Here is a 220,706-nt window from a genome sequence, read left to right as displayed (position 1 = left end):
ATACAAAATAAAGTTAGTTTTCTTGGTGTCGTTTCTTATAAATTTCCCTCGATTAAAAAAACTTGAAAATCTTTCACTGTAACCACTTACGTCTCCTTCCTTATCTATAAAATAGGATAGGAATAGTAAAGCTAACTCATGATAGAGATATTGTGAGCATTAAATTAGTTAACACACAGAAAATGCTGAGAAAAGTACCTGGCACCTACTAAGCACACAATATAAATGGTAGCTACATAATAATAACTTTGTTGCTTAATTTGCTATTAAACATGAGGCCCAGTGTCTTTATCTACATGAGTAATTCTTAACCAAGAAAGGACATCCTTTACCACAATGGGGGACCAGATAAAAATTTTGTATTAGGGCAGTTGGTTTTATCAGATAAACCTAGTAGAAAGGAATTAAATTAGTCAAAATCCCTGTGGAAGCTAGGATTTACTATCAAATAGCAATGAATTTATATCTTATGTACCTCTGGCGAAGTTCTCTGGAAAAAAAAATGTGTTGTAAAGATCTAAAGCACATTTCTCTTCAGAATCCTACACTAGCCCTGACCCTGATTTCTCCAGTTCCCAAAAGGGACCAACTCAGTTGTAAGAGAACAGGCCACCTGGGTGGGTGCAAACCACACCAGCCTAAGAAAGCCTCATACACATAGAACCAAGTCTTTTAACAGCCCCTGGGCAAAGTTTGCAAATTTCCATAAGGACAAGGTTAGTTACAAGAGACTCTACAGAGGGAAGAAGGGGCCCAGGTTTTCCAGAAGAGTGTTAAAAACGTTCTGGTAAGGAGGGCTTTGGGGTACGCATGTCTACTCACAGTTCTCCCAGTCCAGACAGTTCAACAACTGGAGGTCATTTTCACAATAAAAGATATATGTATATATTGAATACAACTGACATTTCACATTTATTTTAGCTTAGTACTTTTCCAAAGAAATAGTATTGAAAGAAAGAAAACACAAGATAATTTCCTATTAAGAAAGGGCTTAAGCTTGGTGTTAAGCCAAAAGTAATTAAAGCATAAATGAATAACTTTATATGACTAAAAAGTAGGTGACAGTGGAAAGATGAGGATAGAATGTAGATTGGAATCAAATTAGAAAGGGCTCTGTATGATAAGTCTAGACCTATTTTCCCCCTAACACACACACACACAAAAGCTGATTTTAAGAGGTATTAAACTTTTTCTTAAAAAAAAGAGCTACCATTTTTTTATCCCAAGAGTTGTGAGAAACAGTGTTACCTTCTCTAAGAAGGCTTTCCCTGTCTAGTGACAACCCTCTTACTACCTCTCTACCACCTCTCACTATCTCTCTCTCTCTCTCTCTCACACACACACACACACACACACACACACACACACCACACACCCCCGAAGGCTGAACACCCTCCTGTGCTCCAAAAAAACTCTATGATTGTTTCTAACAGGCATATTAAAACTGTTCATATGTCCATTTCTCCCATTAGACTATAAATGACTTAGGAATAAGAGCTGTCATTCCATTTTTTTCTACCTTGTACATTGCCTGCTAGTAGTAGATGCTCAAAAAATGTTCCCTGAACTATCAAAATTACCACACGTCTGTTAAAACAGTTAGAAAAATTAATCTAAGCATCAATTATATGACATGCACTGAGTAACATACAATTTAAAATCTATTTCTAAGAATGGCTCACGTTTCTTAAGGAAAAAAATTACACCTCAATTTAATGAATTGGAAACATGTTTAATATAAAATGTTGATATTCTCAAAGCATTATTTCCATATGAATTTAGGAAAATGAATTTTAAACAATCTTCAAAACATGACAAAGGACAGTGGTGTCTTTGAAAAACACACAAACAAAAAAGTTAAGAAGTCACAAGGAGATGTATTAGATACTTGCTTTCCCAAAATTAGATATACAAAATAATTAAGTCATCTAAAAAATCCCCTCCCCCCACACAGAAATTGGGAATGAAACATGTAATTATAACCATCTTTATAGGAAATCTCCAAAGGACAAATATCTTTAACAATATAAAGATGTTGACAAGATTAACAGAAACTTAAGGACACCAAGGCTTAACTGACAACCTCAATTCACAGGATTTTGAAATAAAATGTTCCGACTTCTAGCTTCATCTTAAATTGCCTTTGCTTCACTGCTTTATATACACTAACAATGTAAATCTAAGAGATGCTTAAAACAGAAGATTAAAAAACATTTTTCTTATCTAAGAAAATACAATATAATCATCCCCTCAAAATATTCCTGATAACATTAGAAGGTTATGAAGTGTTTAATCATATGTAATACCACCATCATCACATCAATTCAGCACTGTTACCTGAACATTTAATAAAAACTTAAGCTCCATGGGGATCACAGGGCCTTAAAAATTACAATTTAAAAATACAAAAGCAATGAAAGCAATCTGGCTTTTGCAGATGAATACTGGGTAAACAGCTATAAAATTATGTATTTAGTCCTAACAACTAATATAGAAAACTTTGAGGATATTTTTTTAATTAAAGTTATGAAGTCACCAATTTTATCTTCTATACTTACAGGAACTGTGTACATATATTCTGGGATGTCAGAATAGGATAGAAGCCAATATTTATATAGCTATACCTCAAATAAACTAAGTTGAGCTACATATACAATTTTTAAAAACCTATTTTGGATAGCTAAATTTTTCTTCCAAATTTCACTCTGAATGAATGAACTAAATTCTCAGATCCCCACACATGACATCAAAAGAAATGGAAAACAAACAACAATTAGAATAGAGTAATGGTTCCACTTAGCAATTGAGAAAAATAAGCTGCGCTTTGAAAGAGTGAATTTATATCACCTTCCTAACATTATGTCTTCTCTCACACTATACAGAAGGGATGCCGTAAATGGCATTTTCTGAAGCCTTGATACTAAATTCTTTGAAAAAAAAAAAATACACAGTATTCATATTGCATGCTTGAGCGGCAAAGAATAGAATTACAATATAATGTGACTTGTCACAAATTTGACAAGCACTGGGGCTGGCACCAGGGAGGACCTAACTCCCTTCAACTCCCAGTTATGTGGAAGTACAGATCACATAGTTTTATTATCTATAAAAACATTCCCACATTACATATGCTATTGCATCATCCAAGCATATTTAATCAGAAAAATATCAAATATTTATGAAATTTTAATTTCTATCTAATGACTTTATCTATATCACCCCCATTTCCACTCCATCTATGAGATCCTAACAATTCTAATATTATATCTTACATATTTTAAATAATGTACAGTGACTTATAAAACTACTGCAAGTTATTTTCTTCTCTGTGAGCTGGCTAACACAAATGCTGATAAGCAGCTTTCCAGTAATCGTATAGAACATCTATGTCATGTTTGTACAGATTAACTAGCTACTGCTGCCCTTCTGTTGCTGTAAATGAAGTTTCAAAATGAGCTCTCGAATATCTTCCCGTTTGGTCTTTATTACATGACGAGGAAACCATTTCTCCAAATGAATTGGAAGTTCAAAGTTAACAATAGGATCCTAATGAGAGAAAAGACAGAGTGCAATCACTTTAGCAGTATAATTCAAATTTGTTTTAAGCTCATTTTTATAAGAAATGAGAAATTGCTAACTTTTTTAAATAACAGCTTTACTGAGATATATTTCACATAACATACAATTTGCCTAAAGTATTCAACTAAATGATTTTCAGTATATTCAGAGTTGTGCAACCATCACCGCAATCAATTTTAGAACATTTTCATTAAACTGCTAACTTCTGAACATCAAAATTAAACACCATATGTTCTGCTACAATGCATGTTTAAGTGAATTAGTGCAAAGAGAATTAGTAAACAGAGAATGATTCAGGACAATGCAGAAGTCAGGCTGGTTTGAACACAATTTTTTCCAACATGTTAATATTTTGAAACCATTAAAACAAAGAGGAAGCCTTAGCAGTAAATGAAGAATCTCACATAAAAAATAGAAAATCCTGCAGAAGTACCTTCTTTTAGTCCACGAAACAGCCAATTTAGTGGCTTAAGGAACTGATATATTTTCCATTATGTTAAGCTTAATAAGGAAGTTGCAACTTGCAACTGCAAAGACAATTTTGCCTGTGTTTAAAAAAATAAATGAGTAACTGCTGAATAAGACTACCCCTAGATCATGTTTATAAATTTGATGAAACTATTAGAAGCCAGATGTAAGAAGGACTTACATCTTAAAGAAGAAATTAAGAGACCCAGAGCATAAAGCTGAAATGAAGGACTGACTGTGATTCTAGGGGCAAATCTCAGTGGAGATTTAACTGTGTAAGTATTTTTATTAGAATTAAAATTGTTTTTCTTATGGCCTAGTTACAAAGCTCCACAGGTTTTGAATGGTCAACCTGACACCTATTTTCTTCAATCCACACTCTGTTATATTAGTGCACAAATTTGTGAAACACAAGATTTAGTGTTCTGAGGTTTTCCCCCCAGCAATCTTAAGTGGTGCTACCACCTATATTAGAAGTATGTTCTACTGACTGAGGCTACGTAAAGTAGAATTATATAACACACTCAGACTATGTTATGTAATAAGGCACTTTGGATATCTAAAAACAAAATCAAATCTCTTTGGAAAGAGTATTAGAAGGCCAGAACTGTCACCCTATAATGAAGTTCCAGTCTAGAATAAAAAAGGAAAAAAAAAAACAGCATAACATGTTTAGTGGTTTCCATAATGTGTACCATGTTCTACTGTATATTATCAATCCTCCCCAATTATACCAAAAGTTATAACTGCATACTATAACCCTCATGCTTTGAAAGTACCTTTAAGGATTCTCCAAACAAGCTTCTGGTCAAAAATACCTTTTGCTATACCCATCTTCATAAATAATACTAGTTATGACTGAAGTAATGAGCTAACAGTTCAAAAAGCAGAGTGATCCCTTCCTATTTAAAATTTCTTTTTAACGTTGCTACAGTTCCTATAGAGTCTCTGATGAGCTAGAAAATAATACCCATGCTTGTCATTGTACTTATGTAGCTTATGGTTTTCTGAGCTTCTTCAATACACAAGTCTTTTAGTTTTGAAAATTTTTCTTCAAATTTGTGTCCGCCTTATTCTCTCTCTCCACCCCTAATCCTTCTGCAACTCCAATTACATGTAAATTAGACTTTTTGACTGTATCACACTTGTCTCTTATGCTCTGTTCTCTTCTTTACATTCTTTTTCCTCTCTGAACTACAGTGGAATACTTTCTATCGTCCTTTTTTAAAGTTCCCTCATCTGTCTTCTGCTTTATTCAGTCTGCTATCAAACCCATACAGTAAATTCTTAATTTCAGATATATCATTATGCATTTTCAGTTCTAGAATGTCCACTTGACTTTTTTTTTTTTTAGCAGATTCCATTTTCATCCATTTTGTTTATCTTTGACTATTTTCTCCAACATATTAATCAAATCATTTTAAAGTTCTTATCTTCTAACTCCAATATCTGGGTTATATATGGTTCTATGCCTTTTTTTTTTTTCTTATTTCTTGATTACCTCTAACATTTTCCTGCTTCTTTGCTTGCCCAGTAATTTGTGATTATATGCTGGTAATTGTGAATAAAAAACATATTTATGTCTTTACATACCTTAAAGAAGCTTTCCACATATTGCAGTAAATATACTCCACAATCACTGCTATTATCTTGTTTAGGAACTTTAGGGCATAGGTCCACCATGTTTGTTTTGCTGAATTCACGATGAGTTTTTCGTTTAACTTCCCACTCTACCTCTAAATACCTTAAATCATCAAAAAGTAGAGTGACTCAAATAGAAATTTCTTTACTATTATGCAACACTTTCACAAAAATGGAAAAACATTTGCTGCCAAATATATTGACTCCAGCCACATTTCAAAAGACTTAAACCTTAACAGCACAAATTATAATATGAGGCTTCAAAAGTGCTACTTTAAATAAAATCATGAGTTTCAAGCTAAAAGCCAGACTTTTTTCAACAACTCAACTTTCACAACTCATATACATAAGTCACTTATATTACAAAGTAAACTAAACAAATTACTTTTAAACTTTAGTTGCTAGTTTTTTCCAGATCCTATAGGAAATTTAAAAATTACAGACCCACATGCACACACAAAATAAGAATGTGAAAGAGTTCTTATTTTTTTCTAAAGTGTTACTTTTGACAACCACTAATATTTGCAATGCTCCTTTGTAAAATTATGTCTTTTGTTCAATTGTGAATACAAATTCCAAATTTACTTTTGATATAATCCTTGAGAAATATTTTACACATAATGGGGATATTTGTTATTAATTAGATTTATAGGCCTCATCTAAATAAATAATAAAATATAATTCCTGATACAATCTTTTCAGTAATTCTTAAGGCAACTTAAAAATTATTGAGATTTTAGTAAAATTGTCATTACTTACTCTCGTAAATTCTGAACTGTGTTTTGTATAGAAGCAGCTTTCAAGGAGTCTAGTATGAGAATGCATGGCCTATGAAAATCACAGGAAGAAATCAAGATGTATATATTTGTATATGAAGTAAACCTAAGTATCTGAAAAGACTCTATTATTACAGCATGTACATACCTTTTACACATTTTCTTTGGTACTGACACATTCATCTCAGGACTCTGAAATAACATGAATTTTTATGACTTTGCAATTAAAGCTAGTGTGAATAAATTAATATTCAGTTACTCTTTAAAATGTTTCAAACAGGGACTTCCCCGGTGGCGCAGTGGCTAAGACTCTGTGTTCCCAATGCAGGGGGCCTGGGTTCGATCCCTGGTCAGGGAACGAGGTCCCACATGCATGCCCCAAATAAGAGTTAGCATGCCACAACTAAGGAGCCCGTGTGCCGCAACTTAGGAGCCAGCAAGCCGCAACTAAGGAGCCCTCAAACCACAACTAAGGAGCCCACCTGCCACAACTAAGGAGCCAATGAACCACAACTAAGGAGCCCACAAGCCGCAACTAAGGAGCCAATGAGGCACAACTAAGGAGCCCACAAGCCGCAACTAAGGAGCCCACGATCCGCAACTAAGACCCAGCGCAACCAAATAAATAAAGTAAATTAAAAAAAAAAAAGAAATAGAAAATGTTTCAAATAACTTTAAAATTAAAATTTCAAATAAGAGTTCTTTTCATCATCTAAAGTGAGCCAACTTCATTTTTTTTTTTAATTTATAGATTTCTTTTCTTATACTGGTGAAACAGTAGTTTATGCACTTTTACATGTGACCTCAAGAAGTTATGGAGCTTTAACATGGCCAAAAAAACAACCTGGAACTTGAATTACTTCTATTCAGAGTTGCCATCTTAAGCAAAGATAAAGAAGTTAACTGAACCTGTCCTTATACACATTCTCTTAACTCAGTATATGATATCAACAGAGACAGACTTCTTCCCTGTGAAGCACAAGAAGCAGATTATTAATGTATACTAAGGGACAAGAGATGGGGTATTTTGTTATTTTTGTTGATAAATTTAAGAATCAATAGATCAAACTTTCTTTAATATGCAGAACTTCTCAGTACCTTTATTATTCTAATATAACAGTGAATCTCTAAGAGAGGAATAGGACACAGGGTTTACCCAACTTAACTGACCTTAGAATCCTTTTTATCATAAACTGCATCTTAGAACAAGTATTCCATGGAACCCAATTTGGGAAACCTGGCTCTAGAGGCAAGAAGGAACTCCCCTATTCTGCCGCTGTGACATCAGAAAAGGAAACCTCCTTCCTTCTGCCCACCCTGTACCAGTGACAGTAAAGACACAGGCCTATGCCAGGGAGGCTGCTGCTGTCTGTATGTATTAAAAAATAATTAGGTGGCTACCTTAATCAATTAAGATACCAAATCTAGACCATGAATATCAGTTTAGAGGTCCATTTAAAGTAAAGTTAACAGTAACTATCTTAGCCTCAGGAGTCATATGGATTGACCATGAGTCTACTTTGAATGATTTTTACCAACAATTTATAATAATAGAAAGTGGAATATAAAATATAGGTAATTAATTACTCTGAGTGCAAAAACTGATGACATAATGAAGAATAAAAGTACATTTTCCCATAGAAATTGAAAAAGTAGTCGACCAAGATGATCAGATAAACTATAAACAAACCTAGGGAGTTAAAGTAAGCTAAACAGATGCAAAAAGAATGATAATTTCTCTTGTTCTCTTTCCTACCCCAACGAAATACTCCAAAGAATCATAAAACAGCATAATTTAATTATGGTACACCAATATCCATCATAGCCCACCTAGCTATGCCCTATTTTCCATATAAAATTGTTATATTCATGAGTTTTCCTACCTTCACATTTATAAAAACACACTTACTTGAGAATCTTCTGTACCCAAGGATAGTGCTGAAGAAGTATGCAGATCATTATCTAGTTAGAAATAACAAAACAGTTATGTGTGTTTATTTTATGTCTAATACAAAGTATTTAGATAAGTTTAGATTGTAATTTGTATGCATAGTAGTAATTAAAGGGAAAAAATACCTGGGAACTATTTAATTTTTTTTTTATGGTTAATGTTACAAAAAAATTCAATCGATGGATAAAACTGACAATGCTTAATTGGCTGTCATCACACAATACATACACTGCAGAGCCAAAACTTGAAATACCAGTTAGCTGGGGCCAGTTTCCTGTAAAAAGACAATCTTCATAGATTGCTAACTTATCAAAATCTCTGCTGTTTTAATGTGGAGGATGGTTAATTTGCCTAGTAATAATTCTTCTAACATATGATCATAGAGTGTTGCATAAATACACTTTTGCAGCATAGGAGGATTAGACAAAATAGAAAGTAATCAGTTGCTTTATCAGTTTTTCTTTCTCCCCCACAAGAGATAGGTTTTGGCCAGTATTAACGGTAATGGCTATTATTAATTCTGCTTGCTGCTTAGGCTACAGCTATAAAATACAATTTGATTTTTTTTTCTCAAAGAAAGTAGGCTTATTTGCTTACTTAAGATTTGGGTTGTAACATAAGAAAAATCATGGAAGAATTATAAGAGACCCGATATTACCTAGCCAAATTACTAGTGTCAACAGGAATTGTGTTAATTTATATTAAGAAAAAGAAAAAAGGGGAGATTTCAAGCTACGCCTGAAGATTCATGGCATGAATTCTTAGAAAGATTATTTTATAAAAAGTGCTATGATAAAACTTGATATAACAGTAAAACCTGACAATTACATTTTGTTTATACATGAGTCTGGGTATCTATCATGAAAATTTCAGACATTTCTTCTAATAAACTAAATGATAAGAAATAATTATACTATCCTTTAACTTCATATTGTTCTCTATAATCATTTTACTGTTGCCAACATTATTAAAAACACCATCCACATTAAGTTCATCACCTATTGGTTTGTTGTCATGTTGGGATTGCTGAGCCTGGGAGTGCTGGTATATAGTTTGTGGAAAATCTTCATACACAGCTTCTTCTAACCATGGAAAACAAATGACTGCAAGATACCAGTGAGACCTGTTGAAAAAGAAATATAATCTTAATAACACAAAATCTAAACAATGTAGAAGAATATGTTCTAGAACTATAACTGAGAAGGTGGGTATAACAAACATCAATTTTGAAGAAGTCCACTGTAGTATCTGAACACGCATTCCAAAACTAATTTAAAAAGCACTAAGACTTCTTAGGGTAAAATCTGAGTAAGTCAAACTTATTTACTTTTATATAATTAGTGTTTCCTGTTGAGAATCTGCTTTAATAAACAAACAAGGAGACTTATAGCATCACCTTTTTTCTGTTAGTGCTTAAAGAGCTTGTTCTCTTAAATATCTGAAAATTTATCCTAAAAGCTTTTCATTTTTTGTTTAGAAAATCTTTTCTTGAGTCCCACCTCAAAATAAACTGAATGTCTAAGCCATTATAGTCTTGTGGGCATTTGTCATTTTTTTCCCCACTATTTACAACATAAGTATTGTCAAACCAAAATCCAAGATAAACTCATTATTTTAGCTACTTCTTTAGAAAAAAATTAAAAATAATACCTGGGTTTATCTACCCATACTTTTTACTGATTATTAATCTAAAAATGCACAAAGTATTTTCCTGCACTCTCCGATTTTTTTTTTAAATAATCTGAAATACTCACGACTCATTTACAGGCACAAAGATATAATCTTTATTAAAGATGTTTATGTGACGAGTCCATGTTCTTACTCTCTTATGTCTTCTCTGAGCCATTCTGGGAACAAAAAGATAGACATATTTGATAGATAAAAAATTAAAAATTTAAGATAAGGATTTCAGGGGTCTTTTTTATACACTGAAAAACGCTAGCTTTAGTTTACTTAACCATCTTCTTCAAGGTACATAATATTTAACAGACTAGAAAATTATCTCATTTTATTAACTCCTGGCTGTTTTTAAATATGATCACTATTTATAAACAATAAAGTAATGGATAAAAGAAAGGCAGCAATTCATAAAATGCTTTACAGATTCCAAAAGTGTCTCAGCAACTGAATATAAATAGCTATACCTATTTATTCTATTTAGTTCCACCTGTGCTGACATAAAATATTATCATTAAACCTTAACAAAATTGTCTAAATGTTATATCTGTGATAAGGGAGGTGTTAAAACTTAATGGAAGAGGAGGGATGAGGTATATAGTCTTAGATTTTTAAAGATGAGACTCATCTCCCTTTATTTCATTTATAAGAATATTATAGGACAATGAGTTAAGCATACCCATTATCCATCGTTTATTTCTTTGACAAATATTTATTAGGTTCCTAAGAACAAATAATGAAAATCACTCACACTGCCCTAGAAGGATTTACAAAATAATGAAGGCAGAAAAAAACTACAACAAATAATTAAAATATAAGTGTCATAAAGGATACAAAGGAATTATGGTGATGGCATCTAGGAAAAACATGAAGAAAAGGGCTGGGACACACGAATAAGAATTCCTTTTCTTTACCTCATTAGGGAAGTTAAAGAAGGAAGATATCAAACCAAGTTTGGACGTCAAAAAAGGTTCTAGGAAAGGGAAAGCATTTCACAGTGGCATGAAGGAGATGGTGATATGTGACTTCTGGCTCAGTCCCACGAAGGGCCTCTTTTTAGTCAGAAAATTAAACAAATCATTAAGTTCTTATACATTTACATACCAAGTAACACAGGAAACAGACGTCTTTGCCCTATCCCTGTCCATGTGAATATCTAACCAAACTCACAGGAGTAGACATTGGGAGCAAGATGGGGCTAAAAGATATAGTAGGAATTAGTCCCTACGCAAAAGATTGATTTCATAAAATAATGAGTCATATGTTTACCAAATTTTCTTATCTCAAAATGACCCAACCATTACAATGATTATAAATTATTATTTTTACCTAGTGCAGAGTCTCTTAATTTGTTTTCCATCTGAAAGATCTTAAGGATAGACACCTGGTTTTCTTTTGTCTTGTTATGTTGCTGTTTGATAGATTTCCTGATTATGCTAACCTTATTTGATTGGGAATACATTAGATATTGGATGGGGCAAGGATGACAGGAGAGAATACGGGGGCCACAATATAATCTGTTACTCTCTGTTCCTAACTGTATGGAAAATCCTCAACTAATGTCTAACAGTTCTCTCCCCGTTCAATAACATACATTATTATCTTTTATTTTGAGTATGTTCCAAGAACTGAGCAAAATGCCCCAGGCATAGAGTAGAAAATAAGACAGATGAAGTCCCTGACCTCATGGAGCTTGTATTTTAGAATAAGAAACAGAAAATGAACAAACAAACAAAAAACTGATTAGAGATCATGTTGTAAAATAAATTAAAAAGTGCCAGAAGAAGAAATTTCTGTCAGAAAACAGGAAAGAGCTTAAGCATATTTGAAAACTGAAAGGAGGTAGGCTGAGCTGAAGTGTGATAAATGAGGGGAGAGAATGCTGTGAGATGAGTTTAGGGACATGGACAGAAGCAGATCTTGCAGGATCTCATAAACCACAGTAATGACTTTGTGAATCATTTAGTCTGCTATTTCCTAACACTAGTAGTTTCAGCTTCCTGTAGCATTTATTGGCCATAAGTTATGCTTTGTATCCCTTGTCACGTTGCTTCTGGGTTCTTTTTTTTTTTTTTTTAACAGACTTGTAGGGATTCTTTGTGTGAATACTAATTGTATACATATCAGGCTAAGCATTAGTATGAGTATTTGTGTGTGTGTATATGTATGTATGTGTTTATATGTGTATGTGTGTATATAAATATATATTATGCATAAGATACATATAAGATCTATCTTACACTGGAAGATGCCACTCATCTAACTCAGTTTTGTATTATGTTTATATATGATCATTCATACAACATCTAAGTTTTTTCCAATTTTTTAATTTAAAAAATTTTGTTAATACAGCAGAATCTACCTTTTCATTTCCTCAGTTTCTACTTGGGTATGCCAAATGCATAATCTCCACACTGACTAGTAATCTTAAAACAAAATGTGGGATTAAGTGCACGGTGCCAACCATCTGTTTCTATACTCATCAAATAGAAGAGGAGGGCATCAGAAATGTTAAATATCAAATTTATTTAATAAATCTTCCCCTTCCATATATCCCTCTCCATTAACCCTGATTATCAGGAATATTTTCAGACTGTGATTTTCTCCTTAGTTGACCCTGGCAGGCCTTGTCTACCAGCACAAATTCCAAATCCATAAAGACACTCAAAATATAGATGACTACACATCCCAGTTTGTCTAGGGCAGCCCCAGTATACATGGGCTGCCCAGTGTAGCTATTAATAGAGCCTCCTTTTATTCTCTCAAGTGTCCCAGTTTAGGCCGTAAATTATACAGTTGCAATACTTAAAAACAACAGACAAAGCTTGAACTTTGAAACTGGAAAGCTATATCCAACTTCGGATAACTTATCTAACTTGTTTAAGCTTCAATTCATAACAATAATGGCATTTATCTCACATGACTACTGTAGAATCAAACAAAATAACTTTATGTTCACTGCCATGGCTCCAAGCAGGTACTCAATAAATGTTAATACTCTCTCTATTCCTATCCTCCTTCTCCAACAATACAACAAATTCAGACAGTTTACCCATTTAATCATCTTCTTACTTGCTTATTATTCCTATTATTTTAAAGGGATGAAACAACTCTCCAAGCCATTTTTTCAAAGGCAGTCCAGTACAACAAAAACATCTCTGGATTAGAGGTTAAAAGATAAAGATTTAAGTACCAACCAGTTCTGTCACTTACCAGAGTTCTGCCAATCTTTATTGGCCTGCTTCCTCATCTGAAAAATGCCTTACATACCTAAAAGCACTGTTATGGGAAGAAATAATGTACAAAAATGTACCTTGTAAAGTGGTAGACAAATGTTTACGTTAACTTTTTAAACAATAAAAACTCTTTTAATTTTACCATGGGCCTAGCATATAGACTATCACACGAATTGTTAGGGGCAGGGAGACGGGTGAAGTGGCTCCAGGCTCACAACTATCCACGTTACTGCTAAGATACAAAAATTACTCCTTCCTCCTTTTTTGCCTAGCCCTATCCACTGCTCTATAGGTTTTAGAATTAATCAAAAAAATACTTGGACAGAAATTCAGCTGAACTGTGGGAACATGGTATTTTTATAATGTTACATCAGTTTAATTAAATAGTAGTATGTTAGTGAGGGTCCAACCAGGAGAACATAAACCTCCCCATGTATTTAAGACAGATAAAATGTAATGCAAATAATTGGCTACAGTGGTGACAGAAAAAGCGCAATGCCACAAAAGGCAATCAGTGAGGCAACCAGAGCTTGGCATAGTAGGACAATGCTACACCCTTATGCTGAAGGGCAAAGTGAAGAAGTAGTACCTCCAAATGGAAGCTGGAGATCTATCAGGTCTGTCCAGTGAAAGAAGGACCCACAGAGGAACTAGAACCGCTACCAGAATAACTGCCCAAGGCAAAGAGGGTAAGGAAGAAACATCCTGACTTCTTCTTTCCTTGCCTTCCAACCTCCAATATCCCCCACAGAACATGCGATTAGAAATGCAACCTGTAAGAGTCAGCCTCCCTGTGATAGGGAACAGAACAGTGGAAAGGTAAGAAATGCCTCTCAGAGCAAACAGGTCCAGCACCTGCAAAAGTGGTAATACTGCTCACTCTAGGAAATACTGTAAGAAGTTATTTCGCTAAGTCCATCAAAATAGTACGTTTTCCTCTTAAAACTTAAGTACACTGAAAGACTGACTTACGAAAGATTTGGATTATCTTCTGTTAAATTATTTTCCTTTCTTGTCAAGCATTTGTAGAAAAAGCTACTAAAAATGTGACTTCGTTCAACAAGTTCATCTGACACCTTCTCCAATATAAGATACCTGCAAAGTAACAACACCACAAAAGTAAATTATTTTTAGATTTTATCCGGTCTTCCTCCAATTATCTGTGTTCAGAAAATCTTCATTTTTATGTCCTATTAGAGTCAAAGCAATCTTGCAATTTGCTCCGATTTCAGCTTTTTTTTGTTCTTTAGTTACCTCACCTTCTATCAAGATCAATTAAAGCAGAAATTTTCCACATATTCATTTACTTAACAAATATTTCTCAAATTCCTAATATGTGCCAGGTACCATATTTATGCTAGCGACATAAAACGAGAGGGGGCAAAAAAAGTTCCTGCCCCCGTAGAGCTTACAATCCAGAAGAGTGACGGTAGAAGGAAATATTAATCAAATAATCATGCAATCAAATACAAAACTGAAACCATGACGCTCCTAAATAAATCTAGAGGAATTTTAATAACTCTGAGACATGACTAGTCTCTAAATCCTTAGTCCATTTCTTTACTAAAACAATTCTTCAACACAAGTTTATAATTCAATCACTTAGTGATTAAACCTCTCATAATTAGAGAACTCTACTATTGTTAATAGTTTATACAGGTTCAAAAATGATCTTGGAATTGCTTTTTAAAAAAAGCATAAAAGACAAACACAACTTGAATTTTTTTTAATGTGGTTAAGTGGAGGGTATACTATGTGGAAGGCGACACAAAGAATGCTTTTGGTGTGCTGCAAGTGTTCTTTACCTTAATCTGAATGGCGATAACATGGGTACACACATATGTGAACATTCATGAGCTATACACTTAAAATTCGTGCACTTTCCTATTTGAAAGTTATTCATCAATATTAAAAATAAATAGAAAGTAGTTAAAAAAATAAAGTAGAATCCCCTGTGAAAAGAAGTCAAAGAGTCAGAGATACAGGCAGTTCAGTGAAAAGGAAGTATAGAAAAATACTCTTGGAACTGAATTTGAAATAAAATTTTATTAGTTAATTCCAATAAAACATATCAAATTAACATCAAAGATGATCCAGTTCATCTCACAAAATATAAATTTGACACTATTTAGGGATACAAAAATAAGTAAGATATAAGATGCTCAACCTTTAGAAGGAAAATAATCATAATGCTACCCAATAACTTTAAAATAAGGCAAAATACTATATGAACCATAAAAGAGATACAAATAAGGTATTATGAGAGTTAATAATATCTGTTTAAAATCAGGAAAAGTTTTCAAGAAGATAACCCTTGTGAGGAACCTTGATAGAGGAATAAAATTTCAACAGGTTACGATAAAAAGAATATTCCACGAAGCAAGAGTAACACGGCATTAAGGCAAAAGAGTGACTAAGGATGGGCTTTGTTTAGTAAACTGTTTATAATTCAGTTTTGCTGGACTATGTAATAGGTGCAGGGTTATAAGTAGATGGCAGAAAAGACAAATTAGTGTCATATTATCAAGACACTCAAATGCCTGACTGTGTTTGAACTCATTTTGACAGGTAGTAAGAAATTAATAAAAGTTTCTAGTGAGAATTGCATTCATGGAGTAAAGAATAATAATGGTGGTAATAATATACTTAACAGATAGGAAAACAGAGACAAAGGATATAAGGAGACTGTTTTAAAAGAACAACAATTTAGGTAAGATAAGTAGTACTAAAAAGATCATGATGACAGAAGAAAGAGAATAAACAAATTTGAGAGACCAAATCTACTACTCAGGCAACTGAGTATGTAGAGAAGGAAGGGAGGGTGAAGAGTCAATGATAATGAAAACTTTACTCCCAGCCAAGATGGAATAATAGGGATCAGACTTACACTCCTATTTGAAACAAGCAAAAAATCAGACAAAACACATGAAACAATAGTTTTCAGAACACTGGACATCAGGCAACATAGAACAGTGACCCTTGAGAAACGGTGAGCTCCGTAATTGCCTCAGCTTACTGCCTTGATAAGTTTCCAGGCTGCAGCACAGAAAGGAATAACCCAGGTGGAACACGGCAGATTCCCTGGGTTGAGGAGATGCTGAGAGTCAGGAGAGACTAAGGCAGCCAGAGTTTGCAAATCAGAATACTGGAAAAGAAAAAGCACTATAGACAGAGAACTCCAGACATCTGCAGAGAGTCCTCCTCAAGAATTTAGCAGAATATTGATCACTGCATGTACGTAAGGAAAATACCTAAGACTGGGGAAAGAACTATCTGAAAAAAGTAGAGGGAATGGTACCAGCATTCACGCAGGTTGTGGGAATACTGCCTGCTGCTACCAGCCAGGCTGGAAAACCTCATAATTCATGAAGCACTGAGTAGAGTATTCAGAAGGGTCTTTCCTCATAGTGGGGATTAATTTGTTGGTCTTGCTTAACAAACTTTAAAAAGCAAGATCCTTAAAAGCATCAAACTGTTTCCAAATAATCTGTCTCAAAACACAATTCAAGAATATTTATAGGAATATACCAGCACCCAGTAAAAAAATCACCAGACATGCAAAGAAGAAAAAAAAAAAATACCACTCATAATGAAGAGAAAAATCAGTCAATTGAAACCAACCCAGAACTGACAAGGATGCTAGAATAAGTCGAAAAAGACATTAAAACAGTTGTTATATAATAATTATGTTCCATATGTTCAAATAGTTAGAGACATGAAAGATATAAAAAAGACCCAAACAGAACTTCTAGAGATTAAATCTACAATGTCCAAGATGAAGAGTAGACAATAACGTGAGATTTTTGAGCCTATCCTTAGCAGAATAAGGATAGCACTATTAGTAAAACAATAGGGCTGAAATAATATGATAATAATAAATTGGTTTGGGAAGGGTCAGTGAAATAATTAGGAGACATCTTGAAATGTTAGAAATGTAGGTATAGGGATAGAGTACAAAATGAGGGCTAGAGACAAATTACCGCTGCATGAAAGTTTCTTTCTTACACATTCCTTCAGCTTGGCTATATAAAACGTTGAAAACTATTTTTAATGGAATAGTGATATGGATTTTTAAAATGACAGTTAACTTTTACAGCGCTTAAAGACACAATAGAGAACTACAGAGTTGTTTCTTTCTGGTTCCCAAAGTGATCTGTAATTATATAAGTACTTCCTTCACTATAATAATACTATAGTCCAAGAAGTATCAATCAGGGACTTCCCTGGTGGCGCAGTGGTTAAGAATCCGCCTGCCAAGGCAGGGGACATGGGTTCGCCGGGAAGATCCCATATGCCACGGAGCAACTAAGCCCATGCGCCACAACTACTGAGCCTGTGTTCTAGAGCCTGTGAGCCACAACTCCCGAGCCTGCGTGCCACAACTACTGAAGCCAACGCGCCTAGACCCCGTGCTCTGCAACAAGAGAAGCCACCGCAATGAGAAGCCCGCACACTGCAACGACGAGTAGCTCCCGTTCGCCACAACTACAGAAAGCCCATGCGCAGCAACGAAGACCCAACACAGCCAAAAATAAATAAATAAAATCTAAAAAGAAGTATCAATCAATAGCAAGCAAAAACAAAAACAAACAAAACAAAACAACAGTAACTCTTCTGAAGTATGTAGTATCTATGGGAAGTAAAGGAATGAAACTGAATTAGTCAACACCAGAAAACTTTGGTAGACAAAAATTTTCAAACCTGAAATTTTGGCAGGTTATTTTTAGCTAGAGTTAAAATACTTCAGAGATAAAGATATTTAATATTCACATCAAAACCTGTAAAACAAATGACAAGATCATTTATCATTGTACTTACTTAAGGTAGAAATCAATGATTACATCATTAAGAAACTCTCCTTCTTCTAAGCACTCCAGATCTTCATTAGTTACTCCTAAACCCCCTTTAGTAGGTGGTGGAGGATATACAATCAACCTTAAAAAGTAAAAATAAAGTTAAAATATATTAATATTGAAAACTCTAGTGTCAAAGGGATTTGTTATATGGGACAATAACAGGGCAGTAGTATTCAATAACTAAAATGTGTAGGGTAAAAAATATTTGACATGATACAAGCAATTATATTTCCCTTCCTTTGTTTTCACAAGCTACTAATAGTACTCTCATTGAGTATCTTTTCATTTCCAATCCTTCCCATGTGGGCTAGTCTCAGTATTTGTCTAATCAATAGGTTATCTCACAGTCAATTACAATACCATTGAGGACGTCTCTCTTCTGTACAATTTTTAACTTTCAACAAACTGAAGTAATAAACCATAGAAGATTCTCCTACGCTCCAGTTTCCAATGCTAAGTTTGAATCCCCAAGACTAAAAGAGTCAACAGTCAAAAACAATGCTCTCCTACTGGTGGCTAGTCTACACCAGCAGCTGGACAATGAAGAATTACCATGGGAGCTTAGGAGGCAAGTTTCCCCAAAAAAAGTGCTTACGATGCATAACTTAAAGAGAATATAAAGGATATAAATAATTAGAGTACAACCAGAAAGAAATGGAAAACAAAATGACAACTAATTAGGCATTTTTCCTTTGGCACCCTCTCTTAAAGCTCAGAAAATAAGAGCAGTTGTGAGTTCTGACTATAATCTTGGAACAGACAGGGTGGTACTCATTGCACAAATATAGTCAATAATAAGGTATAATATGTACTTGTTGAACTAGAAAGATTCAAGAAGATAAGAATGATCTGCAGTTGATTTAATCTTGGTAACCATGGCACCTAAATCAAATAACACAGGAAAATTTTAAGTGCTAAAATGAAAGTTACTATTTTATTGGCTATTTCCCTATCCTGTGCTTTCCTTTTTTTTTTTTTTTTAACAGGGAAAAGGAATCGTGTAGAGGAATAGAAATCACTCTCAAGTGCACAGTCTCCCTTATGCTGCCTTACCACCATGAGAAGACATATAAAAGACGAAATACGAACAAAGAAGTAACTTCTGAAAGGGAAGTTCTGATAAAGTACCCTAAATTGAGGCACACATTAATAAGCAATTTCACTTTTCCTATTATATATTCAGATACGGAATATATAATCTTAAAAACCATACACTTCTATTCAAATATTTTCAATAAATGCTTTAATCTTACCACATTTGACATCTTGGCTACCATTTCTGTCTTATTAACATAAAACTAAATGAAATGGCATTGATTGTTTTCTTAATAATTTTTTTAACTTTTTAATAATTATTTCTATTATTAACTGTCAGCAAGAAAGTAAAACTCAAAACATTTAAAAAGGAAAAGTACTTAAAATCAGCAATGTGAATGAAAACTACTTATTTGCCCACCTATTACAAACGGGATATGACACAGTACATACTTCTGAACAGGTCCAGTGTGCCTGACTTCTCGCCATTCTTCATCTGGATTCGATGTAATAGAAAGTGAGTAGCAACCACTACTTTGCTTCTGCAGTAAGGTGTAAGTAGGCTTGGCTGTATCCGTATTTGAGGGCTGACAGAAAATGGCAAAGAAAAAGGTCTTATACGTGCATAAACACGTATTAACTCTCAAAAGGACAAAGTCAAAAGTTAGACTGGTAAGAGAAAATGTGACTAAAAGAAATATTGATACATACCAATGAGTTATATATATACTCTTAGAATTTCTATAAAGATATAACTAAATCAAAATAATACTTTGTATCAAAAGATACTATACAATGGTCAAAGTTTAACCTGAAGTGTTACTTACAGGTCTGGCTTTATAATTAACTTAGGAATCTGAAAACAGTGTTCATTTTGTTCAAAATGAACAAAAGAGGTGATAAATAGTAGGAAAAAATTTAAACAAGAGACTGAAAAGAGTTTATAAGAACATAAATTGATATTTTATTATTAAATGGAAAACTATGATACAAATTTGTATATACAATGTAATTACCAGGCAAAATTTTTACATTATGCAAAAGACAGTGAAGTCTTACATCTTGACTTCCACTAATGTGGCTTTCTACAGACCTTTAAAAAAAACAGATTAGCCCCAGACCAAACCCACATGAGTGTATGTGCGTGCGTGTGTGCACACGCCCATGTCACAGCAAACTTAATAAACGCTTTTCTTTCTAGAGGTATTTGGCAGTGATACCTAAGCCACATGTATATTAGCAACCTCCTATAAAAAAAACCCCACCATTTTAAAACTTACCATTAATTGTTTCAAGATAATTTTAGACTTATATTGATAAAAGAATTGCAGAAAACAAATAAGCCTCTCACAGACCCCCCTAATATTAACATCTTTTTAAACCACAGTACAATTATTAAAACTAAGAAATTAATGTTGGTATGATACTATAAACTAAACTACAAACTTTATTCTGATTCTACTAGTTTTTCCACTAACAAATTTCTTTTGTTTCAGGATCCTACAATTCCTCAATCTTTCCTTGTCTTTCATGACCTTGATATTTTTTAAGACTGTTGGTCAGTTACTTTGTAACTGGGTTTGTCTGATTTTTCTCACAATTAGACTGAGGTTATACAATATTGAGAAGAACAACACAGAAATGATGTACTCTTCTCCGTGCATCATGTGACAGGTACATTAGGTCAATATATCTTATTACTGGTAATGTTAACTTCGATCACTTGGGTTATGGTGATGTCTGCAACGTTTCTCCACTGTAAAGTTACTACAGTGGAGAAAAAAAAGTTACTTCCTTTTTGTAATTAATTAATATTTGGGGTGAGAGATCGATATTGTGCACATATCCTGTTTTACCTTAAGTTTTCATCCATTAAATTTAGCATCTCTCCGTGGACCTTACCTGCAACAATCATAACTATGATTTTTCTAGAGGTGGTTTTATATTTCTCTTGTTCCTTTTACATTTATTAATTGCAAAACTTTTCTAAGAAAGAACTGTCCCTTACCCACCTTTTTTTATGTTTTCATTCATCCATTCAGTTATTTATTTGTATCAATATAGATTAATTGGTATTATATCTTATTTTTTAATAATAATCACAGGCTATCATTACTGATTTTGTTGATCTAACTGTTCTAGCTTTGGCACTGGGAGTTCCTTTAGGTTGGTTCCTGTGCCCTTTTGACAAAACACAGCATTCTGAAATCACGCTCATTTCAAAACAAGAATTTTTATTGAACTGCCTCCCTCCCCCTCACTAATTATATTAATCATATGCTAACCTGAGATATTGATTTCATCTTCATTTCTTCAGCAGTAACAGCAGGAAAAGAACAAGTTGAAGCACAGTAATAATGAATAAAAGAGCTTTCTTTTGAAGAGAGGTTCTGAAATAAAGGAAGTGCCTGAACCCAAGACAACGGATAAGAAAGCTCTAATTCTCCATTGGCTGTACTTATTTCTGTCATAATGTCTTGCAATTTCAATTCTTCTCTCTGTGAAATAGAACTGTGTAGCTCAAGGAAAATGAATTCAGTGGATTTTGCTATGAAAGAAAAAAGATACCAGTTTTTATCAGTAGTGTTATTTTTCAAGGGGATTATAATTAAAATAATTATTAGTAACAGTAAGGTTAGTATACAACTCAACAAACTATTTTGTATGTTAGTTAATAACCCAGGCAAATTAAATCCCAAAACAGGCCATTAGTAACCTATAACCAAAACTCACAATTTTTAGACTCCTACTACATTAGAATACAAACTCCACAATGGTACTGACTGCTGCATCTCCAGTACCTGGCATTTACTAGGTGCTCTTAAATGTTTGTTAATGAATGTATGAATAAGTAAATGAATGATGACTAAGCAATTATTTTTCTCTAGCCTTCTTCATATATCAAATCTACCAATTAAAAAAATTTCCAAACACTTCCTTCAAAATCATTTTCTCTCATCAAATGACATTCTCTCCTCCCATAATGATTATAAATGGCTTGTGTATTTTCCCAACTTCTCTGCTATTTAATCATGAATTTTCCCAATTAATTTGGAAGTAATGAGGACAGCAAAATAAGTAATTTTAAAGACATAAAATTTAGTTCACTACTTAACACCTTTAATGTGCAAGGGAGTAGGAGCGGAAATGGCAGAGAGATTAAAGAGATAAAGAAACTTACTAATTTGATTTACCCAATTCTAAACCAGACTCCTTTAGGAGTTGGAAACTAAACAAAGTTGGGAAATATCTCAAGATACTTACATATTGATAGATAAGTGTTATGGGAGCATCAGAAAAGTATTCAACCCAGTCTTAGAAAAATGATACATAAGTAAATAAACTGATTTATCTTTTTTAGAAACTATAGAAAATGTTGAAGATAAAGACTTCTGTATTTTATTTGACTTTGCCACTGATGAGTTCTGTCACAGTTCATTATGAAATAAGGGCAAGAAACTCTTAAGACAGGTAGCCAAGGATGTCAAGTGACTAAAAGATAAGGTAGTCCTTTTATTTTAGAAGATAATTTTAATTGGTTGAGTAAAATTATAAGGAGAAATTAAATGAATAAAATATCTTACATAATATCAAGGGATAAATTATTTTGAATTCAATGAACTTAATTTCAATTCAGTGAAATAATTACATTCTACTAAATTATTTTAGAGGAAAATTACTTTATTTATAGGACTTCTCAGATTATCCTGAAATTTAGATATCTTTTTATACTCACATTGCTGGCTTAATATAGAGTTTTCTAATTGGGTCTGAATCTCTTGAAGATAATCTGAGGAGACCCAAAGAAAGAGGATAGCATGACTTCTTTTACTGTGATCATCATCTTTATTTTTCCATAACCCAAACCGCTTTAAATGTGTAGTATCCACTAGCAATGAAATCTCATGCAGGGACACTGTAATAAATAAAAGATAACAAGGTAATAAATTAATCTATTTAGGAATACACTCCATATGCACTGTATGACTCCTCTTTAACACAATGTATTTTTTAAAAAGAATTATATGCAAGGTTTTTCAAAAATATCATTTCCAGTACATTTCAGTAAACTTGGCTAAAATACCTAAACAGTATTATTACAGTAAAAAAGATCACATAAATTAGAAAGGGCCAAACAATTTTTAAGTGATAATTAAATGTAGGAATTTAGCCTCTCACACTATATGATCTCAGACTATCTTATCAATGCAGAAAACTAAGCATAGTATAACTGAAAAAACTATATAATTCTATCTTGGTTAATACTATCAACCAAGACTGCAAATGCTATCATAAGCCACTTAACGCCTATTTTTCTTCTCCTCAAACATCTGCATTCCACTACACAGACCAGCCATTACCCAAAGATTCCCCAGAGTAAGTAATATGAGCTTCTGAATGGTCTAGGATGAAATTTTTTTGGTGGCGCCACATGGCTTGCGGGATCTCAGTTCCCAGACTAGGGACTGAACCCCGGACCCCGGCATGGCAGTGAAAGCCCAGAATCCTAACACTAGGCCACCAGGGGACTCCTAGAATGACATTTCTTCTAAAATTCTTCTAGGTTTTACTTCTCAAAACTTCTAGGTAATTGCTCTGAATTATCACTCTTTCTCCCTCTCAGCAAGCTAAAAGAACCTCCTCTGAGGACCTTATTTTTTAATTCAAAGAAATATAGAAAACTGGTGTAAAGAAGTCCTGAGGTCATCTGGTCCAACTTAAGAAAACAAGCAGCTGAACTAGGAATACAAATATCGGTTAAGTATAAACCCAAGATGGTTACCTATTTGAAACAAATCTCTTACTACTCCTCCCCCCATGTTTTCCTAGCTCCATGCTACTTAAAATGTAGTCCTCAGCCTGTGACATAAGCATCACCTGGGAGCCAAATGGAAATGCAGAAATCAGGCCCCACACTAGATATACTGAATCAGAATCAGCAGTTTAACAAAAAGAACCCAGGTAATTCATATAAACATTAAAGTCTGAAAAGCAGTTTACAGTAAGCATTCAAACTCATTAACTAGTCATCTTAATGTTCCCAAGATAGCCATTCTATTTTTTTTACTTTTTCTTATAAATTAATCCATTTTAAACATTTTCTCTTTATTTCTTTCATATTTCCTCCTTCCTTCCTCTATTCTTTTCTTTCCTTATTCCATTCTTCCAGGTCTTTTTCTTGTTCCCTTTCTGTATTTCTATTTCTCTTCTGCGCCTGTCCGTATGCATGCCTCCTGACTTCCTCTCTTCCTATCCTGTCATGTCCTATCCTAACCTACCTTCCCTCTTCTTTTACTCTCTGTTTACTGGCTCCTTTTTCTTTTTCTTTTTTTTTGATTTGTAGGCCTTTTTGAAATTGAAATATAGTTGACATATAATGTTAGTTTCACATTACTACATAATGATTTGGTATTTGCATACATTATAAAATGATTACTATGGTAAGTCTAGTAACCATCTGTCCCCAAAGGTATTACAATATTACTGACCATACTCCTTACGTTGTACGTTACATTCTCATTGCTTATTTATTTTATAAATGGAGGCTTATACCTCTTAATCCCTTTCACTTATTTCGCCCAACTCCCCACCACCCTCCTCTATGGCAACCAGCTGCTTGTTCTCTTTATCTTTGAGTCTGCTTCCCTTTTGTTTTTAGGTTCCACATACAAGTGAGATAATACTGTATTTGTCTTTGTCTGACTTATTTCACTTAGCATAATACCCTCTAGATCCATCCATGTTGTCACAAATGGCAAGATTTCATTTTTATAATGGTTGAGTAATATTCCATTGTGTATATATATATATATATATATATATATATATATATATATATATATATATATAAAACACATCTTCACCCATTCATCCATTAGAAGACATTTATGTTGCTTTCACACCTTGGCTATTGTGAACAATGCTGCAATGAACACTGGGGTGCATGTACTTTTTCAAATTACTGTTTTGTTTTCTTTGGGTAAATACCCTGAAATGAAATTGCTGGATCGCATGGCAGTTCTATTTTTAATTTTTTGACCAACCTCCATACTATTTTCCATAGTGGCTGCATCAATTTACAATCCTAATGTGTGCCAACAGTGGAAGAGGTTTCCCTTTTCTCCACATCCTTTCCGGCACTTGTTATCTACTGTCTTTTTGATGATAGCCATTCTGACCAGTGTGAGGTGGTATCTCACTGACAACTGGCATTTCACTGACAATCAGTGATGTTGAGCATCTTTTCATGTGTCTATTGGTCATCTGTATGTCTCCTTTGGAAAGATGTCTATTTTTTAGACATTTTTAAATGTCTCTGCCCATTTTTTAATAGGGTTGTTTGTATATTTTGGGTATTAACCCCTTATCAGATATATGATTTGCAAATATTTTCTCCCATTTAGTAGGTTGTCTTTTCATTTTGTTAAAGGTTTCCTTTGTTGTGCAGAAGCTTTTTAGTTTGATGTAGTTCTACTTGTTTATTTTTGCTTTTGTTGCCTTTGCTTTTGCTGTCAGATGCAAAAAACTGCCAAGACCAATGTCAACGAGGTTACCCCCTATGTTTTCTTCTAGGAGTTTTATGGTTTCCGGTCATACATTTAAGTCTTTAAAGCATTTTGAGTTGATTTCTGTATATAGTAGAGGTAGAGGTCCAGTTTCATTCCTTTGCATGTGGCTGTCCAGCTTTCTCAACACCATTTATTGAAGAAACTATCCTTTCCTTATTGTATATTCTTGGCTCCTTTGTTGAAAATTAATTTACCATATATATGTGGGTTTATTTCTGGGCTCTCAGTTCTGTTCCATTGATCTCTGTGTGTGTTTTATGCCTATATCATACTCTTTTGATTACTATAGCTTTTTAATACAATTTGAAATCAGGACGTGTGGTGCCTCCAGTTGTGTTCTTCTCAGGACTGCTTTGGATATTTGGGGTCTTTTGTTGTTCTATACAAATTTTAGGATTTTTTTTTCTATTTCTGTGAAAGACTCCATTGGAACTTTGACAGGGATTACAGTGAATCTGTAGACCACTCTGGGTAATATGGACATTTTAACAATATTAATTCTTCCAGTCTATGAACGCTGTAACTCCTCCATTCTGAAAACTGTCAGTGAAACTGGCAGCAAAGACAAACAGATTAAGTTAAAAGTAAAGAGTGAGAACCTTCAGAAAAACTTCTCAGCATTTCTTCCTCATGCAGCTCACAGCCCCAAATAGTTGATACTATTTCTGTGAAATCTAGATAGTTATTACTAATCCAAATGTTCCAAGCTCTTAGTATGAAAGTTAAATATTCTTTAGGAAGACTGCTTTAAAAAGATTCCCTTAAAAAAGCCAGGGGGCATTTAGCACCATCACAAGAAAAATTAACCTCATTACCAAATTTTCCCAAAACATTCAGTTTATTCTGTTACAGGGCTATGACAGACACTGAAAGTAGGAGTTGCCTATCATTTTTCCTACCTACTGTTAGGGATTTTAGTAACAGGACCCTAATTTTATGAGGAAGCAAGATACCCACCTCTTAAAAACTCTATTTCCTAGCTTCCTTTGCAAATAGATGTGTGGTCATTTGACTGCATTCTAGCTAAGAAAATATAAGCAGAACGTTAGGTGGTATGCACACCCAAGAAGACTCCTTAAAAGGGTGGTATGTATTCTTTCTACCATTTTCCCTTTCCTCCTGCTCTCTACCTGGAACATTAAAACATGATGGCTGGGCTTCCCTGGTGGCACAGTGGTTAAGAATCCGCCTGCCAATTCAGGGACCATGGGTTCGGTCCCTGGTCTGGGAAGATCCCACATGCCACGGAGCAACTAAGTCTGTGCGCCACAACTACTAAGCCTGCGCTCTACAGCCCACAAGCTACAACTACTGAGCCCGCGTGCCAAAACTACTGAAGCCCATGCGCCTAGAGCCTGTGCTCCGCAAAAAGAGAAGCCACCGCAATGAGAAGTCCGCGCACTGCAATGAAGAGGAGCCCCCACTCGCCGCAACTAGAGAAAGCCCGCGCACAGCAATGAAGACCCAACGCAGCCAAAAATAAATAAATGAACAAATTTATTAAAAAAAAACAAACATGATGGCTGGAGTATGAGCAGCCATATGGACCATGAGACAAACTAGAGGATGAAAGTCATGTGTCAGGGATGACAAAGTAAGAAAATGAAAGGAGTCTGGGCCTCTGATGACCAAATAAACACCATACCAGCCCTGTTCAGTCTACCTCTGGAATTCTTAAATGTGAAGAAAAAATAAACTATTTTCTTTAAGCCACAGCCAAACATAATTAACAGCTAATATAAATATGAATAAATCGATTTTTTCCCACAGCTGCTGCAGAAAAATAAACATTTAGACCCCTAGATTTCCCCACCTACAAAAACCTTTCACATGCATGCCTTGTTTTATTTTTTTATTTATTTATTGGTTGCACCGGATCTTAGTTGCAGCAGGCGGGCTCCTTAGTTGCAGCTCTCCTGCTCCTTAGTTGCAGCATGTGGGCTCCTTAGTTGCGGCTCGCCAGCTCCTTAGCTGCAGCATGAGAACTCTTAGCTGCAGCATGCATGTGGGATCTAGTTCCTTGGCCAGGGATCGAACCCGGGCCCCCTGCATTGGGAGCGTGGAGTCTTAATCACTGTGCCACCAGGGAAGTCCCTGCATGCCTTGTTTTAAAAAAAAATTTTTTTTTATATGGGAATTTAGCACAGACAGGATTTGAAGAAGCTGACTAATATTTTCCCCTTCCATTATAAAATCGTAAACCCATTACCACCGACGAGAGTACTTTTCCACAATTTTTAATTAAAATCATCTTTTAAAGATCATTTGGAGCTGATTCACTTTGTTATAAAGCAGAAACTAACACACCATTGTAAAGCAATTATACTCCAATAAAGATGTTAAAAAAAAAAAAATCATTTGGGAACTTCCCTGGCAGTCCAGTAGTTAAGACTCCACACTTCCAATGCAAGGGGCCTGGGTTAGATCCCTGGTCGGGGAACTAAGATCCCACATGCTGTGCAGTGTGGCCAAAAAAGTATTAAAAAAAAAAAAAATATATATATATATATATATATATATGTTTATATATATATTCATTTGGGATAGAAAAGCTATAAAGAAAGCAATATTTGAAACAAAGTACAAAATATTAACTATGAAAACCTAAAATATCATTTTTGATGTTTGTTTGTATCATAAGAATTTGAGAGGTAGCTCCATTACAAAGGTCTTTACCTATAGATTTTAGTTAGATGTAGTGGGACTACATCAAACTACAAAGCTTCTACACGGCAAAGGAAATCATCAACAAAGTTAAAAGGCAACCTATTCAATGAGAGAAAATATTTGCAAGTCATATATCTGATAAGGGGTTAAAATCCAAAATATATAAGGAACTCATACAACTCAATAGCAAAAAACCCCAAACGATCTGACTGAAAAAAAGGCAGAGACACTGAAAAGACATTTTTCCAAGGAAAACATACAGATGGCCAACAGGTACACAAAAAGGTGGTCAACACTGCTACTCGTCACGGAAATGAAAATCAAAACCACTATGATATACCACCTCACACCTATTAGAAGGGCTATTATCAAAAAGAAAAGAAATAATGAGTATTGGCAAGGATGTGGTAACAAGGGAACTCTTGTGCACTTGTGCACTGTTGGTGGGAATGTAAACTGGTGCAGCCACTATGGAAAACAGAGCGTTCTCAAAAAAAATTTTTTAATGATCCAGCAACTCCACTTCTGGGTATTTATGCAAAGGAAAGGAAAACACTAATTAGAAAAAAAAATATATGCACTCCCATGTTAACTGCAGCATTATTCACAATAGCCAAGATATGGAAAAAACCTAAGTGTCCATCAATGGATGAATGAATATGTGATAAATAATATGTGATATATATACAATGGAATACTGTTCTGCCAAAAAAAAAAAAAAAAAAGGAACAAAATCTTGCCATTTGCAACAACATGCCTTGAGGGCATTATGCTAAGCGAAATAAGCCAGAGAAAGACAAATACCATATGACATAACTTATAGGTGGAATCTTAAAAAAAAAAAAGCTCATAGATACAGAGATCAGATTGGTAGTTGCCAGAAGCAGGGGGTGGACGAAATGACAGAAGGGGGTCAAAAGATATAAATTTCCAATTATAAAATAAATAAGCCATGAGGATATAATGTACAGCACATGGTGACTATTGTTAATAATACTGTATTGCATATTTAAGATCTATCGCATAGATCTTAAAAGTCCTCATCACACACAAATTTTTGTAACTTTGCATGGGGATGGATGTTAACTTGACTTACTGGGGGAATCATTTTGCAATATATACAAATATCGAATCATAATGTTGTACACCTGAAATTAATATAATGTTGTACATCATTTATACCTCTATTAAAGAAAAAGAAATTGAGAGGTAGCTCTGTTACCCAGGTCTTTATCTACAGATTATAGCACTATCTTTTATGAAATTATTTCCTCTTGAATCACAGGCCTTGGTTTCTTTAAATAGCTAATGTTATATTATTCCACAATAACTTATTAAAATTTCCTAATTAGGAATATCAGTATATTTATTTTTATATATTATATATGCCTTACATATTCTTACTACTTATAGTAGCTTCCTAATCATTAGATTCATTATTATAACATACAGTTGTGGATTCTGTACATGGGTATCTGGGGAGTCCAACTAAAGTTACTTCAATCTCATCTTCAGTCTTGAAACACAGGTTTCCTCTTCCCCAGTTCATTTCTGAAGTGCTATTTGTATATATTGTTTTTGTTCATTCTTCTCATAATTCATTCTCTAAAGAGACTATTCTCTGTTGCTTATTATTTGTTCTCTTAATGTTATTTATTCTGAAAGGTTTTTATTTGGAAAGAGAATGAGAAACTTGTCTGAGTCTCTACAAATTATAGGTCCATTTTCCAATCCACATTGCCTTACTCAGATAAGAAACAGTATAAAAAAATCTCTCTTAATCCCTATGCAAAACCATTTTACATGTTTGTGTGCAACACTAAAAATTTTCCTTATACTTCTTTACTTACAGTTTCTGTTTTCATCCATTTTTATATATCAAAAATCTTGCTATCAAAACTACTTTTGTTAATCCCAAGAAATTGCCATGAGTCCCTTCATATTACTTGAAGTCATTAAAACAACAGTATAAAAATTGTATATTTTAAGTGTTATAAAACATTTTAACTCCTTTTGAAGCTGCTAAAAAAAGTGTTAAATTGAAACATATTATTAACCTTATTTTTACATAAATTCTACACTGGAAAAAATTATGAAAGACTAATTGCAGAAATATCTCAGAATTTTTGTTGACCAATTATTTTATACTCAAAACTACAGTGAAAAGAGGTCATAAGATAATGATAGCTTACCTTGAAATGGGATCTTAATATACTTTGTCGTGAACTAAAGGAAAAATAAAAAAGTAAAATACGAGTTACCACTCAAGATGTGCTACTATTCAAATTTTTCAAAATTTTTTTCTTTTTTAAACCACAAGTACATAATCAAAGTCTATACTAAAAGTCTTAAGCCTTTTTCTCAATAAACCAAAAAGATGTTTCACTGTAAAGACTTAGTTTTATGGAAGTTTAAGAACCCTGTGCAAGTAATTTAATTCTCAATATGCTCATTTATAAAAACCAGTAAGACTTTACTTAATATACTTTTCAAAAATGTTTCCTGAATATTTAAAAAAAAATAAGATAAAGTCCAGAAGAAACTGCCAAAAGACCTCACAGGGTGTCACTGACTTTGGTAAATAAATCACAAAGCAGGATTTGATCCTTATCTTTGCTGACATTCCCAGCATTCATTCTTCTTTGTTCCATGTTATAAATTCCCTTCTGACTAAGGATTCAGCAAGGTTCCTGCTCTTTCTGCTCCTTCTGTGACAAGATGCTAAATTTTCTCTAGGTATCTTTTGTATATATCTGACCTCCTTAAGTGTTGGTTTTAAAATAAAGTCTCAAGAGTTGTGGAGTACCTAAATCTTACATGTACCACCTAAAATAGATGTCCTTTGAAGTTTGTCAAATTAATTCATGCCTATTTATTTATTACGTGGTTAGGTTTCTCTTTTGATCAATACATTTATGAAATTGTTGACCAAATCAGGGATACAGTCTGTGAGCACAAAATTGAAAATGGCCTTGGTACACGGGTACCTAAATTAACTACCAACAGAGTTCCAAATAAGTAGCAAACAATGTTTGGTGAAACCACAGATTTAGTAAGACTCCATTTTATTTTATTTTTTTTTGCTAATTTAAAAATGATTTCATACTGTAGTTTCACAAATATAAAACTCACATTTCGGGCTTCCCTGGTGGCACAGTGGTTAAGAATCCGCCTGCCAATGCAGGAGACACAGGTTCGAGCCCTGGCCCGGGAGGATCCCACATGCCGTGGAGCAATTAAGCCCGTGTGCCACAACTACTGAGCCTGCACTCTAGAGCCCACGAGCCACAACTACTGAGCCCGCGTGCCACAACTACTGAAGCCCGTGTGCCTAGAGCCCGTGCTCCACAACAAGAGAAGCCACTGCAATGAGAAGCCCGCACACTGCAGGGAAGAGTAGCCCCCGCTCGCCGCAGCTAGAGAGAGCCCGCATGCAGCAACGAAGACCCAACACAGCCAAAAATAAATAAAAATAAATAAATAAATAAATTTAAAAAAAAAAAAAAAAAAACTCACATTTCATAGTGTAAGTCAGCCACTTAAGCAAAATTTGAGCAAAAGGACAAATGAGTTAAAAGCTGAGCAAGGGGTTCAAATGTTGCCTCTCTTATCTCTACCACTTACACAAATAGTAAGTAAACTTAGGTAACGTACTGAACCTCTCAGTTTTTGATAAGACCCTTAATCAAGGGGAGCTGTTATCATTAGACACTAGCATCAGATTAAGTATGTTATCTAGCTTGATTTATTCAAATACACCTTATTATTATGTCACCTTCACATAACTGCTATATATATTTGGTGTATATTTCCCCTTGCTAAATCCTTTCAGGCATGTTTCACTGGGTCTTTCATCTCATAAAATATATCTTAGCAATTGTAAATAACTAGTTATAGAAAATGAATATAAGGAGTGTTTGCTTTTGAGATTTTATAGTCATTACTATGAAATTACAAATTAGAAGTAGTGTATCTATATATCTTTGGCCTCTTTCTACATGATTGTTTCATTCTCCCACCATAAGCACCCTTGTCCTATCAAACCTTTCTGTTTGGCAAGGATCACATACTCATTTACACCTTTTTTGATGACTAAGGCAACATGTAATCTCTCCCAAAGGCAAAGTCCTATTTGCAGCAAAAACTGAATCCCCAGTTAAGAAAATCAGAAAGATGTTTTTGTGGCAATAAGGTAATCCCAAGTTCTCTGAAATCATACCACATCTACTTAAACTTAAAAATAAAGCTGAACATAAGAGCTATTTTATAGCTTCTTACAACAGCCAGTACAGTTCTTTGAACATAATATACACTTAATAAACATTTTTCCTACTATTAACAAAAGTGAGATCTAAAAAATTAAATATGCAGCATTCTCTACACTAAAAAAAGGTAATAATAACTTAAATGTCCCACTATAGAAAAAAAAAAAAAAAAAAACGGCTCTAACTTATGTAAGAGTTTCCCACTACAGGTATTTCTCTGGCTCAGCTAAACTGTAACTGTCATGACAGTGAGAACAATATCTCAATATCAGTGTCCATAACAAAATATAGCAGACACCCATTAAACATCTGGCAAATGACTAACTTTAATTCTCTAATATATTACCCCCCCAAAAAAAGAAGTTCTTTAATTTCTAAATTACAGAGCATGATGAACTCTGTCTGAAAAAGAATATATATTCACAGTTTTTTGAAAAACTTGAAAGTTTTAAGACTTTTACCCTTTTCCTGTTTTATATTATTCATTATATTTTTTAATTTTAAAATTGCTTACAATCTCTCCATAGCAACCTACCTGTTTTAATTTTTGCAGAATTCTTCTCAACCTTTCTTCACATGCATATATTTTACCTGCATGTATTTACTAAACTACTTTCCTATAATTAGACATTTAAGTTTTTTTATTTTAATCATAGTTTAAGTGTTCCAACAGACATGAGACAAATTTTTAAGACCTACTTTATGACATTTATTGAATATTTGCAGTACTTTATTATTTGTAGTAGCAAAATTCTGGGACAACTGAAATGTCCAATGGTCAGGAATTAAGGACAATCCAAATATTCCAAAATAGGTACATGAATTACATTAATTTAATATGATTATGGTGAGCTACAAAACAGTATGTATAATGTTATATCCTTTGGTTTTAAATATATATGTATCTAATATGAAGAATATGGAATGATATACACCGTAGAGTTAATGGTAATTGTCTCTGGATAGTCAAGATTACAGGTGTTCGTTAAATTGTTCCTTTACTCATTTGTAGTTTTTTGTTTGGTTTTGGTTTTTGCCCATAGCAAGTCCACTGACCATATAATAGCATAATTAATACATTAATTAATGAAAACCCCTTGCTGAATATTTATATTAAATTACCCCCCCCCAGCTTATCAGTTATTGTCACATATTTAGGTTACCCAACATTTTGCCATTACAAAGAACTCAACAGAAAAAACTGGTTAAACCTGAATTTAAAATGAAAAAGCTATAAAATTGGGGGGGAAATTGTGAAAAGTGAACAAAATTCCTTAAAGAAAATAATTGTAAAATCACTCTGGGCATAACAAAATTATTAATATCTGAAAACTAGTGATCAGAGAATATTCATTTTAAACAGAATTGCTGTGGTGCTTTCAATCAAAGCAATTTTAACTATATCACCAGCTACCGTTATTGGTACTTCCCAGAATTTGTACATGTTTACTCTACTGGGATTAGTTAGGTCTTCCCCCTGCATGGTCACCAAGTAAACATCTACTCTGTGTCTTAAATCATACGCTCTCCTCTCTATGAAGTCTTCCCTGATTCCTCCAGACAGAGGTACTCACTCCCATATGCGCACTTCCTATACGTATTTTCATAGTACATTTTACTATAATGTAAATATCTATTTACATTTCTGCCTGTTTCATTAGACTACAAGTTCCTTGAAAGCAGAGATCATATCTTACCATTTTTATATTCCCTGCCTTATCCATAACAGAGTGAAATATTAACAAAACTTCTAGGAAAATACCTGAATTATAATCTGACATAGTCAATTCAATTCAACTAATGTTTAAAAGTGCCTATTTAGGTTTGAGCCATTTATGTAAAGTGTAAAGGGGAGTAAAAGCACGACTCTTCATCACAAGATGCTTAAAGGCTAATGGAGAGGTTTAGGCAAGAATACAAACAAAAACACACAGAATAAATCCTACAACAGATGTACAAACAAAGTGCTGTAAGTACATAGTAAAAGGAGAAGTTAATTATGGCTAAGAAGGAGAAATCAGGAAAAGGTTTTCTGGAAGAGGAAGTATTTCAGATAAGCCTTAAAAGATTTTAACAGGCAGAAAAATAGTGAGAAAATATAGAGAACTGAGCAAAATCCAATATGGCTTTCATATACAAAATGTGAGGAGTTAATACTGAAAAGAAGTGGAAAAATAGAATAGGAACTATTCCTGGAGATCCTTAAATAACAAGTTTGGGAATCTGGAGAACAATTTAAACCATCAAAATGAGATTTCTTCTTTTTGCTATTAACTATACCCTAAAGAAAAATTTACTTTACCATCAAGTAAGTTTTAGAGCCCAAAGAATATCAATGTTACATATGATTTTTTTCATACATAATCCTCATTAGAGTAGTCAGATTATAGATATGATTTTAGGGCATTCCTCTATGGTTTCAAGATTTCACAATTAAAGACATGTTTCAAAATAGGTATAATGACATATTCAAAATGTCCTATATAAAATTAATCTCAATTCTATTTTCATTTGCACTAAAAAAAGAGAAGACAATCTGAAAATGCCTTGTCCAAAAAGCAAAGCTAAAAAAAAAAATTAAATATACTTACTGTAACACAACCTTTAGGAGCTCCTTTTACTTTACCAATATAAACAGAAGTAAATATAAAATCCAGTTGTAGATCCATCTCATTACTAGGTATAACACAGGAAATGTTTTCCATGACAGGATTATATGGACATAATTCAGATGAAGCCTAACAAGGAAAAAATTATAAAATGCATATAAACCTAAGTATCATATAAATGCTGACGATGATTTTCAAAGTCAAATACTTCTTTAAATTACTATTAATGAATCTGTGAAGGATTTTACACTGTTCTTACTGTGAAGAAATAGTTATCTAGATTTTTTTCCTTAAAAAGTGTATGGTTGGACTTCCCTGGTGGTGCACTGGTTAAGAATCTGCCTGCCAATGCAGGGGACACGGGTTCGAGCCCTGGTCCAGGAAGATCCCACATGCTGCAGAGCGACTAAGCCCATGTGCCACAACTACTGAGCACGCGTGCCACAACTACTGAAGCCTACTCGCCTAGAGCCCGTGCTCTGCAACAAGAGAAGCCACCGCAATGAGAAGCCTGCGCACAGCAACGAAGAGTAGCCCCCGCTCGCCGCAACTAGAGAAAGCCAGCATGCAGCAATGAAGACCCAAAGCAGCCAAAATTAAATAGATTAAATAAATTTTTTTTAAAGTATGTTTACTTTGAGAAAATTACTCTAAAATGCTGACTCCTAAATTAATTCCATAGGCCTAAGTTCCAGAAATACATCCTCCTCTGTATCAAAGCCATTTCAAAGTCAGTATTCTCTAATAGGCTTTATTCATTTTTAACTCAACAGAAATAAATTAAGATTTATATAGTGTTTAGTTTAAAATGAGGTTTTAAATACATTATCTCTCTTAATCACCACAACCACCCCATGGGGCAAGTTTTTTTTTTTTTCTTTTTGTATTTTATAAGTAGAGTTAATATATGTTTGGATTGGTTAAGTGACCTGCCCATGGTAATGCAGTTAGTAAGAAGCAAAACTAAGACAAATGCAGGTTTCTAACTCCAGGTCAAGGGTTATTTCAAGCACATAAAATTGCTTCCATAAACCAAGACAATGCTCTCAGCTATTGCACTTTTAGTGAGCAATGAAGGAATATAAGTGCCTAAGAACCGTCTGTTACATCAAATCTATATATACTTTACTACATGCACTATGGCTGAGGATAGCCAACCAGCTGCCTAAAGCCTCAAAAATCATACCACTTCTGCTCAAAAAATTCACAACTCTGCTTTTAAATTACAATAGACTACCAGGCAGTATCAGCAGCAGCAATTTCCCACCATCTCTTTGGAGTTTTACACTGCTTTCAGATGACTTTTTCCACTCCACATTTGCCTAGCTGTTACACATTATCCCTCTTTAACCTTAACATCACTAATAACCAAATAAATTACTACTAGAGCAATTATGCATGTGTACTCACTCTCCTCCTACCTCTAGAAAATGTGATTAATCCTCACCTGAAACATGCACATTACTCATTATTTTTAACCCAGCTCACAATGCCATTTACCTGCGTAATAGAATTTCTTTATCATTCTCAGCTTTTACTGCTTACTGAACTCTTCTTCTCCCCTAAGTAAAAAAGGGGGAATCTAATCAACTACAGATGGTTCTCATCAGTCAAATAACTGCCTGTGTGTTTTAGGTGATAAAGTGAGAAGATGGATTAGAAAGAATTCCTTATTGGGCCTCACATTTGGTAAAGACTAACTGCCTCTTAAAAATGGTCAATCTATGTTTCTCATAACTTCATTTAAAATTGGAAACAAGGGAGGGTGTGGAGGTTTATTCTGCCTTATAGATTTTGGTAGATCTCTACATTATTTGCTGCTTCGCTGTGATCATATGCTGTCAGTTCTACAAGAGATGTCATTTTCCTTTAACACAGTCATTTCATACTGTATTGTCAATTTATATACTGCCAAGGGAACTGTAATTCATTTAGAATTTTGAATTCATTATCAACACTGTTTTAATTACAAATACAACTAAGCCATCAAGTAGGCTATTGGCCCAACTGGGCAACAACTGTTACATTTTAACAAAAATTCAGAACACAATTCCTGAGGTAATCTCTCTATGGAGTACCAAATGCAACAGAAACACTGGTGAGGTACTTCCCTGGTGGTCCATTGATAAAGAATCCACCTTACAATGCAGGGGACTCAGGTTCGACCCCTGGTCAGGGAACTGAGATCCCACATGCCGCAGGGCAACTAAGCCCGCACGCCACAACTAGTGAGCTCACGAGCCTCAACTAGAGAGCTCACGTGCCGCAAACTACAGAACCCACGCACCCTGTACCCTACACACCACAATGAGAGAAGAGAAAACCCGCACACCACAACTAGGGAAGCTCACGCGCCGCAATGAAAGATCCCGCATGCCTCAATGAAGATGACGCAAATAAGACCCGATGCAGCCAAAAATAAGTAAATAAATAATAAATTTTTTTAAAAAAAGAAAGAAACACCCATGAAACACTAATCAGCCCATCAGACTGTTTTCATGGAACTGACCAAATTCTTCACCACACTCTATAGAATAACAGCCTCTGACATTATTCAAAAACAACCAACAGAAGTTAACCATAATTCTGCGCTGGTGGTCTACCGATAATCATTTCTTTAATATAGGATAATCAGAGCTGATAATATGAATGAATACTGACAATAAATAACTTGAACCTTACTTTAGAGCTATATGTATGTCAAAACACCACTGGCTGACATTAAACCAACAGACACTTCCACTTACTGTTTTCTATAAGAGGAAGAGACAAAGCACTTACCAAACTGATAGGTTTGTAACACTGTTCTAAATGCTTTCATATGTTGTTTCACTTAATACTCAAAAAATAATCTTGTGAATTAGGTGTTATTATCCTCATTTAGCATATAAGGAAACTCAGGCTAAGGAAGTTAAGGGACTTGCCCAAATGACAGAGCCAGTATTTGAACATAGATCTGTGTATCTCCAGAAGTCAGGTTCTTTCCTCTATCATGCTGCCTTAATAGCATGTGAGGAAAAGGAATAATTCCAAGTCACCATTGTACTGTAAGACCAGACAAATACTGGAAACTGTTTAATTCTAGAAAATATTTTGATAAAGTACTTAAATGTCCAATGAGAACCATAAGAGAAGAATAAATATTCAATTCAGAATATTTAGACTGAAAAAATAAAAATGGCCAGAAGAAAAATGGTATTAAGCCTTTCACTTCAAATAAAGACAACTACATACTTCCCTCAAACTAATATGAAAGTTGTCTCAAAATTCAAACTAAAAAAATTCATAATTTTTATATAATATTCTGCTCGACGGAAACAAAAAATAGTCATTAGCCTATAGTGTATATTTCACTGTTAATCTGTGAGAAGACAGAAATAAATTACCCGTACAGATTCACATGTAATCTGTGGTAGTTCTGACATTGCTGGCTCAGAAGTACTCTCACTTTCATTAGAGATGGCATGATCTTGCTTAGGTTGTAATTTAAGAATTTCTGAACTTTTATGTTCAACGGGTCCTTCTTCATCACTGGAAACAACAACTAAAACGGTAAAATGTATTTTTTAAATGTGTCACAATAATCATATATAAAAAGAGAACTTTGTAATTCGTGCAATATATCTTTCATAAACCCACTGAACTGAATCATCTAACTTTATTCAATTTAGAAACTGGCCTATCATTCATTATCTAATTTATACTAGTCGCATACAATGTTTCCAGGTCAGCGCTATTATTTGGCAGTTACCTGCAACCTTACCTTCTGGAGGACGAAGATATTTAAAAATGGATAGAGCCATGAGGAGAACTTAGGACCAAATTCTAGTTCTAATAATGTATTATGCCATCATTCTAAATTGTACTTTAAATCCTGTTACATTAGTTGCTTTTAGGAGGGGAAAATGGATGGCTAGGAAAAGATGCGGGAGACCAGTCACTGGATATCCTTTAGAACCTTTTTTGTACCATGTGACTGCATCAAATACTGGAAAATTAAAAATCAAAATTAATTAATTAATTAAATCAAAATTAATGACAATAATTAAACAGCACTTAAACGCTCTGTACTTCAGCTTAATCAACCAAAATGACAATAATAATGGTCCTTACAGAAACTTATAAAAAACTACTGATGAGATTACAGTACACTAATCTAAAAAAAAATTACTTCTGCTTCCAAGTATTCTATTCCTTACCTAAATCAATATTACAAAATAAATGAAGTCCCAAAACCCCAAGTCTTTTTTTTTCTGAAGTTAATATATTCCACAATGATGTAATAAATAACTTATTGCCTAGCAAAATTTGTTTGAGAGGAGAAAGAAAACAACTAAGTAGAGGAGAGAAAATTATTATCCTCATGTTACTTACTTGGTTCAGCAGAGATAAATGATTGGTTCCCTTCACTATGTTCACTTAAAACAGGTTTTTCTATCGTGTTCAATTCATTCTCATCCTTCTCGACCACAGGACAATTCCCCACAGTATCAGTAGGAATAGAGCTCTCAAAAGTCTTAGTGGTTGAACATTCAGAGGTGATTTGGGGAGCAGCACTCAAAGCCAACTCCTGACTACAAAGTGAGGCTAGTTTAGTAAAATCACTTTCTGTGGGTTCAAGCATAATTTCTTCAAGCAGCTTTGGGTCCTCCTGATAGTTTTCACTTGACTTTTCCAACTCAGTGGATACTGTTGGGTCATTTTCTTGTTCTTTCTGAACATAAATAAATGCATACAAAAATTAGCATTTTTCAAATTTGGCTAACATAAAGAGTTTTTTTAAGTTTAAATTCCTAAAGAAGAATATAAAAGTAAAAATATTATATCATTTCTATAACTATAGGGGTAGAAACTACTCAATTATACTACATTACTCTTGCCAGTGTCTCTCAAATATGTAGAGTTTGGTCTGTACAATCAGATGCCTAAACATTTTTCAAAAGGATGGGAAGGAGAAACTCCCATATTTACAAGTGGCTCAGAGGTCTCCCACAGTCTTGTCAACTTTAAATGAGAGGAATTTTTTTTTACAGTTTTATTTTGCAAAAGAGGCCATTTGACATCATATGACTTTAGTAACAAAAGAGCAAAAAAATTAAAAACTTAAGAGGATAACAGGGCTTCCCTGGTGGCGCAGTGGTTAAGAGTCCGCCTGCCAATGCAGGGGACATGGGTTCGAGCCCTGGTCCAGGAAGATCCCGCATGCCGCGGAGCAACTAAGTCCGTGCGCCACAACTACTGAGCCTGCGCTCTAGAGCCCACGAGCCACAACTACTGAAGCCCGCGCCTAGAGCCCGTGCTCTGCAACAAGAGAAGCCACTCGATGAGAGGCCAGCGCACCGCAACGAAGAGTAGCCCCTGCTTCCCGCAACTAGAGAAGAGCCCCCGTGCAGCAACAAAGACCCAACGCAGCCAAAAAATAAAAATTTAAAAAAAAAAAGAGGATAACAATATGAAAAATTATGAAAATCAATCACTGCCTTCACATCTCTATTACTGTATAAATCTAAATCATGTTTATAATTATAACTCAAAGGCACAGCAAAGTCCTGAAATGCCTTGTGAATCAGAGGACTCAAAAAGCTGTCTCCTCATACTTTTATTGTTAACTGCATACTAAGTCTTTGAAAATAGGTAATGTATGCATTAATGTATGTATGGTAATTCTCTACAACAAATTCCCTAAACTCTGGAAAAAGAGAAGTCTATAGAAATTGGAAGTAAATTACTACTGATAAAATAAGTCAGGTAATAATTTCACAGAGCAAGTGAAAAAGCAATTGACTGGACAGTATGAATAGTATTTGGTTATAATAAGGGGGAGAAAAAAGGAAACAGGTCTGAAGGACATACATCAAACTACTAACTAAGGGCTGGTTATCAGAAGAGAAATACTTTTAACTTTTTTACTTGTTCATAATACAGTCAGCCCTCTGTATGCACAGGTTCCACCAACTGCAAATGGTGAATATTTCCAGAAAAATAATTCCAGAAATTTACAAAAGGCAAAACTTGAATCTGCCATGAAGAGACAACTATTAACATAGCATTTACATTGTATTTATAGCCATTTACATAGCATTTACATTGTATTAGTTATTATAAGTAATCTAGAGATGATTTAAAACATACAGGAAGATGTAGATTATATGCAAATATTATACCATTTTATATAAGGGATTTAAGCATCTATGGATTTTGGTATGTGCAGGGTCCTGGAACCAATACTATGTAGATACTGAGTGATGACTGTATTTGAAATTTGTTCCCATAACTGTACTACTACAAAAAAAAGTTGTATTTAAAGTATTTTTTAAAAAATAAACAGAATCAAAAAAATAGGCAAAGAAAAGAAAGAAATATGATGATAAAAGCAGAAAGCCAGGAGAACATTATTTGGCCACAGTCAATTCATTTTTATCATAGCACAAATTATTTCATATGACATCTAAATACCTCTACTTACTGTCTGCTCTGCTGACTTATACAAAGAAGTAGGATTAAGAGAACCAGGTAAATTACTTCTAAGCCTTTGTTTTCTCTTCCTGGAAATCAGAGTGGGTTCCATTTTTGAATCAGAATATGTATTATCCTTGTTTCTGCTCCCCTCTTCAAGATGATCACAACCTCTACTTCCCCTATTGAGGTCTTAAAAAACAGAAGAGACATAAATATGACCAAAAAGTAAAGAAAGAATCCCATTTAGAAGAGCTCAAATAAAATCATCAAAATTACTATTCTACTTTCAAAGCTAGTTTTTTCATAGTCCACTGCTAAATTCTCATACTGACATGGATGAATATAAAGACATATCCCATTTTAAACTGCATACACAAAGCAAATGTTCATTGTACAAAAAATATAAGATATGGGAAAAATATTAAAAGGTAGTATTCTTTAGTAACCAAAGCAAAGCAACCAAACCATGTTTTTCCTTTTCACATAACTGCATTTTACTATGATACAAAAAAAAAAAAGTCTTAATAAAATTTTGAAAGTTAGTCTCTTAAAATGTTTTTTAAATTCACTGTGATTTGAGAAATTACAACTAATTTAGAAATTACAACTAATTTAGCAATTAGTTGTCTTTTTTAAATGTAAGTTTTATATATACATATTTTTTACATGAAAAGGGACAATAATTTGAAAGAGTAGAGTATTGATCACTGCTCTTTTAAAAGGAGCAAAAATACCTTTCCTCAGCAGGTGACTGTGATAAATAATCATTCATAAGGCTAACAATTTCCTTCACAGTTCATTTCTTTTTTTAAAAAAATCAAGACCCTATAATTTTAAATCTCCAATAAATTTATTACCCTACAGAAAAGGAAGTACTCCCTTTTTTAAGTCAAAAAAGCATTATTTTGAAACCCATATCACGTATTAACAAACCTGCTTAGTATTTCAGCTATCAAATATATGTGCGGTACAAAAATACCTTCCAAAAGGTTCTACCTAACTAACTGAGGGTTATCCTAACTAACTGAAGGTTATACTGAATTATTTTGCTTTCTGAATCTACACCATACAAGTACCAACTCAGAGTTCACATAAAGCAAGTCCCAAAGCAGCTTGCTTGAATTCATAACTTAAAATCTAGGGGCTTCCCTGGTGGCCCAGTGGTTGAGAATCTGCCTGCCAATGCAGGGGACACGGGTTCGAGCCCTGGTCTGGGAAGATCCCACATGCTGTGGAGCAACTAGGCCCGTGAGCCACAACTACTGAGCCTGCGCGTCTGGAGCCTGTGCCCCGCAACAAGAGAGGCCGTGATAGTGAAAGGCCCGTGCACCACGATGAAGAGTGGCCCCCGCTTGCCACAACTAGAGAAAGCCCTCGCACGAAACGAAGACCCAACACAGCCAAAAATTAATTAATTAATTAATTAAAAATCCTTCCCTCTATTTTAAAAAAAAAAAAAAAAATCTATGTAACACTGAATGGCCTGACCTCTCCATTCACTCAAAGTTCTTCAACACTATACACCTTCTCTTCAAACTATTCTTGCTCTTACTCTAGCTTTATAAACATCTAATGACTAACATTCATAATTTCTCTTTGTCTTTGTTTAAAAGGCAGGCATGGGGACAGGACTGAGGGCAAAAACTCCAAGACTGTCAACAGTCTTCCAATTTCCAAAGACAACGCTCTTAACTCCCTCCCCCCAGGAAAATAAACTACCCCTAAATTATCAACACAGTATTTTGAAAAGCACAATAAATTTTATTTGTAATTCTGTAAACTGTAAAGGTAGTCAAAGACAATTTCTACTTATAAATACCGTATCAAGCTATAATTTCTAAACATAAATGCTACAGCAAAACCTGAAGAGGGATTAGCTCAAGATGGTGAAGTAGAAGGACGCGAGCGCATCCCCTTTTTATGAAAACACCAAAATCACAACTAACTGCTGAACGACCAGGGACAAAAAAACGCTGGAACCTACCAAAAAAAGAATACCCTACATCCAAAGACAAAGAGGAGGCCACAGCAAGATGGTAGGAGGGGAGCAACAGCAATAAACTCAAATCCTATACCCGCCAAGTGGGTGACCCGAAAGTGGAAAACAATTATACCACAGAAGTTATCCCACAGGAGTGAAAGTTCCGAGCCCCACATCAGGCTTCCCAGCCTGGGGGTCCAACAACAGAAGGAGCAGTCCCCAGAGAATCTAGCTTTGAAGGCTAGTGGGGTTTGATCAAAGGACGTCCACAGGACTGGGAGAAACAGAAACTCCACTCTTGGAGAGCACACGCAAAGTCTCGTGCACACCAGGATCCAGGGAAAAAAGGAGTGACACTGTAAGAGACTGGGCCAGACCTCCCTGCTATTACTGAAGGGTGTCCTGTGGAGGCGGGTGGTGGCTAGGGCTCACTGTGGGGAAAAGGACACTGGAACCAGCAGTTCTGGGAAGTACCCACTGGTGGGAGCCCACCCAGAGGCCGCCATTAGCCCCACCAAACAGCTTGTAGGCTCCAGTACTGGGTCACCTCAGGCCAAACAACCAATAAGGTGAGAACCCAGCCCCACCCACCATCAGACAATCGGATTAAAGTTTTACTGAGCACAACCCTGCCCACCAGAAGGATGAGACACACCTCCACCCACCACCAGTCCCTCCCATCAGGAAGCTTGTAGAAGCCTCTTAAATAGCCTCACCCACCAGAGGGCAGAGAGCAGAAGCAAGAAGAACTACAATCCTGCAGCCTGCGGAACGAAATCCACAATCACAGAAAATTAGACAAAATAAGGACTTCCCTGGTGGCGCAGTGGTTAAGAATCCGCCTGCCAATGCAGGGGAACGGGTTCAAGCCCTGGTCCAGGAAGACCCCACATGCCACGAAGCAACTAAACCCGTGTGCCACAACTATTGAGCCTACACTCTAGAGCCCGTGAGCCACAACTACTGAGCCCGCATGCCAAAACTACTGAAGCCCATATGGCTAGAGCCCATGCTCCTCAACAAGAGAAGCCACCGCAATGGGAAGCCCATGCACCGCAATGAAGAGTAGCCCCCCCTCGCCCCAACTAGAAAAAGCCTGTGCTCAGCAACAAAGACTGAATGCAGCCACAAATAAATTAATAAATAAATACATACATACATACATACATTTATTTTTTTAAAAAAGAAAGAAAGAAAATTAGACAAAATGAAATGGCGAAAGTATATTTCCCAGATGAAGGAACAAGATAAAACCCCAGAAAAACAACTGAAGTGGAGATAAAAAACCTTCCAGAAAAAGAATTCAGAATAATGATACTGAAGAAGATGCAGGATCAAGGAAAAAGAATGGAGGCAAGGATGGAGAAGATGCAAGAAATGTTTAACAAAGACTTAGAAGAACTAAAGAACACACAAACAGAGGTGAACAATACAATAACTGAAATGAAAAATATACTAGAAGGAATCAATAGCAGAATAACTGAGGTAGAAGAACAGATAAGTGACCTGGAAGACAGAATGGTGGAAATCACTGCCGCGGAACAGAATAAAAAAAAAGAATGAAAAGAAATGACAGTCTAAGAGACCTCTGGGACAACATTAAACACACCAACATTCACATTATAGGGGTCCCAGAAGGAGAAGAGAGACAGAAAGGACTTGAGAAATAATTTTAAGAGATAATTGCTGAAAACTTCCCTAACATGGGAAAGGAAACATTCACCCAAGTCCAGGAAGAGCAGAGAGTCCCAGGCAGGATAAACCCAAGAAGAAACACAATGAGACACATAGTAATCAAACTGAAGAGAATTAAAGATAAAGAAAAAAATATTAAAAGTAACAAGGGAAAAACGACAAGTAACATACAAGGGAACTCACATAAGGTTATCAGCTGACTTTTCAGCTGAAACTCTACAGGCCAGAAGGGAGTGTCATGATATATTAAAAGTGATGAAAGGGAAGAACCTACAACCAAGAATATTCTACCCAGCAAGACTCTCATTCAAAAGCTTCACAGACAAGCAAAAGCTACGACAGTTCAGCACCACCAGACCAGCTTTGCAACAAATGCTAAAGAAACTTCTCTAGGCAGGAAAGACACCAGCAACTTAAAACAACCTTGTACATATACAGACTACTATATCAAAACCTCATGGGAATAGCAAACCCAAAAACTACAATAGATACACTCACACACACACACACACAAAGAAAAAGAAAAAGCAACCCAAACACAACACTAAAGATGGTCATCAAACCAGAGGAAAAGAGAACAAGAGAGGAAGGGAAGAAAAAAGACCTACAAAAACAAATCCAAAACAATTAAGAAAATGGCAATAGGAACTTACATATCGATAATTACCTTAAATGTAAATGGACTAAATGCTCCAATCAAAAGACATAAAGACTGGCTGAATGGATACAAAAGCAAGACCCATACATATGCTGTCTGCAAGAAACCCACTTCAGACCTAGGGACACATATAGACTGAAAGTGAGAGGATGGAAAAAGGTATTCAATGCAAATGGAGATCAAAAGAAAGCTGCAGTAGCAATACTCATATCAGACAAAGTAGACTTTAAAATAAAGACTGTATAAGAGACAAAGAAGGACACTACATAATGATCAAGGGATCAATCCAAAAAGAAGATGTAACAATTGTAAATATATACGCACCCAACATAGGAGCACCTCAATATATAAGGCAAATGCTAACAGCCATGAAAGGGAAAATGACAGTAACACAATAATACTGAGGACTTTAACACTCTACTTTCATCAATGGACACATCATCCAGACAGAAAATCAATAAGGAAACACAGGCCTTAAATGACACATTAGATCAGATGGACTTAACTGATATTTATAAAGCATTCCATCCAAAAGCAGCAGAATACACATTCTTGTCATGTGCACATGGAATATTCTCCAGGACTGACCACATGCTGGGCCACAGAGAGCCTTGGTAAATTTAAGAAAATTGAAATCATTATCAAGCATCTTTTCCGACCACAACGCTATGAGATCAGAAGTAAATTACAAGACAAAAACTGTAGGGAATTCCCTGGTGGCTCAGTGGATAAGAACCCGCATGCCAATGCAAGGGACATGGGTTCAAGCCCTGGTCCAGGAAGATCCCACATGCCACGGAGCAACTAAGCCCACATACCACAACTACTGAGCCTGTGCTCTAGAGCTCACGAGCCACAACTACTGAGCCTGTGTGCAACAACTACTAAAGCCCATGCACATTGAGCCCATGCTCCACAACAAGAGAAGCCCACGCACCACAACGAAGAATAGCCCCCGCTTGCCACAACTAGAGAAAGCCCGTGTGCAGCAACGAAGACCCAACACAGCCAAAAATAAATAAATAAATTTAAAAAGAAGAAAAAAGAAAAAGAAAACAAGTGTCAAAAACACAAACACATAGAGGCTAAACAATATGCTACTAAACAGCCAATGGATCACTGAAGAAATCAAAGAGGAAATCAAAAAATACCTAGAGACAAATGAAAACAAAGCACAATGATCCAAAACCTATGGGATGCAGCAAAAGCAGTTCTATAGCAATACAAGTTTACCTCAGGAAACAAGAAAAATCTCAAATGAACAACCTAACCTTACACCTAAAGCAACTAGAGAAAGAAGAACAAGCAAAACCTAAAGCTAATAGAAGGAAAGAAATCATAAAGACCAGAGCAGAAATAAATGAAACAGAGAAAAAGAAAACAATAGCAAAGATTAATGAAACTAAAAGCTGGTTCTTTGAGAAGATAAACAAAATTAATAAACCTTTAGCCAGACTCATCAAGAAAAAAAGGGAGGATTCAAACCAATAAAATTAGAAATGAAAAAGGAGAAGTTACAACTGACACTACAGAAATACAAAGGATCATAAGAGAGCATCTATAGGGCAATAAAACGGACAACCTGGAAGAAATGGACAAATTCTTAGAAAGGTACACTCTCCCAAGACTGAACCAGGAAGAAATAGAAATTATGAACAGACCAATCACAAGTAATGAAATTCAAACTGTGATTTAAAAACTCCCAACAAACAGAAGTTCAGGACCAGATGGCTTCACAGGCGAATTCTATTCAACATTTAGAGAAGAGCTAACAGCTATCCTTCTGAAATTGTTCCAAAAAATTGCAGAGGAAGGAAAACTCCCAAATTCATTCTGTTACCAAAACCAGACAAATATACTACAAAAAAAAAAAAAAGAAAATTACAGGCCAATATCATTGATGAATATAGATGCAAAAATCCTCAACAGAATACTAGCATTCCGAATCCAACAACACATTAAAAGGATCATACACCATGATCAAGTGGGATTTATCCCAGGGATGGAAGGATTTTTCAATGCCTGCAAATCAGTCAATATGATACACCACATCAACAAACTGAAGAATAAAAATCATATGATCATCTCATTAGATGCAGAAAAAGCTTTTGACAAAATTCAGCACCCATTTATGATAAAAACTCTCCAGAAAGTGGGCATAGAGGGAACATACCTCAACATATGGTCATACCATATATGACAAACCTACAGCTAACATCATACTCAACAGTGAAAAGCTAAAAGCATTTCCTCAAAGATCAGGAACAAGACAAGGATGTCCACTCTTGCCACTTTCAACATAGTTTTTGAAGTCCTAGCTACAGCAATCAGAGAAGAAAAAAAAATAAAAGGAATCTAAATTGGAAAAGAAGAAGTTAAATTTTCACTGTTTACAGATGACATGATACTATACATAGAAAATCCTAAAGATGCTACCAGAAAACTACTAGAGCTCATCAATGAATTTGATAAAGTTGCAGGTTACAAAATTAATACACAGAAATCTGTTGCATTTCTATACACTAACAACGAAAGATCAGAAAGAGAAATTGAAGAAACAATCCCATTTACCATCACATCAAAAAGAATAAAACACCTAGGAACAAACCTACCTAAGAAGACAAAAGACCTGTACTCCAAAAACTATAAGACACTGATGAAAGAAATCAAAGACGACACAAACAGGTCGAAAGATATACCATGTTCTTGGACTGGAAGAATCGATATTGTCAAAATGCTTATACTAACCAAGGCAATCTACAGATTCAGTGCAATCCCTATCAAATTACCAATGGCATTTTTCACATAACTAGAACAAAAAAATCTTAAAAATTTGTATGGAGACACAAAAGACCCAGAATAGCCAAAGCAATCTTGAGAAAGAAAAATGGAGCTGAAGGAATCAGGCTCCCTGACTTCAGACTATACTACAAAGCTATAGTCATCAAAACAGTATGGTACTAGCACAAAAATAGAAATACAGATCAATGGAATAGGATAGAAAGCCCAGAAATAAACCCATGCACCTATGGTCAATTAATCCATGACAAAGGAGGCAAGACTATATAATGGAGAAAAGACAGTCTCTTCAATAAATGGTGCTAGGAAAACCGGACGGCTACATGTTAAAAAAATTAAATTAGAACATTCTTTAACACCATACACAAAAATAAATTCAAAATGGATTAAAGACCTAAATGTGAGACTGGACACTATAAAAACTTAGAGGAAAACATAGGATGAACACTCTCAGACATAAATCACGGCAGTATCTTTTTCAATCTGTCTCCCAGGGTAATGGAAATAAAAACAAAAATAAACAAATGAGACCTAATTAAACTCAAAAGTTTTTGCATAGCAAAGGAAACCATAAACAAGAAGAAAAGACAACCCTCAGAATGGGAGAAAGCATTTGCAAATGATGTGACCAACAAGGGATTAGTCTCCAAAATTTACAAACAGCTCATGTGGCTTAATATCATCAAAACAAACAACCTAATCAAAAATGGGCAGAAGACCTAAATAGACATTTCTCCAAAGAAGACATACAGATGGGCAAGAGGCACATGAAAAGATGTTCAACATTGATAATTATTAGAGAAATGCAAATTAAAAGTACAATGAGATGTCACCTCACACCAGTCAGAATGGCGATCATGAAAAAATCCACAAACAATAAATGCTGGAGAGGGTGTGGAGAGAAGGGAACCCTCCTACACTACTGGTGAGAATGTAAATTGGTGCAGCCACTATGGCGAACAGTATGGAAATTCCCTAAGAAGCCAAAAATAGAGCTACCACATAGTCCCGCAATCCCACTCCTGGGCATATACCCAGAGTAAAATACGGTCCAAAAGGATATATGCACCCCAATATTCATTACAGCGCTGTTTACAATAGCCAAGACATGGAAACAACCTAAATGTCCATTGATAGAAGAATGGATAAAGAAGATGTGGTACATATATGCAATGGAATACTACTCAGCCATTAAAAAGAATGAAGTAATTGCCATTCACAGCAACATGGATGGACCTAGAGACTGTCATACTGAGTGAAGTAAGTCAGACAGAGAAAGAGAAATATGGTATGATATCGCTTATATGCAGAATCTAAAAAAAAAAAAAAAATGATACAAATGAACTTATTTACAAAACAGAAACAGACTCACAGACTTAGAGAACAAACTTATGGTTACCGGGGGGGAAGGGTGTGGGTCGGGGGACAGTTAGGGAGTATGGGACTGACATGTACACACTGCTGTATTTAAAATGAATAACCAACAAGGACCTACTGTACAGCACAGGGAATTCTCCTCAATATTCTGTAACAACCTAATTGGGAAAAGAATTTGAAAAATAATAGATACATGTATACGTATAACTGAATCACTTTGTTGCATATCTGAAACTAGCACAACATTGTTAATCAGCTATAATAAATATAAAACTGAAAGTTAAAAAGAACCTGATGAAAGAAATAGAGCTTGAAAAAAACTCTATTATACAGGAGTTTTCCTTCTAACAGTTTACTAATTGCACATGGGCCAAGACTATTGCATGGGAAACAGGAATAAATTTATTAGGTAGAGCTAGACATTGTAAAAACAAGACTCTACCTGATAACAAATACAATTTAACTTACAAATATTACTAGCATATAAAATTAAAGAGCTAACAAATTCCTATAAAAAAAAGATGTTAAATATTTCCAATGTATTATCTTCAAAAAAGCAAATTCTACAAGTCAAACTTAATGTACTACAAAAGAAAAGTATATCTAGTGTGGGGAATATAGTCAATAACTATGTAATATCTTTGTATGGTGACAGATCATAACTAGACTTATCGTGATCATTCTGAAATGTATAGAAATACTGAATTACTATGTCATGTAAGAGGAACTAACATAATGTTGTAGGTCAATTATAATTCAAAAACAAAGAAACTCAGAAAAAGAGATAAGATTTGTGGTTATCAGAGGCTGGGGAGGCAGAATTGCAAGACGGCAGTCAACATGTACAAACTTCCTGTTATAAGATAAATAAGTTCTAGGGATGTAATGTATAACATGATAAATATAATTAACACTGCTGTGTGTTATATAAGAAAGTTGTTAGGAGAGTAAATCCTAAGAGTTCTCATCACAAGGAAAATTTTTTTTCTATTTCTTTAATTCTGTATCTATATGAGAAGAAGGATGCTCACTAAATTCACTGTGATAATCATTTCATGATGTATGTAAGTCAAATCATTACGCTGTACACCTTAAACTTATACAGTGCTGTCTGTCAATTATATCTCAAAAAAACTGGAAGAAAAAACTGTTTACAATGGTATACCTGGGATTTAATTCAGAACTCTCATTAATTTATGGGCTCATGTTAAACAATTGGTATTAGACACAATTATCTATAGAATGAAAATACGGTGAGTTTCAATAAAGTTTCAATAGCTAACTTTCTTAAAAACACTTTACTTAAGAGGAGAACCTTCAGGGATACTAAGAAACTATAAAGTGTTTCTTTTATCATGCATTTTTTTCCCTGCTGTAAGTCTAAAATTCTACTGTGACTTTGAAGGAATACTGAAGGGCACAAATTAGAAAGCTTTTTATTTAACTATTCCTACTCTACCCAGGAAAGCAATGAAGGTTTAACAGTGTCTCGATAGTATCTGAATTGAGCCCACTTGTACAGTATAAGCCCACTTATATTTTTATATTGTAATTAAAGATAATTATTTCTGGGAAAAGGACAATTTGTAAAAATAAATAAATAAATAAGTGTCCTTCATTATATGCAGATAGTACTTAGTGACCAACTGAAAGATTATGTCTACAGAGTCACAATACTTTAGAGATTGCCCTCATAAGAGCTGCAGCTGGTTTCTTGTATACATCAAAGATATTAGTCTAGTTTCCTTTTAGGTTTTCCTCCTCTATGAAAAAGACTATTTAAAATGTGAAAACAGCTGTGTTCCAAATGAAGTACAAAGAATTTTTACATAGTGTCATTGAAGGATCCTGTTTCTTGTGAATAATTTATAAAATCATTCAGAAAACAAGATACCTCAACTAGTTTGAAGCTATCAATAATCCAAGAGACCCTTGAAGATGTTAGTTTCTCATTTGACTAATGTATAAATTTGTTTTGGTGAAAACTTTTATAAATTATTTTACGGTCTTTATAAGAAGAGACAAAAAGGAGAAAAGAAGTCAATTCATTAACCCGACAGGCAAGGAGGCCTACAGTGAATTTTCAGAAGTCTGGGATGTATTTACCTTTAAATTTGGGCTAATAGTGGCTTGTATTGGCATCCTCCTAGAGTCGAGAGAAATTCTAATGAATAAAGAATGTATTTCAGAGTAGGAGGATAGACAGTGGGAAGCTAATAATAATAATCAAGTTAGCAGTAATATCATTTACTAGACATATCCATGGAAATGACATTTAGAAAGAGTCAAACTAACATTATAACTTTATAGCTATATGCCCAGCCCCAACAAAAAAAAAAGAAAGAAAATAATAATATTCAAATTTAACTTCTGGATTTTGTAAATAAATCAAGAGATGTATACTACAGTATACAAATGGTAAATTTAGCAATTTTCTTTGTGTCGCTAAAAAATCTCTTTACTTTCATGTATAAATAAAGTTAGTTAAAAAAATATTATTAAAAATGCAACAAAAAAAAAATTCAATTGGCAACAGTTTTCTGAGGTTCACAAACCTTTAGGTTGAGTATCAGACATTACAAGAGAAATGCTATCATCATCTCTTCGTTTTTCTTTAGTGTATGCAGCCTGCTTTGCATAATTATTGTCTGTCTGACTTGGTTGTGAACTCCTGCAAAACAAAATAATATTATACTCAATTCTTCTAAACACAAATGAATTTAGAAGCCAGCTGACATATATTCAAGATAAAAATAACAGGTTACAAATGGCATCCTGTATAGCAGAGGCTGTAATCTGAACAGTAAAAAGAATATTAAAATATGACTTGAGAAATAAGTTCTCATTCCTGTTCTACCTTTAAATTCTCCATGTTTCTTTGGAAGGAAAAAACAAGATAAGCACAACACAGAATTGTGCACATGCAAAATGAACAAAGAATAATAGAAGTATTAAATACATTGAAGAGGTCTAAAAAGTAAAAATTCCATGAACACAAGTACATGATAATCACACTTATGTGTAATCAAAAAATAAGTCAAAGGTAATTGTTAATATGTTTCAAGCATGGTTCACATATCAAAAGTTATGTACAAAATAAAGTTTGGAGTGTAGTTACAAATTTTACCTACAGAGAAAATAATTTAAAATATAACCTACTGGTTAAATACATAAAATATAATACTGTGTGAAAAACAAGTTTTGGATGATGAGCATAATATCACTATTAATGAAAACATAATACAATAGTAGTAGGGGATTTCAATACCTCACCCCACTTTCAGTAATCATTAGATCATCCAGACCAAAAAAAAAAAAAAAATCAAAAAGGAAACATTGGATTGAACCATAAACTTGACCAAATAGACCTGACATGCATTTATAAAACATAAACACAGAACATTCTCCATGATAAGTCACATGATAGGCCACAATGCAAGTCTTAGCAAATTTAAGAAGACTAAAATCTACAAAATATCTTTCCCAACCAAACAGTATAAAATGAGAAATCAATAACAGGAGGAAAGCTGAAAAATTCACAAGTATATGGAGGTTAAACAATATGCTCCTGAAAACCAACTGGCCAAAGAAAAAATCAAAAGGAAGATCAAGAAATATCTTGAAACAAATGAAAATGTGAGCATAAAATGTCAAAATCTATGGAATGTTCTATGAGGGAAGTCAATAGCAATAAACGCCTATATTAAAAAACAAGAAAGAACTCCAATAAACAACCTCACTTTATACCTCTTGGAACTAGAAAAAGAACAAATGAAGCCCAAACTAAGCACAAGGAAAGAAACAACAAAGATCAGAGCAGAAGTAAATAAAATAGAAATAAGAAAAACAACAGAAAAGATAAACAAAACTAAGAGCTAGTTTTTTTTAAAAAATAAAGTTGACAAACCTTTAGCTACCCAAACCAAGAAAAAAAAGACTCAAATAAATCAAAACAGATCATCAAGAAACTACAATAAGTAATTATATGCCAACAATATGGATAACCTAAGAGCTGGTTTTCTGGGGGCAAAAAACCTTTTACCTAGACTAAGGGAAAAAAGAGAAGAAAAAGAGAGAAGACTTGTGAATAAAATCGTAACAACTGGTAGCACAGAAATATGAAGTATCATAAGTGACTATTACAAACAATTGTACATCAAGTCATATAACCTAGAAGAAATGGACAAATATCTAGAAACATACCAAACCTACCAAACTGAATCATGAAGAAAAAGAAAATCTGAACAGATCAATAACAAGGAGACTGAATTAGTAATCAAAAACCTCCCAACACAGAGAAGCCCAGGACCAAATGGTTTCACTGGTAATTCTACCAAGCAATTAAAGAAGAATTAATGCCAATCCTTCTCAAACTCTTCCAAAAATTTTAAGAGGAGGGAACACTTCTATACTCATTTTACAAGGCCATCACTACACTAATACCAAAGCCAGTTAAGAACACTACAGGAAAAGAAAACTATACACCAAATACCCCTGATGCATAGAGATGCAAAAATTCTCATCAAAGTATTAGGAAACCAAATTCCACCACACATGTTAAAAGGATCATACACCATGAGCAAGTGGGACTTATTCCAGAGATGCAAGAATGGTACAACATCCAAAAATCAATCAACGTGATAAACCACATTAACAAAATGAAAGATAAAAATCATCTGATCCCTCAAAAGACGCAGAAAAAGCATTTGACAAAATTCAACATCCTTTCATGATAAAACCCTCAAAAACCTGGGTATAAAAGGAACATACCACAACATAATAAAGGCCAATGCCACAAACCCACAGCTAACATCATATTAAACAGTGAAAAATTAAAAGCTTCACCTCTAAGATGAAGAACAAGACAAGGGTGCCCACTCTCACCACTCTTATTCAACGCAGTACTGGAAATCCTGGCTAGACAAATTAGACAAGAAAAAATAAATAAATAAAAGGCATCCAAATCAGAAAGGAAAAAGTAAAACTGTCATTATTTGCAGATGATATGATCTTATAGAAAGAAACCCTAGAAAATCCAGCAAAAAACTGAGAACTAATAAATGAATTCACTAAAGTTGCAGGATACAAAGTCAACATACTACAATCAGTTGCATTTCTATAACTAACAATGAACTATCTGAAAGAGAAATTAAGAAAAAATCCCATTTACAACTATAGCGAAAAGAATAAAATTATACTTATGAATAAATATAACCTAGAAGGAGAAAAACCTGTACACTGAAAACTATAAGATACTGATGAAAGAAACTGAAGACACAAATAAATGGGAAGATATTCTGTACTCATGGATTGGAAAAATTAATTTTGTTAAAATGTTCATCCTACCCAAAGCAACCTACAGATTCAAAGCAATCCCTATCAACATTCTAATGGCCTTTTTCACAGAAATAGAACAGTCTTAAAATTTGTATGGAACTACTAAAGACCCCAAATAGCCAAAGCAATCTTGAGAAAGAAAAACAAAGCCAGAGGAATCACACTTCATGATTTCAAACTATATTACAAAACCACAGTAATCAAAACAATATAGTATTGGCATAAAAACAGACACATAAATGAATGAAACAGAATAGAGAGCCAGAAATTAATCCATGCATATATGGTCAACTCCTGTATGATAAACACGCTAAGAATACACAATGGGAAAAGGAGAGTCTCTTCAATAACTGATGTTGGGAAAACTTGACAGCCACATGCAAAAGAATGAAACTGCATCAATATCTTATACCATATACAAAAATCAACACAAAATGGATTAAACACTTAAATGTATGACCTGAAACCATAAAACTCCTAGAAGAAAACATGAGGGTAAGTTCCTTCACATTGATCTTGGCAATGATTTTTTGGATTAAACACCAAAACAAAGGCAAGAAAAGAAAATTAAAAAGTGGGACCAAAAAGCTTCACAGCAAAGGAAACCTTCAACAAAATTAAAAGGCAACCCATGGAATAGGAGAAAATATTTGTAAATCATGTATCTGATAAGGGAGTTAATATCCAAAATATATAAAGAATTCATACAACTCAACCAAAAAAGTAGAACAATTTCATTAAAAAATAGGCAGAGAAACTGAACAGAAGTTTTTCCAAAGAAGACTACAAATGACCAACAGGTACATGAAAAGGAGCTCAACATCCACTAATCATCAGGGAAATGTGTATCAAAACCACAATGAGGTATAATCTCACACATGTGAGAAAGACTATTATCAAAAGATAAGAAATAAGTGTTGGCAAGGATGTGGAGTGCTGTGGGAATGTAAATTACTGCAGCCACTATGGAAAACAGTATGAAGGTTCCTCAAAAAATTAAAAATAGAACTAATATACGATCCAGCAATTCCACTTCTTAGTATGTATCCTTAGGAAACAAAATCACTCTCTCAAAAAGATATACACACCCCCATGTTCACTGCAGCATTATTTGCAACAGCCAAGACATGGAAACAACATAAGTGTCCATCAATAGATGAATGGATAAAGAAAATGTGACAAACACACACACGATGGAATATTATTCAGTCATAAAAAAAGAAAGAAATCCTGCCATTTGTGACAACATGAATGAACCTTGGACAAAGACAAATACCGTACAATCTCACTTATATGTGGAATCTAAATTTAAAAACAGACAAACACACACCTAGATACAGACAACAGACTGGTGGCTGCCAGAGCCAGGGGCATGAAATGACTGAAGGTGGTAAAAAGGTACAAGTTTCCAGCTGTAAGAGAAATAAGTCCTGGGGATGTAAGGTACAGCATGAAGACTATAGATGACAATACTGTACTATATATTTGAAAGCTGCTAACATAGTAGATCTTAAAAGTTCTCATCAAGAGAAAAAAACTGTAACTATGTGAGGTGATGGATGTTAACTAAACTTACTGTGTTACTCATTTTGCAATATATACATATATGAGATCATTATGTTGTATACCTAAAACTAATACAATGTTCTGTCAGTAACATATCAATAAACTAATTTTTAAAAGCAAATTGATAAACAATTGGGAAACCAATTTGGTACTAATTAGAATAGCCATAGAATGAATTCAATCTTTACCAACAATCTTCTCACCCACGATAACTATAATTAACAAAACAACTCATTATGGTATTATTTAAGTGGGTAAAAATTTTGAAATAAAAAACTATATAAAATTATTAACCTACAGCATTCCTTTACAGTAGAATTTATTATACAGTAATTACTCCATTTTCAAAACTATTTAACAACACAGAAATTTTTTAAATTTTATTGAAGTACAGTTGATTTACAATGTTGTGTTAATTTCTGTTGTACACCAAAGTGATTCAGTTATATGTATATATATTCTTTTTCATATTCTTTTCCATCATGGTTTATCACAGGACATTGAATACAGTTCCCTGTGCTATAGAGTAGGATCTTGTTGTTTATCCATCCTATATACAATAATTTGCATCTGCTAATCCCAAACTCCCAATTCTTCCCTCCCCTACCCTCACTTAGAAATTTTTACGTCTATAAAAGTACTAAAAAATCAGACACCAAGAATAAATCAAAGATCCCTGTACAATAAAATATGAAATACATACCAAGTGACCTCAGGGAAGATTGCGGAGTAGGAAACACCTACCATGTTCTCACCTAGATGACAACTGCACTGGCAGAATCTGTATGATGTAACTACTTTGGAATTCTGGAGTCTACAGAAGGCTTGCAACTTCCAGTCAAAAGTTTCAACAGTAAATTGCAGTTAATTTTGGTCAATTTAGGCAATTTGGATGGTAGCAGTTACCTATGCCTAGCTTGGAGGCAAGCAGCAATGCCCAAGTTCCTAGAACTGTTTGCACAGGCTTACAATTACCAACATGAGCAATAAGGACCTCATCCTCCAAATACTGGGAATCTGTATTCTGATCACTGATTGCTATCTCTGATCGTGGATAAGCAGACATAGAGACAGGCAGCCATTGCTGCAACAATCACCACCACTGTTGCAACAATCTCCCCTTCCTCTTGGAATTGCTAAAACAATTTCCAAGACATTTAAAGAACTAGCACCTATTTTGTTTTATTTCCTCCCTTCATTTTTCCCATCTTCTCCTTATGGGAACCAAACATTTAAGGACTAGGACACTAAAACGTAATCACATGTACAAGGAAATTTAGAAAGTCACAGACATAACTGGGGAAAGACACAGGCTCAGAAAAAACCTGAAAAGACCTTTTGTTTACATATCAGGCTGATCCCTGGAACAGGGACATGTTACAACAATTTAAAAAACTAACAAACAAAGGGAAAAAATCCAGCAAACACTGGGGAAGGGAGAGAATCTGATTTTCAGACTTGGTATCTTATAAGATCCAAATGTCAAGTTTTCAACAACAACAAAAATTCATAAGACATACAAAGAAACAGGAAAGTATGGCCAATTCAACAGAAAAAAAATTAATCAACAGAACCTGTCCCTGAAAAAATCCAGTTGGCAGACTCAGCAGACAAAGACATTAAAACGACTATCTTAAAGATCCTCAGGGACTTCCCTGATGGTACAGCAGTTAAGACTCCGCACTTCCAAAGCAGGGGATGCAGGTTTGATCCCTGGTCGGTCAGGGAACTAAAATCCCACATGCTACGTGACGCGGTGAAATTAAAAGAAAAAGAAAAAAATCTTGGACAAAAGTCAAGAAAATGACTTATGACAAAATGAAAATATCAATAAAAGACAAAATACACAAATGAACCAAAAGGAAATTCTGGAGCTAAAAAAGTATAATAACTGAAATGAAAATTTATTAGAGAGATTCAAAAGCAGATTTGAGCAGGGAGAAGAAACAAGAAGAAACGGTCACTGAACCTGAAAATATGATCATGGAAATGACCAAATCTGAGGAACAGAAAGAAGAAAAAAAAAAAATGTTTTTAATAAATTTATTTATTTATTTTTTGGCTGTGTTGGGTCTTCGTTGCTGCACACAGGCTTTCCCTAGTTGCGGCGAGCAGGGGTTACTCTTCGTCATGGCACCCAGGCTTCTTTTTGCAGTGGCTTCTCTTTGTTACAGAGAATGGGCTCCAGAGCGCAGGCTCAGTAGTTGTAGCCCATGGGCTTAGTTGCTCCGCAGAATGTGGGATGTTCCCGGACAAGGGCTCGAACCCATGCCCCCTGCATTGGCAGGCAGATTCTTAACCACTGCGCCACCAGGGAAGGCCCAGAAAGAAGAAAAATTTAAGAAAAGTAAACAGAGCCTAAGGGACCTATGGGACACCAAAACATGGACTAATATACACATTGTTGGAGTCTCAGAGGAGAAGAGAAAGGGGCAAAGATATTATTGGAATAAATATCACCAAAGAATTCCAAATTTGATGAAAAACATGAATATAAATACCTAAAAAGTTCAAGGAGCTACATGTAGAGTAAACTGAATGAGACCTACACCAAGAAATGTTATAATCAAATTGTCCAAAGACAAAGGCAAAGAGAGAATCTTGAAAGCACCAAGCAAAAAGTGACTCATCACACACAAAAGATCCTCAATAAGATTATGAGCAGATTTCTCATCAATAAGCATGCTGGCCAGAAGGCACTGAATTGTTATATTCAAAGGACTAAAGGAAAAAACTGTCAACAGGAAATCCTATATCTGGCCAAACTGTCCTTCAAAAATGAGGACAAAATTAAGACATTCTAAGACAATCAAAAGCTGAGGGAGTTCATTACCACTATAAGAAAAACCAGCCCTACAAGAAAAACTAAAGAGAGTCCTTTGTGTTGGAATGATAGGACATTAGACAGTAATTCAAAGCCATATGAAGAAATAAAGATAACTGGTAAAAGTAAATTCATAGACAATTATAAAATCAGGTATTGTAACTCTGGTTTGTTACTTGCCCATTTATTTTCTACATGATTTAAGCCAGGGGTCCCCAACCCCCGGGCCACGGACTGCTACTGGTCCACACGGTCTGTTACGAACCAGGCCGCACAGCAGGAGGTGAGCAGCCAGTAGGCAAGTGAAGCTTCATCTGCCACTACCCATCACTCCCCATCGCTCGCATTACTGCCTGAACCACCACCCCCCACCCCCGTCCATGGAAAAACTGTCTTCCACGAAACTGGTCCCTGGTGCCAAAAAGGTTGGGGACCACTGACTTAAGAAACTAATGCATGTTTTAAATTATTAGACTATGCTTTTGAACAAACAATTCATAAAGATATCATTTTATGACATCAATAATTGAAAGGATGTGAGGACAGAGCTATAAAGGAGCACAGTTCTGAATGTTATTGAAATTAAGCTGGCATAAATTCAAATTAGCATGTTATAACTTTAGAATGTTAAATGTAATCCCCATGATAACCACAAAGAAATCAGCTATAGAATACAGACAAAAGGAAATGAGAATGGAATCAAAAAGCTTCACTACAAAAAAACAAGTAAACACAGAGAAAGACAGTAATGTAGGAAATAAGGGGCAAAAAAGCTATAAGGCATATAGAAAACAAATATCAAAATCACAGAAAGTCCTTCCTTATCAATAACTGCTTTAATTGTAATTAACTCAACCCCAAACAAAAGATAAAGACTGGCAGAATGGATTAAAAAAATATGATCCAAGACTTCCTTGGCAGTCCAGTGGTTAAGACTCTGTGCTTCCACCGCAGGGGGTGCAGGTTCAATCCCTGGTCAGGGAACTAAGATCCCACATGCTGCATGGCATGGCAAAAAAAAAAAAAAAAAAGATCCAACTATAGGCTGTCTACAAGAGACTCACTTTAGATGCAAAGACACAAATAGGTTGAAAGTAAAAATATGAAAAAAGATATTCTATGCAAATACTAGCCAAAAGAGAGCAAGGGCGGCTATACTAACATCAGACAAAATAGACCTTAAATCAGAAGTTCACAGGAGAGAAAGAAGCACATTATATACTAGTACAAGGTTCAATACAACAAGGTGATTTAACAATTGTAAATACTTACACACCTAATACTATCAAAATATATGAAGGAAAAAATTGATAGAACAGAAAGGAGAAACAGACATTTTCACAGTAATAGTTGAAGACTTCAATACCCCACTCTCAACAGGAACAGAACAACCTGACAGAAGATATGTAAGGAATTAGAGGACTTAAACAAATAAAATAAACCTACGAGACCTAACCGTCATATACAGAATACCCTACCCAACAAGAGAATACACATTCTTCTCAAGTGTACAAAGGACATTCTCTATGATAGCTATATTTTAAGACAAAAAACTACATCTCAGCAGATTTAGAAAGATAAATATCATACAAGGCATCTTCTCTGACCACACAGGATGAAGTTAGAAATCAGTAACAGAAGGAAAACTGGAATACTCACATCTGTGGAAATTAAACAACACACTCTGAAACAGCCAATGGGTCTAAGAAGAAATCACAAGGAAATAGAAAATGCTGAGGGATAAATGAAAATGAAAGGACAACATATCAAAACACATGGGATGAAGCAAAAGCAGTACTAAAGGAGAAATATACAGCTATAGATGCTTACACTAAAAAAGAAGAAATATCTCATATCAACAACCTAACTTTACAACTTAAGGAACTAGAAAAACAACAAACTAAATTCAAAGGTAGTGGAAGTAATAAAATAATAAAGATAAGAGCAGAGATAAAAAGCGAATGGGAGAAAAAAAAGAGAAAAATCAACAAAACCAAAAGTTTGTTCTTCAGAAAGATCAATAAAATCAACAGAACTTTAGATAGATGGACTAAGAAAACAAAGAGAAGATCCAAATTAATAAAATCAGAAATGAAAATTAAAACATCATGACCAGTCCTACAGAAATAAAGAGGATTAGAAGAGAGTACGATGAACATATGAACTGGATAATGTAGATGAAATTAACAAATTCCTACTGACACAAAACCTACTAAATCACAAAGAAATAGAAAATCTGAATAGACCCATAACTAGTAAGGACATTGAGTCAGTAACCAAAAACCTCCCAATAAAGGAAAGCCCTGGAACTGACAGCCTCAAACAGTGAATTCTATCAAACTTTTAAAGAACAACTAACAGATAATCTTTTCAAACTCTTCCAAAAAACTGAAGATGATGGAATACATCCTCATTCTGTGAGGTCAAGCATTGCCCTGATAGCAAATCAATTCAAAGACACTACAATAAAAATATAGGCCGATATCGCCAAGGAATATTGATGCAAAAATCCTCAATAAAATACCTCAAATGGCTCATATGGTTATATACCTTAACTACATGGATTTATTCCCGGGATGCAAGGATGGTTCAACATACAAAAATCTATCAATATAATACACCACATTAACAGAATAAAAGTGTAAAACCACATGGTCATGTCAATTAATGCAGAAAAAGCACTCCACAAAATTCAATACCCTTTCCTAATAACTAAAAAATAAAATTCGACAACCTAGGAATAGAAACAAACTACCCACCTCAACATAGTAAAAACCATATATCAAAACTGCACAGGAAACATCAAACTCAATGATGAAAGATTGACAGCTTTTCTTCTAGGATCAGGAATAACACAAGGATGCCCACTTTTACCACTTCTAGTCAACACAGTACTAGAAGTTCTAGCCAGAGCACTTATACAAGAAAAAGAAATATAAAAGCATCAAAACTGGAAAGAAATAATCTGTGTTTGCAGATGATATGATCTTACATGTAGGAAACTCTAATGATTGCACACACACATACACAAACACAAAACTGTTAGAATTAATAAACAACAACAAAAAAAAGAAACTAAGAGAACAATCTATTTACAATAGCTTCAAGTAGAGAAAAAAAAACTTAGCACTTAACTTAACCAAGGAGACAAAAGACTTGTACAATGAAAACTATAAAACATGGCTGAAAGAAATTTAAAAAGACATTAATAAATGGAAACACATCCCATGTTCATGGATTGGAAGACTTAATATTGTTAAGATGTCAATACCACCTAAAGCAATCTACACGCTGAATTCAATCTTATCAAAACTGCAGTAGCATTTCTTGCAGAAATACAAAAACTTATCCTAAAACGCATACATGACCTTAAGGAAACCCGAAGAGCCAAAAACAATCTTAAACAAATTTGGAGGTCTCACACTCCCTGATTTCAAAACTTACTACAAAGCTATAATAATCAAAACACCATGGTACTGTCATAAAGACAGATATAGAGATCAATGTAATAGAACAGCATCCAGAAATAAACCCTCGCATATATGTCAGATGATTTTCACATGGCTGCCAAGACCATTCAGTGGGGGAAAGGACAGCCTTTTCAACAAAGCATATGGAGAAACAGAATATCCACATGCAAAAAGAATGAAGATGGACCCTCACCTAACACCCTACATAAAAGTTAACTCAAAATGCATCAAAGGCCTAAATGCATAAGCTGAAACTATAAAACTCTTAGCATAGGGGAAAATGTTCATGACACTAGATTTGGCAGAAATTTCTTGGATATGACACCAAAGCACAGGCAAAAGATGGAAACATAAGATATATTGGACTTGATCAAAATTGAAACTTCTGTACATCAAATGGCAGTATCAGTAGAATAAAAGTCAACCCACAAAATGGGAGAAAATATTTGTAAATCATATTTCTGATAATATATTAATATTCAGAATATAGAGAGAACTCCTAAAACTCAAAAATAAAAAACAGAAGATGGCATACTAGGATGATGGGGAATTCAAGTCTCCGCACAACTAGGACACTTACCAGGCACTGGTGGGGGACCATGGACACCTAAGGGAACAGAAGGAACCCCCAGTGACTGGCTGTTTCAATTATACTTTTATTTTTCCTAATATATTTTTTATCTTTCTAATTTTATTTTGTTTTTTATTCTTTGATATTGTACTGCTCCTCTTTTTCTTTATTGCTTGCTTTTTTTTTTTTTTTTTTTTACCACACCACGAAGCTTGCGGGATCCTGGTTCCCATTCTGGATGTTGGGCCCAAGCTACTGTGGTGGGAGCTCCGACTCCAAACTGCTGGACTTAGAGAGAACCTCAGACCCCAGGGACTATTAATCGGAGTGAAGCCTCCCAGAGGTCCTCATCTCAGCACCACGACCAGGCTCTATCCAATTGGCTGCAAATTTCAGTGCTGTAGGTCTCAGGCGAAACAACCAGTAAGACGGGAATACAGCACCACCCAGCAAAAAAAAAAAAAAAAAAAAAAGAAACAACAAAAACATATGTTACAGACGAAGGAGCAAGGGAAAAACCTACAAGACCAAATAAATGAAGACGAGATACATAACCTACCTGAAAAAGAATTCAGAGTAATGATAGAAAAGATGATTCAAATTCTTGGAAACAGAATGGAGAAAATACAAGAAACATTTAACAAGGATGTAGAAGAACTAAAGAGCAAACAAACAGTGATGAACAACACAATTACTGAAATTAAAAATGCTCTAGAAGGAATCAATAGCAGAATAACTGAAGCAGAAAAATGGATAAGTGAGCTGGAAGATAAAATGGTGGAAATAACTGCCAGGGAGCAGAAAAAAGAAAGAACAGAATTGAGGACAGCCTCAGAGACGGCTGGGGCATCATTAAACGCATCAACATTCGAATTATAGGGGTCCCAGAAGAAGAAGAGAAAAAGAAAGTGTATGAGAAAATATTTGAAAACATTATAGTTGAAAACTTCCCTGATATGGGAAAGGAAATAATCAACTCCAGGAAGCGCAGAGAGTCCCATACAGGATAAATCCAAGGAGAAATAATCCAAGACACATACTAATCAAACTATCAAAAATTAAATACAAACAAAAAATATTAAAAGCAGCAAGGGAAAAGCAACAAATAACATACAAGGGAATGCCCATGAGGTTAACAGCTGATCTTTCAGCAGAAACTCTGCAAGCCAGAAGGGAGTGGGCAGCACATATTTAAAGTGATAAAAGGGAAAAACCTAAAACCAAGAGTACTCTACCCAGCACGGTTCTCATTCAGATTTGACAGAGAAATTAAAACTTTTACAGACAAGCAAAAGCTAAGAGAATTCAGCACCACCAAACCAGCTTTACAACAAATGCTAAAACAACTTCTCTGCGCAGGAAACAAAAAAGAATGAAAAGACCTACAAAAACAAACCAAAAACAAATAAGAAAATGGTAATAGGAACATACATATCAATAACTACCTTAAATGTAACTGGATTAAATGCTCCAACCAAAAGACACAGGCTGACTGAATAGATACAAAAACAAGACCCGTATACATGCTGTCTACAATAGACCCACTTCAGACCTAGGGATACATACAGAAAGAAAGTGAGGGGATGGAAAAAGATACTCCATGCAAATGGAAATCAAAAGAAAGCTAGAGCAGCAATTCTCATATCAGACAAAACAGAACGTAAAATAAAGACTATTACAAGAGACAAAGAAGGACACTACATAATGATCAAGCGATCAATCTAAGAAGAAGATATAACAATTGTAAATATTTACGCACCCAACATAGGAGCACCTCAATACATAAGGCAAATGCTAACAGACATAAAAGGAGAAATTGACAGTAACACAATCATAGTAGGGGACTTTAACACCCCACTTTCACCAATGGACAGATCATCCAAAATGAAAATAAATAAGGAAACATAACCTTTAAATGAAACATTAAACAAGATGGACTTAACTGATATTTATAGCACATTCCATCCAAAAACAACAGAATACACTTTCTTCTCAAGTGCTCATGGAACATTCTCCAGGATACACCATATCGTGAGTTACAAATCAAGCCTTGGTAAATTTAAGAAGATTGAAATTGTATCAAGTATCTTTTCCGACCACAACACTATGAGACTAGATATCAATTACAGCACAGAAACTGTAAAAAAATACAAATACATGGAGGCTAGACAATATGCTACTAAATAACCAAGAGATCATTGAAGAAATCAAAGAGGAAATCAAAAAATACCTAGAAACAAGTGACAATGAAAACACGACCACCCAAAACCCATGCGAGGCAGCAAAAGCAGTTCTAAGAGGGAAGTTTATAGCAATACAATCCTACCTCAAGAAACAAGAAACACCTCAAATAAACAACCTAAACTTACACCTAAAGCAATTAGAGAAAGAAGAACAAAAAAACCCCAAAGTTAGCAGAAGGAAAGAAATCATAAAGATCAGATCAGAAATAAATGAAAAAGAAATGAAGGAAACGATAGCACACATGAATAAAACTAAAAGCTGGTTCTTTCAGAAGATAAACAAAATTGATAAACCATTAGCCAGACTCGTCAAAAAAGAAAGGGAGAAGACTCAAAAGAATTAGAAATGAAAAAGGAGAAGTAACAACTGACACTGCAGAATTACAAAGGATCAAGAGAGATTACTACAAGCAACTATATGCCAATAAAATGGACAACCTGGAAGAAACGGACAAATTCCTAGAAAAGCACAACCTTCCAAGACTGAACCAGGAAGAAATAGAAAGTATAAACAGACCAATCACAAAGCACTGAATTTCAAACTGAGATTAAAAATCTTCCAACAAACAAAAGCCCAGAATTCCCAGGCGAATTCTATCAAACATTTAGAGAAGAGTTAACACCTATCCTTCTAAAACTCTTCCAAAACATAGCAGAGGGAGGAACACTCCCAAACTCATTCTACGAGTCCACCATCACCCTGATACCAAAGCCAGACAAAGGTGTCACAAAAAAAGAAAACTACAGGGCAATATCACAGATGAACATATATGCAAAAATCCTCAACAAAATCCCAGCAAACAGAATCCAACAGCACATTAAAAAGATCATATACCATGATCAAGTGGGGTTTACCCCAGGAATGCAAGGATTCTTAAATATATGCAAATCAGTCAATGTGATACACTATTATTAACAAACTGAAAGATAAAAACCATATGATTATCTCAATAGATGCACAAAAAGCTTTCCACAAAATTCAACACCCATTTATGATAAAAACCCTCCAGACAGTAAGCACAGAGGGAACCTACCTCAACATAATAAAGGCCATATCTGACAAACCCACAGCCAACATTGTTCTCAATTGTGAAAAACTGAAACCATTTCCTCTAAGATCAGGAACAAGACAAGGTTGCCCACTCTCACCACTATTATTCAACACAGTTTTGGAAGTTATAGCCACAGCAATCAGTGAAAAAAAAGAAATAAAAGGAATCCAAATCGGAAAAGAAGAAGCAAAACTGTCACTGTTTGCAGATGACATGATACTATACATAGAGAATCCTAAAGATGTTACCAGAAAACTACTAGAGCTAATCAATGAATTTGGTAGAGTAGCAGGATACAAACTTAATACACAGTAATCTCTTACATTCCTATACACTAATGACAAAGAATCTGAAAGAGAATTTAAGGGAGCACTCCCATTTACCATTGCAACAAAAAGAATAAAATATCTAGGAATAAACCTACCTAAGGAGAGAAAAGACCTATATGCAGAAAACTATAAGACACTGATGAAAGAAATTAAAGACGACACAAAAAGATGGAGAGATATATACCATGTTCTTGGATTGAAAGAATCAACATGGTGAAAATGACTATACTACCCAAAGCAATCTACAGATTCAATGCAATCCCTATCAAATTACCAATGGCATTTTTCACAGAACTAGAATAGAAAATTGCACAATTTGTATGGAAACACAAAAGACCCCGAACAGCCAAAGCAATCTTGAGAAAGAAAAACGGAGCTGGAGGAATCAGGCTCCCTGACTTCAGACTATACTACAAAGCTACAGTAATCAAGATAGGATGGTACTGGCACAGAAACAGAAATATAGATCAATGGGACAGGATAGAAAGCCCAGAGATAAACCCACGCACATATGGTCACCTCATCTTTGATAAAGGAGGCAAGAATATACAATGGAGAAAAGACAGCCTCTTCAATAAATGGTGCTGGGAAAACTGGACAGGTACATGTAAAAGAATGAAATTAGAACACTCCCTAACACCATACACAAAAATAAATTCAAAATGGATTAAACACCTAAATGTAATGCCAGACACTATAAAACTCTTAGAGGAAAACATAGGCAGAACACTCTATGACATAAATCACAGCAAGATCCTTTTTGACCCACCTCCCAGAGAAATGGAAATAAAAACAAAAATATACAAATGGGACCTAATGAAACTTAAAAGCTTTTGTACAGCAAAGGAAACCATAAACAAGACGAAAAGACAACCCTCAGAATGGAGAAAATATTTGCAAACAAAGCAACTGACAAAGGATTAATCTCTAAAATATACAAGCAGCTCATGCAGCTCAATATCAAAAAAACAAAGAACCCAATCCAAAAATGGGCAGAAGACCTAAATAGACATTTCTCCAAAGATATACAGATTGCCAAGAAACACATGAAAAGATGGTCAACATCACTAATTATTAGAGAAATGGAAATCAAAACTACAATGAGGTATCACCTCACACCGGTCAGAATGGCCATCATCAAAAAATCTACAAACAATAAATGCTGGAGAGGGTGTGGAGAAAAGGGAACCCCCTTGCACTGTTGGTGGGAATGTAAATTGATACAGCCGCTATGGAGAACAGTATGGAGGTTCCTTAAAAAACTAAAAGTAGAACTACCATATGACCCAGCAATCCCACTACTGGGCATATACCCTGAGGAAACCATAATTCAAAAAGACACATGCACCTCAATGTTCACTGAAGCTCTATTTACAGTAGCCACGACATGGAAGCAACCTAAGTGTCCATCGACAGATGAATGGATAAAGAAAATGTGACACATATATACAATGGAATATTACTCAGCCATAAAAAGAAACGAAACTGAGTTATTTGTAGTGAGGTGGATGGACCTAGAGTCTGTCATACAGAGTGAAGTAAGTCAGAAAGACAAAAACGAATACCGTGCGCTAACACGTATATATGGAATCTAAAAAAAAAAAAAAATGGTTCTGATGAACCTAGGGGCAGGACATGAATGAAGATGCAGACTCAGAGAATGGACTTGAGAACACGGGGAGGGGAAGGGTAAGCTGGGACGAAGTGAGAGAGTAACACTGACATATATACACTACCAAATGTAAAACAGATAGCTAGTGGGAAGCAGCAGCATAGCACAGGGAGATCAGCTTGGTGCTCTGTGACCACCTAGAGGGGTGGGAGAGAGATGCAAGAGGGAGGGGATGTGGGGATATACGTCTGCATATAGCTGATTCACTTTGTTATAGAGCAGAAACTAACACAACATTGTAAAGCAATTATACTCCAATAAAGATGTTATAAAATAAATAAATAAATAACAACCTGATTCATCAATGGGCAAAGGAGTTGACTAGACAGTTCTCCAAAGAAGATACATGAGTGGCCAATAAACTCATGAAAAAGATGTTCAATATCAGTAATTACTAGGGACAACCATATCAAAAGCCCAATGAGATATCGCTTCACACCCATTAGGATGGCTATTATGCAAACACAGAAAATAACAAGCGTTATCAATGATATGAAAAAACCAGGACCCTTGTGCACTGCTGTGTCAATGTAAAATGGTGCAGTTACTACAGAGAACAGTGTGGGGGTTACTCAAAAAATTAATAATAGAATTAAATGATCCAGCAATTCCACTTTCGGACATACACCCAAAAGAATTAAAAGTAGAAACACAGATACTTGTACACTGATGTTCGTAACAGTGTTATTATTCACAATAGCAAAAAAGTGGAAGCAACCCATGTATCCATAGACATTTATACCAGACTCCAGAAAGGCAAAAAGGAATCAAAACAATTAGAAAAGTTATCTCCAGACCGTTATTCTGGGCCTAATACCTCATTTAAAAAATCACAAATTAAAACTGTAGTTCACTGACCTATTTTTATACTTGGGGTTGAGGAGGTCTTTCCAAGAATAAACCAAAACACTGGGGTCAAACACTGACAGGTTTTACAAAGTAAAACTTTAAGTATCAATACTACAGAAGTTACTATAAACGAAGTAAAATTACAAATAGGAAACCTAAAAATATTTTTGCAACACATATAACAAAGAGTTAGTACCTTTCATAAGAGTTCTTACAAATCAGTAAGAAACAACTGAAACACCCCAATACATGCAAAGACTAAAGAGGAAACTCATGTGAGAAATACAAAATCCATCTTCACTAAAATACAAAATGACTGAAATGAAAACAATTTATTGAAAACAATTATATTTATTTTTGCCAACAGGTCATCAAAAAATTTCAATGATATCACTTAATTCTGGATAAAATTCAGGAGAATGGCACTAGAAGATTTATAAGAATAAATACACAAAGACATATATGTAAACATTTATTGGGACTTCCCTGGTAGCACAGTGGTTAAGAATCTGCCTGCCAATGCAGGGGACACGGGTTCGATCCCTGGTCTGGGAGGATCCCACATGCCGCGGACCAACTAAGCCCGTGCACCACAACTACTGAGCCTGCACTCTACAGCCAGCGAGCCACAACTACTGAGCCTGTGTGCCTAGAGCCCGTGCTCTGCAACAAGAGAAGCCACCAATATGAGAAGCCCGTGCACCGCAATGAAGAGTAGCCCCGCTCACTGCAACTAGAGAAAGCCTGCGTGCAGCAACGAAGACCCAACACAGCCAAAACTAAATAAATTAAATAAATAAACTTAATGGACTTCCCTGGTGGCGCAGTGGTTAAGACTCCGCCTGCCAATGCAGGGGACACGGGTTCGAGCCCTGGTCCAGGAAGATCCCACATGCCGCGGAGCAACTAAGCCCGTGCACCACAACTACTGAGCCTGCACTCTACAGCCAGCGAGCCACAACTACTGAGCCCACGTGCTGCAACTACTGAAGGCCACGCACCTAGAGCCCGTGCTCTGCAACAAGAGAAGCCACTGCAATGAGAAGCCCATGCACCGCAACAAAGAGTAGCCCCTGCTCGACGCAACCAGAGAAAACCTGCACACAGCAACAAAGACCCAATGCAGCCAAAAATAAATAAATAAATAAATTTATTTAAAAAATAAATTTAAAAAAAGATAACTCCATTTATTATGGCATTGTTATACAGATAAAAAATGAAAAATACCCTAAATGTCCACTCATAAGGAAGTAGATGTATGTAAAAGAAGATAAAATAGATCTCTATGTATTGATGTAAAAAGTTATCAAATTAAAAGATAAAAAGTGATTTTCTCATTTACTCCTCCAGCATACCTAGGTATTATCTTATCTTACAGATGGGCTAAACTGAGGTACAGAGAAGGAGAAGTTAAGCAAATTGCCTGAGCTGCAATTCAAGTCTGTACTAAATAAGTTAATACAGGTATAGCATTTATCACAGTGTAATATCATAGTAAAGACTTAATAAATATTAATTAAAAATTATTATAGGAATAATATAAAGGTTAATAATTAAGTATCTATATGTTAAAATGATAAATTGGCATCTAGAGAAAACAAATATGCTACTTCAAGGTGGCCATTTTAATTTAAATTTCCTATTCACTTTTGGTGTTTTCTATTAATCCTTTACTTTTGGCATAAAACACAAGACTTTTTTTCCTATATAATTACATTCAGGTTGTCATTAAAGTTGGTAATAACAGCTCTGAACACTAAAGACAAGCTAAGGCTAAAGTAAGACTTTTAGCCTTCATACAACATTTTTCCATATGTATCATCAAGGGCACAAGCATTGGGTTTTCAGAGGAAACCTCCTCAGTTTTCAGCCATAGCCCCCATTCTTCAACCCACCAACTTCTAGTTGCTACTTGACATTCTATCTTTGTAACAAAGTTGGCCACATTCTCTACAATAACAGAACAGTAACAATAATGTCAGAACATCATGTTTCCTTCTGAGAAGATCTAATTTCTATTTACTCTTTCTGATTTTAAGACAGGCAAACTAGGAGGAGGTTGGTTACAAGAGTCCCGTCCTCGAGCCTATCCTGTGTTCATCCTGTATTTAGTTTTAATGGGGCATATCTAGTGAAGTGATGATATGGCCATACTTAAAATTTATGGGGCACTCTGGATTCTCCTCAAAATGAACTCATTTTAAGGGAAGAGAGAACTAGTTTGGTTTAAGGAGTACAGTACTCCTTAAACCACATGGTAATACTAGTATGGCTGTGGCAATTGTGACTACCATTTATTAGTTACCTATCAAGTTCTAGGCATTTTACATCGGTGATCTCCTTAAATCTGCACAATAATCCTATAAGGTGTGTATAATTATCCTTGTTTTAAAGATAGAATAGGTAACTTGCCCAAGGTAAGTCAGCATGTTAGCAGTACTGCTAAAATCTGAATCCAGGCGTCTGGCTCCAAAGGCTATGCCTATTCTAAATGCAAGAATCAAAGAAAGAAAATTACCACCAAGAGAATGAATTTCCATGGTCCATATCAAATACCACCTGGAAATTTCCTTACTATTTGGAAAGGACTTTAGGAGACCTAGAGTTCTCACTGAATAGATTTTAGAAAGAGCCAGAAATTTTAGAGTTATTACTAGTAAACCTTAGCCCCAGGTTGGTATAAAGCCTGAAAAGTATAGATTACAATTTGATAGTTTCACAGAATCCTCACAATAGTGCTATTTTTCATAACAGCATGAATGCACTGATGTCATTTGAATTCCATGGTAACAGTACATAAGTGACTTTCTCTACAGAAAGTATCTTCAATAATAACATTTTTTTGTATGGTATTTTATGGTCATAAAGAATTCTCACAAGTGAGATTTTAAAAAGATTGTACACAATTTTGTGAGGTTAGAAACATTATTCAAAATTATTTCTCTTTTTACAACTAAGGAAACCAAAGATCAAGGTTAAATGACATGAACATTAACCCAAGTGCACAAAATTCAATATGTATTGAGCTAAGCACTGGATATAAATGTAAATAAGATATGATCTCTCCTTAAGGAGCTCATGGTCTAGTACAGGAGGCAAATATAAACACTTACAGTGCAAAATGATAAATGCATTTCTACTATCTCTGATTATACATTAAATGTATTAGTAACTGGATAATGCCACTGGAGCTCTTTTTTTTTTTCAGCAAATTCAGAAAAAGTATAAAGTTAAAATTGTCACTGAGAATTTACTAAGTAGAACCTAAGTGAAACACAAAATATTTTCCAAAAGGAGAAAAATTCATAAAATTTATAAGTTCATAAGAAATAAACAGGGTTTATAAAAACAGAATGTGTTAGAAATTAAGAAATTTGTTATAGATATTTTAAAAGGCAACCATAAATACTCTTTAATGTAATTAGGCTTACAAGAGAAATACAAACCAGAAGTTACCTTTTGGTTGGGGGTAGAGGGACAATTAAAACTGGATCAATAATTTTTCACTCAGATCAAAACTATTTATCGTACTGGTGGAAAGCAGAAAATAAAATAGAGAAGTTCACGGTAAATGGAAGTTAAAAGATCTAGTACTATTTACTAACTGACATCCCCTAGCTTTTTACTGCAAATTTTTTTCTTATTTACAGCCCCCAAATGAGCCTTTCCTAAAGCTTAAAACAAAAGCAACTGCTGATTATCATTTCTCTTATTAGTACAGTAAGCCATGTTTGTTAATGGAATTCAGCTATCTCAAGCCATTTTTTGTGAGGAATGCATTCAGTCATTCATTCAGCAGATATTTAATGGCCAGGTACAGTTCTAGAATATGAGTATACAAATAGGGAATAAGAAAAGATGGAGGGATGGATGGACGGACGGACGGATGGACGGATGGATGGATGGATAGAGAGAGAGCCAGATGGATGGATAGGACAAAGAAGGAGAAGGAATAGACAGATGTCAGGAGAATGAATTTCAATTATACCAGACAAATAAACTGAAATAGGTAACTAAATTTTCATTAAGAGTCTGCCTCCATTTTCCCAAAACACAAGTAGAGTGACCGGTACTGTCTGAAACTGATTATTAGCTATGGACTGTTGGTTCCAATAGCCGTTCCAGCCACCAGGGGAGAAAAGTTATACTAGCCATCAGAGCACAGCTGCCTCTCATTTAGCAGTAACATATCTGTGGGGGAAGAATAGAGGAAGGCTCATGAGAATAAGTAAAATATTTATTTTGAGTAAAGTTATCACTAAACATACCTTTCAGATAAAAAGGAGCTCTTGTGAGGATTTAGATTTTGACAAGATTCTAGGCTGCCATCAGATGATGAAGAAAGCTGCTCTGATTGCAAGTTGTCTGTATCACCCAAACTGGCCTCAGTTACAGATGAGGTCTTTATGTATTTTCTTCCTAACTCCGTTCCCAGGACATTCGTCAATATAACTCTGGGTATCCTGTCATATAAAATAACAAACACTGTACTGTACTGAAATTTGCAGTAAAAAAAATTCTAGGAAGTTGAATTTTCAAGCATTTTCAACTCAGTACAAGTAAGCTATTAGAATTATACCACCCTGGAAATCAGCCCATAAGAACTCAAAATGTTGGATGAACACTCTTTTTTTTGTTTCTAGACATACTTATATCTTATAAGTTGGCATAGATTGGCATGCCACTATAATAGCTTAACTATACTTAGTGGATGCTATTGGGGTTGCTTAAAATTTTAACCAATTTTTCTCAAAAAATGCTTTCTTTTTCTTTTCCAGTAGTTGTTAAAAACACAGATACTACAAACCAATTCAATAAATCTTTATTCTTCTCCTTCAACAGAAAGGTCCTTGGTAAATAACAATACTCATAATTGGTAAATGACAAATGCTAAATCCAATAAGGAAGACATCATTCAGATTGCATCTATGGTAATGATAGAGTCCTTAAGTGAAACAGCACATATACTGATGGTAATAAACACGCTTTATATAATAGCACCAGGGAAAAGGGTCAACAAATGTTTAGTAAAGGTAATTTTTAACACTCCAAACTTTTTTAAAGTGGTGGTTTCACATCATCCTTAAACAGAAGAGGATAGCCTAATCTTCTCCTGGTTAACCAGTTGTTACTTTAAACAACTGATGTTCTTTTCCACACTACAGTGATGCCCTCAAGGCCACTATCTGACCTGAACTGACTGGCCCAGGCCAAATTATTGTGATTTTTTTACTTCACATTAGTGTATTTTGTAAGTTTCCTATCTCCTCTTTATCAGATGCCCCCCTTGACTGCTACCCATATGTCACTTGAAGCACTTTATTGACCTTTTGTGAGAGACAATAGATAACACCTAGAAAGGGCCAGAGTACTTTTGTTTAAGTAAAAAAATGTGAGCTTCCTTGTACTTTGTTACATTTGCTGTAGTCTCAGAGGTACTCTATTTTCACTACATAGAGGCACTGTGTTCTTTTCACTATGTTCCAGATAACGTAGAATTTCACATCATAGGAGAACTTTAAAATAACTTAGCCTTCTCTTTATTTTAAACATGAAGAACTCAAAGCTCAGAAAAGTTAAATGGTTGCCCAAGTATAAGCAACGCTTCCTGGAAGAAGAACCTGGGCCAATTATCTTTTGGTTTTTTAAATTTTATTCCATTACACTGCATCCTCAATACTAACTTGCCACAGCATCAAGATAACTGAGCTTTTCTGTAGATACTTCAGGAAACCTTAAAAATATCCATTTCCAGCACAACCTCCCCAAAATATGTACTGGGTTGATTAAGCAGTATATGATCTAAAAACAAGGCTAGTAGTAAATACAACTCTCTGAACTCAGAGTTTGAGTGAAGGAAGAAAGCAAAGAAAGTTAGCCATTTAGTACAACCACTAACTGTGGGGAGAGGAGGACAGAGATATTTTTCTATCTCCTCTCATGATTTAAATCTCTAAGAATCCTATTTATTATTGTCTGCTTTGTATATTTGATGCCTGACAGAACCCTTCTTAAAATCCTGGAATTAAAGTAGGAATGGAGACAATACAGGACAAGTAAGGAGTCTCAAGATTTCTTCTGTCTGACCTCACACTAGGAATTGCTGTGAAATAAATCACTAAAGGAAACTCAACTACAGTTCTCAATGCTTTAGGGAAAATGCAGGAATATTAGAAGAGAGAATTTTATTGGGTAAGAACTATTTTTTTCCACATAGTTTAGCACAATTAAAATTTTACTTACTTTTAAGAGATGAGAGAATCTGATATACTAGTTGATAGCTCATTTTAAGAGCAGATGATACACTCTTTTTATGGTCCCCTATCATTACTGAATTCTAAAATGTGGCTCATAATGAAAACAATCCAAGAACCGTAGTGTTTAAATAAAGAGAAAATTTGGGGCACAGAGGAAGAAATACCAAAGAAATATCAGCTATAATTTACTACCTCTGTTTAAATGCCTGACTATAGTATGTTTAAATGTGTTTTTAAATGTTGAGTCCCTAAAAAAAAAGCTGTCTCTCCAAATACGAGAGAAAGAGTCCATAGAAGATTAGTCCTATAAAAAGTACTGAAGAGAATAATCAACAACAACAACAAAAATACAAATATCAGCAAGGAAAGGGAAAAATTATAAAGATTAGAATTAGCTTCTGAATAATAAATGATCATTCTATTCTTTTATGGTTTGTTTTGCTGCTAGATTTTGAAGGAAGAAAAAGCAGAGCTATGAAAAAAGAATCTTAGAGGATAAATGAGAATTTTTAAGCTAAACAAATAGTTGAAAGTCTTTCCTAGAAGAGAAAAATTTCAAAATTCACCCAAAAACCATTTGAAAAGATTATATACCAAACTGCAGTAGAACCCGCATCTCTAAAGCACAAGAGCCCTAGAGGGCCTCTGAAGCTATCAGAAGGTTCAAGGAACTATCTCAGCATGTCTACCATGATACACCTTTCAATTAAAAAGCACTCTACTACTATGTGAACAAATGCCACAAGAAAAAAAATTTTTAAGTAGAATATTTAAAGGTTAATAAATTAGACATCACATAAAATATGTAATAAAGTCCAATTCCTACTTATTAAAAAATTAAAGGTCAGAAGAATGAAAAGCAGTATGACACAGAGGTTAAGAGCAAGGACTCTGGAGTCAGACAAACATAAGGTTGGGTTCTGAATTCAGCACCTAATAACTATATAACCTTAGATAAGTTACTTACCATAATTTATACCTCTTATCTTTGATCTCTTCATCTCAAAGATAGGGAGAATTATAATATCTACCTTAAAAAATTAAGATTAGATGAAATAATAGATGTAAAGCAGTTTAGCACAAGTCCTGGCACATAGTAAATATACAATAAATGGAAGCTCACTTTAATTTTCCTATTATTGAAGTCTTGCTCAAACTTATAAATTATCTTTTCAGTTAGTGCTTGTCATAATTCATCATGCTCTGCAATCTTAATGAAAATACTTTATTAGAAAAGTATATAGTTAAATAGCAATGCCTACAGTACCCCTAGCTCTTCATAACACGCACCATAGCCCAAAACATCTTTCATCAGCTATTCACAACTTATGTAATTTGTGTACCTTGAAGAAACAGAGAGCTTTGTATGACAGCCTTACAGAAAACAAATCTATAAAGTAATAATTAAGTTCATAATACCTAAACTGTCTTTTGGTGTACAACTTATAAATTAGCACTGCCATGGAAATTCTAGGGCTAGCCAGCATTTCAAAAGATTCTGAATTTTCACAAGAAATATATAAAGGTGTGTACTTCATCTCTCATACTATCGCAATATATAAGGAAGGACTGAAAAATGTCATTTCACACAGTCCATCCAATTTTTTCCCAAGTATGCAAATAGTATCAGTAAGTAAAACAGAATTTGTTTAACTTTACTTGCTAATATTATGAAATCACACTTCAAAATATAATATGTTAAACCAAAGGAGAAACAAATTTTGTAATGCAGTGAGATGAAACAGAAAGTACACTGGCCTGAGAAGTAATATCATTTATTGATTGTGTGTCTACATGGTTATTTTCTCTGGTTCTTAATTTTTTCAATCACAAATTGTGAGTTCCTTCCCCACATATTGGTAGCAAGGTAAATATAACATTGAAATAATTTAATAAATGGGGGAAAACTTTGAAAAACTGATAAGAGCTATTAAGACATACTTGATGTTAAGAGCAAATTTTTAAAGCAATGGAACCCTTGTTGAAAGATAACAATTACATCTGGTAATAAAGCTATAAATAACAAGCAAAAAAATTACAATACTAATTTAGTTTTTATTTTGCTGTAATTTAGATGAATGCTTTTCTAAAACTGTGCTATGTAACTTTTTTTTTCTTGATCAAAACTTTTTGTTCTTTTTTTTTTGTTAACAATGGTCATTTCTTTATTTCTTTATTTAGGCTGCGCCAGGTCTTTTTTAGGGTTCCTATAAATCTATTCTTATCCCAGATGATATAATTCAAAATATTACTTTCTAAATCAGTTTAAGCTACAAAGAAAAAAATTTTTAATTTTTGAATTACTTTCTTAAAGAGATTCACAGATTTCCTAAATTTGCTCTTTTCTTTTACTAAGCTATATATTAAGTGAATAAATTATCACTCAACTAAAACATTACTGGCTTAAAGAAGTCTTAAGGTTACAAGAATACCAGGGTGTCCAGAAAGTCTTACCACCACAATATCTGGAATATGTAATTTTCTAAACCTTCAAACATAGGCAAACTTAAGAAAAGCATGAATAAATATAATTAAGTCATTTAGGGGAATTCCAAGAACCAGGAACTAACTTTTTCTTAACAGAATATAGTTACACTGTGTCGATATTTCTCTAATAATCTCTGGTGCCAATAGATGAAAGCAGGAGAAAGATGGTTTACCGTCTCAGAAGTTTTGCACATGTCTCCCACTAGGCTCTTTCTTGCCTAATGTCCAAAGTTTATAAGGATCTGGAAATATTCTCCCAGGAAAACAGATATGAACCACATACGGAAATAAAACCTAAACTAAAATATGATTTACTTGTTTAAAAAAAATGTATGCATCCCACATACTGCTAGTTTGATATTTCTAAAACTCTTGACCCTTTTCTTCATTATTTAACAAGATTGATTGGTATCATGTGTTTTCTGTTTTTCTTCTCAACTTTATCCGGAAATTAAAAGGCTAAACTATCTTCATTAAAAGGCAACTTACTTAGATCACTACCTTTAGATCCTAGAATGCAAATAAAATTTCTAAAAAATGCCACTTCTTTTCTGTACACCTGAAACTAACACATTGTAAATCAACTATACTCCAATATAAAATTAAAAATTTTTAATTAAAAAACAAAAACAAATAAGTAAATAAAATTTTTAAAAAGTAAAAAAAATGCCATTTCTGGGAATGAATGAGTAATTTTGATTTACTCAATAGTTAAACTTTAAGTTAAAATTAAAAACCAAAAATAAATTTTTCTCCCTTTCATCTTTCTGAAATAATGAAATCCTAGCTAAGTAAAATGAAAATAAGACAAACAGCATCATGTCAAAGTCTCAGTCTCCTAGTCTAGATAGCAAGCCCCACAAAGAAAACATCTATCCAAAGCTATACCCTAAACAGTTCTCCAATTTTCCTGTTTGAAGCTTGTGATATCTCTTCTCCTGATTGTCACCAAAATTACAGAGCAGATAATTGGTTCTGATGGAGGAAAAGACATTTCAATCAAGGAGACTGGAGATGTAACTCTGCTGAGAAGCAATCTCTTTCGTATAGTCAGCAAACATTTATTGAGCGTTTAGTATGTGCCCAGTACTGTGCAAGGAAAAATAATAAAATGTAGGGTCCCTGCCTTCATGAAGCTTATTGTCAGGGAGGCAGAGAAACTAAAAATCACAGTACAGTGTGATGAGTGCTATGATACAGGAACAGGCCGCTTAGCAAGACAAAGAAAGGGATCAAATGCAGATGTGGCAGGTGGAATCAAAGAAATGATCTCAATGTTAAATATAATGAGCTCAATATAAGTCAGTAAAGGGGAAAAGGAGAATTGTTCCCAAGAGAACAAAAAGCATGAGCTCAGAGGAATAAAACCGCATCATACATTCAGTGAACTACCAGTAGTTTCCTAAATCTAAAGCACAGCATGAATATGGAAGAGTGGACAGACACAAAGCTAGAGATAGTCAAAAGTGAAATCATCACGGACCTTGTATGCCAAGGTAAGGAATTTGAACTTTATCCTAAAGTTTATGTGGAGCCACAGAAAGATGTTAAACTGGAGGGCGACAACATCTGCCTTTTAGAATGAATACCTCAGCAACAATACAGAGAAATAACCTAGAAGAAAAAGACTATGCTCAGGAAGCCCAATCAAATTACGATCCTAATAATAAAGGCACAAAGTTATCAGGGCTTGAACTGAGGCAGTGGCAATAAAGATGAAGAAAAGATCATTTCAAGACAGATTTAGGAGGTACAAATAACTAGACATGATAAATGACTGGATACAAAGGATAAGGAAAAAAGAGGAGCCAGGACAATTTCCAAGTTCTAATTTGAAGAACTAAGTGTAAAGAGGAGTCATATATTCAGACAGGGAGGAGATACAGAAATAGGAACAAGTCTGAGAACAAAGACGATGCATCCACTTTGGAACAAGTTAAATTTAGGACACCTGGAGCTGAGGGAAAAAGTCTGGACTAACTAGTAGTTCATCCCAGTAAGTGAACAGAACAACACACACACAGTAAAAACCAAATTAGAATCTCATTGGGACTCTTTACTTCACATTATATTTAAATTTCATGGACACATAATCTAGCTGCTAACAATTTCTGGTGAGAAAAACTATTCCAAGAGAATGAAACATTACACTTTTCCAATCATGCTGATCTAATTGAAAAAAGGACAGACATGGGATGAGGGGACAGATGTCATTTGGAAGAGAGCTAAAGCTTCTTTTCAAGAGAATCAAAGGGATTGGAAGCGTCATTCCTTTAGCCCCCTTTATTTAGATCTAGCAGCACAGTAAGGGAATAGCTCACCTGTACTAAGGAGGAAAAACACTGGACTCCAGGGCAATGAGAGCAAACTGCTTCATAAATTACTGAAGCTAAGTTGTCTGACTCTAAGATTTTGGGTGCTTTAGAAAGGTAAATTTACATCAGATATGATCTAGTACAGAAATTCTTGTTACATAGCTTTTTATGTTTTTGCCTTCTTTAAAAGAAGTGTCCTTGGTGAAAAGGTAACCCTCCTCTGCACTGTTGGTGGGAATGTAAATTGATACAACCACTATGGAGAACAGTATGGAGGTTCCTTAAAAAACTAAAAATAGAACTACCATATGACGCAGCAATCCCACTACTGGGCATATACCCAGAGAAAACCATAATTCAAAAAGACACATGCACCTCAATGTTCATTGCAGCACTATTTACAATAGCCAGGACATGGAAGCAACCTGAGTGTCCACCGATAGATGAATGGATAAAGAAGATGTGGCACATATATACAATGGAATATTACTCAGCCATAAAAAGAAATGAAGTTGAGTTATTTGTAGTGAGGTGGATGGACCTAGAGTCTGTCATACAGAGGGAAGTAAGTCAGAAAGAGAAAAACAAATACCATATGCTAATGCATACATACGGAGTCTAAAAAAAAATGGTACTGATGAACCTAGTGGCAGGGCAGGAATAAAGACGCAGACATAGAGAATGGTCTTGAGGACACGGGGAGAGGGAAGGGTAAGCTGGGACGAAGTGAGAGAAGCATCAACATATACACACTACCAAATGTAAAACAGATAGCTAGTGGGAAGCAGCTGCACAGCACAGGGAGATCAGCTCGGTGCTTTGCAACCACCTAGAGGGGTGGGATAAGGAGGGTAGGAGGGAGACGCAAGAGGGAGGCGATATGGGGATCTATGTATGCATATGGCTGATTCACTTTGTTGTACAACAGAAGCTAACACAGCATTGTGAAGCAATTACACTCCAATAAAGATGTATTAAAAAAAAAGTGTCCTTTTTTAAAAAACAATTAATGCATAATACTATGTTCAGATGTTTTGACAGAGTTCTTTAATATTTAAAATAATTGTGCTGATAGTTAACAGGTTTTCACTGGATCTTGGCTTAAAGCACTTATAAATTGTTATCAAATTACAGACCAAATAACCAAAGCACCATCCAGCTAATGACAGGATATTCTAACTGAAAGCAAAATACCTCCCCTAAAAAATACTCATTTAAGGGTTAAAACTGTAAGTGGAAATACATTAAAAATATTATTAATATGTTACAGATGACAAATTCCCAGAGCTAATTCCTAATTTTTAGCCCCAAACTTCACATATAATTCTTTTAAAAAATATAGAACAAAACCTGTTAGTTTTCAAAATTAAACCGCATATTTATTATCAAAAATCTGGGAGTAATATTTCAAAATCACCTCCTTTTTTTAAAAAAATGCATGTAAAATACAAGAAAGCTCATAAAGTCAAAAGTAGTAAGGACCCAGGTTAAATAATATTTAAAAGGTATGTTAAAGATGCAGAAAATTAAAAAGATCTACAGATAGACAGATATACATACCTGTTTTATTTTCTGCATCTTTAACATACCTTTCAAAAAATATTTAATCTAGGTCCTTACCCATCTATATGTATCTAGTTCTTCATTTTATATCATATGTGAATCTCTAAAAATCTGTACATGTGAATCAAATTATTAAGCTAAATGCACTAAGAATACTTGTTTTTAAAAATAATTCTATGTCAATCTATTTAATGAAATGTAGAATCATTAACTTTGTAAATTAAGATTGTCAACTTTAAGATTTGAGGGGGTCACACCTGTATATGCAGATTTTCTTAAAGATCATTTCCAACAATCTTATTTTTAAGACTATTGGACTTAAATTATTTCAAATACGGTAAGTTGAACAAAATCAATACTGAACAACATACCTTTCAGATAAATTAAGGCTTTGGTGAAGAGGTTCTAATTTTTGACATGTCTCTAGGCTGTCAACAGATGTCGAAGGCAATGAGTCTGATTGCACCTTGTTGGCATCATATAAATTAGCATCATTTTTAGGTAGGGTCTTTCTGAATTTTCGTCCTAAATCCGTCCATAGGACATTCGTCAACACAACTTTGAGTTGCCTGTTACACACATAAATAATTAATACATACAGTACTAAACATTATATAATACATGAATTCATCACAAATTATAACAAATGAAAACCTCCAGGAATTCTAAATTCAGTTCTTCAAGAAATTAACCAGAGTAGTAAATATCATAAGTAAAAAATATGCCTAGTCATTCTCAAATATACATGAAAAACTAAAGCACATTTCACTTAAATTGGGTCTTTCTTCAGAATTCTATCTAGTATACTACACCTGTGGTCACACACACGTACAGCTGTTGGATTGCTGGTAACCAATCTGTGCCTGGTCACACTGTAACTGGAACAACAACACACATCTGCACATCACATCACATAGGCAACTGCTTTCTGCACTAAAAATGTATTCTTGTTTTAGTATTTGATTCGGAAAACATAATTAAAACTAAGGGTAACAGTACAACATCTACAATCTTAACCCTACGTAGTCTTAAGATACATTTAATTTTACCTTATTTCTAAAAATATGTCAACTTAAAACACTTACTGTACCTACACCAATTTCAAAAGTAAAACTGATAAATCTAAGCACTTCCAGCTCTGCCTCGCTACATTTTGCCCATTACTCATTCAACACATCTATGTGCTGATAATACTTGAAGAACTGTGTTCAGTTCTAGAACCATGAAATATAGTTTCTGCAGGGCTGTGAACAGGCTACCAAGTAGATGTGAGACAATGTCATATGAGGAATGGCTGGAAGAATTGGAAATGTGTGATCAGAAGAGCATCTATTCTATTCCCCAGTACCAATTTTAGGCACTGTTTGTTTAACAAATGTTAAGAATATTAAGAAACAGAAAGCAAAGTGTTCGTGTATTTTTAATATAAAACAGAGCTCAAAGAAATCACTTGTTTGCCGCAGCCACTTGGGGCTGTATCTTCAGATCATCTGGAAGAAGCGGGATACAAGTCTTCAGAGGAACCTCTATAGAACTCACTGAAACTCCAAACACTTTAAGTTTACAGATTTTAAAATTATCATTAAATAATAAAGAGATGAGTGACATTTCTATGAATGAATAATAATTCATTCTTCGTTCAACAAATACTTACCAAATACCTTCTAACAAAACAACTGTACTAGTAGAATCTGGAGATTCAGCAACAAACAAAAGAGTTACAGTTCCTGTCTTCATGGAGCTTACATTCAAAAGAATTACCCGATCAGTTATTTAATTACAACTATGATGAGCAATATGAACAGGAAATACAGGTGCTGCATTTCTTCTGAACGAGATCAGGGAAGGTTTTACTGAGAATATGACATTTACGCTGAAACTGTCCAAAGGAAACAAGTGGAAAATGGAGAGTGGTTCAAAAAGGAGGACAAAATGTAAATACTCAGACATGAGTAAAGCTTCTTTAAGGAAATTAAAGGACTTACCTGGCTCAAGTGCTTAGAGTGAAGAGGAAATTTGTATAAGATAAGGATGGGCAGTTAGGCAGGACCCTGTGGACTATGTTGAGGATTTGAAACTTTAATGTCAACAACAATATCAATCCCCTAGTTTTAACAAGAGAATCATGAGACAAGAGCTGTATTTTTAAAAGATGACTTTGATCTTTTATGAAGAATAAAGAAAACACCAAGAGAAAAGGGTAATAATGAATTTAGAGAGGGTATGGTGACTTAGGTATAGTTTAGTGGAATGGTGGGAGCAGAAATGGGAAAGAAGAAAAGGGACACAGACACAGCAAATGTAGGCAGTTGACAAACAGCTACGAAAGGGGGATATAGGACAAGAGCTGAAGATAAATGTGAGATGCAAGAAAGGTCTTCTTAGTTAGTTATTGGTTGGTTAGTTAGCTTAACATAGAAAATATCTGTGTAAGTTTCAGTGCTTATGGGAAGACGTCAACAGAGTAGGAGAGGTTGAAGATACAGGAGACAGGATAATTAACTTTATAATTAAGTTTCTTAAGAAGTAGCATAAAAAGAGCTAATATTTACTGAACATGCACCGTATACCGGGAAGCATGTTAAGACCTCTACAATGATTTACTTCACTTAATCCTCACAACTACTCTGTGAAGTACAATGGTAATTATTCTTCTGCAACTGAGAAGACCAAGAATAGAATGATTAATAACTAAGTCCATAGTAAAATGGGTGAGTAGTCAGAGCGGGATCCAGAGCCACACACTCTCAACTCTGTTGCCAGCACTCTTAACTGCTCCACTGTGCTGGTTTATGGTGGGAGAAGAACCCCTTTTCCTTCTTCCAGAAACCAAGATCATTTTTTCAAAGTGATACAAAAGGTGAAAGAACATAGGCTTGAGGAGAGAAAAGGCTTCAAATCATCACTGTGGAGAGGGGGAACACAAGCTGACTAGAGAAACACAGTATGATTATCTTGAAGTTGCGGAATCCAGTAGGGTTAATAACCACAAATTTATAATGGCATAAACATACTGTGTTTTGTGATTTTTTTTTCCCATCACTGCTCAGCCACCTTGGTGTCAGCACAATGCAAAAAGATAATTAGGTTCACAAGTGATTATTAATTACGAAGGAAAAAGGCACCTTTATGACTAAAAATCTGGTAGCTACCACCTTAACCAAGTGATCAAATGTAAGGCCGCCAACAGTGGGACAAGCAGACATTACGTATCCCCTGATATGATGCAATAAGCAAATAACATCAGCTATGAAGTACTTTTGCCAAAAATGTAACATGAACCTAATCATGAGGACAAACCCAATTATAAAAATCTAGAATGTAGGACATTCTACAAGACAACTGGCCTGAACTCTTCAAAAAAGTCAATGTCATGGTTTAGGGGGGTCAGTGGGAGGCAGGGGTTATTCTAAGATTAAGAGACTAATGAGACATAATAACCAAAAAATAAAATGCATGAACCTCAATTTGACCCTAGATTTTTTTTAACAAAAGACATTTTGGGGGACATTTAGAGAATTCTGATTCTAGACTTTATATTACATGATAATATGAAATTATTTAAATTTTCTTCATAATGTATTGTGGTTATCACGTAAAAGAATTTTCTTGTTCTTAAGAAGTGCAGGCTAAAATACTCAGAGGTGAAGTGCCTGATGTCTGTGACTTACTTTCAAATGGTTCTGGGAAAAAAAACGTGTACCTGAATGTGCATATGTGATATGCACTTACATACATGTATGAAAAGAGACTGAGAGAAGGCAAAGGTGGGAAAACGTTAACAACATCTTGCGTGTTTGTTATACTCTTAACAAAATAATCCCGCCTGGAATCCTGTACCAAAAAAATATGAAACAGGGAAAAAAAGTTATGCATGAAGATATTCACCACAGTATTATTTATAAAAGCAACAAAACAAAAGCAAATTTAAATTCCCAGCAATAGGGACTTCCCTGGTGGTCCAGTGGTAAACAATCCTCCTTCCAATTCACAAGACGCAGGTTCAATCCCTGGTCAGGGAACTAAGATCCCACATTCTGCGTGGCAACTAAGCCCTTGCACTGCAACCACTGAGCCCATGCACCTCAACTAGAGAGAGGGAAAAAAAACCCACATGCTACAACGCACACGCACCACAACTAGAGAGAAGCCTGTGCACCGCCAATGAAAGATCCCACATGCTGCAACAAAGATCCCACATGCCGCAACAAAGATCCCATGTGCCGCAACAAAGATCCCATGTGCCGCAACAAAGACCCGACACAGCCAAAAATAAAAAAATTTTTTAAATTAAAAACATAAAAATTCCCAGCAATAGCAGAATGGTTAAGTAAACAATGATAAAGCCACTTAATGGAATGTTACTTATTAGTCTCCTAAAATCTTCTACTTTAAATTTTAAGAGTGACTGGCTGTGTTTTTTTCTTTCTACTTGTCTTTATTTCTATTTTCTATACTAAGCAAGTACTATACTATTTATATAAAGAGAAATGTCAACCAATTAATTTTGTAAAGAATGGTAAACATCTTTACCTAGCCAAAAACTATCTATTGGTTAGTGAAAAAAAATTATTTTTTACATTCAGGACTACTCTTTTATAGGTTTTACAACTGTACAACTTAAAATTCTAAATGATCAAATGAAAATACTTCTAAAATCTTAAGGATATATAAGGTATACTTTTCATCTGAGAAAACTACTGACTATTAGTAATTTGCTAAATTATTTGGGAAAATACCCCAGTGATAATTTTAATGATTTTAAATATGAAAATATCCAATGTTGGAAAATGCCATTTTTCTATTCACCCAAACCAAATAAGAATCACCATTGGTGATTTTACTGGTAATTCTAATAGTTGGCTCTAAGTGAAAAAGACAATTTGGATTCTCTGTGAAAATACTTATTTCATGTTCATAAATTTGCTTTATTGCAATCTGATTGACTAATAATATCCTAAGGCAGAAGTCAGCAATCTTTTCCCTCCAAATTAAAGGTAAAATTTTTTAAATTTCTATATATTTAAATATATTTGAACACTTCACAAGAAAGACATATGAATAGCCAATATGCACATAAAAAGGCACTCAATATCATTAACCTCATCTTTCCAGTCTTTAAAAAAAGTTTGTCTTTTCAACAAAGGGGGGAAGACAGCAAAATATTTCAACAGACACTTTAGAGAAGATACAAAAGAACAATAAGCACATGAAAAGATGCTCAACATCATCATTCATCAAGGAAATGCAATTAAAACCACAATAAGATATCACTACACATACATTAAAAGGGATGATGACAGAGATTGACCATACAAGCGCTGGCAGGAGGGTGGAAGAAGTAAAACTCTTCTGCACTGCTGATGGGAATGTAAAGTGGCACAATTACTTTCGGAAAACATTTGGCAGTTGCTTAACAAAGTTGAAAATGTACTTTCAATGACCCAGCAACCCATCTCCTAGGTATTTAACCAAAAGGAATAAAAACATGTCCACACAGGCGCTTGTACATGAATATTCACAGCAGCTTTATTAATAGTAGTATTAATTTTTCACAGAACTAAAACAAAAAAAAGTTTAAATTTGTATGGAAACATAGAAGACCACATATAGCAAAACCAATCTTGAGAAACAAAAACAGAGCTGGAGGAATCAGGCTCCCTGACTTCAGACTATATTACAAACCTACAGTAATCAAAACAGTATGATACTGGCACAAAAACAGAAATACAGATCAATGGAACAGGGCAGAAAGCCCAGAGATAAACCCATGCACATATGGTCACCTTATCTTTGATAAAGGAGGCACGAATATACAATGGAGAAAAGACAGCCTCTTCAGTAAGTGGTGCTGGGAAAACTGGATGGCTACATGTAAAAGAATGAAATTAGAAAACTCCATAACACCATACACAAAAATAAACTCAAAATGGATTAAACACCTAAATGTAAGGCCAGGAACTATAAAACTCTTAGAGGAAAACATAGGCAGAACACTCTATGACATAAATCATAGCAAGATCCTTTTGGACCCACCTCCTAGAAAAATGGAAATAAAAACAAAAATATACAAATGGGACCTAATGAAACTTAAAAGCTTTTTGCACAGCAAAGGAAACCATAAACAAGACGAAAAGAAAATCCTCAGAATGGGAGAAAATATTTGCAAACGAAGCAACTGACAAAGGATTAATCCCTAAAATATACAAGCAGCTCATGAAGCTCAATATCAAAAAAAACAAACAACCCAATCCAAAAATGGGCAGAAGACCTAAACAGACATTTCTCCAAAGAAGATATACAGATCGCCAACAAACACATGAAAGGATGCTCAACATCACTAATCATTAAAGGAATGCAAATCAAACCTACAATGAGGTATCACCTCACACCGGTCAGAACGGCTATCATCAAAAAATCTACAAACAATAAATGCTGGAGAGGGTGTGGAGAAAAGGGAACCCTCCTACACTGTTGGAGGGAATGTAAATTGATACAGCCACTATGGAGAACAATATGGAGGTTCCTTAAAAAAACTAAAAATAGAACTACCATATGACCCAGCAATCCCACTACTGGGCATATACCCTGAGAAAGCCATAATTCAAAGCGTCATGTACCACAACGTTCATTGCAGCTCTATTTACAATAGTCACGACATGGAAGCAACCTAAGTGTCCATCGACAGATGAATGGATAAAGAAGATGTGGCACAAATATACAATGGAACATTATTCAGCCATAAAAGGAAACGAAATTGAGCTATTTGCAGTGAGGTGGATGGACCTAGAGACTGTTATACAGAGTGAAGTCAGAAAGAGATAAACAAATACCATATGCTAACACATATATATGGAATCTAAAAAAAAAAAAAAAAAAATGGTTCTGATGAACCAAGGAGCAGGACAGGAGTAAAGACGCAGACACAGAGAATGGACTTGAGGACATGGGGAGAGGGAAGGGTAAGCTGGGACGAAGTGACAGAGTAGCAATGACATATATACACTACCAAATGTAAAATAGTTAGTGGGAAGCAGCCGCATAGCACAGGGAGATCAGTTCAGTGCTTTGTGACCACCTAGAGGGGTGGGATAGGGAGGGTGGGAAGGAGACGCAAAAGTGAGGGGATATGGGGATATATGTATACATATAGCTGATTCACTTTGTTACACAGCAGAAACTAACATAACATTATAAAGCAATTATACTCCAATAAAGATGTTTAAAAAAAAAAACAGAAACAGACTCACAGACATAGAAAACCAATTTATGGTTACCAAACGGGAGGGAGAGGTGGCGAGGGACAAATTAAGAAAATGTGATTAACCGGTATATACTACTATACATAAAATAGATAAGCAAGAAGGATTTACTGTATAGCACAGGAAATTATATTCAGTGTCTTGTAATAACCTATAATGGAATAAAATCTGAAAAAATATACAACTGAATCATTTTGCTGTATAACTGAAACACAGTACTGTAAATCAACTATACTTGAATTTAAAAAATTACTGATCACAGATCACCATACCAAATATAATAATAATGAAAAAGTTTGATATATTGGGAGAATTACCAAACTGTGACACAGAGACACAAAGTGAGCAAATGTTTCTGGAAAAATGCTACCGACAGACTTGCTAAATGCAGGGTTGCCTGCAACATTCAATTTGTAAAAAATGCAGTATCTCCAAAGCGCAATAACGTGAAGCACAATAAAACAAGGTATGCCTGTACCTTATGACTGGTATCCTTATAAAACTGGCAGAAACAGACATACACAGAAGGAAGACAACATGAAGACATACAGGGAAAACATGTAAATATGGAGGACTGAATGCATGAATAAGAGAGGAGAGAGACATGGAACAGATTATTCCTTAATGCCTTCAAAGGAAGCACAGCCTTGAGCACACCTTGAGTCACATGAAATGTGAATGGATTAAATAATCTAGTCAAAGGTCGAGATTGTGAGAGTAGATTAAAAAAAAACAACAACACAAGACCTTCTGTGTTCTGAATGTTTGTTTCCCCTCAAAATTCATATTTTGAAATCCTAACCCCCAAAGTGATGGCAGTAGGAGGTGGGGCCTTTGGGAGGTGACTGGGTCATGAGGGTAGAGCCCTCATGAATGGGATTAGTGCTCATAAAAAAGGTTCAAGAGAGTACCCGTTCCACCCTTTGAGGATACAGTAAAAAGATGACCATCTAAGAACCAGGAAGCCCTCACCAGATACTGAATCTGGGAGTGCTATGATCCTGGGCTTCCCAGGAATTATAACACTTTTGAAAAATAAATGTTTTTTGTTTATAAGCCACCTAGTCTTATGGTATTTTGTTATAACACTCTAAACAGACTAAGATAAGATCCAACTGTATGCTCTCAACCGGAGACACACTTTGGACTCAAAGAAATAAACAGGTTCAAAGTAAAAGGATGGAAACAGGTATACCATGCAAACAGCAACCTTAAGACAGGTGGAATGGCTCTATCAGTATTAGACAAAATAGACTTTAAAGCAAAAAAAGAAAAAGTCTGTAGAAACAATGAGGGACATTTCATTGACAAAAGGGTTAATTCATCAGTAAGATATACTGACTATAAATACACATATACTTAATAACAGGACCACAAGGCTCATTAAGCAAAAACTAACAGAAAGGAGAAATTAACAATTCAACAGTAATAGTTCAACACTTAAAACCCCAGTCTTGATAGAACAACTAGACACAAAATCAGCAAGGATACAGAAGGCTTGAATAACACCATCAACCAACGCATCCACAGACCACTCTAACAAACAGGAACAGAATGCATTCTTCTCAAACACATGGAACATTCTCCAAGAAAGACCATATGCCAGGCCACAAATAAACCTCAATAAATTTACAAGAAGTGAAATCATACAAAACGTTCTCAGACCACAGTGGAATTCAATTAAAAATTAACAACAACAAAACTAAGTCATGAGGATATAATGTACAGCATGGGGACTATGGTTAATAATGCTGTATTGTATATTTGGAAGTTGTTAAGAAAGTAAATCTTAAAAGTTGTCATCACACACAAAAAAATCTGTAACTATGTGAGTGATGGATGTTACCTATACTTACTGTGGTGATCATTTCATGGTATATACAAGTATAGAATCATTATGTTGTATATCTGAAACTAATATAATGTTATATGTCAATTATACCTCAATAAAAGAAGAAAATCTTTGAAATTTAAAAATACATAGAAATTAAACAATTCACACTTTCAAAAGAAGTGAATCAATCATACCAGAAATTAGAAAATACTTTTGAGCTGAATGAAAAGAAAATCACAACATACCAAAATTTATGAGGTGCAGCTAACGCAGTGCTTAGAATAAAATTTAAAACTAAACACCTATACTAGAAAAGAAGACATCTCAAATCAATAACCTAATCATGTACCTTAAGAAATTAGAAAAAGAAGCACAAACTATGTCCAAAACAAAGAGAAGAAATAGAAAATAAGATTATAGTGAAAATAAATGAAATAGAATATAGAAAACCTACAGAGAATATTGATGAAACCAAAAGTTGGTTCTTTGAAAAGATCAACAAAATTTACAAATATCTAGGTAGACTGAACAAAAAAAGAAAGAAAGAAAGAAAGAAAACACTCAAATTACTAAAATGAGGAATGAAAGACGGGTCATCACTAACAATATTACAGAAATTTTAAACAGTATAATAGAATACTATGAACAAATATATGGCAACAAATTAGATAAATAAAATATACAAATTCCTAGAAAAACAAAAGCTACCAAAACAGACTCATAAAAAAAAAAAAAAGAAAATCTCAACAGACTTATAACAAGGAAAAATCTGAATTTCTAACTGGAAAACTTCACAGAAACACACACACATACACACACACACACACACACACACACACCACCAATGAATGACCAGATGGATTCACTGGTGAATTTTATCAAACATTTAAACAAGAATTAATACCAATCCTTCAAAAACTCTTCCAGAAAACAAAGGAAGAGACAACACTTTTCACCTCATTCTACAAGGCTATTATTAGCCTGATTCCAAAGCCAGACAAAGACAACATAAGAAAACAGCAAGTTATTTTCTCTTCTGAATACAAACATAGATATCCTCAATAAAATCCTAGCAAACTGAAACCAGTAACATATAAATGGGATCATAAATCAGAATCAAGTGAGATTTATCCCAGGAATGCAAAGTTGGTTTAAAATCTAAAAATCAATTTATGTAATACATTATATTAATAAAGGATACAAATTACATGATATAAATGCAGAAAAAGCATTTGACAAAATCCAACACACATTCATCATAAAAAGCCTCCCACAAATTAAGAACAGAAGGGAACTTCCTCAACATGAAAAAGGGCACGTCTTAGTCTGTTCAGACTATAACAAAATATCACAGACTCAGCAGCTTATAAACAACAAACCTTTATTTCTCACGGTTCTGGAGGCTGCGAAGTCCAAGATCAGGGTGCTGGCCAACATGGTCAGGCTCTGGTGAAGGCCCTCTTCTGGGCTGCAGACTGCGGACTCCTCACAGTGTCCTCACGTGGTAGAAGGCACCAGGAAGCTCTGTGAGGTCTCTTTTATAAAAAGAGCACTAATCCCGTTCATGAGGGCTCCACCCTCATGACTTAAGCACCCCCCTCAATGGCCCCACCTCCAAACACCATCACATTGGGCATTAGGATTTCAACATATGAATTTTGGGGAGATATTGTACAAACATTCAAACCACAGCAGGGCATCTATAAAAAACCTATAACTAACATCATACTTAACGGTAAAATACTGAATGCTTTCCCTCTGATAGTAGGAACAAACAAATATTTCCACTCTCACCACTTCCATTATACATTGTACATTCTAGCCAGGACAATTAGGCAAGGGGAAAAAATTAAAGGCCTCCAGCTGAAAAGGAAGCAGTAAAGCCATCTTTGTTTGCAGATGACATGACCTTGTATATACAAAATTCCAAGCAACCTACTAAAAATTTCTAGAACAGGACAAACAGGGTCACAGTATATAAATCAGGGTCAACATATACAAATCAATGGGATTTCTACACACTAGTAATGAACCATCTAAAACTAAAATTAAGAAAACACTTCCATTCACAACAGCATCAAAAAGAAAATACTTGGGAAAAAATTTAACAATAAATGTCCAAGACACACTGAAAGTTACAAAACACTGTTGAAAGAAATTGAATAAGACCTAAATAAATGGAAAGATACATTCATGAATCAGAAGATTTAATTTGTTAAGACAGCAATACTCCCCAAATTGGTCTACAGATTCAACATATCCTCCATCAAAATCCTTGTTGGCTGTTTTGCTCAAAATGACCAACTGATTCTAGAACTCAGTTGAAAATGCAAGGAACCCAGAACAATCAAAACAATCTTGAAAAGGGACTTCCCTGGCAGCCCAGTGGTTAAGACTCCATGCTTCCACTGCAGGGGGCATGGGTTTGATCCCTGGTCGGGGAACTAAGATCCTGCATGCCGCACAGTGCAGCCAGAAAATTAAAAAAAAAAAAAAAAGTCTTGAAAAATATTATGAAGTTGGAAGACACATTTCCCAATTTCAAAACTTACCACAAAGTTGCAATAATACAGTGTACAGCACACAGTGGTACTGACATAAAAACAGACATATAGATCAATGGACTAGAATTCCAAATCCAGAAATAAACACTTATATCAATGTCAACTGATTTTCAACAAAAGTGCCAAGAAAAATTCGTACCTCTTCAACAAATGTTGCTGGGACAACTGCATATTCACAAACAATAATATAAACCTGGATGCCTATCTCATGCCATACCCAAAATTAATTCAAAATGGATAAAATACCTATATCTAAGAGCTAGAACTATAAAACTCTTAGACAAAAACACAAGAGTAAATCATCATGACCTCAGATTAGGCAATAGTTCCTCAGATATGACAACAAAAGCACAGCAACAAAAGAAAAATAGATAAATGGGATTTCATCAAAGTGAAAAAAACTTTCGTGCTTCAAAGGACACCATCAAGAAAGTGAAAAGCTGAGTGAGAGAAAATATTTGCAAATCACATATCTGATAAGGACCTGTATCCAGAATATATAAAGAACTCTTACAACTCAACAATAAAAAGATAAACAACACAATTTTTAAACAGGCAAAGGATCTAAACAGACATTTCTCTAAAGAAGATATACAAATGACCAACAGGCATGTAAAAAGACACTCAATGTCATTAGGAAATATGTATCAAAACCACAATGAGATTACCATTTCACACCCACTAGGACAACTATGGAAAGAAGGAAGGAAGGGAAGGAGGAAGGGAAAATAAGTATTGATAAGGATATGGAGTCACCGATATGTTTATTTCCTAAGGACAATTCACTTGAAAGGTGAGAATTCAGACTAAACAGCTTACAGAGTGCTCTGACATAAAATCAAGAACTCCAATTAGGACTTCCCTGGTGGCACAGTGGTTAAGAATCCGCCTGCCAAATGCAGGGGACACAGGTTCGAGCCCTGGTCCGGGAAGATCCCACATGCCACGGAGCAACTAAGCCCATGTGCCACAACTACTGCCTGTGCTCTAAAGCCTGCATCCCACAACTACTGAGCCCATGTGCCACAACTACGGAAGCCCATGTGCCTAGAGCCTGTGCTCTGCAACAAGAGAAGCCCACACACCGCAACGAAGAGTAGCCCCTGCTCACTGCAACTAGAGAAAGCCCGTGCACAGCAGCAAAGACCCAATGCAGCCAAAAATAAATAAATAAACTAAAAAAAAAAAAAAAAGAACTCCAATTAGTCTTCTAATTTGTGCAAACTCCCAATAATTGTAATTTTTACTTTGTTACTGTCACTTTTTATTCATTCACTATTCTAAAAAAGATAACACCCTTTTGCAAAATAACAACTTTTTAAGCATTTACTGATGTCCAATACTAAAATTCAGCTCCGATTTCCTGCTGCTAATAACTGTAATTTGAATCCCATAGATATTTAATTCCAGTATATCCATTATTCATTAATACTATGACTTTAAGACCACAGTTGCTAAATGGAGCACAAATGATGAATCCAGCATCTTAATGAGTCTATATGTAACTCTTGCTTTATTAGCTAAAGCTTTCAAGATGTTACAAACACACAAAAACAAGGAGTTAAGATGAATTAGAATCACAGAAAGAGCTTAGAAGAAACCGTAGAGGCCACTGAACTCAATCACTGTATTTTAAAAGTTGTGGAAATTGAGAACCAAAAAGGTTAAGTGAATCATTCATGGTCACACTATACATAGTATAAGCCCATCCTATATCACACACATACATGCATCTTACCTTTCTGGTGATGTCTTAGAAGTGACAGGACGCCCACGTACACCCTTTTTACTTTTATGGTCTACAGAGAGGACCTTATTTCTTAGGCTCCTTTTCCACTAAGAAAAAAAAATGGAATTTGGAATTTCAATAATAAATATAGCAATATGACAATTAAGACGCACTTAAATTTTCTTTTTATTTAGAAATTCAAGGTAAACAGCCAAAGTCATAACGGTTCACAGAGGGGGAAAAATGCAATCTACAAAATACCTGGCATCTTTTGCTAGTGAGGATATATAAGTCCAATAAATAATAGAAGAAAGACATGTATGGGCTTCCCTGGCGATCCAGTGGTTAAGACTCCACATTCCACTGCAAGTGGCGTGGGTTCAATCCCTGGTTGGGGAACTAAGATCCCACATGCCACGCAGCCAAAAAATAAATAAATAAATGAATAAATAAATAAATAAAGGGTCTGGACTTAATTCGTTAAAAAAAGAAAAAGAAAAAAGACATTTAAAAATGTAAAGGTAATTTTAGTCAGGAAATAGACATTTTAAGATTCAAAAGCTTACATAACTATGAGAAATGGTGAATGTGTTTAAAGGAAATAAAAATAATTACATGCCGAGTTAAACAGAGTCTGTGATTATGAAGTAACTGCATTTATAAACAATTGGAAGGGATTACAACTGATTCCCTATGAACTGCTGCATGGAAAAACTTTAGGGAAGAGTCAGATATCTTACTAACAGTGTTTAGGTTTAATCCAACTACAAACAAAGTTAAAATTGATTTAGTTAATATAGAAACAGGACTTCCCTGGTGGTGCAATGGTTAAGAATCCGCCTGCCAATGCAGGGGACACAGGTTCAATCCCTGGTCCGGGAAGATCCCACATGCCACGGAGCAACTAAGCCCACGTGCCACAACTACTGAGCCTGCACTCTAGAGCCTGCGAGCCACAACTACTGAGCCCGCGCACACAACTACTGAAGCCCACACATCCTAGAGCCTGCACACCGCAACTACTGAGCCCTCATGCTGCAACTACTAAAGCCTGTGTAACTAGAGCCTGTGCTCCGCAACAAGAGAAGCCACCGCAATGAGAAGCCCACGCACCACAACAAGAGTAGCCCCTGCTCATCACAACTAGACAAAGCCTGCGTGCAGCAGAGACCCAACGCAGCCAAAATTAAAAAATTTTTAAATATATATATATAAACAGTGTGGGGACCTCCCTGGTGGCGCAGTGGTTAAGAATCCGCCTGCCAATGCAGGGGACACAGGTTCGAGCCCTGGTCCAGGAAGATCCCACATGCCACAGAGCAACTAAGCCCATGCACCACAACTACTGAGCCTGTGCTCTAGAGCCTGTGAGCCACAAATACTGAAGCCCACGCGCCGAGAGCCTGTGCTCCGCAACAAGAGAAGCCACCACAATGAGAAGCCCGCACACCTCAATGAAGAGCAGCCCCAGCTCGCCGCAACTAGAGAGCCCGCACGCAACAACGAAGACCCAATGCAACCATAAATAAATAAATAAGTAAATAAATTTTTCTTTAAAAAAGAGAAACAGTGTGAATCTGGGCAAATAAATTACTTACCTTCTCTATGCGTTAGTTTCCTTACGTAATAATGGTTACTATCTCACAAGGATATATGATGATTATATATGTAATAAGTTTAAAATACTGTCTTCCTTCCTAAATAGACATTTCTCCAAAGAATACATAAAAATGGCCAAAAAGCACCACAACAAAGAGCAGCCCCGCTCGCCGCAACTAGAGAAAGCCCACGTGCACCAACGAAGTCCCAACGCAGCCAAAAAGAAATAAATTAATTTTTTTTTACGAAGTCTACAAATAACAAATGCTGGAGAGGGTGTGGAGAAAAGGGAACCCTCTTAACACTATTGGTGGGAATGTAAATTGGTGTGGCCACTATGGAGAACACTATAGAGGTTCCTTAAAAAACTAAAAATAGAGTTGCCATATGATTAGCAATCCCTCTCCTCGGCATATATCCAGAGAAAACTGTAATTCAAAAAAATACATGCACTCCAATGTTCATAGCAGCACTATTTACAATGGCCAAGACATGGAAGCAACCTAAATGTCTATTGACAGATGAATGGATAAAGAAGATGTGGTATACATACACACACACAAACACACACACACACACACACACACACACAGTGGAATATTACTCAGCCATAAAAAAGAATGAAATAATGCCATTTGCAGCAACATGGATGGACCCAGAGATTATATTAAGTGAAGTAAGTCAGAAAGAGAAAGACAAATACCATATGATATCACTTATATGTGGAATCTAAAATATGACACAAATGAACTTATTTATGAAACAGAAACAGACTCAGAGACATAGAAAACAAACTTACGGTTACCAAAGGGGAAAGGGGGTGGAGGAGGGATAAATTAGGAGTTTGAGATTAGCAGATACAAATTAATACATATAAAATAAACAACAGGGTCCTACTGTATAGCACAGACAACTATATTCAATATCCTGTAATAAACCATAATGGAAAAGAATATGTATACATATGTATAACTGAATCACTTTTCTGTACACCTGAAACTAACACAACAATGTAAATCAACTATAGCTAAAATATACTGTCTTCCTCAAAGAGATATTTGTACACCTATGTTCATAGCAGCATTTTTCACAATAGCTACAAGGTGGAAACAATTCAAGTGTCCCACCAATAATAACACCTATAATAATGAATTGTGGCATATACATACAATGAAATATTACTCAGCCTTAAAAAGTAAGGAAATTCTGACACATGCTACAACATGCATGAACTCTGACAACTATGAGATAATAAAAAATATTTATATTGGTCTCTGGCCCCAGTTCCTACACAGAATTCCTAAAACCCTTGTAATTTCCTTGGTGATAGATGTGCCTTTTGTACTAATGAAGCGACTCTGGGTGAGATCCTGGATGGCTCCTGGATAGGGGCTAGTCACCAGAAAGACCAAGCCAATATTACAAGCTTGGAATTCTCATCTTTGCCCCCCATTTTCTAGAGAGGGGAGAGGGACTGGAAACAGAATTAATTATTGGTCATGCCTATGTGAGCAAATCTCCATTACAATAGCAAAAATATTATATGAGGTTCAAAGAGCTTTCAGGTTGGTAAACACATCCATATACGTGGAAGGTGACACACCCCAACTCCACAGGGAAGGAAGCTCCTGCACTCAGGACCCTACCAGACCTTGCCCTATGTATCTATTCATTTGGCTATTCATCTGTATCCTTTATCATGTCCTTAAATAAACTGGTAAATGTAAATAAGTGCTTCTCTGAGTTCTGTGAACTGCTCCAGCATAAATTAATCAAACCTGAGGAGAGGGTCATGGGAATCTCAGATTTATAGCCAGCTGGTCAGAAGCACAGGTGACAACCTGGAATTGTGATTGGCATCTGAAGTGGGGTGGGAGCAGTCTTGGGACTGAGCCCACAACCTGTGAGATCTGAAACCATCTCCACATAGATAGTGTCAGAATTGAGATAAATTGTAGGACACCCAGTTCATGTCCCAGAGGATTGCTTGGTGGGGGAAAACCCGCACACATCTGGTGTGAGAAGTGTTGTGAAAATGATAGTAGTATGAGAGTAAAGGAGAAACACAGGAGGAAGATGGGTTTTTCCCAACTCAGTGACATTAGGTTAAGTGAAATAAGCCAGTAACAAAAAGACAAATACTCTATGGTTCAAGTTATAGGAAGTATCTAGAGTACACAGAGATAGAAAACAGTAGAATTTTGGTTGCCAAGGGATGGGAGAGGGAGAAATGGAGAGTTATTTTTTAATGGGTAAAGTGTTCTGGTTTTGCAAGATGTAAAGAATTCTGGAGATAGACGGTGGTGATGGTTGCACAAGAATGCGAATATACTAAACGCCAGTGAACTGTACCCTTAAAAATGGTTAGGATGATAAATTTAATGTTATGTGTGCTTTACCATAATTGAAAATACATTTGAAAAAGTAAAAAAAAAAATTTAAGTAATGAAAAACACTGTCTTAACCATGATAGCCCTCAATAATCTGTCATTTTTATTCTCCAGGCATTATTATCTCATTATCACCACAGCCCTACATGGTATAAAACTCATCACTTTATAAGTGGGAAGTGAAGCTCAGAGAATAAACTTCACCAATTAACCCAAGTCTGCCTGACATAAAAGCCTATGCTCCTTTCAATGCTGCAGTTCTAAATTACACAAATTCTCTGAAATCTTTCCTATCAAGATATCAACCTAAACACAATGTCACTCCCATTTCACTACAAAATGTAAATGTATCAATATAACTAGATTAAAAATACATTTTTCCTCCATTTTCAGTATCACTGTCTTAGTTCTGCCTCTTACTTCTGACCTGGACTCTTGCAATGTTCTCCTAATGGGATTCCCTGCAAATGGTCTCTTCTTCCCCTCCAGTCCAGCAGCCACTCCATCATGAAAGTTAAATCTTTCAAAAATGCAAATCTGATGTCATTCTCCTGCTTAAATTCCTAAGTATTCCCCACTACCTAAGGAGAAAAAAAAAAAAGAACTGAGTTCTCTTTCTCACTTCTGCTTCCCATGAATCTTCTATTCTGACAACACTAAACTATATGTAGTTCCCTGAAAGTGCATGCCATTCAGATCCTTTAACATCTTTGTGTACATGTTTCCTCTTACTAGAATGTGCTTTGCCCTCCCCAGTTCTCCTTGTTCATTAAGTCCCAGATCAACACCACCTATGAAGCCTTCCTCACTCTCTAGAAAAGTAAATCAGTATCTCTGCTGTAACACTATTTTACATACCTCTATTACTGATAACAGTTCTCACAATGAATTACATTATTTGTTTACATCAAACTGCAACCAGGACTGGGAATAATTTAGCTCACAAGCTAGACTCTCAGAACTACTGGTTAACTAGTTTCCCACAACTGTTTCACTAATCTCACAGTAAATGCAGCTTTCACATTTTTTGTTTCCAAATTTTTTTCTACCTTACTAATAACATTGTAATTAGGTTTTGCCTATATTTGCAAAATGCTGAGAGTACTAGTCTTTGAGTCTCATATTCTGTACAGAAAAGAAACATAATTCCCACCAAAGAGGGGGAAAAAGAACGAGGAGTTTTAAACTATTACAAAAAATGAAACAAACACATTGAGACAAAATGAAGATAACTTTAATAGGAGAGGAGGGGAATTGATTAAAATTTTATTAACTCTAAATAACAGTAAGATGTTCCAATGCCCATCTCCAATCCTACCACAGCCAAGGGTAATCTGGAGTGTATCTACAGACATTATCAGAGGAAAACAAAAATTCACTTAGACGTTGATAAATTGTTTCTTATATTTAATATCACACTAGAATGTTTTTTCTTTCAAAAGTTGGATTAGAATTGCAGCCTGGATAATAACTTGTATTTTTCAGAGATACAATTTTTCACTTAGTCTATGAACCTATATATATGCTATCTCTGAAAAAAAATCAGATAACAAAGAATTCTCCCACAATCTGATTATGAATGAGAATTTATTCACATACATATTTTGAAAGCTATCTGATCACAAATAGGAAGGTTGAAATAGTATGAATAATTGTAATTTAAATATGAAAAAACTTATAGAAGAATAAAAGACTTTGCTTAGAGACAAGATCAAATCATTTAGTTACCTGATTTTGAAGCTCTCATTCTAGCAGGGACACCAAAATAAAATCCTATGATAATTAAAACCAAATGTTCCATAGGAACTTGACTAAAATTTTTCTTGGACAAATCAACTCTACATCCATTCTAAGTGGTGCAGTGTTCACAGTCTCAACTGAGTACTTCTTTACATACTAAAAACGAACCAAATCTGCATCCTGAAGAAAATATCAGCTTTGCTTACAACTACTTATCCATGTCACAGCCTACTGTAATAAAAGATGGATGATGACTTTCCAACCAATTGAGATTACTGGTCAGGATTTAAATTTTATACCAGAATTTCAATCCTATTGACTCTTCATCTAATTTCCAAATTAGCAACATGTAATGTCAACACTGAAAACACTTATCAGAAAACGTAAGCTGAAATTATTTGGTAACCAACATCTACTGAACAGCTGGATAAACTGGTGAGGTCGGGGGAGAGAGGCTATCTGGGGAATCCTGTATTCTCTTCAACAAGTTTTCCCTGATGGTAACACCTTGCATAACTGCACAGCAATATCATCACCAGGAAACTGACATTGAAACAATCCATGACCTTATTAAGATTTCACCTGTTTTACATGCACACACTTGTGTGTGTGTGTGTGTGTTTGTGTGTGTGCATTTAGTCCTAAGCGATTTTATCACATGTAGACATCTCTGTGACTACAACCAAACTCAAGATATAGAACAGTTGTGTCATAAAGATCCTTTCTGCTACCCTTTTATAAACACATCTGCCCCTCTCCCCTTCCACTAACCCCCTACCCTACAGGATCAAATCATTTAGTTATCTAATTTTGAAGCTCTCATTCTAGCAGGGATTTCCCAAAGTTTTCCTAGACATTCAAATGAACATTTAAGAAGAAAATAAAGTGAATTCTACACAACCTATTCCATTAACTAGAAATAAACAATTCCCAATTCAATCTATAAAGCAAACATTATACTGATACCAAATCAATATAATGACAGTACAAGAAAACTAAAGACTAATATCCCTGATAAGTACAGACAAAAATACTCAACAAAAATCAGCAGATCAAAACCAGCAATATATAAAAAGAATAATACAGCATGACTAATTAGGGTTTATTCTAGGACAGAAAAGTGGTTTAATAATTGAAAATCAAATCAATCTATGATTTAAAAAAGAAAAAAGACCCTACTCTACATTGCATGCATACAATAAACTCACTTTAAATATAAAGACACAAACAGATTAAAAGTAAAGGGATGAAGAAAGAAACACCATTCTAAGACATCAAAAGACAGTTGAGTAGCCATATTAATTTCCGACTGAGATATCAGAGGAAAAAACAGTATCAAATTTGGGGATACAGGGATAAAGAGGAATATTACATAATGATAGAGGGGTCAATTCGCCAAAAAAAATAATAATCCTTAATGTATATATGCCTAACACCAAAATACATAAGGCAAAAACTGATAGAAATATTGATACAAGGACAAATAGACGTATCTACAATTATAGTTGAAGACTTCAACATCTCTCTATCAGAAACAGATCCAGCAGGCAGAAAATCAATAAGGAAATAATTGAACTGAAAAACACCATCAGCCAACTAAATCTAATTAACATTTATAGAATACTTCATCTAAAACAGAATACACATTCTTCTCAAGCGCACATGCTTAGAGGGAAATTTATAGCATTGAAAGCATGTATTAAAAAAGGAGACAATTCTAAAATCAATAATGCAAACTTCCAGCTTTGGAAATTAAAAAAAGAAGGGCAAATTTATTCCAAAGTAAGCAGAAGAAAAGAAATAAATAAAAGAGCAGAAATCGATGAAATTGAAAAAAAGTCAATGAAATTGAAAACAAGAAATCAACAGAGAAAATCAACTAAATCAAAGGTTGGTTCTTTGAAAAAAATCAATAAAATTGATAAACCTCTACCCAGGTTAACTAAGAAAGAAAACAGAAGAGACAGATTACTAATATCAAAAATGAAAGAGGGGCAATCAGTACTGGTCCAATGGACATTATATAGAAATAATACAGAAATGCTATGAACAACTCAATGCCCACAAATGTGAAAACTTACATGAAAATGGACCAATACCTTGAAAGATACAATTGATCAAAACTCATGTAATCTGAATAGGCCCATATCTATTAAAGAAATTGAATCAACTGAATCAATATTTAATACCTTCCAAAACAGAAAGGACTAGGCCCAGTTTGGTTCATCAGTGAATTCTACCAAACATTTAAGGAATCAATTATACAAATTCTCTATAATTTCTTTCACAAAATAGTAGAGGAACACTTCCAAACTCATTCTATGAGGCCAGCCTTTCTATTTTTCCTAATATTTATTTATTTATTTATTTATTTATTTATTTATTTATTTGGCTGTATCGGGTCTTAGTTGCAGCATGCAGGATCTTTGTTGTGGCATGTGGAATCCTTGGTTGCAGTGCACGGGTTCTTTGTTGCGGCACGCAGGCTTCTCTCTAGTTGTGGCACTCGGGCTCCAGAGTGTGCAGGCTCAGTAGTTGCGGTGCGTGGGCTCTCTAGTTGTGGCAGACGGGCTCTAGAGCGCACAGGCTCAGTAGTTGCAAAGCATGGGCTTACTTGCCCCATGGCATGTGGGATCTAGTTCCCTGACCAGGGATCAAAACCATGTCATGTCCCCTGCACTGGAAGGTAGATTCTTAACCACCAGACCACCAGGGAAGTCCCGAGGCCAGCCTTAATACCAAAACCAGAAAAATACATTACAAAAAAAGAAAACTACACAATATCTCTTATGAACATAGGTGCAAATATTCTCAACAGAATCAAATCCAACAAAGTATAAAAAGAATTATATATCATAAACAAGTGAGACTTATTTCAAACAAGCAATGATGGTTAAGCATTTGAAAAATCCATTAATGTCAACAAGTTAAAGAAGAAATATGAAATGGTCATATCAATAGATGTGGAAAAAGCATCTGACAAAACCCAAAAGCCATTTATGATTTTTTTTAAACTCTCAGAAAACTAGGAATAGAGGGGAATATTTTCAATTTGATTAAGAATATCTACAATAAACCTACAGCCAACATCACACTTAATGGCGAGAAACCATATGCTTTGATGCTAAGATTGAGAACAAGCAAGAATGTTCCCTCTCATCACTCCTATTCAACCTCATACTGGAAGTCCTAGATAATGCAATGAGACAAGAAAAGGAAATAAAAGGGATACGGATTGGGAAGGAAAAAATAAAACCTTTATTTGAGATGACATAATTGTCTATGTAGGAAATCCCAGAGATGAATTTGAATTAAAAAAAAAAAAAAAAAAAAAAACAAACTTCCTTGAACTAATAAGCAATTATAGCAACAGTGCAGGAAACAAGATGCATATACAAAAATTAATTGCTTTCTTACATGAAGGTAAAGAACTATTAGAATTTGAAATTAAAAACACAATACCATTTACATTAGCACTGAAAAAATTAAATACTTATGTAAAAGTCTTTAAAAATGTATAAAATCTATATGAAAAGAACTATAAAACGCCAATGAAAGATATCAAAGATCTAAATAAATAGATATTCCATGCACATGAATAGGAAGACTCAATACTGTTAAGATGTCAGTTCTTCCCAACTTGATCTACAGAATCAACACAATTCCAATCAGTATGCCAGCAAGTTATTGTGTGGATTTCGACAGACTGATTCTAAATTTTAAATAGAAAGGTGAAAGATCCAGAATAGCCAATACAATATTAAAGAACAAGCTCAGAGAACTGATACTACCACCTTAAAGACTTACTGTAAAGCTACAGTAACCAAGACAGCATGGTATTGACCAAAAAACAGACAAATAGATCAACAGAACAGAATAGATAGCTGAGAAAATGATCCACACAATGTAATCAATTAATTTCTAACAAAGGAACAATGGCAATTCAATGGAGAAAGGCTAATCTTCAACAAATGACACTAAAACAACTGGCCACTCGTGTATGAAGAAATAAACAGAGACACAAATCTTATACCTTTCACAAAAATTCACTGAAAATGGATCACAGATCTAAATGTAAATTGCAAAACTATAAAATTCCTAAAAGATAACATAAGAGATAATCTAGGTGACCTTCAGTTGAACAATTACTTCTTAGATATAATACCTAAAGCACAATCCATGAAGGAAAAATTGAAATTTGGGCTTCATTAAAATTAGAACTGCTCTGTGAAAGATACTGTTAAAAGAATGAAAAGTTAAGACACAGACTAGAAAAAACTCTTTGCAAAACACATATGTGATAAAGGACTGGTATCCAAAATATACAATCAACTCTTAAAACTAAAAAGCAAGAAAACAAACAATTTTAAAAATGAGAGAGATAACTGATGAACTCATAAAAGTGCTAACAAAAGATCAAGATGAAAAAAAAAAAAAAAAAATTAATTACATGGGACTGAGTGAACTGATGAGGATGAGTATAATTTTTGTGACTTTCTGTCTGAATTTAAAAAAAAAAAATCCCACAAGGACTCAGAGGCAAAGAATATACAAATCAATTTTCACTGCAAAGTAAAGGAGCTGTTACAGTGGAGGATTACTGGACTGAATGTCAATATTATGACATAGTGTGAGTGTGCTTCGTGTTTGGTAATTGCAATCATTGTTGCTTTTGTTGTGGTCATCCATGTACAATACTTGGTGTCTGTCTATTTATCCCTTGTAAAAATAAAATACAGTGTGTGTGTGTGAAAAAAAAAAAAAAATGAGAGAATTTCCTGGTGATCTGGTGGTTAGGACTCGACGCTTTCACCGCTGTGGGCCCAGGTTCAATCCCTGGTTGGGGAACTAAGATCCCACAAGCCATGCAGCACAGCCAAAAAGAAAAAATGAGCCAAAAATGTGAACACACGCTTCACCAAAGAAGATATACAGATGACAAATATGCATATGAAAAGAAGCTCACCAAAACATGTCATCAGGGAATTACAAGGTAAAACAAAGAGATACTACTACATACCTATTAGAATGGCTAAAACCCAAAACACTGACTACCCCAAATGTTGGCCAGGATGTGGAATAACAGGAAATCTCATTAGTTGCTGGTGGAAACGCAAAATGGTACAACCATTTTGGAAGATGCTTTGGCAATTTCTGACAAAACTAAACATACTCTTAACATACAGTCTAGCAACTGCACTCCTTAGTATTTACCCAAATAAGTTGGAAACTTCTGTCCACACCAAAATCTGCACATTAATGTTTAGTGCAGCTTTATTCATAATTGCGAAAACTTTAAAGTAAACCAAGATGTCTTTCAATAGATGATAAAGAAACTGTGGTACACCCACATAATGGAGTATCATTCAGCAATAAAAACAAAGGACAGTGGGGGAGTCTGTGCATGTGTAGGGGCAGGGGATATACGGGAACTGTCTGTATTTTCTGCTCAATTTAGCTGTGAACCTAAAGTTACTCTAAAAAATAGTCTTTCTAAAAAAAAAAAAATTTTTTTTAAAGAAACGAGCTAACAAGCCACAAAAAGACACTCTGATGAACATAAAAGCATACAGCTAAGTGAAAGAAGCCAATCTGAAAAGGCTGTATGATTCCAAGTATATGACAATATGATTTAAAAAAAAAAATATGGGGACTTCCTTGATGGCACAGTCATTAAGAATCCACCTGCCAATGCAGGGGACACGGGTTCGAGCCCTGGTCCAGGAAGATCCCACGTGCCGCAGAGCAACTAAGCCCGTGCGCCACAACTACTGAGCCTGTGCTCTAGAGCCCACGAGCCACAACTACTGAGCCTGCGAGCCACAACTACTGAAGCCCGTGCACCTAGAGCCCATACTCACAACAAGAGAAGCCACCACAATGAGAAGCCCGCGCACCACAATGAAGAGTAGCCCCCACTCGCCACAGCTAAAAGAAAGCCCGAGCGCAGCAACGAAGACCCAACGCAGCCAGAAATAAATAAATAAATAAATAAAATTTTAAAACTACGGAGCTTTTCACGCAGATGGCGCCAAAGGCAAAGAAAGAAGCCCCTGCACCTCCCAAAGCCAAAGCCAAAGCCAAAGCAAAAGCTTTGAAGGCCAAGAAAGCACTGTTGAAAGGTATTCACAGCCACAAAAAAAAGAAGATCTGGACGTGGTGACCTTCCGACGGCCCAAAACACTGCAGCTCAAGAGGCAGCACAAATATCCTCAGAAGAACACCCCTAGAAGAAACAAGCTTGACCACTATGCCATCATCAAGTTCTCCCTCACCACCAAGTCAGCCATGAAGAAAATAGAAAACAACAACACACTGGTGTTCATTGTGGATGGCAAGGCCAACAAACACCAAATTAAACAGGCTGTGAAGAAGCTCTGACGTTGACATGGCCTGATGGAAAGAAGAAGGCATATGTTCTACTGGCTCCTGACTATGATGCTTTGGAGTAGCCAACAAAATTGGGATCATCTAAACTGAGTCCAGCTAGCTAATTCAAAATATAAAAGTTTTCACTGTAAATAAAAAACTATAGAGATATTAAAAAGATCAGTGGAGAACAAGAAATTTTTAGAACAGTGAAATTATCCTGAATTACACTGTAATAGTGGATACACCTCATCATACATTTCTCAAAACACACAGAATATACTATACAAAAAGTGAACCCTAATATAAACTACGGACTTCAGTTAATAATATATCAGAGGTGTTCCAGTTCACGATGATGATGTAGGTAGTGTCCTGAATTCACTTCCTCCCATGGACACACCAAATCTACAGCTACATACATACAGAACAACTCCCTCTGAAAGAAATCCAGAAACTAACTGAGCAACTCTTATCACACAAATGAGAAAAAACCCACATCAAAACTGGTAGGAGGGGCTTCCCTGGTGGTGCAGTGGTTGAGAATCCGCCTGCCGGTGCAGGGGACATGGGTTTGATCCCTGGTCCGGGAAGATCCCACATGCTGTGGAGCAACTAAGCCTGTGCACCACAACTACTGATCCTGTGCGCCTAGAGGCCGTGCTCCGCAACGAGAAGCCACTGCAATTAGAAGCCCGCGCACCACAACGAAGAGTAGCCCCCGCTCGCCGCAACTAGAGAAAGCCTGCGCGCAGCAAGGAAGACCCAACACAGCCAAAAGTAAATAAATAAATTTATAAAAAAAACTGGTAGGAGAGGCTGAGACATAACCTCTCCATAAACACCATCCCCAGCAGATCGGAACACAGCCAGAAAGGAACTCACAACTCCCAGCTTTTCCCTAAGGAGCAATGGGTTTGCACCCCACATTTGGCACCCCAACTTTTAAGATTATCACCAAGGAGATAGGCCCCCAAAACATCTAGCTTTAAAAGGCAACAGAACTTGCATCTAAATATAAGACCCATAAGGCTTTGGCATATTAAGACACAGTTCTTAAAAGGCTCACATGGACTCACCATGGCTAACCCTCCAGGACCCAGAATAGAGGCAGCAGACTAAAATGCACCCAGTCTTTCTATAAAAGAGGCCTATTTGTTTATCTCAAAATCTGCAGTATGAAGGGCAGGCTTCTAATTTAACATGCATCCCAGGTCCAACTGCAACACTCTCCAGAGACCATGGAGGCAGGTAGGCACCATCTCTGAGCTCTCCCTCTACCTCCAGGTTGCCCTTATCTCCCAAAAAAGAGCTTATGCACAAGACTGGCACACCAGTTTTTGCAGCTGCTGCCCAGGGGATACCCCTTAATCACCTGGCTCTGGTGGCCAATGGGGCATATGCTCGTAAGTCCCACAGGACTAAACCTAAGAGCAGAACAGTTTTTAACCAGCTATCCCCCCAGGTTACAGCATGGAGCAAACAAACAGAAACACCTGTCTGCCAGCCTTACTCTGAAAGAGGTATAGCTGTGTACTTTTTTTTTTTTTTTTTTTTGGCTGCGTTGGGTCTTTGTTGCTGCACACGGGCTTTTTCTCTAGTTGCAGCGAGCAGGGGCTTCTCCTTGTTGCAGTGCACGGGCTTCTCACTGCAGTGGCTTCTCTTTGTTGCGGAGCATGGGCTCAGTAGTTGTGGCTTGTGGGCTCTAGAGCACAGGCTCAGGAGTTGTGGTGCATGGGCCTAGTTGCTCCACGGCATGTGGGATCCTCCCGGACCAGGGCTCGAACCCACGTCCCCTGCATTGGCAGGCGGATTCTTATCCACTGCACCACCAGGGAAGTCCCTAGCTGTGTACTTTAAAAGCTGCTGCCTGGGGTTCTGGCTTCCAATCAGCCTGCATCTAGGTGCTAAGATCCTCCCCCTTGGGATACAGACAGGTCTTGTCACACTCTCAACTACTGGAAGCCACTAAAAACAAAGAAGACTGCTTGGACAATCACAGAGGTCTAAGAAACAACGAAGGGTTAGGACAGGATTAAAGGATAAGGTTCAGGTCCTATATAAGATCAGTCCTTCAAGACTGAGAGAGGTGGCTGTTTTATCTAATGCATGGAAACTAACCAGAGAATGAAGGAAAATAAAGCAGAAAAATACATTACAAATGAAAGAACATGATAAAACCTCAGAAAAAAACACCTTAATGACTGGAAATAAGTGATCTACCTGATAAATAGTTCAAAAAATTAGTCATAAAGATGCTCACCAAAGTCAAAAGACCAATGCATGAACAAAATGAAAATTTCAACGAAAAGAAAGTACCAAACAAATCACAGAACTGAAGAATATTAATAATTGAACTGAAAAATTCAACAGAGAGATCAACAGTAAGCTAGATGACATGAAAGAAAGGATCAGTGAACTCGAAGACAGGGCAGTAGAATTCATCCAATCAAAGGATCAAAAAAAGAATAAAAAGAGTGAGCATATACTAAGGGACTTATAAGACAACATAAAGGAGAACAATACTCACATAATAGGAGTACCAAAAAGAGAAGGCGGGGCAGAAAACTTATTTAAAGAAATACTGGTTGAAAACTTCCCTAACCTGCGGAAGGAAACCAACATCCGCAGTCAGGAAGCCCAGAAAGTTCCAAATTAGATGCATCTATAGAGACCCACACCAAGACACATTATAATTAAATTGTAAAACGTTAAAGACGAGGAGACAATCTAAAAAGCAACAAGAGAAAAAACAACTTCTTATATACAAGCGAACCCCCATAAGACTATCAGCAGATTTTTCAGCAGAAACTATACAGGCCAGAAGGGAGTGTTTCAATATATTCAAAGTGCTGAAAGAAAAAAAAACTGCCAACCAAGGACACTCTACCCAGCAAAGTTGTCCTCCAAGACTGAAGGAGAGATAAAGAGCTCCAGACAAGCAAAAGGTAAAGTTCCAGACAAACACCACTAGACCTGCCACACATGAAATGTTGAAGGGCTTTCCTTAAACCAAAAAGGGAACTAATTAGTTACAAGAAAACTAATTTCATTTATATGAAAGTATAAATCAGAGTGGAAATAAGTGACTAGAGACTAAAGAGATAATAGGAAAGATCAATGAAACTAAGAGCTGTTTTTTGAAAAGATAACCCAAAAATGGCCTTTAGCTAGGCACAACAAGAAAAAAGGAGAGAGAACTCACAAAACAAAAACATCAGAAATAGAGAGGAGATATGACTACTGATCACAGAACTATAAAGGATCATAAGAGACTACTCTGAATTATACTCCAACAAATTGGACAACCTATAAGAAATGAATAAATTTCTAGAAACATAACCTACTAAGACTGAATCATGAAGAAACAGAAAATATGAACAGAACAATTACTAGTAACAAGACTGAATCAGTAATCAAAAACCTCACAACAAACAAAAGTCCAGGACCAGATGGATTCCCTGGTGAAGTCTATCAAACATTTAAAGAAGAATTATTACTAATCCTTCTCAAACTCTTCCAAAAAACAGAGGAGGAGGAAACACTCCCGAACTCATTTTATGAGGCCATCATTACCCTAATACCAAAACCAGACAAGGACACTACAAGAGAATTACAGGCCAATATCCCTGATGAACACAGATGCAAAAATCCTCAACAAAATATTAGCAAACTAAATTCAACAACACATTAAAAGGTTCACACACCATGAACAAGTCAGATTTATTCCACGGATGCAAAAATGGTTCAACATCCACAAATCAATCAATGTGATACATCACATTCATCAAATGAATGATGAAATCATATCATCATATCAAAAGATGCAGAAAAAGCATTTGGCAAAATTCAACATCCATTCACAATAAAAACTCTCAACAAGGCAGGTATAGAGGGAACGTGCCTCAATTATGTATGACAGGACATGTATAACAGGCCCACAGCTCATGTCATACTCAACAGTAAAAAGCTGAAAGCTTTTCCTCTAAGATCAGGAACAAAACAAAGATGGCCACTCTCACCACTTTTATTCAACAGAGTACTAGAAGTCCTAGCCAGAGCAATTAGGCAAGAAAAAGAAATAAAAAGTATCCAAATTCGAAAAAAAGTAAAACTGTCTCTATTTGCAGATGACAAGATATCATACATAGAAAACCCTAAAGATCACACCAAACAAACTGTTACAACTAATCAACGAATTCAGTACAGTTGCAGGATACAAAATCAACATACAAAAAACAACTGCATTTCTACACACTAACAATAAACTACCTGAAAGAGAAATTAAGAAAACAATCCCATTTACAACTGCAGTAAAAAGAATAAAATATCTAGGAATAAACAACCCATTCACTGAAAACTGTAAGACACTGATGAAAGAAATTGAAGAGATACAAATAAATGGAAACATATGCCATACTCATGGACTGGAAGAATGAATAATGATAAAATGGCCATACTAACCCAAAGCAACTTACAGATTCATGCAATCCCTATCAACATTCCAACAGTATTTTTCACAGAAATGGAACAATCTTAAAATTTGTTTGGAACCACAAAAGACCCTGAATAGCCAAAGCAATCTTAAGAAGAACAAAGCTGGAGACACCACACGTCCTGATTTCAAACTATATTACAAAGCTATAGTAATCAAAACAGTATGGTACTGGCATAAAAACACAAAAATAGATCAACTGAACAGACGAGAGAGCCCAGAAATAAATCTACACATATATGGTCAATTAATTTGTGATAAAGAACCCAAGAATATACAGTTGGGAAAAGACAGTCTCTTCAATAAATTATGCTGGGAAAACTGAACAGCCATATGCAAAAGAATGAAACAGGACGACTATCTTACACCATACACAAAAATCAACTCAAAATGGACTGACTGACTTGAACATAAAACCTGAAACTATAGAACTCCTAAAAGATAACATAAAGGGTAAGCTCCTTGATATCAGTGTCTTAACAATGATTTTTTGGATCTGACACCTAGGCAAAGGCAATAAAAACGAAATAAACAAGTAAGACTACATCAACCTAAAAATGTCTGCACAGCAAAGGAAACCATCAACAATATGAAAAACCAATCTACAGAATTGGAGAAATTATTTCTGAAACATATAACTGATAGGAGGCTAACATCCAAAATATATAAAGAACTCATACAACTCAATAGCAAAAACAAAAGATCTAATTTAAAAATGGGCAGATCTGAATAGACATTTTTCCAAAGAAGACATACATATGGCCAACAGGTACATGAAAAGGGGCTCAACATCACTAAACACCATGGAAATGCAAATCAAAACCACAATGAACTACCTCCTCACACCTGGTAGAATGGCCATTATCAAAAAGACAAGACATAAAAAGAGGAGGCAAGGATGAGGAGAGGGACTTCCCTGGTGGTCCAGTGGTTAAGAATCCACCTTGTGGAACTTCCCTGGTGGCGCAGTGGTTAAGAATCCGCCTGCTAATGCAGGGGACACGGATTCAATCCCTGGTCCAGGAAGATCCCACATGCCGCGGAGCAACTAAGCCCATGTGCCACAACTACTGACTCTGCACTCTAGAGCCCACGAGCCACAACTACTGCAGCCCAGGTGCCTAGAGCCCATGCTCCGCAACAATAGAAGCCACCACAATGAGAAACCTGCCCACTGCAACAAAGAGTAGCCCCTGCTAGCCACAACTAGAGGAAAAAGCCCGCACGCAGCAATGAAGACCCAACGCAGCCATAAATAAATAAATATATTAATTTATAAATTTATTTAAAAAAAAAGAATCCACCTTCCAATGCAGGGGACGCAGGTTTGAGCCCTGGTCGGGGAGCTAAGATCCTACATGCTGTAGGACAGCTAAGCCTGTGCGCCGCAACTAATGAGCACGCATGCTCTGGAGCCTGCGCGTCACGAGAGAGCCTACATGCTACAACTACTGAGCCCGCGCGCCACAACTAGAGAGAAGCCCGTGTGCTGCAACAGAAGATCCCGCGTGCCACAACTAAGACCTGACACAGCCAAATAAATATTTCAAAAGAAAAAAAAGGATGAGGAGAAAATGGAACCCTTGTGCACTGCTTGCGGGAATGTAAACTGGTAGAGACGCTATGGAAAATAGTATGGAGGTTCCTCAAAAAAATTTTTAAAAACCACCATATGATCCAGCAATTCCATTTCCACTTCTGGGTATTTTTCCTTAGAAAACAAAATCACTACCTGAAAAAAAAATTATCGGCAACTCCACTTTCACTGCAACATTATTTACAATAGCCAGGACGTGTAAACAATCTAAGTGTCCATCAATGGATGAATGGATAAACAAAATGTGGTATGTGTATATATATATATATACACACACATATATACATACACACACACTTTAATGGAATGTTATTCAACCATAAAAAAAGAAGGAAATCTTGCCATTAGCAATAACATGGGTAGACTGTCAGGGCATTATACTATGTGAAATAAGTCAGACAGAGAAAAACAAACATCGTATGATCTCACCTACATGTGGAATTTTTTTTGAATCTTAATTCATTGATACAGAGAACAGATTTGTGATTGCCAGAGGCAGGGGTTGAGAGTTGGACGAAATGAGTGAAGATGGCCAAAAGGTAAAAATGTCGAGTTATAAGTCCTGGGGACATAATATACAGCATGGCGAATTAGTTAACAAAACTATACTACACATTTGAAACCTGCTAAGAGAGTAGATCTTAAAGCTCTCATCATGAGAAAAAAAAACTGTAACTATGTATGGTAATGTATGTTAACTAAACTTACTAAACTTACTGTGGCAATAATTTTGCAATTTAAATATATATCAATCATTATGGCTTTCAGAGACGGTGAAGCCGGGGGAGCTCCTGGCTGGGAGAAGGATGTCAGATCTCACTGTCCTCCCAGCCTTTCAACCCTCCTCCAAAGCCCCTAGATAAAATGGTTTGATCCCCTAAATAAATAAATAAATAAATATCATCATGTTGTACACCTAAAACTAATGCAGTGTTACATGTCAATTACATCTCACTATTAAAAAAATGTATCAGTATTTGACTCATCAATTGTAACAAATGTACCACATTAATGCAAGATGTTAATAATAAGGAAACTGTGTGTGAGGATAGGGAAGGGCAGAATGAATATATGGGTACTGTTTGTACTATCCCTTCAATTTTTTGGTAAACCTGAAACAACTCTAAAAAATAGTCTATTATTTTAAAAAATAAGTAAACTGACAGCAGCAAGTGCTGGTAAAGTTACAGAGCATCCAGAAATCCCATACATTGCTGGTGGGAATGTAAAATGGTATTCTGGAAATCAGTTTGGCAGTTAAACATACACTTACATATGACTCAGGAATCCCACTCATAGGTATTTGCCCTAGACAAATTAAAAAACTTCTGCTCACAAAAAAGACCTATATACAAATATGTATAGCATCTTTATTCCTAACTGCCAAAAACTGTAAACAACCCATATGTCCTTCAGTGGTTAATGTGGGAATGGATAAACAAACTATCGATATATACAACATGGATGAATCTCAATGGCATTATACTGTGTGAAAAAGCCACTCTCAAAACATTAAAAAATTACATACTCCATGATTGCATTCATGTGACATCCTGGAAAATACAGAACTACAGGTAGAGAAAACAACAATGTTACCATGGGTTAGGGATGGGGATAGGAAGTAACTACAAAGGGGACAGCACCAGGGAATTTTTTGGAGTGATAGAACTGTACGGTATCTTCACTGTGATGATAGTCATATGAGTCTACACAGATCTTGTAACTCATAGGACTGTAAACCAAGAAAAAAAACCGATAAATAAATACAAATACACACACACACACCCCTTTATAACGGTGGTGGCTGCAAAAATGTATACCTTTGTCAAAATTCAGAGAACACTTAAAATGGATTAATTTAATTATATGTAAATTAATTGCCAATAAAATATATTTTTAAAAGGGCAAAAAATATGAACAGACACTTCACAAAAAAAGAAAACATACAACAGCTAATCAACATATGAAAATATTTTAACACCATTAGTCACCAGGGCAAAGCAAATTAAAACCATTAAAACCAATCCCAGGGCTTCCCTGGTGGCGCAGTGGTTGAGGGTCTGCCTGCCAATGCAGGGAACACGGGTTCGAGCCCTGGTCTAGGAAGATCCCACGTGCCGCGGAGCAACTAGGCCCATGAGCCACAATTACTGAGCCTGCGTGTCTGGAGCCTGTGCTCCGCAACAAGAGAGGCTGCGATGGTGAGAGGCCCGCGCACCGCGATGAAGAGTGGCCCCCACTTGCCGCAACTAGAGAAAGCCCTCCCACAGAAACGAAGACCCAGCACAGCCATAAATAAATAAATAAATAAATAAATAAATAAAATTAAAAAAAAAAACCAATCCCAAAAGTCCATCAACAGAAGAATTAGATAAATAAACTGTGTTATACTCATATAACAGAATATTACTTAGCAGTAAAAAGAAACAAACTGGGCTTCCCTGGTGGCACAGTGGTTAAGAATCTGCCTGCCAATGCAGGAAACACAGTTTCGAGCCCTGGTCCAGGAAGATCCCACATGCCATGGAGCAACTAAGCCCATGCACCACAACTACTGAGCCTGCACTCTAGACACTACAAGCCACAACTACTGAGCCCACATGCCAAAACTACTGAAGCCCACGTGCCTAGAGCCTGCACTCTGCAACAAGAGAAGCCACCACGATGAGAAGCCCACGCACCACAACAAAGAGTAGCCCCCGCTCACAGCAACTGCTGATAGATAGAAAACAGGAATGAGTTTCAACAACATTTGACTAAGCAAAAGAAGGCAAACACAAAAGAGTATAATACACTATACGAATAGGCAAAACTATCTTACAAATATAGAAATCAGAAAATTGATTGTCAGGAACAGCGTGGGAATAGGGACAGCGGGCAAAGAGAAGATACAATGGTAAGGGGCATAAGGGAACTTTCAAGGCACACAACAACGCTCTATTTCACTGAGATATTGGTTGCATATGTTACATTAGTCAAAGCTCATCCAATTATACACCTAAGATCTGTGCAGCCTGCTTTATATAATTGTATCTCAGTTAATATCAAAAATAAACAAGTAAGTTAAAATTCTGCTAAAGATTATGGAGAGTGGCATTTATCCCTTTTTCTTTCATTGAAACCTACGGCGTGTGGGAGTATCAACAAAGCAAGATTTTGGTACTGCCTCAAACCCTACAAACTATGAAGCACACTTAACACATACCGTTAAGTCTAAAGCAACATGGGAGCAAGGTAAAGCTGACACATTTGCCACTTCAAATCTCAAACAGGATGTAGATTTTCCAAAAGTTAAGTATCACTATCTTAAGGAACACATGCAACTAGAGTGGGAAACTAGTCATAGGAAAAGAAAATATGTCTCTGAGGAGGCCTTGTTTCACTCAGTGGATAGAGAGAAATAGGAGAAAATAAGCCATTACTTCTCAGGAGAAGGAGATTGCTGAAATGAAAAGGAGTTAAGGAAAGAGAAGACGGCAGGTTATATAACATAGAGACTTAATACCAAAAGAGCTCTCTGGGGACTTCCCTGGTGGCACAGTGGTTAACAATCCGCCTGCCAATGTAGGGGACATGGGTTCAAGCCTGGTCCGGGAAGATCCCACATGCCACGGAGCAACTACTAAGTCCATGTACAACAACTACTGAGCCTGCGCTCTAGAGCCCATGAACCACAACTACTGAGCCCTCATGCCACAACTACTGAAGCCCACATGCCTAGAGCCCATGCTCCACAACAAGAGAAGCCACTGCAGTGAGAAGCACGCACACCGCAACAAAGAGTAGCCCCCACTCACCGCAACTGGAGAAAGCCCGCACGTAGCAACAAAGACCCAACGCAGCCAAAAATAAATAAATAAAATAAATAAATTTATTTTTAAAAAAAGAGCTCTCTGGTGATCCACGTCTGCCTCTTGAAGGCCAAATACTAAAGGAAGATTATATGACCCAAGGGTAAAGGAAAAAACACATTTAGTAAGATACTTCTTAAGAAAACAAACCCAACAAAAAGCATCCATCTACTTCCAAGAGACTGTGTGTGTGTGTGTGTGCGTGTGTGTGTGTGTGTGTGTGTATTTAAAATGATATATATATCTTATTTTTACTCCATTCAGTATTCTAAAACATAAAGTAAAATATATAAATGCAGAGATAAAATTTTCTTAAAATAATGTATTTTGGGGACTTCCTTGGTGGTCCAGTCGTTAAGAATCTGCCTTCCAATGCAGGGGAAGCAGGTTCAATCCCTGGTCCAGGAACTAAGATCCCACATGCCATGGGGCAAGTAAGCCTACGTGCTGCAACTACTGAGCCATGTGTCACAACCAGAGAGCCCACGGACCGCAACGAAAGATTCCACCAAAACTAAGACCCAATGCAACCAAAAATAAACAAATAAATATTTTAAAAAAAGAAAGCTTAAAAAAATAATAATGTATTTTTTTTCTTCTACTGGCAACAATTTTACTGCCTGATAATATCCAGTACTAGTAAACCTGTAGAAATATGGGAGCTCTCAATGGTGGCAATATAAATTGGTGCAAATCTTCTGTGAGACAATTTTGCAATATTCATTAAAATTTAATATACAAACTTCCTTAGACCCAGTAATCCCACTCAAAAATGGTTCCCTGTTTACGAAAAATGAAGGTCTTGCAATATTGTTTCTGTCAGCAAAACTCTAGAAACAACCAAATTGTCTAATATCAGTGTACTAAGTGAATAAATTATTGTATATAGTATATTTTTGGAGTATTGCAAAGCCAATAAAAAATGCATAAAAGAGATAGATCTAAATGTGTTAAAATAGAAGAAAAAAATTTAACAATATTACTAACTAAAAACAGCAAAACACAGAACAAGACGTATTTCATGATCCCTCTTAAGCAATGATCAAAAAATAATATAGAGTCGTATGGGGGCAATATGCTTTCTTTTCCTTGAAAGGAATGAAAAAAAACTGTCAGTAGTGACTGCATTTAGGAAATAGCCCCATTTATTATTTCCCTTTTTTGTACCCTGTATAAAAAGCAAATGCATTATTTAATTATTAAATTTTTAAATAATGTTAGGGAATTCCTTGGCGGTCTAGTGCTTAGGACTCCGTGCTTTCACTGCTGAGGGCATGTGTTCAATCCCTGGTCAGGGAACTAAGATCCTGCAAGCCATGCAGCGCGGCCAAAATAAATAAATATATAAATAATGTTAAAGCAACTAATATTAACAACAAATCTTTCCTCTGAGAACAAGTTATAATAAATGGTTAATTTTTCTTGTCTGTAACATAAAAACACATATATTCAAGGTGACTTAAAGTCTGTTATCCTAAAATTCTCCTGTTATAAGCTGAACTGTCTCTGCCAAAATTCATATGTTGACGTCCTAACCTTTAATATGACTGTATGTGGCGATAGGGCCTTTACGTAGGTAATGAAGTTTAAATGAGGTCATAAGGGTGGGACCCTAATCCTATAAGACTAGTGTCCTTATAAGAAGAGGAAGAAACTCCAGGGATGTGGGTGCACAGAAGAGAGACCATATGAGGACACAGCAAGAAGATAGCCATCTGTAAGCCAAGTAAAGAGGCCTTAGTGAAATGAACCCTGCCAGCACCTTGATTTGGACTTCCAGCCTCCAGACCTGTGATAAAATAACTTTCTGTTGTTTAAGTCATCTGACCTGTGGTCTTTTGTTATGTTAGCCCTAGTAGACTAATACGTATATCCTCAAACGGAGAATTAGAAAATCTTAGAAAAATTCTATTTTTAAAACCTTGACCATGAGGTGTGCCAGTCAAGAAAAAGAAAACTTATAAAGTGCTATCTTAAGCTTTATTCATGAGAACTCAATAGTAATGCTTAATAGTGATAAAATTAGTCCAGATTTATAATCAGGATATCTTTTAGGATATAGTTGTGTTGGGCTGGGATGAATTGGGAGATTGAGATTGACATCTGGGTCAATCTATTTCATACGCCGCTGCGTATGAAATAGATAACTAGTGAGGACCTGCTGTATAGCACAGGGAACTCTACTTGGTGCTCTGTGGTGACCTGGATGGGAGGAAATCCAAAAGGGAGGGGATATGTGTATACATATGGCTGGTTCACTTTGCTGTGCAGCAGGAGCTAGCACAACATTGTAAAGCAACTGTACCCCAATAAAAAATAAATATTTAAAATAAAAAAAAAAATATATATATATATATATACACACACACACATATAGTTGTGTCACCCTTTAAGATGTACCCTCTCAAATTTACAAAATGGAGAAAAGAGCAAAGGATTCTAATAAGCTTAATATTCTCATAAATTTAAAATACAATATATATTACAATAATGAGATTTAAATTCATGAAGGAAACAACCATGCATAATAAGATGTTCTTAGATTTAAACTGAAAAAGACCCTAACCTCAAAGCATCACTTCAACATCTGCCAGAAATAAATTTAAAACCTGCAATTAGAAAACAAAAAAAAAAGGACATATAAGAAAACTAAAATTCAGCTTTATTAAATTATTTTAACCATACCAAGTAACACCACATACTTAAAAGGAAATAGTTTTTATTTACCCCCTGCAAAGAAAGATCCCAGCGTTCTGAGCTTCTGAGTTTGGACAGTGGTGACTTAACACAAACATCCTCTGGTTTTGCATTTAACATCTTTTTTATCTGAAACCAAAATGAGAAAATAACCAGTTTAACTGAAATATAAATAAGAGCTGAATGAGCTAACAGAACCATTATATTACTTGCATTAATATTTCGGTATTAGTTTTAAAGAGTGATAAATTCAGTGCTTGGTTTATAGGCAGTCGAATATAATTTTATAAAAAGCCTCTCTCATTCAGTAAAAAAGTAGATAAAGTATCACAATAACTTTTTTTTTTAACATCCTTATTGCAGGATATTTGCTTTACATTCTTGTGTTACTTTCTGCTATAAAACAGTGATCAGCTATACGTATACATATCCCCTCCCACCTTGTGTCTCCCTCCCACCCTCCCTATCCCACCTGTCTAGGTGGTCACAATGCACCAAGCTGGTCTCCCTGTGCTATGCGGTTGCTTCCGACTAGCTGTCTATTTTACATTTGGTAGTGTATATATGTCAACGCCACTCTCTCACTTCGTCCCAGTCTACGCTTCCCCTTCCCTGTGTCCTCAAATCCATTCTCTACGTCTGTCTTTTTTCCTGTCCTGCCCCTAGGCTCTTCGGACATTTTTTTCTTAAACTTTCTATATATATATGTGTTAGCATACGATATTTGTTTTTCTCTTTCTGACTTACTTCACTCTATGACAGACTCTAGGTCCATCAACCTCACTACAAATAACTCAATTTCGTTTCTTTTTACGGCCAAGTATTATTCTATTGCGTATATGTGCCACATCTTCTTTATCCATTCATCTGTCTATGGACACTTAGGTTTCTTCCATGTCCTGGCTATTGTAAATAGAGCTACAATGAAGATTGTGGTACATGACTCTTTTTGAATTATGGTTTTCTCAGGGTATATGCCCAGTAGCAGGACTGCTGGGTCATATGGTAGTTCTATTTTTAGTTTTTTAAGGAACCTCCATACTGTTCTCCATAGTGGCTGTATCAATTTACATTCCCACCAACAGCGCAGGAGGGTTCCCTTTTCTCCACACCCTCTCCAGCATTTATTGTTTGTAGATTTTTTGATGATAGCCATTCTGACTGGTGTGAGGTGATACCTCATTGTAGTTTTGACTTGCATTTCTCTAATGATTAGTGATGTTGAGCATCTTTTCATGTGTTTGTTGACAATCGGTATACATTCTAAGGAAAAATGTGTATTTAGGTCTTCCGCCCATTTTGGATTGCTTTGTTTGTTTTTTTGATATTGAGCTGCATGAGCTGCTTGTATATTTTGAAGATTAATCCTTTGTCAGTTGCTACGTTTGCAAATATTTTCTCCCATTATGAGGGCTGCCTTTTCATCTTATGGTTTCCTTTGCTGTGCAAAAGCTTTTATGTTTCATTAGATCCCGTTTGTTTATTTTTGTTTTTATTTCCATTACTCTATGCGGTGGGTCAAAAAGGATCTTGCTGTGATTTAAGTCATAGAGTGTTCTATGTTTTCCTCTAAGAGTTTTATACTGTCTGGCCTTACATTTAGGTCTTTAATCCATTTTCAGTTTATTTTTGTGAATGGTGTTAGGGAGTGTTCTAATTTCATTCCTTTACATGTAGCTGTCCAGTTATCCCAGCACCACTTATTGAAGAGGCTGTCTTTTCTCCACTGTATATTCTTGGCTCCTTTATCAAAGATAAGGTGACCATATGTGTGTGGCTTTATCTCCGGGCTTTCTATCCTGTTCCACTGATTTATATTTGTTTTTCTGCCAGTACCATACTGTCTTAATTACTGTAGCTTTGTAGTATACTCTGAAGGCAGGGAGCCTGATTCCTCCAGCTCCGTTTTTCTTTCTCAAGATTGCTTTGGCTATTCGGAGTCTTTTGTGTTTCAATACAAATTGTGAAATTTTTTGTTGTAGTTCTGTGAAAAATGCCATTGGCAGTTGTTGGTTTTTTTTTTTTTAATTTATTATTTATTTATTTATTTTTGCTGTGTTGGGTCTTCGTTTCTATGCGAGAGCTTTTTCTACTTGCGGTGAGCGGGGGCCATTCTTCATCGCGGTGCGCAGGCCTCTCACTGTTGCGGCCTCTCTTGTTGTGGAGCACAGGCTCCAGACGCGCAGGCTCAGTATTTGTGGCTCACGGGCCTAGTTGCTCTGCGGCATGTGGGATCTTCCCAGACCAGGGCTCGATCCCGTGTCCCCTGCACTGGCAGGCAGACTCTCAACCACTGTGCCACCAGGGAAGCCTCCACTGGCAGTTTGATAGGGATTGCACTGAATCTGTAAATTGCTTTGGGTAGTATAGTCATTTTCACAATGTTGATTATTCCAATCCAAGAACATGATATATCTCTCCATCTGTTCATATCATCTTTAATTTCTTTCATCAGTGTCTTACAGTTTTCTGCATACAGATCTTTTTTCTCCTTAGGTAGGTATGTTCCTAGGTATTTTATTCTTTTTGTTGCAATGGTAAATGGGAGTGTTTCCTTAATTTCTCTTTCAGATTTATCATCATTAGTGTAAAGGAATGCAAGAGAGTTCTGTGCATTAATTTTGTATCCTGCTACATTACCAAACTCACTGATTAGCTCTAGTACTTTTCTGGTAGCATATTTAGGACTCTCTATGTATAGTATCATGTCATTTGCAAACAGTGACAGTTTTACTTCTCCTTTTCTGATTTGGATTCCTTTTATTTCTTTTTCTTCTCTGACTGCTGTGGCTGAAACTTCCAAAACTATGTTGAATAACAGTGGTGAGAGTGGGCAACCTTGTCTTCTTCCTGATCTTGGTGGAAATGGTTTCAGTTTTTCACCATTGAAAATGATGTTGGCTGTTGGTTTGTCATATATAGCCTTTATTATGTTGAGGTAGGTTCCCTCTATGCCTACTTTCTGGAGGGTTTTTATCATAAATCACTGTTGAATTTTGTGGAAAGCTTTTTCTGCATCTATTGAGATGATCATATGGTTTTTATCCTTCAGCTGGTTAATATGGTGTATCACCTTGATGGATTTGCATATATTGAAGAATCCTTGCATTCCTGGGATAAACCCCACTTGATCATGGTGTATGATCCTTTTAATGAGCTGTTGGATTCTGTTTGCTAGTATTCTGTTGAGGATTTTTGCATCTATGTTCATCTGTGATATTGGCCTGTAGTTTGATTTTTTGGGGGACACCTTTGTCTGGCTGTGGTATCAAAGTGATGGTGGACTCGTAGAATGAGTTTGGGGGTGTTCCTCCCTCTGCTATATTTTGGAAGAGTTTGAGAAGGATAGGTGTTAGCTCTTCTCCAAATGTTTGATAGAATTCACCTGTGAAGCCATCTGGTCCTGTGCCTTTGTTTGTTGGAAGATTTTTAATCACAGTTTCAATTTCAGTGCTTGTGATTGGTCTGTTCATATTTTCTATTTCTTCCTGGTTCAGTCTCAGAAGATTGTGTTTTCTAAGAATTTGTCCATTTCTTCCAGGTTGTGCATTTTACTGGCATATGGTTGCTTGTAGTAATCTCATGATCCTTTGTATTTCTACAGTGCCAGTTGTTAGCTCTCCTTTTTCATTTCTAATCCTATTGATTTGAGTCGTCTCCCATTTTTGCTTGATGAGTCTGGCTAATGGTTTATCAATTTTGTTCATCTTCTCAAAGAATCAGCTTTTAGTTTTATTGATCTTTACTATCGTTTCCTTCATTTCTTTTTCATTCATTTCGGATCTGATCTTTACGATTTCTTTCCTTCTGCTAACTTTGGGGGGTTTTTGTCCTTCTTTCTCCAATTGCTTTAGGTGTCAGGTTAGCTTGTTTATTTGAGATGTTTCTTGTTTCTTGAGGTAGGACTGTATTGCTATAAACTTCCCTCTTAGAACTGCTTTTTCTGCATCCCATAGGTTTTGGGTCGTTGTGTTTTCATTGTCATTTGTGTCTAGGTATTTTCTGATTTCCTCTTTGATTTCTTCACTGATCTCTTGGTTATTTAGTAGTGTATTGTTTAGCTTCGATGTGTTTGTATTTTTTACAGATTTTTTCCTGTAACTGATATCTAGTCTTATAGCGTTGTGGTTGAAAAAGATACTTAACATGATTTCAATTTTCTTAAACTTACCAAGGCTTGATTTGTGACCCAAGATGTGATCTATCCTGGAGAATGTTCCATGAGCACTTGAGAAGAAAGTGTATTCTGTTGTTTTCGGATGGAATGTCCTATAAGTATCAATTAAGTCCATCTTGTTTAATGTATCATTTAAACCTTATGTTTCATTTATTTTCATTTTGGATGATCTGACCATTAGTGAAAGTAGGGTATTAAAGTCCCCTACTATGATTGTGTTAGTGTCAATTTCCCCTCTTATGGCTGTTAGCATTTGCCTTATGTATTGAGGTGCTCCTATGTTGGGTGCATAAATATTTACAGTTGTTATACCTTCTTCTTGGATTGATCCCTTGATCATTATGCAGTGTCCTTCTTTGTCTCTTGTAATAGTCTTTATTTTAAAGTCTATTTTGTCTGATATGACAATTGCTACTCCAGCTTTCTTTTGATTTCCATTTGCATGGAATATCTTTTTCCATCCCCTCACTTTCAGTCTGTATGTGTCCCTAGGTCTGAAGTGGGTCTCTTGTAGACAACATATATACAGTTCTTGTTTTTGTATCCATTCAGCCAGTCTATGTCTTTTGGTTGGAGCATTTAATCCATTTACATTTAACGTAGTTATTGATATTTATGTTCCTATTACCATTTTCTTAATTGTTTTGGGTTTGTTTTTGTAGGTCTTTTCCTTCTCTTGTGTTTCCTGCCTAGAGAAGTTCCTTTAGCATTTGTTGTAAAGCTGGTTTGGTGGTGCTGAATTCTCCTAGCTTTTGCTTGTCTGTAAAGGTTTTAATTTCTCCGTCAAATCTGAATGAGATCCTGGCTGGGTAGAGTAGTCTTGGTTGTAGGTTTTCCCCTTCATCACTTAAAATATGTCCTGCCACTCCCTTCTGGCTTGCAGAGTCTCTGCTGAAAGATCAGCTGTTAACCTTATGGGGATCCCCTTGTATGTTATTTGTTGTTTTTCCCTTGCTGCTTTTAATATTTGTTCTTTGTATTTAATTTTTGATAGTTTGATTAATATGTGTCTTGGCGTGTTTCTCCTTGGATTTATCCTGTATGGGAATCTCTGCATTTCCTGGAGTTGACTATTTCCTTTCCCATATTAGGGAAGTTTTTAACTATAATCTCTTCAAATATTTTCTCAGTCCCTTTCTTTTTCTCTTCTTCTTCTGGGACCCCTATATTTTGAATGTTGGTGCGTTTAATGTTGTCCCAGAGGTCTCTGAGACTGTCCTCAATTCTTGTCATTCTTTTTTCTTTATTCTGCTCTGCAGTAGTTATTTCCACTATTTTATCTTCCAGGTCACTTATCCGTTCTTCTGCCTCAGTTATTCTGCTATCGATTCCTTCTAGAGAATTTTTAATTTCATTTATTGTGGTGTTCATCATTGTTTGTTTGCTCTTTAGTTCTTCTAGGTCCTTGTTAAACGTTTCTCGTATTTCCTCCATTCTATTTCCAAGATTTTGAATCATCTTTTCTATCATTACTCTGAATTCTTTTTCAGGTAGACTGCCTATTTCCTCTTCATTGGTTTGGTCTGGTGGGTTTTTACCTTGCTCCTTCATCTGCTGTGTATTTCTCTGTCTTCTCATTTTGCTTAACTTACTGTGTTTGGGGTCTCCTTTTCACAGGCTGCAAGTTCATAGTTCCTGTTGTTTTTGGTGTCTGCCCCAGTAGGTTAAGGTTGGTTCAGTGGGTTGTGTAGGCTTCCTGGTGGAGGGGACTGCTGCCTGTGTTCTGGTGGATTAGGCTGCATCTCATCTTTCCGGTGGACAGGACCGCATCCAGTGGTGTGTTTTGGGGTGTCTGTGAACTTACTATGATTTTAGGCAGCCTCTCTGCTAATGGGTGGGGTTGTGTTCCTGTCTTGCTAGTTGTTTGGCACAGGGTGTCCAGCACTGTAGCTTGCTGGTCGTTGAGTGGAGCTGGCTCGTAGCATTGAGATGGAGATCTCTGGGAGAGCTTTCACCGTTTGATATTACGTGGGGCTGGGAGGCCTCTGGTGGGCCAATATCCTGAACTCAGCTCTCCCACCTCAGAGGCTCCGGCCTGACACCCGGCCGGAGCACCAAGACCCTGTCAGCCACGCGGCTCAGAAGAAAAAGGAGAGGAAGAAAGGGAGAGAGGGAGGGAGGGAGGGAGGAAGGGAAGGAGGGAGGGATGAAAGGAAGGAAGGGAGGAAGGAGGAAAAAAATAGAAAATAAAATAATTAAAATAAAAATTTAAAAAATATTAAAAAGAAAAAAAAAAGAAAAGAAAGAAGAGAGTAACCAAACCAAAAACAAATCCACCAATGATAACAAGCGCGAAAAACTACACCCAAAAAAAACCAAAAAACCGACAGAACCCTAGGACAAATTGTAAAAGCAAAGCTATACAGACAAAAATCACAGAAAGCATACGCATACACACTCACAAAAAGAGAAAAAGGAAAAAAAAAATATATATATATATATATATATAAAAAGGAAGAGAGCAACCAATCAATGAACAGATCTACCCATGATAATAAGCTCTAAATACTAAACTAAGATAAACATAAATCCAGAAACAAATTAGATGCAGAAAGCAAACCCCAAGTCTACAGTTGCTCCCAAAGTCCATCACCTCAGTTTTGGGATGATTCATTGTCTATTCAGGTATTCCAGAGATGCAGGGTACATCAAGTTGATTGTGGAGATTTAATCTGCTGCTCCTGCCCAGAGGTGCAAGTCCCATCCCTATCCTTTTGTCTCGATTTTTCCTTTTTTCTTTTGCCCTACCCAGGTACGTGGGGAGTTTCTTGACTTTTGGGAGGTCTGAAGTCTTCTGCCAGCGTTCAGTAGGTGTTCTGTAAGAGTTGTTCCACATGTAGATGTATTTTTGATGTATCTGTCGGGAGGAAGGTGATCTCCACGTCTTACTCCTCTGCCATCTTGAACGTTCCCCCAAAAATAACTTCTTAACTATTCTTACTTTCAGTTTCTTCCCCTTCTAATCTTTCAAACACTATCCCCAGAGGTCTCTAACACACAAATCTCATTATGGTTACAATCTTAAAATACAACAATAGGGCCCATTACTTATATATAAAACTCTTAACAATCTGGGCTCTTTGACATCATCCACATATCACAAACTCTACACCCCAACCCCATTGAGTTTGCTCAACCTTCTTCAAGCATACGTCTCTACACCTCTGTACGTACTGCTCCTTCAACCTAGAATGCTCTTCCCTCTATTTCTCCCCTGTTAAATACCTCAGATTCTGCACAAAATTATTCTCTTATCCACACAGTCAACACTCCCACACCAAGGCGTTCCTTTCTCTGGGTGTTAGTACTTGGTAATTTGTATTAACACATATCATACTATAATTATTTGTCTACATGTCTGTCTTCTTCTCCAGACTGTGGAGGTCCTTAAAGAGAGTACCCTTAGTCACCTTTACATCTCCAAAGTGTATGGCTCATGATACACTGAATAAACAAATGAATGGATGGATATAGTGTAGCCACAAGTTTGAAATCATTTGTTTAGAACTTAAAATAATTTAACTTGCACATTATAAATGATGGTTAAGCATCAAGTTCAGCTTATTACATAACATATAATAAGCACTGTATCAACTACAACCAGTGACAACGATAAAATGACTTCAATGACAGTAAAGCGTAAGTTAGGAGGATAAAATAAATGTGAAGAAAGGGTATCTGAACACTTTTATTTCATTAGTACCCTGGAGTTAATCCTCCTGGGCATCAGTAACACGTTAATTATTTATATTTAATTTATATAAAAAGTACCTCTTTATAATTCTTCATCTGCAAAAATAACATTATCTCTAAATCAATCATTTCCTTTATATTCTTAATTAGGGAACAACAGTTGTTTTTTCAGGGAGTAAGACAAGGGCTTCATGCTGTTCACACCCATGGATCCTTTGTGAGTAGGATATTTAGGCTACATTAGATACTGTGGCATACTGTATTTTCCAATGATGGCCATATCAATATTCTACAACCACATGCTCTTCTTACAATGTGATACTGACCAGTTCTCCAACATCAGGTGCAGTCTATGTTCCTTCCCCTTGAATCTGGGTAGGCCTATGACTTCCAAGCCTAGATCATAAAAAGCATTATGTATAGCTACACTGCTTCAGCCTAGCTTTCATGTATCAATATTTGTGTGTTTTCCCTTCCTTCCTCCTTCTTTTTTTCCGTCTCTCTCTGTCTCTCAGTATACATGCCTTGGGAGCCCTAAGCCATAGGTTAAAAAAATCTTGGATACCCTGAAGCTGCTGTGCTGCAAAGATCTCATGAGAAGGCTAAAAAGAACAGATATATACCAAGATACATGAGGCTTCCAAACACAGGTATCAAGATAAGTGAGTGAGTGATCCTTTAAGATGATTCCAGGCCTCAGCCCCCAAGCAAACCTAGCTAACTCCAAATGAAACCAAGAAAAGCTATCTCCAATTGAACCCTGCCCAGACAGCAGATTCATGAGCCAAATAAGTTTAAACCACTAAGTTTGGGGATAATCTGTTACACAGCCCTAGTAATAACCTAAAAAGATACCAAGTTCAAACTTGAAGGAGAGCAGCTGATATTTTTAAAAGAGTTGGGTATAGGTGTTGAGTATTTTGTAAAAATAAAAGACTGCTGATGTCTTCTGTGGAAGATTTTATATTCTTTTTTTTACAGTAATTAGTTTTTATTATTTTACCTGTGAGTGGATTAGACTCAATGTTAATAAATTATTTACCCTAATAAATATTCATGTATACTTCCATTAGGATGGACACAAAATATAATTTACCCTATCTTCAAAAAAAGGAGCTCTCTACTTCCCCTAAAAGTATAAACATATGAAATCTGGAAATTTATTAAAACTCTAAACAAGCATCAAAAGGTTTGAAAATCAAAGTACAGTAGACCCTTGAACAATTCAGGAGTTGGGGCACCGACCCCTGCACAATTGAAAATTTGAGTAACTTTATAATCAGCCTTATGTATCCATAGTTCCACATCCTCAGGTTCAACCAACCACAGATCGTGTAGTACTACAGGATTTATTTTCAAAACCTCTGTGTATAAGTGGACTGAAGCAGTTCAAATCCATTGTGTTCAAGGACCAACTGTATATACATACAAACATTTATGAACAGGAACATAGACTATATATTATTTATAGTATAGAAAAAATAGAAACAATGATAATAAAAGAACACAAATAAAATTACTGTAAAGACAAATAATGAGATACTATACAGTAGTTATTAAAATACATGTTCCAGGATAACAAATGATATAAGAAATTATTTCCAATATAAGTAATAAAGAAAATCGTATCTTCACAATGATCTCTCTTTTATCAGGCAAAAAAAAAAAAAAATCCATGTATGGAAAACAAATGTGAAAGGATACACACAAAAATGTTTACCAGTGACTAGCTCTGAATGCTAATATAAGGAGTGATTTTTATTTTCATTTTTGTGTTTTCCTACAGTTTCCAAATGTTTTATTTTTTAATAGGAATACCATGCAACCATTAAAAGCAAGAAAAAATAAACATCTAAAGCTCCAGAAAAACCTCTGCTGCAGCTTCCTGGTCAATAAATTACAGATCTAAATCTCTCGGTCTAATATTGTATATGCGTGGCAAGCAGATTTTAGGTACAACTAACTACTCTGTCAAATTTTTCTACACTCACTTTTTTCTTAATGATTAAATCATAAAAATGTCTGTCTCTTTACAACAATCTGATCTATTCTTTGACAAATTTTAATCATGATCTCAATTGTGTACAATCAACAGAGCTTCTAAGCCACTAATGATTCTGCAAAGCCTATATTATAATTCCATTACAAGAATCAGAACGGACTCCTGATACTTTCAAATATTTTCAATACTCTCCTAATACTTTAAAGATCGAAATTTAATCCTTTAAGGCAAAATAGGGTTCTAAACCCCCTTCCCTTCAAGTTATACTTAAATACATTGATAGAACTCTAACAACTTCCCAAAAACAAAGCTCAAGAACATTCATTTTATTTTACTTACTAATGTTTAAATGTAACACTAAACAAGCCTTTCAGCAAATCAATTCACACAGTCACTCTGAGGTTCATTTTATACCTAATTCATTACAGTATGCCCTCAAAAAGAGAATGCTATCAAAAGAAGATAATGGGGGGGGTGAATACGCTAGATTCTATCGACAAGTTATGCGTTGCTAACATATGCTTCTTACAAGATGAAATGATCTCTGCCATATTCTTAATACAGAACTTCAGAACCTTAATCACTTATCTCTTCAGATACTACATAGATGTAGAACTATTATTTAGGGAAAATTTGGGGTCTGCTCAAAGATATGCCTATGACTTACCAAAGAAGAATGAAAGTCTTGGTTTTTAGTTTTCAGTATCAACCTCCTCATTTAAAAAGCCAAAGACTATGGATCTCCCCATTAGCAGAATTCAAAGTGTTCACACTCTTACTCTACATCTATCCAGAGATATAAGCCTTGAGTTAATCTAGTTCCAGCACCTATCAAAAGGCCAGGAATAATTAGTAGATAATGATGTTCCAAAGATTTAGCTACAAGGATAATAACTGCAGTACAATTTATAATTTTTTAATTGAAAACAATTCAAAAATATAATGACAGGATAGTGGTTAAATTAAATGTGATACATCCCTACAGTGGAATATAATGCAGTCATTGAAAATGTTTACCACTGCTTCCCTGGTACTTATGCCTAGTATAGTGTCCAGTACATGTTAAGCACCCAATAAGTATCTACTGAGCAATGCTTTAAACTTGATTTCAGAAAATGTTTATAATACATAGTTAAGTAGAAAAAATAAATTATAAAATAGTATTTTGTGGTTTTCAACCATTAATATTTAAATATTTGTTTAGTTTACTATAGATAGATATACAGCTATGCAGACAAATTAGTAGGATATACACTTAAGTGTTAATTTTAACCGTGTCCAGGTGGTATTCTTTTTGTTCAACTGAATTTTCTAATTTCTTCACAACAATCTAGTATTGATTTAGAAATATTTTTTTAAAACACTTAAACTCAAACTATATCAGAGTCTTGTCCCTATAACAATCAAAACTTTAATCCTTTCAGTGATTTATTTCCCTAGCTGCCTTGAGAGAAAAAGCAATAATATTTACTGCTAACAAGAATTTAATATGCCAATATTCTAAAAAATTCTACATTTTTAAAGAGCAGTACCACAACTTTATGTGCATATTATGGTTGAACAAATAAGAAAATATACTGTAGATACTGAGAGATAGAAAAGTTAAAAATAAGCAAAGAAGGGGACTTCCCTGGTGGTCCAGTGGCTAAGACTCCACAGGGGGCCGGAGGTTTGATCCCTGGTCAGAGAACTGGATCCCACGTGCCGCAACTAAGAGTTCACAGGCTGCAACTAAAGATCCCACGTGCCGCAACAAATATCTCGCATGCCACAACTAAGACCCGGCACGGCCAAATAAATAAATATTAAAAAATAAATAAATAAGGAAAGAGGGCAGGCTAAAATAAGCCCTGTGGTATTGGATTGGAATCAGAAGTAACAGTACTGAACTCATGGGGGTTTCTTTAGATGTATAGATAAGCAGATAGAGAAATAAATACAGATATGTATATATATGTATGAGTTAGTATACATATATTCTTCTAGTCCTGTCTATTGAGAGAGCCTAGAAATGATGACACCCCAGCAGCAATGAGCACATCTAGCACCCTGACCTGGGTTTCTGAATACTATTCTTGAATTTAAAAAACCAGAGCTCCTTGGAAAGTATCTTATAGTACCAGAAAGTAAGGAAGAGCTCAAAAAAAAAAAAAAACAAACATAGGAGCATGTCAAAAGGGCACAAGAGCCATCCTGAAAGAACTTCCAATGCCAAAGCTGGAATACTTTGATCAACAAAACCAGTAATGACAGTAGTAGATTATAATACACACAATAAAATAAATACCTATAAGTCCATGTTGATATATGTAAATAATTGAATAAATAAGTGAGACAAGAGGGACAGCTGTCCCTTCCAGAAGAATTTTAATAAATATAGAGAGAATGAAGAAAATAGAAAATCACCAATAGAATATCGTATTTTAACTGTTGCAAGCAAGATCCACTGCTAAACGCTAAAACGGTGGGTGGATGTTTAAGAAGAAACAGTATATTTGCATAGATTCAAAATATCTCTCCCAATACAAACTTCCAATTGTAAGATAAATAAGTACTAGGGATGTAACATACAACATGATAAAGATAATGAACACTGATGTACGTTATAAATAGAAGTTGTTAAAAGAATAAATCCAAAGAGTTCTCATCACAAGGGAAAAAATTTCTATTTCTTTAATGTTGTATCTATATGAGATGATGGATGTTCACTAAACCTACTGTGGTAATCATTTCATGATGTATGTAAGAAAAATCATTATACTGTACACCTTATAGAGTGCTATATGTCAATTATACCTCAATAAAACTGGGGGAAAAAACACAAGACAGCTCTCCCAAGATATCTATTTATTAAAGATAAAGAATAACTTTACAATGGAGTAACCATGCAGACACCATCTTAACCAGGTGATCAAGATTGACATCACCAGTAATAAGACATATCATCTTATGTACCCCTGATAGGACACACTGAGAAGGGCACACCACTTCTGTGGTATTCTTCTCAAAAAGCCACAACCTTAATCTAATCACACATGATTAGAAACATAAGACAAACCCAAACTGAGGGATTCAACAAAATATTGCCTAGTATTCTTTAAAAGTGTCATGGTCATGAAAGAAAAAAGACAAGAACTGTCATAGACTTAAGGAAATCAATGCAATGTGAGATCCTGAATTGGATCCTAAAACAGAAAAATGACATTAGTGAAAAATTGAAGAAATCCAAATAATGTCTATAGCTTAAAATATACCCATGTTAATTTCTTTATATTGATAACTGTACTATGGTTATGTAAGACATTAACACTGGGGGAAGCTGAGTGAAGGGTAGATGGAAACTGTACTATTTCTGTAAATTTAAAGTTACTTGAAAATTAAGTTTTAAAAAACATTGCTGTACAACTAAAAATAAGAGAAATGTATTTAATCAGTACATTCATAATACAAATTCATAATACAAATTATGAATTTCTAATGGTGGAGTTTCAGAGCAAGATGCATAAAGCAATGTCCTAAAGCAAAGCATTTCACTTCACTGAAGGTATTAAGCGGCAAAGAAGTAGCAGTCAATACAGAGGTATTTAAAACCAGGTATACATACACACAAGTAAACTCAAATTGGATTAAAGACCTAAATGGGGACTTCCCTGGTGGCGCAGTGGTTGAGAATCCGCCTGCCAATGCAGGGGACACGGGTTCAAGTCCTGGTCTGGGAGGCTCCCACATGCCGCAGAGCAACTAAGCCCATGTGCCACAGCTCCTGAGCCTGTGCTCTAGAGCCCGTGAGCCACAACTACTGAGCCCGCATGCCACAACTACTGAAGCCCATGTGCCTAGAGCCTGTGCTCTGCAACAAGACAGGCCACTGCAGTGAGAAGCCCACGCACTGCAATGGAGAGTGGCCCCCGCTTGCCACAACTAGGGAAAGCCTGCGCACAGCAATGAAGACCAACCCAATGCAGCCAAAAATAAATAAATAAATAAATTTTTTTGAAAAAAGACCTAAATGTAAGGTCAGGTACTATAAAACTCTTAGAGGAAAACATAGGCAGAACACTCTTGACATAAATAGCAGCGATATCTTTTTGGATCCACCTCTTAGAGTAATGAAAATAAAAACAAAAACAAACAAATGGGACCTAATTAAACTTAAAACCTTTTGCACAGCAAAGGAAATCATAAACAAAACAAAAAGACAACCCTCAAAATGGGAGAAAATATTTGCAAATGAAGTGACCAACAAGGGATTAATCTCCAAAATATACAAACAGCTAATGCAGCTCAATATAAAAAAACAAACAACCCAATCAAAAACACAAACAGGGACTTCCCTGGCGGTCCAGTGGTTAAGACACCACGCTTCCAATGTAGGGGGTGGGGGTTCAATCCCTGGACAGGGAACTAAGATCCCACATGCCATGCGGTGTGGCCAAAATAATAAAAATAATAATAATAATAATATTTTTTAAATGGGAGGAAGATCTAAATGTACATTTTTCCCATTTTTCCAAAGAAGACATACAGATGGCCAAAAAGCACATGAAAAGATGCTCAACATCACTAATTATTAGAGAAATGAAAATCAAAACTACAATGAGGTATCACCTCACACCAGTCAGAATGGCCATCATCAAAAAATCTACAAACAATAAATGCTGGAGAGGGTGTGGAGAAAAGGGAACCCTCTTGCACTGTTGGTGGGAATGTAAACTGATACAGCCACTAAGGAGAACAGTATGCAGGTTTCTTAAAAAACTAAAAATAGAACTACCATACGACCCAGCAATCCCGCTACTGGGCATATACCCTGAGCAAACCATAATTCAAAAAGAGTCATATACCACAATGTTCATTGCAGCTCTATTTACAATAGCCAGGACATGGAAGCAAACTAAGTGTCCATCCACGGATGAATGGATAAAGAAGATGTGGCACTATATACAATGGAATATTACTCAGCCATAAAAAAGAACAAAATAATGCCATTTGCAGCAACACAGATGGACCTAGAGATTGTCACACTAAGTAAAGTAAGTCAGACAGAGAAAGACAAATATCATATGATATTGCTTATATGTGGCACCTAAAAACTGGTATAGGGCTTCCCTGGTGGCACAGTGGTTGAGAGTCTGCCTGCTAATGCAGGGGACACGGGTTCGAGCCCTGGTCTGGGAGGATCCCACATGCCGCGGAGCAACTAGGCCCGTGAGCCACAACTACTGAGCCTGCGCGTCTGGAGCCTGTGCTCCGCAACAAGAGAGGCCGCGATAGTGAGAGGCCCGTGCACCGCGATGAAGAGTGGGCCCCGCTTGCCACACAGACGTAGAAAACAAACTTATGGTTACTAGAAGAGAAAGGGGTGGGGGGAGGGATAAACTGGGAGACTGGGATTGTCATATACACACTACTACACATAAAATAGATAACTAATAAGTTCCCTGTGTAGCACAGGGAACTCTACTCCATACTCTATAATGACCTATATGGGAAAAGAATCTAAAAAAGAGTGGATATATATATAACTGATTCATTTGCTGTACACCTAAAACTAACACAACCTTGTAAATCAACTATACTCCAATAAAAATTCTTAAAAATCAAATACATAAATAAATAATAAAACTGGGTATAATAGCAATGTAAAATTTCTTTTTTAACTCCCTCATCTACCTCACTTAAGCTAAATCCAGAATTTTTTTGGCCGCATGGCACAGCTTGTGGGATCTTAGTTCCCCGACAAGGGATCGAACCCAGGCCCATAGCAGTGAAAGCATGGAGTCCTAACCACTGAACCGCCTGGGAATTCCCTAAATCCAGAATTTTTTCTTTTTTTTCTTTATTTATTTATTTTTGGCGGGGGGCTGTGTTGGGTCTTCATTGCTGCGCGTGGGCTTTCTCTAGTTGCGGCAAGTGGGGGCTATTCTTTACTGTGGTGTGTGGGCTTCTCATGGCGGTGGCTCCTCTTGCTGCGGAACACGGGCTCTAGGAGCGCGGGCTTCAGTAGTTGTGGCGCACAGGCTCTAGAGTGCAGGCTCAGTAGCTGTGGCGCACGGGCTTAGTTGCTCTGCGGCATGTGGGATCTTCCCGGACCAGGGATAGAACCCGTGTCCCCCGCATTGGCAGGTGGATTCTTAACCACTGCGCCACCAGGGAATTCCCAGAATTTTAAATGAAGAAACCACACCCCACAAGTCTGAAGTAAGCCAAGGTAGAAAAAGAGTATCCAAAGCCATGCTCTCTGTGTGGTCTTGTAAGGTACTCTTGATTCCTCTCAGAGCCCTCCTTTATAATTTCTTCTTCTCCTTCTTTGTTCCAAAAAATACACCAAATTAAAGTCCTCCGTGTATAATTAGAATGTTTCAGAGAAAAGTCTCTAATAAATTATTATAATGCAAATCAAGGTACTATGGCATTTAAATCACAAAATTCTATAGGAAAAAAAGATTATCTTTCTAAAAACACAGATTAAATTTTTTTAAACACCTCCTATGTAGATAGAAACTTCATTTTACTTGTTTTGCTACTCTTGGCTTATATAAAAGAAATAAATAAATGAAGAAAAAAGTATGTTTAAAAGGACATACATATTCCAAACAGTAAATTTCAGCACATGACTTGAATACAGCTCTTCAACAGCTACAGTATCATAAATGAATGAACCTCAGGTGCTCCAATATATTCAGTCATCAAAGAAATGAGTTCTGTTCTATATAAATCTAAAATAAGACTTGGAAAGTATACTGGAAAATTTTACAATGATTTAAACAAGGCTGGTCCCAGAAAGGGTTTCCTAGCCAACCCTTGGTTAATTAGGATATACCATTCCCCCAAAAACACTGATTAATTATGGATTTACAGTATTTTCTTTAAAATTTTATTAAAAAGACAAATACCAAAATACTTTCAATATTATTAACTCTAAAGATAATGCAAAGGTTAAGAGCAAAACTAATACATACCTTATGTAACTCCAAAGATGAAGGCTTTTTCCTTTTCCCTTCTGTGACAATTTCTACAAAGACATGGTAAAAATTATCATTTAACATTAAATGAGATAACATAACAGAATAAATCTTTTCAGTTATCTTTTGTTTCAAATTAACTTCTTGTTACATTTACAATTTACATTGATACATTTTACAGAACCTGAAGGACTAAAGGTCAAAAATAATCAAAGAGTAGCAGATTCTCACAAAATTTCTCAATTAAACAATATAAATATGATGACAATTGAAAAAAGAAAGAAAGTTGGTTCTAAGAACTCAACAAAAAATTCCTTGGCAAAAATCCTAGTATCCAGTAGGTCTTCGATCTATGTTGGTTGAACTATAAGACCAGATAAATTCTTATAATGGTGGGTGGGGGGCCACAGGGGAGGAGAACAGAAGGTGAGGGCTACATATCTAAGCATTTATGCAACAGAGAACAGCTTAAGTCTTTCCTCACCAACATTTTTCAGACTTCTATGGGATTTTCTTTTATGATTCTTTCATTCAGTCAGCAAATAATTACTGAATGTCTATCATGTGTCTGGCACTGTGCTAGCCAGTGGGTATAGTGTAGTTAGCAAATTAAACACAGCCTAAGTCTTCCTGGAACTTACAATTCACTGAAATTTCTCACAAATTTCATAATAAAAATGAATGGTAGAGGCCCACACAAATGTGATCACCTATTTATGACAAACACACCACTGCAATTCAGTGGAAAAGGGATGATCTTTTCCATGAGTAATGCTGACACAATTTGATAACCAAACAAGGTAAACAAATAAGTAATAAACATCACGCTATATCAAAAATTATTTTTAAATTGATCATAGATTTAAATGTCAAAGACAAATAAAGCTTCTAGAATAAAAATGAGGGGAATATCTTCATGACCTTGGGGTTGGCAAGGATCTCTCAAACAAGACTCAAGTAGTACTAATCCATAAAGGAAAGAATTAATAAACTCAACTTCATTAAAATTAAAAATTTCTGTTCACCAAACCTCATCGAGTGAGAAGGCAAACCACAGACTGGAAGATTATTTATAATTCATGTGTCTATGTACAGCATGGTGACTATAGTTAATAATACTGTATAATACATATATCTGTCAAAGGACTCATAACCAGAACACATAAAGAACTCCTATAAAGCAAAGGCAAGACAACCCAATCTTCAAAATGGGAAAAAGCCTTGAATAGGTACTCCATAAAAAAGAATGTCCAAATGGCCAATAAACATATGAAAATATGCTCAATTTCATTATTACTAGGGAAGTGCAAACTAAAATGGCAAGAGAATACCATTATACAGCCCTTGGAAAGGGTAAAATTAAAAAGAATGACAATACCAAGTACTGGTAAGAGACTAGAAGTCTCTTCCACTGCTGGTGGAAGTGTAAATGAATACATCTACTTTGCCAGTCAGTATCTACTAAAGTTAGACACCTGCCTACTCAATGTCCAACAATTACATTTCTAGATATTTAATCAAGAGAAATGAGTGCCTGTGTCCACCAAAAGGCATGTATAAGAATGTTAAGTTATCTTTGTTCTTAATAGCCAAAAACTAAAAACAATCCAAATGTCCATCACAGGAGCATGGATAAACCTTTTCATACAATAGAAAACTACAAGCTTTACACAGTGGCAGTATTGTAGCCAATGAGGTTTATCCGAGGTGCAATTATTGCTAATTGAAAACTACATAGTAATAAAAAAGAATGAATTACTACTGTGCACAACATGGATACATCTCACAGACATTACATTCAGAGCAAAACAGATGCAGAAGAATGTATGATTCTATTTATGTGGAATTTAGGAACAGGTAAAACAAATCTATGTTGATACTAGTTAGGATAGTGCAAATACCCGAGCAGGGAAAAACTACGGACTGACTGGGATGGGATATAAGTTAGCCTTCTGAGATGCTAGAAATGTTCCGTAACTTGATCTAGGTGATAGTTATATAAGTGTATGTATACAAGTATAAAAAATCATGAAACTAAAGATATTGTACTGTGCCGTATGTAATATCTCAACTTAAAAAATAAAAAACCTTTAAAATAACAGTTATAACGAATGGGCTATAGCTTATCCAGAAATCTATATAGCTGAAATAATTTCTCTCATTTCATGAAAATAGCATGTATTTCACCATATGCATTTCCTCGAGCAATCACTGATGTAAAAATTATTTTAACTTCTATACTTAAGCTTTCGATAGATTTAAATAATTTTCAATAAAGTAGCATTTCTCAGACTACCAAAAATATATAACATTTAGATAAATGGTAAGAAAACCTTTCTTATATAAATTCACTTTCTAGTCAACTTTCAATTTAATAAAACATATGTATTTTTTAAAAAGGAATATCAGTTGCTTAAATCACAGACAGACTCATTGAGTTAAAAATGCTTCTATCTGGGCTTCCCTGGTGGCGCAGTGGCTGAGAATCTGCCTGCCAACACGGGTTCGAGCCCTGGTCTGGGAAGATCCCACATGCCGCGGGGCAACTAGGCCCGTGAGCCACAACTACTGAGCCTGCGCGTCTGGAGCCTGTGCTCCGCAACAAGAGAGGCCGCGACAGTGAGAGGCCCACACACCGCGATGAAGAGTGGCCCCCACTCGCCGCAACTAGAGAAAGCCCACGCACAGAAACGAAGACCCAACACAGCCAAAAATAAATAAAGTATAAAATTTAAAAAAAAAAATGCTTCTATCCTACTTTGCAGAATGTTTTTGCACATTTCTTTTAGTTACTACTATTGTGACTTCCCAAAATTTTAGGGGTTTTATAACTGAGTTGCTCCATCTCATACTAGATTGGTAATGGAGCATTTTAATAAATGATGCACCGCTGCTTGTGACTGTCTGGTATAGCACAGTGCTCTAGAGTAAAAATATTAAAGTCCAACAACCTAAATTTATATCTTGGCTTACTAGCTGTGACTTCTCTGAAACTCAGTGTCTCATCTCTAAAAAGGGGAGAATATCCAGCTTTTCAATTGCTAAGATTAAAGTGACATAGTCTAGTCTCCCAAAAGAAATAAAAGCAAAAATAAACAAATGGGACCTAATCAAACTTAAAAGCTTTTGCACAGCAAAGGAAACCATCAACAAAATGAAAAGACAACCTACAGAATGAGAAAATATTTGCAAACGATGTGACTGACAAGAGCTTAATTTCCAAAATATACAAACAGCTCATACAACTCAATATAAAAAATAAATAAATAAAACAAAACCACCCAATCAAAAAATGGGCAGAAGACCTAAGAAGACATTTTTCCAAAGAAGACATGCAGATGGCCAAAAGGCACATGAAAAGATGCTCAATGTCGCTAATTAATAGAGAAATGGAAATCAAAACCACAATGAGTTATCACCTCACACCAGTCAGAATAACTATCATGGAAAAGTCTACAAATAATAAATGCTGGAGAGGGTGTGGAGAAAAGGGAACCCTCCTACACTGTTGGTGGGAATGTAAGTTGGTACCACCACTATGGAAAACAGTATGGGGGTTCCTTTAAAAACAGAAAATGGGGACTTCCCTGGTGATCCAGTGGTAAAGAATCCTCCTTTCAATGGAGGGGACATGGGTTTGATCCCTGGTTGGGGAAATAAGATCCCACATGCCACAGGGCCACATCTACTGAGCTCGCATGCCTCAACGAGAGAGCCCATGTGTCACAAACTACAGAGTCCACGCGCTCTGGACCCCACACGCCACAACTACAGAGCCCACATGCCCTGGAACCCGCACACCACAACTAGAGAGAAGAGAAGCCTGAGCACCACAACAAAGACCCCACATGCTGCAACTAAGACCCAACACAGCCAAAATAAATAAATAAAATAAATATTTTTTTAAATAATTAAAAAATAAAAACAAAAAATAGAGGGGCTTCCCTGGTGGCGCAGTGGTTAAGAATCCACCTGCCAATGCAGGGGACATGGGTTCGAGCCCTGGTCCAGGAAGATCCCACATGCTATGGAGCAACTAAGCCCATGCGCCACAGCTACTGAGCCTGCGCTCTAGGGCCCGCGAGCCACAACTACTGAAGCCCACATGCCACAACTACTGAAGCTCACGCGCCTAGAGCCCATGCTCTGCAACAAGAGAAGCTACTGCAATGAGAAGCCCATGCACTGCAACGAAGAGTAACCCCCGCTCGCGGCAACTAGAGAAAGCCCGCACGCAGCAACAAAGACCCAACACAGCCAAAAATAATACACTAAATAAATTAAATTAAAAAACAAACAAACAAAAAATAGAGCTACCGTGATTCAGCAATCCCACTCCTGGGCATATATCCAGAAAAGACGAAAACTCTAATTCAAAAAGATACATGCACCCCAATGTTCATAGCAGCACTATTTATAATAGCCAAGACATGGAAGCAACCTAACTGTCCATCAACAGATGACTGGATAAAGGAGATGTGGTGTGTGTACACACACACACACACACACACACACATATATATATATATATATATACATATAATGGAATATTACTCAGCCATAAAAAAGAATGAAATATTGCCATTTGCAGCAACATGAATGGACCTAGAGAATATCATATTAAGTGAAATAAGTCAGAAAAAGATAAATATTATATGATATCACTTGTATGCAGAATGTAAAAATTAATACAAATGAATCTGAATACAAAACAGGAACAGACTCAGACATAGAAAACAAACTTATGGTTACCAAAGGGGAAAGAGAGTGGGCGGAACGATAAATTACAAGTACGAGATTAACAGATACAAACTACTACACATAAAATAGATTTACTGTATAAAACAGGGAACAATATTCAATATCTTGTAATACCTATAATGGAAAATAATCTGAAAAACATATATATAGCTGAATCACTTTGCTGTACACTTGAAACTAACACAATAAAACAACTATATTTCAAAATAAAGGGAGATCGTCTATATTAAAGTATTTAGAGTATGTCTGGCAAATACTGCAAAATAAATAACTATTATTATTACAATATTTTATACTAAAATACCCCTCTTTAAGAAAGCTTAATGTATTTACATTAGCATACAGAAAAATCGCTCTGATTATTCCCATTATATATATATGTCAAATAATCAGAAAGCATGACTTTTTCCCAAGGAGCTTGTGGAACCATTCATTCATATATTACATAAACATTTATTTTAAATAACAGTAATTACCATTGCCAGGCACTATGCTAAGTACTTTACACAAATTATTTTATTTAATCTTACAAAAGTCTTGTGAGTTCAGTAATGGCATTATCTCCATTTTATAGATGAAGAATTTAGGTTTGAAAAATCCAAATAACTTGCCCAAGGTCACCATGTTAATCCATCACTGGTCTGATTCCAGAGGTGGAATTCTTAACCAGAACACTCTAGGCATGCTGGATGCTATGAGGATAGGAAATGAATAAGACAGTCCTTGTCACATAGTTAACAGTATAACAGCAGAGATTAAACAATTCAGCAAGCTAGAATATATGATGGAATCTGGTGAACATCAAATAAGAGGTGCAAACACCCATGGAAGTTCAAAAATAGGAATATTTTTTAAGTTTGAGTTAATTAGGAGATAGTTCTTGAAAAGGCACAATTGAACTGGGCTTTGAAGTAAGTTTTAGATAACAAGTTTTAGACAGGGAGAAATGGGTGGAAGGACAGTGCAACGCTAAGTGCAGCCAAGAAGTGAGTTATCAATATAGGTACATGTGATGAAGCAGCTCACATTAGCCAGCCTCCTAAATTATTGAAGACTCACATTAGAGTTATACATCTGAGAGGCAGGTTTGAGACAGCACCATCACAGCAAAGTTCCAGTCTGAATCTTTAGAGCTACTCAGTCCTATACATAACCCACTCCCTGTGTTACCATATCCCCCCTCTAATCTACTTTCCAATCCTCTGCCTTCTATCACCAGGCCTGGGAATCACATTCACCACCCTAGATTTCAATCCCTACAGCTTATTACCTTGCTATTCTCTCATCTCTTAGGTAATGCCACTCTACCCTTTCCACTACATTCTTTTTTTTTTTAATTTGACCCTTGAGTACATGTCTTTTTTAATATTCTCTGTTTTGTTTTCCTTTTTATTGAGGTATAGTTTTCATCTACACTCTTCTCTAGCTCTTCCCCAGCCCACCAAATTCCTTTCCAAAGTCAATACAATTTCCTTAAATTCTGAATCTTCTCCTTGAACATTTCCTCCACCTTAGTTTAACTGAACACTTTTTATTACATAAATTATACATCATACATCTTTTTATTTACTACACTATTTTTTTAAGACTCTCTCAAGAAGAGTCCTCTCCCACTTACAAAAACAGGGGAAGGGATTAACAACCTCCTGCCCCAGCCACCACTTCCAATTAATATTCATCCTTATTGCAATAATTCCTCCTTTAAAATTCCCAAAACTTGTATGTATTATTACCTCACCCATATTGTAATTGCCATGTACTGACCCAAGACCCTCTCCAACATTCCTAGAATATTCTGATACTTGATTCATAGTTTTCCTCTCTATCATTAAAACCTACCATCATACCGAAGCTCTAAAACTTTCATAAATCAAATCACTCAGTACAGTGGACTCATCTTAATTTACTCTAGTCCAATAAACTTCTTCACATCACATTCCCATTTCAACAACATGCATTCACAAATGGATTTAACAGGGTTACACTTCTCAAGCTCACAAATGTGAACCTCTCATTCTACAACATACTGTCCTTTAACCCTTCCATTTCCTCACTCGCACTGATCCCATTTTTTACCCCCACATCGTATAATACCCTTTAACCCTAAGTAAAACTAAATTCTTTTATTCCCCCCAAATTCTTGCTCCTAGACTGATAAGCACTGCTAAAGAAAGTCACATAACTGTAGTAACCACAACTGGTACTATCTACAGACTCACACGTGTTTTAACAAATACTTTTTCAAAATTAGTTAACAGCTCTTTTATTCATCCCTAATTGACCTCCTACTCTGTTTTGAGCTCCCAATACCACTTGAAAGTCCCTCTTTCTCAAAAGATGATCTTGCCTATTTCACTTAGAAGCCATGATTGCAATATCCTTAACTTCTCAAAATTTATCTATATCTTTATCCATCTTCCCACCTTTATGCAAGTCTTATTTAACAAACTGTCCTGAGTCTATCCTCCCCCATTTCTTCTAAGACCTCACCCTATCAATTATCTCCTACCTGATATCGTTCCCTCTCCACTGAACTCTTTCCCATGCCATACAAACCTGATTTTTATAGTCTTTTTTAAATAATCCTTTCTACCTAATTTCATACTCAAGCTTGTTCCAAAATCTTTCCTTCACATCTCATCTTCTATTTCCTCACCACCACTCATTCATTTAGCCTCTTGAAATCTGGCTTTTGTCCCTACTGCTCTACTAAAATCAGTGGTAAAAAAAAAAGTGACCTACTAATTGCCAAATCCAGCATCCTCATACTGCTTTAACTCTCTGATTTACATTGCATTCACTCTCCCTTGCTTCCCAAACCTATCAAACTCCTTCTAATCTGCCTAACTGCTCACCAGTGTCTCTTCCTCCTTACTTTGAAATTAAATATATGTGATTCAAGACTTTTCTCACTGCATACTTTTTCTGTGGGTAATTCTATCCATTCCAATGGCTTCAGCTAACATCACTGCAAATAAAGTAGTTTTACCATGATTAATTGTAGATTCTGGTTTTGAACTTCAATTATGGTTCATCAGACACTGCATAATATGCAGCCATCACCTAGACCTACTGAAAAAAGAAAGGTGTATCATCATGGGACACTAGATCCTCAAGCTGAAACTGGGGGAGGAGGGAAGAGTTTCAAAATCAAGCAAGTCTGAAAAACAATGCACATTCAGTCAATCTCTTGGAGAGGCAGACGTACAGTAGCATAGCAAAAGCTCTGAAAAATCCTGCAGTAAATAATATCTTCTTATAACTACAGTTGTCCCATTTATTTGTCCATGAAACCTTTTTTCCAAGTAAGGCTCACTAACATCCTATGACAGTAAAAAAGATTAAAATTATATGTTTTGTAATCAGAAAGACCAGATTTTGAATCCCGGTTCTGCTTCTTGTATTGCCAACAGTTGCTTACCCTCCCTAAATTCCAGGTTCCTCATCTGTATATCAGAAATAATAATAACCACCTCAGAAGGTTTTTGAAAGAATTATAAGGTTTGTAAAATTCTTAGCACGCTGTTTAGTACCTAAGTACTATAAAAAATTATCTATCCTTAACTGCAAATGAGAATGAACACAGATCTCCAAGGTTGTTGCCTGAACAGTTGATAACTTGAAATTTACATCAACTTTTCTGTTTTAATTCAAAAATTCATTTGGAAGTTGTGATCTATGACTCTAATATATCTGTTATACTTCTGTTGTTGTTGTTAAACATTTCTAATGGTCATTCTCCCTTGAATGACCCATGCACTTTATTATTTCATTCAACTGTCACTAGACCTGTCTCTGGTGCCAATAATTTTTTATCTGTGTCCCCATCTAATTCACTGCTTTGATATGCTGGAAACCTGGAAATAAGATATTCATCTTTATTGGGGTAATAAATAACTTAAACACATAGATTCAATATAATAGGAAGAAAGCCTTCAGAAGCTTCTCATGAGTGAACTTTAACATACAAACCATGTGATTTCTCCTCTCATGCTTAGAGGTGTTTTATGCTTGATTCCTGATTCATGGCCACATTCCAGAAAAGTAGGGTAATCAGAGTTTTTGTGGTTCTTTTACTTACAGAATTTTTATTAACTCATTTTAAACAATAAACACAATGCATGTTAACATAACTAAAATATTTTTTAAATAACTTTAGTTTCAAAACATTGAGAAGAATGGCATTATTTTACTTTTTGCAACTCTCTTTAACATCTGACTTAATAAAAGACAGATGATTTCCTTTATATGCTTCTGCATTCAATTTGCTGTGATACATGTCATGTAGCCTCTGGAAAACTGTCCTGTACACAGGTAGAAGATTAAGAGGGAAAGGCAAACAATGTCTTAAAATTATGAAAAATGGTGTAAGCTCACAGATCCAAAAGGGACTCAGGGAACCCAGAGGTTCCCAGACCATACCTTGAGAACCAATGCCTAAAACAGATAACAGCCATGCCAGAAGCCATCCAACTCCTACAGTTGTCAGTTACGTGAGTCCACAAATGCTTGTTTTTTTGTTTAGCTTAAACCAGCTGGAATTGGGTTTCTGCTACTTGCAACTAAAAGAGTTTTGAGCAATACACTATGCAACCCTTCATAGTTCTTCCTTGTTCAGGAGAAAGTTTAGGAAAACTTAGTGCGGTCTCACAGAGGAAACTTGAAACTTCATGTCTTGTTTTCTCTCTCTACTGCTACCCGCCTTCCTTATACCTCTAACTTAGAATTCTTCCTGTTTTATTAATCAAAATTTTACCTTTGGGTACTTATGAAATTCTCACGACCATAAATGTCACTTCCAGTCATTCAAGTTCCAGTTAGCAACCCTCCTAATGAAATGGCAACTGCATGCACACAAATGTCACAAAGAATTCAGAAGCCCTTTAAGCCAACTGATTGTTCTATTTCTGAGAATCTATGTGAGAAAATTAAATATACACTATTAAGAAAAGAATCATTCTTAAAAATTAATATTCATCTCTTAAAACCAGATGAATACTGGAGAACAGCTAGTTAATATTAGATCTGAGAATGGTTTTTACTATACATTAACAATTACTTTTCAGAAAGGACAGCTCCAAAAGGGAAGTCAGCAGAAAAAGAAATCATCTCCAGAGGGATAGCTCACATAAATATCAACGTCTTTTAAGAATTAACAATTTTACTCTCAAATTTTACTTCCCACAACTACTTGCACCAAATTAACTGTAATAAATAGATAAATAAATCTAAGTGTAACCAGGTAAAGAGGATGGGATTTGCTGAAGGACAAGGCTAATATCTTGCCCTTACCCCCAAAACAATGTACTAAGCCAAGGAGAAATGCATTTATTGAAAAAAGGCTGTGCATGTTAAACTGAGGTATTATTACCCCTAAAGTTCTGTGTGAGGAAGCACACAAATGACACCAGATAAACATTGTGCATATTCCTTATGTGTCAATTTCACTTGAAGGTTTTAGGGGAGAAAAAAGTATATTAAAACAAACACCGATCTATTGGAGGCATATACATACATACATATGTGTGTATATATGTATATATATAATACATACACATACTTTCAACGGCAAAGAATACCTCTAGAATACACACACACACAAACGGTAATACTGGTTGCTCATGAAGAGGAATTTCAGGTTTTCAGCTACTTCAGGCAATGTCCCAGAGATCCATGTTCACTCTCCTTTGCGGCCAAAAAAGTTTGAGGCACACTGCCACAAGGGCACTCCTAAATAAATTTAGAATTGTCTAAATAGACTGCATAGACTGTCTATGCAACAACAGACGGCACAATAATAAATAAGAAAATGAAATGAAATAATTGATTCACTGAATGTTAGTGTACTAGAGTGTAAGCTTATTAAAGAGCCCTTGTTCCCTCCTCCTCTGGTAAGTCCACAGGACTTAACACAGAAACTGCGGTACCCTTAACGGATGAGATCTTTGACAAAAACTTGCTGACTGGGAGGGGCTCGACCTCGCGTCTTACAACTCCACTTTTGTGTTTCTAAGATGTAGTACCCAAAACTGAAGAGTCATTTAAGCCGCAAAACAATTTCAAAAACAAAAACGCGCTGAGAATAAAAACACAACGAAACATGGCTTCAAATCCTTTGTTCGACTTTTGAATCGCTTTTGGAAGAAGGGGGTGGCTAGAAAAGAAAAAGGTTATTAAGCGGGCCGGCTCAGAAGACCAAGCAAGACACGTTGTTTGCAGCACTTAGACGAGGAACGAAATGTCAATTAACATGCCCCGCCTTTCCTTCTTTGCTGCTTTTACCTGCCAGGAGGTACAGGGGGGAGAAAGAGCCGAAGTCGAGAATCAAAGGAAGAGAGGAAAGTAGGACCAAGACGCTGAGAAGCTGGAAATGAAACTGGAACATTGGTGGAATTACGAGGAAGGCGTGGCAGGAGAGCGGCAAGCCAACCGGGAAGAGCAGCAGGCCGATGAGACCCAAGTAGGGTGCTCGCGGGAGAAGGACGAAAATGAAAGGGGTGACAGGGTGAAGAGCGGCCGAGGCTTTGATGACAGCTCGGAGTGGGTCTTCGACTCGCAGGGGCCCGAGAGACCCGGGAACCTTCCATTGTGCGCGCCCCTCCACCCCACTCCACTCCACTCCCCACTCCCCTCACCTCCTCCCCTCCCCCCCGCCCGAGCCCGAGCCGGAGCCCATGCCCTCGCAGCTCCGGGCCGCAGCACCCGTCGTCGCCTGTTCCCCCCCTTTGCCCGAGGTAGGAGACAATATGCTCAGCCCTCCTCCGACCCTTTCTCACCGGATGAAGATCGCCGTCGCCCGGCCTTCCCCTTGTCCATCTTCTCCTCCTCCTGCTGGAATCGCAGTCGCTGTCACCTCAAGACCCCTCAGGCTGGGGAAGGTAGGGGAAGGGGAGAGGGGAAAAATAAAAAAAAAAAAAAGCCAGGAAAATGTGAACTGCGCTTGCGCAAGAGCCGTCGCCGGCCCTCAGACCGGAAATAAGCCACCCCTCCCACCTCCACCCGGAAATCACTTTCTGGGAGTAGTTTTCTCTGCGGGCTACCGCCGCAAGTGCTTATTAAGTGACGCTTTTTTCGTTATCTTATCCCCTGTTGGAAACTGAGACTTGGTGCTAGGTTTTAGCCCGAGATCGTCAAGGCTTTGTTGACTTTGAAGATTAAGTTGACTAAAAACTAAACCGGGGAAACTAGGAATTCCTCCACTTCACTGAATCCCGCGAGGGTACCCCGGAAATATGAGAACAAAACATTAGTCCTTTTGTGCTACTACTTTCCTCATGGACTCTCCCATATATTTGTCCTCAAGGCGCTTCCTCAGACAAAGAAAAAAAGATTTTAAGACGACAAAAATCAATAGCCTAGCTGCTGATTTAGCAGTTGGAGTGGAAATCAATTAGGTCAGCTGAGGAGAAAATGTCAGAGTAATAGAAAGGATCTCTTCAAAATTCAAACTCACCATTTTTAAAGGCCAGGAAAAAAGATAAGCTGCAGCTCAATTTTTTAAAACATAAAATGCTGAGATGCTAGAAAGTGGGTGGGTGTAAACGAATTTGTGCCGCTAATTTTTATTACAGTACTTAAAGGAATAACCCTGACCTCGAACTCAACGACTAGTACTTGTAGACTGATTTTTTTTTTAGTCCTTTCATAGGACCCATCAGTTTAGAAAACTGTCCTACTTTATTAGCCATAATGTACATATTTGAATAACTTTTTTTTTTTTTACTGTGTAAGCTTTAATCACAATAAGTTTAACAAAATTCAGCAGAGCGCTCCAGAGGCAAAATGATACTGGAATGTTCCAACAGTTTAACATCCGCTCGTCCTCCCCCATTTTACCAAGACCGGTAAAGGGACTCGTCCAACTCATTACCAGAGCCCAGGTTCGTGCTTCTTGAGCCTTGCTTCTTAATTACAGTGTGGTCTGTGCGGAGCTAGAAGTAAGCCTCCAGGTGATGATGCCTGTTGGGCCGGGGGGAGTGTCTTACAGGGCAGGAATGGCTGAAAAGCAGAAATACTTAAGGGCTTGATGAGAATGAAATTCACTAGAAGGATTTCATTTAGAGGCTCTAGTTTATTTCTGTTTAACAAATAAAAACACTGCCTACTGAAAAATATCTGAATTTTAAGTTTCCTCATAAATCAACTCTTTTAATTGAATGATTTAACTCAAGAATCATACTGGCTCAATTCATCAGCCAATATTATAGGAAACAAACTAACTGCAAATGATGGAAATAGAGCTAAGAGATGGAAACATAAAAAAGGAAATTGTAAGTAGGCCTAATCCATTTCAGTCCAAACTGACAGCTTCCTTAAAAGAAGTTTTAAAGTTTAGAAGTAAGAGGTGAACCTGTGAGAAATGAAATTATAAGAAATAATCATATCATTCAGCTTGCAAATATGTCATTTAAACTTGTCATTGAACCAAATACAGCATTTCTGCTAATAAAGACTTAGTGGGTCAGTCTGTTTCTTTGAATTGGAGGTGGTTTTGAATAACATATTTGAAGATAAATGGCCTTTAAGCTCAAGAATTTTAAATTTGCTTTTTATTTTCAAATTTGCTTTTTAAACCAGTTATTTTTATTGTTTTAGCTTTAACAATCTCTACTACATAGTTGACTGTATTGCAAACAACTATAGGACAAAAAGTTCAGTTTTTTACTTTTGAGGGAGTCATTTAACAACCTTACTTTTCCTTTTATGAAAGACTAATTACACAATCTTTTATAGTGTTTTATGATGTTCAGGAGAAAGCTTCCTTATTTTAAAATAAGAAAGACCAAAAAAAGTGAATGATTCTCTTCTCTTAGTATGTTTGTAGATAAGGTCATTTCTTTTATGTATGTTTAGCTCACACTGTATAGAGCCTTTTAAATTAAGATTATTTGAGATTAGAAATTCATCAGCCCAGTATTTTATAGGAGAGGATGGAATGGTTTGATCTTAATGAGTATGGTTCTTTATTGAGTGTTAAAAGTGCATATAAAGTGTTTAAGTTAGGTATTCATTATATTTTTGTTTTGACTAACTATACTACTAAAAGCAGTGGGTATGGTTTTTTAGTAGTTTCAAGACATAGTGGCAGTGTGAAATTGATCAACCCTTTATTTTACCCCTTAATTAACAATTTCTTTGAGGAGAGCTTAACGAAATCTAAAAAAAGACCCTTCTCTTCACAGATGAATTAACTTTAAGTACAATCTGAGTATAAACAGGTTTGGTTGGGCACTGGGTACATCTTGACTTCCTAAACTGTTTTAGAAATTAAAATCTGGAATTCCTTACCATGGGCTCCTGGAAAGCCTAGATTTTGCAAAGATATTTGGAGCACTGTGTCATGTTGCTATTAGCCTCATTTTTGTTAGTAGTTGAATCTTATCCTTAAAATATTGAGAATTCTTATGTGAAGAATTTTTCTTCTAGATATAAAGGAAGTAACACATGATTCATGAAAAATGACTATAGGTTTTTTTGTTTCAAGGATATCTTCCTTTTTAAGACAATGAGCAATTTTAACTGCCCTACAGTGTAATAGCCTATTCCTAGAAGTTATGAAAACCTGCAGTAACTTGAGGTATTTAAGCAGGAGATGGGTAATCTCTTGTCCAGGAGGCTATAGAACAAACCTTTAATAACCTAAGTTCCTTAAACTGTCATTTGGCTCTGGGGCTCAGCCCCAGGTATCCTGTACATACACCACTATCTTCTTTTTCGGTTTGTATGTTAGATTAATATATTTTTTACAGAAAAAATTATATTTGTATTAACTTCATGGCATACCTCTCTAATACTTTTTTTCTGATTTTTTTGGCTGCATAGTCTTTGATTTGCTCTTCATTTTTTTTTTTAATTGTGGTATAGTTGATTTACAATGTTGTGTTAGTTTCAGGTGTACAGCAAAGTGATTCAGTTATACATACATATACATCTTTTTTTTTTTTAACTCATGCATTCAAATTTATTTTGCTCTTAATGAGTAAGGTACAGGGGCAACAGTGTTGAGCTAAGGACTGAAATTAGTGGGGTTGACTCTCTGGACCTCACAGGAGTGAGGGAGCTCCTGGAAGGCAGGTACTATGTGTGTCCCCAGCATCTGGTACAGGGCCTGGTGTCCCAGACCCAGCTGAAGATTGAAAACACGGTAAACACCTATTTTTTTTTCAGATTCTTTTCCCTTATAGGTTATTACAACATACTGAGTATAATTCCCTGGGCTATACAGTAGGTCCTTGTTGGTTATGTTTTATATATAGTAGTATATATGTTAATCCCAAACTCCTAATTTATCCCTCCCCCCCAACACTAACTTCTTTAGAGTGTTCTGTCTTAAAATGTGATATTTATTTAGCATTTCTATGCCTTAATACATTTGGTTGATTTTAATAGAAAAATTTCATTTTATGTTACTATTTAGTAAAATTGAAGCTTTAGGTAGTTTCGTCATCTTTATCCTTTATCTTTTGGTACCCACTTACCTCTGAATAATCCCAATCAAGAAGCATAGGATCTAGGATTGGGCAATGTCCATAAATCCAAAATCTAGCTGTCAGAATTTCAGTTTCCCAGGAAGGCATATCAAGTTTAAAAAAAAAAAAAAAAGAACAAAACTTAACTACTAAACTATAGGTCCTAGGGCTGTGTACGTAGGAGATAAAACCATAAAGAAATAGAAAGCATTGATTTCTATAAAAGTCTGGAGTGCTTGCTCTTGGAGGGAGGGAGAGGGCACTTGAAGGCACTTTAGGGGGGGCTCGCAAAGCTAACCTGGGGTAGTTACAAGGGTGTCTTTATAATAGTTCACTAAATTAGGTTTCTAAGAAACTTTCCTAGGAGATTCTGTTACATACTCAAATTTGGGCAACCCAAGATTTCTAACACCTGATTTTTTTCTTTCCATCACTAATATCCTATTTTCTGTCTTTGCCTCAGGTGGCTTAAATTAATCTTCTTTAGTCTTTCCTGGGGAGAGATAGGCAGGGGGAAGAGATTTAGTTTGCTTTTCTTTGAATCTTTTACATATAAAATTTCATAAGCTCTATCATTTTCTACAGTTTACTAAATGGAATTGTATACAGGCGTAATTATTTTTCTGAAAAAACTCTCATAATTGCATTTATGTGTTGGGAAAATAAAAATAGTGCTGCTTTTTACCAAAACAGTAATTCTTAAAAGATGTTTTCCAGGGTTTTTTTTGTTTGGGTTTAGTTTGGTTTTCTAAATATATAAGTAAATAAAAACATGTTCATTGAAAAAAAGTATCTTTAGATATTTTTTCATTTTCTTAGTGAAGTATCACTCATTTGTGCTTCTTAATGTCATAGGATATACAACAGGACCTCTTTCTTAAATACACCAAAGGACTGTAATTACTGTAATAGGGTATATTACTGTGTATCCTGGGGTTAGACCCTAACTTCTCAGGTTGTAAAATTATATTTTCATAAAAGCTTACTGATCACTTGTAAAGAATGTAAAATATTGTTAAATACAACCACTTTATGATCCTAGAGAAGGAGTTTGTTAAAACCAAAGTAAGCTAATTAAAATTATTTGCATCTGTGATTCTGTTGCCCCACCCACCCTCTTCTTGTCAAATTCATAGAAAGTAGAAAGATTTGCCAGGGGCTGCTGCTAAGGGGAAATGAAAAATCATAGCTTACTGTGTACAGAGTTACAGTTTTTCAAGATGAAAAATGTTCGATGGATGGATGGTATTAATGGTTGCACACAATGTGGGTGTACTCAGTGCCACTGAACTGCCCATGTAAAAATGGTTAAAACTGTAAATTTTTTAATGTATTTTACCACAATTAGTTAAATAATTTAAAATAATTATGTTTTGCTCTAGGCATGGCTATAACAGCAGTGTCACCACCTAATCCAGGTTACTAAAAGGACCTAACTTGAAATTCTTATTAATGATTATATACTCTTTTCCCTTCTTAAAATTTCATTCAACATAAAATGACTAGATTATTCGATATAGAAAACTAAGTGACTAACAAATCCGCTCACCAAATTTTTGGTGAATGAATGAAAAATACTGTGCATTTTTAAAATCACTGGTAAAAAATGAATCTTCTCTCAGGTTTGTAGAGCTGCCTGAGTTATTTTGGGCATGTCAGTTTACCTTTGAAAGCCTCACTTCTCTATAAAATAAACATATTAGTTAAGAATATCAATAAAATCCCTTGCAGCTCTGACAAGCTTATTCTATTTATTTATTTATTTATGGCTGAGTTGGGTCTTTGTTGCTTCACGCGGGCTTTCTCTAGTTGCAGTGAGCGGGGGCTACTCTTCGTTGTAGGTGCGTGGGCTTCTCATTGCGGTGGCTTCTCTTGTTGCAGAGCACGGGCTGTAGGCTCCCGTATGAGTTGTGGCTTGCGGGCTCTTGAGCACAGGCTGAGTAGTTGTGGCGCACGGGCTTAGATGCTCCGCAGCATGTGGGATCTTCCCAGACCAGGGCTCAAACCTGCGTCTCCTGCATTGGCAGGCGGATTCTTAACCACTGCGCCACCAGGGAAGTCCCACAATCTTATTCTTAAAGCTAGGTTATCTTATTCCAACCCACTCTTTAGAAAACTGAGTATATAAAACAGTTTCTCTCCTTTATTTTAATGGACCATCTTGATTTGCAAAAGAGAAAATAAATATATATAGATGCATAGGATAGTCTCTAAGAATAATCACAAGTCAACATTTATTAACTTTAGAATTATAGAAGGAGCCTCTATAATTTTTCAGAAGCTTTGTGTGCATCTTTCTCCTGTGTATAAAGCTAGAGGATATTTCTCTTTACTTTCTTATGCCCTTAGCAAAAATTGTAAAATTCTAACAACAATGTTTAAGTGCCTACTATTCACCAGGCACTATTCCAAGAACTACTGAACAAGACAAAACAAAGTCCTTGTCTCTGCTGTTATGGAACTTTTTTTTTTTTGGCCGTGCCTTACGACATGTGGGATCTTAGTTCCCAGACCAGGGATTGAACCCATGCCCCCTGAAGTGGAAGCACGGAGTCTTAACCACTGGTTTACCAGGGAAGTCCCAAACTTATATTCTAATGGGGGGGAACAGACAGTAAGCAAGTATATGTCAATTGGTAATAAGTGCAAAAAAAAAGAAAAGGAAGAAAACTGAGTGAACTGATGAGGATGACTATAATTTTTGTGACTTTCTGTTTGAATAAAAAAAAAAAATTCCCCCAAAAAGAAATAAAAGAAAAGGAAGGAGGAAGGGAGGGAAAAAATGAAGCATCATAGACAGGGAGTAAGGAAGGATTAGAGGGGATTGCCCTTTCAGATAGAATGCTCAGAGAAAGTTTCTCTGATCAAATAACAGGTGGGCAGAAACTTGAAGGAAATGAAGCGCTATAGATATCTAGGGGAAGAGTGTCCCAATCTGTGGGCATAGCAAGGGGGATGCCCTTAAATAGGAGCTTGCTTTACAAGTTGGCAGCAAAGAGGCCAGGTGTGGCTAGAGTGAAGTAAGCAAGAGAGTGGTGGGAAATGACACCTGAGAAAGAGCTAAGAGCCAGATGATGTAACTAGATGAGTAAGCAAGTGAGAGAAATGGAGGGAAATTACCTTGGAGAGCTAAGGGTCATGGGAGACCTTGTAGGCCATGGTAAGAATTTAGGCTTTTATTCTGAGTAAGAGGGGAGACAATGGAGCATTTTGAACAGGGGTGTGATATCCAATTTAGATGTTTTGAAAAGATCGTTCTAGCTGCTATGTGTTAAACAGACTACCAGGAGATAAGAGTTTATGCAAAGAGATTAGATAGGAGGCTTAATAATGAAGGTTAGTGTTGATAGTGACTTACACTAGGGCTAGGGCAGTAGAGGTGGAGAGGTAACAAGTGGTTAGATTAGAGATATATTTCAAATAAGGGAGCCTACAGATTTGCTGATTGATCAGATGTGGAGTGTGAAAGAGAGAAAGGAAGGTTGCAGCACAAGCAACTGAAAGAATGGAGTTATTTATAAGATGGGAAAGACTAGAGGGAGAGTAGATTGAAGGGAGAGCTTTGGACGTGTTAAGTTTGAAATGGCTATTTGACATCCAAGTAAATATATCAGGTAGACAGCTAGATATGAGAGTTACAAGTTTGAGTATATTAACCAAGCAAAATATGCTACAATAAATTCTAAAGAATTGTCTACCTTTTCATTCTACAGGATACTCTGCACCTTGCTCCTGTTCACCCCACCTATACCTGTCCTTTATATATCTGTGTGCCATTTGGGTTTTCCAGTTTGCAAACTCCCATTCTTTTCCCCTGAGAATTGTTTCTCAAACAACTAGGTACAAAAGCACTTAAAGGTGAAAAAGAGTAACTGAATGCCATATACTATGTGCTATTAGAAAATACTCATTTTATTTTACTCTCTGATTGAAAGAAAAGTTAGCTAACAAGGTTCTTTAGTTCGTTGGTTTAGTTTAGTTGGTTTAGGTTTAGTTCATTGAGTTTTAAATATTCAGTATCTTTCTCTTTATTTCAGTAGAGAAAAAGGCAGTTTCCACCACAGCACCTGAATAAACAAAGTATTTTTAGATCTAAGAGATTACTGCCTTTCTGGGCAAACCTCCTCATCCATGCCAAAGTATAAAATAGACCCTCCTTTTTGGAGAGCAATTTGGCAATATCTGGTAAAATGGAAGATGCTGATATGACGTAGAAATTCCACTTCTAGGTATACTGCCTTAAGAAACTCTTGATATGTGCACAAAAATATGGCTATAAGAATGTTTGTTATAGCTTTGTTTATAATAGTGGAAAATTGGAGCAACCTAAATATTCTTCAACAGGAAAATGGTTAAACAAACCATGGCATATTCAAGCAATGGAACACTATAAACTGATAAAATGAATGACCTAGGACTATGTTTATTAACGTGGGTAAAAATCAGTGTTGAGTGAATAAGGAAGGCTGGACAAGAGATATATGTTTTTATATTTCACACTTCTCAAAAAGGAAGATCATCCTATCTTTACAGAAACTTCCATGTGTGAGACAGTACATAAAATGGTTTTTACCTATATTAGTTAATTTAATTCTCACAGCAGCCTTGTGAAATAAATGATGTTATCCTATTTTGCATTTATGCATTCAAAAAATATTTATATAGTATTTGTCAGACACTGTTCCAAGTACTGCAGATACAGCAGTTTATTAAACAAAGTTTCTGTTCTCATAGAGCTTTTATTCTAGTGAGGGGAGACAGATAATTTTTAAATATACAAACAATTATATATCAGGTGGTAATGTAGGCTATGAAGAAAAATAAAGCAGAGTAGCAGGATAGAGGGTAATAAGGATTGCTATTTTAGATAACATAAACTAAGACTCACAAGTTGAAGAAACTGAAACTCACAGAGGTTAAGAAACCTGCTGAAAGTCACTCAACGTAAAATTTGGAGCTAGGATTTAAACCTAAATCAATCTAATTCCAGAGGCTCCTATCTGTCATTTACACTCTAGGAAAATATATTAATTACATAATAGCACCTGAGATCAGCAACACTGTAGGGAAAAAAGTTTTTAAAGAATAGAGAGCAGTGTAGATAGGTTGGATGCTTTGAACAACCAAACACCTTCATAAAGTATTAATTGGGAATCAGGGAGTAAGATTCAGAAAGTGAGAAAAGAGTTAAGAAATCAAAGCAAGCAAGCACCATTTTGATTTTGCCTTAAGCCTTGATAGCAGCTTGAGTGGCACTGAAAATCATTTTGAGTGCTATTTATTGGAAGTAGGTTGTGGTTGCCAGTGTGAGTGTTAAGAAATTAAGGAGTGAGAGTATTAATGAATTTGTTAAGAACATGAATTGGAGTCAGATAGCCTCGGTACCCAATCATTTATTTAACAGTTGTTTGGCACAAGCCACTTAACTTTTTTTGTTGTTTTTTGTTTGTTTGTTTGTTTGTTTGTTTGCCTCAGAATAGAGTCTATTTGAGATTTTTTTTTTCCAGGACTTAACCTTTCAAAGTCTTTTCTTTTCCCTTTGGGCTATGTTGACAATAACTAAGTTCACTTCTCAGTCACTTTATTTTCAAATATCAGAATAACCATATCTTCTATTAGTAGATAAATTGATCATCATCTACACTGCCTGGTTCACATTTCACTTCTACTGCCATCCCCTGCCATTTATTTAATAGCAAAAATGTTTGAATGCTTACTGTGGAGATAAAGACCAACCAAATGAGAAAAGCAAAACCTATTCATTCTGAGCTCACTATAGCAAGGGAATCAGCCACCATCACTTGCATTTTGGCAGTGACTCAAAGGCAGGCAGAGGAGTGGGGAAGCTTTGTAGTGGAAAAAAAAGGGAAGGCTGCTGGTATGTCCTGACTGGACACTGTTGGCATGAGGAAGCTGAATGCAGGATAACTAGAAGGGAGGCATCCTATGTGACTGTTTAGGGGTGCATATTTGGCTTTCTCTGGTGGGTCCTAAGTTGGAAGCAGGGATAAAAATTAGGGAAGCTCTAAGTTATTAATCAAGTCTTGGCCATTTTGGACCCATTGTAACAGAAGTTATTGTTTGGCTTCTCAGATTGTCACTAGAGGTAGCAGTCTAACTTCCTGAGATTCTGACTTATAAGACTGGCTTCCTGGGCTGTTTATTGGATCAACAGATAAGGGATTGGCTTCCTGGGCAAGTTGCTGCAGGTTGTGGGTCAGAGTTCTGGTTTATATACGGTCTGGCCATTGCCATTTAGTGTATTCAGTTTCTCACTACTTTGTATCGTTCACAATTATTTTGAGTTAAAATTTTTACCATAATGTTAATGTCTTCTTAAAGTGCTTAATTCAGTATGATTTCCCACAGGAAGACTTTAGCAAGATGAAATTTTTATTTTATTTTTTCTGGTACTGACATAATATTGCTTTTCACTTTCAGTGGTTACCAGTGACTCAGGAACTGAGCTTCCGAAAATTTATCGAACAATCTGATTTACTAGAGGAACTTAAATATGACTTCAATGAAAAAGCTGAATTGAGACACACTGAGACACATAGGCCTTTTGTCTTTAACTATTATAAAAATGTCCTGGAGAGGAATAGCAAGCGCTACCAGGTCCTTGGCCATTTGCTTGAACAATACATTTATGAACTTTTGGAAAAAGTGTGCAAATTACAAAAAGTATATATCCCACCAGCGGCTGATAAGGAGCCAAGAAGCTTCTTTTTCATGAGTGAGAGAGCATTAACAAATCATCATTCTGCTCTTCTTGTCCTTCTTCAAGACCGTGGGGTCTTTAGAGCTGGTCAGTGGAGTCAGCAGGCAGTAATACATCATGGTCTCCAACATGGAAGTCAGATACCATGTATTCAAATGGCATTGCAGGCACATTATGATGTAATTGTGCTAAACCCCAATGACAATTTTGTGGACCTACAGACAGAAAAAGAGTGGAAAGGCCTTTTAACACAAAATGTTGAGTCCTCTTCCAGAAAAATGGTTCAGACTGAGAACTTTTTATCTCTCCAGCAGTCTCTCCAATGTATTCCAAAAAGATGCAGCAACACTCCTGAAGAACACATGGCTTATATTTGGGATTACTTCATTTCAAAGGCTGAAGGCAAGGATGTTGCCTTCATTGTACATGGTTATGGAGGCTTGGTTTTTATGGACTTGCTTGTTCGTAGAAAGTGGGAAGTAATGAGCAAAGTATATGCTGTTGCACTTATTGACTCTGAACATCACGTGGGACACCAGCTGGGGAGTGACATCCAGTTATTAGCATGGATAAAGCACCACTGCCGTGAATGGGTGACAAGTCCAAAGCCTTTGGATAAACCTGCAGCTACTGTTTTGAAAAAGGAGTTTCCCATGGTTTCTGCTGGTACAGAAAAACACAACTTAGCCCCTTCCTCTAGCCTTCAGTCAATTTTTAAATACTTTAGAAAAGCTTTGAAAGCCAAAGCAGCTATTAATTTCTCTCGAGTGCCCATAGTAACTAGAAGCTCCACAAAAAGAAAGCAAAGTGCTTAAGTTACTTTTTTGCCATCTAATATTGTTTTGTCCCACTGAAACTTTGCTAATGTAGATGCTAGAAGAAAAAGAATACTTCTAACTCATAGGCAGTATGTTCTGGCTTGAAATTTGATTTGTTAACTTTTTAAAAAAGTGAGTATATTCTCTTCAGTAGCCTATTGATGAACCAGGAAGTCAGTCAGTACTACCATTAATATTTTACAGTATTAGTCAAATTAAGAGTAGTCTAGTTAGAGGATCTTCTTTTGAAAAGATTTCTCAGTTTCATAGAATGACACCAAAACTGTAGTTGATAGAAATTAAAGACTAAGTCAATCTTTGACTTCTGCATTATTAATGCTATATTAAAAATATAAGTGAACATAAAAATTAAACATCATAAGCAATTCCATTCTTTGTATGTTTGTGAGTTTTTTTGTTTAAGTTTGTTGATCTCGTGTGTGTGTTTACTCATACCTTCAGCTAATATTTGAGTGTCTACTATGTACTAGTCAATACTAGTGTTGGGCACACTGGCAAACAAGGCCAACGTTGCCTTTTACCTTATTTGGAGTTCACAATGAACAACAAATTGCAAGTGTGAAGAGTGTTAAGAAATAAAGGGTGTCATGGAACATCTAGCATGAGAGCTAATAGCCTTGGGGTTCAGGGAATACTCCCTGAGAAAATGATGCCTAGTTTGAAGAACAGTAGTAGTTATCTGGAAAAACGAAGTCATAGGCAAAGGAATCACATGTGCAAAAGTCCTGAGGCAGGAGAAAGAAGTCCAGTTCAGCAGAAACTACAAGATTATGGGGGGCTTCCCTGGTGGCGCAATGGTTGAGAATCTGCCTGCTAATGCAGGGGACACAGGTTCGAGCCCTGGTCTGGGAAGATCCCACATGCCGCAGAGCAGCTAGGCCCGTGCGCCACAATTACTGAGCCTGCACGTCTGGAGCCTGTGCTCCACAACAAGAGAGGCCGCGATAGTGAGAGGCCCGCGCACCGCGATGAAGAGTGGCCCCTGCTTGCCACAACTAGAGAAAGCCCTCGCACAGCAACAAAGACCCAACACAGCCATAAATAAATAAATAAATAAATAAATAAATAAATAAATAAATAAATAAATAAATAAATAAAAAGATTATGGGGTAGTAGCGTTAAAGAAAAAATTATTCATGACATGCATTAAAGACAGTAAGGAAGATTTATTCAAAAGGGATTGCTGCAATGGGGGTTTTGTAGTAGGGGAGAGAGATTGGGCTCAACTCCAAACACAACAAGGACAAGGGTGGGGTGGGGCGGTTATAGCCAAGTAGCAGGGTGAGGGTCAGTGAATGGAAAACTACTAAGTAAAAACATTAGGGATAATACATATTCTTGCTAGACTGACTCAGTAGGATTCTCACTGAAGGTGGGCCAGGGGTGGTAAGATATTGACAGTGGAGGATGAGGAATTTTATCAGATATAATAGAGGACGTTCAGATACCAAAGGTGAGATTTTCACTAACTGACTCAGCAGAATTCCTACTAAAACTGGACTAAGCAGACCAAGGGCAGAGCCCAATGTCAGAGCCTAGTCAAGAGGAGGGCTCAGAGGAGCCAGACTCTGATTTGGTAAAGGAGAGAGGTTTTGTCTGTAGCTGCAAAGTTAAGTTAGAGAAATAAACAGGCAGCTTACTCAAGGCTGCAATGTCCATGTTAAGAATTGTTACTTTAGGACTTCCCTGGTGGCGCAGTGGTTAAGAATCCGCCTGCCAATGCAGGGCACACGGCTTCAAGCCCTGGTCTGGGAAGATCCTACATGCCGTGGAGCAACTAAGCCCATGCGCCACAACTACTGAGCCTGTGCTCTAGAGCCCACAAGCCACAACTACTGAGCCTGCATGCCACAACTACTGAAGCCCGTGTGCCTAGAGCCCGTGCTCCACAACAGGAGAAGCCACAGCAATAAGAAGCCCATGCACCGCAACGAAGAGTAGCCCCTGCTCACCGCAACTAGAGAAGGCCCGTGCAGCAATGAAGACCCAACGCAGCCAAAAATAAATAAATTTTAAAAAAAATTTTTTTTTTACTTTATTCTAATGACAATGGAAGCCATTGGATGGTTTTAGACAGGAGAATATTATCAGATTTACATTTTATAAAGAATATCCCGATTGCAGTTTAGAGAATAGATTAGAAGGAGAGCAAGCTTGGAAGCCAGGAGACCAAAATAATTTTGGCAGTAGTTTGAGAAATGCTTAATACTTTTTTTCAATTGAAGTGTAGTTCATTTACAGCATTGTGTTAGTATTAGGTATACAGTACAGTGATTCAGTTTTTTTGAGGATTATATTCCATTATATGTTATTACAAGATATTGAATATAATTCCCTGTGCTATACAATAAATCCTTGTTGCGTCTCTATTTATGTATAATATTGAGTTGGCCAAGAAGTTTGTTTGGGCTTTTCCATAACATCTTATAGATGTTACATTTGAAAAACTGACTCTGCCATATCTAATAGGACATACAAATTTTTCTGTACATAGCTCTTTCTAGTGTCTTCCTAGTGTTTTTATTCCTAGTTTTGGGGTTTTTGTTTTTTGTTTGTTTTTTGTCTGCTCCGTGCAGCATGCGGGATCTTAGTTCCCCAACCAGGGATCAAACCCGTGCCCCCTGCAGTGGAAGCGTGGATTCTCAACCACTGGACCGCCAGGGAAGTCCCTCCTAGTGTTTTTTTAACCTAGTATACACTATAATTCCTGTTATGGACTGAATGTTTGTGTCCCCGCCAAAATTCATGGTGAAATCTTAATCCCCAATGTGATGGTATTAGGAGGTGGAGTGTTTGGGAGGTGATTAGGTCATGAGGGTAGAGCCCTCACGAATGGGATTAGTACTTTTATGAAAGAAACCCCAGAAAGCTCCATTCTACAATGTGAGACACAGTGAGAACACAGCCATCTATGAAGCAGGAAGCAGGCCTTCACCAGACACTGAATCTTCTGGTGCCTGGATCATGGACTTCCCAGCGTCTAGAACTGTGAGAAATAAATATTTGTTGTCTAAGCCTCCCAGTCTATGATACTCTGTTATAGCAGCCCGAAGAGACTATGACAATTCCTTAACAGTATAGACATAATATCTCAAATTTCTCTTTCTGGACCACATCTTGAGTGGCATAATGAAAAAAAACGAAAAGCACTGAATTGTAAATCAGGATATGCAGATTTTAAATGACTCCCAGGGGGAATCCCCTGGCAGTCTAGTGGTTAGGACTTGGAGCTTTCACTGCCTCAGGCCTGGGATCAATCCCTGGTTGAGGAACTAAGATCCCGAAAGCCATAAGGTGCAGCCAAATATAAAAAATAAAAATAAAAATAAATGACTCCCAGCATTGGATAAACCAGTTACTCTTCCAGTCTGCATTTCCCATTGTGTAAAAAAGTTGAGCTTTAGAAGTCTCTACCAACACAGATAGTCTATCTAGAATGTATTTAATGCACTTACTGTGAAAAGCACCAAAAAAGTAAAAAAAAAAAAAAAAGTGTTGCCATAAAAACGATTTTGTCTTATATTTAACTAACTGAACGTTAATATTTCTCATAATCCCCAATTTACTATTTAATGTGGTAGTCAGATGTATTAGTTATCTATTGCTACATATTAGATTACCCCCAAAACTTGGTGACTTAAAACAACAAACGTTTATTATCTCACATCTTCTGTTGGTCAGGAATTCAGGAGCAGCTTAGTTGGGTGATTCTAGTTCAGGATCCCTCAGACGAACACACTCAAGACTGTCTGAAGGGCTTTCCTGGTGGCACAGTGGTTAAGAATCCACCTGCCAATGCAGGGAACACGGGTTCGAGCCCTGGTCCGGGAAGATCCCACATGCCACAGAGCAAGTAATCCCATGCGCCACTACTACTGAGCCCGTGTGCCGCAACTACTGAAGTCCACCGCAATGAGAAGCCCACGCACCGCAACAAAGAGTGGTGCCGGCTTGCCGCAACTAGAGAAAGCCCATGCGCAGCAACGAAGACCCAACGCGGCCAAAAATAAAAAAATAAATAAATTTATTTTTTAAGAAAAAGACTGTCTGAAGCTGCAGTGATCTAAAGTTGGGCTGGCTGTTGGCAGGAGGCCTCAGTAACTTGCTATATGGGTTTCTTCCATAGGCTGCTTCTATTAAAAAATTAACCTGGGTAGTGGCTAGCGAAGATGGCGGAAGAGTAAGACGCGGAGATCACCTTCCTTCCCACAGATACATTAGAAATACATCTACACATGGAACTGCTCCTACAGAACACCCACTGAACGCTGGCAGAAGACGTCAGACCTCCCAAAAGGCAAGAAACTCCCCACGTACTTGGGTAGGGCAAAAGAAAAAAGAAATAACAGAGACAAAAGAATAGGGACGGGACCTGCACCAGTGGGAGGGAGCCATGAAGGAGGAAAGGTTTCCACGCACTAGGAAGCCCCTTCGCGGGCGGAGACTGCGGGTGGCAGAGGGGGGAAGCTTCGGAGCCACGGAGGAGAGCGCAGCCACAGGAGTGCGGAGGGCAAAGCTGAGAGATTCCCGCACAGAGGCTCGGCGCTGAGCAGCACTCACCAGCCCGAGAGGCTTGTCTGCTCACCCGCCGGGGCGGGCGGGGGCTGGGAGCTGAGGCTCGGGCTTCGGTTGGATCACAGGGAGAGGACTGGGGTTGGCAGCGTGAACACAGCCTGAAGGGGTTAGCGCACCACAGCTGGCTGGGAGGGAGTCCGGGAAAAAGTCTGCAGCTGCCGAAGAGGCAAGAGACTTTTTCTTGCCTCTTTGTTTCGCGGTGCACAAGGAGAGAGGATTCAGAGCGCCGCCTAAACAAGCTCCAGAGACGGGCGCGAGCCGCGGCGATCAGCGCGGGCCCCAGAGACGGGCATGAGACGCTAAGGCAGCTGCTGCCGCCACCAAGAAGCCTGTGTGCGAGCACAGGTCACTTTCCACACCGCCCCTCCCGGGAGCCAGTGCAGCCCGCCACTGCCAGGCTCCCGTGATCTGGGGACAACTTCCCAGGGGAGAACGAATGGCGTGCCTCAGGCTGCTGCAACGTCACGCCAGCCTCTGCTGCTGCAGGCTCGCCCCGCATCCGTACCCCTCCCTCCGCCCCGCCTGAATGAGCCAGAGCCCCCGAAGCAGCTGCTCCTTTAACCCCGTTCTGTGTGAGTGAAGAACAGACGCCCTCAGGCGACCTACACGCAGAGGCGGGTCCAAACCCAAAGCTGAACCCCGGGAACTGTATGAACAAAGAAGAGAAAGGGAAATCTCTCCCAGCAGCCTCAGAAGCAGCGGATTAAAGCTCCACAAACAACTTGATGTACCTGCATCTGTGAAATACCTGAATAGACAACGAATCATCCCAAATTCAGGAGGTGGACTTTGGGAGCAAGATATATTAATTTTTCCCCGTTGCCTTTTTTTGTGAGTGTATATGTGTATGCTTCTGGGTGAGATTTTGTCTGTATAGCTTTGCTTTCACCATTTGTCCTAGGGTTCGGTCTGTCCTTTTTTTTTTTTTTTTTGTACTTAAAAAAATTTTTTTTCTTAATAAATGTTTTCTTAATAATTTTTTCCTTATTTTCTATTTTTAAAAATTAAAAAAAAATTTTTGTAATAACTTTTTTCATATTTTTTATTTTAAAAAATTAAAAAATTTTTTCTTAATAAATTTGTTACTTAATAATTCTTTTCTTATTTTTTATTATAAAAAATTAATAAATTTATTTTTAAAAATTAAAAAAAAAATTTCTTAATAATTTTTTTCTTATTTTTTATTATAATAGCTTTATTTTATTTTATCCTCTTTCTTTCTATTTTTTCTCCCTTTTATTCTGAGCTGTGTGGATGAAAGGCTCTTGGTGCTCCAGCCAGGCATCAGGGCTGTGCCTCTGAGGTGGGAGAGCCAACTTCAGGACACTGGTCCACAAGAGACCTCCCAGCTCCACGTAATACCAAATGGTGAAAATCACTCAGAGACCTCCATCTCAACATCAAGACCCAGCTTCACTCAACGACCAGCAAGCTACAGTGCTGGACACCCTATGCCAAACAATTAGCAAGACAGGAACACAGCCCCATCCATTAGCAGAGAGGCTGCCTAAAATCATGATAAGGCCACAGACACCCCAAAACACACCACCAGATGTGGACGTGCCCACCAGAAAGACAAGATCCAGCCTCATCCACCAGAACACAAGGACTAGTCCCCTCCACCAGGAAGCCTACACAACCCACTGAACCAACCTTAGCCACTGGGGACAGATACCAAAAACAACAGGAACTACGAACCTGCAGCGTGTGAAAAGGAGACCCCAAACACAGTAAGATAAGCAAAATGAGAAGACAGAAAAACACACAGCAGATGAAGGAGCAGGGTCAAAACACACCAGACCTAACAAATGAAGAGGAAATACGTAGTCTACCTGAAAAAGAATTCCGAATAATGATAGTAAGGATGATCCAAAATCTTGGAAATAGAATAGACAAAATGCAAGAAACATTTAACAAGGACCTAGAAGAACTAAAGATGAACCAAGCAACGATGAAAAACACAATAAATGAAATTAAAGATACTCTAGACGGGATCAATAGCAGAATAACTGAGGCAGAAAAATGGATAAGTGACCTGGAAGATAAAATAGGGGAAATAACTACTGCAGAGCAGAATAAAGAAAAAAGAATGAAAAGAACTGAGGACAGTCTCAGAGACCTCTGGGACAACATTAAACACACCAACATTCGAATTATAGGGATCCCAGAAGAAGAAGAGAAAAAGAAGGGGACTGAGAAAATATTTGAAGAGATTATAGTTGAAAACTTCCCTAATATGGGAAAGGAAATAGTTAATCAAGTCCTGGAAGCACAGAGAGTCCCATACAGGATAAATCCAAGGAGAAACACGCCAAGACACATATTAATCAAACTATCAAAAATTAAATACAAAGAAAACATATTAAAAGCAGCAAGGGAAAAACAACAAATAACACACAAGGGAATCCCCATAAGGTTAACAGCTGATCTTTCAGCAGAAACTCTGCAAGCCAGAAGGGAGTGGCAGGATATTCTTAAAGTGATGAAGGAGAAAAACCTACAACCAAGATTACTCTACCCAGCAAGGATCTCATTCAGATTTGATGGAGAAAGTAAAACCTTTACAGACAAGCAAAAGCTGAGAGAGTTCAGCACCACCAAACCAGCTTTAAACAAATGCTAAAGGAACTTCTCTAGGCAAGAAACACATGAGAAGGAAAACACCTACAATAACAAACCCAAAACATTTAAGAAAATGGGAATAGGAACATACATATCGATAATTACCTTAAATGTAAATGGATTAAATGCTCCCACCAAAAGACACAGGCTGGCTGAATGGGTACAAAAACAAGACCCATATATATGCTGTCTACAAGAGACCCACTTCAGACCTAGAGACACATACAGACTGAAAGTGAGGGGATGGAAAAAGATATTCCATGCAAATGGAAATCAAAAGAAAGCTGGAGTAGCAATTCTCATATCAGACAAAATAGACTTTAAAATAAAGACTATTACAAGAGACAAAGAAGGACACTATATAATGATCAAGGGATTGATCCAAGAAGAAGGTATAACAATTGTAAATATTTATGCACCCAACATAGGAGCACCTCAATACATAAGGCAAATACTAACAGCCATAAAAGGGGAAATCGACAGCAACACAATCATAGTAGGGGACTTTAACACCCCACTTTCACCAATGGACAGATCATCCAAAATGAAAATAAATAAGGAAACACAAGCTTTAAATGATACATTAAACAGGATGGACTTAATTGATATTTATAGGACATTCCACCCAAAAACAACAGAATACACATTTTTCTCAAGTGCTCATGGAACATTCTCCAGGATAGATCATATCTTGGGTCACAAATCAAGCCTTGGTAAATTTAAGAAAACTGAAATCGTATCAAGTATCTTTTCCGACAACAACGCTATGAGACTAGATATCAATTACAGGAAAAGATCTGTAAAAAATACAAACACATGCAGGCTACACAATACACTACTTAATAACGAAGTGATCACTGAAGAAATCAAAGGGGAAATCAAAAAATACCTAGAAACAAATGACAATGGAGACACAACGACCCAAAACCTATGGGATGCAGCAAAAGCAGTTCTAAGAGGGAAGTTTATAGCAATACAAGCCTACATCAAGAAACAGGAAACATCTCGAATAAACAACCTAACCTTGCACCTAAAGCAATTAGAGAAAGAAGAACAAAAAAACCCCAAAGCTAGCAGAAGGAAAGAAATCATAAAGATCAGATCAGAAATAAATGAAAAAGAAATGAAGGAAACAATAGCAAAGGTCAACAGAACTAAAAGCTGGTTCTTTGAGAAGATAAACAAAATTGATAAACCATTAGCCAGACTCATCAAGAGAAAAAGGGAGAAGACTCAAATCAATAGAATTAGAAATGAAAAAGGAGAAGTAACCACTGACACTACAGAAATACAAACAATCATTAGAGATTACTACAAGCAACTCTATGCCAATAAAATGGACAACCTGGAAGAAATGGACAGATTCTTAGAAATGCACAACCTGCCGAGACTGAACCAGGAAGAAATAGAAAATATGAACAGACCAATCACAAGCACTGAAATTGAAACTGTGATTAAAAATCTTCCAACAAACAAAAGCCCAGGACCAGATGGCTTCACAGGCGAATTCTATCAAACATTTAGAGAAGAGCTAACACCTATCCTTCTCAAACTCTTCCACAATATTGCAGAGGGAGGAACACTCCCCAACTCATTCTACGAGGCCACCATCACCCTGATACCAAAACCAGACAAAGATGTCACAAAGAAAGAAAACTACAGGCCAATATCACTGATGAACATAGATGCAAAAATCCTCAACAAAATACTAGCAAACAGAATCCAACAGCACATTAAAAGGATCATACACCATGATCAAGTGGGGTTTATTCCAGGAATGCAAGGATTCTTCAATATACACAAATCAATCAACGTGATACATCATATTAACAAATTGAAGGAGAAAAACCATATGATCATCTCAATAGATGCAGAGAAAGCTTTCAACAAAATTCAACACCCATTTATGATAAAAGCCCTGCAGAAAGTAGGCATAGAGGGAACTTTCCTCAACACAATAAAGGCCATATATGACAAACCCACAGCCAACGTTGTCCTCAATGGTGAAAAACTGAAACCATTTCCACTAAGATCAGGAACAAGACAAGGTTGCCCACTCTCACCACTATTATTCAACATAGTTTTGGAAGTGTTAGCCACAGCAATCAGAGAAGAAAAAGAAATAAAAGGAATCCAAATTGGAAAAGAAGAAATAAAGCTGTCACTGTTTGCAGATGACATGATACTATACATAGAGAATCCTAAAGATGCTACCAGAAAATTACTAGAGCTAATCAATGAATTTGGTGAAGTAGCAGGATACAAATTAATGCACAGAAATCTCTTGCATTCCTATACACTAATGATGAAAAATCTGAAAGTGAAATTAAGAAAACACTCCCGTTTACCATTGCAACAAAAAGAATAAAATACCTAGGAATAAACCTACCTAGGGAGACAAAAGACCTGTATGCAGAAAATTATAAGACACTGATGAAAGAAATCAAAGATGATACAAATAGATGGAGAGATATACCATGTTCTTGGATTGGAAGAATCAACATTGTGAAAATGACTCTACTACCCAAAGCAATCTACAGATTCAATGCAATCCCTATCAAACTATCACTGGCATTTTTCACAGAACTAGAACAAAAAATTTCACAATTTGTATGGAAACACAAAAGACCCCGAATAGCCAAAGCAATCTTGAGAACGAAAAATGAAGCTGGAGGAATCAGGCTCCCTGACTTCAGACTATATTACAAAGCTACAGTAATCAAGACAGTTTGGTACTGGCACAAAAACAGAAACATAGATCAATGGAACAGGATAGAAAGCCCAGAGATAAACCCATGCACATATGGTCACCTTATCTTTGATAAAGGAGCCAAGCATATACAGTGGAGAAAAGACAGCCTCTTCAATAAGTGGTGCTGGGAAAACTGGACAGGTACATGTAAAAGTATGAAATTAGAACACTCGCTGACACCATACACAAAAATAAACTCAAAATGGATTAAAGACCTAAGTGTAAGGCCAGACACTATCAAACTCTTTTTTTTATAAATTTATTTATTTTTATTTATTTATTTTTGGCTGCGTTGGGTCTCTGCTGCTGTGCACAGGCTTTCTCTAGTTGCGGCGAGCGGGGGCTACTCTTCGTTGTGGTGCTTGGGCTTCTCATTGGGGTGGCTTCTCTTGTTGCCGAGCATGGGCTCTAGGCACGCGGGCTTCATTAGTTGTGGCACACGGGCTCAGTAGTTGTAGCTCGCAGGCTCTAGAGTGCAGGCTCAGTAGTTGTGGCGCACGGGCTTAGTTGCTCCGTGGCATATGGGATCTTCCCGGGCCAGGGTTCGAACCCATGTCCCCTGTGTTGGCAGGCGGATTCTTAACCACTGTGCAACCAGGGAAGTCCCACTATCAAACTCTTAGAGGAAAACATAGGCAGAACACTCTATGACATATATCACAGCAAGATCCTTTTTGACCCAGCTCCTAGAGAAATGGAAATAAAAACAAAAATAAACAAATGGGATCTAATGAAACTTAAAAGCTTTTGCACAGCAAAGGAAACCATAAACAAGACCAAAAGACAACCCTCAGAATGGGAGAAAATATTTGCAAATGAAGCAACTGACAAAGGATTAATCTCCAAGATTTACAAGCAGCTCATGCAGCTCAATAACAAAAAAACAAACAACCCAATCCAAAAATGGGCAGAAGACCTAAATAGACATTTCTCCAAAGAAGATATACAGATTGCCAACAGACACATGAAAGAATGCTCAACATCACTAATCATTAGAGAAATGCAAATCAAAACTACAATGAGATATCATCTCACACCGATCAGAATGGCCATCATCAAAAAATCTAGAAACAATAAATGCTGGAGAGGGTGTGGAGAAAAGGGAACACTCCTGCACTGTTGGTGGGAATGTAAATTGATACAGCCACTATGGAGAACAGTATGGAGGTTCCTTTAAAAACTAAAAATAGAACTACCATACGACCCAGCAATCCCACTACTGGGCATATACCCTGAGAAAACCATAATTCAAAAAGAGTCATGTACCACAATGTTCATTGCAGCTCTATTTACAATAGCCAGGACATGGAAGCAACCTAAGTGTCCATCATCGGATGAATGGATAAAGAAGGTGTGGCACATATATACAATGGAATATTACTCAGCCATAAAAAGAAATGAAATGGAGGTATTTGTAGTGAGGTGGATGGAGTTAGAGTCTGTCATACAGAGTGAAGTAAGTCAGAAAGAGAAAAACAAATACAGTATGCTAACACATATATATGGAATCTAAGGAGAAAAAAAAAAAAAGGTCATGAAGAACCTAGGGGTAAGACGGGAATAAAGACACAGACCTACTAGAGAATGGACTTGAGGACATGGGGAGGGGGAGGGGTAAGATGTGACAGGGTGAGAGAGTGGCATGGACATATATACACTACCAAATGTAAAATAGATAGCTAGTGGGAAGCAGCCGCATTAACACAGGGAGATCAGCTCCGGTGCTTTGTGACCACCTAGAGGGGTGGGAAAGGGAGGGTGGGCGGGAGGGAGACGCAAGAGGGAAGAGATATGGGAACATATGTATATGTATAACTGATTCACTTTGTTATAAAGCAGAAACTAACACACCTTTGTAAAGCAATTATACTCCAATCAAGATGTTTAAAAAAAAAATTAACCTGACACTTGTTAAAATGGTAAGGAAGACTTTACTCAAGACTATTGTAGGGGTTTCCCTGGTGGCGCAGTGGTTGAGAATCTGCCTGCCAATGCAGGGGACACGGGTTCGAGCCCTGGTCTGGGAAGATCCCACATGCCGCGGAGCGACTAAGCCCGTGAGCCACAATTGCTGAGCCTGCGCATCTGGAGCCTGTGCTCTGCAGTGGGAGGGGCCGCGATAGTGAGAGGCCCGCGCACCGCGATGAAGAGTGGCCCCCACTTGCCGCAACTGGAGAAAGCCCTCGCACAGAAATGAAGACCCAACACAGCCATAAATAAAAATAAAATAAAATTAAAAAATTTTTTTAAAAATTAAAAAAAAAAAAGGCCTATTGTAGTTAGGGACATTGCAATAGGAAGAGAGATAAGGCTCAACTGCAAAACAATAAAGATAGCTAGGAATTTATAGCCAAGAAGCAGGGTGGGGATATCAGTGGATGGAAAACTAAAAGGAGACCTCAAGGGTAGAGAGATTCTTGCTAAAGGCAGGACAAGGGCTTAGATATGAAGAGTGAGGAGTGAGAAACTTGATAAGATATCAAGGTTGGGGGATGACTTAGCAGGATTCTTGCTAAGATTGACCTATGCAATCTCACAGAAGGTCAAGGTCAAGGACTAATCCCAGGAGAGGGCTCAGAAGAGCCTAACTGAAGTCTGGTCAAGGAGAGTCTTTGTTACTTGAATGTCCTCACAACATGGCAGCTAGCTTCCCACAGGATGAATCATCCAGGTGAATAAGCAAGGCAGAAACTACACCACCTTTTATGACCTACTCTCTGAAGTTGCATACTGGTCTACTTTTTTCCTATTTGTTGGACATGAGTCACTAAGTTCAAGGGAAGAGGAATTAGACTCCACCTCGTGAGAGAGTGTCAAAGAATTTGGAGACAAATTTTAGACTACCACATCAGAAATGATGCCAACTGAAATTAATGGTATAGCAGCTCAACTCAACTGTTGCTTATAAGACTATCTTGGTCCGGGAGCATTTTTATCCTGTTTTAAAGTTTTTCTTGTTTTGATAAACAGCTGTGTATTTAGAAACTGGTTTCCTCTTTCTCTGCAAGACATCAGAATTTTTGCCAGAAATACTTGTGTTGAAAATAAAGTTTATTTTAATTTTCTCTCCTAGGGTCACCCTAAACTATTCTCTTACTCTGACTTCCGATGTTGCTCTATTTTAGCAGCTTGAAGACAAAAAAGATATCTCCAGATTTTTGGCTATAAGCTGCAGACCAGAGATGTGTCCTGATAGAGAAAAGACTGATAAGGGAGGACTGCAGGAAAATCCTAAGACTTTCTGACATCAGTATGTGATAACTTTTCCCCTTCTTGTGGAAAATAGAGGTAATAGGCTATGATCATTGTAAGCGAAGTACACCAAGATTTGTGTGTCACCTCCCAATACTAGACTAAACATATTAAATTTTAACAAAAAAAGAGAACATATTGCGAATTCACTGTGGGAAGTCTCTGTTAAAGAAGACAACAAGAAATTCTCTTACTTCCTTTTCAGTGCTTCTTCAAAAGCAGCAGTTCTCTAACTTTAAAGTACATCAGGATAACCTGGAGGTCTTAAAGACTGCTAGGTATCACTGCCAAAGTTTCTGATTCAGTAGAATTGGTAGGTGGGGCCTCAAAATTGGCCTTTTAACTAGTTCCTAGGTGATACTGATGCTGCTGGTCTGGGGATCACACTTTGTGAACCACTGTTAGGAAGATTAGGGGTGGCCAGGGAGGTAATAACGTTAAGTCTATATCATGTGAGGTAAAAGTTATGATGGATTATCATCTGGATTATCATCTGGACCAAAGTTCCTCCCCTGAGGAAAGCAACAAAAGGGGTTTGTTGACTGAGCTCATGTTTTACGGTCCCAAAGATCCAAGTGCACTGAAACATTTGTCTTTCCCTCCTGTAGGAAAGGAAGTGGTGTGTCTCACTTACCTTTCAAGACCAATACTTTCAGTTTCTACCACATAATTTAAGGGCAAATACAAATTAAAAATAAGAGATGTAATTCTCCTTGTTGAAAATAAGGGAAGGCGTTTCTCCCCCTCTCCCTTTTCTTTCAGAATTTCTTTCTTCATCCTTTTCAAATGTATGTAAATATTTATAATGGCTAAATAAGCCTCCTGCCAATCTCACCACTCAGCAATGTTTCTTCAAGAACCTGGAAGCCATTTTTTTATATATATATAATTTTCTCAGGGCTACTGATTTTTTTTTAAATTTTTTAAAGTTTTATTTATTTATTTATTTTTGGCTGCGTTGGGTCTTCATTGCTGCACGAGGGCTTTTCTCTAGTTGCGGCGAGCGGGGGCTACTCTTCGTTGCAGTGTATGGGCTTCTCATTGCGGTGGCTTCTCTCGTTGCAGAGCACAGGCCCTAGGCTCATGGGCTTCAGTAGTTGTGGCACGCGGGCTCAGTAGTTGTGGCTCACGGGCTCTAGAGCACAGGCTCAGTAGTTGTGGCGCACGGGCTTAGTTGCTCCGCGGCATGTGGGATCTTCCCGGACCAGGGCTCGAACCCGTGTCCCCTGCATTGGCAGGCGGATTCTAAACCACTGCGCCACCAGGGAAGCCTGGAAGCCATCTTTTTGAAATGCAAAGATCAAGGAAGATAGCTCCCCTATCTCACAGTTCTTGTGAGAGGGCACAAGCCTAACTTTGGTGGACGCCTTTCTCCAGTTAGCAAAACTATGTCCTGTCAGAAAGATGAGGTTTGTTTTTTCTCTGGATGAAGCCAATTAACTAACAAAAGTGACCTCCCCAATTACCATGGTAAAGTTAGGATGAACTATGCATCACAAATATGCTCTCAGGTTCTCTTACTTGAGGACTATTTATTGTTTACTTTGAAAACACATATGTGATGGGGTGTATCTGGCTATATAAGGGGGTGAGATTCCCGTCTTCACAATCTCTTCCGCAGATTGCCTGTGATGCCCACCACATTCTGGTTTAATGCTTATTCAAACATAAGTGTTTTCTTTCTCTACTACCTTTGTGGAGAGGATTTCTGAGTTGGGAGAGATCTTGTTTTTAGTTGTATTTCCCAAATAATACATCCCAGTTCCTAAATCATAGAACAATTAGATAATAGAAGACACCACCTTCAGGCTGAGAGAGGAGTGGCCAAGGTATTGCATAGCGATAAATTTTGTAAGGCATGAAAGGACAGAAAATTCTTTTGTTTGGCTTCTGACTTTCAAGTGTCCTAAAACTTTCATCTCATTAAATTTTTAAAAATCAAAATAGTGTCTGGCCCAGAAAGGAGAGGCCTCCCTAATTTTAGCAAACCATAAGACAGATATGTCTACACCAAAAGGAAAAGAGAAACTTCAAATGTTACTAAATACCGAGTACAAAATTGAGTTTTGAAGCAAAAGCAATACCATAATTATACCCTGTGATTCCTAGATGATCTCTCATGACCCATCCCACTGTACTCCCGCCACACACTCTTGTGGTCATGGCCTGAATCTTGGCATTACCAAATACATATTGCTCCACCACAACATTCACAAAAGCAGATGATACCTGACTCTTCTGCAATGTCCTATCAGTTCAGTTTGCTTAATCAATTACACCTACTAACCTGTTTCTCATCTCCTTTGAAACCTCTGGCCAGTTGTGTATTTACTTTCTATCAGTCTGTCATCCCATGTTCTATCATTACTGTACTGGCCTCTCATTATGCACCTGAGGCTCTGTAGGCCACTCGTGCAGCAACTCTGATGCCAATAACTTTAACAACTTTATCCCATCTCCCTTCTATAAGCTTAATTGTACCTGGACCTCTTAGCACTTAGCAGTGTTGGCAAAATGGGGGGGGATCATATAAGATAGACTGATACCACTATAAATTCATGACCCCCAAACTGAATTAGACCATAAACACTGCCTAACAACATGACTGTCATTCCCTAGTCAGCTCACACTTCATTCTTTCATTTTTTAATTGTGATTTTAAGAAATACATAAGTTTACCATACTAACAATTTTAAAGCTCAGTAGTGTTAAGTATATTCGTGCTGTTGTGCAACAGATTTCCAGAACTTTTTCACCTTGCAAAACTGAAACTCTTATACCCACTAAACAACCCCTTGTTTTCACCACCACCCTCCTAGCCCCTGGTAAACACAATTCTACTTTCTGCTTCTATTGTTGACACAAATAATCAACAATCAAACTATAATAAGGAATAGAAAAGAGTTTTATTAGAACCAAACTGAGGACTATAGCCTGGGAGGCAGCCTCTCAGTAGCTCCAAGGATCTGCTCCACTGAAGCACGGTTTTCAGCACAGTTTCAAACCTTACTATTAAAACAAAGAACATACATCAAACATGACAGGGGTACATTCCTTCAAGGTTTCAAAAGAGACAGATTAGTATGTATTCAATGAGACAGCATAACCCTGGTGTCTGGGAAGGGAACCTTATCTTCAAGAAAGTGTTAATGGATGCCACAGGAAGAGAGCTATTTATCCTTCGAAGAGGACATTCTTTATCTTAATGGTTAAAGTAGATGTGCTGTATAAGTGTTTGACAGGCCATAAGTCAGGCTGTGTTTTAGTTCACACAAAGTTCAGGCAGAACCACGTATAAGCCAGAATGACTTCCCTATACTGCAATATGTGAAAAACTTCTCCATCACTGAGTGTGTCACATTCACTCTTCATAATAATTTCAAACCTTCTCCCATTCTTCGCTCTCCAGAGATTCTCAGCAGACTACCTCTTTCACAGAAATGGTAACTCTCAAATTACAACTGCCATATCTACAAACTGGCTTCCATCCCCACCTAAGTTTCTTCCCTTCTTCCTGTTACAAAGGAAGTGGTATTTCCTCCTCCTATCCAAGACCAGTTCCCTCCATCTGTCCTCTGAATCCCATCTCTTTCAATCTTCTGAGGAAATTCACCCTTCTCATCCTTTCTTTCCTTATTCCCTTGCTAACAATCCTATCAGCTGGTCAAGTCTCTCCCAGGAACAGTAAAAATAACAAAAATTTCCTGGACACCACACCGGAGGCTGAGCCTACCGAATATTGCCTCTGCCAAGATTCATAAAAATGTTTAACCTTAATGACTCCATTTTCTCATATTCCACTCATCCCTTACCCACTCTCACCTGGCTTCAGCCCCCAAACCTCACAGTGTGGTCTCAACAGTCTTTGTATTGCTACTGTCAGTGAATGTTTTTCAGTCTGCGTTGCACGACAGTGCTGCTTTCCAGGCCGGAAGGCTTGCCCCTTTGGCGTGACGTCATATGGCAGCGCCGGAAGGAGAGGGCGGGATTTCCGGCTGCGGGTCTCGGGTCAACGACGGATACTGTGTAGAGTGACAGTTAAGCTGTGGGTCAGGTGCAGCGCGGATCCGTGGGCAGCATTTCCCGGCAGAATCCTGCGTCCTCTGGGGTTCCTTGTGGTTTGCACCGGCGGGAGCCACTGTCTTTGCACTCCTGGTACGGGCGGGTTTCGTGTCTCCCAGTGTGTGTGGTGAGGTGGGAGGACGCGGGAGATCTAACATACGCATACTGGAGCTTGTGCGCTAAGAAGGCCCACAGGTAAGAGGAAGCCCAGTGATTTAATAAACTATAAGTACAATACCTGGGACGAGAGCAGTGTTTCCCAAAATGATATCCTTGTTTCCCTTTTAAATATTTGGGGGTTTTGTTTCTTTGATATCCTAAAAATATTTACCAGTTACAAAGACAAAACTCAAAAGACTTTTTCCAAAATCAGTGTTTCTCGTATTGGGGCTGAGAACTCTCGGTTAAATATTTCGAGGAGTCTAAAGGAAATTGTATTTTCTTTAAAAGGTGTCTGAACGTGTTTTAAATGTGAGAAGCATTGACCCGGAGTATTTAATCGAAAAATACTTGAATGATAAATGTGAACTATATACTGCCAAACGTTGGGTTCGATGTTAGTATAAATACAGTCCTTGTCCTGATAGAGTTTACCACATAGTGGGGCTAATAAGTAGCCAGGCAATTACAGTGCAGTGTTACAAGCACTATGGTGCAGAAGTACAGGGTGCTAAAAGAACTAATAGGAATACTTGATCTAAAGTTTGAGGTGACAGATAGCTAGAGATGTAGCTGAAGAGGTAAGCAAATGGTGATTTTGTGAAAAAACTTTATAAGCCACATATATAAGTTTAGACTTTAACCTGGCAGCAGTGAGTTTAAAAATACACATTGAGGATGATGTGAGCGTATTGATCAGATCTGCACTAGCTCCAAATGGCTTAGAGACGAGGGAGAGCAAATCTAGAGGCTAGGAGATACAATTAAGAAAATGAGGTTGAGGGAATTCCCTGGCGGCCCAGTGGTTGGGACTCCGTGCTCTCACTGCAGAGGGCCCGGATTCCATCACTGGTCGGGGAATTAAGAGCTTGCAAGCTGCGTGGCGCAGCCCCCTGCCTCCAAAAGAAAAAAAATGATAAGAAAATGAGGTTGAAGAGAAGTGACTGGATTAGAGAAGTATTTAGAAACTAAATGAATATAACCCAAATTAGGAATGGAGGGTGTGAGAGGGGACAGTTATGAAATGACTCCCAGTTTCTGCCTTCAGCAAATGGATGGATAGTAGTGTCCCTCCCTGAAACAACGCAGAAGGAGAAGCAGATTGGGAAGGGAAGGGAGACAGATTTCAGTTTGTTGCATTTGAGGTGTCATCTGATACATGGTGATCAAAGTCAAGGAGGTAGATCAGAGTTCATAGGGAAAATGTTTAGATTGAAAAAAGGGCTAAGGACAGAACTCAGAAGCACATCCACCTTGTATGTGTTGGGGGTGTGGGGGGAATGGATCTGAGCATCATTGCACAGGTCAGAGACCCAGGAGCATGCAGCGTCATTAAATGAAGCCAAGGGAAGAAGGAACTTTTCAAGTATTTTAGTTGCATTTTGTGAAAAGTTGAATTCCTTTTTTTGCTTCAAGTCCAGCACTAGTTTCACATCTTTAAGCATCTTCATTGTTTTGTGGACATCCAGACCTTTAGGATAAAATTGTGGAGCTTATATATATTTGCCCTAATTTTGGATATTTTGTTTGGCAATAACATTATTTGCTGTAAAATCTAAATTGGAGAAGGGAGGTTTTATTTTTTTTTAAATCAGTAGATCTCTCTGTATTTCTGTTTTGAAAACATATAAGGGCATTGGTACAGCAGCTGCTAAGTGCTTTTTACTATTTGCCATTTTCTGTAACTTTTCTGCCCTTTGTCTTCATGTATTGCTTGTTAAGGATCTTGTGTTTGGGTCTGTATCTGGGCTTAGTAGAAAGTGGAGAAGAATACAGCACCGTAATCTCAGCCATATAGTGGTACATAGCTTTGTTATCCGGTAACATTGATCTTCTGGGTCCCTAGATACAAATCTGAAAAGGATCTTCAAGGTATCCTTTTGCCTAAAACAATAGTGAAGTTCATGTCTAAAATAAGAACCCAAATAAGTTTTAAACTTTTCGCCTAGTGAATGATCACAGGCTCTAGGCCACAGGAGTCTAAGAAAAATTAATGGTGCAAAAATAAGTTGGACTAAGATTCCACTTTATGTTTCAGAAATCGATTGCATTTTGGTATCTCAAATTTATACTTGCACAGTTATTTGAGAGGTTTTTAACTTTTCATTATATTTTTCTTTTTTTATAGGGCTTTTCTTACAGGCCTGTTTTCCTCAAAATGAGTGTCAGTATCACCTTCTTAAGACCTTTTGCCAGAGTTTTGGTGCCATTTACCCTTCATAGGAAGAAAAGGGTTTTATATTCAACAACTCTGCAGAGATACACATCTTCCAAAATACCAGCTGTGTCCTATCCTAATAAGGAGAGTACATCACCTCCTGAAGAGCTGGAGTTGGATAGGTGGAAAATTACAATGAAATCTAATGTGCAAGAAGAGGGTGTTTCAACAGTCTCAAGTAGCAAGGATGAAGATCCTCTAGCTGCCACCAGGGAATTAATTGAGATGTGGAGATTGCTTCGCAGAGAAGTACCAGAACACATCAGTGAAGAAGAGCTCAAAACTGTTATGGAATGTGTTTCTAAATCATCAAAAAGAAAATATTTAAAATATTTATATATTAAGGAAAAAATGAAAAAAGCCAAGCAAATAAAAAAGGAAATGAAAATAGCAGCAAAAGAACAAATAAAAAAAGATCAGCTACCAGAAACCACTAAGGAAGATAAACAGCAAAACTTTCTGTTTCTACGACTTTGGGATAGGAATATGGATATTGCAATGGGCTGGAAGGGTGCCCAGGCCATGCAGTTTGGACAACCTTTGGTTTTTGACATGGCTTATGACGACTATATGAAACCAAAAGAACTGCAGAATGCTGTTTCCCAACTTTTAGAAAGTGAAGGATGGAACAGAAGAAATGTTGATCCTTTCCATATTTATTTCTGCAGTCTTAAAACAGGTGGTGCCTACTATAGAGAGTTAGTTAAACGTTATGGAGAAAAGTGGAACAAATTGCTTTTAACAGCAACAGAAAAGTCTCATGTAGATTTATTTCCAAAGGATAGTATTATATATTTAACTTCAGATTCTCCCAACGTTATGACTACTTTCAAGCATGACAAAATTTATGTAGTGGGATCTTTTGTTGATAAGAATATGCAGCCAGGCACATCCCTAGCCAAAGCAAAACGGCTGAAGCTGGCAACAGAATGCCTTCCATTAGATAAATATTTGCAGTGGGACACTGGCACCAAAAATCTCACCTTAGATCAAATGATACGTATTTTGTTATGTCTGAAGAACACTGGTAGTTGGGAAGAGGCTCTGAAGTTCGTTCCTAGGAGAAAACATACTGGTTATCTGGAGATTTCTCAGCATTCTCAAGAGTTTTTCAACAGAATGAAGTCAAAGACTTTTAATTCATTTCCAAGAGGCTCTGTAGATAGACACAGAAAAGGTAGCTTGAATGAGAATATTTGATAGCTTAAAAAGTAAATGGATTAGGATTACAGTTCTTTTTTTTTTCCCCCAAAATCAGCTGAAATTTTTAGGAAGCCTCTGCTGAAGTAGCACAGGTAATACACTCCTGTTTCTTTTTTTTTTTTTGAATTTTATTTTATTTTTTATACAGCAGGTTCTTATTAGTTATCCATTTTATACATATTAGTGTATAAATGTCAATCCCAATCTCCCAATTCATCCCACCACCACCACTTAGGAATACAGTTCTGTTAGTCTGTTTCATCCTGAATGGAATTCACTTGCTCTTTCTTTTAAAGGTTGTCTTTCCTAACTAACTGAAGTATTATCTTTCTCCAATTAAATATCTGTAAAACTTTGGAAATATATTTTGTTTACTGTAAAAAGAATCTTAGAAAGTAAAAAGAGTTGTCCATGTTCGTTTGAGCCCAGTAAAATAATTGTACCATTGGTGTGGCTTTTTTATGACTACTTTGAGTCTCAGACTGCATTTTCCTTCTTAAATGTTCTTTTAGCCATGACAACAACTACCCTTTCATCGAAAATTGATGAAACTTCAGGCGGTGGTTCATTTATTTAACATTTGGTACAGTGCTGGGCATGTCATAGGCACTAAGGTATATCGTTTAACTGAGTCTTGGTTAAACAAAAAAGACATCCCTTGGCATGTCATGAGATTGGGCTGTATAATGAAAAATGGGTTTGTGGGGTAATGAAAAATGGGTTCGTGGGGATAAAGCTCATTTCTTGTCCTCTTAGAAGAAAAGGGTTTATTTGAAGAGTGTTACTACAGCACTTCCCTGTTGTAATGTAGATGGCTTTTGTTTTCAAGGAAATACTTCCTTTTTTCCAGCCATGTGATTTGAATGGAAGCTGCCATATTTTTACAGACCTTGCTCCCCTGGCCACAACTGATTATCTCAAAAAAGACACCTCACTCAGGGCTTCCCTGGTGGCGCAGTGGTTAAGAATCCGCCTGCCAATGCAGGAGACACGGGTTCAAGCCCTGGTCCGGGAAGATCCCACATGCTGCGGAGCAACTAAGCCTGTGCGCCACAACTACTGAGCCTGCGCTCTAGAGCCTGCAAGCCACAACTACTGAAGCCCGTGTGCCTAGAGCCTGTGCTCCTCAACAAGAGAAGCCACTGCAGTGAGAAGCCCGTGCACCGCAATGAAGAGTAGCCCTCGCTCACTGCAACTAGAGAAACTGCGTGCAGCGACGAAGACCCAACGCAGCCAAAAATAAATAAATAAAATTAAAAAAAAAAAAAAAAGACTCAAGCTTTGAGATGGGCATCTGACTTTAAGACAGGCCAGTCAGAATCCTTTTACAGGATTTTTGGACTTCTCAAGATAGCCTGTGTTAATTCCTTTCTAGTGGTTGAACTTTGAGAGGTAGGAAGCTCTAGTGGCCATGCCCTTTTCTGTGAAGGAAGCCAAGCATACAGAAATGAACTTAGGAACCATATTCATTGTAGACTTCTTGCACCGTTAAAATGTTTGAAAACATGGGAAATAGAAATGTACGGCCAAATGTTTCTACCTGGTTTCTGAATTGGACATTAGCATGAATGAGGTATGCTATCCAATACATTTCTTAAAACAGGACTCAATCTTTTACCAAATACTAAGTACCTACTCTGTGCCAAATAGTTACTGTGCAGTTTACATGAATTTAAACAACTAAGTTTAGGTACTATCATTAACACCTTTTTTATAGATAAGAAAATTTACTCAAAATAATTGAGCCTTTAAGTATCGTCTCAGAATTCAAAAGGTCTGTCTGACTTTAACCTATAAATTATGCCCTCTATAATAAGGCAAGTACAAAATGCAATGGAAAAACACGAGATGCCTCACCTAAACTCAGGGGATCTGGAGAGGCCTTGAAAAGGTGATGTGTAAACTTAGAATTGATGAGAAGTGCATTATGAATGAATTTCAACTCTTAAGACCCTACTGAGTAGCAAGGTGCTAATACTTGAGATACATGGAAAGTAAAATAGCGTAGTGGTTAAGAAAAAGGGATTAGGATTGCCTGACAGGATTGGCACTAGAGGAAGGCAAACAAGGCTCCTAGTGCACCTCACGAGTCTCCTGTGTCCCAGCCCTGCTCTCTGGGTTCCAGCTCCACCCTTACGGGTTCTGACATTGCCTACATTGATTAATCTCTTGAAATTTCAGTTTTCCTCGTCTATAAAAAGGAGATTAGAAATGGTTCTTGACTCATATAAAACATTTAATATGGTGTCTGGCACATAAGTGCTAAGTAAATATAAACTAATTAATTCAGACTATATTCAAAATATATAGAATTTCTAATACGGTATATGCAAGTTATTGTGTCCCTTTGAGGAATACATTCGTATTTCTGTGTAACAATATGCTAAGGTAAACTGGAGAAGGCCTGCGCGCAGCAACGAAGACCCAATGCCGCCAAAAAGAAATAAGTAAATAAATTTATTTTAGAAAATATGCTAAGGTGTTTCAGTGGTGCAACACTAGAATTTTTCTTCTTAATTATTTTCCTTTGCAATAGCCAAGCAGTAACTGATTTCTACGACTGCTGCTCTCTTATGTAGATGAATCACAGTGGCAAGCTCATCCACAGTTTGAGCTCATACTGATTTTAATTTTACAAATTTTTTTGAATTTGGAATTTAGCAGAACCTCGCATACTGCTTCAGTTTCTCCAAACTAGATGGTCTGATTTCCTGGGCGTGAATTAGGAAGTAACAGCTTTTCTCTTTATCTTAAACACCCAATAATTTATTCTATAGTATTCTTTCTCTTTGAAGGTAACTTTTGTTTCCTATGGTCTAATCATCTTCCCCTTCTTACCTATTAGCGACATGTTTTCATGTAATAACATTTCTGGTTCTCTCCTTTTGCTCTTTTCAAACATGCTACCAAATTCCCAGCTTTTAATAATTAAACAATTTAAAAAGAAGTCTTTGTTTGCTACTATTATCCCTACTGTATTACGCAGTTCAACTTCTAAGCCAGATCCTTCAAGTAAGTATTCAGAACACAGTTTCCATTTCCTCTACACCACTGCTGTTAATAGAAATATAATGCAATCCACGTATGTACTTTTAAAGTTCCCAGTAGCCATGTTAAAGATAAAAGGTGAACTTAATTTTAATATATTTAACTGATATGTCCAATTATTTCAATTTGTATTCATTATTAAAAACTAATGAGATTTTACATTCATATTCAATTTTTCAAACTAAGCATTCAAAATCTGGTCGTATTTTAATGGTTATAGCACATTTTTTTTTTTTTAATATTTTTATTTATTTATTTATTTATTTTTGGCTGTGTTGGGTCTTCGTTTCTGCGCGAGGGCTTTCTCTAGTTGCGGCAAGCGGGGGCCACTCTTCATCACGGTGCGCGGTCCTCTCACTATCGCGGCCTCTCTTGTTGCGGAGCACAGGCTCCAGACGCGCAGGCTCAGTAGTTGTGGCTCACGGGCCTAGTTGCTCCGCGGCATGTGGGATCTTCCCAGACCAGGGCTCGAACCCGTGTCCCCTGCATTAGCAGGCAGATTCTCAACCACTGCGCCACCAGGGAAGCCCTATAGCACATCTTAATATGAATACTAGGCTACTCTCGCCTTCTGAAATGGCCCATACTCTGTGGAGTATGTGTCTCCCAGCACTGCTCTCATTTTCCTAGATGACCCCATGCCCTGGGGCCACCTCTCGCCTTTTGAGACAGCTCATACTATGGAGTGTGTATCTCTCTAAATAAACCTTTTCATTTTAAGAAAAAATATACGAATGCTAAATTTTCAATTGTTAAAGTAAAATGCAATCCTACCAAAACAACTGAATTGTGTTTAACAAAAGCTAACTGCTTCGGTGTTTTAACTTAAATAACATTGAGTTCAGTTCTTCAGTTGCACGAACCACACTTCAAGTGCTTAATAGTCACATGTAGTTAGTGGCTGCCATGTCGAACTGTGCAGCTTGAGTACTGCTTGATAAAACAGTGATCTGTGCTTACATAAGTTGTATTGTTTCCAGCCAGATTCAGTGGCCACTTTTTACTAATTAAAAAAGACCATGAATATCTCACTGAACTCTTCCCTCCTTGAAAAACTTCTTCCTTGATTTCCGTATCACAGCAATTGTCTTACTTTTCCCAGTCTAGCAGGTTATCTTCCTCATTGGCTCATTCATTCATTCAGCAAATGTTTATTGAGTACCTACTACGTGCCCAGAAGCATTTTAGGTGTTGGTGATACAGCAGTGGGAATACAAAATATTCCCAGCCTTCATGGATATTAAATTCTTGCAGGCAGAAAGGAGACAAGACATAAATAATATAAAATGTCAGATGGTAATAATATGAAGGTTAAGGGAGAAAGGGGAATGCTGGAGTGGGGAGGCATTACCATTTTATACAAGGTGGTTGGGGACTGTCTTCTAAGTAGGTTGCTCACTGTGCAAGAACACCCATACAACCCTCTCCAAGCCATGCACTCTGGTGCAGGGCCATGTTTGCTAGAAGAAGCACTGTTTTCTTCATACACAGGTACTATCTGCCTTTAAGCCAAGTGCTTAAAAGATTGCACCCAATAACAGGGTATCCCTTTTCTAATTTGCACAAAGACTGATAAGATGACATTTGAGCAAAGACCTGAAGAAAGTGAGAGTGAGCTATGGCGATACGAGGAAAGGGAATTTCCAGTAAAGGGAACAATGAGTGAGTGCAAAGGCCCTGAGAGAGGGTTCAAGACACAAGGAGGCTAATGTAGCTGAAGCAGAGTGGGTAAAGAGAGATAAAGATGAGGTCAGAGGAGTAGCTAGGGGTCTGTCATGTAAGCCTTTCATTGTAAGGACTTGGTTTTTATTCTGAATAAGATGGGAAGATCAGATGGTCTTGAGCAAAAAAGTGACATGTTCCTGATATTTTAACAGGATGACTAGAATGCAAGCTCCATGAGGGCAGGGATTTTTTTTCTGTCCTTTTTAACATTTTTTTAAATTGGCTACTCTTTCTTTCCTTTCTTTCTTTCTTTCTTTCCTTTCTTTCTTTCTTTTTCATTTATTTTGGCTGCACCGCGTCTTAGTTGCAGCACATGGGATCTTCCCTGTGGCATGTGGACTCTTAGTTGTGGCATGCGAACTCTTAGTTGCGGCATGCATGCGGGATCTAGTTCCCCAACCAGGGATCGAACCTGGGCCCCCTGCATTGGGAGCGTGGGGTCTTACCCATGAACTACCAGGGAAGTCTGTAAAAAAATTTTTTTTGTTGTTGAAGTACAGTTGATTTACAATGTTGTGTCAAGTTTTGCGAGATCTCAGTTCCCCAACCAGGGATTGAACCCGGGTCTCGTCAGTGAAAGCCCAGAATCCTAACCACTAGGCCACCAGGGAACTCCCTTTTCTGTCTTATTTACTGCTGTATCCCCAGGACTTGGTACAGTGCCTGGCACATAACAAGCACCTTAAAATTTATTAAGTCAATCAATCTGATTCATTTTAAAAGGGTCACTTTGGCTGCTGTATTGAGACGAGAAGAGAGGGACCAGCTAGGAGGCTACTGCAGAAACAAAGGTGAAAGATAATAGTGAGTTGGACCAGGGTGGTAGCAGAGTAGGTACCAAATACCAAAGAGATATTGGAGACAATGAGTATAAACAATCCTTTTAAAGAGTTACTATATGAAGGGGAATAGTAATAAGGAGCTAGAGGGAGTTATGAGATCAAGAGAAGAGTTTTTAATTTTGCTATAGTTGTTTTGTAGATATGGGAGATATAAAGCATGTATGTTTGCTGTTGGAAATGATCCAGTAGTTGGCGGGGTGGGGAGGATCTGATAAAACAGTGGAGTGAGACCTTACATAAGCAAGAAAGATGGGATTTACTGCATTAGTAACAGAAATGAACACAGAAAACCTAGGTACAAACGCAGGTACCACACCACAGATATGGTGAGAATATACAGAAGTTCTGTTTTGATTTCTATTATTTTCTTACTGAAAATAAGAATCAAAGTCATCAATTGAGGGGAGGGCAGAGAAAGTGGGAAATAGTCTAGATAAGTGAGTGAATTAGGGTCATGGTTCTCAAAGTGTGGTCCCCAGACTAGCAGCCTCATCATTTGCGAACTAGTTAGAAATGTAAATTTGGGGGCCCCACCCACTGAGTCTACTGAATCAAAAACTCTGTCCGTGGCACCACAGTTTTAACTGTTTTAAGAAGCCTTTCAGGGACATCCCTGGTGGCACAGTGGTTAAGAATCCGTCTACCAATGCAGGGGACTCAGGTTCGATCCCTGGTCCAGGAAGATCCCACAAGCCGCAGAGCAACTAAGCCCGTGCGCCACAACTACTGAAGCCTGAGCACCCTAGAGCCCGTGTGCCACCACTACTGAGCCCATGCACCACAACTATCGAAGCCCTGCCCTCTAGGGCCCGCGTGCTGCAACTGTTGAGCCCGCATGTTGCAACTACTGAAGCCCGCGCGCCTAGAGCCCGTGCTCCGCAACAAGAGAAGCCACCGCAATGAGAAGCCCGCGCGCCGCAACGAAGAGTAAGTAGCCCCCGCTTGCTGCAACTAGAAAAAGCCCGCGAACGGCAACGAAGACCCAACGCAGCCAAAAAAAGATGATTCTGATGTATACTAAATCTTGAGAATGGTATAGGGAAATATAATGGTATTACAGGCTGAATTAAGAACCAAGGTTAGTGATAAATTAGAAAAGAATTTGAAAAAAAAAAACAAAAATTAAATTAAAATAAAAAAATGTAAGCGCACACACACACAAAACAAAGCCCATGAGCTGCTGTCACTTGACACCCAGTGCAATGCTGTTTCTGTATTTCATGGTACAACATCAGATAGCTCCAGCCCACCTGGGTAATTTAATATTACAGGGTCATGGGGCCAACCCTGATCTAACCAGTGAATGAGTGTTTTGGATTACTTGGATGAATAGAAATATGTTTTCATCTTAATTTGGGCTGTAAAGAAATTTGAAAGTTAAAAAACAAAAACAAGGTTAGTGAAACCATGATTAGTCACTTTTCCTCTCTAATTTGTTGTAGCTCTGTGCCTGAATTCCAGGCTCGGCTCCACCTCTTACTTATCTTTTCAGTGTCCCAGTTTCCTCTTCTATAAAAATAAAGTAATTGTAGCACTTAATTCATAGGGTGATGATTTAATGTGCTTGATTTCATGTTAAAAAAATTGCAGACTATGCTTGGCATATAGTAAGCATAAATATATGTTGGATATTATAACTATCACCTCACAAATTACACATTTAAATTACAATAATAGGAACTTCCCTGGTGGCGCAGTGGTTAAGAATCTGCCTGCCAATGCAGGGGACACAGTTCGAGCCCTGGTCCGGGAAGATCCCACATGCTGTGGAGCAACTAACCCTGTGCACCACTACTGAGCCTGTGCTTTAGAGCCCGTGAGCCACAACTGATGAGCCCATGTGCCACAACTACTGAAGCCCGCACGCCTAGAGCCCATACTCTGCAACGAGAAGCCACCGCAACGAGAAGCCTGCGCACAGCAACGAAGAGTAGCCCCCACTCGCCACAACTAGAGGAAGTCCGTGCACAGCAATGAAGACCCAATGCAGCCAAAAATAAATAATTTTTTAAAAACCCACATAAATTATAATAACAGTTGTCTATATTACTCTCCATTTTCAGCTTGTTTACTCATTATTTGAATAGCTCTTTAGAGACTGCAAACAATAGCTACTATTAAGCAAGTGCCCGCCACAAGCCAGGCAGTGTATTACAAATTTTACCTGTATTATCACACCTATTCCTCTCAGTAACCCTATAAGTATTAGTACATTTTTATAGTTAAAATATATTCAGTAAGATTACCTTATCCGTTCAAACTCACAGATTAGCAAATGGCAGGGTTATAATCTAAATTCGGTTTTGTCTGATGCAATCAATGCTGCTGCTCTTTGCCCTGCACTCCACTGCCTTTTCATCCATTAACCCATTTGCTGGGGGTTACTGAAGCTTGCATTCATCACTTCTTCAATTGATATTTATTGAAAACTGGTATAATCTAGGTCCTAGGGAAACAATGGTGAGCAAGATATGCACAATATGACCTCATGGAACAGACAAGTGAATGGATTAATACCTTCCATCCTTAACTTCTGCAGTGTGATATATGGAACTGGATAGCTGTATGTGACCTCTCTAAACTTCATTTTTCTCATTTAAAAATATAAGCATCATGTCATGTATCCTCAATAAGCTGTATTCCCAGCAATCAATAAATGGATACACATAAAAACTCAAAAAAAAAGCATATATAAGTAAATACATACATAATTACAAATAAAAATCACATGTTTATGTCTCCATTTATTTATTTATTTATTTGGTTGCACCGGGTCTTAGTTGCAGGCTCCTTACTTGTGGCAGGGGGCTCCTTAGTTGCAGCTCGTGGGCTCCTTAGTTGCAGCAGGTAGGCTCCTTAGTTGTGGCATGTGAACTCTTAGTTGCGGCATGCATGTGGGATCTCATTCCCTGACCAGGGATGGAACCCAGGCCCCCTGCATTGGGAGCATGGAGTCTTATCCACTGTGCCACCAGGCAAGTCCCTATGTCTCCATTTAAAAAATGATTAAAAGTAAGAGTCTCAGGAATTCCCTGGCGGTCCAGTGGTTAGAACTCCGCGCTTTCACTGCAGAGGGCCTGAGTTCAGTCCCTAGTCAGGGAACTAAGACCCCTGAAAGCCGCTTGGTACGGGCGAAAAAAAAAAAAAAAAGAGACTCAGCAATTAAGTAACTTTTGAAGATCACATCTAGGAAAAATAAAACAAACATGAATTACCTATTCTATGTAAAATAGTTTGCTGGGCACTTTTACATATACTGTCATAGATGGTGGACCAGGGACTTCAAATCACCAAATCACCGTATGAGCAAACCACCCTGCTTCTGTCGTGGGAAACACACTTTGATTCTTTCTGCATTCTCCAGACTCGGAGCCTGAGGAGTCATCCATTCACAAATACTCAGCACCTTTCATATATGAAATGTGCAATACAAACTGCTGTGAAGAAAAAAAAATTTTTTTTAATGGTCTCTGTGGTCAAGGAATTTTTGAGCCACCTAGGGAGAACTTTTTTTCTTTTTAACACATATTGAGGGAAGTATACAATGATCAAAGAATGGTATATGGAATTTATTATCTCATTTGATCCCCAGGACCACCCTTTGAGGAAGTACTATTATTATTTCTATTTTATAGAGAAGGAAACATAGGTCTGTAGACAGTAAGAAACCCTCAAGGTTTACTCAGCCAGTAAAGGGATTCCAACCCAAGTTCTGACTCCGTAAGACCAATTTCTGTAACACTCACTGTATATTGTACTGCAAACCCAGAAACTACAGTTCCCTAGGCAAGGAATCGACCCCGTATATCAAGAGGGCAGTATAAATATAGAGAAAAAGCGAAGATGAAGCTGAAAAGTTAGGCTGGGGGCCCAATATAACGCTTGGACTTCATTCTGCAAACTCTGGGGATACACTAAAGGTTTCTAACTAAGGCAGAAACTACTGTGGTCTTCACGTAACAAAGTAACTTCTCTTGACACAGAAATTGCAGCTTGTAGAAAAATCAGTTTTACCACTCGCCTACGCGACCTTAGACAAATTTTTCTTTGGCCTCAACTCTCACAGCTAATTAAAAGAGGGCAATTCCGCATTGGACTATTGTGGGGATTAAACGAGATAACGCCTGACACAAGAGGGCGCTCGATAAACGTTGATTTTGCTTTTAGGTAGGAATAAGAATTCGGTCCTTTTTTTTTTTTTTTTTTTTTTTTGAGTGGGTACACGTGATCTAGCAAACCAGACAGAATGAAAGAGCCTGGCTAGCTTCGGTCAGCCAGTTTTCAGAAACCTGACCTGAGCTCACCAACGTTTCCAGGGTTATGATCCCACCTCCCCTCACTTCCCTGAATCCGCCAGTAAACCATGAAAATCTAACCCACCTCTAGTCAAGTCCCTGACCAGTCCTCGGACCGCTCAACCTACCCCACCCTTCCCTCAGAGGATGCTCGCCGATGATATCATATCCATTTCCGTTTCCCAGAGGCACTTCACTCTCTAGGGCCGCTCTAGGCTGCCGCTTCCAAGGCGGGCTCCGAAGCTCAATGGTTGCTGGGCGGGGCCGTGACGTCCTTGGCGTGGCTGCAGGGGAGGCCGCGGCGGGGAAAATGGCGGACGGAAAGGCGGGAGAGGAGAAACCTGAAAAGCCGCAGCGAGCTGGAGCCGCCGGAGGTGAACATAACCCCAGCGTCGCGGGCTACGTGGGATGCTCTGGGCCTTTCTTTGAGCTCCCCGGGGTGGGGGGTGTAGGCCGGGGCGAGAAGAGCGGATCTGGCGCTCACCCGGCCAGGTGCTGGGCCCAGACAAGCCCTGGGCACGCCCGGTGCGGCCCGGTGGCATCCGGGCCCACATCGCCTCCTTGCCGGGGGAGAGCCGGTCACTGTTCGTCACCTCCTGGCCCCAGCGGAGACCCTGCTTCCGAAGAGAAGGGAGATGGGCCCCAGAAAGGGGGACCGAACTCGGGGTGGGACTAGGAGGGCGGTGCGGACGTAGTCACACAAAACGCACCCGGGCGCTCGCTCAGTGCGAGTCACCGAGCAGTGGCCGCAGGAACTGGCCGCAGGCCGAGTTTCCGACGGTGCCGGCCTCTCAGTTACACTTAGGAGTTAGTTTGCTGCTCCCTTTTCACTGAGGAAGTGGACTACCCTGGCCTTTTTCTTTCCTTTATTTTCAAGCCTAATTCTGATCCTGTAATGGGATGGGTCAAGACGATGGAGGGAAAGAGGAATACCTTTGGCTGCCTCCTGGTTTAATCTGCCGGGTCTAGGGTTACGGTTTAGTTGCCTTTCTTTGAACTGTCTGCCTTTTCTGTGCTAGGCTGTTGCCAGCTAACTGCACGCCAGATATTTAGGTGGCTAAATAGGCTAGTGTGACTCTTCCTGTATTTTGTTACGATGTAAACTCAGGTTACAGCTATCTTTATTCTGTCATCTCCACTCCTCTAAATTTGGGTCTTGTGCATTAAGGAAAAGAAACATCCTGTAATCTCTCCAGCCCTCCCGCTCCTTTGTCCTCACAAGGCTAGTGACTTAACACGTGCGAGCTGAGCATAATGTCTTTAGAACGTTTTAAGTACCACACTCTTAACTCTTCTTCACGTCTTATCCCTGAAAGTATTTAATATGAGAAAATACAGAAGATTAATAGTATATGAAGGCAACTGTTAGGACCTCCTAACAAGTTTAATGTGATTTAACTTGGGAACAAAAATTGAGAAAAGTGTAATGTTCGGTTACTTTGGACCCAGAAATTCCTTTTTAAAAAACACGTACGGTGCCATTAGTTGAGCCCAAACTCCTTTCCCCCTTCTCCCCTCCCGTCTTGTTTTTTGTTGTTGTTGTTATTGTTGTTTTACTAGTAAAATAGTTTATGAAGCAACAGTTTAAACCATTTAGTGCTACCTCCTTAGCGGTTTTTTTTTCGTCAAAAATTGTCTTGGAAATTATCAAGTAAAATTACATTTAAAAATTAGTAGTTTGAGGAAAAACAAAGATCTGTAGCCTGAAGAATCTTATCTGACTTTTAGACTACCTTTTAACTTTTAGAATGGGTTTCTAACTGTCTTGACTGAGTATCTGAGATGTGTTTAATGTGAGCCAAAGTGTACCTTAAGGGAGTTCCCTGGTGGCCTAGTGGTTAGGATTCCAGGCTTTCATTGCCCTGGCTGGGGTTCAATCCCTGACCGGGGAACTGAGATCCCACAAGGCATGCCGGGTGGCCAAAAAAACAAAACAAAAAAAATGTACCTTAAGTGTCAGCATAATTCCACTATATAATTTGTCCACCACCCTTTCAGTTAGGGATAATTCGCTCTGTAGTATGAATATTGATGTTTCTACTTTAGCATATTTTTGTGAAGGGGTGATATAAAGTTATCTTTGCTAATTGCTATCAAAAATTATTGTCTTCTTGTTGGTGACTTAGAATAAGTAATATCCCTTAATAACGTCTACATAATTTGCCTTGGGTGTGCCTTCCTTTGAAAGAAAATACTACTGTTACATGTAAACCATTTTGAATGTCAGATATTTTTAATGAAATTGTACAAAGAAGTCATAGTTAAAACATTCATACCATGGATATTGCTAAATTGATAATTTTACAGCAAATAGGCCCTGTTTTAAAACAGTATCAAGTTTGTCTTGGGGGGCTTACCTAGAGATTATTCTGATTTTTAACTCCTATTGAACAGTCCAGTAAGTTGGAAATATAAGTAGTTTTTAATGAGTTAACATAGTTAACATGAATTTATGTTAATAAGAGAAGCTACTTACTTGAACTACCTGCTCTCACCTTAAAGAGAAGGGATAATATTAAGGGTAAGGCTTTAGGTAGATTTTTTTTCCCTCCCTTTGGTTAAATTTTTGTAGTTCCTTGAAATAAGTAGAAGCTTTAGAGAAGAGCTAGTCATATTGTAATCATGCCCACCTCAGGCTATTTTAGGTTATCTAAAACTACTTTAATGAAATTGACATTTATTGTGCCAGGAGGTTCTTGAATATGTCCTGTTAGAGAGATAGGTATGTACCCTTTTTTCAGATGAAGAAGTTACCAGAATGCCAATGCGTCATGAAGGGTATCCCTATGGACTTAAAACTTATTGGGTAATTTTTTTCAAAGTAAGGTACCTTTGTACTCCAAGGCCCACCTCTCCTCCCCCAAAATGCTAGTACCATGTGTAATTTGATTTCACATTAATCTACACATTTTGTTTGCTTAGAATTACTAAAAACTAAAGTAGTACATGTTGTATTTAAAGGAAAACACTTAATGGACTTTAAAACACTTTAATGGTCTTGATAGTTTGCCTCTTCAGACGACAGAACCACAGATGTGAATAAAATTGAGTTGCTGACAGTTGATAACTTAATTAATGGTAGAGTAGTTTTCCCAACTCCCCTGTTCATGCTACATTTTTCTAGAGCATTCACTATAGAAATCTTCCCTAAGCATCATAGGATTGGACAGATAATATTGTGTTTCATGTGTTAGCACATACTAGTTCAGTTAGTTGTCGCACTTGATTCTTGTTATTAATGTTATAGTAAGAATTATGTTTTTCACTTTTTGTCGTATTTATGCTTTGATTTTTCTAGATTCTTTGTTCCAGAATTATTTTCTGGGTAAAAGGAGACCTAGAATTAAGAAAAGATAGGTTTTAAAAGAACCAGAAATTTTGACTAATTATAACCCTTGAGTCACAGTTCAAAGAGCAGAGTTACACTAAAATCAAGACTAAATGTTCTTTATTCTATTTGTTTTGATGTTTTTCAGACTTTGTGTTTACACAGACCTGTGCCTTTAGTGTACAGATTGCTTCTATATGTAAATCCAGTGGCTTTTTTATGTGTTTCTATATGCTCTGATACGTAGAGCCAATGAGTTTCCAGTTTTAGCTGTGTGTCAGTCACAAAGAAGAAGTAGTTATTACTGTTTGGGTTTTACTGTAAAATTCATACTTGATTAAAACTATACATAGAATACAGAATAAAATTTAGCATAAATGCTTTTAGTGGTAGACTTTGAAAAAATGTTTGCATAATACTGTCTTTTTTGTAAGAAATTCTAAATTCTAAATTCTAAATTTCAAATATTGAATAGCAATCTTACATTCTTCAGGTGCTTTTGTAATTTTATGTCTAAATAAGTGAATGGCACCTCAGACAACTATTCCAGTGCTGTCTTTGCTTCCTAGGGAAATCCCAAAACCTAATCCTGCTTAATTTCTCCCCTACATTGTTATTAAAACTTTCACCTCTTGTCTAAAGGTAATAAAGAGTTCGTTTTATTTTCCTGTAAACAAAATAAAATGTTCTGTTCAAAGTGCTTATTAATTTAGCTACCCCATCATTCCAAAACTATATAGATTGGGATCTATAACATCCTGTCTTTTAATTCATTACTTGTCAGTCTGTTTGATTTCCCCTTTTCTACCCATTCTAGCTTTTTGTCTTGTTTTCTTAGCTGTTGTCAGGGCCATCCCTTAGAGAACCTTCTCTTTCTCCATAAACTATTCATCCAGTGTAGCAGAATACATTCTATAGAGTAAATTGGTAAACTTGGGAAAGAAAATAAAATATTTAATAATCAGCCAGCCTTCTGTCTTACCTTCCAATATGTTTTTAAATAGCCTTCATGTGTAACAGGCCTAAGATATTCAAGATGAGAACTGATTTCATTTATTAATATAAAGAAGCAAAATTACTGAAAGACATCTTGCATTCCATATCTACATATGTATGCCTTCTGTTTGAAATTATCATTAGCTCATCTTTCTTTCATGAGAAAAAATAATATATAAACCTAAATATAGTTGTTGATATTAAGAGTAGCCTAAACAGATGTTAATCAAGCTTTGAGAGTAGAATGCAGTTACTCAAGAGGGGATGACCTTGAAGTCTTCCTTGAAGTTCCTTTCTAACTAAAGACTGTGTGAAATGTTCATGAAGAACACATCACTCAAGAAGATTACTCCAGGCTGTACTAACACTGTAGTTTGGGTAATAATGGGCTGTTCATAACAGGGTACTTTGTATAACGAGTAGTACATTATTGAAGAATATTAGACTTTTTATTAGTCAAATGTATTATCCTATGATGTGACTAACTGCCAGCAAACCAGTTTGTATAGAATTTATAGATCTTAATTTATAAAAAAAAAATTCCACAAATAACTAGATTATTGTACAACTTACAGTGTTTAGTTGAAGGGTCTTACTTTTTGTGAACTCTATATTTATAATTTTAAATTGCTCTGTATTTTATGCTAGTTAATTCATGGGAGCCTCTTCTACTGCCACACAATCTCAGTTCCTGCTGTATACTCTAACAAACAGTGGAAGAGACTGTTGGGTTCAGTAGGTGACAACTGCAGAGGTATCTTCCTTATAACGATGCTTTTTGAGGTTGCTGCTCCCATCAATCTGCTCAGTAAAAATAGCTCATCTTGGTAAGTTGTTTCGACTTCACCAGGACCTGAAGAAGAAGCAGAAAAACCTGTGAAAACTAAGACTGTTTCTTCCAGTAATGGAGGGGAAAATTCCAGTCGCAGCGCTGAGAAGCGATCAGCTGAAGAAGAAGCTGCAGACCTCCCAACAAAGCCTACAAAGATCTCCAAGTTTGGATTTGCCATAGGTAGTCAGATGACAAAGAAAGCCTCAGCCATATCCATCAAACTTGGCTCAAGTGTGAGTTGTTATTTTATATATTATATTTGTAATGGGTCTGAAAATTTGTTTTCGAAACCTGCTTTTATTGGATTATGATAAATTAAGTATACAAAGATGTATAAAAAGATACATTGGTGCATGAACTTATTACATGTAAGTATTTAAGAAATTAGTGGCTCTATATTCAAGAAAGGTCTGGATGAATTATAACTCAACAAAGCTGTTTTTAAAAAGGGTTTGGAATATGAGAAGGAACAACTATTATAGGGACTGTGTGATTTATAAAGTAATAATACCTTAGAATTTCCTAAGTTGAGCAAGACCTCTGAAAAATATTTTTAGAGTTTCAGTTTATTTTTCTTATCTTTTAATTCCAGTGATATTAAAAATAATATCTAGAAATCATTTATTTGTATTTTAAAAGATTAATGTTAGTAAGGTATTGCTTAATAAGAGCTTCCTGATTACCTTACTTTGAAGCTACAAATGGACATTGAGTATTATAATCTATGATAGTAGTCCTTTACAGATCAACTTTTGATTCCTTGTTTTAAGATGTAAACCTTGAATTAATACTTATTAACCCTGGAGTATCTGGAAAGTATTTGAAGTATTAGGTTGAAGCGTATGAAGTTTAGAGATTTAACTATTTCTGATCTACAGAAGTGTTAATTTCATGTGGTTCAACTAAACAGATCTCTTCTTTAAGAAAAAGAAACTTACTTGAATAGTGTATTGCTATTGGCTTTAGAAGATGGTTACATTCTTGTGTAAGGAGAATAATCCTAAAATTGCTTTTAAGTTGTTTGTTCATGTCTGTTCTGTGAAAATTAATGCTCAGTTGCCTGGATGCATACAGCTTGATTTCTTCATTAGATGTCATTCAAAGATCTTAAAAATATGATATGGATCAGATTCCTACTAGAGTCAGTGTGTTTGAGCTATACTTCTAGTTTTAAAAAAGCTACCATTCCTCAGAACCCCTACTCCCACCCTATTTTGTTTTGCTTTTTTCCTTTTCTTCCTTTTTCTAAAAAATTTAGTGTGAACAAAAGACATTCAGCTTGTAATTTCATTACTTCATGACTCCTCTCCCAATTTGAGCTGATTCTTTTGGTTTAATATGTTTTTTATAAAGTTGCATAGGCCTACCTGCATAGGTATTTACTTTTTTTGATAGTCATTAAACATGTGGTTCTCATGTACATTTCTCATACAGGTGTTCCCCTTGATAATAGATTTTACGGTGCTTGAACACACCTCCTAAATCAGATATCCTTATCCCTACTTTTGCTAGATCATTGACGTGATTTAGTAATTGCTGATCATTTTAGTTGGGAGGGTTATGCTTGAAAAGGCCTATTCAGTAAAACTTTAATCTTTAGAAAACAAAAAACCTTTTTTCATAAAGTAAACCAAAGTGTAAACATAATCTTGGCGAAGTGAGGTGTAGGATATGAAAATAGTTGAAACTGTTGCTTTTGATTATATGATGCGAAAAGATAGTCAAACAACCAACAAATACTTACTTGTGTCTTATGTTTATGTACAACATCAAATACGTGACATCTTTAAGAGTAAAGGGTGTTTCTAGAGTCACTATGCATAATTTCCAAATGGACATTTTTATTTCTTCAGAAACAAACATTGTTTATAAAAAGTGTTTCTGTTATACAAGAAGGGATAGTTAATTTTGTTTCAGCAGCTCAGAGATTTTACTGGTGAGGTGATGCTAGAGTTGGCTTAAGTGCAGGCAAGAGGCAAAGGGACATCTCAGATAAAAAGAGTTTCATGCAGGGAATTCCGTGGTGGTACAGTGGCTGAGACTTGTTGCTTTCACTGCCGTGGGCCCGGGTTCAATCCCTGGTCGGGGAACTAAGATCCCACAAGCCGTGCAGCACAGCCAAAAAAAAAAAAAAAAAGACTTTTATGCAAAGGCAGTTTAGATGTGAAGCCACATGATGCATTCAGGAAATTGTTCATAGTTAGGAAGTGTTTGGTAGGCAAATGCAGGGATAAAAAGCCCCCCAAATAAGACCACAGGACCAAATCATAAAGGACTTGTACTCCATAATATAGTTTGGTTTTATTCTTTGGGTTCTAGAGGAGCCATGGAATCATTATAAAGAGTCTCGAGCCTTAAACAGATTTGCATTTTAGAAACATTACTCTGGTACCAGTATAGAGAATTAGAGGAAAATAAACACAGAAGGTGGGGAGATGGTATTTCTAACAGCAGTTCAGGCAAGTAATGCTAAGGGGCCATAGTGTTGGTAGTGTGGTAGTAAGCTGGGAAGGCAGGGGGAGATTTAAGTCTATTTAATAGAGATCTAGTTAACAGGACCTTACAATAAAATGTGCAAGTTGAAGAAAAGGTTTTCTGGCTTGAGCACTTAAAGAGCACTGCAGTACCCCTGGGAGCTCTAAGTGGCGCTGTCCAGTAGGCAGCTAGCTAGTAGAGAAAGATGGGTCTTCATGTCTTTCTCAAGGCACACTGTGCTTAATTTTAATGTTACTATGGGCAGGTATTAATATTCATTTTCTCTTACCTGTACCAGGTACCTTTTAGCTAAGTGATATTAAATTATAGACCCTAACTAGAAAATCTTTTACAGGATGAAAACAAATGGACATATAATTAATAAAGTAAAATCTACCCATTGATAACCCACATTTTCAAAAAGAAAGTAGATTTCTCCAATGTTTGTTCTTAGTTCCTTAGTGTATGTTTCTATGAAAACATAAAGTTGAATCTTTGAAGATAAATTATTTTTATCATTAAATAAGCGTGTGTAAGCATTATATTATACTCTTTTTAATGTTTCTTCTTCAGAAACCTAAGGAAACCGTTCCAACTCTTGCTCCAAAAACCCTTTCAGTAGCAGCAGCTTTTAATGAAGATGAAGATGTAAGTTGATACCTAGTTTTGTTTGTTTTACTTTAAGAAGTTCTTTAAGAAAGATGTTAGTGGCAAATTGTCAAGTTGTACTAATGGTACTAGTGAACTTTTTTTGCAACTCTGAACAGTTGTTGTTTTTTTTTAAATGACATTGCAAAATCTGGATATTTGTTTATTTATTTAATTTGGTTGTGGGATTATTTAAAATATTATTGACTTTAGGGGGGGCAAGGAACTTAATCAAATCAACAAATGCTTATTAGTAGTAATAATATATATATGTGCTATGAAATATGTAGGATCTAAAAAAAGAAAAATTCAATACTGCTGTCTTCAATAATTTTTATAGTTGGAGTCTTCAGTGAGACATTATGCATGTGTTCAGCTTTAAAAGGCAGCTATAGTGCTTTCTTCCTGTATCCCCATGAGGAATAACAATAGTGCAGATGATTCTGCCAAAAGATCTAGTCAATATGTATATGTTCCAGAGTGGCGCAGTGGTTAAGAATCCGCCTGCCAGTGCAGGGGACACGGGTTTGAGCCCTGGTCCGGAAAGATCCCACATGCCGCGGAGCAACTAAGCCCGTGCGCCACAGCTATTGAGCCTGCACTCTAGAACCCGCGAGCCACAGCTACTGAAGCCCGTGCACCTAGAGCCCGTGCTCTGCAACAAGAGAAGCCACTGCAATGAGAAGCCTGCGCACCACAACAAAGAGTATCCCCTGCTTGCCGCAACTAGAGAAAGCCCGCTTGCAGCAACGAAAATCCAGTGCAGCCAAAAATTAATTAATTAATTAATTTTTAAAAAGAGAGAGATTAGGTAGCATTTTGGTTTGTACAAATTGTTAATCAGGAAAGGACAATGTAGGAAGAAGGGGACAACATGTGCAGAAGTAGAGAGGCTGGAAATAGTAAGCACCTACATAATAGTAATGGCTTGCTTTGAATGCCTAACAATTTGAATCTTTTCACACAACTTTATTTTATCCTCCATATATCCTTGTGAATTGTGTGATATGGTTATTCTTATTTTCCAAATGGAGAAATTAAGTGTGCATAAGTATTGTGCACAAGTGTTGAACTAGAGCTGAGCTTTCTGGTTTCTTGTCCTATGTTCTTTGCATCATACCTTACTGTTTTCCCTGTTTTTAAAGAAATTTTAGACAGGTTCAGACAACACTCTTTCTGCTATAAGATGGTAATGACTGGTAGGGATAAACTTGTCTCTTAGGTAAAAGAACACATGCATCTAAAGTCTTCATCTGGGACTTCCCTGGCAGTCCAGTGGTTAAGACTCTGCACTTCCACTGCAGGGGGCACCGGTTTGATCACTGGTCAGGGAACTAAGATCCCGCATGACACGCAGTGTGGCTAAAAAAAAAAAAAAAGGAAATAAAATCTTCATCTGGTTCTTCCTTTTTGTGCAGAACATATTAATTAACCTTGGATATATACCTAAGCCTGAAATATATTGTACAAAGAGTGTGTTCATTTAGTTAATTTTGAAATTTAAAAATACTTTTTCAGTTGTATCTCTTTAGTCTCTTTTAATTTGGACAACTCCTGGGTTTTTCTGCGTATTTCATGGCATTAACATTTTGAAGAGTTCAGGCCAGTTAGTTTGTAGAACGTCCCTCAGTTTGGATTTGTCTGATGTTCCCTTATGATTAGATTCACATTCCTTTTGGCAGGCATACCACAGAAGTGATGCCAAGTTCTCAATGCATCATATCAGGAGCACATGTTGTCAGTATATACCATTACTGGCAATGTTAACTTTGATCATTTAGTTAAAGTGATGTCTGCCAGATTTCTCTACTGTCAAATTACTGTTTTATCTTTTATAATTAAAATTTATCTTGTGGGGATATGTTTTAAGAATATGTGAAGGGGACTTCCCTGGTGGCACAGTGGTTAAGCATCCGCCTGCTAATGCAGGGGACACGGGTTTGAGCCCTGGTCCGGAAAGATCCCACATGCCACGGAGCAACTAAGCCCGTGTGCCACAACTACTGAGCCTGCGCTCTAGAGCCCGCGAGCCACAACTACTGAAGAGCCCATGCCTAGAGCCCGTGCTCACAACAAGAGAAGCCACCTTAATGAGAAGCCCGTGCGCCTCAATGAAGAGTAACCCCCACTCGCTGCAACTAGAGAAAGCCCGCGCACAGCAATGAAGACCCAACGCAGCCAAAAATAAATAACTAAAATTTTAAAAAAGAATATGTGAAAATACATAATTTCTTAAGTGTTCACTCATGAGTGTTAACATTCATTGATGATTCTTACCAGAATCAATTATTATGATGTTTGCCGAATGGTGATTTTTTTCATTCTTTCATCCCTTCTATGTTTATTAATTGTCTCTTACCGTAAGGAAGAGCTTTTATAAGCGTAGGCTCTATTTAACAGGTTATAATGCTCAAATTTTCCCAGATTTGACCAGTAGAAATCCCTTTAAGCTGGATCTTGCAGATGACTGTGTAAAAAATAATATTTAGCTCATCAGTAACATTTATACTTAAAAACATCTAAAAGACACTTGTCATATATCTTTTCATGAGCTGTAACTGGAAAAGTAGTAGAGAATGAGCTTTCAAGATGTCTTTTCAGTAAAGGAGACATTTTTGAGAAGGAGCAATACAGTAAAATGGTTAAGAGCCTTTGCTTTGGCGTCTAGCTGTTTTGTGACTTGGGACAAGTTAACCTTGTTTACCTTACCTACAAAATGTGAACGATGATACTCATACCCACCTTGTAGGATTGTTAGGGTTTTCAAAGATAGTGCATATTAAAGCATTTAACACAACGTGTAGCTTATAGTAAACAAATAGTTTTAGTTCTAGAATATCAAGTTTTTTGGGGGGTTTTGTTTTTGTTTTGGGGGGTTTTTTTGTTCTTGTGTTTTGTTGGTTTGTTTTTTGGCCACGCTGCACGGCATGCGGGATCTTAGTTCCCCAACCAGGGATCGAACTCACGCCCCCTACAATGGAAGCACGGAATTCTTAACCACTGGACTGGCAGGGAAGTCCCTAGAATATCAAGTTTTTACCAGATTTTTTTTCTTTATGCAGAATCAGCACACTAGAAGCATGAGGGTTTTTTTTAATGTAGTTAAGATAAATGATTTTCTCCTTTCACCAAAATTTCAGACTTAGATATAAAATTTAGCATTATTGGTAATCAAGTGATTTTAATATAGTTGACCCTTGACCAACACAGGTTTGAACTGCACAGGCCTATTTATACACAGATTTTTTTCAGTAACGTGCTATCCCAAGGTTGGTTTAATCCTCAGATGTGGAACCGCGGCTATGGAGGGTCAATTATAAAGTTACACACGGGGTTTTGACTGTGGCGCTGTGGAGGCAGTGCCCCTAATCCTCCTGCATTGTTCAAGGGTCAGCTCTATCTACATGCAGTCATCTCTGTTTCTATCTTACTTTTTTCTCCAGAGTGAACCAGAGGAAATGCCTCCAGAAGCAAAGATGAGGATGAAAAATATTGGAAGGTATTATAATTTTTGTATAATATTGTAGAAAATTATAGTGAATTAAGAGCAAGAATAAATTGCAAATTGCACATAATCTATTAGTGTTCAAGCTTTTCTTGCATATTTGGGCAAAAGAGTTTTGTTTTCTGAGATTACTCTCCTGGTAGAAGAAAATTCGTATTTTAAGAAAAAATAACAATAATTTAATGCCATTTTTTTTCAGATACATGTAATCTAAATTTTTTCAGATAAACAGTTATGAGAAATGTTTCTGATATAAAATTTAAATTAAAAGTTTTTTTCAGGTATAAAAAAATGGCTTTCACTCATCTCACTTAAGATATTCCCACCACTTAATCTTGATTGTATGTGTCCCATTTTCCTTAGTAATTTAGATGCCAAATATAAAAAGACAAAAACATTTTAAAATTTTCCTCCGTTGTTTCTGTTATTGTGGAAATAACGTTTATTTCACGTTAACACGATGTTCAGTTTCCTGTCTTTGTATGCGTAAATGGATAACTTAGAGGCTAATAAGAAAGCTGGGCTTCAAAACAACCTATACTATATCCCCACTTCCACCAAATGTATATATTATCCCAAAGAATTAAGTGCTGAGTCTTCAAGCATCAGTCTTCAGACTTCATCTATGATTCAAACGGGAACTGTCCCAGTGGCTGGCTGCCTGCCTCCCTTTCGGACTGGGACCTAAAGTAAGAAATACATCTGGCATTATAACCAAATCTAAACACCTAGGATACATATATCTTCATATAGCTAAACATTTAAAATTGAAACAGAAGTCCATAAAATGACATCTTCTGTTTCATTTTTTATAAATGCTGATGGCAAGCCGCCACCAAATTGATTTGATGACCCTGTTAATGGGTTACAAGCAACGGTTTTTAAAACTATAGTGGTTGCTGCGTATCAGAATCACCTTAAATGTTTGTTAAAACTACAGATTTACCTGGCTCCTCCTCAGACCTACTGAATCTGAAATTTTAGGACAGGGTCTGTGTAAAGGGTATTTTTAAAAAGATCTGTAGAGGCTTCTGATGTTTGGCCTGCATTTATAATAGGTGCTAAACAAATGTGTTTTGAATGAGTTAAAAACATGGCCCGAAAGTCATTATATAACATTTTAAATAAGTTTCCTTTCTTTTAACACAGGGATACACCAACATCAGCAGGACCAAATTCCTTCAATAAAGGAAAGCATGGGTTTTCTGATAACCAGAAGCTATGGGAGCGAAATATAAAATCTCATCTTGGAAATGTCCATGACCAAGACAATTAAATGATGTGTTTTGAAATTGAGGTATGGGGTGGGTGTAAAGTTAAAAGGAACAGTTTCCTTTTTTAAAGAATGGTATAAGACTATCTTTGGAGCCGCCTTTTTTTTTTCTTTTTCTTTTTTTAAAGATTGAGTGGTACACTAATAAATGAGAATTTGAAATTAAAGGTAATTTATGTTTTATATACAGATTTCAAGACATTTGCTAATTTTGTAGTTTCATGTGATTAGTTTCCGAAGGTTATAGATGATTAAAAAAATCAGAAATGGTACCTTTCTAAGAATTGCATATTTTTTTAGACACAACTACTAGCACATTAAGAGGGAAGCAAAAAGTTGTCTATTTAAACTGTAGGCAGTTACTCTCTAACTTAACTCCCTTGTTAACCTAAAGTCTGGCTCCCAGGAACAGCCTTATAGAGAAGGGAGTATTGTATTGGGAGGAAAATGTTGCTGGACTATTGACTGAGAAAGTAAATTAGATAAAAATGAAAATACAGCTTTTTTTTTTCCTAATGGGCATTTGTTTTGTTTCGAATCATCATAAACTAGTTATTGCATTGCTATCAGTGGATACAGATGCTTAGCTCTTTAAAAAGAACATTTTAAAATTTTATGTAAACTGTTGAGTATTTAAAATAGCCCACTTCACTTTAGAGGGTCTTGTCTACCTTTGATAGTCTTCAAAGAACAACCATTTGCTACCAAAGTAAATCAGTATTTTGAATGTGCTTCTCTTGATTTTTGTTATTAGCTAGTTCCTGTAAGCATTTCCACCAGATCTTCAGGCAAATCATAAGGAAGCTGTTTCTTTTAAAATAACAAACCACCACCAAAAATTTAAATGTACATAATAGTTAAATATTTGGCTGTTCTTATTTTTTAAAGGATATAAACACCAAAAAAAAAGGCAACATTGTATGAAGATGGAAAATAAGAAAGATGCACTTTCTGTAACTTTATCAAAGCATTTTATGTTACTAACTTGTGAAATCCAATTTGATTTGAACTTATTACAGGAATTCTTATTTAGCACAATAATATGGTTTCTTTTAACTGTACACATATTAACCAGTGGCCTCTCAAAAGCACATTTTAGATACTGAAAATAAAAGGAAAGAAAATGCATCTTTAAACATATTTTATGGAATCTTTGACCACATATACTTTGTTAATCTTTGTGTTGTAGGATTGTGTTTATTTTGTATTTTTGTATATGAATTCTTTTTTTAATGTGACAGTTAAACACATCTTTAAAAGCATAGTCACACATAAAAGAAACATATAGTATAATGATTTCCTTGAAAACTCTTACAATGTTAGATTTGGAGGCAGCTTCAGACTGTTTAATTGGTGATAACTACTCGCTGAGCTCTTTTAATAGGTAATAACTCCAGAGAAGCAGCCTGTATATATTCCTAATACTTCGTTCACTTGCATTTGAGTTTAGAGTAAGCCCCAAGTAAAACAATGGAAATGTATATAGAACGATTAGTTCTTACTTACATGGTTTAATTATATCAAGATACATGAATTTAACTTGCTTTAACGTAGGCAAACTTCCCATTTTTGTTCATTTTAATGTTTATGTTGAAATAATATCCCAAAACGACTGAGATGAATGTCTTTACTAAAATACCAATAAATTTGTCAAACTCTATCAGTGTTCTTATTTTCTGTTACACTTAATTGTTGCTGGGTTTGTTTTAAGCAAAGAAGAGACAGATGTTATTGATGCTCTTGCCCAGATTGTTGGCCAGAGTAATGGGAGATTTTAAATTGCTCTTTGGAGTCTACCTAACTTAGCACATAGTTCTAGAACATTACAGTATCTCAGGTTAGAAAAAGACCTAATCCAAATCCTCCCTTTCCTCTACTGCCAAAGTATCATCTATTATGTGCTGTAGAAAATCCTGCTGAGGCATACCTTTGAAAATCCCTAAGTGTTAGAAGGTATTCTCTTACTTGTGTCTGCCATCCATTATCTCTAAATATTTTCTTAATGTTTATAATGCTGCTGCCCTATAGGTCAGGTGTTAGTAAATGAAAAGATTGAACTACATTTTAAAATTAAGGTTTGTTTCTAGTTAGACTAATTACAAATGAAGGCTATGAATTTCAAATGTTTTTTTCTTAACTAACTCTAATAATCAAGGTTAGCTTGATATATTGTGGAGGGGTTGTTCAAGTTACTTCCCTGATGAGATGAAGATACTTCTTTTTAATTTTTTTTAACTTTTCATTTTGAAAAACTTTCAGACTCAAAAAACATTGCAAAAATATAATGAAGTATTTCCATGTTCTTCAAATGATAACATACAACCACAGGACAACTGTCAAAATCAGGGAATTAACATTATTAAAATATTATATCACCTTACACTATTAATCTACAGACCTTATTCAAATTTCACCATTTGCTCCACTAATATCTCCTTAGTTGAAGATTCACTACATTATCACATATTGTTTAGTTGTCATCTCTCTTAAACCCCTTTAATCTGGGACTCTTCAGTGTTTGTCTATTATGACCTTAGACTTTTTGAAAAGTACAGGCCAGTTATTTGTAGAAGATCTCCCAATTTGGGATTCCCCTGTTTCCTCACAATTAAATTCAGTTTATGCATTTTTGGCAACAATAAGACAAAACGGATGTGTCTTCAGTGTATCAGCAAGCACATGATGTCAATTTGTCCTCTTACTAGTGATGTTAATTTTGATCACTTGGTTAGGGTGCTATCTGCCAGCTATATCCAATGTCAAAGTTGTAAATTTTCCATTTGTAATTAGTATCTTATGGGAAAATTCTTGTAAGTATCATATTCTCATACTTTTGCCCACTAATTGGCAGACATTCATGGTTTTTGTTTTTTGGGTGTTTCCCCCATGGTTCTTTACTGAAACAATTGTTAGTTTAGGATTTGCCGAATGATGATTTTTCTGTTTTCATCTTCTATTTTTTGTAGTTCAAATTCTGTGAGGAAATTTCCTTCATTCTTTATTCAATTTTGTATTGATAATGGGCCCATGTATTCTTATGTTATTCTATAGGTTATAACGCACTGCTATCATATATTTTGTTACTCAAAATGTCCCAGATTTGCCCACACAAACCCCTCCCCATTGACCCTTGTGTCTTTTTGACATGTCCCCATTCTTTTTTTTTTTTTTTTTTTTAATTTTTATTTATTTATTTATTTATTTATGGCTGTGTTGGGTCTTCATTTCTGTGCGAGGGCTTTCTCTAGTTGTGGCAAGCGGGGTCCACTCTTCATCGCGGTGCGCGGGCCTCTCACTGTCGCGGCCTCTCTTGTTGCGGAGCACAGGCTCCAGACGCGCAGGCTCAGTAATTGTGGCTCACGGGCCCAGCCGCTCTGCGGCATGTGGGATCTTCCCAGACCAGGGCCCGAACCCGCGTCCCCTGCATTGGCAGGCAGACTCTCAACCACTGTGCCACCAGGGAAGCCCTCTCCATTCTTTTTTTAAAATACATCTTTAATTTCTGGCACCAGAAGATATTCTGGACTCATATTTTCTCTTCTTTAACCCTGGAATCAGTGATTTCTCTAAGCATCCATGGTTCCTTTTAGAACCAAAATCTGCACTAAGTGTACTCATTGGTACTGAAGTGTCATTGCTTCTAGCCAGTTGACAGAGCTAGAAAATGTATGTATGTATATACATCTATATCAATTTCTAGATCTATATGTGTGTGTGTATGTATGTGTATACTGTATGTATCTCCATGAGTTCATATAGATACTTCCATTACCAGACCAACACCAGATTCATTCTAGTCTTCCTCCTTTCTCTACTTAATACTCTTGTCCAACAGTAAGAAATCTGACTATGTATAATCTGTTCACTTATTTGCTTAATTTCTAGAATACACATAAAGTTTCAGAATTAATTCATATATTTCCCTATGAAAAACTACTAACCAGAGTACAGTATTTGTATATAGTTCCTTTCCTTTTTGGTCTTAAGAGTACGTAATCAAAATACTATTTTACGAAGTTATGTAGGTTAGTTCTTTGCTCCCCCTTTCAGTATGATTGTGTTACTCATTTGTAATGCAGTTTGGTTTTGTTTGTGTTTCATAATGAATTCCTGCTCATTCCTCGTTAATTTTTTTTGTATGTGAAATAGCATAGGTCTAAAAGTTGGAACTATACAAAAAGTGTCACTCCTTCCTATTCTTTCTGCCTCATTCTCTTCCTCCTGTCCTTTCTATCCTGTTTACACCTATTCCCTATAGGTAATCCATCTCTGGTTTCTGGTTTATCCTTCCTGTGTTTCCTTTTAAATAAATGAATAGATGGCTGTTTATTATTTCTCCTTTTTTCTTACATGAAATGTAATATACTACAGTTATTCTTTTATCCTTTTTTTTTTTCTTCACTTTACAGTACACCCTGGAAACTATACCAGTTCATGGAGATCTTTCTCAAAAAAAATTTTAACAGCTACATAGTACTCCACTGTGTGAATATACCATAGTCAATACAATTACTCTTACTTGTATGGGCATTTAGGTCATTTCCAATGTTTTGCCATTACAATGCTGTAATCGAATAACCTGTGCAGGTGTATTTTCTCGTTGGGATGTATCTTCCTTCAGGTAAATTCCCAGAAGTAGGATGCTGGGTCAAAATATAAGTGCGTATCTACTCTTATTAGCTATCGCCAAATTCTCCTACAAAAGATTGTACCAGCTGGTACAATCAGAATCCAGCATTGTCCTGATCTTATGCTAGTCACACACCTGGAGTTATTTTACTTCTGCTTTTAGAATTCCATGACTAAACCACAGTTGATGTAAAACTTGGTTAGATCAATAGAAACTATGAATTTACCCATGTAACCATGACTGAAAAGAAAACAAAGTTTCTAAGTGTTTATGGAATATATAATCTATTATATCCTGACTTTAAGGAAAAGAGATCAAAACAAGTAGCAGGACACTTACATCAAGTACTGCAAAGAAAGTAATATGGAAAGGAAGCAAGGACTAATTAGATGATAAAATACTTGCAAATCATTAAAGCAAATCTAACTGAAGATGCAATTGAGAATGAAAAGGTGTACATGTGGGGAGGAGGGTATATAGGAACACTGTACTTTTCCACTCAGTTTTGCCATGAACCTAAAACTGCTCTTTAAAAAAATAAAGTTTCTTTAAAAAAAAAACAAGATGTGAGCAGTGGTTTGACTCAGATTCACAAGGTATGTCTCTTAACCATAAATATAAATAATACTGAGTTGGATATAAAACCCCCCAAATATTCTAACAACACTGTCGTAATGCTGTGTGTGAATATTAATTTAATCTGTGTATAGACAGTTTCATACATAACCATACCAACAAGTTTCCCAAAACAGGATTTAAGTGTAGTTATATTCTCAGAGGTCCACTTTGAGATGAAAATGTCCCTTTCCCAGGTAATTTTAAACAGGTGTTTCTTCTCATTCTATCTCATTTGAATTCTACAGTGGGCACTGACTATGAGATGCTCCAAGGAAGAAAACTGGGAATCTTAAGTATGAATTTTACTACAGTCCTTGCTTTCTCCAGTAGAGGAACTTAAGAAGCAGCTGCTATTCTGTGCCAACTTTTTATTTTTTTAATATTTATTTATTTAATTTTATTTTTTTATTCTTTATTTTTTTGGCTGCATCGGGTCTTAGTTGTGGCACGCAGGATCTCCACTGAGGCATGCAGGATCTTTTTTGTTGTTGTCAGCACTCAGCCGTCTCTCTAGTTGTGGCGCGTGGGCTCTGCAGTTTGCGGCACACAGGCTCTCTCATTGAGGTGCGGGAGCTCAGTAGTTGTGGCGCGCATGGGCTTAGTTGCCCCTCGGCATGTGGGATCTTAGTTCCCTGACCAAGGATCGAACCCACGTCCCCTGCATTGGAAGGCAGATTCTTCACCACTGGACCACCAGGGAAGTCTGCTGTGCCAACCCTTAAAATAAGGGCTGCTGGTAGTGCCACCATGCTGAAATGGAGAAAGATTTTGATAACAGTGATCTCTTTTCACATACAGAGTTAGTTACTTTCACTCCTATTGTGATTTCCTTGCTATGGACATAGAGCCATTAGAAAACTCAGAAGCTTCAAGATTAAGAGCAATTTCAGATATTAATCTGGAAGTAATGTGTGTAAGACAGAAAGGAAAACAGGGCCAGCATGGGAGCTAGGAAACCAAGATAATGGTAATACACTACATGCATGAGTTTATAAAATCTTAGAGTAATATGTTAACATTAATTAGCGGTAATGTAATAGAAGTAACAGATCAGAGACATTGCTAAGGAATTCAGTGGTTGAATCAATGATAGAAGAAATGGAAGCATCCAGATGACTAGGGGTCTGGACTTAGGTACCTAGGAGAATGGTAGATGTTAAAGAGGAAAAATAATGGACAAATATATACAGGATAACTTTTAAAGTTTAAGAAAAACCTCCAGCCAGAATTTAGGAAAGCAGATGATGACAGAAATCCACAGAGAGTTTTCAAGGGGAAATGGGGTCAACATGAGGCCTAATTGTATTGGATACCATTGGTGTGGGAGTTGATAAATCTGCCTCTTTTGTCTGTTTTCACATCTGTTGAAAGGGTTGATATGTATCTGAACTTACATGGCCTACAGCTCATGAAGTGGATGCCTGTGAAGTAGAAGACACTGTGCCAAGAACTTTAATGTGATGTCTAGGCTAACTACTAAAATAATAGTTCAAAGAATATATAACGCACAAGCTAACGGGAGGAGGGGAATGGAGTGTTTTAAAAAGGCAGAAAAGTAGGGACTTCCCTGGTGGTCCAGTGGGTAAGACTCCACGCTCCCAATGCAAGTGGGCCCGGGTTCGATTCCTGGTCTGGGAACTAGATCCCACATGCATGCTGCAACTAAGAAGCCTGCATACCACAACTAAAGATCCTGCACGCCACAACTAAGACCTGGTGCAGCCAAAATAAATAAATAAATACTTTTTAAAAAATAAGTAAAAATAAACCATAAAAAGGCAGAAAAGGAAAAGAAATGTAGAACAGGCAGGACTGAAAACAAAGCAAACTAAAATGGCAGATTTACATGCAGATATGTCAGTAATTATGTCATGTTTTATAACTGGACTAAATATTCCCATGAAAAGACAAAGATTGGTGGCCTGGACCTTTTTTTTATAAAGACAACCATAGGGAATTCCCTGGTGGTCCAGTGGTTAGGACTCCATGCTTCCACTGCAGGTGGCAAGGGTCCTATCCCTGGTCAGGGAGCTAAGATCCTGCATGCTGCATGGAGTGGCCAAAATAAAAAAAAAAGACAACCATATACTGTTTACAAGAGACATACCTTAAGTATGAGGATATGAACAGGTTGACAGCAATAGGATGGTAAAATGTACCACATGAATACCAAAAAAACTGATGTAGCTCTTTTAATTTCAGTCAAAATAGACTTAAATCCAGGAGCATTACCAGAGGCACTTTACTTTATCCTTTCATAATGATAAAAGGTTCAACTCACCAGGAAAACAATTCTATATGATATGCAACTAATAATAGCTTCAAGCTGTATAAAGCAAAAATTGCCAGAATTAAAAGCAGAAGAAATAGCAAATCCACATTCATACAGGGATATTTATTTATTTATTTATTTATTTTTGGCTGCTTTAGGTCTTGATTGCTGCACGCAGGCTTTCTCTAGTTGCAGCGAGTGGGGGCTACTCTTTATTATGGTGCACGGGCTTATTGCTGTGGCTTCCCTTGTTGCGGAGCACAGGCTCTTGGCGCGTGGGCTTTAGTAGTTGTGGCATGTAGTCTCAGTAGTTGTGGCTTGTGGGCTCTAAGGCACAGGCTCAGTGATGTTGTGCATGGGGTTAGCTGCTCCGCAGCATGTGGGATCTTCCCGGACCAGGGCTCGAACCCGTGTCCCCTGCATTGGCAGGCGGATTCTTAACCACTGTGCCACCAGGGAAGTCCCCATCCATTTACTTTTAATCTAGTTGTATCTCTGAATCTAAAGTGTGTCTCCTGTAGACAGCATACAGTTGGATCATGGTTTTATTTTTTTTTAATTCTGTCTGACAACCTCTGCCTTTTGATTGGATTGTTCAGTCTATTTGCATTTAATGTTTTATTGATGTAGTTGTATTTTTGTATGTCATTTTACTTTTTTTCTTTTTTTATATATACATTTATTTATTTATTTATTTTTGGCTGTATTGGGTCTTCGCTGCTGTACGTGGGCTTCCTCTAGTTGCGGTGAGTGGCGGATGCTCTTCGTTGCCGTGCACGGGCTTCTCATTGCGGTGGCTTCTCTCGTTGTGGAGCACAGGCTCTAGGCGCGCGGGCTTCAGTAGTTGTGGCTTGCGGGCTCAGTAGTTGTGGCTCACAGGCTCTAGAGCGCAGGCTCAGTAGTTGTGGCACACGGTCTTAGTTGCTCCGTGGCATGTAGGATCTTCCTGGACTAGGGATCGAACCCATGTCCCCTGCATTGGCAGGCGGATTCTTAACCACTGCGCCACCAGGGAAGACCCTTACTTTTGTTTTCTATATGTCGGGTTTTTTGTTTGTTTGTTTGTTCCTCTATTCCTCCTTTACTGCTTTCTTTTGTATTGAGTGAATATTTTCTAATGTAGCATTTTAAGTTCTTTAATGATTTTTTCATTTTTGTTTTTAGTGATTGCTCTAGGGTTTATCATATACACTTTAACTTATCAGAATGAGCTTCAGATTTATACTGGCTTAGTTTGTTATATATAGAAAGGTTAATCCTATATAGCTCTATTCTGTTCTCTTGTCCCCCTTTCTGTGGTCCTAACTGTTACACCTGTTACATGTATTAATGTTACAACCCTGACAATACATTATTATAATTATTACTTTACCATCTATAGCCACTCCCTTATCCAATACCTTTTTGCTCTTACCTCCTTTGTGTTGTTATTGGCATATATTTTACACATATATTACATTTCTATATGTTATTGGCTCAGTAATACATTCTACACATCACTTTATTACAACTGCTTGTTAAATCAATTAAGGGAATAAAGGAGAATAATTGTGCATACAACCTGCTATAATTTCAGAACTACCAGACTTCCCTGGTGGTGCAGTCGCTAAGAATCCGCCTGCCAATGCATGGGGACACGGGTTCAAGCCCTGGTCCGGGAAGATCCCACATGCCACGGAGCAGCTAAGCCTGTGCGCCACAACTACTGAGCCTGCTCTCGAGAGCCCACGAGCCACAACTACTAAGCCCACATGCCACAACTACTGAAGCCCGCGCACCTAGAGCCCGCAAGCCACAACTACTGAGCCCACGTGCTTAGAGCCGTGCTCTGCAAGAAGAGGAGCCACCACAATGAGAAGCCCACGCACCGCAACAAAGACCAGACCCAACGCAGCCAAAAATAAATAAATTTATTTTAAAAAAATTTCATAACTACCTTTACTGGTGCTCTTTGTTCTTTTATGTGAATCTGAATTACCATCTGAGTTCAGTTGCTTTTGGCCTAAAGAATTTCCTGTAAGTATTTCTTATAAAGCCAGGTCTGTTAGCAACAAATTCTCTCAGTTTTTGTTTATCTGGTAAAGTATTTAACCTCACTTTGGAAACATAGCTTCTCTGGATGTAAGGTTCTTGGTATACAGTTTATTCCTTTGAGTACTTCGAATAAGTTATCTCACTGCTTCTGTCCTCCGTTGTTCTGCTGAGATGTCATCTGTTACTGGGGTGCCTTTGTAAGTGACAAGTTGTTTTTCTCTTGCTGCTTTTACAGTTTTCTCCTTGTCTTTGACTTTCAGCATTTTTAGTATGATGAGTCTGTTTGTGGATCTCTTTATGTTTATTCTTTTTTTTTTTGGCTGCGCTGCGCAGCCTGGGGGATTAGTTCCCCAACCAGTGATTGAACCCGAGCCCCCTGCAGTGGAAGCGTGAAGTCCTAACCACTGGACTGCAAGGGAAGTCCCCTCTTTCTGTTTATTCTGATTTGAGTTCATTAAGCTTCCTGGATGTGTAGGTTATTATTTTTCAATAAATGTTGGAAGTTTTCAATCATTATTTCTTCAAAAAAATTTTTTTTCTGCTTCTTTCTCTCTCTTCTCTCCTTCTGGTACTCCTATTATGTATACATTAGTACATTTTATTATGTCCCACATTTCTCTGAGGCTCTTCATTTTCTTCATTCTTTTTCCTCTCTGTTCTTTGGTTTGCATGATCTCTGTCCAATTATCTTGAAGTTCCTTTGTTTTAGTTATTTTACTTTTCAAATCATTTTATTTGGTTCTTTTTTTCCTTTTTCTTTATTCTCTATTTGATGTGATATATGTACACCTTCCTTTGCTTGTTTAGTCACTGTTGCTATGGACTGAACGTCTGTGTCCCCTCTACCCCCGCCCCGACCCAAATTCATATGTTGAATCCCTAACTCCCAGTGTGCCTGTAGTTGGAGATGGGGCCTCAAAGGAAGTAACTACAGTTAAATGAGATCATAAGGGTGAGGTCCTGATCAGATAGAAAAACTGTCCTCATAAGATGAGATACCAGAATGTTCTTTCTAGACGAGGTCATGGGAGCACACAGCAAAATGGCGGCCACCTACAAGCCAAGAGAAGAGGACTCAGAATGAAACCTACCTTGCCAGCACCTTGATTTTGGACTTACCAGTCTCCAGAACTGTGAGAAATAAATTTCTGTTGTTTAAGCCACCCAGCCTGTGGTATTTTGTTATGACAGCCCAAAGAGACTAGGACAGTGGCTTTCTTTAGTTCTGTTTCTTTAAATCTGTCAGGTGGTTACTCTCACAGGCAGTTTCTTTTGCCTACTTTTCCCCCAGTGTACAGGGAATACTTTCCTGCTTCTTTGCATACTTTGTAATTTTTTGTTGGAAACTAGATGTTTTAGATAATATATTGTAGAAAGTCGGGGTACTGATCCCATGCCCCTCACCCTTCCCAAGGCTTGGTTATTGTTTTTTGCTTGTTTGTTTGTTTAGTGACTGGCTGGATTATTTTAGTGAAGTCTGTTTTCCCTCCGATAGTCTAAGCCTCTGATTTTTCTCAGTATGCCAACAGTCACCTTGGGATGACAATTATTTTAGTACTGTTCTCTTCCTCTGTTTCCATGATCACACTGAGCTGTTAAACTCCATTAATTGCTGGCTAATTGCTCATTTGTTTTGAATAATACCCTGGGATTAGATTATTAGAGCAATAATTTGGTGTTCAAACTAGCTAATCCAGTCAAACTCTGGTTCCTTTGCAATAATAATTTCCTTTTTTAAAAAAAAATTATTTATTTATTTATTTATTTATTGGCTGCATCGAGTCTTACTTGCAGCACGAGGGCTCTTCGTTGCAGTGTGCAGGATTCTCTCTAGTGTGGTGCGTGGGCTCTCTAGATGTGGCCCATGGGCTCAGTAGTTGCAGTGCGTGGGCTTCTCTCTAGTTATGGTGCACGGGCTCTATAGTACGTGGGCTCTCTAGATGTGGCTCAGTAGTTGTGGTGCGTGGGCTTAGCTGCCCTGCATCATGTGGGATCTTAGTTCCCCGACCAGGGATCAAACCCTCGTCCCCTGCGTTGCAAGACGGATTCTTACCCATTGGACCACCAGGGAAGTCCCTGCAATAATAATTCCTGAGGTCAGTGTTTGATATTCATTCTGATTCCAGGAGGGTTCCCCTCAGCTGTCTTTTTCCCTAGTTCTCTCCTACAAACCAGCAGGCCTACAATTTATCCTATATCTTGAATCTCCTCTCAATTGCCTCTTGCCTTAACTGCCACTGTGCTTGAGAGGACCCCTTAGGCCTCAATATCCTCAGACTCAGTTGCAAATGCAGTCAGCCCTTTGGGAAGAGATTAGGAGCTTTCGGCAGTCTGCTTCTACTTCCAGGCAGTCTCTGCCAGGATTCTGGAACTGGAGGTGAAGACCATGGCAAATTTCTGAGTGACACCCCTTCTCTGCAAGCTGAGTTCTTGGCCAAGAGGTGGCTGCAGCCTGAGGTCTTCTCGGCCTGCCTCTCCTGTCACGGAACCACCAGTTCATGAACAGAGACAAGGGCGGGCAGGGCCTCTGTCTTCTCAGCACACTTTGCCCAACGTAGAACCTCTGTTCCACAGGTGGGGGCTGGGTGGAAGAAGGAACCCCCAGAGGTTCCTTCCTGGTTGAGAAGGAACCTCTCAACCACACTTGCTCAGGCCTTATCTCAGCAACAAGTAGATGGGAAAAGGATGAGAAAGACTGACGGCCTGGACTTCCTGGGAGGACCACTCTGCAACCGGGAGCTGATGGGAGAGGGAGGCCTGGTATTCTAGGATGCAGCAGTCTGGCGTGGCGTTGCCACCTTACTGAGCTGAGACAGGGAAGGGAAGGAGTGGTCTTTGTTCAAATACCACAGGCACAGGACTTCCCTGGTGGTGCAGTGGTTAAGACTCCGTGCTCCCAATGCAGGGGGGTCGGGTTCGATCCCTGGTCAGGGAACTAGATCCCACATGCATGCCACAACTAAAGAGCCCACCTGCCGCAACCAGGACCTGGTGCAACCAAATATATATAAATAAATAAATATTTTTAAAAAAATACCACAGACACTTTTTTTTTTTTTTAATTTATTTTATTTATGGCTGTGTTAGGTCTTCGTTTCTGTGCGAGGGCTTTCTCTAGTTTCGGCAAGTGGGGACCACTCTTCATCGCGGTGCGTGGGCCTTTCACTGTCGCGGCCTCTCTTGTTGCAGAGCACAGGCTCCAGACGCGCAGGCTCAGTAATTGTGGCTCACGGGCCTAGTTGCTCTGCGGCATGTGGGATCTTCCCAGACCAGGGCTCGAACCCGTGTGCCCTGCATTGGCAGGCAGATTCGCAACCACTGCGCCACCAGGGAAGCCCCCACAGACACTTTTTAAAAAATTTATTTTATTGAAGTGTAGTTGATTTACAATGCTGTATTCATTTCTACTGCACAGCAAAGTGATTCAGTTATACATACATATATACATTCTCTTTCATATTCTTTTCCATTATGGTTTATTACAAGATATTGAATATAGTTCCCTGTGCTACACAGTAGGACCTTGTTGTTTATCCATCCTATATATACTATCCCTAACTACCACTCTCCCTCCTCCACCTCTCCTCCCCCTTGGCAACCACAAGTCTGTTCTCTATGTCTGTGAGTCTTTTTCTGTTTCGTAGATAAGTTCATTTGTGTCATATTTTAGATTCCACATATAAGTGATATCATATGCAAATACCACAGACTCTTGCCTTTCTTAATGAATTCTCATAGATTCTTCTTGAATAGATGTTCCTCATTTGCTGTTGGCCCTTAGGACTATTTCCAGACCCCTTAAATGGCTGTTTTTGTTTTCACAATTTTACAGTTTCGTTGGGAAACATATCAGCAGAGTGCCTCATCTGTCGCACCAGAAGTCAATCCTCCAACTCATTTAAAAGATAATTTTATCTTGAAACAATCTCAAGCTTACAGAAAAATTACAAGTAGAATAATTTTTGAGACATTTGAGAGTAACTCGTCAATCTGATGCCACATCACATCTGAATTAAGTATTCTTATAAATAGGCACATTCTTTTACATAACTGCATACAGTCAGGAAATTAACATTGATAGGATACCACCATCTAATCTTTTTACCGCTTTCAAGTTTCACCAATTGCCTTACAGCAAAATAATCTGGTTCAGAATCATGTACTGCATTGTTGTCATGACTGGTTAGTCATCTTTAGTCTGGTACAGTTCTTCAGTCTTTGTGTGTGTGTGTGTGTGTGTGTGACCTTGACACTTTTGAATATCACAGGCCAGTTACTTGGTAGAATATCCCTCAATTTGGGATTGTCTAATGCTTCCTCATGATTAAAGTTATGCATTTTTGACAGAAATATCACATGATGTTATATTCTTCTAATTGCATTCTATATAAGTGGTACACAATTTTGATTTATCCTATTACTGACCATGATCACTTTGATTACTTGATTAAGGTGTCTGTCAGACTTGTCCCCCATGAAGTTTCTCTTTTCTCCTTTGTAATATTAATAAGTATTTTGTGGGGGGAACTATGGAAATGTCCTGCTCCTCTTCAACTTTTCTATTCTTTTTTTAAAAATATTTATTTATTTATTTGGTTGAGCTGGGTCTTAGTTGCAGCAGGCGGGCTCCTTAGTTGTAGCATGCAAACTCTTGGTTGCGGCAGGTATGTGGGAGCTACTTCTGTGACCAGGGATCGAACCCGGGCCCCCTGCATTGGGAGTGGAGTCTTACCCACTGCGCCACCAGGGAAGTCCCTCAATTTATTCTTTCATTTATTTGTATTACTGTTTGTGAAGAAAAGAGTTAATATAGCAGGTCTGAGCCTTAAAGAGTCCTGCTAAGAGGACTGTTAAGGCCAAAGTTTGACCTTTGGCTGGCATCTGGAAACTTGACGGTAAACAGTTCCCTACACTGATACAAAACCTTTCCTAAAAAGTGTGGCTCTCTGTGCTTAAACTCCTTATGCAAACAATGTGGTTTACGCTGAACAACTGCTTTCCTTCCGGGAGTCTGGAATTTTGGAATGTGCTATGCAGAGGGTGCCTATGTGACCAGCACCAGTAAAAACTTTGGGCTTTGAGTCTCTAATGAGCCTGCTGATAGATAACACTTCACACGTGTGTCGTCACAACTCATTGCCGGAGGAATTAAGCATGGCTCCACTCGGGTTCTTGGAAACTTATGCTTGTTTCCTCTGGACTTTGCCTCATATGCCTTTTCCCTTCACTGATTTTGTTTTATATCCATTCTCAGGAATAAATCAGAGCCATGAGTATGTGTATGTGCTGGTTCCTGTGAGTGCTCATAGTGAATCACTGAACCTGGGGATGGTTTTAAGGACTCCTGATAGTGGACTTATGGTTTCCTATTTTATTTGATGGTGTATAATGTTACTATCATTATTATTATGCTCACTCAATTTGCCATGATTTAGCCAGTAGAAGTCCCTTCGAGGACTTCCGTGCCCTGTTGATATGTCCCCATCATTCTTTGAGCATCTACTTGCTTTCTGACAGAAGATTTTCCAGGCTCATTTTGTACTTTTCCTGACCCAGCCCTGAAATTAGCCATTTCCCCAAGAAGCCCTAGTTTGTTCTATTGGGGAATGGCTTTTAGAAACCAATACTTAGTACCAGGTGTAATCACTTCTGGTGGGTATCACTGCTCCCAGGCCATCTCAATAAACAACCTGAGAATATATGCATGTATACACAAACACATATATACATATACACAGCATTTCTGTGTCTGACAACTACCAGTTTAACCAATACCTCATATTTCATCATCTCCCTTTCTACCTTTGTGACGCCCTTCTCCGACAGCAAAAATGCTGGCTTTCAATATCCTTAGTGTTTACGTATTTCATCCTCTCGATATAACCAACCACCCATTGCCTAGGTTGCCTTAACCTCCCACATGGACATCACCCCCTCTAACCCCACTTGATCTCTGACACTCCGATTCAGACCAATCCTCTACGTGGATGGAATGTTTCAGCACCAATTCTCTGACAGCTGGGTGTCCTACAATTCAATTCTGACATTACTACCCAGAGTTAAGCACATACCCCATGAGTTAAGGCCTCAATTCCACAAGACTGCACCCACTTCAGATGCTAGCAGCAGGTCTTGGATATCCCCAAACCACCCGCAATTCTGCCTGGCCAACTATAAATTTAGGGGCTTCTATGGACCCCCCCCCCTTTGATAACTCACTAGAACAACTCACAGAGCTCACTTAAAGCGCTATAGTTACAGTTACAATTTTATTATAAAGGATACAACTCAGGGATAGCCAAGTGGAAGAGACCCATAGGGCAAGGTCTGGGAGGGAGGGGTGCTGGATCTTCTGTTCTTGTGGAGTTGGAGTGTGCCACCCACCCAGTACATCAATATGCTCACCAACCAGGAAGCTCTCTGAGCCTCTTCAAGTTTTTGTTGAAGTTGCTTTATATACAGTGCATAATTGGTTAAATTAATGAATTAATGGCCATAGTGAGTGAACTCAGTCTTCAGCCTCTCTCCCCTACCTTGGAGGTCAGGGGGTGGGACAGAAAGTTTCAACCCTCTAATCACATGGTTGTTTTTTTCTGGCAATAAGCCCCCATCGTGAAGCCATCTACCCCACCATGTGAATCTCAGATTTTCACTCTGAGATTGGAAAAAGACAAAGATGGCAAACACAACAGCTATTTAATATTGTACTAGAAGACCTTGCAGAGCGCTAAGTAATAAGACCAACAGTACTTGGC

General features: G+C 36.8%; 4 protein-coding genes, 1 long non-coding RNA gene and 2 pseudogenes across 12 annotated transcripts; 5 read left to right on the top strand and 2 right to left on the bottom strand.

Moving 5' to 3' along the window:
* Window positions 1-1,805: 1,805 nt before the first annotated feature.
* Window positions 1,806-149,509, bottom strand: SENP7 (SUMO specific peptidase 7). 6 transcript variants are annotated; one of them, XM_068546836.1, is made up of 24 exons: window positions 149,335-149,509; window positions 137,795-137,847; window positions 120,991-121,089; window positions 96,232-96,329; window positions 83,205-83,402; window positions 74,480-74,674; window positions 52,854-52,969; window positions 41,796-41,977; window positions 39,704-40,043; window positions 38,716-38,873; window positions 35,312-35,458; window positions 30,648-30,681; window positions 22,956-23,135; window positions 21,505-21,767; window positions 19,673-19,806; window positions 18,147-18,263; window positions 14,301-14,423; window positions 10,170-10,262; window positions 9,414-9,538; window positions 8,374-8,426; window positions 6,613-6,656; window positions 6,448-6,516; window positions 5,641-5,791; window positions 1,806-3,546 (listed from the first exon to the last, which is right to left on the bottom strand). In XM_068546836.1, the coding sequence occupies exons 1-24, from the start codon at window positions 149,372-149,374 to the stop codon at window positions 3,409-3,411; spliced, it is 3,150 nt and encodes a 1,049-aa protein (XP_068402937.1). In that variant the 5' UTR covers window positions 149,375-149,509; the 3' UTR covers window positions 1,806-3,408. The 6 variants fall into 6 exon arrangements, with proteins under 6 accessions (XP_068402937.1, XP_068402938.1, XP_068402940.1 ...); XM_068546837.1 differs by having other exon boundaries at window positions 38,722-38,873; XM_068546839.1 differs by lacking the exon at window positions 74,480-74,674.
* LOC137765783 (large ribosomal subunit protein uL23 pseudogene) lies at window positions 107,977-108,426 on the top strand (annotated as a pseudogene).
* On the top strand, window positions 139,460-139,542 carry LOC137766888 (U4 spliceosomal RNA; annotated as a pseudogene).
* LOC137766484 (putative protein ARB2BP) lies at window positions 149,008-160,819 on the top strand. Its single transcript, XM_068546843.1, is given in 4 exon segments — window positions 149,008-149,047; window positions 149,050-149,203; window positions 149,205-149,436; window positions 159,469-160,819. Coding segments are annotated over 4 exon segments (1,521 nt in total). The 3' UTR covers window positions 160,564-160,819.
* Window positions 160,820-170,779: 9,960 nt separating this feature from the next.
* Window positions 170,780-177,719, bottom strand: LOC137765782 (uncharacterized). The gene is made up of 2 exons (XR_011074254.1): window positions 177,611-177,719; window positions 170,780-171,222 (listed from the first exon to the last, which is right to left on the bottom strand). It is a non-coding gene; the product is annotated as an uncharacterized lncRNA (long non-coding RNA).
* An 83-nt stretch (window positions 177,720-177,802) lies between these two features.
* Window positions 177,803-181,877, top strand: TRMT10C (tRNA methyltransferase 10C, mitochondrial RNase P subunit). 2 transcript variants are annotated; one of them, XM_068545578.1, is made up of 2 exons: window positions 177,803-177,943; window positions 180,138-181,877. In XM_068545578.1, exon 2 carries the CDS (start codon window positions 180,168-180,170, stop codon window positions 181,425-181,427), a length of 1,260 nt encoding a protein of 419 aa, XP_068401679.1. In that variant the 5' UTR covers window positions 177,803-177,943; window positions 180,138-180,167; the 3' UTR covers window positions 181,428-181,877. The 2 variants fall into 2 exon arrangements, with proteins under 2 accessions (XP_068401679.1, XP_068401680.1); XM_068545579.1 differs by having other exon boundaries at window positions 177,803-178,045.
* A 9,730-nt stretch (window positions 181,878-191,607) lies between these two features.
* On the top strand, window positions 191,608-206,057 carry PCNP (PEST proteolytic signal containing nuclear protein). 2 transcript variants are annotated; one of them, XM_068546834.1, is made up of 5 exons: window positions 191,608-191,714; window positions 196,515-196,729; window positions 199,545-199,619; window positions 203,063-203,118; window positions 204,274-206,057. In XM_068546834.1, the coding sequence occupies exons 1-5, from the start codon at window positions 191,651-191,653 to the stop codon at window positions 204,398-204,400; spliced, it is 537 nt and encodes a 178-aa protein (XP_068402935.1). In that variant the 5' UTR covers window positions 191,608-191,650; the 3' UTR covers window positions 204,401-206,057. The 2 variants fall into 2 exon arrangements, with proteins under 2 accessions (XP_068402935.1, XP_068402936.1); XM_068546835.1 differs by lacking the exon at window positions 191,608-191,714 and adding an exon at window positions 196,401-196,491 and having other exon boundaries at window positions 196,567-196,729.
* Window positions 206,058-220,706: the final 14,649 nt, after the last annotated feature.

This window comes from Eschrichtius robustus, chromosome 6 (assembly GCF_028021215.1).
Source record: "Eschrichtius robustus isolate mEscRob2 chromosome 6, mEscRob2.pri, whole genome shotgun sequence".
Classification (NCBI taxonomy): domain Eukaryota; kingdom Metazoa; phylum Chordata; class Mammalia; order Artiodactyla; family Eschrichtiidae; genus Eschrichtius; species Eschrichtius robustus.
The sequence above is the reverse complement of the archived record's forward strand: the minus strand, read 5'-3'. Positions and strand labels throughout refer to the sequence as shown.

Excerpts from the sequence above, each read along its gene's own strand:
- SENP7 (XM_068546836.1), bottom strand. The coding sequence starts at position 149,374 with ATGGACAAGGGGAAGGCCGGGCGACGGCGATCTTCATCCG. Across the intron at positions 30,682-35,311 it reads CTCCTAAAGGTTGTGTTACA|TTCACGACAAAGTATATTAA; the intron begins GTAAGTATATTT and ends TTTTTCCTTTAG. Across the intron at positions 19,807-21,504 it reads AGATGAAATCAATATCTCAG|CCCTCAAATACGGATACAGC; the intron begins GTTAGCATATGA and ends ATTTTCTGTCAG.
- TRMT10C (XM_068545578.1), top strand. The coding sequence starts at position 180,168 with ATGAGTGTCAGTATCACCTTCTTAAGACCTTTTGCCAGAGTTTTGGTG.
- PCNP (XM_068546834.1), top strand. The coding sequence starts at position 191,651 with ATGGCGGACGGAAAGGCGGGAGAGGAGAAACCTGAAAAGCCGCAGCGA. Across the intron at positions 196,730-199,544 it reads CCATCAAACTTGGCTCAAGT|AAACCTAAGGAAACCGTTCC; the intron begins GTGAGTTGTTAT and ends TTTCTTCTTCAG. Across the intron at positions 199,620-203,062 it reads CTTTTAATGAAGATGAAGAT|AGTGAACCAGAGGAAATGCC; the intron begins GTAAGTTGATAC and ends TTTTTTCTCCAG.